The 262227-nt window shown below is 41.8% G+C and overlaps 5 protein-coding genes across 11 annotated transcripts; 2 read left to right on the top strand and 3 right to left on the bottom strand.

Annotated features, from left to right (window-relative positions):
- Positions 1–8486: 8486 nt before the first annotated feature.
- LOC109900854 (ankyrin repeat and SOCS box protein 2-like) lies at positions 8487–17027 on the bottom strand. The gene is made up of 9 exons (XM_020496712.2): positions 16891–17027; positions 13658–14008; positions 12471–12640; positions 12174–12329; positions 11695–11940; positions 11041–11212; positions 10346–10934; positions 10071–10224; positions 8487–9730 (listed from the first exon to the last, which is right to left on the bottom strand). The coding sequence occupies exons 2-9, from the start codon at positions 13999–14001 to the stop codon at positions 9594–9596; spliced, it is 1968 nt and encodes a 655-aa protein (XP_020352301.1). The 5' UTR covers positions 14002–14008; positions 16891–17027; the 3' UTR covers positions 8487–9593.
- Positions 17028–71199: 54172 nt separating this feature from the next.
- On the top strand, positions 71200–194996 carry ppp4r4 (protein phosphatase 4, regulatory subunit 4). 4 transcript variants are annotated; one of them, XM_031837360.1, is made up of 25 exons: positions 71201–72631; positions 74580–74653; positions 127552–127654; positions 127893–128040; positions 131753–131826; positions 134820–134926; positions 135595–135702; positions 146000–146121; positions 147525–147647; positions 155075–155238; positions 158828–158947; positions 167100–167177; positions 174832–174915; positions 175758–175940; positions 176520–176625; positions 176952–177099; positions 177875–178019; positions 178567–178605; positions 180573–180644; positions 182149–182212; positions 183959–184039; positions 184431–184521; positions 184813–184871; positions 187579–187792; positions 194319–194996. In XM_031837360.1, exons 1-25 carry the CDS (start codon positions 72527–72529, stop codon positions 194362–194364), a joined length of 2658 nt encoding a protein of 885 aa, XP_031693220.1. In that variant the 5' UTR covers positions 71201–72526; the 3' UTR covers positions 194365–194996. The 4 variants fall into 4 exon arrangements, with proteins under 4 accessions (XP_031693223.1, XP_031693220.1, XP_031693221.1 ...); XM_031837361.1 differs by having other exon boundaries at positions 71202–72631; positions 175761–175940; XM_031837364.1 differs by lacking the exon at positions 71201–72631 and adding an exon at positions 73951–73969.
- Positions 194719–210810, bottom strand: serpina10a (serpin peptidase inhibitor, clade A (alpha-1 antiproteinase, antitrypsin), member 10a). The gene is made up of 6 exons (XM_020496711.2): positions 210656–210810; positions 207782–208093; positions 207222–207503; positions 206461–206734; positions 201646–201793; positions 194719–195810 (listed from the first exon to the last, which is right to left on the bottom strand). The coding sequence occupies exons 2-6, from the start codon at positions 208068–208070 to the stop codon at positions 195625–195627; spliced, it is 1179 nt and encodes a 392-aa protein (XP_020352300.1). The 5' UTR covers positions 208071–208093; positions 210656–210810; the 3' UTR covers positions 194719–195624.
- Positions 210811–217432: 6622 nt separating this feature from the next.
- Positions 217433–234598, top strand: LOC109900851 (zinc finger protein 436). Its single transcript, XM_020496703.2, has 3 exons — positions 217433–217760; positions 228156–229019; positions 229570–234598. Exons 2-3 carry the CDS (start codon positions 228791–228793, stop codon positions 230451–230453), a joined length of 1113 nt encoding a protein of 370 aa, XP_020352292.1. The 5' UTR covers positions 217433–217760; positions 228156–228790; the 3' UTR covers positions 230454–234598.
- Positions 234599–238391: 3793 nt separating this feature from the next.
- LOC109900284 (kinesin light chain 1) lies at positions 238392–259564 on the bottom strand. Of its 4 annotated transcripts, none has more exons than XM_020495977.2 (15): positions 259434–259564; positions 253630–253690; positions 252647–252926; positions 251475–251714; positions 250425–250500; positions 249856–250084; positions 248901–248988; positions 248592–248693; positions 248275–248448; positions 247824–247923; positions 247532–247578; positions 247294–247373; positions 246359–246467; positions 243792–243956; positions 238392–240889 (listed from the first exon to the last, which is right to left on the bottom strand). In XM_020495977.2, exons 3-15 carry the CDS (start codon positions 252923–252925, stop codon positions 240776–240778), a joined length of 1803 nt encoding a protein of 600 aa, XP_020351566.1. In that variant the 5' UTR covers position 252926; positions 253630–253690; positions 259434–259564; the 3' UTR covers positions 238392–240775. The 4 variants fall into 4 exon arrangements, with proteins under 4 accessions (XP_020351566.1, XP_031693219.1, XP_020351563.1 ...); XM_031837359.1 differs by having other exon boundaries at positions 247294–247361; XM_020495974.2 differs by lacking the exon at positions 259434–259564 and adding an exon at positions 255388–255522.
- Positions 259565–262227: the final 2663 nt, after the last annotated feature.

Raw genomic sequence — 262227 nt, 5'->3', positions numbered from 1 at the left:
GTGAGGAAGGCATTTAAAAAAATAACCAGCCATCCTCTACTGACGGGATGAGATCAATATCCTTCCAGGATACCCCGGCCAGGTCGATTAGAAAAGCCTGCTCGCTGAAGTGTTTCAGGGAGCGTTTGACAGTGATGAGCGGAGGTCGTTTGACAGCTGACCCATTACAGATGCAGGCAATGAGACAGTGATCACTGAGATCTTGGTTGTAAACAGCAGAGGTGTATTTAGAGGGAAAGTTGTTTAGGAAGATATCTATGAGGGTGCCCGTGTTTATGGTTTTGGGGTGGTACCTGGTAGGTTCATTGATAATTTATGTGAGATTGAGGGCATCAAGCTTAGATTTTAGGATGGCTGGGGTGTTAAGCATGTTCCAGTTTAGGTCGCCTAGCAGCACGAGCTCTGAAGATAGATGGGGGGCAATCAGTTCACATATGGTGTCCAGAGCACAGCTGGGGGCAGAGGGTGGTCTATAGCAGGCGGCAACGGTGAGAGACTTGTATTTAGAGAGGTGGATTTTTAAAAGTAGAAGTTCAAATTGTTTGGGTACAGACCTGGATAGTAGGACAGAACTCTGCAGGCTATCTTTGCAGTAGATTGCAACACCGCCCCCTTTGGCCGTTCTATCTTGTGTGAAAATGTTGTAGTTAGGGATGAAGATTTCAGAATTTTGGGGGGTTTTCCTATGCCAGGATTCAGACACGGCTAGAACATCTGGGTTGGCAGAGTGTGCTAAAGCAGTGAATAAAACAAACTTAGGGAGGAGGCTTCTAATGTTAACATGCATGAAACCTTGGTTCATCTCTAGGTTTCTTCCTAGGTTTTGGCCTTTCTAGGGAGTTTTTCCTAGCCACCGTGCTTCTACACCTGCATTGCTTGCTGTTTGGGGTTTTAGGCTGGGTTTCTGTACAGCACTTTGAGATATCAGCTGATGTACGAAGGGCTATATAAATACATTTGATTTGATTTGATGAAACCAAGGCTATTACGGTTACAGAAGTCATCAAAAGAGAGCTCCAGAGGAACAGAGGATGAGTAGGATAAGGATACGACTAAAAGCTATGAGAATTGGTCATCTAGACCGTCTGGAACAGAGAGTAAAAGAAGGTTTCTATGGGCGATAAAATTGCTTCAAGGTATAATGTACAGACAAAGGTATGATAGGATGTAAATACAGTGGAGGTAAACCTAGGTATTGAGTGATGATGAGAGATATTGTCTCTAGAAACATCATTGAAACCAGGTGATGTCATCGCATGTGTGGGTTGTGGAACTGAAAGGTTGGATAAGGTATAGTGAGCAGGGCTAGAGGCTCTACAGTGAAATAAGCCAATAAACACTAACAAGAACAGCAATGGACAAGGCATATTGACATTAAGGAAAGGCATGTTTAGTCGAGTGGTCATAAGGGTCCAGTGAGTAGTGAGGTTAGTTGGGGTCACGGCGATTCAGACAGCTAGCCGGGCCATCGGTAGCAAGCTAGCATAGGATGGAGGTCTGTTTTTAGCCACCTCATGCGTTTCTGTCAGTAGATTAGTGGGGTGCCGTGTGGTAGAGCGGATCAATCCAATTGGCAAAATAGATATAGTTATAGTGACCCAAGAAAAATTGTCCGATAGACCTATTCCGATAGCAGCCAATAAGAAAGCTAACGATTAGCGGGCCGCAGATGGGCGTTCAGGTAACATCGCGACGAAGGGGCCAGTTGGATAACTCCCTCGGGCAGATATCGTCGGTAGTCCAGTCGTGAAGGTCCGGATAGGTGATTGTAATCCAGGAGTGGCTGATGGAACTCTTCAGCTGGCTAGCTCCGAAATAATTTATGTTTGCTCCGGGATCGACATAAGCCAATAGTCACACGGATAGTAGCTAGCTAGCTGCAAGATCCAGGTGTAAATGTCCAGAGCTTGTGGTTGAAATCTGGGGATATGGAGAGAAAAATAGATCCGGTATGTTCTGGTCTGAGTCGCGTTGTACAAAACTGCCGATAGCTTTTCGAGCTAAAGGATAGCTGATGACCACAAACCGTGGTTAGCTGAATACTAACGTTAGTCAATAAACTGGCTAGCTTCTGGTTAACTTCTGGCTAGCTTCTGACGAGGACAAAGGACGTCTGACTGCTATGCCATCTTGGGTAAGATACTGACTGTTAGAACTGTTAAGGCTCCATGGATTGATGAGGAATTGAAAAACTGTTTGGTTGAAAGAGATGGGGCAAAAGGAGTGGCTAATAAGTCTGGCTGAAAATCTGACTGGCTGACTTACTGCAAATTGAGAAATGATGTGACTAAACACAACAAAAATAAGAAACTGTATTATGACAACACAACAGTGGTAGGCCTGCTCACCGACAACGATGAGTCAGCCTATAGGCAGGAGGTCATAGACAACAAACTCTCCCTCATTGTGAGCAAGACAAAGGAGCTGATCGTGGACTACAGGAAAAGGTGGGCAGAACAGGCCTCCATTAACATTGACAGGGCTGTGAGTTTCAAGCTCCTTGGTGTCCACATCACCAACAAACTATCATGGTCCAAACACACCAAGACAGTCGTGAAGATGGCACAACAACACCTTTTCCCCCTCGGGAGACTGAAAAGATTTAGCATGCCAGGATCCTCAAAAAGTTCTATAGCTACACCTTCGAGAGCATCCTGACCGGTTGCGTCACCACCTGGTATGGCAACTGCTTGGCATCTGACCGTAAGGCACTACAGAGGATAGTACGTATGGCCCAGTACATCGCTAATAGACTGTTCTCTCTGCTACCACATGGCAAGTGGTACTGGAGCGCCAAGTCTAGGACCAAAAGGCTCCTTAACAGATTCTACCCCTAAGTCATAAGGCTGCTGAACAGTTAATCAAATGGCCACCTGGACTATGTTTTTACACTGCTGCTATGCGCTGTTTATTATCAATGCATAGTCACATTACCCCTACCGACACATTGACTTGGTACCGACCGTTACCCCCTGTGTGTAGTCTCATTATTTTTATTGAGTTGGAGCATGTGACAAATAAAATGTTATTTGATTTGAAGATCAACAATATAAAGAAAGATGGAAAAAAAATTGGATCAGCCCCCCCAAAAATGTCACCTAAAATGACATACCCAAATCTAACTGCCTGTAGCTCAGGCCTTGAAGTCAGGATAAGCAAGGAAACACTTTTGTGGAAATGTGAAAGGCATGTAGGAGAATATAACACATTAGATCTGGTAAAAGATAATACAAAGAAAAAAACAACCGTTTAAAAAAAAATGTTGTACCATCTTTGAAATGCAAGAGAAAGGCCATAATGTATTATTCCAGCCAAGGTGCAATTTAGATTTTGGCCACTAGATGGCAGCAGTGAATGTGCAAAGTGTTGGACTGATCCAATGAACCATTTACATTCTGTTCCAAATTTTGTATCAAGACTGCCCAAATGTGCCAAAAGTTTATAAATAACTTCATGTTCAAAACTGTGCACTCTCCTCAAACAATAGCATGGTATTCTTTCACTGTAATAGCTACTGTAAATTGGACAGTGCAGTTAGATTAACAAGAATTTAAGCTTTCTGTCTATATCAGATTTGTCTATGTCCTGGGAAATGTTCTTGTAACTTTCAACCTCATGCTAATCGCATTAGCCAAGGTTAGCTCAACCGTCCCGCAGAGGACGCACCAATTCTGAAGAAGTTAAATTAAATTATGGTCAGAAAGACATTGAATCAGATGGCTTATTCATCACAAAACCATTTGATGTTGCCAGTTATTTTAATGATTACTTCATTGGCAAAGTGGGAAAACTTAGGCAGGAAATGCCAACAACGAACAGTAAGCCATTGTATTCAAGCATAAAAAACTAATAATGAAAGAAAAACATTGCGAGTTTAGATTTTGTAAAGTTAGTGTGGGAGAGGTGGATAAATTATTGTTATCAATCAATAATGACAAACCTCCTGCCATTGACAACTTAGATGGAAAGCTACGGGTCGATGGCACAGTCCCAGCGGCGACAAAGAGGAAGACAGGTGGCGGTGGTTTTGGAGAATAACTCCTGCAGGCCCTGGTATCCCCCCGGGATGTTGGGCTGAAGGGCAACCACAGGACTCTCAACCGACATGGAACCAGATGGAATGGGGATGCAGCTCCTCCGGCATTCGGGTGACCAGTCTGATTTTCATCCACGACCATGAGATGGTGGGGTTATGGCGTTAAGGCCAAGGATCTTGTGAACAGGTGCACTGGTGATGAAGAAAGGGATGTTCTCCTGATGAATGGACTCCACGGTGAGGGTGAGTGGTTGGGTAATGTGTATGATGGTTCTGGATCTTAGTGGCCGATTATTGAGGGCTTGAACCAGGAAAGGAGAGGAGAGCGGGTATGAGATGATGTTAAGAGAGGAGGCAAGGGTCTGGCCAATGGCACCGGAATCCACTAATGCTGTAGACACTGTACATAAGGGACAGTCAATTAGTGTGATGGACACCAAAAAGAGTTTAGCAGAAAGTGATGAAGATGGAATACTCACTCCTGACCCAAGAGGTGGAAGATCATGTGACCGTCCCTCTGCTCTTGTGGATCCCAGAACAGGAAGCGCCGGACACCACTGGAACTGGTGCCCTCCTTGACCACAATACAGACAGAGCCCCAGCTGTCTCAGTCTGCGTTGCTCCACCGCGGGGAGGTGTGTGACCCCTACCTACATGGGTTCAGGCTCTGATCCAGAGTGTTCATTGAGGGAGGGAGGGAGGGAGGGAGGGAGGGAGGGAGGGAGGGAGGGAGGGAGGGAGGGAGGGAGGGAGGGAAGGAAGGAAGGAAGGAAGGAAGGAAGGAAGGAAGGAAGGAAGGAAGGAAGGAAGGAAGGAAGGAAGGAAGGAAGGAAGGAAGGAAGGAAGGAAGGAAGGAAGGAAGGAAGGAAGGAAGGAAGGAAGGAAGGAAGGAAGGAAGGAAGGAAGGAAGGAAGGGAGGGAGGGAGGGAGGGAGGGAGGGAGGGAGGGAGGGAAGCAACGAGAGTACAGACGCTCCCGAAGTAGGTTATCCAGACGGATGGCCATCGCAATGAGTGAGTCCAAGGAGAGATTGTCGTCTCAACAAGGCCAGTTCTGTCTGGACCTCCTCGCGCAGACCTCTTCTGAATAGTGTACGAAGTGCCAGCTTATTCCATCCTCTGGATGCTGCCACTGTCTGGAAGGTGAGCGCATACTCTGCAGCCGTCTGGTCCCCCTGCCTTACTTGGAGTAGGCGCTCACCCCCCTCTCTGTCCTCCGGTGGATGATCAAAGTTGCATTTGAACAGAGCCATGAACCCCTCATATGAATCTAGCGCCTCCTCTCCTCTCTCCCAGTAGTTGTACCAAAAGATTCAAAGGCCATTTTCTCAGAAGTGAGTTTACAAGTTTATCAACTTTCAAAGCAAAATTACTTTCCCATTGTTCCTTAACTGTTGTGTATGATATGGCATGGTGTATCTCTGTATCTCTGAACACGTATGACCAATTTGAGTTGGTCGGTCACAATTATGCATAGTTAATTTACACACAGCTCTGACACACACGCTTACCCCACCAGACATGCCACCGGGGGTCTTTTCACAGTCCCCAATTCCAGAACAAATTCAAGAAAGTGTACAGTATTATATAGTAGTATTATATAGTCATTATTTCCATCTCATATTGCTCAAATAAACAGCAAACCTGATTTAAAAAACAGATGAAACAACACCTCACGGCACAACGCCTCACCCCTATTTGACCTAGATAGTTTGTGTGTATTTATTGATATGTAATCTAAGTGTGCCTTTAAAATACTTATGACGTTCTGTCGTTGAGCTGTTCATGTCTATTAAAGTTCTGTATTATGTCATGTTTCCTGTTTTGTGTGAACCCCAGGAAGAGTAGCTGCTGCTTTTGCAACAGCTAATGGGGATCCTAATGAAATATCAAAACCAAATAGTGCATGCCGAAATGCGGGAAGATATGGGCACCTGCTAAAAGTCCCGGCCCAATGCTGATATGCTGAGTGCCTCACATTGTTACAATATGAGAAGGTGTGTTGATGAATGACCGCCACTTCTATAAGCATGAGTGTAATTTGATAATGTGACATTCCTCAATCAAGCATGGTGCGCTGAGTACCAGATACAAACATTTGCTGATGTGTTTAGATTAAATAATATCTATGTTTGTACGTAGAACTCAAGCACGCATGCTGTAAAACTACTTAAATAGTACTTTAAAGTATTTTTAATTAAGTACTTTACACCACTGGCTACCTACAAACCAATTAGCCGTGATGTAAACCAATGAACAGCAGAGAATGAGCCTGAAAATCCCCCAAAAGTACATGGATGGGAAGCATCCATAGTAAAACCTGTCCTTGAGGGTCAACTGGGGTCAACAATCACAGATAATGAGATTTTGAGATCAGGCACTGTTTCAACAACCATAGTAAAACTCAATATTTTTGTTAAACAGAAAACCCAGACATATGGCAGCAGATCCACAAGGTCTGCCATGAGAGGTGACTGTATAGTTCCCCTAAGGAAAAGCACCTTTAGTAAATCTGCATTCTCTGTGAGAGCTTCCCATGTCTGGAATACACTGCCATCAGACACACATAACTGCACCACTTTCACAAAATGCTTGAAGACATGGCTAAAGGTCAATCAGATTTGTGAACATGGTCCCTAGCTGTGTGTTGCCGCTCTCCATGTTGTCTGTTGTCTGTAGCTTGTGAGGTGTGGAAACACTTTGTTGCTTTTATGAATTTTGACTTGCTGCTTTTTGTTCTATGCTGCTCTGTCTGTATGCTACGTCTTGCTTGTCCTATGTTGCTCTGTCTGTATGCTATGTCTTGCTTTTCCTATGTTGCTATGTCTTGCTTGTTCTATGTTGCTATTGTCTATATTGTAATTGTTTTTAATAACCTGCCCAGGGACTGCGGTTGAAAATTAGCCGGCTGGCTAAAACCGGCACTTTTACTGAAACGTTGATTAATGTGCACTGTCCCTGTAAAAATAAAAAATAAACTCAAACTCAAAAGTGTTACCCCTCAATCACACCGACAGTGTCATTGCGCAAAATGGTGCGGATTATCATCTGGATATGTGTGCAACAAAAGTTCAACAATCTCCTTCTGCTACCATTTCTGTCAAGCATTCTATGCATACAGTTTGATGCATATGTTCGATAAATCCAATATATGCACCACACATAACGCACTTCAACTGCCTCTGCATTGGAATGCTGCAAGGCAAACACAGCGTTCCATTGGAAATTAATGTACTTCTGGTGTACCAAAATGCAAAGACGCTGTCAGTGTGATCAAGGCGTTTTGAAACTGGGTGCTAACCAAGAACACACTGGTGCCAGATGAACCTTGCATACTAGCAGTAAAGGAACCACCGTGGTGAAACCCATTGCTGGGTAGCCTTAATATGCAAAGAGGTGGTGACTGTGGGACCAACTATTGTTAATTGGGTAGGATATTGAAGCTTGCATAGAGAAGCATTTCCCAGAATCAATTCAGGCAAGGTGTAACCCGGTTCATAAAAACTGAAACTCCACCTGTAACAATGAACACATTTATTAGAATGATGATATGAAAAACAGGAAATTATGCTACAGGCAGCATAACTGAAGCTAAAAGTCACAGTTCTTGTTTGATATATTATTGCCCACTCTGCCACTTGGTTTGCTGCTTGGAGTCTGGAGAATAAAACCATTATTCAAGATGAAACTGATTGCAAGGACTGGCTCAACAGATCAAGTTATTGCAAAACAGGTTCATAGCAAGTCCTATATTGCACTAATAGTTCCTTAAAACAAACTCACCTTTATACATGCATAAATATCAATAATGTATTTATAATGCATTACATAACAGATAACTTAGGAAGTGTTAGCAAACTTGTTTGTGTCTCCCAAGCTGACACGAGACATTCCTGAAATACTTCACGATGGTATTTCTGTCACGCCTGCTCCCGCTCTCCCCTCTGGCACTCGAGGGCGCCAGGCTGCCCTTCATTACGCACACCTGATACTATCATTATGTGCAGCCGCGCAATATTGGACTCACCTGGACACCATTACTTCATTGATTGCCCTTCTATATCTGTCTGTTCTTCAGTTGGTTCACCGTGTCAGTATTATTGTCTTTATGTTGTTTCGTTCCCCCTGTCCATACACTGTTCTTGTTTTGGTTTGATGTCCATTTTCCAGTAAATGTTCACTCCCTGAACTTGCTTCTCATCTCCAGCGTCGATCCTTACAATTTCGAATAGTGTTTAGTAGAGCTATGCATTTCTAAGACTTCATCTGAATTATAATAAGGGATAATGTTTGAAAGTTTACTTCAAAGAAAAGGTCAATATGATGTACAAGATGATGCTATGTAAGTTGTTTACCTGAGTTGGTCAAAGGTCAACTTGGTCTGAAGGCTTCCCCTTATTCTTGTTCCGCCCCTCTTTTACATGATGTCATAAGCACACACAGACATCTCATTTTGAGATACTCAACCTTGTTTATTTTTGTATTTTTTCCAAATACAAAACACAGACTGTACATTTTCTACAAGTTCCCAATCAACATCAAAACTATAATTTTATTTCATATTACATTGTTTGAACACCAGATATATACAGCCTGATGCACGTCGACTCTGCCCTCAACTACTGTAGTAGATCAAATAAAATAATTGACTTTTTAAACAAAATGTTAAGACTTTGTTTAGTGTTTGTTTTTGTTTTTAGACATTGTATGGCTGTGCTTTAATGCTTTAAGCAAGCATAAATGATAGCATTTAGCATTGCATGAGTCATAATACATCTGTCAATCTGCAGTATCCATCAATAATTTTACTTCAGCCAATTTTTAATTTTTTACAAGTTTAAATAAACCACTGAAATAGCTCCCGCCTATGACAACCAACCAACCTACACAATACAAATAACTATATCACTTCCATTAAAAAACAGATGGTTCCGTATTGATAATTTGTTCTGATTGCCCAAGAAGCGTTCCAAGCTGTGCTTCATTCATCTACGAAGCAATTTCACTTTCTTTTAGTGTAAAAAAAAATCTCACTGCGCAGGGTAAACATGAATTTAGTAGGCCATAAGAGTCAGTGTGGCTGTTGCTAACCAAACCCAAGGATTCTACACTCTTAGAAAAAAGGGTTCCAAAATGGTTCTTTGGATGTCCCCATAGGATAATCTCTTTTGGTTCCAGGTAGAACCCTTTTGGGTTACAGGTAAAACCCTCTGTAGAAAGGGTTCTACATGGAACCAAAAGGGTTCTTCCTGCAACCAAAAAGGGTTCTTTAAAGGGTTCTGCTATGGGGACAGCCGGGGAACCCTTTAAGGTTCTCGATAGAAAAAAGATGCTAAGAGTGTACCTCTAAAATATTAAATGTATACATACAATGTACAATAGGTTCATTAAAATGTTACTCTTGCCATTGTAATATCAAATCAAGCCTATTAAACAGCATGCAACTGGGCAAAGATACATTCCCTCTTCATCTCATTTGGCTTATACAATATACATTTTTTTTTTATTGGAGACGAGTCATGGAATCGACAAATGAAAAATAGATTTTAGACATTCAGTCAATCTCCCTTTTTATAGTTAAGGAACTTGATTAGTATTGGTGGGAGGGGCAGAGTGTCAATGTGCCTCAGTCTGGGGATTCCAACCTGCTGACGGATCTTCAGCCTACACAGCTTCATCAGTGAATATGGTGGCACTGAAAGAAAGTGCAAAGAAGTTGCTTATTAAAGGGACTGTGCGATTGGAGAGCAACATATTTATCTGGTTAACACACATGGGAATAGTCAAGGTAACAAGTATGCAACAGTACAAAAATAAGGGCATAACCTTAGAAAACAAATACTCATGAGCAACCTGACATCATGCAGACATATCCCATTGACACCCATGCTTAATTTGCATGAAACTTTGCGATACATGCTAATTTCTCAAGGTAATTGACCCTAAGTGAACACAGACCCTAATGATTATATCATGGTAAATGAAATACTCCAAGCTCTGTTATTAGTGGAGATCGCTGTCATAAGCTCACTTACTTGCTTTCACTTTGATCCCTGCCCAGTCATGGTTGCTATCCAGGTGCTCAATCAGCCTGGAGCAGAGTTTCACATGGCCAACATAATCCAGGAGCGTGTCTATGATGGGTCCAGCCCAGCAACTTATAGTTGGATCGTTGATCATCTCACAGAACTGAAAATAAAGGGTTCAAATTGGATTCAAAGAACAGCCAATAATAGGTGTATTGAGCTGAGATGGAATTGGAAACTAATAGACCAGCAAACTGTCTGTATTGCATATTAACCCAACCTACCTGGATGTACATGTTGATTGGAGCTTCGTCCTCATCGGTAGCGTAGCGCAAAGTTTCGGTGAAGCCTCTGCCTCTACTTACATTTTTCAGGGGTGGATGTGGCTTGCTGCCATATGTGCAGTCGAAACAGGAAAGGGCATCGCAGCCATTGTCCATCAGATACTTCAGGATTTGTGAATACTTCATACCGAGCATGACTACTGCCGGGAAGGAGCAGGGGTGTGTGAGGATGGACGCGTTCATGTTAGCTCCATGCTCCACCAGCACTGTGATCATTTCCATGCAACCCCGCCTCACAGCGATAAGAAGAGGGTTGAACATGTCAAGGTTGGGGTTAGCGCCGGCCTCCAGAAGCATTTCTGCGGCCTCTAGGTTGTTGTTGGCGACAGCGAAGTAGAGCGCTGTGCTGCGACGGTCCTCATACATTTTGGATCGGTCTTCTGCCAGCTGGAGATTGACGTCATATCCTCCCTTGATAAGCACTTCTAAAATCCAGTCCCTGTTGTGCTCAGCAGCCAGGTGGAGGGGACTGATGCCACTGCATTGAACTTTGGCCTTACTAGTGGCAGGGATCAGCATGGATACAATGCTACAAAAGGGAAGCAAAGAGATCACTTTTCACACTTAAATTATATATATTTTTAAAGAGAAATCAATGCTTTGAATTAACCAATCAATTAATTCACTGCACTCACTCAAAATGTCCTTTCTGGACAGCAACATGAAGAGGCAGGAGGCCAGACTTGGTTGTTCGGTTTGCATCTGCTTTCTGAGATAGAAGCAGTTCCACAACTTCCTTGTGACCATTCTTACTTGACTCGTACAAGGGTGTTGCCCCATCACATGCCTGGCAGTTCATATCAACCCCTACAATACACAGGAGAATAGTCCAAATGAATACAATGTTGAAATACTGGAAAAGTGGCAACACTGTAACACCACCAGCAACAGATCGTCTGGATGCTTAATGGTTATTTTTTAATCTATTCATGGCGTTGTAAGGAATGGAATACTTTCTTCAAGATATAGGCATCCGATACTAGGAAACTCAATAGGTTTTGAACATAGAAGCCATTTTCAGGTTCAGTTTGGGTTGTAGGATTTCATTTTCATGCCATTGGGACTATTTAATGGATCAACAATTGTATGTGTTCGCACACAGACACTGTGCCGTTCAAAGTCATAAAGGGTCATGCATTCCCAAAAGTGTATTCAATAAGGGCTTGTCACCTGTTGCATGACTTTGGACATCATTGACATGATTTGAGGATGGATAAAGTGATATTGCTTATTTAATATAATCAATTAAAATAATCTTAAAGTTGGTTGTCAAAATTTGAAAACTTTACCTTTGCTGATCAAGAAAGACAACGCCTCCACTCTCCCGTTCTGTGCTGCCGTAAAGAAAGGGTCTATCCCGTAGATATTGGCTGCATTAAGCTTGGCACCGGCATCCAACAACATCTGGCAAATTTCCACGTTATCATGCCCGGCTGCTTCATGGAGAGGTGTCAGACCCTGAACGCAAGCCTTGTGCACTGAGGCTCCATACTTTAGGAGGTGGTCTACAATCTCTGCATTGGGCTTCCCACAAGCTGAAAACGGAATGTGAGAAACAACACAGATAACTTTGGTTGGATTTGCTGTTTGTAAAACATAAACAGTGGTGGACTTCACCGGTATGACCAGTAACCTAGCTTGAGACCTCAAAACTGTTCGCCCCAGAGCTAACACAGAGTTGAGTCATACAGACAACCTGGCTGCGTTTCATATCACACTGTTCAATATTGAACCTCTTGACAGAACAGCTTTGAAATCAGTTATTTACCTTTCAAGAGTGGTGTTTCTCCATCGTTATTGGCAATGTTGGGATTTGCACCTCTGTCTAGAAGGCACTCCACACAATTCACATGGTGAAAGATGGCAGCCAAAAGAAGTGGGGTCTGATTGCATGTACCACATGTGTTCACTATCCCAGGATGGGCTGTGGGAAATATAACAGACCCAAGCATGTTAAAAACAATCAGCATGTACTGATAAAGGGTCTTCCTGAGATTCAGGAAGATAAAATAGTTTAAAAACTAGAAACCATTCTCAATTACACTTTTCTTTGTTTCACCCTCACCTCTTAATATAATCTTGAGGCATTCTTCTTGACCGTAATATGCAGCTTCGTGTAGAGAAATCCATCCATCCTCATTTGGTACAAAGAGACTCTTTGGATTGCATTTCACTATTTCTTTTAAGGCCTTTAAATCACCATTCTCAATCACAGGTACCAGGGGTCTCACATCTCTAAGGCACAGACAAAGATTAAGGGGAAAATGGTCATAAAATGTTGGCAAGTTAAAAAATGTAAGTGCCTTTGAATGGGTATGGTAGTAGGTGCCAGGTGCACCGGTTTGTGTCAAGAAGTGCAACGCTGCTGGGTTTTTATACTCAACAGTTTCCTGTGTGTATCTTGAATGGTCCACCACCCATAGGACATCCAGACAACTTTTGTGCGAAGCATTGGAGTCAACATGGGCTAGCATCCCTGTGGAAAGCTTTCGACACCGTGTAGAGTCCATGACGAATTGAGGCTGTTCTGCGGGCGAAAGGGGGGATGCAACTCAATATGAGAAAGGTGTTCCTAATGTTTGGTATAGTCAGTGTACACTGAGTGTACAAAATATTAGGAACACCTTCCCAATATTGCACCCTCTTTTATCAGAACAGCCTCAATTTGTCGGGACATGGACTCTACACTCAAACCGGTGCGCTTGGCACCTACTACCATACACTGTTCAAAGGCACTTAAATCTTTTATCTTTCCCATTCCCCCTCTGAATGGCCCAACATACATAATCCATGTCTCAATTGTCTGAATTTTAGAACAAAACAGAGAACACCATCGTGTTCGTGAGAGTCTCCCCTTTACATAGTTTGTAGGTCAAACCGTTCAGATGCTACAGGCGTTTTTGTGAGAAGACACATTTTTGTGAATGTCTCATGGTGTGACACCGCTCTAGCTCTCCCACCATTCGCCGCAGATGCGGAAGTGCAACACTGGCGGATGCGGTGGATTGAGACGCATCCAATGCAAAAAAAAACTGTTTTTGTTATGTAACTTAGAATGACGCACCGGTGTGTCAATCGACTCTAGGGGGTTAAAAGGTGACATCAATGAGGGATCATAGCTTTCCCCTGGACTCCCCTGGTCAGGCTATGTCATGGAAAGAGCAGATGTTTCTAATGTTTTGTACACTCAGTGTATCTCATGTCATCTGGCATACATATTGTCAAAATAAGATAAAGGGTTGACAGACTCACATAATATGGTCTGCTAAAGGTGGGTTGGCAGGTGAGGGGTTTGGAGGTGGGTTGGCTGGGTTCGGGTTGGCTCTGGGAAAGTCATACATGTGCCTTGTTGCAGAGGGGTGCCTGACATTAGTCATAAATTCGTTGGTGGTAAATTGGTTTGGCTGGTAATTGGGTTGCCAATACACAGGTGGGGATGATTGAATGGCGTTAATAGAGTTGTGTTCCTCAGTGAGGCTGCGTTCAATGACCAGCTGCATCAGCTCCTCATCTGACAGGGCGCTGTAAAGACTGTAGTCATCAAGACCTCTAGGGGTGCCCATCCTTCCAGGCATGGGCATGCTGGCCACAGCCATGGTTGATCTATTTGCAAGGATACAAAAGTCATGACAATGAAATTCACTAAAACTGAACTACACTTTTAAAACACGATTCAGTATGCAACCAATACCACTAACAGCACGTGCATGTCAAAGTAAAACTGCTTTAACAATTTTTTAATATTTATATATGAATGTCAAGACTGTGAGACATATGTACTGCATGTGCTATTGCCAAAGAGGTAATTCAAAACATTTTTGAGTTTAAAGATTGAGGATAAAACCTTTTGCAAAGTCAGTGTTGTGAACATAGTGTGGATACCAACATGTTTCAAGCAGACCACCATAGTCCATGGGCCCAAGAAAGCGAAGGTAACCTGCCTAAATGACTACTGCCCATAGCACTCACGTCTGTAGCCATGAAGTGCTTTGAAAGGCTGGTCATGGCTCACATCAACACCATTATCCCAGAAACCCTAGACCCACTCCAATTTGCATACCATCGTATCAGATCCACAGATGATGCAATCTCAATCCCACTCCACACTACCCTTTCCCACCTGGACAAAAGGAACACCTATGTGAGAATTATTTTCATTGACTACAGCTCAGCGTTCAACACTATAGTGCCCGCAAAGCTCATGAATAAGCTAAGAACCCTGGGAATAAACACCTCCCTCTGCAACTGGATCCTGGACATCCTGACGGGCCGCCCCCAGGTGGTAAGGGTAGGTAACAACACATCTGCCAAGCTGATCCTCAACACAGGGGCCGCTCAGGGGTGCATGCTCAGTCCCCTCCTGTACTCCCTGTTCACTCATGACTGCACGGTCAAGCACGACTCCAACACCATTATTAAGTTTGCTGATGACACAACAGTGGACTGAACTACACTTTTAAAACACGATTCAGTATGCAACCAATACCACTAACAGCACGTGCATGTCAAAGTAAAACTGCTTTAACAATTTTTTAATATTTATATATGAATGTCAAGACTGTCAGGTGGGAAAGGGTAGTGTGGAGTGGGATTGAGATTGCATCATCTGTGGATCTGATACGACAGTCACCGACAATGACGAGACAGCCTTTTGGGAGGATGTCAGAGACCTGGCCATTTGGTGCCAGGACAACATCCTCTCCCTCAATGTGATCAAGACAAAGGAGATGATTGTGGACTACAGGAAAAAGAGGACCGAGCACACCCCCATTCTTATCAACGGGGCTGTAATGGAGCAGGTTGAGAGATTCAAGTTCCTTGGTGTCCACATCACCAACAAACTAACAAGCACACCAAGACGGTTACGAAGAGGGCATGACCAAACCTATTCCCCTCAGGAGACTGAAAATATTTGGCATGGTCCTCAGAAGGTTTTACAGCTGCACCATTGAGGGTATGGTTGCATCACTGCTTGGTATGGCAACTACCCTACAGAGGGGAGTGCGTATGGCCCAGTACATCACTGGGGCCAAGTTTCCTGTCATCCAGGACCTCTATACCATGCGGTGTCAGAGGAAGGCCCTAGAAATTGTCAAAGTCTCCAGCCACCCTATTCATAAACTGTTCTCTCTGCTACCACACGGCAAGCGGTAGCAGAGCGCCAAGTCTAAGTCCAAGAGGCTTCTAAACAGCTTCTACCCCCAAGCCATAAGAATCCTGAACATCTAGTCAAATGGCTACCCAGACTATTTACATTCTACAGGTTGGTAGAATCCCCCCCCCCCCTCTCTTTTACACCACTGCTACTCTCTGTTGTTATCCTCTATGCATAGTCAACTTAATAACTCTACCTACATGTGCATATTACCTGAACTAACCGGTGCCCCCGCACATAGACTCTGTATTGATAGCCCCCTGTATATAGTCTCGCTATGTTATTTTTTACTGCTGCTCTTTAATTACTTGTTACTTTTATTTGTAAAAGTCACTTTTATTTTTTAAATCTAAGAATTTCACGGTCTACACAAAATGTATTCGGCGCATGTGACAAATAAGATTTTATTTAACTTTTCTTTTTTTTACCTAACACTAACACAATTTTACAGAAGAGTATTAGGGCCAGGCGAAGAGAAAAAATTACTTTATTCACAAAATTTTATTTTGACTTAATTTAAAATGTTCTACTTTATTCTCAATTTCAACTATTTCAAGCATTTTGAGTTTTTAAAGTACTATCCATGCAACAAATAAAATCACATCACTGCTTAATTATCTCTTCACTTGGCCCTAATATTCTTCCGTACATTTAACTTAGAAACCAAGCTCTTGATAAGTGTTAGTGCTGGGATTTACCAAAAATCAGCACATCATACAATAGTAATCCTATATCAAACTGACGGGAGGGTACTTTAGCCAAAAGCTTAATTGAGAACAAAGATTTGATTTTAAGCTGTACATCATTTGTTTACTAAGTCTCCTATGACAACAAAAACAAAACTAATGGAGAAGAATGTCCTTAGTTTTTGGTTATGATAGAGTAAGACAGCGGTACCAATCGCATTACATCATATTCCTCCAAATTAGTTAATCATTTCATAAATTGAAATGAAAGAATCATAAACTGTATACCACATGCTTAGGTTGATTCATGGCTTGTCTTGATGTCATTTCTCTACAGTAACTATGCTAGTATACAATTATAAACAGTAATTTAACCATTAATTTCCACAAAGTCATTGTTTTGTGTACCATTGTTCTTTGGATCTGCGGTTACAGCTTAATAATGACATTGTAGCTGGTGACCAAATCAACAAAATCATGTGGCTAAAGCAACTTAGTGTAAAGTGCAATTGATGAAAGCATGCATGCTGTCCCTATACAGCTGAGTAATAACATGGCTGTTAACATAAGCATAAAGTAATGTGGCTGAAGGCAATTTGAGTAAGGTTAAAGGAATACAAACCCTACTGGCATGCTATACCTACTTTGTAGTGTCTGCAGTGTGCAGTCAAAACACTTTAACAGTAGACTAGCAGTTATCAGATTGCAGTCCTCGTGAGGGGATGAGGATTTGAAAATGTCTTGCACTCTGTGTTGTCCTCCAGGCGAATGGAGAAAAAGCAGCAGCTCAATGTTATTGACATATTCCAAAGGGGGTCTTGATTTCATTCTTTGAAAAGCTGACCCTTGATGGCAAACTTTGCTTCCATGTGTCGCTCAGAATAGGAATGCCCTACTTCAGATATGGCACGGTTGATGCTGACACTTAAAGTGCCTAGAGAACGGAGGGAACCAAACATGAACTTGTGCAAAACACACACTATTGTGGAGAAAGGCCCAGGTTTCTCCCAAGGCTGTCAATTTTTAATTTTTAATTAATTTTTTATTTCACCTTTATTTAACCAGGTAGGCTAGTTGAGAACAAGTTCTCATTTACAACTGCGAGCTGGCCAAGATAAAGCAAAGCAGTGCGACACAAACAACAACAGAGTTACACATGGAATAATACAGTCAATAATACAATATAAAAATTATATATAGATTGTGTGCAAATGAGGTAGGATAAGGGAGGTAAGGCAATAAATAGGCCATAGTGGCAAGATAATTACAATATAGCAATTAAACACTGGAATGGTAGAGTGGGGCAAAAAAGTATTTAGTCAGCCACCAATTGTGCAAGTTCTCCCACTTAAAAATATGAGAGAGGCCTGTAATATATATCATAGGTACACTTCAACTATGACAGAAAAAATGAGAAAAAAAACAACAGAAAATCACATTGTAGGATTTTTTATGAATTTATTTGGAAATTATGGTGGAAAATAAGTATTTGGTCAATAACAAAAGTTTATCTCAATACTTTGTTATATACCCTTTGTTGGCAATGACAGAGGTCAAACGTTTTCTGTAAATCTTCACAAGGTTTCCACACACTGTTGCTGGTATTTTGGCCCATTCCTCCATGCAGATCTCCTCTAGAGCAGTGATGTTTTGGGGCTGTTGCTGGGCAACACGGACTTCCAACTCCCTCCAAAGATTTTCTATGGGGTTGAGATCTGGAGACTGGCTTGGCCACTCCAGGACCTTGAAGTGCTTCTTCTGAAGCCACTCTTTCGTTGCCTGGGCGGTGTGTTTGGGATCATTGTCATGCTGAAAGACCCAGCCACGTTTCATCTTCAATGCCCTTGCTGATGGAACGAGGTTTTCACTCAAAATCTCACGATACATGGCCCCATTCATTCTTTCCTTTGCACGGATCAGTCGTCCTGGTCCCTTTGCAGATGTTTCCACCCCCATGCTTCACAGTAGGCATGGTGTTCTTTGGATGCAACTCAGCATTCTTTGTCCTCCAAACACGACGAGTTGAGTTTTTACCAAAAAGTTATATTTTGGTTTCATCTGACCATATGACATTCTCCCAATCTTCTTCTGGATCATCCAAATGCTCTCTAGCAAACTTCAGACGGGCCTGGACATGTACTGGCTTAAGCAGGGGGACACGTCTGGCACTGTAGGATTTGAGTCCCTGGCGGCGTAGTGTGTTACTGATGGTAGGCTTTGTTACTTTGGTCCCAGCTCTCTGCAGGTCATTCACTAGGTCCCCCCGTGTGGTTCTGGGATTTTTGCTCACCGTTCTTGTGATCATTTTGACCCCACGGGGTGAGATCTTGCGTGGAGCCCCAGATCTATGGAGATTATCAGTGGTCTTGTATGTCTTCCATTTCCTAATAATTGCTCCCACAGTTGATTTCTTCAAACCAAGCTGCTTACCTATTGCAAAGGCAGTCTTCCCAGCCTGGTGCAGGTCTACAATTTCGTTTCTGGTGTCCTTTGACAGCTCTTTGGTCTTGGCCATAGTGGAGTTTGGAGTGTGACTGTTTGAGGTTGTGGACAGGTGTCTTTTATACTGATAACAAGTTCAAACAGGTGCCATTAATACAGGTAACGAGTTGAGGACAGATGAGCCTCTTAAAGAAGAAGTTACAGATCTGTGAGAGCCAGAAATCTTGCTTGTTTGTAGGTGACCAAATACTTATTTTCCACCATAATTTGCTAATAAATTCATTAAAAATCCTACAATGTGATTTTCTGGATTTTTTTCTCTCTCATTTTGTCGGTCATAGTTGAAGTGTACCTATGATGAAAATTACAGGCCTCTCTCATATTTTTAAGTGGGAGAACTTGCACAATTGGTGGCTGACTAAATACCTTTTTGCCCCACTGTAGATGTGAAGACGATGAGTGTACAAGTAGAGATACTGGGATGCAAAGGAGCAAAATAAATAAAATAAATAACAGTATGGGGATGAGGTGGTTGGATGGGCTATTTACAGATAAGCTATGTCCAGGTGCAGTGATCTGTGAGCTGCTCTGACAGCTGGTGCTTAAAGCTAGTGAGGGGAATATGAGTCTCCAGCTTCAGTGATTTTTGCAGTCCGTTCCAGTCTTTGGCAGCTGAGAATTGGAAGGAAACGCGGCCGAAGGAGGAATTGGCTTTGGGGGTGACCAGTGAAATATACCTGCTGGAGCGCGTGCTATGGGTGGGTTCTGCTATGGTGACCAGTGAGCTGAGATAGGGTGGGGCTTTACCTAGCAAAGACTTATAGATGACCTGGAGCCAGTGGGTTTGGCAATGAATAGGAAGCGAGGGCCAGCCAATGAGAGCATACAGGTCGCAATGGTGGGTAGTATATGGGGCTTTGGTGACAAAACGGATGGCACTGTGATAGACTGCTTCCAATTTGCTGAGTAGAGTGGTGGAGGCTATATAGTAAATGACATTGCCGAAGTCAAGGATTGGTAGGATAGTCAGTTTTACGAGGGTATGTTCGGCAGCATGAGTGAAGGAGGCCGATTCTAGATTTAATTTTGGATTGGAGATGCTTAATGTGAGTCTGGAAGGAGAGTTTACAGGCTAACCAGACACCTAGGTATTTGTAGTTGTCCACATATTCTAAGTCAGGCGGGCAGGTGTGGGCAGCGATCGGTTGAAGAGCATGCATTTAGTTTAACTTGCATTTAAGAGCAGTTGGAGGCCACGGAAGGAGAGTTTGGCATTGAAGCTCGCCTGGAGGTTAGTTAACACAGTGTCCAAAGTAGGGCCAGAAGTATACAGAATGGTGTCGTCTAGGTAGAGGTGGATAAGAGAATCACCAGCAGCAGGAGTGACATCATTGATGTATACAGAGAAAAGAGTTGGCCCGAGGATTGAACCCTGTGGCACCACCATAGAGACTACATGACGTCCGGACAACAGGCCCTCCGATTTTACACAATGAACTCTGTCTGTGAAGTAGTTGGTGAACCAGGCAAGGCAATCATTTGAGAAGCAAAAGCTGTTGAGTCTGCCGATAAGAATGTGGTGATTGACAGAGTCGAAAGCCTTGGCCAGGTCGATGAATACAGCTGCACAGTATAGTCTCTTATCGATGGCGGTTATGATATATCATTTAGGACCTTGAGCGTGGCTGAGGTGCACCCATGACCAACTCGGGAACCAAATTGAATAGCGGAGAAGGTAAGGTGGGATTCAAAATGGTCGGTGATCTGTTTGTTAACTTGGCCTTCGAAGACCTTAGAAAGGCAGGGTAGGATAGATATAGGTCTGTAGCAGTTTAGGTCTAGAACGTCTCCCCCTTTGAAGAGGGATATGACCGCGGCATATTTCCAATCTTTGGGGATCTCAGACGATACAAAAGAGAGGATGAACAGGCTAGAAATGGCAATAATTTCAGTGGATCATTTTAGAAAGAGAGGGTCCAGATTGTCTAGCCCGGCTGTTTTGTAGGGGTCCAGATTTTGCAACTCTTTCAGAACATCAGCTACCTGGATTTGGGTGAAGGAGACATGGGGGAGGCTTGGGCAAGTTGCTCTGGTGGGCGCAGGGCTGTTGACAGGGGTAGGGGTAGCCAGGTGAAAAGCATGGCCAGCCGTAGAAAAATGCTTATTGAAATTCTCAATATTTGCGGATTTATCGGTGGTGACAGTGTTTCCTAGCCTCAGTGCAGTGGGCAGCTGGGAGGAGGTGCTCTTATTCTCCATGGACTTTACAGTGTTCCAGATCTTTTTGGAGTTTGTGCTACAGGATGCAAATTTCTGTTTTGATAAAGCTAGCCTTTGCTTTCCTAACTGCCTGTGTATATTGGTTCCTAACTTCCCTGAAAAGTTGTATATCACGGGGACTATTCGATGCTAATGCAGAACGCCACAGGATGTTTTTGTGCTGGTCAAGAGCAGTCAGGTCTGGAGTGAACCAAGCGCTATATCTGTTCATGGTTCTACATTTTTCGAATGTGGTGTGCTTATTTAAGATGGTGAGGAAGGCCCTTTTAAAGAATAACCAGGCATCCTCTACTGACGGAATGAGGTCAATATCCTTCCAGGATACCCGGGCCAGGTCGATTAGAAAGGCCTGCTCGTTGAAGTGTTTTAGGGAGCGTTTGACTGTGATGAGGGGTGGTTGTTTGACCGCAGACCCATTACGGTCACAGGCAATGAGGCAGTGATTGCTGAGATCCTGGTTGAAGACAGCAGAGGTGTATTTGGCAGGTTGGTTAGGATGATATCTATGAGGGTGCCCGTGTTACGGATTTGGGGTTTTACCTGGTAGGTTCATTGATAGTTTGTGTGAGATTGAGGGCATCGGGCCTCCCGGATGCCCTCAATCTCACAATCTCACTGCAGCGCTAGCTGTGCCATCAGAGACTCTGGGTTCGCGCCCAGGCTCTGTCGTAACCGACCGCGACCGGGAGGTACTTGGGGCGACGCACAATTGGCCTAGCGTCGTCCGGGTTAGGGAGGGCTTGGTCGGTAGGGAAGTCCTTGTCTCATCGCGCACCAGCGAATCCTGTGGCGGGCCGGACGCAGTGCGCGCTAGCCAAGGTTGCCAGGTGCACGGTATTTCCTCCGACACATTGGCGCGGCTGGCTTCCGGGTTGGATGCGCGCTGTGTTAAGAAGCAGTGCGGCTAGGTTGGGTTGTGGATCGGAGGACGCATGACTTTCAACCTTCGTCTCTCCCGAGCCCATACTGGAGTTGTAGCGATGAGACAAGATAGTAGCTACTACAACAATTGGACACCACGAAATTGGGGAGAAAAAGGGGTAAAAATGTCCCAGTTTAGGTCACCTAACAGCACAAGCTCTGAAGATGGATGCTGCTGTATTGTACTGTACATCTTGAGTACCAGCAGATTTGCCAACGTTACAATGTCTCAGCTTAACGGCACTATGAAATGTTGGTCTTCCACACACAAACACTAATCAATAGCTGTTGAAACGTTGTCTATTTGGATTAAAAAAGCATCAGTTCGTGGGAACAGGTGTGCTGAAACTTTTCTTCCCATGCTGTGTTCTGTTGCCACACTTCCAAGTCTTGTTCATCACTCAACTAAATGGAAATTAAGTTTCACTGTGACTAGACACTTACCTCAGTTGTACAATACCACTATATGCTATAATATTTTGTCCTGCTTGAAAATAAGAGACATGGGTTGAATATTGCCGTCCATCAACAATTTCCAACCAAATCATTTGTTTAAATTTAGTGAGCTTGAGCAATTTTGACAAAAATAATGGATACATGTTGCCCTTAGATTTGTGCAAGGTTGGTATCTTATCCAAAATGATTCACAGCAGTAACAGCTAACAAACAGCTAAGTATTAGCTCCTGGGTGTGAAGACATAGGCTATGCCATCAATACATCTTAATGTTTTATTTTTTGTTAATTAAATGTTAAAATACAGTATCAAAATAACACAAGGTGATAGTGTATTGTATTTAATGCAACATTACTATCAACTGCTCTGAAATACAGTACCAATCAAAAGTTTGGACCCATCTACTCATTCCAGGGTTTTTTACTATTTTCTACATTGTAGAATAATAGTGAAGACATCAAAACTATGAAATAACACATATGAAATCATGTAGTAGCCCAAAATTTTTTAACAAATCCAAATATATTTTATATTTATCATGACTCAGGGTGAGACCCAGATGCAGACACGTGAGGCAGATGGTTCAAGTCTCAGAGATTTATTGAGTACACATGAGTAGGCCAAAGGCAGGTCCAGGGCAAGCAGAGATTAGTAATCCAGAGCAGAGTTAGTACGGTACAGAACGGCAGGCAGGCTCAGGGTCAGGGCAGGCAGAAAGGTCAAAACCAGAACAACTAGAAAACAGGGACTAAAGGGAACATGAGAATTGGAAAAAAAACACGCTGGTAGGCTTGATGAGACAAGACAAACTGGCATCAGAAGACAAAGGACAGTGAGGCACAGGTTTTATCTTGGACACATGAATCGTATCATGCATACAGAGGGTGCGGTGCAACAGAAGATGAACAGCCAAGGGACCAAGGATTTTAGAGATAGGGAAAGGGCCAATGATTTGAGGGAAAAGTTTGCAGGACTCCACCCGGAGGGGCAGATCCAGAGTAGACAGCCATGCCCTCTGTCCGAAATGATTCGGTGGCGGTCTGCTTGTCAATGATACCTGGAGGTGGTCTTAAGAAGACTGGACTAAGCTCTCTTCCAGGTACGCCGACAGCGGCGGATGAACATCTGGGCCGAGGGTATGTTGACCTCTTCCTCTTGCTCAAGGAAGAGCGGGGGGTGATAACCCACGGAGCACTCGAAGGGGAGAGACCAGTGGCCAAGCAGGGAAGTTGCTGGCTCCAGGTGGTTGGCCTAGACAAGGCACCTGATTGGCATGCTCCGACTGTCCGTTAGAATGAGGATGAAACCCGGAGGACAGGCGGGCCGATGACCCAATGAGGGTGCAGAACGCCTTCCAGAATCGGGACGAGAACTGAGGACCACGATCGCAGACTATGTTGAGCGGAAGTCCATGGATTCAGAAGATGTGCTGTACTATGAGTTGGGCCATCTCCTTGGCTGAGGGTAACTTGGGAAGGGGGGTGAAATGAGCTGCTTTTGAAAACCTATCCACCACCGTAAGGATGGTGGTGTTACCATCAGATGGGGGGAGACCAGTAACAAAGTCCAGGGATATATGGGACCAGGGTCGATGAGGAACAGGGAATGGTTGAAGGAGGCCGGCTGGAGCTTGCCGCAGAGTCTTATTCTGATCACACACCGTGCATGCGGCTACGAATGCGGAGACGTCAGAATCCATAGTGGGCCACCAAAAACATTGTCGGAGGAAGGCCAGGGTCCAGCGGGAGCCGGGATGGCAGGTTAGATTAGAAGAGTGAGCCCATTCCAGGACCGGGGACTGGGCAGAATCTGGGACAAATAACGGAGTATCCGCCCCCCCCCCCCCCCCACCCTGGCTGGGAACGCTGCGCCTTGCGTGCCAGGCCCTCGATACCCAGGACAAGTGTCTCTAGACAGGAGGTAGAGTTGGTCTCTGGGTCAGATGGTGTAGCTTCGGAGCTATGCAAGCGAGAGAGGGTGTCAGACTTCGTATTCTTGGAACCAGGGCGGAAGGAGATGGTGAAATTGAAACGAGTGAACAAAAGAGCCCAACAAGCCTGCCTAGAGTTGAGGTGCTTGGCGATGCAGATATATTCCAGATTCTTGTGCTGTGTCCACACTAGGAATGGATGTTCTGCCCCTTATAGCATTCCTCCAGTGCCACCTTGACCGCAAGAAGTTCCTGGTTACCAACCCCATAGTTCCTCTCCGCGGGATTAAGACAATAGGAAAGGAAAGCACAGGGGTGCAGATAATCCCAGGAAATGTTGCAGCTGCACTCTCAATGTGGGTTGGGGCCACTACACCACCGTTCTCACCCTGTCCGGATCCATCTGAATGTTCATGGGCAGCGATGACGTAACCCAGAAAGGAGATAGTGGAGCGATGAATTTCACTCTAAACAGCCTTGACAAACAACTGGTTCTCCAGGAAGCGATGGAGGACTTGTCGGAGGTGGAGAACATGCTCCTGAACCGAACGGGAAAAGACAAGAATGTGGTCAAGGTAGACAAACACAAAATTATCCAACATGTCACGGAGCACATTGACCAGAGCCTAGAACACTGCGGGAGCATTGGTCAATCCGAATGCCATAACCAGATACTCGTAGTGCCCACTATCTGTGTTAAAGGCCGTCTTCCATTCGTCTCCTTCCCGTATCTGAGCCAGATGGTTGGCGTTCCGAAGGTCCAACTTCGAGAATACAATTGCCCCATGGAGACGCTCGAAAGCCGAGGAGTGAAGTGGTAGCGGGTTCTTTACCGTGATGTCATTAAGGCCTGGTAGTCAATACACAGCAGGGCAGGAAGAGGGACGGATTATCCTTGCCCCGAGTGAGTCCTCAATGTACCCTTCCAGGGTCTTGGTCTCCAGACCAGACAGGGAATAAATCCGCCTCCGAGGCGGTGTAGTGCCAGGGAGTAGGTCAATGGTGCAGTCATAGAGTCAATGCGGAGGAAGACATGTGGCGTGGGCCTTGTTGAAAACCTCCCAGAGTTCTTAATACTCTGCGAGAACGGCAGAGAGATCTGTGACTTTACCGAAAGCCAGGAGGACGTCCAGGGGCGGGCTGTGCCGCCTTTAGGCAATGAGCGTGGCAGAACGGGCTCCAACCCATGATTGAACCCGTAGCCCAGTCGATCAGGGGGTTGTGCTTCTGGAGCTATGACAACCCCAAAACCACAGGTGCATGAGGAGATTCAATGAGTAGAAACTGCATGAACTGTGATTCCCTGACACTCGCAGATTGATAGGAATCGTAGTGTGGGTGACCCTGCCAATAGAGCGTCTGTCCAATGCTCTGGTGTCCATGGGAACGGAGAGGAGTTGTGTGGAGATACCCAGCCACGACACCAGGGTAGTGTCCATAAACCTCTTGTCGGCCCCAAAGAGAGATTTAGACCGGTTTCCCCACAACAGGATAGCATGGAGAGGAGTACGAGTAATGGGAGCTGGAAGACTCCACATATTGCCCACCAGCATACTGGTACCTACTGATAAGCCTGGGCTTTTTACTGAACAGGTGGATATATAATGTCCTGAAGTTCCACAATACAGACAGCTTTTAGAGCTCAGTCTGCATAAACATTCCTCAGGGGACAATCTAGCCCTGCCCTGTTGCACTGGCACCGGAGTAGGCGAGTCGATAGTCTTCTATGATTTCTGAGGGAACTCGTGTGACATCAGATTCTCTAGGGAGTGGAGACGTTGGAGATTTCCGTGGTTCTTCGGAAGCGAGGGAAAAATCTGTGGACAGGCGTGTGTGCCCGGGAACAGACCTCCTCTTCCTACTGCATTCCCGTAGTCACCCATCGATCCTTATGGTCAAGGCTTTGAGCAAGGTCGTCCTTCATTTCCTCCGATAATCCATGAAGAAATGTGTCGAACAGGGATTCTGGGTTCCAGGCACTCTCGTGGGCTAAAGTGCGAAAGTCTACCACGTAGTCTGACACACTACAGGAGTCTTGAGACAGTTGAACAAGCTTCCAAGCCACCTATCTCCCAGACAGCAGAGAGTCGAACACCTTCCTTACTTCCGCCAGACTAAGGCAAACAGTGGATTGTTGCTCCCAGGTTCCAGGATCCCCAGCGTAGCTCTCCGGAAGAGGTAAGTGAGGTTCTTGGGAAGCCTGGGTAGGCTGGGGAGAAGCACCACTGGTAGCGTGGTTACTGAGAGTCTGCCTAATAGATAGTCAGCAGAATTGTTCCAAAAATACACAGACGGCATGGTCATGGTGTTCCGCCAAGGTGTGGAATCCTTCCATAAAGTTATGTATTAACTCCTTGTGTTTTCCAATGTTGGCTCCTTGTGTGAGGAGACAGTTATGCAGAGCTGGTCCGAGTCTGCTGGGTCAGTCATGGCCAGTTCCTACTATCATGACTCAGGGTGAGACCCAGATTTAGACACGTGAGGTAGATGGTTCAAGTCTCAGAGATTTATTGAGTACACAGGGGTAGGCCAAAGGCAAGTCCAGGGCAGGGAGTGGTCAGTCATCCAGGGCAGAGTCAGTATGGTACAGAACTGCAGGTAGGTTCAGGGTCAGGCCAGGCAGAAAGGACAAAACTGGAAGAACTAGAAAACAGGTTCTAAAGAGAACAGGAGAACCAAGACGAACTGGCAACACACACAGAAAACACAGCTAAATGCACAGTGGATAATGGGGGAAATGGGAGTTACCTGGTGGGGATGCAGACCAGTTGCAGAGGATAAATACATTTTAGTTACCAGCCTCAGAAATTGCAGCCCAAATAAATGATTCACAGAGTTCAAGTAACAGACACATCTCAACATCAACTGTTCTGAGGAGACTGCGTGAATCAGGCCTTCATGGTTGAATTGCTGCAAAGAAACTGCTACTTAAGGACACCAAAAAGAAGAAGAGACTTGCTTGGGCCAATAAACATGAGAAATGGACATTAGACCGGTGGAAATCTGTCCTTTGGTCTGATGAGTCCAAATTTGAGATTTTCGGCTTCAACCGTCGAGGCTTTGTGAGACAAAGAGTAGGTGAATGGATGATCTCTGCATGTGTGGTTCCCACCATGAAGCATGGAGAAGGAGGTGTGATAGTGTGGGGGTGCTTTGCTGGTGACACTGTCTGTGATTTATTTAGAATTCAAGGCACACTTAACCAGCATGGCTACCACACAATTCTGATGCGATACGCCATCCCATCTTGTTTGCGCTTACTGGGACTATCATTTATTTTTTCAACAGGACAATGACCCAACACACCTCCAGGCTGTGTAATGGCTATTGACCAAGAAGGAGAGTGATGGAGTGCTGCATCAGATGACCTGGGCTCCACAATCACCCGACCTTAACCCAATTGAGATGGTTTAGGATGAGTTGGACCGCATAGTGAAGAAAAAGCAGCAAACAAGTGCTCAGCATATGTGGGAACTCCTTCAAGATGGTTGGAAAAACATTCCAGGTTTACCTGGTTGAGAGAATGCCAAGAGTGTGCAAGAGTGCCAAGAGTGTGCAAAGCTGTCATCAAGGCAAAGGGTGGCTACTTTGAAGAATCTCAAATATAAAATAGTTTTGGATTTGTTTAACACTTTTTTGGTCACTAAAGTTTTTATGTCTTCATTTTTATTCTATAATGTAGAAAATAGTACAAATAAAGAAAAACCCTTGAATGAGTTGGTGTATCCAAACGTTTGACTGGTACTGTATATTAGAATCAATATAACTGCAAAGTTGAGGTGGATTGGTGGACTGCAAGAAATATGTATACAGTAGACATAATAATTAAGGAAGACCACTCCACAAGTGATGAAAAGTTTTTCACATTTATTAGTTTGATGTGTTATTGTTGTTTTGTTATTGTTGTTGTTGGCTAGAAGATTAACACAAAAATGGAAACATGATGCTGCTTCTTTTGTCACGCCCTGGTCTAAGTATTTTGTGTTTTTCTTCATGTATTGGGTCAGGCCAGGGTGTGGCATGGAGTTTTTGTATTGTGGTGTGTTTTGTCTTGGGGTTTTGGTGTGTATGTATTTGGGATTGTAGCTAGTGGGGTTATCTAGCAAAGTCTATGGCTGTCTGGAGTGGTTCTCAATCAGAGGCAGGTGCTTATCGTTGTCTCTGATTGGGAACCATATTTAGGCAGCCATATTCTTTGAGTTTGTCGTGGGTGATTGTCCTTAGTGTTGTTGTTCCTGTCGCTATGTTAGTTTACACTAGTATAGGCTGTTTCGGTTTTCATTACGTTAAGTTTGTTGTTTTGTAGTGCATTTGTATTGATTCGAGTTTTACGTTTTCATTAAACATGTATCGCAATCTACACGCTGCGTTTTGGTCCGACTCTCCTTCACCACACTTAGAAAACCGTAACATCTTTAGAGTATGACACCCTCAGCTGGATTAAAGGGTGGAAGAGTGGAGGCCAACATGTACAATCAGGCCCATAATTATTGGCACCCTTGATAAAGATGAGCAAAAATGGCTGTATAAAATTTATCAAACAAATACTGAACTATGTTTTATGCTCAAAAAATGAGGAAATTATATTATTTTATACTAATGCAATTGCTAAGAGAATGAGATTTTGTTTAGCAAGTAAGAAAGCAGTCAAAATGATTGGCACCCGTTTTCAATATTTATTTATTTTACCTTTATTTTACTGAGACCAAGGTCTCTTTTACAGATGAGCCCTGAATTACGTAAATTACAGAAAATACACACATCAATATCAATACAAAATGCAAACAGAAAGAAAAACACGGTCATAAAAAAACAAACACATTCATTGGTAAAAGGGTTCTCTTTTAGCATTCTGAATTGCCCTACAGGCACCAAAACTTCACATTTCTGAACATTTTGAAGATTGTTCCACAAATAAGGTGCAAAAAAAGTCAAAACTGATTTACCTAACTCGGTAGAGACCAAAGAAATTTCCAGAGTTAGCCATCCCTGAGACCGGATGTGGTAACTCTTACATCTAAAGTTTAGTAATTATGTTAGGTACAGTGGGACTTTTGGTAAAAAGGGCTTTACAATTGAAAAGTATCAACCTACGTTATATCAAAGAGGGCCAACAAACTTCCTGGTAGAGAATGCAGTGATGAGTGCTAAAATTGTCACCTGTAATAAAGTGCAGTGCGCTATGATAAATGGCATCTAACGGCTTTAATGAAGTAGCAGCTGTGTTCATATACAGTAGATTTCTCCATAGTCAAGGACCGTTAGGAACGTTGACTGAATAATCTGCTTTCTATCATTTATCGAGAGGCAGGACCTATTTCTATAAAAGAAGCCAAGTTTTATTCTCAGCTTCGTAACTAACTTGTCGATATGCTTTATAAAAGACAGATTTTCATCTATCCAGATACCCAAATACTTGTATGCAGGGATACGATCAATATGGACACCATCCAAAGTACATATGCTTAAATCATTTTTTTTTAATGCGCTCTAGAGAACAACATATACTTAGTTTTACCTGCACTAAATACTAACTTCAGGTCAATAAAGTTTTTCTTTAATACAATGAAGGCAGACCGTAGTTCAGGTAGAGCCTGGTCAGTCGTGGGGGCAAAAGCAGAAACACCACAGTATCATCGGCATACAAGTACAGGTTACAATTTTTTACAGACAAGTCGATATTGTTAATGTAAACAGTAAAAACAAAGTACAGGACCCAAAATCGACCCCTGCGTGACAACTTTCATAATATCAGGGAAACCTAATTTAACACCAGTAACATCAGTAGATGCAAATTGAGTTCTAGTTGATATACATTGAGCAAGTTCAGAAAGAACTTGCTTAGGCAGGGAAAAAGAGGAATTTGTACGCTTTAGTGCATCTACCATTCCAAAATTTAGAAGGATTACCAGTCAGAGATAGAGTTTAAAAGTAGCTTGATTTAGCTTTCTTAATCTAGATTGTACATGTTTTCAATTGTAAGAAAAATTGAGTCTACTACAGAGTCAGATGTCCTTTGATTTCTCCTCTGAAAGAACTCAGATAGATCAAACACTTTGTTTTCTTCTGAACTATCTTTCACTCTGAATTGTTTGAAAGAGGCGTGTTTATCTGCCAGAGAAATAAATATGGAGGAGTCATTTTCTAGAGCCAAGGTCAGGAATACAGGAGACAGTGGCTAAATGTCATGCAAATTAAACGAGGATTAGTATTTTGCTGTTTCATATCTCTAATACATACTGTATGTCTGTATTTCATTTCCAATAAATGTGCAACATTTCTAAAAAATAATAGTTTTCACTTTGTCATCATGGGGTATTGTGTGTACAGTCGTGGCCAAAAGTTTTGAGAATGACGCAAATATTCATTTTCACAAAGTCTGCTGCCTCAGTTTGTATGATGGCAATTTGCATATACTCCAGAATGTTATGAAGAGTGATCAGATGAATTGCAATTAATTGCAAAGTCCCTCTTTGCCATGCAAATTAACTCTGCCACAAAAGGACCAGCTGACATCATGTCAGTGATTCTCTCATTAACACAGTTGTGAGTGTTGATGAGGACAAGACTGGAGATCACTCTGTCATGCTGATTGAGTTTGAATAACAGACTGGAAGCTTCAAAAGGAGGGTGCTGCTTGGAATCATTGTTCTTCCTCTGTCAACCATGGTTACCTGCAAGGAAACATGTGCCGTCATCATTGCTTTGCACAAAAAGGGCTTCACAGGCAAGGATATTGCTGCCAGTAAGATCACACCTAAATCAATCATTTATCGGATCATCAAGAACTTCAAGGAGAGTGGTTCAATTGTTGTGAAGAAGGCTTCAGGGCGCCCAAGAAAGTCCAGCAAGCGCCAGGACTGTCTCCTAAAGTTGATTCAGCTGTGGGATCGGGGCACCACCAGTACAGCACTTGCTCAGGAATGGCAGCAGGCAGGTGTGAGTGCATCTGCACGCACAGTGAGGCATAGACTTTTGGAGGATGTCCTGGTGTCAAGAAGGGCAGCAAAGAAACCACTTCTCTCCAGGACAAACATCAGGGACAGACTGATATTCTACAAAAGGTACAGGGATTGGACTGCTGAGGACTGGGGTAAAGTCATTTTCTCTGATGAATCCCCTTGTAACGGCGTTCTTCGTTTGTAGAAAGAGAGTCGGACCGAAATGCAGCGTGGTGGTTACTCATGTCTTTAATGAAAAAAGTGACGATACATGAAATAACTTAATAAATACAAAAACAACAAACGGAATGTGAAACCTAATTACAGCCTATCTGGTGAAACTACACAGAGACAGGAACAATCACCCACGAAAGACAAAGCGAAACTCAGGCTACCTAAATACGGTTCCCAATCAGAGGCAACGAGAAGCACCTGACCCTGATCGAGAACCGCCTCAGGCAGCCAAGCCTACACTCGACACACCCCTAATCAACCACAATCCCAATGCCTACAAAAAAAAACAATACGACAACACAATAACCCATGTCACACCCTGGCCTGAACAAATAATTAAAGAAAACACAAAATACTAAGACCAAGGCGTGACAGAACCCCCCCCCCCCCCCAAGGTGCGGACTCCCGGACGCACCTCAAAACCATAGGGAGGGTCCGGGTGGGCGTCTGTCCATGGTGGCGGCTCCGGCTCGGGACGTGGACCCCACTCCATAAATGTCATAGTTCCTCCCCTTCGCGTCCTGGGATATCCACCCTCGCCGCCGACCATGGCCTAATAGTCCTCACCCAGAACCCCACAGAACTGAGGAGCAGCTCGTGACTGAGGGGCATCTCGGGACTGAGGGACAGCTCGGGACTGAGGGGCAGCTCGGGACTGAGGGGCAGCTCGGGGCTGAGGGGCAGCTCGGGACTGAGGCAGCTCGGGACTGAGGGGCAGCCCGGAACTGAGGGGCAGCCCGGAACTGAGGGGCAGCCCAGTACTGAGAGGAAGCCCAGTACTGAGAGGAAGCCCAGTACTGAGAGGAAGCCCAGTACTGAGAGGAAGCCCAGTACTGAGATGAAGCTCAGGTAGGTAGTAGGCTCCGGTAGATCCTGGCTGGCTGGCGGATCTGGAAGATTCAGGTTGACTTGCAGATCTGGAAGATTCTGGTTGACTGGCGGATCTAGCTGCTCTATGCAGACTGACACCTCTGACTGCTCCATGCAGGCTGACAGCTCCTTGCAGACTGGCAGCTCTTTGCAGACTGACAGCTCTGACTGCTCCATGCAGGCTGACAGCTCCTTGCAGACTGACAGCTCCTTGCAGACTGACCGCTCCTTGCAGACTGACAGCTCCCTGCAGACTGACAGCTCCCTGCAGACTGACAGCTCTGACTGCTCCATGCAGGCTGACAGCTCCTTGCAGACTGGCAGCTCCTTGCAGACTGGCAGCTCCTTGCAGACTGGCAGCTCCTTGCAGACTGACAGCTCCCTGCAGACTGGCAGCTCCTTGCAGACTGGCAGCTCCTTGCAGACTGGCAGTTCTGGCTGCTTCATGCAGACTGACAGCTCTGACTGCTCCATGCAGGCTGACAGCTCCTTGCAGACTGGCAGCTCTTTGCAGACTGACAGCTCTGACTGCTCCATGCAGGCTGACAGCTCCTTGCAGACTGACAGCTCCTTGCAGACTGACCGCTCCTTGCAGACTGACAGCTCCCTGCAGACTGACAGCTCCCTGCAGACTGACAGCTCTGACTGCTCCATGCAGGCTGACAGCTCCTTGCAGACTGGCAGCTCCTTGCAGACTGGCAGCTCCTTGCAGACTGGCAGCTCCTTGCAGACTGACAGCTCCCTGCAGACTGGCAGCTCCTTGCAGACTGGCAGCTCCTTGCAGACTGGCAGTTCTGGCTGCTTCATGCAGACTGACAGCTCTGACTGCTCCATGCAGGCTGACAGCTCCTTGCAGACTGGCAGCTCTTTGCAGACTGACAGCTCTGACTGCTCCATGCAGGCTGACAGCTCCTTGCAGACTGACAGCTCCTTGCAGACTGACCGCTCCTTGCAGACTGACAGCTCCCTGCAGACTGACAGCTCTGACTGCTCCATGCAGGCTGACAGCTCCTTGCAGACTGGCAGCTCCTTGCAGACTGGCAGCTCCTTGCAGACTGGCAGCTCCTTGCAGACTGACAGCTCCCTGCAGACTGGCAGCTCCTTGCAGACTGGCAGCTCCTTGCAGACTGGCAGCTCCTTGCAGACTGACAGCTCCCTGCAGACTGGCAGCTCCTTGCAGACTGGCAGCTCCTTGCAGACTGGCAGTTCTGGCTGCTTCATGCAGACTGACAGCTCTGACTGCTCCATGCAGGCTGACAGCTACTTGCAGACTGGCGGCTCCTTGCAGACTGACAGCTCCTTGCAGACTGACAGCTCCCTGCAGACTGGCAGCTCCTTGCAGACTGACAGCTCTGACTGCTCCATGCAGGCTGACAGCTCCTTGCAGACTGGCAGCTCCTTGCAGACTGGCAGCTCCTTGCAGACTGGCAGCTCCTTGCAGACTGACAGCTCCCTGCAGACTGGCAGCTCCCTGCAGACTGGCAGCTCCTTGCAGACTGACAGCACCCTGCAGACTGGCAGCTCAGGCTGCTTCAAACAGGCAGGAGGCTCCGGCAGCGCAGGAGAGGAGGAAAACGCTGGCTGCAGGAGGGAAGGAAGGCTCTGGCTGTGCTGAACAGGCGGGAGACTCCGACAGAGCAGGAGAGGCGAGGCGCACTGTAGGCCTGATGCATGGTGCGGGCACTGGTGATACTGGAGCGAGGACACGCACAGGAAGCCTGGTGCGGGGAGCTGCTACCGGAGGACTGGTGTGTGGAGGTGGCTCTGGATAGACCGGACCGTGCAGGCGCACTGGAGCTCTTGAGCACCGAGCCTGCCCAAGCTTACCTGGCTCGATGCCCACTCTAGCCCGGCCAATACGAAGGGCTGGTATGAACCGTACCGGGCTATGCACCCGCACTGGAAACACCGTGCGCTCCATAGCATAACACGGTGTCTGCCCGGTCTCTCTAGCCCACCGGAAAGCACAGGGAGTTTGCGCAGGTCTCCTACCTGGCATAGCCATACTCCCTGTAAGCCCCCCCCCCCAATATTTTTTTGGGGTTGCTTCTCGGGCTTCCTTGCCAACCGTGTTCCCTCGTATCGCCGGCTCCTATCTCCTGCTGCCTCTGCTTCCTCCTTGGGGCGGCGATATTCACCAGCCTGAGCCCAGGGTCCTCTTCCGTCTAATATCATCTCCCAAGACCAGAAGTCCTTATATCGCTGCTCCTCATGATTAACAGGGAGAGTTGGCTCAGGTCTGACTCCTGACTCTGCCACTCTCTCCCTGAGCCCCCCCCAATAATTTTTTGGGGGTGACTTTCGGGTTTCGCTCTGCGCCGCCGTGTTTTCCTTTTCGACTCCATTCGCCTATAGCCTTCTTCGCACTGCTCAAGCGAATCCCATGCGGGCTCCTGCACTCTCTCTGGGTCGGCCGCCCACCTGTCGATCTCTTCCCACGTCGTATACTCCATGCCATTGCTGTCCATAACGTCCTCCTTTCGCTGCTCCTGCTGTCGCTGCCTGTTACCACGCTGCTCGGTCCGTGTGTGGTGGGTGATTCTGTAACGGCGTTCTTCGTTTGTAGAAAGAGAGTCGGACCGAAATGCAGCGTGGTGGTTACTCATGTCTTTAATGAAAAAAGTGACGATACATGAAATAACTTAATAAATACAAAAACAACAAACGGAACGTGAAACCTAATTACAGCCTATCTGGTGAAACTACACAGAGACAGGAACAATCACCCACGAAAGACAAAGCGAAACTCAGGCTACCTAAATACGGTTCCCAATCAGAGGCAACGAGAAGCACCTGACCCTGATCGAGAACCGCCTCAGGCAGCTAAGCCTACACTCGACACACCCCTAATCAACCACAATCCCAATGCCTACAAAAAAAACCAATACGACAACACAATAACCCATGTCACACCCTGGCCTGAACAAATAATTAAAGAAAACACAATATACTAAGACCAAGGCGTGACACCCCTTTCCGATTGTTTGTGGTATCCAGAAAAAAGCTTGTCCAGAGAAGACAAGGTGAGTGCTACCATCAGTCCTATGTCATGCCAACAGTAAAGCATCCTGAGATCATTCACGTGTGGGGTTGCTTCTCAGCCAAGGGAGTGAGCTCACTCACAATTTTGTCTAAGAACACAGCCATGAATAAAGAATGGTACCAACACATCCTCCGAGAGCAACTTCTCCCAACCATCCAGGAACAGTTTGGTGATGAACAATGCCTTTTCCAGCATGATGGAGCACCTTGCCATAAGGCAAAAGTGGCTCGGGGAACAAAACATTGATATTTTGGGTCCATGGCAAGGAAACTTCTCAGACCTTAATCCCATTGAGAACTTGTGGTCAATCCTCAAGAAGCGGGTGGACAAACAAAAACCCACAAATTCTGACAAACTCCAAGCATTGATTATGCAAGAATGGGCTGCCATCAGTCAGGATGTGGCCCAGAACTTAATTGACAGCATGCCAGGGTGGATTGCAGAGGTCTTGAAAAAGAAGGGTCAACACAGCAAATATTGACTCGTTGCATCAACTTCATGTAATTGTCAATAAAAGCCTTTGACAAATATTAAATTCTTGTAATTATACTTTAGTATTCCATAGTAACATCTGACAAAAATATCTAAAGACACTGAAGCTGCAAACCTTGTGGAAATTAACATTTGTGTCATTCTCAAAACTCTTGGCCACGACTGTACAGTAGATGGGTGAGTTGTCAAAGTTTTTTAAATCCATTTTCAATTCAGCCTGTAACACAACAAAATGTATAATAAGTCAAGGGGTATGAATTATTTCTAAAGTACTGTATAAAGACAGTATATTGAGCCAGTTAAAATAAACTGTTATTTATGTTAAAATAGTTGAAGTAGTGTTATCTTTCTTGGCCTGTTTGAATAAAACATTGGGAAACATCACCCACAACCCTTATTTTTTATGGTCTATGCCCACAATATTGAAGCTACCTGCAAACAGGCGCCCACGTACACTTGAGGCCTCTATCACAGTTCAACAAAAGGCAAAGTCCTCAACCAACGGGTGTGGTCTGCAGCCATACTTGCACTGAAAACAGGAAGCGGCATCACAGCCATTGTCCATGAGGTTTTCCAGCAGAGACAGACATCTTATACAGGTCATAACAGTGGCAGGGAACATAGTAATGTTGTCCCGGTGCTACACCAATAGGGTGACCATGTCGATACAACCCCGCCTCCTGGGTGCTAATAATTTGGAGTACTTTAGCAATACTTGCGCTTTATTTGCCCCTCTCCTCCTCAAACATTAATAACATATCATAAACTATTTAATCTGTAAAACTTCGCCACCACTGTTGCTTCAAATGTTTTTACTGAGCACGAATCTCTGAATTGTGTCTGACCTACAGTAGGAATCTGACCTAGTCTAATGAAATATTTTGTTTTCCCCTTACTTGCATGTGATATTCAGAGCCAGGGCCACCCACTTGGACTGATGCCACTTGGACTCAGCCCTTAAACATGGACTGTGTAATAGCAGTTGTCACAGGGGGTATGGCCTTCTGTACAGCATGCCAAGGGAAAATCTCATGCGGTGTACATAGTGGTCCATGTTTCCATGCCAGCAAGTAAATAAATAAATGCTGCAAGTATGCACTGGCAATCTAGGGCAAGCTTTCCATTTGTAAGCAATAAATATGGTCAACTGATATTAGTTTACGTATGCCAAATTCATGTCACTTCATAACTAAGAATACGCTTGATCTCATAGGCCCTCTGAGAGATGTTTTTAGTAATACCTCTTTAATGAATTATATTATATTCATCTTAAGTATTTTTCTGTCAATTCTTAAACCTTGCTCAACCAGGAAAGTTTCCATTAAACACAGATTCGAATATTGAATATTACTGTATTTGTTATTGTTAATATTTATCAGAAGTAACTGCACAATTACCTTGACCACAAGAATGTTTGAAATGTTATGTTTCTAAAAGGTTATAGAAAAGTAATCAATTTACCTGCAGTTGAAATTTCATGCAGGCTCACCTGTGTGAATTAGGAGGGCCGGGGTTGGCAAGAGGGGGCACATTGTTAGGGAATGCCCAGATGGGTTGGGGGAGAGTGGAGTCCTGCCAGATACAGCGGATGTGGAGGATCTCATCAGGCCCCCAGTTCTCTGGGCATCAGCCAAGCTCCTCTCCACAGCCAGCTGTAGCAGTTCCTCATCCAACAAGCTACTGTAAAAGCTGTAATCATCAATGCCCAGACTCCTGTACCCTGCTGACTCTGGCATGTACAAACTGCCAGTGGCCATGATGTAACTGTGGGAGGAATTAATGAGTCACTAATATCATCTATAAGTATTAGAATTATACTTATTTGTATTCATGTGTAATACAATATAATAATAATATACTGAATATTACATACAGGGTAACACTTTATTTGGAGGGTAGCTACATAAGGACTTCATAAAACATTCATAACCCATACATAACACAGTCACTATAATCACGAAAAGGGTTTCAATGTTTGGTCTATTTCAAGCTGAATTCACATTTGTTGACAGCTCAATCAATTATTAACCAAAGTTTGATGTTGATCAGATGTCTTTTCTCGTTAAGACATTTGATTTATAGTACAAACAAATACAGTACAGCTATGTTAGTGCCAGACAAACTAAAAAGACAATCTTCTGACAACTGACCCTCATTTGGGCACTATTGTGTCATGCCATAGTAAAGCAAGAATAAGTCATTTGTCCAGATCTAGAGGTTATGCATACTGGAAACATATGCCATGCAGTATGAATAAATAGATGTAACATATTTGCGATTTTATAATACTACATTTGAAATCACTGTAAAAAATATTGTCCACACACAAAAAGTTATTCAAACGTATTCAACAGCATGTTTGTGTCTGAAACAATTCATACAAACTGATGAAAGACATTTAAAGGCCCAGTGCAGTCAACAATGTAATTTTCCTGTGTTTTATATATATTTCCACACGATGAGGTTGGAATAATACTGTGAAATCGTGATAATTTGGATAATGTGCTTTAATGTAGGAGCTGTTTGAAAATGCTGCATGAAATTTCAGCCTGTTTTAGTGGGATGGAGTTTTAGCCTGCCTGGTGACATCACCAGGTGGTAAATGAGTGAATAGACCAATAAGAAAGAGAGCTCCAAACCCCTCTGCCTATAACAGTAAGTTTTCTGTTTTCCCCTCTTCACTCAGACCACTCCCAGACAGTCCTAGCAAAAGTATCGCTTGAGAAATTGCTCTTTGCTAAGAAGGAATTTTTGTTTCTTTTTGACAATTTTAATTGAAAACAATCAGAGTAAGGTACTTAATTGTTATATAGAAATTATTTGATATTGAGACAAAATCGGCTGCATTTGGAACTTTAAGACCCACCCAAGATGAAACAATCAAGGTCACCTACCTTTTCCCCAAAAAAAACATTCTTAAAATATTTGCTCTTTGCTATGCTCTCTGATAACAACAACATAAAGTAGTATCCCCTTTTCTAATACCCTTCTTGTCTGTTATCTGGTTATTAACTGGTAAAACCAGTGTTTGTGTGGCAAATATTGTGTGACCTCAGTGTCACAAAAATGATGACCCCACTTGTTTCCACTTTACTTGGGTTGCAAGGCAATTCTGGTGGGGTGAGGTGAGTGGCCAACGCAGCCTACTATTGATGTGGCCCAATTGGCAAATACTGTTTGAAGCACTATAAACCAGGGGTATTTGTATTTATTATGGCTCCCCATTAGCTGCTGCCAGAGCAGCAGCTACTCTTCCTGATGTCCAGCAAAATTAAGGCAGTTTATGCTATTTTGAAAACATTACAATACATTCACAGATTTCACAACACACTGTGTGTCCTCAGGCCCCTACTCTACCACTACCACATAACTACAGTACTAAACCCATGTGTGTGTGTGTGTGTGTGTGTGTGTGTGTGTGTGTGTGTGTGTGTGTGTGTGTGTGTGTGTGTGTGTGTGTGTGTGTGTGTGTGTGTGTGTGTGTGTGTGTGACAATGTTTGTGTTGCTTCACAGTCCCCACTGTTGTTTAATCTGTTTTTTAAAAATCTAATAGTCTGCCCTGGACTTGGGGACTGTGAAGAGACCTCTTGTGGCATGTCTTGTGGGGTATGCATGGGTGTCCGAGCTGTGTGCTAGTAGGCCAAAAGCCAGGGAAAATGCAGAGCGCAAAATTAAAATAAATTACTATAAAAATCAACCTTTCATTAAATCACACATGCAAGATAGCAAGTTAAAGCTACACTTGTTGTGAATCTAGCCAACATGTCAGATTTCAAAAAGGCTTTTCGGCAAAAGCAAACGATGCTATTATCTGAGGATAGCACCTCCGTAAACAAAGAGAGAAAAGCATATTTCAATCCTGCAGGTGCGACACAAAACGCAGAAATAAAAGTATAATTCATGCCTTACCTTTGACAAGCTTCTTTTGTTGGCACTCCAATATGTCCCATAAACATCACAAATGGTCCTTTTGTTCAATTAATTCAGTCGATATATATCCAAAATGTCCATTTATTTGGCGCGTTTGATCCAGAAAAACACAGGGTCCAACTTGCGCAACGTGACTACAAAATATCTCAAAAGTTACCGGAAACTTTGCCAAAACATTTCAAACTACTTTTCTAATACAACTTTAGGTATTTTTTTACTTAAATAATTGATCAAATTGAAGACGGGATGATCTGTGTTTAATACCGGAGGAAAACAAACTGTAGCTAGCTTTCTGGTCACGCGCCTCTATCTAACAGTACACTACAAGTGACCCTCGTTCTGAACAGGGCTACTTCTTCATTACACAAAGGAAAAACCTCAATCAATTTCTCAAGACTGGTGACATCCAGTGGAAGCGGTAGGAACTGCAAGAAGGTCCCTTAGAAATCTGTATTCCCAATGAAAACTCATTGAAACGATTGACCTAAAAAAAAAATCGGAATGGTTTGTCCTCGGGGTTTCGCCTGCTACATAAGTTCTGTTATACTCACAGACATTCTTCAAACAGTTTTAGAAACTTCGGAGTGTTTTCTATCCAAATCTACTAATACTATCCAAGTTGAATTTGGACATGCATTTCATCCAGACGTAAAAATACTGCCCCCTGTCACCAAGAAATTAAGAGAAATCATACAATGTACAATTGGTGATGTTAAAAAAAATATATGTTTTTTTCAAAAACGTTACAGATCCAGCTGCAGCGTGTTCAGACGAATCCGTTAAGGTGAGTTTCGGAGCTCTGCGAGATTTCTGTGATTTTCTGTGATTTTCTGAAATAACACACACTCATTCAACCCTCTGTAAATAAGTCAGTTCTTAATGTAAAGACATAAAACTCATTATTCTATAAGAGCCAACCTCAAGGAGGATATGTGTTCACTTTCAGCTTCCTGTGTCAACCGGAAGTACCTTAAAATGGTGTCATAGGGGCTGTTTCGAAGGGTTAAAAAGGTCAGATCTTTTCGAAACGTCATATGTGTGATTAGGAAACACTCATGAACTGTTAATCAGTCATTTCTCCCAACAGATGTCAAAGAAAAGCTCTCTCACACACACACACACACACACACACACACACACACACACACACACACACACACACACACACACACACACACACACACAGCAAGGATGGAGTGACACAGTGCGGGGCTTAAAGACACACAGAGCCTGCAACGATATTACCATAATCTCTAGGCTATGCCAAGTTCAACGAGATGCCCCGCTTAACCGTAGCTTGCTCGGTCGGAGCACAGCGACCGTGAAAAAAAGAAGGCACAAAAGCCTGGCCCTAAATTTCAGGTGCTTTTCGGGGACAGCGGCGGAACTGTTAGGGTTAGAAGGACAATTCAACCACAGGAATGTTCATAAGGTCCTCCCAATCTGTGCAAACCATGAGCGTGTGGCATTAACCCTTAACAGTGAAAACAGGTCTTTTTCATCTCACAGTTTACAATGACATCTCTCCCCATAGGAATACATTGCCTGCTCCCCTAAATTCAACCTGAAGCCTGTGTGAGTTATGAATGCCTTATGAACCTACCTTTAATAACAATTCATCAGGCCACTATGAGGTCTACCTGTGTTGATTCTCAGCTTCCTGGAGCAACCGGGAGTCGTTAAATTCAGGTGTTTTGATATACCAAACCTGCAGTTTGTGAGAAATAGTGCATTCAACCCCTTGTAAATCCATCAATTCTTAACGTAAAGACTTTAAACTCTGAATTCTGTAAAAGCCTACCCCAATGAGGATATGTGTTTACTTTTAGCTTCCTGTACCAACCGGAATGAACAGCATTCTCACAAAGGGGCTGTTTCGAAGGGTTAAAAATGCCCGATCTTTCCAAAACTTCATATGTGTGATTCCAAAACTTCATATGTGTGATTTACTGCGCGGTCATGCGGGCGTGCCGTTCCTTCTTTTTCCTCTGTAATGAATACGCTATTGTCCGGTTGGAATATTATTAAAGATTTATTATAAAAAAGACCCTAAGGATTGATTGTAAACATCTTTTGACATGTTTCTACAAACTGTAATGGAACTCTTTAGACTTTTTGTCTGGATTTTTTGCTCACGCATTGTGCCTTTGGAATAGTGAAATAAACACGCGAACAAAACTGAGGTATTTGGACATAAATATGGACATAATCGAACAAAACAAACATTTCTTGTGGGAGTGCATTCCGACGAAGTTCAGCAAAGGTAAGTAAAGATTTACAATGCTATTTATGACTTTTGTTGACTCCACAATTTGGCGGGTAACTGTATGGCTTGCTTTTGTGGCTGAACGCTGTTCTCAGATGATTGAATATTGTGCTTTTGCCATAAAGCTTTTTTGAAATCTGACACCGCAGTTGCATTAAGAACACGTTTATCTTTAATTCTATGTCAAACATGTATCTTTCATCAAAGTTTATGATGAGTATTTCTGTTATTTTATGTGGCTCTCTGCAATTTCTCTGGATGTTTTGGAGTCATTTCTGAACATGGCGCAAATGTAAACTGAGGTTTTTGGATATAAATATGAACTTGATTGAACAAAACATACATGTATTGTGTAACATTGAGTCCTGGGAGTGTCATCTGATGAAGATCGTCAAAGGTTAGTGATTAATTTGATCTATATTTCTGCTTTTTGTGACACCTCTCTTTGGTTGGAAAATGGCTGAACGCTTTCTGTGACTAGTTGCTGACCTAACATAATTATATGTTCTGCTTTCGCCGAAAAACCTTTTTGAAATCGGACACTGGTTGGATTACCGAGAAGTGTATCTTTAAAATGGTGTAAAATACTTATATGGTTAAGGAATTTTAAGTATGACAGTTCTGCTGATTTGAATTTGGCGCCCTGCAATTTCACTGGCTGTTGGCGAGGTGGGACGCTAGCGCCCCGAACGATCCCAGAGAAGTTAACAGTTAAAAGAAGGTGTTTACATCAAACAGTTTACAATGACTTCTCTCCCCATAGTAATACATTGCCTGCTCCCCTAAATTCAACCTGAAGCCTATGTGGGTTTTGAATGCCTTATGAAGCTGTCTTCGATGACAATCCATCAGGCCACTATGAGGTCTACCTGTGTCGATTCTAAACTTCCTGGATCAACCGGAAGTGGTTAAATTCACCCTAAAGGTGTTTTGATATACCAAACCTGCAGTTTATGAGAAATAGTGCATTCAACCCTGTGTAAATCAGTCAATTCTTAACGTAAAGACATTAAACTCAGGAGTCTGTAAAAGCCTACCCCAATGAGGCTATGTGTTTACTTTCAGCTTCCTGTGCCAACCGGAATGAACAGCATTTTCACAAAGGAGCTGTTTAGAAGGGTTAAAGTCAGATCTTTCCAAAACTTCCTATGTGTGATTAGGCAACCCTCATGAAATGTAAATCAGTCATTTCTCCCATCCGATTTCCAAGAAAAACTCTCTCACACACACAGCAAGGATGGAGTGCCACAGTGTGGGGCTTAGAGACACACAGAGCCTGCAATAGTTACCTTTGTTCGAACTATCAAAGAACCATCAGACCGAGAGCTCTGAAACTTTAGAAACCTGTTATAGAGCTCAAGTCGATAGTGCACGGTGAGTTATGTGGCTCTAGAAGGTTCTCAGATCGAGAAACAGCCTCGTACATTTGCAATAACTTCAATTAATTTTGACCATTACGAAAAGTACAACATTTAGAAAAGTCCCAGAGTTGCAAGGCTAGGTGCATTGAAACCGCCTCGGCCCATAGAGACGGAACCAAAACGATTCTGTCCGATAGCTCATTCAAGGACCCCATAGCAACGCACGGAAAATGTGGATTTTTAGCACCAATTCAAATCAAAATCAAATCAAATTATCTATATAGCCATTCGTACATCAGCTGATATCTCAAAGTGCTGTACAGAAACCCAGCCTAAAACCCCAAACAGCAAGCAATGCAGGTGTTGAACACTTTGGCTAGGAAAAACTCCCTAGAAAGCCCAAAACCTAGGAAGAAACCTAGAGAGGAACCAGGCTATGAGGGGTGGCCAGTCCTCTTCTGGCTGTGCCGGGTGGAGATTATAACAGAACATGGCCAAGATGTTCAAATGTTCATAAATGACCAGCGTGGTCAAATAATAGGTCTGGGACAGGTAGCACGTCCGGTGAACAGGTAAGGATTCCATAGCCGCAGGCAAAACAGTTGAAACTGGAGCAGCAGCATGGCCAGGTGGACTGGGGACAGCAAGGAGTCATCATGCCAGGTAGTCCTGAGGCATGGTCCTAGGGCTCAGGTCCTCCGAGAGAGAGAAAGAGAGAATTAGAGAGAGCATACTTAAATTCACACAGGATACTGGATAAGACAGGAGAAGTACTCCAGATTTAACAAATTGACCCTAGCCCCCCGACACATAAACTACTGCAGCATAAATACTGGAGGCTGAGACAGGAGGGGTCAGGAGACACTGTGGCCCCATCCGATGATACGCCCGTACAGGGCCAAACAGGAAGGATATAACCCCACCCACTTTGCCAAAGCACAGCCCCCACACCACTAGAGGGATATCTTCAACCACCAACTTACCATCCTGAGACAAGGCCGAGTATAGCCCACAAAGATCTCCGCCACGGCACAACCCAAGGGGAGGGCGCCAACCCAGACAGGAAGATCACATCAGTGACTCAACCCACTCAAGTGACGCACCCCTCCTAGGGATGGCATGAAAGAGCACCAGTAAGCCAGTGACTCAGCCCCTGTAATAGGGTTAGAGGCAGAGAATCCCAGTGGAAAGAGGGGAACCGGCCAGGCAGAGACAGCAAGGGCGGTTCATTGCTCCAGAGCCTTTCTGTTCGCCTTCACACTCCTGGGCCAGACTACACTCAATCATATGACCCACTGTAGAGATGAGTCTTCAGTAAAGACTTCAAGGTTGAGACCGAGTTTGCGTCTCTCACATGGGTAGGCAGACCATTCCATAAAAATTTAGCTCTATAGGAGAAAGCCCTGCCTCCAGCTGTTTGCTTAGAAATTCTAGGGACAATTAGGAGGCCTGCGTCTTGTGACCGTAGCGTACGTGTAGGTATGTACGGCAGGACCAAATTAAGGTCATTGCTCGGGCATCAAATAACCTATCGAGCCGAAACTCAGGATTCGGGGTCGCCTCACATAGGCCTACATATAATGTCAGAATTGGACCCGCAGCTAGATAGTAACTACGTGTTTTATGTTTTTATTATGGTTTAAACAGGAGGCGCTATGAATTATGGGCCTGCTCTGAAAAATGTGATAGTGTGCTTCTAAACGAGTTTGAAAAAGTGGGTATGGTATCAGTTTGTATCAGTTTGGTGTCAGAATGATATCTAATTGACTGATGGACGGTGACTTGCTGGCTGACTTTTGTCCATTTGCAATATGTTTAAACAGTGATAGACCATCAACAAATTGACATTCTGAAATCGACACCAACGAGCGATGGAAAGGAAACAGAATCACTGCCCGGCCATCCTGAGTTCATCGGGCCAGTCAATTTCGCATTACCTGCAGTATTTTTGAGCATGTCAAATTTGTGATGGTAAATGCCCATTGAAACATATTGCAAATGGACAGCCGTGCGCCTGGTGATTGGAACGGGTTTCCAGGATAATTCTTAAAAAATGGTTTTTAATGCCTTTAGAGGGGTGCAAGGGGTCCACGGTTGGGTAGGGAGCCCTCCCCATCTATGCCCATCCAATAGGGGGCACCCTTAGTCATTTTGGACAATTTTTTAAAAATCATTAAAAAAATGAAAGAGTCCCCCTTCTCTCATGTCACCATCGAGCGATGGAGAGGAACCACTATCACTGCCCAGCCATCCCGAGTTCATTGGGCCAGTCAATTTAGCATTTCTCCAGTTTTTTTGAACATGTCAAATTCGTGATGGTAAATGCCCATTGAAAAATATTTTTAAAATGTTTTTAATGCCTTTAGGGGGAGCAAGGGGTCTATGGTTGAGTAGGGAGCACCCCCCACCCGTGCCCATCCAATAGTGGGCGCCCCTGGTCATTTTGGACGTTTTTCAAAAAATCGTTAAAAAACAGTCCCACTTCTCCCTCGTCATACATGACAAATCTAGGTTGATTCATGGCTTAACATAGGGCTATATATCATTTGGGCAGTATAAATGCCATTTGGACATGGTTCACTGACTTTTGGGTTTGGAAACCGACTTCCTATGATCGTACATGGCAAATGGACATAACATGCTGATTTGGCACTTTCAGTACTTTCATATTGCATTTGGACATTTCTTATGGCATTTGGCAATGGTTCACTGACTTTTGACTTCGACTTTTGACTTCCTATGAAATCATATTGCCTATGGACAATTTAAACAATGATGACAATAAAATATGACAAAAGTATATTCATACAGTTCTTATACATATGTAATTGACAAAACAATCGAAAGAATTTTGAAAAAACGGTCCAGAAAGCACTTTCTTAAGGGGGTGATAGGTTTTGGAAAAAAAATCACATTTTCAAAATTTTACTCTTGGGTATTGACTTGTGTTGCATTTGCAATAAGAACATTAACAGTGGAGCGCGCTCGTCATCTATTGGATTTTTGCCATGTGACACTTGGCATTTGCCATATGGCATTTGCAATCAGTTTTGAATGAAACAACATCAATTTGAGTGGTATTGTACATTGTGTATATATTTCGTACGGTGCCAATAAGATCCCAGTAATTTCAGTCCATTTCAGGGGGGTGTTCCCTTACCACATATAGTGCCTTCGGAAAGTATTCAGAAACCCTTGACTTTTCCCCCAAAAAAATTACGTTACAGCCTTATTCTAAATGTTATAAAATATTTTTTTTCCGTCAATCTACACACAATACCCCATAATGATGCTAATGTTGCTAATTTATAAAAATAAAAAAATATTTATCAGTACTTTGTTGAAGCACCTTTAGCAGCGATTACAGCCTCGAGTCTTCTTGGGAATGACGCTACAAGCTTGGCACATCTGTATAAAAAAAATTATTATATTAAAATGGGAAGTTTCTCCCATTCTTCTCTGCAGATCCTCTCAAGCTCTGTCAGGTTGGATGGGGAGTGTTGCTCCACAGGTATTTTCAGGTCTCTCCAGAGATGTTTGATCGGGTTCAAATCCAGGCTCTGGCTGGACCACTCAAGGAAATTCAGAGACTTGTCCTTAAGCTACTCATCGGATGTGGCAGGGCCTGAAAACTATTACGGATTACAAAGGGAAACCAAGACTCAAGCTGCCCAGTGACGTGACCCTACTAGACGAGCTAAATGCCTTTTATGCTCGCTTCGAGGCAAGCAACACTGAAGCATGCACAAGATCACCAGCTGTTCTGGATGACTGTGTGATAACGCTCTCGGTAGCCGATGTGAACATAGCCTTTAAACAGGTCAACATTCACAAAGTTGCTGGACCAGACGGATTACCAGGACGTGTACTCAAAGCATGCGCTGATCTGTCAAGTGTCTTCACTTACATTTTCAACCTCTCCCTGATCGACTCTGTAATACCTACACATTTCAAGCAGACCACCATATTCCTTGTGTTCAAGGAATTGAAGTTACCTGCCTAAATGATTACCGCCCCATGGCACTCATGTCGGTAGACATGAAGTGCTTTGAAAGGCTGGTCATGGTTCACATCAACAGCATCCTCCCGGAAACCTTAGACCCACTCCAATTCGCATACTGCCCCAACAGATCCCTTTCTCGCCTGGACATAAGGTACACCTATGTAAGAATGCTGTTCATTGACTACAGCTCAGCGTTCAACACCATAGTGTCCACGAAGCTCATCACTAAGCTAAGGACTCTGGGACTGAACACCTCCCTCTGCAACTGGATCCTGGACTTCCTGATGGGCCGCCCCCAGGTGGTGAGAGTAGGCAACAACACATCTGCCACGCTCATCCTTAACACTGGGGCCCCTCAGGGGTGTGCACCCCTCCTGTATTCCCTGTTTACCCACGACTGCGTGGCCAAACACGACTCCAACACCATCATTAAGTTTACTGACAACACAACAGTGGTAGGCCTGGTCACCGACAACGGTGAGACAGCCTATAGGGAGGAGGTCAGAGAATTGGCAGTGTGGTGCCAGGACAACAACATTTCCCTCAATGTGAGCAAGACAAAGGAGCTGATCGTGGACTACAGGAAAAGGCGGGCCGAGCAAGCCCCCATTAACATCGACTCGACTGTAGTGGAGCTGGTCGAGAGTTTCAATTTCCTTGGTGTCCACATCACCAACAAACTATCATGGTCCAAACATACCAAGACAGTCGTGAAGAGGGCACGACAAAACATTTTCCTCCTTGGCATGGGTCCCAAGATACTCAAAAGGTTCACACCCTCTTAAGCCTTAGCCCCACCCATCACTTTAAGGATTCATGTGTGGCCATGTGCTAAACAGAGTGAATATGGTGGTGTAGTAAACAACCAACGATTTAAAGTCTAAAAGTGGTGAAAGTAGTATCAAAAAAGTAGGAGTAAAAACATACTTTGTCTAGTTCTTGGACTATATCCTAATCTGATTGTGGTGCAGGTCATGGTCTTCACATTACCATCTCTGGTAAACACACACCATATCAAATAACCTCAGCAACAACAAAAAAAGTCCTCTCACTCTCAACTGAAGTTATTTTCAGCAAACTTAACATGTGTAAATATTTGTATGAACATAACAAGATTCAACAACTGAGACATAAACTGAACAAGTTCCACAGACATGTGACTAACAGAAATGGAATATTGTGTCCCTTAACAAAGGAGGGGTCAAAATCAAAAGTAACAGTCCGTGTCTGGTGTGGCCACCAGCTTCATTAAGTACTGCAATGCATCTCCTCCTCATGGACTGCACCAGATTTGCCAGTTCTTGCTGTGAGATGCTACCCTACTCTTCCACCAAGGCACCTGCAAGTTCCCGGACATTTCTGGGGGGAATGGCCCTAGCCCTCACCCTCTCATCCAACAGGTCCCAGACATGCTCAATGGGATTGAGATCCGGGCTCTTCGCTGGCCATGGAAGAACACTGACATTCTTGTCTTGCAGGAAATGACGCACAGCACAAGCAGTATGGCTGGTGGCATTGTCATGCTGGAGGGTCATGTCAGGATGAACCTACAGGAAGGGTACCACATGAAGGAGGAGGATGTCTTCCCTGTAACGCACAGCGTCGAGATTGCCTGCAACGACAACAAGCTCAGTCCGATGATGCTGTGACACACCGCCATGACAGACTCTCCACCTCCAAATCGATCTCACTCCGGAGTACAGGCCTCAGTGTAACGCTCATTCCTTCGACGATAACAGCGAATCCAACCATCACCCCTGGTGAGACAAAACTGCGACTCATCAGTGAAGAGCACTTTTTGTCAGTCCTGTCTGGTCCAGTGACGGTGGGTTTGTGCCCATAGGCGACATTTTTGCTGGTGATGTCTGGTGAAGACCTGTCATACAACAGGCCTACAAGCCCTCAGTCCAGCCTCTCTCAGCCTATTGCGGACAGTCTGAGCACTGATGGAGGGATTGTGCATTCCTGGTGTAACTTGGGGGCAGTTGTTGTTGCCATCCTGTACCTGTCCCGCAGGTGTGATGTTCGGGTGTACCGATCCTGTGCAGGTGTTGATACACATGGTCTGCCACTGCGAGGACAATCAGCTGTCCGTCCTGTCTCCCTGTCTTAGGCGTCTCACAGTACGGACATTGAAATGTATTACCCTGGCCACATCTGCAGTCCTCATGCCTCCTTTCAGTATGCCTTAGGCACGTTCACGCAGATGAGCAGGGACCCTGGGCATCTTTCTGTTGGTGTTTTTCAGAGTCAGTAGAAAGGCCTCTTTAGTGTCTTAAGTTTTCATAACTGTGAAGTTAATTGTCTGTAAGCTGTTAGTGTCTTAATGACCATTCCACAGGTGCATGTTCATAAATTGTTTATGGTATATTGAACAAGCATGGGAAACAGTGTTTAAACCCTTTACAATGAAGATCTGTGAAGTTATTTGGATTTTTACGAATTATCTTTGAAATACAGGGTTCCTGAAAAAGGGCTGTTTATTTTTTTGCTGAGTTTAGAAACTAAGTTTATTTGACACATGCAAAGGATACAGCTAACATTAGGCTATAACTAGCAATGCAAATGGCTTTCTATGATACAAATAATATTACTATACAGATCATACACATAACGTTATCTAGCGAGCCAGCCAGATAACATTAGCTGGCTAACAGTACGCTTTAACTTGCAATAAAAATGACTTTCTGACAAAATTAGAAATGTATTGTAATGGACATTTTAATGTCTGTGCTTTTCTTATAACTAATGTCTGTGTTCTGACTGAATGCAAGTGACTGACTGAATGAATCCTCACTATCAGAAGCTGCAATTTGGCAGTACGCCCAAACCTTGTTTTGGGAACGAGAACTAAAGATATCTCAGTTTCCAGGTCTCAGCTTAGAGAGAAGAAGCATGGTCTGTCACCCGTCAGATGTTATGAACCAGTATTGGTCAGTCACATGAATTAAACCAAACAGAAATGATGAATTAATTTAACTAAATCATGCAAATATAACTTGTCTGTGTATATAAGTCAACTGCTGGGACTGCCCAAGCGGAGCTCCTGATTGACATGTGTTCTATGGTGCATTGAGTTGGTTGGAACCTCTCCAGCGCCCTAACAAATAAAGAATGATTAATTTAAGTTTTGAGTGTCCCTGTGTAAGAATTTCCAAGACAGTATAATACCTGAAATTGTAGCTAGACTCGTACTCATATACATGGATGAATACTTCTCCCTCTGTCATGGATGCCATGGTTGCCCTTAGTTTGAAAATGTAATCCGGAGACAGGTGTTTTAAACAACAGCCTCCTGTGTTCTCTTTTCAAATCTCTCCGCATTTGGCAATCATCTCCCTGCTTCCACCAAGCATTCCATTGATTTCAAAACTCGGTCCGCTTCTTCCGTAACAAAAACACTGTTGATCGCCGTTTCATCTGATGACAGTGATGGGGGAAGACTCTACAATGTCTGGTTCAATGAAAATGTTTTCACTAAATCAGGGATTTCCTCAAAGTCTGATTCATTTTCAGAGTCAGTGAGTTTCAACAAGGCAGGATCGTCCTCCACAAAGTAGTCCATCACAACTTTTTCCCACTGATATTTGTCGATAGCGCTATTAACTTCAAGGTAGCAATGCAACACTTTTTTAGTTCTTCATGATATCTTTAAAAAAAGCCTCGGTAGACAGGATTAACCACACATACTGAGCAGCTCATGTTATAGACAGAAGTATGCTACATGCCAGACCAATCCTAACTCATCTCTCGGCATGTCCAGCCCATCCATTGTTTCAGCCAATCATGGCTAGTGGGAATGTTCCTGTATTTTTCCATAGCTAAACCAACTAGGCTTGTAATTTAACAATTCTATTCATATTTACAGATGGCATACACGTTTGTTATTAAGGCAAATGAAAGTTCACATGTTCCAGAAGGCATTTCTGCCAAAAGACGCATTTTGATACAAATATTTGTCCTGTCCTGTGAAGTAGTGACGTGCAACACACACCTAGTTTCTTGAATTGGGTCACATATTGTACATTTTGCACATTTGTAACATATAATATGAATTGTAATTCGTAACATATCATACAAAATGAGTGATGGACATCCACAAATGAATACATACCATATGAAACATAACATATCATACTAAATGGAGTGTCTCGGATTTACATACAGAATAATACGAAATACTCTGAGACCAAGTTGCCGCACATGTACAGTACCTACGGTGGAAGGATGGCCAACCACACAGTAGGGTGATTTTCACTAAGGAGGAGAAGGAGGCTGTGCTGACCAAGATGCATGCTGGCCATTTCGGAGTGAAGTGCATGATTGCCAAAATCAACCTACGCTTCTTCTGGCGTGGGATTGTCAAGGATGTGGACAGCTGGCCAAGTGAAATAACCTTTTGTTTATCAATCACATTCTATTATATCTGAAATGAGTAGACTTTCAATTAATGTCATATCAGAGAGAACACAATGTTTCCACCTGTCTAGCCTGTCAGAGGTTTGAGAGGGGGAAGACTGTGGCGTCAGAGTTGAAGCCATCAAAGTTTTTTCACCATGTCATATGATCGGTAAGTGAAAGTTTTTTTGAAAGTTTTGCACTGATAAGTTGTTTTGTAATGGTTGCTTTATTTTGACCACAGCAGAGTTAATATTATATAATGTGTGGGTGTGTCAGTATACTTACATACATGAAAATATGCATACTGTATGACACAGATACAGGTAAGAACAAAGTCATTTTCTCTCTAACACTTTAAATGTTAGGGGTGAACCTGATCGGACCCTTCATGAAATCCAGGAATGGCAACCACAGGTGTCTGACGGCGACTGATTACTTCACCAATACCCATTAACGTCAGTAAAGGAAGAGAACATGCTTAACTCTAAATTCCTTTCTGTAACTCATTAAATAGGGTGCTTGGAAGCTAAATTGATTTGCATGTTCTATAATTCCTATCAAGGACAAGACTGGCGAGGCCACCTCCAAGGCGACGATTGACATCTTCAACACCCACGGTGCTCCTGAGGTCATCTTGAGTGATCGAGGTCATAAACTCTGGAACAAGGTAAGGATATTATAGGCTATACTCTGTCACCAACTATACTGAACAAAAATATAAAAGCAATATAAATGTAAAGTGTTGGTCCCATGTTTCATGAGCTAAAATAAAAGATCCTAGACATTTTTCAATTCACACAAAACACTTATTTCTCTCAACTTTTGTGCACAAATTTGTTTACATCCCATTAGTTGGGCTTTATTAGTCAGCCATCCAGCCTTACTGGATAACTTATTTGTATTGCTTTTAATCTTTTTAAATGAATTTATCTTATTAACACTTTGTTCTAGCTAGCTATTTGTGTAGGTAGCTATCAAGTAAACTGGTTTGCCAGGATTGTTTGTGTAACATTTGTGTATGTTGGAGTTGAATGTGTTTGTTCCTGTTCGTGGGTTTTTGCTGGACTGTTTTACTCCCTGTGTTTGGGGCATTTGTTTGTTAGCACCCAGTGTTTCGTGGGGTGGCCTATGTTTGCCGTGTGTGCATTAAAGAGCACTACCGTGAACTCTCTGTTTCCTGCGCCTGACTTCACACCCACGACACCCAGCTCGTTACAGTTGCATTTATATTTTTGTTCAGTGTATATATAAATAGCCAAGTCTAGACCAACAATGCCTTGTTCAAGGACTGGGGGTGAAGCAACAGGTTTCCGCTGCATATCATCCACAGAACAACAGTTTGTTTATGTTTTTTGACATTAGTTTTTATTTTTTTCCTATAATCAGACATATTTCAATATCCTATGTCAATCGATATCCCTTTCCTACACCCTCCTCCAGGTTTTGATGAACGGACCAACCAGACCGCTAAGACTGCCATGGGCAAGTCGCTTGACAGGTACCAGGAACGTTGGGAGGACAAACTGAAGGTAATTCTCTTTGCACACAACAGCAGTGTCTAGGGCTCCACCAAGTACCCACCCTATTGCCTGCTGTACGGACGGGAGCCGCTGTTGACTGAAGTAAACAATACAATATCAAGCAAATGATTGCATATACTGTAGTCATTCAAATTTGTGAATTACTTAATGTGTTTGTCTTGCTATTTTTGTATAAAATAATTTCAGATCACTGAAACTCCACCTGATGTGATGGAAGTTGTCAAACCAGATCAGAACGCCTTCGAGGACCACCTTCAGGTACGGGCTAAGAAGGACGTGGAGGTTTTTGGCCTGTAAAAAATGATTGTCTGTTAATTTATTTTCTGGCCCTCTAAGAGATACAGTGGGGAGAACAAGTATTTGATACACTGCCGATTTTGCAGGTTTTCCTACTTACAAAGCATGTAGAGGTCTAATTTTTATCATAGGTACACTTCAACTGTAAGAGACTGAATCTAAAAAAAAATCCAGAAAATCACATTGTATGATTTTTAAGTAATTCATTTGCATTTTATTGCATGACATGCAGGAAACACTGCTGATTTTGCAGGTTATCAAATACGTGTTCTCCCCACTGTATGTAAGAGATGGCTTTGTAATAATTTAAAATATGTTTTATTTCTGTTATCAAACAAAGTGAGACTGGCACAGGAGAAGCAGAAGGAGAGCTACCGGATGAGGATCAAGAATGGGACCAAGTACTTCGACATCCGGGTGAATTACTTGGTTTGGAAGAAGGACGAAAGGTAGGCAAGACTTGGGAAATCGTGCTGCTCTTTCGCTCCTAGCTGGGGGTCACCATCTTTTAAGGTGAATATTAAAATCTCATAACTATTTGCATTTGCACACAAAATAATCTGAAGCTGGTTTTAGATTTTCCTAACACTGATATGTTTCTCTTTATGTCTTCCTAGGGTTACCTTGTGGAAACAAACAACCTCCAGTTGGACGGTCGACCATTGAAAGCTGGACACAACTGTTTGGCTCAAAAGCATTAAGAAGTAAAGAAATTCCACAAAATAACTTTAAACAAGGAACACCTGTTAATTTAAATGCATTCCAGGTGACTACCTCATGGAGCTGGTTGAGAGAATGCCAAACGTATACAAAGCTTTCATCAAGGAAAAGGGTGGCTACTTTGAAGAATCTCAAATATGTATTTGTTTAACACTTTTTTTGGTTACTACATGATTCCATATGTTGTTTCAAAGTTTGGTTGTCTTCATTATTATTCTATAATGTTGAAAATAGTAAAAATAAAGAAAAACCCTTGAAGGTGTAGGTGTGTCCAAACTTTTGACTGTTGGTGTATATAAATAAAAACGTATCTTGGCCTATACCTTGCCGTGGTGAGAGAGCTTTCAACTAAACCAGGCCCATTATTGAAAATTACATAACCTTTGTTTGCTTTTTCATCCCGCTACCCCTGCCACCTCCTCTTCCCTTTACTCTGCTTTTGATCTCCTGGGATCCTGCCATATTCCGAGACTGAGGCGACTGGCGAATATGACAACAAGCTTGAGAACTTCAAGCCCCCCTTCTGAGACTGGCTACCTGTCGAGCACAAGTGACAGGAAGAATTAGCCCCTGCACCTCCTGTTACTTGATGCTGCCTCTTCCCCCTCTCCTCATCCTTTAACTCTTTCTCTCCTCTCCCTCCAGATGAAATTATGCATCTAGTGACATCTGAGTGAACAAAAATCTGCCAACTCATCCCATTCCCTCCTCTCTTCTTCATCTCTGGAGAGCTCCTCCCATTCCTTACTGCCCTCAACTCCTCTGATGTAAAAAAAAAAAACAGACATGTATCCTTTTATTTTCTATGTCTACCATTAACATTATTGCATGTCTAATCGAACATTTAATTTAAATTAAAGAAATAACTATTTTGACATACCTGATCTACCTGGAACCTGTGTGATTGCTTGTTTTAACGTCTCTGTCTCATCCCCTTTTCCCTTTAACTGCTCCTGTTCACCTGGACCCAGGGGTTCTGCCTAACACCCAGACGTGGCTCCACCTGATGTTCTCCATTACAACCATCCTCCAACTTTTCATCTACAATTACTGTTGTCATTATCTGCTAAAAAAGTTTGCTTGCTGTATCATACTGGGCACATAATATGTGAGATACACAGATGGACTAAAAACACTAGCAGTGCAAACACACAAAGACAGCAGCAGTGCCTGGACTTCGCAGTCTCCCTCTTCAAGTCCCCCTTTTGAGACTGGCTGTCTGTTGACAACAAGTGACAGGCAGAACTACCCACCCACACAGCATCCATCTCCTCTCTATTTCACACATCAGAATGGATTATTTCAGTCTGTGATTGCCATGTGGGTGTTTACAAAATCTGTGAAAATTAGTAACACACCTGTACCACTAAAAGATTCAAATGTATATATTTAAATCTTAAATATTGCCAGGTTGGTTTTTATCTGTTTCACAAGGTGTTAATTGTTGTAAATTGTAATGTATCCCTTGATGCTTTTTGTTAGTTCCACATTATTCATTGTATTTCCTAGGACCTACAGTAGGTACATATACAGTATATTCAACCACGAGGGTGTACTAATAAGCTATGCAAGATAGGAAAAACTGTATCATAATGGAGGATAGACAAGACAAGGTGAGGGAAGCTAAAAAAAAAAGAAACATGTCAACAAGACAAGCCAGAGTATGAATCAAATTGATTTGCATACGAACGGACTGGAAATTCAATGACTTTGTGATCTGTAAGTCACATTAATGTGTCAAACAGATTACACGTTTTCTTCCGAAATGTAGCAACGTTCATATTGCTGAAATGTTAACAAGGTACCCAAAAGTAGTTTGAAGTAATGTTTTCATCTTATTAGCTGAACAAAACTAGTTTAAATCAAATCAAATCAAATCAAATGTATTTATATAGCCCTTCGTACATCAGCTGATATCTCAAAGTGCTGTACAGAAACCCAGCCTAAAACCCCAAACAGCAAGCAATGCAGGTGTAGAAGCACGGTGGCTAGGAAAAACTCCCTAGAAAGGCCAAATCAGCTTTTTTTTACATAGCGGGATGAAAAGAAAATCATTTTGGCTGTAATGATCTCCAATATTCAACTCATTAGGCCGTCACACAGTGGCGATTTTAGCATGTAAATCTTGGTGGGTCCCAAAAAAATTCTGGGATGCATGCCAGCAAATCCACTACACAACACACCACTAAACAATATTAATTGCACTATACCACTGCTACACCTGACTATCAGCGGAGCCTTGTCTGGCTGCGAAACAGTTAATTCAGCCTCATTTACTGCCTTTAAAAGAAAAATACTGATATGGCTGACTTGCTTAAATACGTGGTCTCGACTGACAATTGAGATGTACAAACTATGGCATAAGGAGACGACAAGCGGATAAGAGGCTATCCGTAATTTCGATAAAGACATTAATGAGCGAGCTAGGAGGGACGTAGTCAATATAACTATTTGTAAAGCACTTTTTAAATGTACAGCGACAGAATTCAGAACATGGGCCATTCTTACAGTGTTCTCCCTGTACACCAAGTCAGAACCGATAAATAATTGGGGCACATAAGCAGACAAGCAGACAATGAAAGCAAAATTTGAGGTGAAAAGTGACCAAATTATTAGGGTGAGGCACATGGGCTACTAACAACTTACTACACAACATACACTTAGTGTTACTTTCTTAGCTACAGTATACATATCTCCCTGGCATATTACATAATTTATGCAGCAGCATACAAGACATTTTTAGACTCACTTTGTTGTGTTGTGCTCACTTGAACAGATCCTGCATGGGAAAATGTCATCAACTGTCATCAAAGTCTAGCATTTATGGTGCTTTATGGTCCAAGACAACTGGGAACTCCAGAAAAAAAAGTTGAATCATGATGACGTCAGTGATATTCAGGTCGTAGCTCTAGAAAGAGGCCTGAGTTCCTGATTTACAATTTCGAGTTGTAGCTCGTTTTTCCTGAGATCACAGATTCCTGGAACTCACTAAAGATTTTGCAGTTCGAGTTAAAAGTTGTTTTGAGCACGGCACAAATCATGCTTCAATGACAGCATGGCCAATGTTGAATGTTTATCATTTTAAACTCTGAAAAAATACCCTTAATCTTAGACTTGGGACCACACAGCCACAGCCATTCCACTGAATAGCTGGCTAATGATTGCTTTGCAATGCTTGCAGTTAGCCACTGATTCCTTCCAAACCACTCATTGTTGAATTTGCGATTTCCAAATTGTTGTGTAATGTCCAATGGCCGATGAGCACCGACACATTTTCTCTAATTTCTCTTAATTATTTATCTTCATATGACAAGGATTAAAAAGGATTTGCATAGATTGTTGACTTGATTCATGATGACGACTGCTAGCTAAGATTTTGAAAGTATAATGTTGACATGATCAGTCTAAACAACGCTACTGTAGATATAGGGTTATTTGACGTCATCTTATCTTGCGCCTTCTTGCATGGTCACGTCTAATGTAACTCTATGGCAGCACCCAATAGGCTAGAATTTTCGAGGTCTACCGACTTTGTGGTGACGTAGTGTCTCCATGAGTGACAGAACACTGAGCCAATCACGACGCAACGCTCCGTATTTTCTAGCACTGTGTTAGATTGAAACACCTACAATTTGGAGCTGCCTTACTCAAGAAAACAAAAAAGAGACCATGTTTGTATGCGAGTTTATTAACTCAATTATATATATTTTTACCTTTCGGTAATCTGGCCCTGCACACATCCCATGCATTTCTGTTTGGATAGCATGTTTATCTCTTGATCACATATCTCTTAAATTATGTTACGACGCCTGTTTGATGACTTATGTATTTGAGGAAGCACAGATTTTTTTTCATGCCTTAAAGTTTAATCTAAAAAGTCAATCAATTGGATGTTTTAACCTTCCAATCTACACATTCTGCTCTTATACGTACTGTGTTGGCAGTATCATGTTATGGGTATGCTTGTCACCGGCAGGGACTGGGGAGTTTGTCAGGATCAAAATACATTTGAAAGGCGCAAAGCCCAGATAAAAGTTAGAGGAAAATCTGCCTCAGTCTTCTGAATACCTAACCATGGTAATTGTAATGCCAAAGACACACCAGAATGGCTTTCCAAAAGGTGTTTAGTGTTCCTGAGTCGTCCAGTCTCAGTCCTGACTTAAATCTGCTTGAAAATTGCTGTCCATCAATGTGTGTGTGTGGACAACATGGATATATGTTGCCCTAAGCATTGTGCAAAGTTAGTAGAATCTTGCTTCCACTAAGTATTAACTCTGTGGTGTGAAGACATAGGCAATCAAGACATCCTAGTTTTCTATTTTGAATTAATTTGGAACATTTTCTATCCTTTTTCTTCACACTGACAATATGAAAGTAGGCTGTGTAAATCATTAGGGAGAAAATGTTGTTTAATTTTAAGCAAAATGTGAAGACTGTGCAAGGGGTGTGTAGACTTTCACTATGCACTGTAATTCCTAGTTTTAATGTTATTCTTTAATCTGATGCTTTCAGGCAGTTATGAACAAATCCCAGAATAGGCTATATAGCAATCCTCCATCTTACTGAGTGATAACGCAACCAAAACAACCAACGCATGGCACCCAGTAGGTTGGTTGGATTATCTTAGTTTAGAATGCTACTGAAGCCAAGATGACGATGGGTTTCAAGTAATAAGATTTTTATTTAAAAAATTATCCTGAGTAATAAGAACGAATTATAAAGCACAAGCTGCAATTCACTATCATCAAAGCAAGCCAACTAACAAATTCTTATTGGAAATGTAGACCTATGAAGCTTCTCTTTACCTTTTTATCCATGTACTGAGTACAGTAATCTATTCATACACCAGGTGGCGGTATAGTCAAAGAAAAACCTTCAAGAGAATGTACAGTGCATTCAGAAAGTATTCACACCCCTTGACCTTTTACACATTTTGTTGCGTTACAGCCTGAATTTAAAATGTATTACATTGAGATTTTGTGCCACTGGCCTACACACAATACCCCATAATGTCAAAGTGGAATTATGTTTTGATACATTTTTACAAATTAATAAAAAGTTCAGGAGTAAAAATGTGCATAACAAGTCACATAATAAGTTGCATGGACTCGCAATAATAGTGATTCAAATGATTTTTGAATGACTATCTCATCTCTGTACCCCACACATACACATGTACATCTGTACCCTCAGTCGAGCAGTGAATTCCAAACACGGAATCAACCAAAAAGACCAGTGAGTTTTTCCAATGTCTCGCAAAGAAGGGCACCTATTGGTAGATGGGTCAAATAAAAAAGGGCAGACACTGAATATGCCTTTGAGCATGGTGAAGTTATTAATTACACTTTGGCTGCTGTATCAATACACCAAGTCATTACAAAGAAGGAAGGAAATAGCTTAAGGATTTCACCATGAGGCAACGGGTGACTTTAAAACAGTTACAGAGTTGAATGGCTGTGATAGGAAAAAACTGAAGATGGATCAACAACATTGTAGTTACTCCACAATACTGAAAAGAAGGAAGCCTGTACAGAGTAACATTCATCCTGTTTACAAGGTACTAAAGTAACACATAAAAAAATTTGGCAAAGCAATTAGCTTTTTTTCCTGAATACAAAATGTTATGTTTGGGCCAAATCCAATACAACACATTACTTAGTACCACTCTCCATATTTCCAAGTTTGGTGGGGGCTGCATTATGTGATGAGCAATGTTCCCTGTAATTGTTATTGACAAATTTCAGGTCTGCTGAGCAACTTGAATGTTGTGAACACTGAGGCTGTACCCGCTTTAAGTTACAATTTTAACAGTGGCCAAGTAGGGCACTGTGGCTATTTGATCATAATGTAGGCCTACCAGAATGGCCTACCATCAGACACAATGGAGAAAATGAGAAAATCCATAACATTTTAACATAGAAATAGCTGTTCTATCATTCATGATAGGGCTTGACATTTACCTGTTTATCCACTTGTCCTTCAGACAAGGAGGGGACTGAAAATGTTGTTGTGTTGTTTGATGCAAGAAACCTTTACAAAATAAAATGCGTTATTACAAAATGTGCACACGTGGCTACATGCAGCTCTCGCTTTGATCTCAAAACAAGCACATCTACTCACAACCACTCATGCTGTAAACACAGTCCAGTTCAAAGTAAATAGTACAGATCCATATATGGCAATGGTCTATTTGCATATAGGCCTACTGCAGCTCTGATTGTTTACGCCGCACTGGTCTGTGTAGAGTAAAGGCTGTGGTGCGTGTCAATGCAATAGAATCCTACATTTAAATAATTCACTTTTTATTTGTGTTTTACTGGGCTGACGGTGCCTGAATCTGATGGACAGTCTCAGCGGAGGGAGAGAGCAGCAGACTGAGGGTCCGCCTCTCAACATCCATCCGCTCTCTCTTTCCTCCACTGACACTGACCAAAAAGGGACACTGTCTTCCAGCTGATGGGTAAATTTGAGTCGCACCACATTATTTCTGCCTCATGCACAAATTCATGTTGTTGCTCTTATGAACAGAAAAAGTGAAATATTCCTTGATATTAAAAAAGACCAAAGCTGCTAATAATAACAACGCAAGACTATAGATACATTTTCCTACTCATTCATTTCTGCTGCAGTGCTTGTTGTAGTGCTGAGAGGAAATAGGAAGAAAGTGCATTTTATGGCTTATAAAAGTATTGAATACAAAGTGCTGACAGTGAGAAATAACTTAAACATGAACTCGCTCATAAAACCAAAAGCTTTTTACTGTATTAGTTGACAGTCTCTGTCTAGTTGTGGTTTCAAACATATCAACATATCAACTTTGCTGTAGCTTTCTTTTACGCCTGCTACATTATTGCAGACACAATCATCTGAGCCATCCGATTGGCCAGCAGTTGGCTTCTAGTGCACTTGATTTGCTCTCTGGGCCACCAGGAAGGCAGAGTTTGTACATTTAGACACATGAAATGGTTAAAAATGGCGACAGTTCTCTACCCGGCCACAGGGCAGCTGAATCGTGTTCACCTACCACCAACAGCATGAGACTAATAAAAAAAAGAGTCTTTATTGTTGATTTTTTATTACACAAATGTTTGGCAATGGACTAGGGAGGCCTTGGAGATCAACCAGTCAATCACAATCAACCGGTTGGTGACCACAGCTCTAGAAAGTTTAGTGCAGTTCAATCTCATGCTTCTCTCTGTGGACTAATATTTGTTCTGCGTGGCAGTCCTGTGGGAGCTGCTTGGCAGTCTCGGGGCTACTGCGCGCCCGCGCACGACTGCAGCTTAGAGAGAACATTGGTTATGGGTATGCTTGTCATTGGCTTTTAGGATAAAAAGAAACGGAATAGAGCTACAGTAAGCACATGTAAAATCCAAGAGGAAAACCTGGTACAGTCTTTTTTTGGTAGCTTGCCAAGACGACATTGGTAGGTCCCTGGATTCAAAATCTATGGCAAGACTTGAAAATGGCTGTATAGCAATGATCACCAACCAATTTGACAGAGCTTGAATAATGTTATGTAAATTAGATATTTCTGTATTTTTTTGTAAATTAGCAAAAATGTCTAAAAACATGTTTTCACTTTGTCATTATGGGGTATTTTGTGCAAGTAGGTGAGATATATATTTTCTAATGCACTTGTAATTCAGGCTGTACCACAATAACATGTGGAATAAGTCAAGGGGTATGTATACTTTCTGAAGGCACTACAGATGTGGAAATGTATCAGTAAAGTGTTGACTTGGTGAGTGTGCAGAAAGGAGTACTGACAGCTGTGAAATGGGGCTATCGGCCATGCTCATTTAAGTTGTTAGTAAAAGAGGATGTGGTTATGTCTCAAATTGCACCCTATTCCCGCCATAGTGCACTACTTTTGACCACTATTCCCTACATAGTGCACCAAGTATTGCTAGGGTCAATGTGCGCTATGTAGGAATGAGGGTGCCATTTGGGACGCTCACCCACATTTCCATTATGCATTTCTAGTGCACCTTTGCTCTACAATTATTTGTTGAAAACTGTTAAATCAAATCAAACTTTATATATGGAGCACATTTCTTACAAGGGATGCATTTTAAAGTGCTTAACAAATACAATAATAGTCATGGCAAACATGGTTACCTATTGAAGATAGAAATCCATCTCCCCACCCAAAATAAATCAAAACCAAATTTTCAACAACAAAAAAGGTATGGATTTTTCTCCATCCTCTCCTAATTCAGAATATATCATTTCATCTTGATGGCACACTTTGTTTCAGAGCTATTGATGATTGAAAAAAAATGACATTTCATCAACAAAAATGTGTGTTATTTTTTTGTTGTTGCTTGGTCCAGTACCTATTGAATATTGAAATCCCCCCAAAATGAACAATTCTAAATTTCAACAATAACAAAAATGTATGGATTTTTCTCCATCCTACCTTGATTCAGAATATATATAGTGCCTTCGGAAAATATTCAGACTCGACTTTTTACATACTTTGTTAGGTTACATCCTTATTCTAAAATGTATTTAATTGTATTATTTCCTCAGCAATCTACACACAATACCCCACAATCACAAAGCAAAAACTGGTTTTCAGAATTTTTCTCCTAATTTATATATTTTTAAAGGAAATATTACATTTACATAAGTATTCAGTACTTTGGTGAAGCACCTTTGGCAGCGATTACAGCTTTGAGTCTTCTTGGGTATAACGCTACAAGCTTGGCACACCTGTATTTGGGGAGTTTCTCCCATTCTTCTCTGCATATCCTCTCAAGCTCTGTCAGGTCCAGGTCCAGGCTCTGACTGGGCCATTCAAGGACATTCAGAGACTTGTCCTGAAGCCACTCCTGCGTTGTCTTGGCTGTGTGCTTAGGGTCGTTGTCCTGTTGGAAGATGAACCTTCACCCCAGTCTGAGGTTCTAAGCGCTCTGGAGCAGATTTTCACCAAGGATCCCTCTGTATTTTGCTTCATTCATCTTTCCCTCTATCCTGACTAGTCTCCCAGTCCCTGCCGCTGAAAAACATCCCCACAGCATGATGCTACCACCACCATGCTTCACCATAGGGATGGTGCCAGGTTTCCTCCAGACATGACGCTTGCATTCAGGCCAAAGAGTTCAATCTTGGCTTCACCAGACCAGAGAATCTTGTTTCTCATGGTCTGAGAGATCTTTAGGTGCCTTTTGGAAAACTCCAAGCAGGCTTTCATTAAGTTGTAGAAACATCTCAAGGATAATCAATTTCGAGTCTCAGTGCTAAGGGTCTTAAAACTTATGTAAATAGGGTATTTCTGTTTTTGTTTTATTATAAATTTGAAAACATTTCTAAAAACATGTTTTCGATTTGGCATTATGGGGTATTATGTGTAGATTGATGAGGAAAAACATGATTTAATCAATTTTAGGACAATGCTGTAATGTAACAACATTTTGAAAAAGTTAATGTGTCTGAATACTTTCTGAATGCACTGTATAGTGCCATTGTAGATTTAGCCTATTACACTACATGCAGCAATTTCCCAATATGGCTGCCATCCAGCTCCCCGGGGCCAAATTAGAGCATTTTCACCTGTTTTTTATGATTATAAATTTGCAAACATTTCTAAAAACCTGTTTTTGCTTTGTCATTATGGGGTATCGTGTGTAGATTTATGAGGGGAAAAAAACAATTTGAGCAATTTTAGAATAATTCTGTAACGTAACAAAACGTGAAAAAAGTCAAGGGTTCTGAATACTTTCCGAATGCATAACGTTAATTTAAATGTCCAAAAATGGATGTACCAACTGCAGATTACCCCTTTAAGACATCACTGGAATGACAAAATGTTCAGTGATACTTGTAGATAACATGTTCCAAAACTGTTTTTCATATTAAGCAATATGCTAAGAATGGTTTATCATAGATGTATCCTTCTTGATTTAAATTAAGACACCGCTTACAATATTGCTTTATATGAAAGCCCTATTTTGGGACGCATTACATATCATTCTCATCCACAGAAAAAATGCAACATTTTGAGATCACTATAGCCATGTTCCTATTGGCAGTTTGAAGTGACTCAAATCCCATTTATTTGCATATCCGATTCAAATCTATATTTTTCCTGCAGTCTGAAAAGTCTTCGGTCCTGTGTGGCTCAGATGGTAGAGCATGGCACTTGCAACACCAGGGTTGTGGGTTCAATTCCCATGGGGTACCAGTATGAACAATTTAAAAAATATATTCTCTGGATAAGAGAGTCTGCTAAATGACTAAAATACAAATTGTAACTAGCACATGGAATTTGATATTTCAAGCCAACTTTGTAGGTGGTTTGAAGTAAGATATGAATCTTGTGTCTGAATGGTAAAATCTGATTGATTTGCTCTCTAGTGGTTTTTAGACTTATTTGGCATATCTTGTCACTTGCTAGCTGCTCTGTTGACAGTTTGAAAAGAACATGTGGTAGATAACTAGCTTGTAAATTGTTTACAAACAAACTAGTGAATGTGCTGGAAAACCAAACAGCTACCTAACTACTGTAGCTAGTTAGTTGACTGCTGTGGCTAGCCAAAAACAATTTGTTTTGAAAGTTGGATCATCTTATCCTTTGAGGCTTTAAAAGTGTTCTTACCCTATGATTTTGAACATTCAATGCAATTGGGAAATGTCTCTGGCAGGCATTGTTGTCACCTTAGCTTGCGGCATAACTTCTGAGTGATAGGAAACACCAGCACCACCACCAATCAGCCTACACCACTGCACACATGCCTGTTGTTACTATGACAACTAGCTTAGCCTTGTCAGCAAATTACTGCTGTTTGAACACACACACATCCGATTTGGTCACTTGTGACTTGCTGTTTGGACAGTCAGTAGTCCAAAACGGATTTGAAAAACAAAACTGATTTCAGCATTATGGCCTGCAGTGTGAACAAGGCTTTAGAGGGGGCTGAAATGTGAGGGGTCAAAATAAATAAAAATCTGCTACTGAGGGGAGGACGGCTCATAATAATGTCTGGAACAGTGCAAATTGAATAATTTGCCTAAGTATTCACAACCCTGGGTCAATACTTTGTAGAAGCACCTTTGGCGGCGATTACAGCTTTGAGTCTTGGGTATGTCTTTGAGTCTTGGGTATATCAGTTTTGCACATCTGTATTTGTGGATTTTCTCCCATTCTTCCTTGCAGATTTTCTCAAGCTGTTAAGTTAGATGCGTAGCGGCGGTTAATCTTTTTACAGATTTACAATGGTATTCAAGTCTGGGCTTTGGCTGGGCCACTCAAGCATTGATTTGGCTGTATGCTTGGGGTCATTGTCCTGTTAGAACTTAAATCTTCGACCCAGTCTAAGCTTGTTTGCACTCTGAAGCAGGTTCTCATCATGGATTTGCCTGTATTTGGCTCCATTCGTTGTTCCCTCTATCCTTACCAGTCTCTCAGTCCCTGCCGCTGAAAAGTATCCCCATAGCAGATGCTGCCACCACCATGCTTTTTTTCTCTCCAGACATAGCACTTTGCATTCAGGTCAAATATTTACATTTTTGTCTCATCAGACCACATAATCTTTTGCCTTATGCTCTAAGAGTTTTTCATGTGCCTTTTTGCTAAATCCAGGTGTGCTATCGTGTGCTTTTTTCTCAGGAGTGGCTTCCCTTTGGCCACTCTCCCATATTGGTGAAGTGCTGTAGAGACTGTTATCCCTCTGGCAGGTTCTCCCATCTCAGCCAAGGAACTCTGTAGTTCTGTCAGAGGGGTCATTGCATTCTTGGTCACATCCCTGACCAAGGTCCTTCTAGCCCAGCTGCTCAGTTTGGTCGGACGGCCAGCTCTAGGCAGAGTCTGGGTTGTTCCATATTTTTTCAATTTCCCAATGATGGAGACCACTGAGCTCTTGGAAACCTTCAACACTAGAAATAGTTTTATACCCTTCCCCAGATATGCCTCCTCACAATTATATCTCTGCGATCTACTGACAGTTACTTGGTATGGTTTCTGCTCTAACATGCACTTCTTCTTCTTTAGAATCGGGTTGGCGGATCTCGTCCAACTTTTAGGTGCATACACTGCTACCTACTGTACTAGAGTGTGAGGCCTAAATACATTATATTCCGGTAAATCAATATTGGGGAAAAGGAAAATCACCCTGCCAACTATTAGTCTTCACTAAAGAATACACCTCCCCAATTCACTCTTCAACCCTATCTAATCCTACTCCAGGCCAACGGTCTGGGAGGACAGAGCACTACCACTCAACACGCCCTGCAACACTGCAGTAAACTTTGCAATCCCAAGGACCTCTCTGCAGCTGCCACCACAGCCTCTATTTTCTGTGACTTACTTTCCATTTATGCTGCCACCACAGCCTCTACTTTCTGTCACTTACTTTCCATTTATGCTATGAATGCTAAGAAACCCACCTTACTGAAGCACATATTATGCCCATCCAATCTCTATTGGTCTCTGCCTACTCCGCTCAGGATCCCTCACCCTGTACCCATCTTACTCTACCACTCTCTAAACTGCTTCAGCATACGACACTTTCTGTACTACTCTGACCCTGGCAACCTCAACCTGCCTTTCTCTCACCGGACATCTCTGATTTCCAGCCCAATGGGACCCCCACAGCTAACAAGTAACTTTCTCCACCGGTACTACACATTCCTTCGTCTCATGCCCTCCTGCACACTTTTCGCATCTAGGAATGACCATAAGCTTGGCACTTAAAACACCATAGTATTTTCGGAACAAAAGCTCTCACTGGATAACTGATACATCCTAACTTGACCTTGTCAGGCAAAGACTCTGCATCAAAACTCAGTAGGACAGACAGTGTCTTCTGCGTTTCACCACTCTTTCCACCGGGTCTGTGTCGCACCAAATATTGGGCGTCACAGACACCGGGAATCTTCCATTTCAGCTGATCCTCCTCAACACTTAATTCCACTCCCGTTATCATGCCTTTCAATGCTCCAGAGAGCAAAGCAAGTCACAGTTCTTGTTACTAGTCAGGTGGTCCGGGGCGCCCGCTCCCTCAAGGCAGAAGAAACACAATAAACCATACACTTCGTGTTACTTACACCAACTCAAAAGTCCCCAACCTTTTCTCCACCCAACCTGACACCACAAATCTCAATCCCACTGGGTGAGAATCATCCTTGTCATCATCAGGACAAGGCTAGAACCTGGCGGTCCTTAATGTAGGTATCTCATCCTCTCTCGTCATGTTCCATCTCTGAACTACTGGAGCACGTATCCCTCTTTTGCACTTTATGCCAACATTCCTCACCACACCACTTCTCTCTACACTCATCACCTTCTAAGCGGTCATCACTGAACCTACACCGCATTTAATTAATCCTCACTCTCATCACATTCAATTTCCTTCTCTAGCTCTTCTGAAAATGTTGTGCGATCCTCCATTCCTTATTCACTCAAAACATATTCCACTTTTTTTATTGTCTGCCATCTTCTCCTTCGTCAGGCTTGTGCACACCCCCACTCCATATTTACTCATAATATGTTCCACTTTCATCCTTTTTTTTTTGTTTTTTTTGTTGTCTTGTCCGCCATCTTCCTGCCTCGCCCTGACATGCACTGTCAACAGTGGGACCTTATATAGAGAAGTATGTTTCTTTCTAAAGCATGTCCAAACAATTTAATTGGCCACAGGTGGACCCCAATCAAGTTGTAGTGACATCACAAGGATGATCAAAGGAAATTGGATGCACCTGAGCGCAATTTGGAGTGTCATAGCAAATGGGTGTGAATACTTATGTAAATGATATATTTCTGTATTTCATTTTCAATACATTTTCTAGCATTTCTAAAAACATTGAAATTATGGGGTATTGTATGTAGATGGGTGAGAAAAAAATATATTTTGAAGTCAGGCTGTAACATAACAAAATGTGGGATAAGTCAAGGGGTATGAATACTTTCTGAATGCACTGTATGAATGTATATATGGCATATTTAAGCCATTTCATTGTGTTCTCCACATCTCAACATTTTAGGACATCATTGGGCATTATTTATGTATATACAGCTTTGTGAAACCTGTTCTATTTGGAGCTGGTTGGCGGCCATATTGGAAACAGCTGCCTTACAGTGTAATAGGTTAAATGTGCAATGACAATATAAGTAAACATCTTTAGTAACATTTCCTAAAAGTGACACAGTATATAATATCATAGTATGTGTCATTGTAACCAGTAGACTTCAGGGAGGATATGGTAACTTTGTGTTTAATACACCACTTTGAAAGAGTGAATATCACAATTGTACTCCAATTTTGGATGGTTTTTCATAATTGTTGCATTCATCATGGTAGGAACAAAGTCCTATACAAACATTTTAAACTATTTTGGGGCCATCTAAACCAGGGGTTCTTCAACTTTTTCAGCCTGGGACACAAATTAGATAATGTGTTTTCCTGGGACCCGCTGTCACGTTCTGACCTTAGTTATTTTATTGTGTCTTTGTTCTAGTATGGTCAGGGCGTGAGTTTGGTGGGTTGTCTATGTTAGTTTTTCTATGATTTGGTATTTCTGTGTTTGGCCTGGTATGGTTCTCAATCAGAGGCAGCTGTCAATCGTTGTCCCTGATTGAGAACCATATTTAGGTAGCCTGTTTTCTATTGAGTTTCGTGGTTGATTATTTTCTGTTTTCTGTTGTGTGTCTGCACCAGCCAGAACTGTTTGCGGTTGTCGGTTTATTGTTTTTGTTCAGTGTTCAAGTTCTTTATTAAAAGATATGGACACATACAACGCTGCACTTTGGTCCTCTTCTCCTTCATACGACGACCGTTACACCCGCTTTTGAAAATATTCAACAATGCGTAAATATTGGTACATTTCATTACCCTTATGCCTTAAACAAATGCAATATAGACAAAAACAAATAACAATTAAATTAAATTCTCATAAATAGCTATTCATGTTTATTTTTCCCCATTAAAAACACTCTTACATATCTGTCTAGGTTGGAACTGTTGCTGTTAAAATACAATAAATAAATGTGATTCTGAACTGGAATAAACTGCTTGATTATATCACACAGATGTACTGTATAACAGAACACACACAGTATAACAGAACACACACACACACAGGCTCAGTAACAGTACAAATGGAAAATTATCAGGCCTACTGTACATCTTACTGTAGAAAGTATTGTTGAAAAAAAAGTCTAGGTTGGAACTGTTGCTGTTAAAATATCATAACTATTTGTTTATTCTGAACTGGAATAAACTGATCGATAAAATCACACAGGTTGAAGTTTTCAACAAACATGTCTATTCTGGGTTTGACAGTGTTGGAGGTCATGCTCAGCACTGAGTCTGTTTCTGTAATTGTTTTTGAAGTATGCCAGAGTTGAGAACCCTGGCTCGCATAGGTATGTGGTGCCAAACTGGATCAGAACATCTACTGTTTTCGCAGTCAGGCAGGAGACCACTTCCTGCTGTAGATGAGCAACACAGAACTGTGTGAGTGTGTTTGCCTCAAAAAGCATCTTGCTTCAATCAGTTTTATTCCAGTTCAGAATAAAAATGATTACTTGTATTTCAACAGCAACAGTTCCAATCTATGACAACAATACCTTGCTAACTGACTTTCTTTTCCACTGTCGAAGTACTGTTTCCTGAAGCATTCTGCCCTGTTCTAAAATAACTCCCTGGGTTTACCGTCATGCTGTGGATGTTTGGACAGGACGTGTCGTTTTATTTGTTTGTTTGTTTTGAGAGACTCATTACCAGTGGCGATTTTAGCATGCAAATCATGATGGGGCAAAAAAATAAAATAATTGATCCATGCCAGCAAAGACACTACACAACACTAAACAATACATTAACTGCACTATAACGACAAAAAGCGGTGCCCACAAACTGTTATGGCCTGCATAAAGTTGTACCAACAGCAGAGCTTTCCAGCACAGTGGAGTGAATCCTTACCACCGCTACACCTGACTATCAGCAGAGCCTTGTCTGGCAGGGAAACAATTAATTCAGCCTTGTTTAGTGTCTTTAAAAAAAACATAGCTGATATGGCTGACATGTTTAAACAAATGTGGTATCTACTGACAATTGAGATATACAAACTATGGCATAAGGGAACGATGAGCGGATAAGAGGCATTCCATACTTTAGATTAAGACATACTACAGTAAGACGGACGTAGTCAATATAACTATGTGTTCAGCACTTTTGAAATGTACAGCGACAGAATGCACAACACGGGCTGCTGTTATAGGGACCCCATCTGCCCTGAATGACGGGTCGCCACTGCTCATTACTAAGCACTTCCCCCACAAAACACATTGTGGGTGCTCCTCGTTATTTCTCAAAGTGTGTATGAAACCAAGAGAGAGAAACTCGTCGCTGTATTTGCGTTTCATGACGATTGAGCTCAGTCAGAACTTGTGGCTATCTTGAGTCCATTTGGTGACAGCGGTGAGTGATGGCGAATGGGAATGATAAATCAGTGGCTGACAGCGATGCATCTCCTGCTGAACGACAGCGCTGCAGCGTGTGGGTCGCGGAGGGATCTTCAAGAAAACTGCAAAAAAAGAAGATCTGGTAAACCGCGAAGCACACGGTCATCTCCCACTTGCGCAGCTGCCAAATTTAGCAGAGACCGCTGCTAAACATAGAGCGCACTGAACAATGAGTGCAGTTGCACTTGGCCAAATCAATTCCAGTAATCAATTAGATAATTATACATTTACTCTGACACGTGGCGACCCACCATTAACAGGTATGCGAACCATTTTGGATCGTGACCCATTACTTTAAGAAAGGCTGATCTAGACCCAAAACGTAAGAACAGGTAACTGCATTTTCACATTGACGTACAGATGACGCTAAAGGCCGACCAGAGGCTTTGCTGAAATTGTATTATATCAGGGTTTTTTCAGCACAAAAAAGTATACAAGTGTGGCAATTTTCACGCTTCTATACCAAATCGAACTATTTTCAATATTTTATAGCTAGTACTGGACTCGAATTTGATGAGAGGTGCAATACGTTCTTTCAGCCAGGAACTGTAGCATGTCGTCGCCATGGAAACCTCTTTAGTCGCTGCAGTGCGTTTCGGTGGTGTAAACAGTATGTGCGTGTGCGTGGATTATGTTGAACATTACAGGGCCGAGAGAGAGATTTTCAAGGTGTCTGGCAAATGAACACGTAAACTATAACATTGTGTTGTTGTTAGCTTGGAGTAGAGCTATATTTTTCTGTTGTTGATAGTAATGTTTTTAGCACAGCGAAAAGGGCATAATCTACTACTCACTTCACTTCAGTTAAACTCCAACCTGGCTAGCTAGCTACAGTATTAACGTTGTCGCTAGCTAACGTTACGTTTGTAGGCTAACTTGAATCTTGATAGGTAGCAACTGTGGGTAGATGGATTTCAAAGCTTAGCTTTGGTAGTTATGTTGTTGTGAGATAGCTAGCTAACGTTAGCTATTTTGGCAAACTATTTTTCGGTTTACATGTAGAGTTTTGCTTTGGCTAAGTCTGTCTCAGCTGTTTATTAGTCAGAAGCAATGAATCACTTTCATCCATCGAAAAGGACTTCATCATTCTGTCACTTGGAACAGGTCGAAACTACTCTAATATAGGAAGTGAACTTGGAAACATTACTTCTGCTATGAAGTACTGTAGCTAGCTAGTTATTTCAAGATAATAAACGACGTCTCTAAGTGCACCAGGGAACATTAGCAAGCTCGTAGGTCGTGTTATTCTAAAAAGCTAGCTAGGTAGCCAAACCAAACCAGTTGACGATGAGAGCTTTTCGTGGGAATTGAGTGCATCACTGTTTGCGATAGTAGGTGACAAGGTGGGATATTAGGTGACATCTCACCTTGTCAGATTTAAGCATAACTACAGCATTTTTTTCATTATTTAAACATAGCTTTCTATCTATCAAATCAGAGAGGGAGATGATCATGCTTTTCGGATGTGCTTGGAACTAACGTTACTCAGCATCATCATCTATCACCACTGCTACCCATCAAGTTCCAAGGCAGTAACGTTAGCTAACATCAAATAAGCTTTCTCGTGGGTGGATCAGCTTTCCCCAAATCAAAGAATTCATCTTACACATTCACAGTTTGGAGCCATGACCATGACAAGGCTTTAACACTTGCGACAGCTGTTCCAAAAAGGAGACTAAAAACACAGATGTTCGTCAGCAAAATGACTTTGAACCAGTCCAGCCTGTTTGGTCAGGTAGACGATCTGCAAGACTTAACATTCATCGAAAGACCTATACGCAGGAGTCTAAAGGTATTTGACAAGAAAGTGCATAGCTAACGTTATGTTTGAAATATTGATATTCTACTATTTGTTCACTATATTCCGCGTGATGTTTTGTATGCCTTTTTCTCAGAAAATTGTCTTTAGAAATGTAATTGAAATCATTTCATACATCACTAAAAACAGGATTATAGGCTATGATTAGATATTCTGATATCGAAGCCTAGGTTTGTTAATGTTACGAATAGCCTATATGTATATTAAAATGTATATGTAGCTATGTTGACAATGCTTATTGTCACCTTCATCTGTCATTTGTATTTTCCTTTTCTTTTTAGTTATGGTTCTGCTTTATTACAGCAGAACATAGGCACCTGCCTACACTTAGCCATTATCATGACTTAGCCTATATCATAACTTTTAGTTCCTCGCACAAATAGTCAATGGAACATGCTATCGCACTGTAGCCTGGCGACACGGCAGCGACATTTATCATTTCAGCATCAGTGTAGGCTACCCCTGTGAAATCGCTACTTGCACGAACCAAAGTCGCGTTCAAAACAACTGGGAACTCGAAAATCGCCGACTGCCGACGTCAATGCGTTCAAGACAATTGGGAACTGGGGGGGAAAAAAGCTCTGACTGGGAAAATCGTTTTGAACGGTCATCCTACTTGGAATTTCAAGTCAGGAACTCTGGCTGCTTTCTAGGGGTTCGACTTTCCGACCTGAAGATCACTGACTTTATGATTTGACCTAGTTTTTTTCACAAGGTCCCAGTTGTCTTGAATGGTGCTTTCCGAATTGCCAGTTGCTTTGAATGCAGCAGAAATCACTACAAGAACCGACTATGTAATGGGGTTGCCCACACGTTTGCTTTCTTCTGTGACGCAGCTTCTGTCAGCTGTTTGCATCACTGGCTCTCTTTCTCCCCCTCACTTGCCCGCTCCTCCACTGCGGACAGTATCTGCAGAACAGTCGAGGATTTCCTCTCCATCAAAAATAGTCACCTCTATGCTGTAGTTCAGGGGTTGGCAAGAGGCTGCCCGCAAGCATTTTTATTTTATTTTAAATTCTCACTGCTGTAGTTTGTGGATCCTCTTGGTGCAAATGTGATATTAAAACATGGACAACCTTAGGGAATGCATAAAGGGTTAGAGTCCCATCTTTCTCCTCTTCCTCTCTTTAAATACTTGTTAGGCTGACCGTGGGGTAGTGAGGAAAGGGTTAGTCTACCTTAACTATCTTATTCTGTATGCATGGCTGCTGCTTCAGAGGTGGGTGTGTGTTTTCTGTGCTCCGCTTTCTTTTTTTCTGTGTCGAGGAGGATCCAGAGTGAGGCGGCTCAGATAATGAGAGAAGCTTCAACGTAAGAGACTACGCACACACACACCCACACTCCCCCTGGTCCCCCACGCACACTCTCCCACGCAAGCAAACAGGGACAGAGAGAAATAACTGCAGTCAGTCTGTCGTGCCTCACTGCAACCCCCTTACTTATGACTCGCTGAGTCAATTTAGAACCGTGATCAGAATCCTGTCCAGCCCTCACCACATCAAACCAGAATTCCCCCCCCCCACTCAAGTCTGGGTAAACAGGTCATTACTAGTGCAATAGGATGCCCAGTCACAGTGGTAGAGCCAGTGAAGCGACAGACGGAGACAGAATGTAGTTAACCTTCCCTCCCACACACACACACATTCACATAATGGAGTCCATTTGCACACAATGGTTGAATCAACATTGTTTCCACGTCACTTCAATGAAATGACATTGAACCAATGTGGAATAAAGGTTGAATTGACGTTCGTGCCTAATGGGTGAGCATCCTCATAAGTTACTTAGTTATCGATTTGAGCGGCAACACAGTGGTTTTGTAGATGGCGATGTGTCCTTTATAAAGTTGTCCAATGTCTGTTTTTATTTGGCTTGAACTGATTAATCTCTCATTAACGTCTGTCTACTGTTCTACTTTCAGACTGCTGAAGAGATAGAGAAGCTGACCGTGGACGAGGATTTGAATGACATTGAGCGGGCGGTCTACCTCCTCAGGTAAAGGGGAATGGAGGGCTATTGTAAGAGACCACAGTCATTTTTAATCACAGTCTCTAGACCCTTATGAAAATGTTTTGAAATGTTTGAATAGGTGTAGCCGAAGTAATGCGGTCAGAAGGCAAGGTCGAGCTATTATCTGATGTCTGCAATAAACATTAGCTCAGGGGTTTCGTTCAATTTAGCTTCCGACTAACCGACCCTCATTAACCGGTCAACAAATGGTTAAATGTTTACCAAGCAGTAAAATGACAATACCAACAGAAAATACTCTGCAGGTGTACAAAAAAAGGACATTTTTCATTAAGAGTTTCATCAAAACAAGCAACTACAGCAAGCCTATTGCCTTAGTCAAAAGGCTATAGCCTATATATGAACATGCAACTGCTGTAAACATTTTCCAAAATGCAATTTGCGTGAAATCACAGTTGTAAACAGTAGGGTTGGGGGGGGTATCCAGATTTTCATATCGTCATTACAGTCCTTGTCTCATCCCAGGATTTACAGTATTACTGGCTTAGTACACAAGGGGAGCCCATTGGTCGTCTATTACCAGAATGCTAACAAAATTAGCACAAGTAATAGTGAATTTCAATGGACAGGGCAAGAACAGATTATAAAAAAAAATGCAAGGAAATCAAAAGAACTCATTCAAAGGGCTTTGACTTTTCAAATGCTGCAGAAAGTTAACACATTAGGATGCCACTTCACTTTATTAATTCAGCCACTTACTTAGATAACTAGCAAGGTTAAATTAGAGGTCGTGTTAACGCAGAATTCTTCGATTTTGACGCAGGGAAAAAATATAAAACGCCTAAGAAATATCTTGTTGCTTTTTGTTAACGCAGATCTAAAATGCTTCTTATTGTAATTTCTGCTCAGCATCAGAAAAATGTTGTGCTTCAGTTGCACTTCTCCACTCAGATGAGAATTTACAAATGGGCATTCTATCAACACCACTCTGACTTTTCTCCTGTACTTTTCTTGGTGTAGCCAGTCTACTATTCTCTAAGTTAATGCAAAATTAACTTCAAGCGAAACATTAGGAAATGTAGCTGGCTACATTCTTTCTATGATAAATATTAGAAATATGATAGCCATGCATCGTCTTTGCAAAAAATACCTTGCTTTTTCATTGTAAGATTTCTAGCGTTGCACTTCTGTTGTCATCTGATGAAAATGAAGCTATTTTTTGCTGAATTTGTTGCATTAATGTGTAGTTGCATGTCCCTGGTCACTCTATTGAAGCAAAAAAACACTGTTCACTTTCAATATAAAATGCGACCCCTGTCAATACACAGCTGGACTCACCTTCTCCCACTTTCTCCTGTTGTGTTATTTACAAACAAACACTTGACTGGATCAACTGTTCTGGGGAACTATGGTAAGCTTCATAATGTGACAGGTGAAATGAAGAACACTTATCAGCTTTATCTCCTAACGTATTGCACAACTTGACTGCAGGTATTTACTGTAATAGTAGCCACAAATATGAACATTTATTGAAGAAATTCAAATAAATAGTTTCAATGGTATTGAAATACGATCCCGTGGCTATTGCCAAATACCACAGTATACGGTATATAGGGTACACCGCCCAAGCCTACTAAACAGCACACCTTAAGCATGCATTTCCATAAGTGACAGAGACTCTTAGAAAGAGGGGGATTCTAAAAGCAACAACTATGATGGGTTGCTAATATGACTAGGATTGTGCCTTTGGCTTCTGGACAATGAAAGAAAGTTAATATGAAAACCAATAGAACAGGAGAGAAATGCTGGTTAATGGCAAGAGGAAGTCTCTGTAAAATAATTGCCTCCACGTTTCTATGGTTGTATTTTGACTAGGCTACTTTGAAGCAAGGGAAGACATTCATCATTATTTGAAGTAAAGTAAAACGTTCAGGTTTCAAACAATTATACTGCCTCAGGCTCACATTGCGGAAGTGGTGGGTGACTCGCTGATAGCATGCCTACCGATGACTATATAGCCTATGCACTCAAATGTCGAATGGGAGTAGCACTTTAATTACGAGTTGAGATTGAGAAATACAAATACAAATACTATCTCTTTTTAATCGTGGCCATCAAAACAGTGTAACACGCGATTACATTTGGAATTGTTATTTCCGCTCAATGACTGGGCTTATAAAAGCACATTTCACTCTAGTACCAGCTTTTTGAGGAGCTGCTGTCTGACAAGTGATGGGCCATTCCACTCCTCAAACTAGGCTCTGTATGCTGTGCATATGTGATAAGATACATGACGACTAACAAAAATACATACATGCCAATTTACTTCCTCTAAATTATGCAAATGATTCTATAGACCGATAGCAGGACCGGTCAAATTTATTTTCGCCAACTAACCAATTAACGGTTAACATCCCTACCATGACCCCATTTTTATATCTCTCGCGACCCCATTTTCTAATCAGGTCTCAACACCTACAGTTGAATTCAGAAGTTTACATACACCTTAACCAAATACATTTAAACTCAGTTTTTCACAATTCCTGACATTTAATCAAAGGGAAAATTCCCTGAATTTAGCTCAGTTAGGATCACCACTTTATTTTAAGAATGTGAAATGTCAGAATAATAGTAGAGAGAATGATTTATTTAAGCTTTCATTTCTTTCATCACATTCCCAGTGGATCAGAAGTTTACATACACTCAATTAGTATTTGGTACCATTGCCTTTCAATTGTTTAACTTTGGTCAAACATTTCGGGTAGCCTTCCACAAGCTTCCCACAATAAGTTTGGTGAATTTTGGCCCATTCCTCCTGTTGAGCTGGTGTAACTGAGTCAGGTTTGTAGGCCTCCTTGCTCGCACACGCTTTTTCAGTTCTGCCCACAAATGTTCTATTGGTTTGAAGTCAGGGCTTTGTGATGGCCACTCCAACACCTTGACTTTGTTTTATTTTTGAGTCATTTTGCCACAACTTTGGAAGTATGCTTGGGGTCATTGTCCGTTTGGAAGACCCATTTGCGACCAAGCTTTAACTTCCTGACTGATGTCTTGAGATGTTGCTTCAATATAGCCACATAATTTTCTCTCCTCATGATGCCATCTATTTTGTGAAGTGCACCAGTCCCTCCTGCAGCGAAGCACCTCCACAACACGATGCTGCCGCACCCGTGCTTTGCGGTTGGAATGGTGTTCTTCGGCTTGCAAGCCTCCTCCTTTTCCTCCATACATAACGATGGTCATTATGGCCAAACAGTTCTATTTTTGTTTCATCAGACCAGAGGACATTTCTCCAAAAAGTGCGATCTTCGTCCCCATGTGCAGTTGCAATCTGTAGTCTGGCTTTTTTTATGGTGGTTTTGGAGCAGTGGCTTCTTCCTTGCTGACCGGCCTTTCAGGTTATGTTGATATAGGACTCGCTTTACTGTGGATATAGATACTTTTGTACCTGTTTCCTCCAGCATCTTCACAAGGTCCTTTGCTGTTGTTCTGGGATTGATTTGCACTTTTCGCACCAAAGTACGTTCATCTCTAGGAGACAGAACACGTCTCCTTCCTGAGCAGTATGTCGGATGCGTGGTCCCATGGTGTTTATACTTGCGTACTATTGTTTGTACAGATGAACGTGGTACCTTCAGGCGTTTGGAAATTGCTCCCAAAGATGATGTGGAGGTCTTCACATTTTTTTCTGTTCTGAGGTCTTGGCTGATTTATTTTGATTTTCCCATGATGTCAAGCAAAGAGGCACTGAGTTTGAAGGTAGGCCTTGAAATACATCCACAGGTACACCTTCAATTGACTCAAATGATGTCAATTAGCCCATCAGTAGCCATGACATAATTTTCTGGAATCTTCAAAGCTGTTTAAAGGCACAGTCAATTTAGTGTATGTAAACTTCTGACCCACTGGAATTGTGACAGTGAATTATAAGTGAAATAATCTGTCTGTAAACAATTGTTGGAAAAATTACTTGTGTCATGCCCAAAGTAGATGTCCTAAACGACTTGCCAAAACTATAGTTTGTTAACAAGAAATTTGTGTAGTGGTTGAAAAACAAGTTTTAATGACTCCAACCTAAGAGTATGTAAACTTCCGACTTCAACTGTAAGGGAAACGCTGCTGTAGCTAATGAACATAGGAAAATCCCTGTCTGGACATCTAGGCTTCAAGTTGCCAAATGAAAATGCAAGTTAGCTGCCAAATGAGTCGCATGGAGAAGTCTTATTTGTTTGGAAAATATGGGAGTTTACAAACCATTGTCTGTCATTACATATTGATTGTGTGTCGAGGGGTCCATCTCTGCCACTGCAGACCCAACATTCGAATCTGCATTCTCCTAACATAACAACACACTTGAGTCAACTGTGGAAAGTTCTGGAGCAAGAAGCTAGCTTGTCGCTTCTTGAGTTCTCAGGGAATGTGTGGAGATCACTGTGCGATGCTAAGTTAGCCGTCTGCTAGGCCTGCATGTGTCCCCTTCTAATGACCTTGATTTATTTGGAGCTCTGAGTAAGACTTTGGATTTATAGGGGATCAAGCAGCATAGCTGTGAGAAATCCTATTGTGTTTGTTGGCGTTGGTTATTATTATTGTTCTTCCGTAAGGGGAAATTCAATGGTAAGGTCAATCTGAGCATGAAAAAACTAAATAGCTAATTTCCTAATTAAACTACTTTCATATTTAATTGAATGTGTTTATTTTGAAGTACAGACTATAGTTGGCCTTTTATATTTTCCAAATGTTGTATTATTGTTAATACAAGGTAGGATACAAAGTCTCAAAGTAAGGTTTTTCAGTCAACCATATTTAATAGCTTTTGGCAAAGGCTCACAGAACTTGTTTTGGTACTTAACCTGTCCTCCTGTGTTTCTGATGAAGTCAGAAGGTTAATGAAACAATATCAAACACATTTTAGTCCCTTGAGTGCTAGTATAGAATTTTACAATCTAGTAAAGATAGAACACTCATTTGGACAGGCGGTGTCACATCCTTAACATTTTTGAAAAAGGTTATTGTAGAAGCATTTAGAGTATGAATGTATTCCAATTTTCTATGCAAAGATAACTTTCATCAAGGGCTGAGGGGATGTGTAATTGGTTGCCTTTCTATCTTTGTCAGTACTCCTAAGTGTAATGGATGTGACTGTTACATACGCTTCATAAAATGATTATGGACTCACTAGTCAGCATCACTGCATAACGCGATCATAATAACATGTTCATGCACTTCCTACTGTTTCCAAAGTGTGTTTATGTTAGTAAGCTAGCTGGCTATTTTAATCTATCTGTGTGAGTGATCTGTTACAGGTGTACGCACGTTCTCTTATGAACTGCAATGATGCGTTGTTCTGCTAACCGGAGCATTACATGTGATCACATCACATGGCATAATAAAGGTCTTAAATTCATAAACATAATTAAGGTCTTAAAAACTTTCACCGGTCATGCTGAGTTTGTTTACATCCTGAGTAAGCACGGGTACCCCCCAGTGACAATATTGTTCAGTGTCTATGTGGCACTTGAGAAATGCAGCTGTCAAGCCTGAGGTGATTTAAGAAATTGACGAAAGAAATTGACGAAAGTGCGAACCCTGTGCCATCGGTAGGTTATAAAACTTTTTTTTACCCTTTCACATAATTACAATGAAAAATAGTTTAACCCTTCATAGGAAAGACATTAACATAATGAAGTATGTCAAGATATAGTAGAGATGAATGAGGAATAAGTGCAGCTAGCTCAAATATGGAAATTAAAGTATAAAAAATAAATAAAATATCAATTTGATGTATTTAATACCATTCCACTTATTCCGTTCCTGTGGAGTATATACTGTACAGTGCATTCGGAAAGTATTCAGACCCCTTCCCTCTTTCCACATTTTGTTACGTTCCAGCCTTATTCTAAAATAGATTAAAACAAGAATACATCCTCATCAATCTACACACAATACTCCAATGGCAAAGCAAAACAGGTTTTTAGAAATGTTTGCAAATGTATAATAAAAAAAACAACAGATGCCTTATTTACATAAGTTTTCAAAACCTTTTGTCATGAGACTCGATATTGAGCTCAGGTGCATCCTGTTTCTATTGATCATCCTTGACATGTTGATTGGAGTCCACCAGTGGTAAATTCAATTGTTTGGACATGATTTGGAAAGGCACATGCTTGTATATATTTGTGACTTGTTTCAGGACACTAGGTGTATGTCGCATGTTTTTTGGCAGAAATGCCTTCTGGAACATTCCACTAACGGTCCCCAAACGTAGCTGCTGCTCACTCCGTCTGCTCGAAAATTGATAAATGTTTAAAAGTAAGGCCCACATCCATAGAGACACATAACAGCTTTACTGGTAGTACTGCTACTACCAGAGGTACTACACATGCACCTGTTGATGACACGGGTTGTTCTGCTTCCTCGAGCTCATCCACTGCTAGCATCAGTAATTCTACATTTGTTGTTATCCTAGCCTACATGGACACTGACAGTTGTGAATCTGATGCAGCCGAGGAGCTACTGCCCCCTTATCCGGGAAAGCACCGAACTACATTGATTTGGGGTTCACTTATATTGGGAGTAGTGCCTTTCCTCAGCCACAGTGCATATGTCCATATGTGCAAAAGTACTATCTCACAACTCAATGAAACCTTCCCTCTTGCGCAGACATTTAAAAAACATGAAACATGACCATTTAGAAAAATAAGCCACTGGAGTTTTTTGAGTGAGAATAAAGACAGTTTTTGAGTAGTAAGACATGTATAAAAGCAACAGATACCATTCATGAGAAGGGTCTAGAAGCGTCTTATATGGTGAGCTCCCGAGTGGCGAGGACAGGCAAGCCCCATACTATTGTGGAGGACTTAATTCTTCCTGCGCCGCGGATATGGCTGGGACAATGCTGGGGGAAAAGGCAAAAAAAAAAACTGTACAGACAATGCCTTCATCAAACAAGACTGTTTCACGACTCATCAGTGACATAGCAGGAGATGTTTTGAAGCAATTACTCCTTTGCATACAAGCCAGTGAATTATATGCGTTACAGCTGGATGAGTCAACAGACTCATCCAGGCCTGGCACAGCACCTGGTATATGTCCGTTATGTTTATGGGGGGTCCGTTAAGGAAAACATCCTCTTCTGCAAAACACTGGAAACCAGGACAACATAAGGATATTTGTAAAGTACCGGACAGCTTGTGACATCAAATGGACTTTGGTGGTCAAGATGTGTTGGTATCTGCACTGATGGTGCAAAGCCATGACAGGGAGACATACTGGAGTGGTAACGTGCGTGCAAGCAGTTTCTCCCGATGTCACTTTGGTACACTGCAGCATCCACCGAGAGGCTCTTGCTGCCAAGGGAATGCCTGACAGCTTGAAAGACGTTTTGGACACAATAGTGAATATGGTTAAATTTGTTAAGGCAAGGCCCATGAACTCTTGTGTATTTTCTGCACTATCTAATGATCTGGGCAGCGACCATGTAACGCTTTTATAACATACAGAAGTGCGCTGGTTATCAAGGGGCAAAGTATTGACACATTTTTTGAATTGAGAGACTAGCTTAAAGTTTTCTTTACTGACCATCATTTTCAATTGTCTGACCGCTTGCATGATGACGATTTTCTCACACGACTGCCTATCTGGGTGATGTTTTTCCTCGCCTGAATGATCTGAATCTAGGATTACAGGGACTCTCCGCAACTATATTCAATGTGCGGGACAAAATTGAGGCTATGATTAAGAAGTTGGAGCTTTTTCTGGCTGCAATAACAAAGACAACACACAGGTCTTTCCATCAATATATGATTTTTTTTGTGTGCAAATGAACTCAAGCTTACGGACAATGTCAAATGTGATATAGCGAAGCACCTGAGTGAGCTGGGTGCACAATTACTCAGGTACTTTCCTGAAACGGATGACACAAAAAACAGGATTTGTGATCCCTTTCATGCCCTGCCTCCAGTCCACTTACCGATATCTGAACAAGAGAGCCTCATCGAAATTGCAACAAGTGGTTCTGTGAAAATTGAATTAAATCAGATTTCTGGATAGTGCTGCTCTCAGAGTTTCTTTCCTTGGCAAATCATGCTGTTAAGACACTGATACCCTTCTCAACCACGTACACTACTGTTCAAAAGTTTGGGGTCACTTAGAAATGTCCTTGTTTTTTGTCCATATTTTATCCATTAAAATAACACCAAATTGATGAGAAATACAGTGGAGACATTGTTAATGTGTTAAATGACTATTGTAGCTGGAAATGGCTGAATTTTTATGGGATATCTACATAGGCCTACAGAGACCCATTATCAGCAACCATCACTCCTGTGTTCCAATGGCATGTTGTGTTAGCTAATCCAAGTTTAGCATTTAAAAGGCTAATTGATCATTAGGAAACCCTTTTGCAATTATGTTAACACAGCTGAAAACATTTGTTCTGATTTAAAGAAGCAATAAAACTGGCCTTCTTTAGACTAGTTGAGTATCTGGAGCATCAGCATTTGTGGGGTAGTTTACAGGCTCATAATGGCCAGAAACAAAGACCTTTTCTTCTGAAACTTGTCAGTCTATGCTTGTTCTGAGAAATGAAGGCTATTCCATGTGAGAAATTGCCAAGAAACTGAATAGCTCCTACAACACTGTGTACTACTCCCTTCACAGAACAGCGCAAACTGGCCCTAACCAGAATAGAAAGAGGAGTGGGAGGCTCCGGTGCACAACTGAGCAAGAGGACATTAGAGTATCTAGTTTGAGAAACAGATTCCTCACAAGTCCTCAACTGGCAGCTTCATTAAATAGTACCCGCAAAGCACCTGTTTGAACTTGTTATCAGTATAAAAGACACCTGTCCACAACCTCAAACAGTCACACTCCAAATTCCACTATGGCCAAGACCAAAGAGCTGTCAAAGGACACCAGAAACAAAATTGTAGACCTGCACCAGGCTGGGAAGACTGAATCTGCAATCAGTAAGCAGCTTGGTTTGAAGAAATCAACTGTGGGAGCAATTATTAGGAAATGGAAGACATACAAGACCACTGATAATCTCCCTCGATCTGGGGCTCCACGCAAGATCTCACTCCGTGGGGTCAAAATGATCACAAGAACGGTGAGCAAAAATCCCAGAACCACACGGGGGGACCTAGTGAATGACCTGCAGAGAGCTGGGACCAAAGTAACAAAGCCTACCATTAGTAACACACTACGCCACCGGGGACTCAAATCCTGCAGTGCTAGATGCATCCCCCTGCTTAAGCTAGTACATGTCCAGGCCCGTCTGAAGTTTGCTAGAGAGCATTTGGATGATCCAGAAGAAGATTGGGAGAATGTCATATGGTCAGATGAAACCAAAATATAACTTTTTGGTAAAAAGAATGCTGAGTTGCATCCAAAGAACACCATACTTACTGGGGGTGGAAACATCATGCTTTGGGGCTGTTTTTCTGCAAAAGGACCAGGACGACTGATCCGTGTAAAGGAAAGAATGAATGGGGCCATGTATCGTGAGATTTTGACTGAAAACCTCCTTCCATCAGCAAGGGCATTGAAGATGAAACGTGGCTGGGTCTTTCAGCATGACAATGATCGCAAACACACCGCCCGGGCAACGAAGGAGTGGCTTCGTAAGAAGCATTTCAAGGTCCTGGAGTGGCCTAGCCAGTCTCCAGATCTCAACCCCATAGAAAATCTTTGGAGGGAGTTGAAAGTCCGTGTTGCCCAGCAACAGCCCCAAAACATCACTGCTCTAGAGGGGATCCGCATGGAGGAATGGGCCAAAATACCAGCAACAGTGTGTGAAGAAAACCTTGTGAAGACTTACAGAAAACATTTGACCTCTGTCATTGCCAACAAAGGGTATTGAGAAACTTTTGTTATTGACCAAATACTTATTTTCCACCATAATTTGCAAATAAATTCATTACAAATCCTACAATGTGATTTTCTGGATTTTTGTTCTTCTCATTTTGTCTGTCATAGTTGAAGTGTACCTATGATGAAAATTACAGGCCTCTCATCTTTTTAAGTGGGAGAACTTGCACAATTGGTGGCTGACTAAATACTTTTTTGCCCCACTGTATATACTTTGGATGTTGCTTACTTTGATCTTCTCCCTGTTTACAAATATCTTGGCATCTAGATATGAGTTAGTTAAGAAGCTGAGAAAAAAATGCTACTTCTATATCAGTAGGTCACACCTCTCACTAAATAGTAGAAAGTAGATTGTTTAGTCGACGTTCCTACCGTTCTTAAACTATGGCGACATCGTCAATATGAATACAGCTGCCACTTCATTAAAGCTGTTGGATGCAGTTTATCATAGCGCACTGTGCTTTATTACGGATGACAGGTTTACTATACGTCACTGCATTCTCTAACCGTAAGTTGGTTAACCCTCTTTGATGTCACGTAGGTCGATACATTACTCTCTTTTAATTTAGAAAGCTATTTAACAAAAACTTGCTGTGCCTAACATCCCCTTTAGACGTGCAAGCTACCATACCTGGTCGCCAGGGATGGCTAACTCTAGGAATTCCTTCGGGCTCTGCAGAGTTAGGTAAAACAGCCTTTAGTTTTTTTGCATCTTATTTGTGGAATGATCTCAAATTCTGTATAAATGTCCCTTCACTAAGCTCCGCCCCCCATGATTAGTGTTGCAACCTCGTTCAACGTTTTCCCGGGAAGCCCCATTCCCCATTCAACTACTGGCTAAAACCCTCACAATGATCTCAAACTGTTTCTAATAGACAATTCAATTTAACACAGACTAACCTTTGCAAATCAGGAAACTCTTTGGGTATGTTGTGGACTGTCATTACAATTGCTTCATGGGAACCTGGTAAAATTGTTTTTATTGTAACTAATCATTGAATGACTCTGAATTCACTGTCAATATGCAGTCAAGGGTTAGGGTTAGCTATAACCACTAACCAGCTGAGCTAGCAAACAATGTAACAAAAATATAATTTCAGTTTAGAACAAATACTCTATCAATACGCTCTGCATTTCAGGAATCACATTAGTACTCCTCGTTCACTGTTAAATGATTTAGCTCTCATGCCAGAAATGGTTGGAGATCCCTGTATTAGTGCCTCTAGGACAATTCAGACTGCTGATTCAATACCGTTTTACAAAATAATGTGTTTTTTTCTTCATCTTTTTTTGTTGTAATTCTGTTGCATTTTGTATAGTTTGTATTTATTGTGTGTATCTTTGTTACAGGGCTAATTTGTAAAATAAACCTTAGTCTCAACATGACTCCCTGTCAAAATAAAGGTTAAATAAATAAAATACCCATTAGATTGTAAGGCGTAGCAGTATGTATCCTTGCATGATGTTAAAGGGCCATGGGCCACACCTCCTTATACAATGGCATGCCAATTGGCTACATGGTGGCGCTATAACATATGATTAAGCTTGGAAAGCTCATGCCCCTTTCCCCTTGAAACGTAGAGTCAAGGAATTCAGTAAATACTGTAGGTCCCTCTCCTCACAAGGAACAAAATTGCCTCAAAGACCCATAAGGGCTGCCATAATGGACACACAACACATAAAATGCTACTCCTCTGGCTCCAAATGACAAATCTACACAACTTGATATATAACATCTATGGACCAAGGTCTCTACTAAAAATTGTACAGGCTAGTATGTAAAACAACATGGCCCCTATTGACAAACGAACATTCACATGGGCCTGGTTTGACAAGTAAAATCAGACACGGTTATTCGTATTGTAGCCTTGGCTTTCAGGCCTCACTCACATTGTTAACGAGAACCTGGGTCATATTGGAAAAGTAAGTATGAGTGGAGTGCTGATTGCCAGCAGCCGCTGGCTGATTGGCTGTGAGTAGACATTGTTTAAAAAAAACACCCCTCCCCTTCCTCTTCAAAAGCGCAAAATATCAAAAGTAAGCTAATTTACAATGCTAGCATTGCTAGTATAATATATACAGTGCATTCGGAAAGTATTCAGACCCCTTTTTCCACATTTTGTTACTTTTACAGCCTTATTCTAAAATAGATTAAATAAATGTTTTTCCTCATCAATCTACACACTACCCCACAAAGTGAAAAACGAAACAGAAATGACTTATTTACGTAAGTATTCAGACCTTTTGCTATGAGACTCGAAATTTAACTAAGGTGCATCCTGTTTCCATTGATCATCCTTGAGATGTTTCTACAACTTGATTGGAGTCCACCTGTGGCAAATTCAATTGATTGGACATGATTTGGAAAGGCACACACCTGTCTATATAAGGTCCCAAAGTTCACAGTGCGTGTCAGAGCAAAAACCAAGCCATGAGGTCGAAGGAATTGTCCGTAGAGCCCCGAGGCAGAATTTTGTCGAATGCACAGATCTGGGGTACTAAAAAAATCTCTGCAGCATTGAAGGTCCCCAAGAACACAGTGGCCTCCATCATTCTTAAATGGAAGAAGTTTGGTACCTTCAAGACTTTTCCGAGAGCTGGTTGCCCGGCCAAACTGAGCAATCGGGGGAGAAGGGCCTTGGTCAGGGAGGTGACCAAGAACGCGATGGTCTCTCTGAGAGAGCTCCAGAGTTCCTCTGTGGAGATGGTTGTCCTTCTAGAAGGTTCTCCCATCTCAGCAATACTCCACCAATCAGGCCTTTATGGTAGAGTAAAAGCCACATGACAGCCTGCTTGTAGTTTGCCAAAAGGCACCTAACGGACTGTCAGACCATAAGAAACAATATTCTCAGGTCTGATGAAACCAAGATTGAACTCTTTATCCTGAATGCCAAGCGTCACATCTGGAGGAAACCTGGCACCATCCCTACAGTGAAGCATGGTGGTGACAGCATCATGCTGTGTGGGGATGTTTTTCAGAGGCAGGGACTGGGTGACTTGTCAGAATCGAGGTAAAGATGAATGGAGCAAAGTCCAGCGAGATCCTTGATGAAAACCTGCTCAAGAGCGCTTACGACCTCCGACTAGGGCAAAGGCTCACCTTCCAACAGGACAATGACCCTAAGTACACAGCAATGACAATGCAGGAGTGGCTTCGGGACAAGCCTCAATGTCCTTGAGTGGCCCAGTCAGAGCCCGGACTTGAACCCGATCAAACATCTCTGGAGAGACCTGAAAATAGCTGTGCAGCAACGCTTCCCATCCAACCCGTTAGAGTTTGAGAGTATCTGCAGAGAAGAATGGGAGAAACTCCCCAAATACAGGTGTGCCAAGCTTGTCGCGTCATATCCAAGAAGATTCGAGGCTTGCAATCGCAGCCAAAGGTGCCTCAACAAAGTACTGAGTAAATGTTCTGAATATTTATTTAAATGTGATATTTCATTGTTTTATTTTGAATACATTTGCAAAAAAAAATTTAAATCAGTTTTTGCTTTTGTTTTGGGGCATTAAAAAAAACGATTTAATCAATTTTAGAATAAGGCTGTAACATAACAAAATGTGGAAAAAGTCAAGGGTTCTAAATACTTTCCGAATCACTGTATCAGCGCCAGATGCAGGTAGGTTATAACTGGCCCTGTGAAGCGTATCAAGAACTCATACTGACCCATCCTTAACTTCTCCATCTTTATCTGCTGGTAAGATCGTTAATCTCAGCGTATTGCCGTCTCTTTCCGTCTTCTCTTCGCCACCTCGGCAATGTCCCGCGGGGCTATTCATATTGCATTCTGGGAGTGATGGCGTTTGATTGATTGACAGAGTCAGCCGGCCATGTCCCGCTTTGGGGACGTCAGAGTGTGAGGGGTCACCTGTTCCTCGCCTTGACTTGTCTTCTTCCTGTCTAGACCCATCACTCAAAAAAACAAGATCCTGGTCAAGCTGTGGCCACACTGTTGCTAGTATGTAATGGATGTTTTTAGGTCCATCAAAGTTTTATGGGCTGGGCTCTAATTACAGGAGCGATAGAGTTCAGGTTTGATCATATTCCCCAACGAGTCATTCCAACATCCTATCCTCCAGTCCATTTGTCTAACAATTAACTCCCCATACCATTCACAGTTAAAGGGAGGGAGATACTGTGCTTACTTTCATCAGTTTGTGAGCAGGGTAATTTAAGGCTATTAGGTGGCTAGTTTACTGTACATATAAGCAAAGGAGCAAAGTCCCTGTCCCCAAAACCACGTGCTGCCCCTAGCTCCTAGGCACAAGTGTAGATCTGAGGATTGAATGAGTATAATCAATATGGGGAAAATTCGACCTAGTCTAAGTTGCAGCTACAACAAAATGTTTATACTTGTCCAGTTCTTTCAGATATCCATGAAGTGTTAGGTGTGGTTTCTGGAGCCTGCATTGGACATTTATTAATAATTTAGTTGATATTTCCTGTTCAAGAGATTAGATGCGGTGAGAAAGAAACCGATTGTGTTGTATCTCTCATCTATGTTTCATGAGGACAAGAGTGGGTTGACATGTTAACTATGAGTTATGAAACTGGAAGCCTGACCTTAAGCTTACTATAGTATTTATGAGTGTCTATTGACTCTACCTGGATTGGACATTGTCTAAACAAAGTTAAACTGTGGCTAGAAAGCACCTAGGGTAAGTATCCCAGTTTTGTTTGCTCCGAATGGGCTTCAAATTTGCATTGTCAGATTAATTAAAACACAGTCATTTTAAGATATACAGTGCCTTCAAAAAGTATTCACACCTCTTGACTTTTTCCACATGAGGTTGTGTTACAAAGTGAGATTAAAATGGATTTAATTGTCATTTCTTGCCAACGATCTTCACAAAATACTCTACTGTCAAAGTGGAAGTAAAATTGTAAAAATATATGGGGGAAAAAAACACCAATATCTTATTTGATAAGTATTCAACCCCCTGAGTTGATACATATTAGAATCAATCACATTTGGCAGCAATTACAGATGTGAGTCTGTCTTGGTAAGTCTCTTAAGAGCTTTCCACACCTGGATTGTTTCAACATTTGCCCATTATTCTTTAAAAAAAATATTCATTGCTAGGTAATGCCATAGATTTTTCAAGTAGAAAGGCCCCAAACTGCTAATAAAGACTCGGTGCACTACTTTTGTGAAAATATTTAAACTAAATGTATTTGAGTGTTTACCAGCATTTGTAACTTGAGTCTGATAATGTTCTGTACAAAACAGTTAATCTAATAATATTTGCGGAATATAAAAATACTTGCATGATACGTTTTATTTATTTGCACCAAAGAAAACAACTGATAGGCAACAATACAGATAATTTTTATCTAAAAACGTTGTGCAGGTGTGGTTGGAAGCCCAAGGGCTCATATGAAACGTGGCACCGTCATAGGATGCCAGCTTTCCAACAAGTCAGTTCATCAAGTTTCTGTCCTGCTAGAAATGCCCCGGTCAACTGTAAGTGCTGTTATTGTGAAGTGGAAACCATTTGTAACACTCACTACCGAGTTCCATACTGCCTCTGAAAACAAGGTCAGCACAAAAAACTGTTAGTCGGGAGCTTCATGACATGGGTTTCTATGGCCGAGCAGCCACACACAAGCCTAAGATCATCATGCACAATGCCAAGCGTCGGCTGGAGTGGTAAAGCTCACCGCCATTGGACTCTGGTGCAGTGGAAACGTGTTCTCTGGAGTGATGAATTATGCTTCACCATCTGGCAGTCCGACGGACAAATCTGGGTTTGACGGATGCCAGGAGAATGCAACCTGCCTGAATGCATACTCCCAACTGTAAAGTTTGGTGGATAAGGAATAATGGTCTGGGACTGTTTTTCATGGTTCGGGCTAGGCCCCTTAGTTCCAGTGAAGGGACATCTTAATGCTACAGCATACAATGACATCCTTGACGATTCTGTGCTTCAAACTTTGTGGCAACAGTTTGGGGAAGGCCCTTTTCTAGATGACCAGCCTATGTACCATACTGTAATGTACAGGATGGTAAATTTAAAAGTGTTTGTTTTCCATGTTATTTGACCAAGAAAAACATTTGTAGATGTTTTGCATCTTAGCCTATAACTTAGCACCTTTTTGATTTAAAAGTTTGAGGACGGGATTGAGTTTTTTCTGGATTCCATTAGAATGACAATCGCAGAGAAAGGGAAAGGTCAACATCTCTTACAATTCCAACTATTGAATCCTGTGAGATACTGTTCTTAATTTTCAATTAACGTTTTTGCCAAAGCGGAGATGCTGAATTTAAAAAAAAATTCAAATAGATTTTTTTGTCTTGTGCTACAGATGTCTATATCGGTCTGATATTAATTTTGGCATTCATGGGTAAGATGTCTATTTCACAGGTGGTTAGGGCTCCACAGTGCAAGCATTTCACTCCTATTTGCAAATACAAATAAGTCGAGTATGAGTGCATTTATCGCAACATAAAAGGTGCAGTAGCTGTTTTCAAAGTGTTTGTCATTTTGTTTCATAACTGGTAGCTAACCACACAAAGAACTACGAATCCAATAATACCCAACCTTGCGCACAACAACACTGTCTGGTTGGGGAGCTGTGAGCACTGTGATTGAAGTAAGATATATTTTTAGGAGCACAGGCATAAAAGTTGGTCTAATTTTACTTGAAAGTCTACTAAAGTGAGACTTTGTTCTTCTGTTTCTTGACCATTTATATACATTGTTTTGTTCACTACTAGGTTATTTTTCAATGTTTGAGTTTGCTTCAACTATTAGCGAAGACACATTGTTTACTAGTCAGATTATCTATCTCACAGGGACACTCACTGTTGACTCAGCAGCTCGAGTGCCCTTGTTGCCACGGTAACCTCCCACCCTTAAAAGGGCAGCTGAACATTTTTGATGAAATAACATTGAGCAGTATACCACATCACTTCTAGTAATGCATACATTATTAAGCATGCTGCTATTTTTTTGTGTGTGTGTAATTGTCTGGTAAAAAATTTGAGTGGCTGGTAGATTTTAAAATCTACCTGCCACAGTGGCTGGTGGACCAAAAAGTTAGTTTCAGTCCCTGCCAACAATACATTGTGGCTTTGACGTCAAGAAGGGAGTGGCCTGATGGTAGGATAGGTGGAAAAGTCTATTTAAAAAATATATATATATAATACACCCTGGTGCTTGCGGCAGTGCACTTTTTACCGGCATGCATGTTTGGCCGAATTGCGTCAAGATTGGAAGAAAGTGGGACTGCTTTGTGAGGATGCAGCAGGCAGACCTGGCGCTTCAGTCAAATGCGGGGCTCACTTTGTCCCAAACAACTATGATGGCGATCAACAGTGGAAGAGTGGATTCACCAAGCCGAGGCAAAAAAAACGGTCCTGTGTCCACAGTCAATGTAGGCTCCAAGTCCACTGACAGCACCAGTGTTACTACAGCATGACAGTGGGCGGCTTTGGTGATGGAGGTTAATTGGGTATGTAGAAACTAAAGCGCCCAAAGAGTTTTAACATGTTTTGTTGCTAGTAGATGATAAAAAACTAAGATTGTCAGCAATCTAAGTGCAAGCGAATTGGCCCACTCACATGGATCAAGCGTGGTGTTTGTGAATGGAATAACCTAGCTAGCTAGCAAGCAAGTTACAACAACTCCAACAAAATACTGCACGTTTTCCAGAAATAAATGGTAAAATACCAATCGGGTTAATGTCATTGTTTATTTCAAGGTACACTACATGACTTGTCGAACATCTCATTCCAAAATCATAGCCATTAATATGGAGTTGGTCCCCCCTTTGCTGATATAACAACCTCCACTCTTCTGGGAAAGCTTTCCACTAGATGTTGGAACATTGCTGCGGGGACTTTCTTCCATTCAGCCACGAGCATTAGTGAGGTCGGCACTGATGTTGGGCAATTAGGCCAGGCTCGCAGTTGGCGTTCCAATTCATCCCAAAGGTGTTTGATGGGGTTTGGGTCAGGGCTCTATACAGGCCAGTCAAGTTCTTCCACACTGATCTCGACAAACCATTTCTGTATCGACCTCGCTTTTTGCACAGGGGCATTGTCATGCTAAAACAGGAAAGGCCCTTCCCCAAACCGTTGCCACAAAGTTGGAAGCACAGAATCGTCTAGAATGTAATTTTATGCTATATAGCTAAGATTTCCCTTCACTAGATCTAAGGGGTCTAGCCTGAACCATGAGAAAGGACCATTATTCCTCATCCACCAAACTTTACAGTTGCCACTGCATTGGGCAGGTGACGTTCCACTGAGGCTCCTAATGATGAGTCATTTTTGTTGTTGTGGCCCCCACACCCATCAAAGTTGCACATCCCTGAGCTACACTGATTGAAGTGGATTTAACAGGGAGTAACAGGGATCATAACTTTCACCTGGTCAGTCTGTCATGGAAAGAGCAGGTGTTCTTAATGTTTTATGTACTAATATTGAATGACTTTGACATATGACATTTTTATATTACGCTAATCTCCCTATAGTGGACAATGTGTTAATAACACAAGCTTACATTTTCACCACATAACATTTTGTGGAATTACACATCCTTTAAATTATTTTTTATTTTTTACCTCCGATTGGGTATATTATTAGAAAAGTGTATTGTCATCACGCTGACACTAAATCGATTGCTTAAATCAGATTTATATATTTCATTTGGTACTCATTTTCAAACTCAAATGGCACAGACAATTTGCAACTTTCTCTGTATAGAAGTCGCTGGCCACAAGCTAATACACACATATTACTCAAATGAAAGGCAACTCCTGTAAATATTTAGAGGGATTATTCATTTAAATGATCCAATTCAAAAAGTGTTGAGTTTCCTATTTCGTATTGGCCATCTACTGTAAACATTTGCCCATATCGAGACGAGTTGATAAAAGCCTACCACAGGTTCTCATCTAACGACAGTTAAATGTAGCATACCCAAGTTTGTTGGGGTTTGTCTTTTAGAAGAGCACAAATGGTACTTGTCGCCGCAGTTATTGTCCCAGTGCCATTGATTTCAGTACTATATCGATGTGAGTGATTAATTTGCACCGTCTACAGTCTGGAGTTGACTGCTTGGTAAATTTTGGTGCATGAGCAGTTAAGGTACTAATTTAGCAAAATACAAGTAATCTGAACAAGTGTGACACGTGTGTGTGTGTGTGTGTGTGTGTGTGTGTGTGTGTGTGTGTGTGTGTGTGTGTGTGTGTGTGGAGAGTAGTTTTTATGTCTTGATCTTCAACGTATCATTACTTATTTCAGCATATTGACTATGAATTTGGACATTTTAAAACCTGTGTTTTGACATTTGGCTATAATTTTAAAAAACATGACAACAGTAAGCAGCAGCAATATTTTGTATTTTTTTGTGAGGTATTTTATTAGGGTCCCCATTAGCTGTTGCGAAAGCAGAAGCTACTCTTTCTGGGATTCACACAAAACATGAAACATGTCATAATGCAAAACATTAATAGACAAGAACAGTTGGAAGTACAGAACTACATCCATTTATAAACAGCATACATATCCTGCATATCAATACAATCGCACAAATATCTAGGTCAAATAGGGAGAGGCGTTGTGCCGGTGTAGCTTCATCTGTTCTTTTAAACTAGGTTTGCTGTTCATTTGAACTGTATGAGATGGAGGGGATTCCATACAATAATGGCTCTATTTAATACTGTACATTTTCTTGAATTTGTTCTGGATTTGGGGACTGTGAAACGATCACTGTTGGCATGTCTGGTGTGTGTCAGCTGTGTGTAAGATGACTATGCAAACAATTAGTCATTTTCAATGCATTAATGTCTCTTATAAATAATAAGTGATGCAGTCAGTGTCTCCTCAACTTTTAGCCAAGAGAAACTGGTAATCATAGTATTTATATTAGTCCTCTGATTACAATGAAGAGCAAGATGTGCCACTCTGTTCTGAGTCAGCTGCAGCTTAACTAGGTCTTTCTTTGCATCAAACAATTGACCACCTGACTGGACAATAATCAAGATAAGATCAAACTAGAGTCTGCAAAAAGCAGAGCATCTCTTAATTGTGGACAGACCTCTCCCATCTTTACAACCATTGAATCTATATGTTTTGACCATGACCGTTTACAATCTAAGGTAACTCCAAGTAATTTAGTCTCCTCAACTTTTTCAATAGCCACACCATTCACTACCAGATTCAGCTGAGTAGATAGATGGCTCTGAATCCACTATATGGCAGAGGATGGAAAGCCATAAATGTGTTTTCTCAACAATAGGTTATGGTCAATAATATCAAAGGTTGCACTGAAATCTAACAGTACATCTCCCACAATCTTCTTATTATACATTTATTTCAACCAATCATCAGTCATTTGTGTCAGTGCAGTACATGTTGAGTGCCCTTTTCTGTAAGCATGCTGAAAGTCTTTCAATTTCTTTGCAGTCATAGCATTGTATTTTTTGTATCATTTTATAATTTTCAACTTATGTTTTAGTAATATACATTTTTCAACAGGATTCTGCTTCATCAAGTAGGAACTACTAAATGAGCCCAAAAACGTGTTATGATTTTGATACTGGTGAAATCGTGGAAATTAGTTTGTCTTGCCTATTGAAGGACAGTAGGACACACACGCAAGTATAAATTAGTCAACAGTTGAGTCATCTACTTTATGAAATAACAACCTGATGTGCCTGCATCAGTGTATTCTCTTTAATCAGTGGTCTGGCTAGCCTAGTGCAAGACATTTTGAGCGCACCATGATGCAGCAATGCTGCTTTCAATTGCACCAGTGATCCATGCAGAATTCTACCATTTTTAAACATGTTTTAAGTTGAAATGTTACAACCTACTTATGTTTTTGTTATTTAGAGTTTTAAAAATTATTATCTTTGATTAAGTTACCGGCATATTTTTTATTTATTTATCCGTTATTTTACCAGGTAAATTGACTGAGAACACGTTCTCATTTACAGCAACGACCTGGGGAATAGTTACAGGGGAGAGGAGGGGGATGAATGAGCCAATTGTAAACTGGGGATTATTAGGTGACTGTGAATTATGCAAACAGCAGCAACAGATTGACAAATATTATTTATCTCTGGAGTCTTTTGTTTTATATATGTTAAAATGCTATATACAGCATCCTATGTGCGGTTATACATGGGATTATAAAGAGGCATAAAAACACTGGCCAGTTTTTTTCTAGTACTGGGTCGTACCCCCAGCCTGAATTATTTCCAGGCATTGTTCAGTTGGTATCAAGGGACCTAACATGTGCCAGGAAAACATTCCCCACACCATTACACCACCAGCCTGTACCGTTTACATCAGGCAGGACCATCCTTATCCCAGTCTGCTGTCCCTTACATGCTTCAAGAGGGCCACCATTGTTCCTGTTCCCAAGAAAGCTAAGGTAACTGAGCTAAATGACTACCGCCTTGTAGCACTCACTTCCGTCATCATGAAGTGCTTTGAGAGACTAGTCAAGGACCATATCACCTCCACCCTACCTGACACCCTAGACCCACTCCAATTTGCTTACCACCCCGAATAGGTCCACAAACGACGCCATCACACTGCACACTGCCCTAATCCATCTGGACAAGAGGAATGCCTATGTAAGAATGCTGTTCATCGATTACAGCTCAGCATTTAACACCATAGTACCCTCCAAACTCGTCATTAAGCTCGAAACCCTGGGTCTCCACCCCGCCCTGTGTAACTGGGTCCTGGACTTCCTGACGGGACGCCCCCAGGTGGTGAGGGTAGATAACATCTCCACCCCGCTGATCCTCAACACTGGGTCCCCACAAGGGTGCTTTCTCAGCCCTCTCCTGTACTCCCTGTTCACCCACGACTGCGTGGCCATGCACGCCTCCAACTCAATCATCAAGTTTGCAGACGACACTACAGTGGTAGGCTTGATTACAAACAACAACGAGACGGCCTACAGGGAGGAGGTGAGGGCCCTCGGAGTATGGTGTCAGGAAAATAACCTCACACTCAACGTCAACAAAACAAAGGAGATGATTGTGGACTTCAGGAAACAGCAGAGGGAGCAGCCCCCTATCTATATTGACGGGACAGTAGTGGAGAGGGTGGAAAGTTTAAAGTTCCTCGGCGTACGCATCACGGACAAACTGAGGCGCAACCTCAGGAGGCTGAAGAAATTTGGCTTGTCACCTAAAACACTGACAAACTTTTACAGGTGCACAATCGAGAGCATCCTGTTGGGCTGTATCACTGCCTGGTACGGCAGCTGCTCCGGCCATAACCGTAAGGCTCTCGAGAGGGTAGTGAGGTCTGCACAACACATCACCAGGTGCAAACTACCTGTCCTCCAGGACACCTACACCACTCGATGTCACAGGAAGGCCAAAAAGATCATCAAGGACAACAACCCCGAGCCACTGCCTGTTCAACCCGCTATCATCCAGAAGGAGAGGTCAGTACAGGTGCATCAAAGCGGGGACCGAGAGACTGAAAAACAGCTTCTATCTCAAGGCCATCAGACTGTTAAACGGCCATCACTAACATTGAGTGGCTGCTGCCAACATACTGACTCAACTCTAGCCACTCTAATGGAAAAATGTATGTAATCAATTTATCACTAGCCACTTTATATAATGCTTACATTCCCTATATGAGGGATAGGGAATGAGTATATTACTCATCTCATATGTATATACTATACCATATACTGCATCTTGATGTAATTAAATGTATCATTAGCCACTTTAAACAATGCCACTTTATATAATGTTTTCATACCCTACATTTATTTATTTATTATTTATTTACCTTTATTTAACCAGGTAGGCAAGTTGAGAACAAGTTCTCATTTACAATTGCGACCTGGCCAAGATGAAGCAAAGCAGTTCGACAGATAAAACGACACAGAGTTACACATGAAGTAAAAACAAACATACAGTCAATAATGCAGTATAAACAAGTCTATATACAATGTGAGCAAATGAGGTGAGAAGGGAGGTAAAGGCAAAAAAGGCCATGATGGCAAAGTAAATACAATATAGCAAGTAAAATACTGGAATGGTAGTTTTGCAATGGAAGAATGTGCAAAGTAGAAATAAAAATAATGGGGTGCAAAGGAGCAAAATAAATAAATAAATAAAAATTAAATACAGTTGGGAAAGAGGTAGTTATTTGGGCTAAATTATAGGTGGGCTATGTACAGGTGCAGTAATCTGTGAGCTGCTCTGACAGTTGGTGCTTAAAGCTAGTGAGGGAGATAAGTGTTTCCAGTTTCAGAGATTTTTGTAGTTCGTTCCAGTCATTGGCAGCAGAGAACTGGAAGGAGAGGCGGCCAAAGAAAGAATTGGTTTTGGGGGTGACTAGAGAGATATACCTGCTGGAGCGTGTGCTACAGGTGGGAGATGCTATGGTGACCAGCGAGCTGAGATAAGGGGGGACTTTACCTAGCAGGGTCTTGTAGATGACATGGAGCCAGTGGGTTTGGCGACGAGTATGAAGCGAGGGCCAGCCAACGAGAGCGTACAGGTCGCAATGGTGGGTAGTATATGGGGCTTTGGTGATAAAACGGATTGCACTGTGATAGACTGCATCCAATTTGTTGAGTAGGGTATTGGAGGCTATTTTGTAAATGACATCGCCAAAGTCGAGGATTGGTAGGATGGTCAGTTTTACAAGGGTATGTTTGGCAGCATGAGTGAAGGATGCTTTGTTGCGAAATAGGAAGCCAATTCTAGATTTAACTTTGGATTGGAGATGTTTGATATGGGTCTGGAAGGAGAGTTTACAGTCTAACCAGACACCTAAGTATTTGTAGTTGTCCACGTATTCTAAGTCAGAGCCGTCCAGAGTAGTGATGTTGGACAGGCGGGTAGGTGCAGGTAGCGATCGGTTGAAGAGCATGCATTTAGTTTTACTTGTATTTAAGAGCAATTGGAGGCCACGGAAGGAGAGTTGTATGGCATTGAAGCTTGCCTGGAGGGTTGTTAACACAGTGTCCAAAGAAGGGCCGGAAGTATACAGAATGGTGTCGTCTGCGTAGAGGTGGATCAGGGACTCACCAGCAGCAAGAGCGACCTCATTGATGTATACAGAGAAGAGAGTCGGTCCAAGAATTGAACCCTGTGGCACCCCCATAGAGACTGCCAGAGGTCCGGACAGCAGACCCTCCGATTTGACACACTGAACTCTATCAGAGAAGTAGTTGGTGAACCAGGCGAGGCAATCATTTGAGAAACCAAGGCTGTCGAGTCTTACTCATCTCATATGTATATACTGTACTCTATACCATCTACTACATCTATGCTGTTCGGACATCACTCATTCGTATATTTCATTCCTCTACACTTGTGTGTGTATACGGTAGTTGTTAGGTTATATTACTTGTTAGATACTACTGCATGGTCGGAACTAGAAGCACAAACATTTCGCTACACTTGTATTAACATCTGCTAACCATGTGTATGTGACAAATAACATTTGATTTGATTTGGATGGGGCCATAGACTCATGCTGCTTACGCCAAATCCTGACTGCCATCAGCATGATGCAACAGGAATGTGGCAACAGGAACCAGGCAATGTTTTTCCACTCCTCAATTGTCCAGTGTTGGTCATCGCGTGCCCACTGGAGCCGCTTATTCTTGTTTTTAGCTGATAGAAGTGGAACCCGGTGTGGTCATCTGCGGCAATAGCTCATCCATGACAAGGACCGACGAATTGTATGTTCCGAGATGCTGTTCTGCACACCGCTGTTGTACTGTGCCGTTATTTGCCTGTTTGTGGCCCGATTCTTGCCATTCTCCTTCAACCTCTCATCAACGAGCTGTTTTTGCCCACAAGACTGCCGCTGACTGGATGTTTTTTGTTTTGTCGCACCATTCTCGGTAAACCCTAGACACTGTCGTGCGTGATAAGCCCTATTCTGAGATACTGGAACCGGCGTGCCTGGCAATCATACCACGCTCAACGTTGCTTAGGTCACTCGTTTAGCCCATTCTAACGTTCAATTAAACAGTAACTGGATGCCTGTCTGCCTGCTTTATATAGCAAACTACAGCCACGTCTCTCACTGTCTGCATGAGCGAACCATTTTAGTGAACAGCGTGGTGTACCTAATAAACTGGCCACTGCATGTATATAATAATGGTCCGTTTGGGTTGCATTTGTATGCGCACTGTATAGAATTGCAGTGACAGTCAGTGTTTGTTAAAATTATATATAATTTTTATTATTATAAATTATAATAATCTGACTGGGCACAAGGCTAATGGCAACAGCCACGCTTTGGTCATTGGGGGAACCCATTCCGCCATACAATCAATGGTATAGGGGAAACACTGATCTATCTATTGCACTGCCTATGCCTAGGATGTGGTGTAAAGCTGACCCTCTCGTTATCTCCTCACCTCCCTCTCTTTAATCTACAAAACGAAGGGTTCTTCCATCTCTGAGCTAATTAAGGGAGCAGATTGGTGAGGCACCCTCCACTCCCACGGGAAGCAAACTAGTTCTTTCAGAACAATTTAATTGCTCCTGTTGGCTCGTTACACTTCAGAAGTTGAAGCAGACCAGTATACCTGACTAGAGATTTGTATGTCGACAGACAGGGTTGTGTGTGTGTCCTTGTTTTGGTGTGGGCAGAGGGTTTAAAGGGGAAGGTCAGGATTTAAACAACTACAACAAATATTAATTGATTGTTCGCTAGTAGTGGCTAAATTTAGCCGTTGTAGTTATTTAACACTTAAAATGTTGGGCCTTGATACCCCCCGTACCTAAGCCAATGACTATTAACAAATTAACAAACTATAGTTTTGGCAAGTCGGTTAGGACATCTACTTTGTGCATGACACAAGTCATTTTTCCAACAATTGTTTACAGACAGATTATTTCACTTATTCACTGTATCACAATTCCAGTTGGTCAGAAGTTTACATACACTAAGTTGACTGTGCCATTAAACAGCTTGGAAAATTCCAGAAAATAATGTCATAGCTTTAGAAGCTTCTGATAGGCTAATTGACATCATTTGAGTCAATTGGAGGTGTACCGGTGGATGTATTCCAAGGCCTACCTTCAAACTCAGTGCCTCTTTGCTTGACATGGGAAAATCAAACGACTGTACAAACAATAGTACGCAAGTATAAACACCATGGGACAACGCAGCCGTCAAACCGCCCAGGAAGGAGACTCGTTCTGTCTCCTAGAGATGAACGTACTTTGGTGATCTCACTCCGTGGGGTCAAAATGATCACAAGAACGGTGAGCAAAAATCCCAGAACCACACGGGGGGGACCTAGTGAATGACCTGCAGAGAGCTGGGACCAAAGTAACAAAGCCTACCATCAGTAACACACTACGCCACTGGGGACTCAAATCCTGCAGTGCTAGATGCGTCCCCCTGCTTAAGCCAGTACATGTCCAGGCCCGTCTGAAGTTTGCTAGAGAGCATTTGGATGATCCAGAAGAAGATTGGGAGAATGTCATATGGTCAGATGAAACCAAAATATAACTTTTTGGTAAAAAGAATGCTGAGTTGCATCCAAAGAACACCATACCTACTGGGGGTGGAAACATCATGCTTTGGGGCTGTTTTTCTGCAAAAGGACCAGGACGACTGATCCGTGTAAAGGAAAGAATTTAATGGGGCTGTGTATCGTGAGATTTTGACTGAAAACCTCCTTCCATCAGCAAGGGCATTGAAGATGAAACGTGGCTGGGTCTTTCAGCATGACAATGATCCCAAACACACCACCCGGGCAATGAAGGAGTGGCTTCGTAAGAAGCATTTCAAGGTCCTGGAGTGGCCTAGCCAGTCTACAGATCTCAACCCCATAGAAAATCTTTGGAGTGAGTTGAAAGTCCGTGTTGCCCAGCAACAGCCCCAAAACATCACTGCTCTAGAGGAGATCTGCATGGAGGAATGGGCCAAAATACCAGCAACAGTGTGTGGAAACCTTGTGAAGACTTACAGAAAACGTTTGACCTCTGTCATTGCCAACAAAGGGTATATAACCAAGTATTGAGAAACTTTTGTTATTGACCAAATACATATTTTCCACCATAATTTGCAAATAAATTCATAAAAAATCCTACAATGTGATTTTCTGTATTTTTTTCCTTCTCATTTTGTATGTCATAGTTGAAGTGTACCTATGATGAAAATTACAGGCCTCATCTTTTTAAGTGTGAGAACTTGCACAATTGGTGGCTGACTAAATACTTTTTTGCCCCACCCCACTGTATGTGTCGAACTGCTTTGCTTTATTCTTGGCCAGGTCGCAGTTGTAAATGAGAACTTGTTCTAAACTTGCCTACCTGGCTAAATAAAGGTGAAAAAAAAGTATATATATATATATATCTATCTCTCTGAACGCTATCCATTTTGGATTTCTATTTGCCATATTTTTCAACTCGGCTGTGATGCTTCATAAAAGTACTGAACCTTTCTATTCTCATAGCATCTATAGATTGTAAATTAAAGATCAACATTTTTGCTCAAATAATTATATTATTGATCGATGAACTATGACTTCAAATCACCCGGTATTGCTATCTGCTGTGTTAATTCTAGGTAAATGTTGCAATTCTTCAGTCATTCCTGGACCTGTGACCAAAAAAGAGCTACATATGGACAGTACCAAAATAAATGATCTAATGACTCTGCCTCCTCTCAGCAAAATCTGCAGAGCTGGGAAGATTGTCTCCCGCATATACAGTTGAAGTCGTAAGTTTACATACACCTTAGCCAAATACATTTAAACTCAGTTTTTTCACAATTCCTGATATTTAATCCTAGTAAACAAATCCCGTTTTAGGTCAGTTAGGAACACCACTTTATTTTAAGAATGTGAAATGTCAGAATAATAGTAGAGAGAATGATTTATTTCAGCTTTTATTTATTTCATCACATTCCCAGTGGGTCAGAAGTTTACATACACTCAATTAGTATTTGGTAGCATTGCCTTTTCAAACGTTTCGGGTAGCCTTCCACAAGCTTCCCACAATAAGTTGGGTGAATTTTGGCCCATTCCTCCTGACAGAGCTGGCGTAACTGAGTCAGGTTTGCCTCCTTGAGCGCACACACTTTTTCAGTTCTGCCCACTAATGTTCTATAGGATTGAGGTCAGGGCTTTGTGATGGCCACTCCAACACCTTGACTTTGCTGTCCTTGAGCCATTTTGCCACATCTTTGGAAGTATGCTTGGGGTCATTGTCTAATTGGAAGACCCATTTGTGACCAAGCTTTAACTGATGTCTTGAGATGTTGCTTCAATATATCCACATAATTTTCCTTCCTCATGAAGCCATTTATTTTGTGAAGTGCACAAGTCCCTCCTGCAGTAAAGCACCCCCACAACATGATGCTGCCACCCCCGTGCTTCATGGTTGGGATGCTGTTCTTTGGTTTGCAAGCCTCCCCCTTTTTTCTCCAAACATAACGATGGTCATTATGGCAACAGTTCTATTTTTGTTTCATCAGACCAGAGGAAAGTACGATCACTGAGTTTGAAGGTAGGCCTTGAAATACATCCACAGGTGCACCTCCAATTGACTCAAATAATTTCAATTAGCCTATCAGAAGCTTCTAAGGCCATTCTATAATTTTCTGGAATATTCCAAGCTGTTCAAAGGCACAGTCAATTTAGTGTATGTAAACTTCTGACCCACTGGAATTGTGATACAGTGAAATAATCTGTCGGGAAAAATGACTTGTGTCATGCACAAAGTAGATGTCCTAACTGACTTGTCAAAACTATAGTTTGTTAACAAGAAATTTGTGGAGTGGTTGAAAAACGAGTTTTAATGACTCCAACCTAAGTGTATGTAAACTTCCAACTTCAACTGTATGTACTGTCCCGCAAAATTGCTAAACATAGCAATCCATTCGCAGAGGGCGAATTCATTTAATTATTTTTTATTGACTCTGCAGCAATACTTTTCCCCGACAAGAAAGAGCTGTTTGAACATGTTTCCTTGTCAAGACGAACCGTGATGTTGAGGACATCGCAGAGAATATGGAATAACAGTTGAAACACAAGGTAAAGGATTTCACCTATTTCTCCTTGGTCCTCAATGATAGCAGTGATGCACATGACACGGCGCAGTTGTTGATATTCTTATGAGGCATACTCTCAGACTCTGAAATTACAAAGGAGCTTGCTTCAGTGCAGCCAATGAAGAGCACAACAACAGGGAAATATTTATTGGAGGAGGTTAATAAATGTGTGGCAAAGCTGGGACTGAGTTTTGAAAAGTTATCTAGCGTGACCACTGACTGGTGCCCAAATTTGACAGGAAAAAACGCCTTTTGAAAAGGACACAAGATCAAGTAGCTGAGCTGAATGATACAGTCACTAAAGTGGTAAACTTCATAAGAGCAAAATCTTTAAACCACAGGCAGTTTGTCTTACTGTTGGAAGTGACAGAGTTGGGTCATGCAGTTCTCCCCTACCACACAAACGTAGGATGGCTGAGTTTGGGGAAGGTGTTATTAAAAGGGTGTGGGACCTGAAGTCGGAGATTGCTGAGTTTTTGCAAATGAAAGGAAAATATGTGGATTTCCCTCAACTGCAAGATAAAGAATGGTTCAAATTTTGCCTTCACCGTGGACATCATGGCCCTCATGAATGAACTGAATTCCAAACTACAAGGGAAGTGCCTTTTTGCACATCAGATGTACAGCCTTGTCAAAGCCTTCAAGGGAAAATCAATCCTCCTGACCCACCAAGTAGAAGCCAACAATCTCACCCACCTTCTGACACCTCCCTATCAGATGACCAGTGGGAGAAGTATATATCGCTGCTGCGTGCTTTGAACGGTGAGTTATCTCATCGCTGTTGGTTTCCTTTCCTTTCACCATCAATGTGGATAACGCTCCCACTGACCTGTAACTTGAGTTTATCTTCAGTCTGATGCAGTGATTGGAGAACTACTCAAAACAATGTCACTGAGGTTCTATGCATCCCTCGATGAACAGGAGTCATGTTTAGAAGATGTTTATACTGTTTGGGTCAACCTATGTATGAGAACAGACATTTTCAGTGATGAATATAACAAGTCAGATCATCTCTCACTGACTCTCACCTCTTAGCAATCCTGCGCATAGCGACTTCAGAAACTATACCTGACTTCACTGCTCTCGTCAATGCCCATCAGAGACTTCACTCCTCACACTGATTGAGAAGTTTAAATGTAATGTTGAGCTCTCTCTTTCTTGTGTTTTTGCGCATACCCGTTATTAACATGAGTTCTGTCCATGGGGCTGAATGTACAGTGTACTTTTCCGTCCGTGTAGTTCATTGCATGTTTAATACGTAAACTACCTACCAAAAGGAGAACATGGATGTGGTTTATTTCTGTCAACACAGTCATACACATTATGTATAATCCTGTAATATAATTCTGGCCCACGATGGCAACAATATATTCTAATGTGGCCCTCCATGGAAAATAATTGCCCAGGCCTGGTCTATAGCATAGTTTTGACATTTTGAATAGATCACATCTAGCCTACTTTTTAATTCCATATTCAGTAAAATGCTTAAAAATATATACATCACAAATTGAGCCTACTATAGTGAACAAAAATAAACGCAACAACGATTTTACTGAATTACAGTTCATATAAGGAAATCAGTCAATTGAAATAAAGTCATTAGGCCCTAATCTGTGGATTTCACATGACTGGGCAGGGGTGCAGCGATGGGTGGGCCTGTGAGAGCATAGACCCACTCACTTGGCAGCAAGGCCCACCCACTGGGGAGTCAGGCCCTGACAATCAGAATGAGTTTTTCCACACACAAGCGATTTATTACAGACACAAATACTCCTCAGTTTCATCAACCGTCCAAGTCGCTGGTCTCAGACAATCCTGCAGGTGAAAAAGCCGAATTTGGATGTCCTGGGCTGGCATGGTCGTTTGCGGTTGTGAGGCCGGTTGGATGTACTGCCAAATTCTCTTAAATGACCTTGGAGGCAGCTTATGGTAGAGAAATTCACATTAAATTCTCTGGCAACAGCTCTGGTGGACATTCCTGCAGTAAGCATGCCAATTGCATGCTCCCTAAAAACTTGAGACATCTGTGGCGTTGTGTGACAAAACTACACATTTTAGAGTGGCCTTTTATTGTCCCCAGCACAAGGTGCACCTGTGTAACGATCACATTGTTTAATCAGCTTCTTGATATGCCACACCTGTCAGGTGGATGTATTATCTTGGCAAAGGAGAAATGTTCACTAGCTCGTTTTTGTGCGTATGGAAAAGTTTTGGGATCTTTTATTTCAGTTAATGAAAAATGGGACCAGCGTGATTCTCGTATGAGTTTGTGAATAAACAAGCACACTTACCGGTGCACTGGAGAAAAGATATGTGATTTTGAAAAAGTTTGCTTATACGTGCCTATCATGCGACTATCTGCACGCATTGGTGTGTGCATAGAGTGGGTTCGGTTTTTATACCTTAGCACAGGGTTCCCCAACTGGTGGCCCGCAGTTGATTTTATTTGTCCCCCTGTGCAGGGAGGGGGTCATAAAAGACGGCAGCAAATAAGCAAGGTTTGAAATTGTTTTAGTCAAATGTTATATCTGTTTGGGTTTCTTGCGGTCAATTTCCAATCTACAAATTATTTGTAATTATGTTCCGGCCCCCTGACCATCCGCTCAAGTAAAAATCAGCCCGCTGCTGAATCTAGTTGGTGCCACCATGCAGGAATTGTCACACACCAGTGTGTCCACTATTGCTCCAGGGATTATGCACAGAGACTATTGCTCCAGGGATTATGCACAGAGACTATTGCTCCAGGGATTATGCACAGAGACTAAGACACACTATTGCTGTGTTTACACAGGGAGCCCAATTTTGATATTTTTTCCATTAATTGGTCTTTTGACCAATCACATCAGATCTTTTTAGATCTGATTGGACAAAATACAAATGAGTGAAAAAAATATCCAAATTGGGATGCCCGTCTAAATGGAGCCTATTTGCGGCAAGATGTGTGAAGCGTTTACGCTGTTATTTTCGGTAAGGAAAACCGGAAGCATCTACTTAATTGAAGTCTGTTTACCCCAAAACCATTATACAATTTGATATGACCACAGGGAAAAATATATATTTTGACTGTATGCTACTACTCAATAATACTTCACAGAAGGTTTGATTGAATGGAGCCCTTAGACTTATTAGCCTAATTAGAGAAATTCCACGAAGTCTCTGGTGTAAGAGAGAAGTGGGAGATTCTCCCCGCTATAGCTACGGCTGCCTGAGACACCACCTGTCCATGGGCGTCCTATGGGAAAGGCTATAGAGCGCTGGTCTGGGTCCCAAATGGCACCCTATTCCCTACATAGTGCACTACTTTTTTTTTTTTACCAGGGTCCACAGGGCTCTTGTCAAAAATAGTGCACTATAGAAGGAGTAGTGTGCCATTTGGAGCACAGCTCTGGAGCCTGCCAGATACAAAGCTGTGGCCAGTAATGCGTAACAACAGACTGCTGCCTGGAGAGAGTGAAGCTTCAGCAGGGTCACAAGTCAGATTCGCTGCAGTGCTTGGCATCTCTCCCCAACTGGCCCCTCTCCCTCTATACTGTCAGGAATTGACCTAACTAAAGCAGTAGAGAATTAGATTTACTTTATCACTGATAGTAAAGGCTGTGCAGTGCATGAAAAATGCAGCTATATTGGAGAACATTGGAAGTTGAATGCTTCTTATAAAACAACAGTACTTTTATTTAGCCCTCCACCCTCCCCAGCTCACCCCATTCATAAGTCTGCCTTTACCATAGGCCTAAATTATATCACATTATCATAACAGTAATTTAGAACAGAATAATGGGCAGGGCTCGGCATTAACCCTTGTCCGCGTCCCTAGCCAAGTAAAAAAGTCTGACAAGCAGAATATCAAATAATTACTCCGAATTGGATCAGAGTGTCCTCTGGAAGCTGTATTGCTGTTCTCCCAATTTCTGTAGAGCGCATCATAGTATAATTGTATGGCACTGATAGGCAGGAGCGGTCTTTCAAATCATTCGCAGTTGCGAGATATGCTTTGGAGAACAAATCACAGAGCTGCATTTATGTTGTTGATATTCCTTGCAAATTAGTGAGTTATTTGCAAAGTTATAGCTGATTTTCTTCTCAGCAAACAAGGTTCGTACGGTCATGAAAATCCGTCAAAAGGCATTATGTATTCAAAAAGAAAATATATATGTCCATAATGCGATAAATTGCCTGAATTGATGCGATAACGATAAATATAATGATACGTTTCTATCATTAATGTGCACCAGTTTTTTGAAAATTATTCTATAAAATACTACTACTAGTTTGATCGTTGTAGCCATTAATTGTCCTATAATTTCATTTTTCTTAAAATTCTCTAGTATAGGCTGCTTACCATAATGAACAATATCATTAAAATGCCTGCAATAAGTGTCCTTTATGGTCGGTGTCAATCATTTTTGTTTCATCGTCCCAGCTCTCATGTGTGCATCACCTGTGTGTATTATCTATCCTGATGCCCAGTCACTTTACTCATGTACATTTCTACCTCAAATACCTTGTACTTCTGCACATTGATCTGGTACTGGTACTCTTTGTACAGTTGAAGTCGGAAGTTTACATACACTTAGGTTGGAGTCATTAAAACTTGTTTTTCAACCACTCCACAAATTTCTTGTTAACAAACTATATTTTTGGCAACTTTGTGCATGACACAAGTCATTTTTCCAACAATTGTTTACAGACAGATTATTTCACTTATAATTCACTGCGTCACAATTCCAGTGGGTCAGAAGTTCACATACACTAAGTTGACTGTGCCTTTAAACAGCTTGGAAAATTCCCGAAAATTATATCATGGCTTTAGAAGCTTCTGATAGGCTAATTGACATTTGAGACAATTGGAGGTGGACCTGTGGATGTATTTCAAGGCCTACCTTCAAACTCAGTGCCTCCTTGCTTGACATCATTGGAAAATCAAAAGTAATCAGCTAAGAACTACAAAAAATTGTAGACTTCACCCAACTTATTGTGGGAAGCTTGTGGAAGGCTACCCGAAACGTTTGACCCAAGTTAAACAGTTTAAAAGCAATGCTACCAAGTACTAATTGAGTGTATGTAAACGTCTGACCCACTGGGATTGTGATGAAAGAAATAAAAGCTGAAATAATTAATTCTCTCTACTATTATGCTGACAATTTTTCACGCCCTGACCATAGAGAGCTTTTCATCTTGGTGATTTATATTTCTATGTTGGCCTGGTATGGTTCCCAATCAGAGGCAGCTGTTTATCGTTGTCTATAATTGGGGATCATATTTAGGCAGCCATTCCCCTTTGTGTTTTGTGGGATCTTGACTGGATAGTTGCTTGTTAGCACTATTGTTAGCTTCACGTTTCTTTTTGAGGTCTATTGTTTGGGTTTTGCTGTGAGTTTCACTTAGAAATAAAAAGATGTGGAACCCAGATCATGCTGCGCTTTGGTCCAGTTATTATGACGATCGTGACACATTTCACATTCTTAAAATAAAGTGGTGATCCTAACTGACCTAAGACAGGGAATTTTTACTAGGGTTAAATGTCAGGAATTGCGAAAAACTGAGTTTAAATGTATTTGGCTATGTAAACTTCCGACTTCAACTGTATATAGCTCCATTCTTGTGTATTTTATTCCTCTTGTGTTACTGTTTTATGTTTTAAATCTGTATTGTTGGGAAGGGCAGTAAAGTTTACACGCGTTGTATTCAACACGTGACAAATATATATTTTCTTCCCACAGAGTGTGTGCGAGTGAGCCCAAGGGGAGAGAGAGAAACATAAACCTAACTAGATAGCCAATTTAACACCATATTGTGTAGCCTGGATAGTTATCTCGGTATTTAGCTATGCATGTATTAATATCATTGTCATGTCCGATGTCCTAAAAACTTTCCACCGGCACTCTTGAATAACCCCAAATTGCCGACATGCAGTTGATGAACGGGTCGTTTCACTGTAAAACTGTAGATTGCACAGTAAAATACCAATCATGTGTTTTACAGAATTAATGCTGTGGATTGTATTGCATTATGGGTAAAATGCTAAAAAATACTGTTATTAACTGTAATTGGAAGCCTCCCTTAAATTACTTTAACATACTGGATTTATTTACAGTAATAGCTTATGCCTACTGTAGATTCAAATTTTCAGTTTCAGGGGCCAACCTCATGCTGTCAGGTGAGACGCATGAAGCTCAGACAATCACTCTGGGTGATTTTAAGCGTACCTGGTAAATTATACCGTAAATTCCAATGAAACGTTGGTTTAACAATATACACATTTCTGTAAAGAAGTACTGTATTTCAAATGGTTCTGTAATTCCACCCCACAGAATACAGTACCCAACAATATTTTTGGAGTGCCAAAACCTTGTGACAACTAGTGGGTGCATAGTATTGTTGTTTCTGTCTCATTAACATATTTTGAGGCGTGCCTTGTAGAGGCTACATTTGTTGCACCTGTGAGTGAGAGTGCTCTTCCAATTGAACTGTTATGTGGTAGTGATGTCCAACCAATTACATTTGTATGAAGGACATATTGGAGTGGAAGCAAGCCTCAAATGTTTAATGGCTAAGTAATTGCAATGTCCTTGGTCTGTTTTGCCCTGTAGTCGCTGGTAGTCTTTTTAAGGCCTTTTAAAAGTGCAAGTTATAATAAAATCCTTAAATCTGTCACGTTTAATCTAGAGATAAGTTTGTTGTTTTGAACGTGTATTGGAAGGTTTTTAGTAGCTAGCTAACTTTTGAGTTTGGATCCCGCGACGCAGTTGGCATCAGTTGCTGGGACTGCTATTCAATGTCCAGTGATCCTGCCGACCAAGGCTGAGTCTGAGGAGCTATTTGGCGTAGCAGCTAGCCTAGCTGCTAGCTAGCTGCCTATCAAGCTTGCAGGGTTTTCTTGAGGGCTTGAACGCAGCCCGCGACGCAGTTAGCCATTTGTGGCCGGGACTGCGGATTGTCTCGGGTTTGTGGCTGTCTAGATCCCTGTTGTTCATTGAAAACAACAATCTTCCCTGTGACCTCCCTTTTTCTGGAACTGCGAGAAGTAATAGCGTAATCTACATTGCTAGCTACCATGGCAAAGACCAAATCCGTCGGGAGTACCGTTGAGGACAGTGGTGTCTCTTTATCACAGGTGAAAGATCTATTAAACTAACAGAAAGAGTTTTACAAGCAGTTGTTACATCAACAAGAAAATGGCTTCAAGTGTTTGTCCAAAAACTGGTGGATTCAACTAATAAAAGAATGGACGATCTGACCAGAGGTCCAGGACCTGAAGAACAGTTTGTAGTTCTCCCAGAGTCAGCTCGATGAGTTGAAACAGGAGAACGGCAAGATGACAGCAATATGTAGGTCATTAAGAGAGGACATCAGTTCTGTTTGTGAATCCATGATAAAAATGATGGAGAAATCTCGAGGGACAATCAAGGCACATGGTTGTGGACGGAATTGAAGAATCTCCACATGAGACCTGGACGGAGTCTGAGGACAAAGTGAGGGAAAGGATCTTGAAGAAATTGAAGATGGACCACAAGGAAGATTGAGGTGGACTCCACCCACAGGACTGGAAAACCAACGACAGGCCCAGGCCGATTTACTGTTCAAGTTCCTGAGTTTCAAGGACAAGGTAGCTGTTCTGGAAAGAGCCAAGGACTTAAGTTCCTCAACAAGAACTATCCTGAAGCTGTGCGCCAGAAGAGGAAAGAACTTATCCCAGCCATGAAAACTGCCAGAGCTCATGGGGACAGGCCTATTGTCCACCCTCCCTCCCAGAAGCCTGGAAGGGATGAGAGAACCAAGCCTATGTGTTCGTAGCTTCAACCCCAGAGCGCGCGCGCGCACACACACACACACACACACACACACACACACACACACACACACACACACACACACACACCCCTATTGATTAATGGACTGCTGAATGTTTGTTTTTTCTCTTGCTTTGTTTGCTCTTTTCCATATTATGTCTATCTTTGATAATCTCCCCATGAAAGGGGAAAATAGCCCATATTAATATATGTAGCCTTAGAAATAAGGTTAATGAAATCAACAACTTGCTAATGTCAGATAAAATTCATATATTAGCAATTTTGAGACTCACTTAGATAATTAATTTGATTATACAGCAGTAGCAATACAAGTGTATAACATCTATAGAAGAGACACATTCTTATGGGGAGGTGTTGCAGTATATATTCAGAGCCACATCCCTGTAATGCTTGGAGAAGATCTTATGTCAAGTGTTATTGAAGTGTTGTGCTTGCAGGTTCACTTGACACATCTAAAGCCTTTTCTTTTGGGGTGTTGCTGTAGGCCACCAAGTGCTAACAGTCAGTGTCTAAATAATATGTGTGAAATGCTTGATCGTGTATGTGATGTAAATAGAGTGGTCTACTTTCTTGGGGACCTGAATATTGACTGTTTTTCATCAAGCTGTCCACTCAGAGGAAACTTCTCACTGTAACCAGTGCCTGTAATCTGGTTCAGGTTATTAATCAAACACTACAGGAACAAGATCATCCACATGTATCAATCACATTTTTACTAATACTGTATCCGTACTCATTGGATGCAGTGATCAAAATATAGTGTCTATATCCAAGAACGCCTAAGTTCCAAATGCTGGGCCTAAAATAGTATATGAGATCATACAAAATATTTTGCTGTGCCTCTTATGTGGAGGATGTAAAAAATGTGTTGGTCAGATATGATTAATAAGGAGCATCCAGACGCTGCCCTTGATGAATTTATGAAATTGCTTCTTCCAATTATTGATAAACATGCACCTGTTAAGAAACTGACTGTTAGAACTGTTAAGGCTCCATGGATTGATGAGGAATTGAAAAACTGAATGGTTGAAAGAGATGGGGCAAAAGGAGTGGCTAATAAGTGTTGGCTACACATCTGACTGGCTGACTTGCTGCAAATTTGAGAAATTATGTTACTAAACTCAACAGAAAAAAGAAGAAACTATATTATGAACCCAAGATCAATGATATAAAGAATTGATGAACAAAAACACTTGAGTACTTTAAATGAAATTATGGGAAGAAAGACTAATTCAAATCCATCTTTCATTGAATCAGATGGCTTATTCATCACAAAACCATTTGATGTTGCCAATTATTTGAATGATTGCTTCATTGACATAGTTGGCAAACTTATGCAGGAAATGCCAACAATGAACAGTGAGCCATCGTATTCATGCATAAAAATGAACAAAATGAAAGAAAAGCATTGCAAGTTAGAATTGTGTAAAGTCAGTGTGGGAGAGGTGGAAAAATTATTGTTCAATAATGACGAACATCCTGGCATTGACAACTTGGATGGAAAGCTACTGAGGGTGTTATCTGACTCTATAGCCACTCCTATCTGTCATATCTTTAATCTGAGCCTAGAAGAAAGTCTTTGTCCTGAAGTCTGGAGGGAAGCCAAAATAATTCCGCTACCCAAGAGTGGTAAAGCAGCCTTTACTGGATCTAACAGCAGATCTATCAGCTTGCTGCCAGCTCTTAGCAAACAGCATCAAACTGGCAGCAGAGTTGCCAGCCAATTACTGTAATTGTATAATTTATTGTAAAACATTATACAACATCCCTGCTGTAAAGCAACATTACAGTATTTACCTGGCAACTCTGCCAGTATAATGCTCTACATTTACAGGGAAAAGATTGTGTTAATAAACCAATTGCACATACTCCTATTGTAAAACCGCCTCTCAAGTGCTCAATATTGGGAGTTGAGAAATAAGTCTGTCAAAATGACATGAACAATTTTGAATGTCAATGTAAAAACATATTCTTAGAGTAGCCTAATTGGCAAATAACTCCCATGCTGTCAACGGATCTTCCCTGAAACCTGCATATTTTAGCCTTACAAGTTTATAGATAAGCATGTCTTGGTTTTCTTGAATGAGGAAATTATTTTATGTATTTGGTTGTAATTGTAAATTATGAAATATTTTATAGGCTTAAAAGGGTGGCCAACCATCCTCTAGGTGGGCCATAATGGAACAGTGCATCATTCTTATTCAAGTAGCTAAAAAGTGAATGTCAAGCCCTGAATGGTATATCCTCCCTATATGCAAAAAACAACCTTAGTTGGTCAACCTTAGAGTCCCAGCTACGCTAATAAATCTGTCTACAATAGCGTTTGTCACTTTACAATGATTTATTGCATATGGCCCTTGTACTTCTGCTTCATTGCTAATTTACCTTGGTTTGTTAACTGTTACGTACAACTCTTGGAGGGAACGCAATCTCCTGCTACACTCAACTCCCGTGGAGTGAAAGAGGTATGTGATTGTAGGTGCGGGTAAGGATGACCAAGGCAGAGAATTTCACCATTAACAGGGATTTTATTTCCTTAACACGGTAAATGTGGGGAAAAGGGGCTGGACAGAACCAAAGTAAAAGTTAGAGTCCCCTCTCCTACTTACCCACCCACTACTTACCTATTCTTAACGCCACCTGGCGCACTAACCAAAATACAGGGGGTGTCTGCAAACACATAACACAACCACTTTACCAAACCAACACAGCCGATACAACGAAGCTCTCCCTATTTTGAACAAGGAAAGCCTGGCTTTTATCCAGCTGGAGAAGGAATTGGTAATTGAAAACAGCTGTTTCTCCTGACGAGAGGGAGGGTTCAGAGCTCCAATCATCGATGGGGCCGACCAATCAGCTGCTTAGAATCCAGGAAGCCATTTCCTGAAATGCACACATACATACCCAAAACATAGAAACTGGGGAACGTAACATTAACAATAGATGGAATGCAATTTACTCCACTGGGGTAATAACTTTTTGACCCTCGCAACCTCTACAGATGAGCTTTGTGCTTCTTATCTGCCTCATGCTCTCTCTCTCTCACACACTCTTTCTCCCTCTCTCTCTCTCTGCTCTTTTTTCCCTGCTGGAGGATTAGGCGATGCCTAGGCATGAAAGGAATAGTCATGCTTTTTATCCCTGCCCAAGAGTTTAGAGAATAATGGATTTGCCTGGTCACTAGAACTGCGTCAACAAACGTGTATGGTTGACATCAAGGATGGCACAGTGAGCGCATTGTTGCCTTTTAGTGCACAGCTTCCTCTTCATCACATTCAGACAGCGCTTTGAAAAGTGATATCCCCCAAGAGTTAGCGCGAGCCTGTGAGACAGCAATAGACTGACGCGAAGAGAGTGCGCAATCTCACGCTAACCTCAGCCAGACCTGAGGTGTCAATCTCACAACACACACACACAGCATGTCATAAAAGGGCCTAGCCGTTCAACCTCCCCTCTCCGTGTCTTGTGCATTCCAATCAGCTTTTAGCACTTATGCTCAATATGCACAGCTATTGGAAAATGGCGCCGGAGGAGATGGCTGCCATTTTACGGTCTCCTAACCAATTGTGCATATTTGTAAACAACAGCTGGTGCACGAAATCTAAGGAAGTCTCTAGATTTTGCTCGCCTGAAGTCGAGTATATTATGATAAATTGCAGGCCACACTACTTGCCTAGAGAGTTCTCAGCTATACTCTTCGTGGCTGTTTATTTACCACCACAAACAGATACGGGCACTAAGACCGCACTCAGCCAGCTGCATAAGGAAATAAGCAAACAGGAAACCACTCACCCAGAGGCGGCGCTCCTAGTGGCCAGAGACTTTAATCCAGGGAAACTTAAATCAGTTCTACCAAATCTCTATCAACATGTTAAATGTGCAACCAGAGGGGAAAACATTCTAGATCACCTGTACTCCACACACAGAGACGCGTACAAAGCTCTCCCTCGCCCTCCATTTGGTAAATCCGACCACAACTCTATCCTCCTGATTCCTGCTTACAAGCAAAAATTAAAGCAGGAAGCACCAGTGACTTGGTCTATAAAAAAAATGGTCAGATGAAGCAGATGCTAAACTACAGGTTTGTTTTGCTATCACAGACTGGAAACATGTTCCGTGATTCTTCCGATGACATTGAGGAATACACCACATCAGTCACTGGCTTTTCACTCGAGTGCATTGAGGACATCGTCCCCACAGTGACTGTACGTACACACCCCAACCAGAAGCCATGGATTACAGGCAACATTCGCACTGAGCTAAAGGGTAGAGCTGCCGCTTTCAAGGTGCAGGACTCTAACCCAGAAGCTTACAAGAAATCTGGCTATGCCCTGCGACGAATCATCAAACAGTCATAGCCTCAATACAGGGCTAAGATTGAATCATACTACACCGGCTCCGGCGCTCGTCGGATATGGCAGGGCTTGCAAACTATTACAGACTACAAAGGGAAGCAAAGCCACGAGCTACCCAGTGACACGAGCCTACCAGACGAGCTAAATCACTTCTATGCTCGCTTCGAGGCAAGCAACGTTGAGGCATGCATAAGAGCATCAGCTGTTCCGGACGACTGTGTGATCACACTCTCCGTAGCCGACGTGAGTAAGACCTTTAAACAGGTCAGCATTCACAAGGCTGCGGGGCCAGACGGATTACCAGGACGTGTGCTCCGGGCATGTGCTGGCCATCTGGCAGGTGTCTTCACTGACATTTTCAACATGTCCCTGATTGAGTCTGTAATACCAACATGCTTCAAGCAGACCACCATAGTCTCTGTGCCCAAGAACACAAATGCAACCTGCCTAAATGACTACAGACCCGTAGCACTCACGTCCATAGCCATGAAGTGCTTTAAAAGGCTGGTCATGGCTCACATCAACACCATTATCCCAGAAACCCTAGACCCACTCCAATTTTCATACCGCCCAAACAGATCCACAGATGATGCAATCTCTATTGCACTCCATACTGCCCTTTCCCACCTCGACAAAAGGAACACCTATGTGAGAATGCTATTCATTGACGACAGCTCAGCATTCAACACCATTGTACCCTCAAAAGCTCATCACTAAGCTAAGGAACCTGGGACTAAACACCTCCCTCTGCAACTGGATCCTGGACTTCCTGACGGGCCACCCCCAGGTGGTGAGGGTAGGTAGCAACACATCTGCCATGCTGATCCTCAACACTGGAGCTCCCCAGGGGTGCATGCTCAGTCCCCTCCTGTACTCCCTGTTCACCCACGATTGCATGGCCAGGCACAACTCCAACACCATCATTACGTTTGCTGACGACACAACAGTGGTAGGCCTGATCACCGACAACGACGAGACAGCCTATAAGGAGGAGGTCAGAGACCTGGCTGGGTGGTGCCAAAATAACAACCTATCCCTCAACGTAATCAAGACTAAGGAGATGGTTGTGGACTACAGGAAATGGAGCACCGAGCACGTTCCCATTCTCATCGACGGGGCTATCGTGGAGTAGGTTGAGAGCTTCAAGTTCCTTGGTGTCCACATCACCAACAAACTAGAAGGGTCCAAACACACCAAGACAGTCGTGAAGAGGGCACGACAAAGCCTATTCCCCCTCAGAAAACTAAAAAGATTTGGCATGGGTCCTGAGATCCTCAAAAGGTTCTACAGCTGCACCATCGAGAGCATCCTGACCTGTTTCATCACTGCCTGGTACGTAAATTGCTCAGCCTCCGACCGCAAGGCACTTCAGAGGGTAGTGCGTACGGCCCAGTACATCACTGGGGCAAAGCTGCCTGCCATCCAGGACCTCTACACCAGGCGGTGTCAGAGGAAGGCCCTGAAAATTGTCAAAGACCCCAGCCACCCCAGTCATAGACTGTTCTCTCTACTACTGCATAGCAAGCAGTACCGGAGTGCCAAGTCTAGGACAAAAAGGCTTCTCAACAGTTTTTACCCCCAAGCCATAAGACAGGTAACCAAATGGTTACCCGGGCTATTTGCATTGGGTTCCCCCTTCCCAACGCCTCTTTTACGCTGCTGCTACTCTCTGTTTATCTTATATGCATAATCACTTTAACTATACATTCATGTACATACTACCTCAATTGGCCCGACCAACCAGTGCTCCCGCACATTGGCTAACCGGGCTACCTGCATTGTGTCCCACCACCCTCCACCCGCAAACCCCTCTTTTACGCTGCTGCTACTCTCTGTTCATCATATATGCATAGTCACTTAAACCATACCCACATGTACAGACTACCTCAATAAGCCTGACTAACTGGTGTCTATATATAGCCTTGCTACTGTTATTTTCAAATGTCTTTTTGCTGTTGTTTTATTTCTTTACTTACCTACACACACACACACACACACACACACACACCTTTTTCTTTCGCACTATTGGTTAGAGCCTGTAAGTAAGCATTTCACTGTAAGGTCTACACCTGTTGTATTCGGCACACGTTACAAAATAAACTTAGATTTTATTTGAACTAATGGCCAGGAAACAACAGGGGTTGTTTCCAACTTTTTTACTCCAACTATCCATTCCTCAGTCTCAGTTCCTTAATATGAAGCCTTGGGAAGTGGGGGTTAACGATAGGTCAGTAAAGTACATCAAAGTGCAAAAAGCAACTGTTTATCGATTCCCAAAAAGTGGACTCAAGTATCCTAAACTTTGGTGTGTTGACTGTAACAGGACTGCTACACTGCAAGTGTAACTTGTACAGAGTGTGAGACGATCCCATTCATTTCTATTAAACTTGGGCGTAAGCAGCATGGCTCTGTGAGAGGCTCGTGTAAAATTTTGCTCAGGTTTCATTTTCAAGAATTCAATGCACACGGCTCACGCCGAGTACACTTGATCAAGTGGCGCTTAAGCTCTGCTCACTCCGGAGAAAGTGACAAGTCCGCTGGAAGTCAGTTGTCAGTTTGATTACATGGTTTTGTTATATGGAGACATGTCAGTATTGTTGATGATTTTAAGAATTAGGTGTGTATGATAATGTCATATGGGTGCCTATGCTGTTGCTAATAGGCTACGTGCCTTTTAACCATAGGCTTGATGCTGTAGCCAAATTACTTGAGACACTAGCCTATTTAGGCAGTCTTCCATCTTTCACATCCACCTAAAGCGACACTGATCTGGTTTATCCAAAGTTTGGCTTTTATCTGAAGTTGTTTAATCTTCCTTCTCTGGGGTTGGGTTTCTTTTGGATATCTGGACCCAGTCCTGTTCATACGTGATGGGCAAGTTGTTGACCTGGTTTTTGTTTCAATTCCACTGGGTCAAATTAGGAGCCTGCCCTTGGTCTGTAGCACTTTGTTGCTTTATTGAATAGGTCAATCACAGGTAATATGTTTTGTGTTTGCGTATATTCCTCTATGTTTGTATGGGTCCATCATGTCAGTAAATGACTGGTTTGTGCAATGCTTTATGTAGGGTAGATTGTTCCCTTCAAAGCTATCAAACTACTGATTTACCAAGGGTCATGCATTGCTTTTTCTCTATTAAAATACTACAACAACTAGGCGCAAGTTGACACCCTGGTTCGATTCCAGACAGTATCACAACCGGCTGTGATTGGGAGTACCATAGGGCGGCGCACAATTGGCCCAGCGTCGTCCGGACGGTGTAGGCCGTCATTGTAAATGAGAATCTGTTCTTAACTGACTTGCCTAGTTAAATAAAAATACATGAATAAGTTTACCTACTAACCCCTCGTTGACGTTAGACTACATTTAATTTACATGCATTAATCACATTGACTGTATCTGTGGATCATTAGTCGATTTAGTAGATCAAGTTATTCAAACAAAGTGTTTGGCTTGTTAGCATGTTTATTGCAGTGCTTATGTTGACTCTTCATGTAGATGGATGTTGGGTGTTGGCAAAGCTTTCCCTTTGTTTTTCCAATTTGATGTTTTCATGGCCTGTGGACTGTGTTATAGTAACCTGTGGGGAGACAATGACTAAGAAGCTCTGTGAATTCTCTCACATTGCTCTCTCTCGCTTTCAATTCAATTCAAGGGATTTATTGGCATGGGAAACATGCTTATATTGCCAATGCAAGTGGAAATGATACTAAACAAAAGTGAAATAAACTAACAGTAAACATTACACTCACAAAAGTTTCACAAAAAATATTTCAAATGTATTATGGTTATATATGTATAGTGTTGTAACAATGTGCAAATAGTTTAAGTACGAAAGGGAAAATAAATCTCTCTCTCTTCCTCCCCCATTTGTTTTCTCCATGCAGGGCCAGTATTAGTATTGTATTATAAGTATTGTAGGATCTCAGGGCGGACACTCTAATTACAAAGCCACTAGAAAAACCAAGCCACACTCTATTGATCACTTTAGCTGGATTGAGGAATTTCATGGGGGGCTGGCCAAAAAGGTGTGACCGATATTAGCGACGCACAATATTGCTATATTTCTATGCTGATATTGTGGAACAATAATTTTTAGGCCTATATTGTTGCCTAAACCAAATGTGATGTCCACTCATGTCCCAAAGTAAAAACATCCCACAAATGTTCTGCCCCCATTGTGTAACTTTTACAAAGTGTCAAAAAATTACAGTAAAAATTGTAGCTGCGATCATGATCATCATGGCCAAAAAGATTTGCCCAGAATTTTCGTGTTGGTGCATCCTTATGCCTACTAGTCCGAAAAGAGGTGTCTTTGTTTTAGCGATGATATGCCACTTACTGTAGGCTTATATGGTTAACACAACCCAAAACGGGTCTTCCATTTTACAGTCTTTCCCCCTTCTGTTAAAATAGCTGCAAGAATATTCACCCGGGGCAGGGCCTGAAGCCTACCTCCATTTGTCAAATGTAACCCAAGTCCGCCTTGCATCGCTCATTCAGCAGTCAAGCCTAATTACAAATGTGTGTGTGTCTTTTTACTTTCTGAAGGGCTTCCAGGTGTATCGTTATAGGGCCCCAGAGCACACCGAAGAGATCAAAGCGCTGCCCTACGGGCGTCAGCTCCTGTTACCCCATGCACTCAGCTCCTGCCCTTTAATTGATTAAGTCATTCTCATGCCGACACCCCACCCCAGATCGCGAATGGTACCGCAAAGTGCTATCCTGCCTCCACCTTTTGAAACACTACATAAACAGCACTAATTCTCCAGGCTCTGGACAATACAGTCCCCACAATCAACAACCTCAACAGCCGCTACCACATTTCTCTCTGTCCCAAATGTCACCCTATTCCCTATATAGTGCACTACTTTTTACCAGGGCGCATAAGCGTGCCAATCTAGGACGCATCCACTATTTCATATTGCTAGTGTAGCTCGGAGCCGGGACAGCCGGCAATGCTGTTCCCTGTTCCCGCCTCGTTATTAACTACCCCTCTGCCAACAAGGCCACTCGACGAAAGTCTATTCTTGAAGGTAATGAATACTTGTCTAGAGTATATTATTTAGAGCGACACAGCAAAGGAGAGAGGCTGACACACAGAGAGAGGAAATCTCCTGGGGTTAGCTGGTGAAAAGATATTTCGGCTCCCCAGGGGGAAAACAGACAGATGGGGTTTGGGCAAAAGTAGTGTTGGGGAAAGTAACCAATATCCCCTGTAAGGCTTCAATGACTTACAAGTTGCATTCTTTGCAAGGTATAGAGACGGTTAGGGCCATGGTCAACTAACCACGTAGCTTTGCAGACTTATTGGCTCAGTCGTCTCTTTAGGAACCTGCTGGCATAAACAAACATGAATTGGGGTGTGTGTGTGTATGCGTGTATATGTGCATGCAGTGTTTTCCCTAGGTGTTTTCCCTAGGCATCCACATTAATGTAGATGTGTTTAGAAACATATTATATTCTTATTTACAATAAAGGTGACTCCAAAATGACACAATACATTATTTACCATTAATTTCTATTGGGCACAAAATCATCTGAAATACAACCAAAACAAACAGCAAATGCATCCAACAAGTTTGTAGAGTCACAAGCTTGATGTAATGATTGCATGCTCGGAATATGGGACAAAATACTAAACCTTTTGATTACTTTAATACAAATATAAGTTAATTTATTCCAATACTTTTGGTCACCTAAAATGGGGGGGAGTATGTACAGAAAGTGCTGTAATTTCTAAACGGTTCACCCGATATGAATGATAATATCTTCAAATTAAAGGTGACAGTCTGCACTTTAACACCATAGTCATTGTATAATTTCAAATCCAAAGTGCTAGAGTACCTTAGACAAAAAAAGTCATAGAAAATGGTGACAATCCCAATACTTTTGGAGTTCATCCTAGACTAGAGGAAAACCTGCTTCAGTCTGCTTTACACATAACACTGGGAGAGGAATTTACCTTTCAGCATAACCTGTAACACAAGGCCAAATCTACACTAGTTGGTTATAAAAAAGACAGTTAATGAGTGGCCAAGTTACAGTTTTGACACAAATCTTCTTGAAAATCTATGGCAAGACTGTCTAGACATGATCCCCAACACCTTGACAGAGCTTGAATAATTTTGAAAAGAATAATGGGCAAATATTGCACAATTCAGGTGTGCAGAGACTTGCCTAATAAAACTTTAAGCTGCAATCGTTGCCAAAGGTGTTTCTAACATATATTGACTCGGGGGAGAATACTAATCTAATCGAGGTATATTTGTGTTTTATTTTTCATATATTTAAAAAAGATATATCATTTTTCTTCCACTTTGTCATTACAGAGTAATTTGTGTAGATCAATGACAAAAATATATGTTAAAATCATTCAATACCACTTTGTAAAATGTGAAATCCAAGGTGGGTGAATACTTATGGTACCCATTGTTGGTTATTTAGTTTCGCTTGTCAGCAAGAACAGTTAGTCATTTAGGACATCTACTTTGTGCATGACACAAGTGATTTTTCCAACAATTGTTTACAGACAAATTATTTCACTTATAATTCACTGTATCACAAATCCAGTGGGTCAGAAGTTTACATACACGAAGTTGACTGTGCCAGAAAATGATGTCATGGCTTTAAAGCTTCTAATAGGCTAATTGACATAATTTGAGTCAATTGGAGGTGTACCTGTGGATGTATTTGAAGGCCTAACTACAAACTCAGTGCCTCTTTGCTTCTAAGTGCAATGCATTTCGCCAGAATTTTCACGTCGCAACATTGAAGTGTTAGAGGCCTCCAGTTTTTTTTAAATGGACTGGATCTTTATTCTTACCACCTGTGTCCTGTTTTAGTAGTAATGAAATCAGACCATGTTGAGTACTTGAAAGTCTACCATTTGTATAAGAGTAATTAAAACATGCTAATAATGAATCTTTGAGTACATCAAAAAAGGTCTGATATACTTATACTGGTATGCCGTCAAGCCCTGGTGTTTTTCCAGACTGAAAAGATTTTATTCCCTCAAAATTCCCTTTTCTGTAAGTTGGCGTTCACACAGGTCTTTCTGTAAATTTGTTAATTTTACATTATTACTTGGAAGGAAATCCTTACCGTTAACATCATTCAGTGGAAATGGAGGAGACAAGAAAACATGCTTAAAATATTTTGCTTCCTGGGTAACTCCATTTGTAATGAGTTTCTGTAAATTCTTTTTGGTAGAATTTCTATGTTGAAGATTCAATTTTCACAATTTTCCATCCAATTCGCTTTATTTTTGTAATACATTACACTTGATCATTTTTGAATAAGTACCTCCAATGTGTTTTTCCTCTAACCTATTTTGTGCCTCTATAGTACAGTTTCCATCACCATCTGCCTGCGCTGTAGCTTCCTCTATGTCCTTTATTAGTCTAATCTCTCTTGACCTAAACTGCTTTTGTTTTAATGATGAGTATTGTATTGAATGCCCTCTAAAAGTACATTTGAAAGTGTCCCATACAATAAGGGATCTGCTGTACCTATGTTGTACAAAAAAAGTAATTTATGAATTTCTTCGTCTTAGTTAAGAACAAATTGTCATCCAATAGGCTTTGATTAAATGTCCAATATCCCCGTCCACGTGGAAACACTGTAAGAGTTATATGGAGGCCAATTAGATGGTGGTGCGATTGCATTCAATCTCCTATTAATACTTGTTTAACTTTTGATGCCAGCAAGAACGAGACCAGGAAGTAATGAAGACGGCTAGCTTGATTAAGCCTCCTCCATGTATATCTCACTAGGTCAGGGTTTTTCAAACCCCATATATCCACTAGTTTTAATGTATCCATGATCTTTGTGATCTCCTTAAGTGCTTGAGGGTGATAGTTTGTAGAGTGATTTCCTTTACGGTCCATTGAGGTACTTAAAATCGTATTATAATCTCCCACCATAATAATAGATTCTTCCATTGCTTGTGAGCTCAATAGATTATTATATATAGTTTCGAACAAGTGTGGATCATCCTTATTTGGCCCATATAGATGAATTAGCCAAATGTGTTTTTGGTTCAATAGCATATTTAAAATAATTCACCTTCCTTGCTGATCAGTTTGCACTATCGGATCAAAATTTGTATTAATTAGTATAATCACTCGTTTTGAGTTTCTTTGCCCATGACAAAAATATATTTTTCCCTCTGTCCTTTTTCCTCCCAACCTCATCTATATTTGTAGAATGAGTTTCCTGTAAACAATAGATATATTCTTTCTCTTTTAGCCATGTAAAAATGTATAGTCTTTTTTGGATCTGCAAAGCCATTACAATTATAACTTGCTTTACTAATTTTCCCACTTACCATAATGATACCCAAGTTCAATTAAACTAAAATAAATCCAACCCTTTTTAAGTCCACATAGTCCACGGTTCCATACAGCATGAATATTTAAAAAAAAATATATATTTTAAATATTTTTTTTATTGTTCATGCCAAAAAAATAAAAATAAAATGTTTTTGTAAAAAACGAATGAATCCATATTTGTACAGTGTAATGAGGTGCAAATATGTATCGGGGACTACTTCAACAGGAGGTAGCTATCACTCATAGCCAAGTTGTAATCTACTAGTCCTTGAACATTTGGTTGTTTACCTATAATTTATCCACCACTAGACAAACATTATTCTTCTCTGCTCAGAGCCCTTTGAAAGTGGGGTACAGGGCACGTCGTCTCTCCACTATTTCATGAGTAAATTGTTCATTAATAGAGAATGGGGTGTTCTTCAAATCCCTACCCTGTTGTAACAAGGCAATTTTCATTTTGTAGTGGGTTAGCATAGCTACGATCGGGCGGGGCCTTCCCTCTCCTCTGCCACTGAAACGGTGAGCTCTTTGAAAATCAATTGTTTCCACCTGTTCTTCCGTCATCTTGAGATTACGTTTCATGAACACTGATTTTTTTCCTCTGTTGACTGATAGTTTTCGTCCTCCTTTATTCCCATTATAACAATATTATTTTTCATACTTCTGCACTTTAGATCAAGTAATTAGGATTTCATTGTTTTATTATAATACTGTAGCCTCTCAGTGGTGTCTTTAAGGGAGTTCATGGTAGTTTTCAATATCTTATTTTACGCTCGTATTTCTTCCATCATTTTATTACTGTAATAAATTCCTGTTTTTAAGGCCTCAACCTCCCCCAGTAGCCCAGGCAATATATCCTTATCCTATAACTGCTCGCTCATGCTTGTAAGCAATCTTCTGGAGACATAGTTATAAAAACTTCCCCCTCCAATGTTAAATTAGGAATTTTAGATGCTGCTTTCCTCCTGTTTCGCTCACAGAACTCGGCGAAACATAGTCAGACTCTGCTGTTTTTTTTGCAGGAAGGTTGTCCTCCGCATTAGGAACGTGCTGGCTTCACTACAACATGTTAGCTTCTGTGTTATCTGAGACAATTGGCTAGTTACTTTTGCCCCGTGTTACTTTCGTCCCGGTTCTCCCCGAGCTAACAGGATCAATGAGCTTGAAATCGATCAGCTCACTGGTGGTGTGTGAGATTAATCCAATCTCTTGTAGCCTCATGGTCTCATTAGCCTGATCCAAGATCTATATTTCTAGTGGATAGACAATATGGTTAATCAGAAAATAGCCTAATTAGTGGGAAGAAAACATCTAAACAACAATGCTATCACATCAAAGCAACTGTGCAACTCTGCAACTTCACCTATTGACTTTGAAGAACATTTGAACATTTAAAGCAAATATACGGTGCCTAGTGAGTCTACACACCCCTTGCACTGTTCTTCACATTTTTGCTGCCTTAAAAGTAAATCTAAAACAAGATTAAATTAGATTTTCTTTCTGCAGATCTACACAACCGACCCCATATCTTCAATCTTCAATCACATCTAAATGTATCACAAGTGCATCTTGTTATGGGTATGTTTGTCATTGGCAAAGACTACGGAGTGTTTTAGGATAAGAAAAATAACTAAATAGAGCTAAGCACAGGCAAATACCAGAGGAAAACCTGGTTCAGTCGGCTTTCCAACAGACACTGGGAGACAAATTCACCTTTCAACAGGACAATTTAGGACAACTTAAAACAAAGGCCAAATCTACACTGGAATTGCTTACCAAGACCACATTGAATATTCCTGAGTGGCCTAGTTACAGTTTTGACTTAAATCAGCTTGCAAATTTATGGCAAGACTTGAAAATTGCTTTTTAGCAATGATCAACAACCAACTTGACAGAGCTTGAAGAATTTAAAAAATGTAATAATAATGTGCGAATATTGTACATTTCAGGTGTTCAGAGCTCACAGCTTAATCGCAGCCGAAGGTGATTCTATGTCATTTTCAATAAATTTGCACAAATTTCTAAAATCAAGTATTCACTATGTTATTATGAGGTATTGTGTGTAGATGGATGAGAATATATATTTTTAAAATCCATTTTGAATTCAGGCTGTAACAACACAGTGTGGAATAAATCAAGGGGTATGAATACTTACTGAAGGCATTGTTTTTGTCAAAATTGCTCAAGCTCAGTAAATGTGGTTGGGAATCATTGATGAACAACTATTCAAAGCTTGTGTCTAATCATCAAGCACATTTAAGTCAGGACAGGGACTGGACCACACAGGAACACTAAACACCTTGGTGTGTCTTTGGCATTAGCATTTGTGTCATTGTCCCGCTGAAAAATAAAACTCTACGTATGATATAAAAAACACCTAACAAAAGAGTCCCAAGTTTAGCTCTGATTGAGAAAAATAAACAAAGCTAATAATATATAATAAAATAATACTAACATAAACTAATACCTTATCAATACAATTGTTTTCTAGGTGGACAGCATCAAAGCTAGGGTTGCAAATCCAGAAAGTTCCCAGGTTTCCCAAAAAGTGACCGGAATTTGGGGAAAGTGGACGGAATGTTGCAACCCTAATTTTTTTTTTTTTTATTGATTACTATTTGAATTTCAGTTCACTTCCTGTATTGACTGGACATGAAATGAATTGACTGCAAATCAAATCAAATTGTATTCATCACCTGCCCAATACAACAGGTGTAGAGCTTACAGTGAAATGCCTACTTACAAGCTCTTTCCCAACGATGCAGCGTTAGATAAGAAAAAAAAACACAAGAATGAAGCTATATACAATGATTACCAATACCATATACGTAGATATGAACTTGTTTATTTCATTCTTATTTTACCTGCTAATTTGACTGAGAACAAATTCTCATTTAAAGCAACAACCGGGGGAATAGTTACAGGGGAGTTTAATGAGACAATTGGATGCTGGGGATGATTAGGTGGCCATGAGGGCCAGATCAGGAATTTAACCAGGACTGCAGGGTTAACACCCCTACTCTTAAGATCGGTACCATGGGATATTTAGTGACCACAGAGTGTCAGGACATCCCATCCTACTGCCCTGGGATATTTTTTTCTTTGACCAGAGGAAAGAGTGCCTCCTACTGGCTTTCCAACACCACTTCCAGCAGCATCTGGTCTCCCATCCAGGGACCAACCCTACTTAGCTTCAGAGCTAAGCCAGCAGTGTGCAGCAGGGTGGTATGCTGCTAAACCAGCAGTGGGCTGCAGGGTGGTATGCTGCTAGCTGTAAAGTTGTATGCTGCTGGCATACCTACAAGTAGGCAGGGGATAAGTGTCTAGGCATCAGGATAGATAATAATAAGAGTAAAAAGTATCAGCATCGTATGTGGTGGGTGTATGTATGTGTCAGTGTGTGTGTATGTGTGTTAGCAAAGTATTAATTGATGAACACTGTTTGTGTACTGTATGGTTGCATTCACCCCCAATTCTTACAATAAATGTAACATGCTTGCTATAGCTGTGCTCTGTTCTTTGGTTGTCTTTCTCCAGCTCAGGTCAGGATGTCCAGAGAGCCAGTGTAATCATCAACCTGCCAAACCTGGTGCGTCAAAATCCAGCAGAGACCTTCCGACGGGTAGTGCCAAAAGTTCGGGTGGGCCAATGAATCTGTTCTACTCTAAAACATTATATTCATATTAACCACTGTACTGTTGTAAAACCGACATTTTATGACTAAATAGAAACATTAACTAATAACAAATGTCCATGAAATTATAATTATTCCTTTTTGGTGTGTCTTGTGACTACATGTCCATAGTAACAAATGGTCAATTAACCTCTTCACTCCTAACCCTTCCCCACTTCTAACCCCCTCTCGCCCTCTGACACAGGAAGTACTGCACGTAGCCGGGGCAGACATGCAGCTAGCGGCGGCAGGCTCCTTCCTGACCTTGCTCCAGGATGACATTGTCCTCATCCAGACGCACACTCACTCCATCCTACAGATCGTTTTACTTAACCTGGACCACCGGGACACAGGTCAGCATGGTTCTTATAAGCATAACATAAGAGATGTCATAAGAAGTCGTGATGATAATAACTTATGACAGGCTACCACAACTGATTCGACAAGATCATGGCAGGAAGTTAAAGTTGTCTTCAACGTGTCATTAGCATGGCATTAGTAAGCAAATAACTTATGCCAAACCAGACTGATTTGACAAAAACCAAGGCAGTAAGGTTTGGCGATGTCAGCCTTTGTCCTATCGTGATTATGTACCCATAAAACATTGTGATATACAATGGTATCGCCCCTATTGGCCACCCCCCCCAAAAAAAGACAAACCGCAACAACAACAAAAAATCCACTATAGCGAGAAGTCGAATGATACAACCAATGGTCCCTCTCCCATCTGACTTCCACACAGAGGAAATGTCAGCCCGCGCAGAGAAGCATGAGATTTTCCCTCAACTTTCTAGAGTTTTCCACTTTAGTTAACACTATCAACGTTTTGTTCTACTAGAATTAACTATGCAAAACTTGGAATGCAAAACTAACTGTGCAAGAGATTTGTAGGCAGAGGGCATTGGAGTGGGATTCTATTGCATTGACAGGCACGCTCAGGTGCGCCATAACCAATCAGAGCTGCAGTAGGCCTATATGCAAATAGCCATTGCCATATATGGATCTGTACCATTCACTTTGAACTGGACTGGGTTTACGAAAAAGTTGGTATTTTTTGGAGAAATGTCCTCTGGTCTGATGAAACAAAAATAGAACTGTTTGGCCATAATGACCATCGTTCTGTTTGGAGGAAAAAGGGGGAGGCTTGCAAGCCGAAGAACACCATCTCAACCGTGAAGCACGGGGTGGCAGCATCATGTTGATGGGGTGCTTTACTGCAGGAGGAACTGGTGCACTTCACAAAATAGTCGGCATCATGAGGCAGGAAAATTATGTGGATATATTGAAGGAACATCAAGACATCAGTCAGGATGATAAAAGCTTGGTCGCAAATGGGTCTTCCAAATGGACAATGACCCCAAGCATACTTTTAAAGTTGTGGCAAAATGGCTTAAGGACAACAAAGTCAAGGTATTGGAGTGGCCATCACAAAGCCCTGACCTCAATCTTATAGACAATTTGTGGGCAGAACTGAAGAAGTGTGTGTGTGAGCAAGGAGGCCTACATACCTGACTCAGTTACACCAGCTCTGTCAGGAGGAATGGGCCAAAATTTACCCAATTTATTGTGGGAAGCCTGTGGAAGGCTACCCGAAACATTTGACCCAAGTTAAACTATTTAAAGGCAATGCTACCAAATACTAATTGAGTGAAATAAATCATTGTCTCTGCTATTATTCTGACATTTCACATTCTTAAAATAAAGTGGTGGTCCTAACTGACCTAAGATAGGGAATTTTTACTGCGATTAAATGTCAGGAATTGTGAGAAACTGAGTTTAAATGTATTTGGTTAAGGTGTATGTAAACCTCCGACTTCAACTGTATGCATAATTGGTTAAAATAACACGATGCACAGGCCTCCCGAGTGGCGCAGCAGTCTAAGGCACTGCATCACAGTGCTAGCTGTGTCACTACAGATCCTGGTTCAATTCCAGGCTGTGTCGCAGCCGGCCGGGACCTGGAGACCCATGAGGTGGTGCACAATTTGCCCAGCGCCGTCGGGGTTAGGTGAGGGTTTGATTGCCCGGGATGTACTTGTCTCATCGCTCTAACGACATCTGTGGCGGGCCGGGCTCATGCACGCTGACATGGTCACCAGGTGTACGGTGTTTCTTCTGACACATTGGTGCAGCTGGCTTCATTGTGTCAAGAAGCAGTGCGGCTTGGTGGGGTCATGTTTCGGAGGACGCAAGGCTCTCGACCTTTGCCTCTCCTGAGTCCGTATTGGAGTTGCAGCGATGGGACAAGACTAACTGGGGTACCTGGAAATTGGGGTACAAAAATAAATAATAATAATTTAAAATAGAAATATAAAAAAATACAACTACAAAAAATATCAGACGATGCATGGATTTCCACCTAGCTACCCAAACGTAAACATTTTTCATGAGGTGGCCATAAACACTAACTGCTACATTTGCATAGTTTTTGAAAGGTCTGGAGCTCACCTTTCTGGTAAAAATATATGTATATAAATTGCTGAAGCTCAAGAACTTAATGTAGTACAAATAGTAGGAAAATATGAAGAATCATATATATTTTTTTCCTATTCAACAAAAGTCTTGAAATTACTGAAATCCTTTCTAAATGTAGTAACAACGAAATTATAAATGACTTATACGAAATGTGATATCTTATACTATGTTTAAAATAAATAAGGTCATATTTAGTACAATATTGGCACTATTTAATATAACTGCAGACAGAGAATTTTCTCCTAAACGTCCACTGAGCAGCACAGAGACACCGTTTAAATGCGTGCAGACTCGTTACTTCAGCTTTAAGCACAAAGTGGTTTTGTCCATCTGTGACCAAGAGAAAGTGGTCTTGTTCAATTCTATTACTTTATTTACTTAGGTTGAGAGCTCTAATTGCTGCTGAGAATATCACAGCGAGATTAAACTAGTATTGTTGCATCCGCTAGATTCTCCCGTTTATTATGCACTATTGCAAGCGAAGCTGTAAGTTTCACAGACACAGGGAATCGTTCCTTTATCTGGATAGGCCCGGAAATGTGACACGTCCCTATGCAAATATGGGGTCTGATACCTGACTCTTCAAGTCATCCCCACTGGGAGAGTGGGAGCAGAGAGATGGGGCTTTTTTGCACTATAAGACAGATGACCCTACGATGTTCACAGAGCGCTTTGTACATCCAAACCAGTCCAGAACCACTCAAAGCCCCCTAAATAGGGGACTTAACATCTAAGCGGTATCATAATAACCAAATGTAGCCTATTAATTGCTGAATATAGAAAGAAGCATGCCAATCTATAGGTCCTGCATAACACCAATTCGTTTAAAACTACACCATGTCCAGGCCCGTTGAAATTCTGTTCGGGACAGTAGATTTTTGGCCAACTGGCTCAATTGGGCCAGTAAGAAAAAAGTTAGTGTTGGACCCTGAATGTAAACAATGTCATGTTTTGGCAGGACATAAAGTTGGGTATTTTTTTTGTGTGTAATGTCTTCCAGTGGCAAATTAAGCCTGTTCAAAATGACATTGCAGAGACTTGTGGGTTGTATAGTAACAACCGGGCGAGTTGGATACAGCCGGACTTACACAGCCCCGCTTTCAGCTTTGCAGTATTCCTGTCCTAGCTCAAATTTAACTTTAGGTTGAACGTTAAGTAACATCCCTTCAAAAGTCTCAAATAGCATGCTTTAAGCTTGTGTACAATACATGTGGCACCTTACTTGGCAGGAATCAATCTTTAGCCATTGTTGGCACGAGAGGAACAAGGTTTTCAATTCAGCATCCTACTGTTCCAGGATTACAGTCGATGAAAGCTTCTTCTCACAGATCTGTTGACTGTAGCTAGTGTCTGCCTGGCATTTCGCCCACAGTGTGAGCGAGGGAGTGAATGCAGCAGTTTGAATTCGTGACAGAGCTTAACCGTTGTGACTTACCGTCACTGGTGGGCTGTAGGTTGGCAGGGCATCATACTCTTTGGCACAGGGATGTTCCATTTCGAAACTTCAAAGGCCCTGGAATCATTATTAAACATTGGTAGCAATTTTCAGTGTTTTTAAAATGTCACTTTTTCTCTGTTTCTCTTCGACAGTGGTGAGCAACGCATGGCTGGAAACTTTGCTGTCTGCAATCGATGCTTTACCAAAGGAAACCATCAGACAGGAGGTAACAACAACCTGAAATGTACACTAGCTAACACATTAACGTAACACATACAAGCTCCTGTCTCCTTCCGTGGCCTCCAACTGCTTTTAAATGCTAGTAAAACAAAATGCATGACTAGCATCACTACTCTGAAAGCTTCTGACTTAGAATATGTGGACAACTACAAATAGCTAGGTGTCTGGTTAGACTGTAAACTTTCTTTCCAGATTCACATTAAGCATCTCCAATTCAAAATTAAATCTAGAATCAGCTTCCTATTTCGCAACATAGTCTCCTTCACTCATTCTGCCAAACATACCCTCGTAAAACTGGCTATCCTACCGATCCTTGACTTCGGCGATGTCATTTACAAAATATCCTCCAATACTCTACTCAGCAAACTGGATGTAGTCTATCACAGTGGCATCCATTTTGCCACCAAAGCCCCATATACTTGCCACCAAAGCCCCATATACTACCCACCACTGTGACCTGTATGCTCTCGTTGGCTGGCCCTCACTACATATTCGTCGCCAAACCCACTGGCTCCAGGTCATCTATAAGTCTTTGCTAGGTAAAGCCCCGCCTTATCTCAGCTCACTGGTCACCATAGCACGCTCCAGCAGGTATATTTCCCTGGTCATCCCCAAAGCCAACACTTTCTTTGGCTGCCTTTCCTTCCAGTTCTCTGCAGCCAATGACTGGAACGAATTGCAAAAATCACTGAAGCTGGAGTCTTATATCTCCCTCTCTAACTTTAAGCATCAGCTGTCAGATGAGTTTACCGATCACTGTACCTGTACACAGACAATCTGTAAATAACACACCCAACTACCTCATCCCCATATTGTTATTTATCCTCTTGCTCTTTTGCACGCCAGTATCTCTACTTGCACATGATCTATCACTCCAGTGTTAATGCTAAATTGTAATTATTTTGCCTCTGGCCTATTTATTGACTTTACCTCTCTACTCTTCTACATTTGCACACACTGTATATAGATTTTTCTATTGTGTTATTGACTGTACGTTTGTTTATGTGTAACTCTGTGCTGTTGTTTTTGTCGCACTGCAACAGTTAACAATAAATCAGTTCGCCATCTAAAATAAATTTGACCAGTCTTGCTTACCGTTAATTAGCATAATTTATGGAATTAAATTGTCACGTGTATTTTTGTTAGTTCGTCATGTATCTATTTATCAGTCTAGTTGTGCCTAGTTTGAGCGGAATATCACCTGTCGGACAGCGAGAGCTGCATCTTCTCAAACAGCTGGTTGCTAATGGAGTGAAACGTGTTCTTATAAGCCCAATCATTGTGCAAAAGTTCTAAATGCAATCGCGTGTTAAAAACAGTGTTTTGATGACAGCGATTAAAAAGAGATACCGATTTTATTTTGAACTGTGTGTTCCATTCACCATTTATGTGCATAGGCAACACGGTAGGCACGCTACCTTGCAATCTGAGCTGGAGACCGTATGCATTTTGAAAACATATACTTAATTGTTTGAAACCTGTATGTTTTACTTCATATTATGAGGTATGTCTTACCTTGCTTCAAAGTAGCGTAGCCAAAATGCGCATTTGTGTAGGATAGATTATTGCTTAACCCCAAACATTATAACACTCAGGTTTGTAATGGTGGTTAATTGTCACACTTACTTTTGAATGCTAAAAGTATCTTATATAAAATATATTAATAACCCCAAGCACACATCAAAATCCATAAAGAAATGGTTAATTGACCAGAAAATCACAATTTTGCAATGGCCATCTCAGTCTCTGGACTTGAACCCAATTGAAAACCTTATGGTTTGAATTGAAGAGGGCAGTCCATAAGCACAGACAAAGGATGTCAATGATCTGGAAAGATTCTGTATGGAGGAATGATCCAAGATCCCTCCCAATGTGTTCTCCAGTCTCATAAAACATTTTAGAAAAAGTGCCGTTATCCTCCCAAGTTGAGGTTTTGAAAACAGGGATGCCAATAATTTTTGTTTTTGAGAAGAAAAAAAATATTATAAATATTATATATAATATATGTTGTTGTTAGGGGGACTTATGGGTCAATTTGTAATATATTTGCTTTTATTACTGTGCAATTATTTTTTGTACTTTCAAACCATTTTCCCATTTTGATCCTAATGTCACACATTAGACCCATTATTTATAGAAAGACTCTTATATGGCACATATAGGGCCAATTTGCATTCAGTTGGTCAACTGACCACCTCCATTTATCCTCAAATCCCTGACATTTAGATTTGTTTTGTATTGTGTTGCATCTCATTTTATTAATTTAAATGTGTTTCTTGTATGTGTTACTGTAATTCTCCATTCAGCTTGCCTTTAAGTCCAAAACTAGGCTTACTCAGTGTCTGGGAAACCGTCCCATAGTATCTTACCTGAGAATTATGCCAGGCTTCTAAGGAATTTCTGTGCATATTTCTGGGCATTAAAACAGTACTTTTTCAAAATGCCGTGCTGTGCCAAGGTCCATTTGTAAATATGACAAACTCTCTCACAGGGAGATGCCAAGCACCATGTTCATTAGCAATCATTTAACAATAACCCATGTTATGAAATACATTTCTGAAATATGCCCCTGACGATGCAGATACATCCAGTTTGAGGCAATTGTTTTATACTACCCTGCAGTACAGGTTAGCTTTTTAATGCCAATGACTGTATAACCATTAGTGTATCTTATATGGGGAATTAAGATGGCTTCTAATGGAACAGTGCCATTGGAAGAAACTAAGTTGGCTATCATTTCTCAGTATGACAATACTGTGCCTGACAACTCAAGTCAGCCACAATTACTTGTAAAGAACTGTGGTTAGTTAGGAAACTAAACTTGACAACATAATTTAGCATGGTCCCTATGGAGCCCTGGTAAAAAAGTGCACTATAAATGGAATAGGATGTAATTTGGGATACAACCCATGGTGTCTTTAAACAGGCTGTTCCTTCCCTAACACCCTAATAGCCTGTACCCATTGGTTGATCATGCAGATCCTCAGCCCGCTTGTGTCCAAAGCTCAGCTGTCTCAGTCCCTGCAGGCCCGTTTAGCCAGCTGTCGTATCCTGGGGAAGGTGGCCTGCAAGTTTGAGTCTCCCATGTGAGTTTGTAGCTTGCTCAATCACCAAACAGAAGGTCTGATGCTTGTTTTTCTACAAGGGAATGTCTTGATTAAATGCTTATTTTTCTGTAAGAAAATGTCTTGATTAAATTAGTTAAATAGATGTAGGGGCCATAGATACTACGGTAGGATTCATTAGTTAATGATAGAAAGTCTAGACCAGGGGTGGGCAAACTTTTTGGCTCTAGGGCCACATCAGGATTTAAAAATTCAACCATGGGCCACACATTTGTTCGTCAAAATCAATTTGCTGGCCAGAAAAGGGGCAAAATATAATATATTTTATATATATTAAATATAAAATATATGTCTACATACTTTCTATCAACTTTTAGACTTTCAAGTGTGGCCTGGAGTGTTGTTTTTCCAACCCAAAATAATAATTTCTCCAAACAACAATAAAAATATCCCCCATAGGCCGCATTTAATTGGCTGGCGAGCCCACCCCTGGCCTGGACAATAGATGTAGGACCCATAGCTTCTAGGCTAAATTAGTTACAATAATTTCACAGCTCATCTAAATTAGTTTCAATTAAATTAGCCTTTTTTTAAATCTATATTGTGCCCTTTGGGACAGCTTTCCAATAATCAATCATAATTTGATTTCTCTTGATATGCCCCAAAATTGTATGAACCCCTTTTGGCAGAGTGAAGAAGGACCTCCTGCCCCTGGTGAGGTCCCTGTGCCAGGACGTGGAGTACGAGGTGCGCTCCTGCATGTGTCGCCAGCTGGAGAACATCGCCAGAGGAATCGGGTAAAAGAAAAGAACAGAGAAGATAAAAAGAGGAGAATAATCTTTTCAAATAATCTAGAAAACAGCTTTGTATGGTGTCACATTAAAATCGTAGGAGAGCTCATTGGAATGGTTTCCATGTGTTTTATGTGTTTGATACCTTTCCATTTATTCCATTCCAGCCATTACATTGAGCCCCTCCTCTGATTTTTCCACCCACAAGACTCCACTGGTAGAAACAGTCGCATTATTCAAACCGAAAGGCATAACGGTTAAATTGAACAGTGTCTTTGAAAAGGCTAAACACACCTTGTTGACCTGAGGAAATAGACCAGTATGCGAGACTAAATACTCCTGAACTTTTGTTTGAATACGAAAACAATTCTTAGAAGCTTTGCTTTCAGTTGAAGCTTATGTGTTGGGTGGGGGGGTTCTTTTTTCCTATCATGAGCCTCCAACAGATGACTGTAAAAACAGGCTTATCGCAGCCCCCCCCCTGATAGCAGGCACACTGCAGAGGGTCTGCAATCCATTTCTCTCTGTGGTAGAGGATCAGTCGGGGTCGTGTTAATTAGGGCACTCAACAGAAAACAAATATGAACGTTTCTTATTGGACAAAACCAGATTGTCCCTCCATGTTTCATTCAGTTTTCTTCTGTTTGGTGCCTAATAAACATGGCCCAGTTTCCCAGAGCTCCCGCAGATTCAGTTTGCCTCTCTCCATGGAACGCAGCAGAAACATTGTGTCCCAAATGGCACCCTATTCCCTATATAGTGCACTACTTTTGAGCAGAGCACTATGGGCCCCCACTATAGGGAATAGGGTGTCATTTGACAACCACACACTATCAACCCTGATAGACTGCAGCAGCCCCCTGGGAACAACCGGCCCAGTCAAGAAAAACGATTTATAAAATGCTGCCCAGTTACCCGTGTAGCAAATGCTTTATTTTGCAATCAGGAAAGTGGCAGGGGGAAGGTAGTGCTTACTTTGGTATTAATGCTTAGTGGCACTACAACTAATGGATACATATTGACCAAATAGAGAAACTCACAGGATGGCACACTACTGGGCATCCTAAGTGTGCAGTATATTCTTTGGGCTGGTTTCTCAGACACAGATTAAGCCCAGTCCTGGACAAAAAGCACTTTCAATGGAGAATCTTCATTGAGCATACTTTTAAGTCCAGGACTATGCTTAATCTGATGTCCAGGAAACCAGCCCCTAGAGTGCATCTCAGTATCATTTGTCCTATTGTCTCCCCTTTCCTGTTATTTTATTATGTCTTATTTCTTATCCCCATCCTCATAGAGATGTTCTCCTTCGATAACATTCGATAACATATATAGATATTGATCCATTAGTTTTTTCCATTAGATCCATTAAATATTTGCGCTACTGACAGGTGCAATGAATTGAAACATCAACACTAATTGGTGCACAGAAACAAATTACCTGATTCTTTGAATGGATCTTTTCGTGTTTTGTTCATTAGTCCATCAATCTTTAACACAATACTAAAATAGTTTTCTTGTGTGAACTATCCCTTTAACAGTGCTACATTAATACAGTATGTGCTAGCATTAGTTACTGTCAAACCCACTGTTGAATATTGGTATTGGAGTATCGCAGGCCACCAACTGCAACAGTGAGTTATCAGAATATGTATTTTGTCAGAGGGTGATTGACTTATTAAGGAGAAGGTGTATTATGTGTCAGTCACTAACACAACCCTGTAACCTTGACATGACATGTTCTGTAACTTGATTCTCTTGTCATCCTTCATTGATCTTTTGGATGCAGTTAATGAAATGTGCTGTTTTACATTGCCAATGTTGGGGGAGGGAGATTCTATTCTTCTTAGCTCCTACACTTAGGGATAGCCTAGTTCACAATAAAATAGTATCATGTTTCCATACATCAGCAGTGGTCTTAAACTAAAGTCAAGTCCATTTCCTTTTTTTGACACTTGTTGGATAACAGGCAAAATAAACACAGCAAATAGGCAGTGACTCATGTTCGTAGAATTCATAATGATAGTATTGTTTTTACAAAAGAGATGCAGCAAAAAATGACATCAGCTTTGCACCCTAAAATAAATGAAATTGGCAGCTCTGACTCGGCATCTCGATGTGAATGGCATCATCATGCTTGTATTTGTAGTTGTATTTGTGTCAACCTTATTTTTTATATACATGTATTATCCATTGACAGTCAAGTATATTAATATGAAAAAAGGGGGAGAACTAAAGAAAGATAAATAACAATTCAAGAATGAGGTTGCATTAAATTGAGAGCACAGGGAAGATCATCTTCCAGAATGATTTTACCCCCGGGCTTTCCCACATCATATGGATTAAGGTACCTTGGGTGTCATTAGAGCATAGAGTACAATTGGGTGATGGTTTGGCTTTAATGTCATAGAATTTCCGGGGAGTAAAGTACATTCTGGGAACAAAATTAAAGTGAATAATTTGGTGATTTGGATTTCTGGACGATAGAGATATATTGTTTGCCAATTAAGAGCATTGTTGGATGTTTGTAGATCTTTTTTTCCACAATTTGTCAATTGAAAGCGGCTTGGATGAGGACTTTACTAGACGGGAATTCATTGCAGAGACGAGACCTCTTTTTCCAAGCAGTACTTTATGAAAGGGATGAAGGTGAGGCTTTGTTTTCCAAGATACCCCATGAGCGTGCATAGCAAAATGTAATTGTAAGTAGAAAAGTAATGAGGTGCCAGGCAGGTTGTACTTTTGTATATCTTGGAATACACAGAGAATGTCATGCCACAATGGAAATAAGATGGGTCACCCTCCCAATTTGGAGACCAAAATTATGGAGAATTGGTGATTGGAGGTATCAGTTCAGTGTGATTCCACATATTTTTTTCAGCTAGACGCCAAACAGAAATGAAGTGAGAAATAATAGAGCCGATTCTTAATTTAGTTTGTTTCAGAGCTATGTTGGAATAGATAAGGTTTTGTTATCTGTGTTGGTGAACACATCTTTATTCTATTGGATGCCATGACAAGCAAGTTTCTGGATTTAGCCAAGTAGCGAGAATGCAGAGAAAATGACCAAGACTACCATTGGAAGTTTGGGAGGCTTTTGTCTCTGTAATATGGAGAGTTTAATTCTTGTTTCATTGTTCGTCCAGATACGTTTTGAGATTAGGGAGTGCATTTTCTTCCAGTGCCCATCAGGTGGTGCTACAAGGAGCATTGTACTTTTTTTATGTTGGATTACTCAGAGGGGTATACTACAAAGCAGGTGTGAGGAGTTGGCGAGGTAACTTTGGTCAACTCTGAGTTCAACTCGGGATAACCGGTCATACGAAAGTGGCTCACCTTTTAGCCAGGTAACTTTCTATGGCAATGAATTATTCAGAACTAACCTGCTCCGGGGGAGGCTAACTCACAGGTAACTCCACTGAAATGACTGAGCTAATATGTTGAGGACCAATGAAATAATATTCCCTCCCTCTTGCAAAGATTGCGTCATCATCCCCTTCATTTGACGAAGACAATTGATCAAATGTTTTTTTATTTAAGAAAATTATAATGTTAAAATATATGACATATACAGTTGAAGTCGGAAGTTTACATACACCTTAGCTAAATACATTTAAACTCAGTTTTTCACAATTCCTGACGTTTAATCCTAGTAAGAATACCCTGTTTTAGGTCAGTTAGGATCACCACTTTATTTTAAGAATGTGAAATGTCAGAATAATAGTAGAGAGAATAATTTATTTCAGCTTTTATTTCTTTCATCACATTCCCAGTGGGTCAGAAGTTTACATACACTCCATTAGTATTTGTTAGCATTGCCTTGCAAATGTTTAGCTTGGGTCAAACGTTTCAGGTAGCCTTCCACAAGCTTCCCACAATAAGTTGGGTAAATTTTGGCCCATTCCTCCTGACAGAGTCAGATTTGTAGGCCTCTTTGCTCGCACACGCCTTTTCAGTTCTGCCCACAAATGTTTTATGGGATTGAGGTCAGGGTTTTGTGATGGCCACTCCAATACCTTGAGACTTTGTTGTCCTTAAGCATTTTTGCCACAACTTTGAAAGTATGCTTGGAGTCATTGTCCATATGGAAGACCCGTTTGCAACCAAGCTTTAACTTCCTGACTGATGTCTTGAGATGTTGCTTCAATTTATCCACATAATTGTCCTTCATCATGATGCCATCTATTTTCTGAAGTGCCCCAGTCCCTCCTGCAGCAAAGCCCACCCACAACATGATGCTGCCACCCCGTGCTTCACGGTTGGGATGTTGTTCTTCGGCTTGCAAGCCTCCCCCTTTTTCCTCCAAACATAACGATGGTCATTATGGCCAAACAGTTATATTTTTGTTTCTTCAGTCCAGAGAACATTTCTCCAATAAGTACGATCTTTGTCCCCATGTGCAGTTGCAAACCGTAGTCTGGCTTTTTTATGGCGGTTTTTGAGCAGTGGCTTCTTCCTTGCTGAGCGGCCTTTCGGGTTATGTTGATATATGACTAGTTTTACTGTGGATATAGATACTTTTGTACCGGTTTCCTCAGCATCTTCACATGGTTCTTTGCTGTAGTTCTGGGATTGGTTTGCACTTTTCGCACCAAAGTATGTTCATCTCTAGGAGACAGAACGCGTCTCCTTCCTGAGCGGTATGACGGCTGTGTGGTCCCATGGTGTTTATACTTGCGTACTATTGTTTCTACAGATGAACGTGGTACCTTCAGCCGTTTGGAAATTGCTCCCAAGGATGAACCAGACTTGTGGGGGTCTACAATTTTTTCTCTGAAGTCTTGGCTGATTTCTTTTGATTTTCCGATGATGTCAAGCAAAGAGGCACTGAGTTTTAAGGTAGGCCTTGAAATACATCCACAGGTACACTTCCAATTGACTCAAATTATGTCAATTAGGATATCAGAAGCTTCTAAAGCCATGACATAATTTTCTGGAATTTTCCAAGCTGTTTAAAGGCACAGTCAACTTAGTGTATGTAAACTTCTGACCCACTGGAATTGTGATACAGTGAATTATCAGTGAAATGATCTGTCTGTAAACAATTGTTGGAAAAATGACTGGTGTCCATGGACAAAGTAGATGTCCTAACAGACTTGCCAAAACTATAGTTTATTGACAAGAAATTTGTGGAGTGGTTGAAAAATGAGTTTTAATGACTCCAACCTAAGTGTATGTAAACTTCCGACTTCAACTGTAGTAAGAATGACTGAATGCATTTTAAACTTGACGCGCAAGCGTCCCACCTCGACAACAGCCAGTGAAATTGCAGGGCACCAAATTCAAAACAACAGATATCCCATAATTAAAATTCTTCAAACATACAAGTATTATACACCATTTTAAAGATAAGCTTCTTTTAAATCCAACCACAGTGTCCGATTTCAAAAAGGCTTTACGGAGAAAGCACACCATGCGATTATGTTAGGTCAGAGCCTAGTCACAGAAAACCATACAGCCATTTTCCAGCCAAGGAGAGGGCTCACAAAAGTCAGAAATAGCGATTAAATTAATCACTAACCTTTGATAATCTTCATCAGATGTCACTCATAGGACTTCATGTTACACAATACATGTATGTTTTGTTCGATAAAGTTCATATTTATATCCAAAAATTTCAGTTTACATTGGTGCGTTATGTTCAGAAATTCTTTGTCTCAAACAAACATCCGGTGAAAGTGCAGAGAGCCACATCAAATTACAGAATTACTCATCATAAACATTGATCTAAGATACAAGTTAAAGATAAACTTCTCCTTAATGCAACCGCTGTGTCAGATTTCAAAAAGGCTTTACGGTGAAAGCACACGACGCGATTATGTTAGGTCTGCGCCTTGCCACAAAAACCATACAGCCATTTTCCAACCAAGGAGAGGGCTCACAAAAGTCAAACATAGCATTAAAATGAATCACTTACCTTTGATGATCTTCATCTGGTGGCACTCCCAGGTCTCAATGTTAGACAATAAATGTTCGTTTTTTTCCAATAATGTCCCTATTTATGTCCCTCTTTATGTTTATTCATGCATTTAGTTCAGAAATCCAAAGGCACAATGCGCGCTCTCAACAAGACGAAAAGTAAAAAAAGTAAAATAGAATTTAGTAGAAACATGTCAAACGATGTTTAAAATCAATCCTCAGGTTGTTTTTGTTATAAATAATCAATAATATTTCAACCGGACAAAAGCTTTGTCAATAGAAAAGGAGAAACAGGACTCATGGCTGGAAATTTCTGTGTCTCCCTCATTTTTCAGAGTAAACGCCTGAAACCATGCCTAAAGAGACTGGCCACGTGTAGAGGAAGCCATCGATATCATGAACTGTGTCCTAAGTCTTTGTATGGTGGATAGGCTTTCAATAGATAAACAGCCTTTCAAAATAATAGTACTTCCTGGTTGGATTTTCCTCAGGTTTTCGCATGCCATATCAGTTCTGTTATACTCACAGACATTATTTTAACAGTTTTGGAAACTTTAGAGTGCTTTCTATCCAAATATAATAATTATATGCATATCCTAGCTTCTGGGCCTAAGTAGCAGGCAGTTTAATTTGGGCACGCTTTTCATCCAAAATTCCGAATGCTGCCCCCTACCCTAGTGAATTAAAAGCCTGTTTCACACAATATCCTGTTGAATTGGCAAGATCATTTAAAAAACAATCCTTTTGATTTCAGCTGAAATGATAATGTGGCACTGACTCGCCCATGCATTTATTTTTCACCATTGTCTCAATGAAGAGTTTGGCGTTTGACTAGCCATTATGCAGTTACAAGCGCAGGCGGTCGACCGATATCCACCGTTGAAGTACGATTAAGCCTGAGCTGGAATCTGAAGCTGGTTAGCTTTAGAAAACCCAGAGTAGATATAGCTTGCTTCGTAGGATACCCCTTTTGGTTGAGAGATCTCATGTGGATCAGCCATGACTAGGGCTGTTGCGGTGACCGTATTACCGCCTCACCAGCTGTTACGTGTCATGAAGGCAGTCAAATTCCACATCACCGTTTAGTCACGGTAATTAGGCTTCTCCAAGCTCTCATGCTGCTGCTGGTCATTAGTAGCCTACCAAACTTGCTATCTTTCCTGGTAGTCAGCACTCTATTGTCCCTCTAATCACTCTGACATTGCAAATGTATTTGAAATCTAATCGAGGGCTTCATGAGAGCCCATAAGCTCATGTTGCTCAACATTTCTGTAGGCTATGCAATTGCAGGAGAAAACAGAGTGATGGCCACTAATAAAGAGAGGAGGAGCCCATCAGCTTTCTATAGTCTAGGCCTACTATATTTATTTCTCAGCTTTCCTACTATTAAACACATTGTTTATTTTTACAACAGGAGTATAGCCTACCTGGCTGGCATAAAAATAAACCACGGGGAAAAGTGCATAGATCCTATTTAAGTGCATAGATGACATGTATTTTTTCCCTCTGCCCCTATTTTGATACAGGTGCATGATAATGGTCCATTCTAAATCAAAACAAATGTCACATATATATGTATATATATTATTTAGTATATGTAAAGACAAGTTTAATTCAAGAATAGTCTGATATATGATCCACAGACGATGATCCACATCGCACTGAACACTGCCCTATCCCATCTGGACAAGAGGAATAACTATGTAAGAATGCTGTTCATTGACTATAGAATTCAGCATTCAACACCACAGTACCCTCCAAGCTCATCATTAAGTTCGAGGCCCTGGGTCTGAACCCCACCCTGTGCAACTGGGTCCTGGACTCCCTGACGGGCGCGCCCGTTGATTACATTGGTAATCAATGTCTCGTCATTGATTACCAACAATGACGAGACAGACTACAGGGAGGAGGTGAGGGACCTGGGAGTGTGGTGCCAGGAAAGTAACCTCTCACCCAACGTCAACAAAACAAAGGAGCTGATTGTGGACTTCAGGAAACAGCAGAGGGAGCGCCCCCCTATCCACATCGACTGGACTGCAGTAGAGAAGGTGGAAAATCTTCCCCAGCGTACACATCACTGACAAACTGAAATGGTCCACCCACACAGACAGTGTGGTGAAGAAGGCGCAACAGTGCCTCTTCAACCTCAGGAGGCTGAAGAAATTTGTCTTGTCTCCTAAAACACTCATAAACTTTTACAGATGCACAATTGACAGCGTCCTGTCAGGCTGTGTCACCGCCTGGTACGGCAACTGCACCACCTGCAACTGCAGGGCTCTCCAGAGGGTGGTGCGGTGTGCCCAACATATCATCAAGGGCAAACTACCTGCCCTCCAGGACACTTACAGCACCCGATGTCACAGGAAGACCAAAAAGATTATCAAAGACAACAACCACCCGAGCCACTGTCTGTTCAGTTTTTAACGGAATATCTACATAGGCATACAGAGGCCCATTATCAGCAACCATCACTCCTGTGTTCCAATGGCACGTTGTGTTAGCTAATCCAAGTTTATAATTTTAAAAGGCTAATTGATCATTAGAAAACTCTTTTGCAATTATGTTAGCACAGCTCAAAACATTTGTTCTGATTAAAGAAGCAATAAAACTAGCCTTCTTTAGACTAGTTGAGTATCTGGAGCATCAGCATTTATGGGTTCGACTACAGGCTCAAAATGGCCAGGAACAAATAACTTTCTTCTGAAACTTGTCAGTCTATTCTTGTTCTGAGAAATGAAGGCTATTCCATGCGAGAAATTGACAAGAAACTGAAGATCTCGTACAACAGTGTGTACTACTACCTTCACAGAACTGTGCAAACTGACTCTTAACTAGATTAGAAAGAGGAGTGGGAGGCCCCGGTGCACAACTGAGCAAGGACAAGTACATTAGAGTGTCTAGTTTGAGAAACAGATGCCTCACAAGTCCTCAACTGGCAGCTTCATTAAATTTTACCCACAAAACACCAGTCTCAACATCAACAGTGAAGAGGAGACTCCGAGATGCTGGCCTTTTAGGCAGAGTTGCAAAGAAAAAGCCAAATCTCAGACTGGCCAATAAAAAGACAAGATTAAGATGGGCAAAAGAACACAGACACTGGATAGAGTAACTCTGCCTGTTCATTGACTATTGCATTTTTTTTTTATGATGCTAGTTTTTTTTAATTAATTTGGGATCTATCGCATCCCACAACTGTTTGGAATATTTATTTCTCTCACAGAATATAATAGGTGCATAGTGGATTGACATAGGCTAGTGCTTTTCCTGATTGTTAGACCTACTCATCTTGTTGACGAAAAGTAAATGTGGACAGTTCTTCCAATATCTTCAATATTCACCTTGGATGTGTCGGTCTTAACTTTTATTCTGTGAGGAAGACCCGATCACGTGATGGAGAGCTGTGTGAGTGTGTACAGAGTGTGTACCGCCTGCGCAAAAAATGTAGCAGAGCTCAGGCCTTTCAAGAAACTTTTTTCAAATCTTCATTAGAGTCTCATCATGCAGGCTTAAAATGTATTAACCATCTAAACATGTAGCCCAATGTTCGTAGAACAACTAAAGTTACGTTATTAACTCTAAATTAAGCATATAGGAATACCTATTTCTTTGTTAACCGCTCAACACATAATAGCCGTGTGCGCACTCCCTCAAATCATTTGGAGAAAATATTTTATTATATATTATTATATATATATATTATATATATATTTTATTCAGCTTTGTTCAATTGTATTCTTCATACTATAAAATAATGGCATGGATTTATAAGCAAACCTTGTCTGCTAGATGAACTAGTGTAGCCCACAGCCATTTGGCATAGCCAGATCAGGGCCTAACATAAGGACAACTCAGCGTATGCTATTCTGTTCTTCTGAAATATGCTTCTTTAGAACTGTCTAAAATAAATGATGGATTTATTGGGAAGGTGTAGGCTATATTACATGGATTTATTAGACTTTTATTAGACGGAGGCTATGTGTGGAAGCCAGGAGATGCAAAATGTGTTTATGTTAATTAGCGGTCAATTACTGTGAGACCGACAGTTATTTGCTTGACAATCACCGGCTGTGACTTCCTGGTTGTTTCTGAGCAGTCGGTTATCTATTTTTGATAGTGTTATTTTAGAAGCCACGTTCAAGTTTCTAGCTTGTAGAAGCGGAAGTTTGCCTAAAATTTGGTCAAACAGAGGGAGGTTGGTGAACAGAACTCTGTTGCCATCTTACTCATACCACCATTTTTTTTCTTGCCACACAAGTCCATTTTCCATGCATTCTGAGGAATGAAATGATTGAACTTTGATTTTAGGGAAACTCAAACGATCCCTTTAATGGGAATGTGTGTTTGTTATATAATTGTGTCTCCTCTTTCTCCTCTGGTGTCTCAGACTGGACCACACCAAGGCGGCAGTGCTGCCTGAGCTCGTAGAGTTGGCCCGGGACGAGGGGAGCACGGTGCGCCTGGCCGCCTTCGACACCATCATTAACCTGCTGGAAATGTTCGACAGTGGTGAGAAACCTCATACAATGACACCACATCACCTATGTCATGCACCCTCATCACCTCATATAAAACTCTTACAACCTTATCACCTCAATCATTCTCACCTCTCACACAAAAAACCTTCTACAATCTCACCACCTCATACAAACGTCATACAAACTCTATGTGATTACCCTGCACCCTCACACAGCCGGCCCACATGGCTTTTCCACTGCTGGCACGGTAACGTCATTCAGCCCACATACTTCTGTCTGCGTGGCAGGCCGTGCTACACCCTCGTACAGCCTACATAGCCATCTCTGTGGCCATGTTGCTCTCACATTCAACTTACACTTCTGTCTTCTTACTATAGCGTGCCTCGCAAGCAGCCCACACTACTCCCGATCTGGCGGCTCTTGTTCGCTGGCAATTTTCTACTCATTGATGTTCCAAGAGAGGACAGACGCCCACACGTTCATATTGTTCCGGAAAAGTCTTTAAGCCAAAGCAGTATTTTGACTGGAAAAGCTTTATAAAAGCACTTACAGAAAATATGGTTATAATGTTCCTATTCAATGGTTTTGATGTTCCTATTGATCCAATTTTTATTTTTACCTAACATCTGTCTTAGGGTTGCATATTTTTTTGTTCTAGCTCTGCACAAGCACATCTGATTTCACTACTCAACTAATACTCAAACCCTTGATTAGCTGTATATGGTGTGCTTGTGCTCTGCAAAAACAATATGCAACCCTTGGGATTCCCAAGAACCAGAGTCTACTACAGACATGAACCTGGCTCATTAAAACCAATGCACTTCACAACCTTGTCTCTACATTGTCTGTGCGAAACACTTACTTGTCTGGTTTAGCGACACTCTTCCAAGACACCCCTGCACCCGCAGTTTCTTTGATATGCAAATACTATACTCATTACAGTAGTTGGCAAACTGGCTCCAACTAAGCTGTCAGTCTTCTATCTCTTCACAAGGCTTTTGCACGCGTGTCGGGCCATCAAGGACATGGGCCGTATTCCATTCTGAAAACTGGCTACCTTCCCCTTAATAATAGACGACTCACCATTGCAGATCCAAAATGGACTGATTAGTGTATAATCAATCAGATTCGGTTCCACCTAACCATTCAATTCGCTACGTGGAGTCCCGGACCTATTATGTTCATCTTTCTAGATCCTTTCAGATCTGCCCAGGCAAGTTGACAGGGCAGAGAAAACACTCCATGGCCGCATGATGAGTGATAACGTCATATTGAGTGGAAAATAATTGCTTTGTTTTGGAATGGAATGCGGCCACTGTGTATATGAGGGCTGACAAATCCGATTGTCCTCTCTCTGCCAGATGCCCGTTGCATTGGGAGGCAGCCCCGTCATGTCAAACTGTCTTTCTCTCTTCTCTCCCCCTCACTTTTTAGACGACAGGACGCGTGTTATCTTTCCGCTGGTGAAGACGTTCTGTGAAAAGTGCTTTAAAGCTGACGAGGCGGTGCTGGCTTCGCTGTCATTTCAGTATGGCAAGCTCTGTCACGGACTCTCAGGTGGGTTTCAGACCTCTTAAGGCCAGGCACCACACCCTAGTAGGGTATCTTTTCTCCATATTCATATCACAATGAACTTTTACCACTTGAATGGGTCGATGTCATCAATGTGGTTTTACAGACGTGTTCATTACGTTTTATGTACACACTTTATTTGAATATTTATGAAGTGCACAATGTTATATTGTCCATTCGATGCATGGACGCTACGTATGATGTTGCCGACAGAGATGGTCGCCTCGCTTCGCGTTCTTAGGAAACTATGCAGTATCTTACATTGTTACCCCAGGAAATCTTAAGTCTTATTACATACAGCCGGGAAGAACTATTGGATATAAGAGCAACATCAACTTACCAACATTACGACCAGGAATATGACTTCCCCAAAGCGGATCCTCTGTTTGGACCACCACCCAGGACAATGGATCGGATCCCAGTAGGCGACCCTAAACAACGGCACCGCAGAAGGGGCAGACAGAGCAGTCTTCTGGTCAGGCTCCGTAGACAGGCACGTCGCTCACCGCTCCCGAGTATACTACTCGCCAATGTCCAGTCTCTTGACAACAAGGTAGATGAAATTTGAGCAAAGGTTGCCTTCCAGAGAGACTGTAACATTCTCTGTTTCACGGAAACATGGCTCACTTGGGGTATGTTATCAGAGTCGGTACAGCCACCCGGTTTCTTCATGCATCGCGCCAACAGAAACAAACATCGCTCTGGTAAGAAGAGGGGCGAGCATGCCTTATGATTAACGAGTCGTGGTGTGATCATAACAACATACAGAAACTCAAGTCCTTTTGTTCACCTGACCTAGAATTCCTTACAATCAAATGCCGACCGCATTATCTACCAAAATAATTATCTTCGATTATAATCACAGCCGTGTATATCCCCCCCAGAGACACCTCGACTGCCCTGAAAGAACTCGACTGCCCTGAAAGAACTTCATTGGACTCTACGTAAACTGGAAACCATATATCCTGAGGCTGCATGGGTTTTTAACAAAGCTAATTTGAAAACAAGGCTCCCTAAATTTGATCAGCATATCGAATGCGCGACCCGGGCTGGCAGCATTCTGGATCATTGCTTCTCCAACTTCCGCACACATACAAAGCCCTCCCTCGCCTTACTTTCGGCAAATCTGACCACGACTCCATTTTTTTGCTCCCAGCCTATAGACAGAAACTAAAACAGGAAACGCCCATGCTCAGATTTGTTCAACACTGGTCCGACCAATCGGATTCCACACTTCAAGATTGCTTCGATCACGTGGACTGGGATATGTCCCGGATGGCCTCAACAACATTGATGAATACGCTGATCCGGTGAGCGACTTTATTAGCAAGTGTATCGGTGATGTTGTACCCACGGTGACTATTAAAACCTTCCTCAACCAGAAACCGTGGATTGATGGCAGCATTCGCGCAAAACTGAAAGCTCAAACCACTGCTTTTAATCATGGCAAGGCGACCGGAAACATGACTGAATACAAACAGTGTAGATATTCCCTCTGCAAGGCGATCAAATAAGCTAAGCGTCAGTATAGGGTCAAAGTAGAGTCGCAATTCAACGGCTCAGACACGAGACATACAGTGGGGAGAACAAGTATTTGATACACTGCTGATTTGGCAGGTTTTCCTACTTACAAAGCATGTAGAGGTCTATAATTTTTATCATAGGTACAACTGTGAGAGACGGAATCTAAAACAAATCCAGAAAATCACATTGTATGATTTTGAAGTAATTAATTTGCGTTTTATTGCATGACATAAGTATTTGATCACCTACCAACCAGTAAGAATTCCGGCTCTCACAATTTTTCTTTAAGAAAAATGAATTACCTGTATTAACTGCACCTGTTTGAACTCGTTACCTATATAAAAGACACCTTTCCACACACTCAATCAAACAGACTCCAACCTCTCCACAATGGCCAAGAACAGAGAGCTGTGTAAAGACATCAGGGATAAAATGTAGACCTGCACAAGGCTGGGATGGACTACAGAACAATAGGCAAGCAGCTTAGTGAGAAGGCAACAACTGTTGGCGCAATTATTAGAAAATGGAAGAAGTTCAAGATGACGGTCAATCACCCTCGGTCTGGGGCTCCATGCAAGATCTCACCTCGTGGGGCATCAATGATCATGAGGAAGGTGAGGGATCAGCCCAGATCTACATGGCAGGACCTGGTCATTGACCTGAAGAGAGCTGGGACCACAGTCTCAAAGAAAATCATTAGTAACACAGTACGCCGTCATGGATTAAAATCCTGCAACGCACGCAAGATCCCCCTGCTCAAGCCAGCGCATGTCCAGGCCCATCTGAAGTTTGCCAATGACCATCTGGATGATCCAGAGGAGGAATGGGAGAAGGTCATGTGGTCTGATGAGACAAAAATAGAGCTTTTTGGTCTAAACGCCACTCGCCGTGTTTGGAGGAAGCAGAAGGATGAGTACAATGCCAAGAACGCCATCCCAACCATGAACCATGGAGGTGGAAACATCATTCTTTGGGGATGCTTTTCTGCAAAGGGTACAGGACGACTGTACCGTATTGAGGGGAGGATGGATGGGGCCATGTATTGCGAGATCTTGGCCAACAACCTCCTTCCCTCAGTAAGAGCATTGAAGATGGGTCGTGGCTGGGTCTTCCAGCATGACAACGACCCGAAACACAGCCAGGGCAACTAAGGAGTGGCTCCGTAAGAAGTATCTCAAGGCCCTGGAGTGGCCTAGCCAGTCTCCAGACCTGAACCCAATAGAAAATCTTTGGAGGGAGCTGAAAGTCCATATTGCCCAACGACAGCCCCGAAACCTGAAGGATCTGGAGAAGGTCTATATGGAGGAGTGGGCCAAAATCCCTGCTGCAGTGTGTGCAAACCTGGTCAAGAACTACAGGAAACGTATGATCTCTGTAATTGCAAACAACGATTTCTGTACCAAATATTAAGTTCTGCTTTTCTGATGTATCAAATACTTATGTCATACAATAAAATGCAAATGAATTACTTAAAAAAATCATACAATGTGATTTCTGGATTTTTGTTTTAGTTTCCGTCTCTCACAGTTGAAGTGTACCTATGATAAAAATTACAGACCTCTACATGCTTTGTAAGTAGGGAAACCTGCAAAATCGGCAGTGTATCAAATACTTGTTCTCCCCACTGTATGTGGCAGGGTCTACAGTCAATCACGGATTACAAAAAGAAAACCAGCCCCGTCGCGGACACCGACGTCTTGCTCCCAGACAAATTAAACAACTTCTTTGCTCGCTTTGAGGACAATACAGCTCCACTGACACAGCCCCCTACCAAAACCTGCAGTCTCTCCTTCACTGCGGCAAACGTGAGTAAAACATTTAAACATGTTAACCCTCGCAAGGCTGCCGGCCCGGACGGCATCCCTAGCCGCATCCTCAGAGCATGAACAGACCAGCTGGCTGGTGTGTTTACGGACATATTCAATCAATCCCTATTCCAGTCTGCTGTTCCCACATGCTTCAAGATGGCCACCATTGTTCCTGTTCCCGAGAAAGCTAAGGTAACTGAGCTAACACTCACTTCTGTCATCATGAAGTGCTTTGAGAGACTAGTCAAGGATCATCTCACCTCCATCCTACCTGACACCCTAGACCCACTCCAATTTGCTTAGCGCCCCAATAGGTCCAATCGCAATCACACTGCCCTAACCCATCTGGAAAAGAGGAATATCTATGTAAGAAAGCTGTTCATCGATTACAGCTCAGCATTGAACACCATAGTACTCTCCAAACTCGTCATTAACCTCGTGACCCTGGGTCTCGACCCCGCCCTGTGCAACTAGGTCCTGGACTTTCTGACGAGCTGCCCCCAGGTGGTGAGGGTAGGAAACAACATCTCCGCCTTGCTGATCCTCAACACTCGGGCCCCACAAGGGTGCGTTCTCAGCCCTCTCCTGTACTCCCTGTTCACACTTGACTCCGTGGCCATGCACGCCTACAACTCAATCATCAAGTTTGCAGACGACACTACGGTGGTAGGCTTGATTACCAACAACGACGAGACGGCCTACAGAGAGGAGGTGAGGGCCCTCGGAGTGTGGTGTCAGGAAAATAACCTCACACTCATCCTCAACATAACTAGGAGATGATCGTGGACTTCAGGAAATAGCAGAGGGAGCACCTCCCCCCCCCCTATCCACAGCGACGGGACAGTAGTGGAGAAGGTGGAAAGTTTTAAGTTCCTCTGCATAGTTTTAAGTTCCTAGGCGCAACAGTGCCTCTTCAACTTCAGGATTCTGAAGAAATTTGGCTTGTCCCCGAAAACACTGACAAACTTTTACAGGTGCACAATCGAGACAATCCTGTCAGGCTGTATCAACGCCTGGTACGGCAACTGCTTCGCCCAGAACCGTAAGTCTCTCCAGAGGGTAGTGATGTCTGCACAACGCATCACCGGGGGCAAACTACCTGCCCCCCAGGACACCAACACCACCCGATGTCACAGGAAGGCCAAAAAGATCATCAAGGACAACAACCCCCGAGCCACTGCCTGTTCACCCCGCTATCATCCAGAAGGCGTGGTCAGTACAGGTGCATCAAAGTTGGGAACGAGAGGCTGAAAAAAAGCTTATCTCAATGCCATCAGACTGCTAAACAGCCACCACTAACATTGAGTGGCTGCTGCCAACATACTGACTCAATCTCTAGCCACTTTAGCAATTCAAAATTGGATGTAACAAGTGTATCACTAGTCACTTTAAACAATGCCACGTTATATAATGTTTTCATACCCTACATTACTCATCTCATATGTACAGTTGAAGTTTTGGGAGGCCTTCCACAAGCTTTCCATAATAAGTTGGGGGAATTTTGGCCTGTTGTAAGTGAGTCAGGTTTGTAGGCCTCCTTGCTCGCACACGCCTTTTCAATTCTGCCATCCATTTTTCTATGTTATTGAGGTCAGGGCTTTGTGATGGCCACTCCAATACCTTGACTTTGTTGTCCTTAAGCCATTCTGCCACAACTTTGGAAGTATGCTTGGGGTCATTGTCCATTTGGAAGACCCATTTATGACCAAGCTTTAACTTCCTGACTGAAATCTTGAACATGATGCTGCCACCCCCGTGCTTCATTGTTGGGATGGTGTTCTTCGGCTTGCAAGCATCCCCCTTTTTCCTCCAAACATAATGATGGTCATTATGGCCAAACAGTTCCATTTTTGTTTCATCAGACCAGAGGACATTTCTACAAAAAGTACGATCTTTGTCCCCAAGTGCAGTTGCAAGCCGTAGTCTGGCTTCTTTATGGCGGTTTTGGAGCAGTGGCTTCTTTCTTGCTGAGCGGCCTTTCAGGTCATGCCGATATATGACTCGTTTTACTGTGGATATAGATTATTTTGTACCTGTTTCCTCCAGCATCTTCACAAGGTCCTTTGCTGTTGTTCTGGGATTGATTTGCACTTATCGCACCAAAGTACATTCATCTCTAGGAGACAGATCGCATCTCCTTCCTGAACGGTATGACACCTGCATTGTCTCATGGTGTTCATACTTGCGTACTATTGTTTGTACAGATGAACATGGTACCTTCAGGCTTTCGGAAATTGCTCCCAAGGATGAACCAGACTTGTCTTGGCTGATTTCTTTTGATTTTCCCATGATGTCAAGCATAGAGGCACTGAGTTTGAAGGTAGGCCTTGAAATACATCCACAGGTACACCTCCAATTGACTCAAATTATGTCAATTAGCCTATCAGAAACTTCTAAAGCCATGACATCATTCTCTGGAATTTTCCAAGCTGTTTAAAGGCATAGTCAACTTAGTGTATGTAAACCTCTGACCCACTGGAGTTGTGATGCAGTGATACAGCAATATAAGTTAAATAATCTGTAAACAATTGTTGGAAAAATGAATTGTGTCATGCACAAAGTAGATGTCCTAACCAACTTGCCAAAACTTTAGTTCGTTAACAAGAAATGTGTGGAGTGGTTGAAAAATGACTCCAACCTAAGTGTATGTAAATTTCCGACTTCAACTGTATATACTGTACTCTATACCATCTACTGCATCTTGCCTATACCGCACGGCCATCGCTCATCCATATATGTGTATGTACATATTCTTATTCATTCCTTTACACTTGTGTGTATGCGGTAGTTGTTGTGAAATTGTTGGTTTACTTAGATATTACTGCAAACTAGAAGCACAAGAATTTCGCTACACTCGCATTAACATCTGCTAACCATGTGTATGTGACCAATAAAGTTTGATTTGATTTGGAATGGATGTGGGTGGAGCTATGTCTACATAAGGATGCACATAAAATTAAACAAAATTTAATCACAAAGCTCTGACCAAGGCCTTGAGGCCGATAAATCTTTTTAAAGAGCAGTGAAACTATCAAGAGCAGTGTGGGGGCTTCTTCTTTTTTCTCATGTTATTCAACTGTTACCAGGCACAGAGAAAAAAGATCGCTCAGATGTGTGAGTGCCTTTTTGAATTTTGAACCACTTGAATGTAGACATAAATACAATACTTTTTAAAATTAAATACAGTCCTTTTTGTACTAAATTTTGCAAATGAGGTAATACACATGGCCAAAAGTATATGGACACCCCTTCAAATGGGTGGATTTGGCTATTTCAGCCACACCCGTTGCTGACAGGTGTATAAAATCGAGCACACAGCCATGCAATCTCTATAGACAAACATTGGCAGTAAAATGGCTTTACTGAAGAGCTCAGTGACTTTCAACCTGGCACCGTCATAGACCTTTCCATCAAGTCCGTTTTACTTGATTAAAAGTAAAGATACCTTAATAGAAAATTACTCAAGTTAAAGTGAAAGTCACCCAGTAAAATACTACTTGAGTAAAAGTATAACGTATTTGGTTTTAAACATTCTTAAGTATCAAAAGTCAAGTACAAGTATAAATAATTTTAAATTCCTTATATTAATCAAACCAGACATTTTTTGTTTATGGATACCTCGGGGCACAGTCCAATACTCAGACATCATTTACAAATGAAGAATTTGTGTTCAGTGAGTCCGCCAAATAAGAGGCAGTAGGAATGACCAGGAATGTTCTCTTAAGTGTGTGAATTGAATCATTTTCCTGTCTTGCTAAGCATTCAAAATGTAATAAGTCCTATTGGGTGTCATGGAAAATGTATGGAGTAAAAAGTACATTATTTTCTTTCTGAATGTAGTGAAGTAAAAGTTGTCAACAATATAAATAGTAGTGATGCAGCTGTCTAAGGCACTTCATCGCAGTGCTAGAGGCTTCACTACAGACCCGGGTTTGATCCCAGGCTGTGTCGCAGTCGACCGCAACCGGGAGACCCATGACCGGGAGGTCAGGCTACATAAACACACAGGTCCCTTTGTGTGATTCTGATTCCTGTCTGCTAGAGTTGTTCCTATATGGTCCTAATTCTTCTCTCCTGCAGCGTCTTTCACAGAGGAGCAGCACCTGTGGTTCCTGGAGTTCTATAAGAAGCTGTGTGTACTGGGCCTGCAGCATGAAAACGGACACTCGGACAACCAGGTCTATCCGCTGGAGCTGGAGAGCAAGTACGCCCTGGTGCGACGCAATTGCGCCTACAACTTCCCCGTGAGTGACTGCTGACCAACACACACATATACGCATGCAAACACACACACAACTTTCCTACCAACCCTCCCTCCCACTCTTGAACAGTCTCTGAAGTCTAGCAGCGCGTTTGAAGGAATCAAGTCTGTAACTGTACCATCTGTCTTTCTGCCTCTGTTTGAAAATGCTTCTGGTCAACTCTTGGTGATTGTTGCCATATTGGTGGCCTAGTTTTTTATAAAAATGTCTTAAGTGTTGCGGCTACATGTTGCAAACACCTTACAAGGTTGAAAAGCTTTATAAAGCTTGAACCTTTTGAGTCTATAGAGGGGAATAGTGTGCCTTATAGTCAGTTATTTAACCTACCATACACTATTGTAGAACTGAAATAGTCTTGCCAATAGTGTGTGTGTGTGTGTGTGCACGCACATGCACGTGGCGTGCATGTGTTGTGGACTTTGTAAAGAGTGTATAGTAGGGTCGGAAAACAAAACAGTATCGCAATACTCGTTTGTATCGTGGCAAGGAAAGAAAACATGAAGCATAATTAACTTCTTTAGAAAAACAGCCCTAATGTCCAGAGTCACATGTATTTATTTTCCAAGATAAAGCACACAACATTTTACAAACAGCAGGTTTTTAAAGGACCAAAGAGTTTGGTCTGCTTCGTGTTTTCATTTTTGCCATGAAAAAAATATAGCGAAACTGGTATCGTCACAGCCCTAGTGTACAGTACTGTATACAGTGCATTTGGAAAGTATTCAGAACCCTCAACTTTTTCCTCATTTTGTTACGTTACAGCCTTATTCTAAAATGGATTCAATTTTTTCCCCCATCAATCTACACACAATACCCCATAATGATGAAGCAAAAACAGGTTAACATTTTTGCATATGTATGAAAAAATAAAAACTGAAATATCACATTTACTTAAGTATTCAGACCTTTTACTCAGTACTCTGTTGAAGCACCTTTGGCAGCGATTACAGCCTTGAGTCTTCTTGGGTATGACGCTACAAGCTTGGCACACCTGTATTTGGAGAGTTTCTCCCATTCTCTGCATATTCTCTCAAGCTCTGTAAGTTTGGATGGGGAGGGTCACTGCAGAGCTTTTTTCAGGTCTCTACAGAGATGTTCAATCATGTTCAAATCCGGGCTTTGGCTGGGCCACTGAAGGACATTCAGAAACTTGTCCCAAAGCCACTCCTGCATTGTCTTGGCTGTGTGCTTTGGATCATTGGCCTGTTGGAAGGTGAACCTTCGCCCCAGTCTGAGGTGCTGAGCACTCTGGAGCAGGTTTTCATCAAGGATCTCTCTGTACTTTGCTCCGGTCATCTTTCCCTTGATCCTGACTAGTCTCCCAGTCCCTGCCGCTGAAAAACATCCCCACAGCATACCAGGTTTCCTCCAGACATGATGCTTGGCAATCTTGGTTTCATCAGACCAGAGAATCTTGTTTGTCATGGTCTGAGAGTCTTTAGGTGCCTTTTGGCAAACTCCAAGCTGCAGGGACTGGGAGACATGTGCCTTTTTACTAAGGAGAGGCTTCTGTTTGGCCACTCTACCATAAAGGCCTGATTGGTAGAGTGCTGCAGAGATGGTTGTCTTTCTGGAAGTTTCTCTCACCTCCACAGGGGAACTCTGTAGCTCTGTCAGAGTGACCATCAGGTTCTTGGGCACCTCCCTGACCAAGGCCCTTCTCCCCCGATTGCTCAGTTTGGCTGGGCGGTTCCAAACTTCTTCCATTGTAAGAATGATGGAGGCCACTTTGTTCTTAGGGACCTTCAATGGTGCAGAAATGTTTTGGTACCCTTCCCCAGAGCTGTGTCTCGACACAATCCTGTCTCGGAGCTCTACAGGCAATTCCTTCGACCTCATGACTTGGTTTTTGCTCTGACATGCACTGCCAACTATGCGACCTTATAAAGAAAAAGTGTATGCCTTTCCAAATCATGTCCAGTCAATTGAATTTACCACAGGTGGACTCCAATCAAGTTGTAGAAACATCTGAAAGATGTTCAATGGAAACAGGATGCAGCGGAGCTCAATTTCGAATCTCATAGCAAACATTTCTAAAAACCTGTTTCGCTTTGTCATTATGGGGTGTGTAGATTAATGAGGATTTTTATTTAACCCATTTTAGAATAAGGCTGCAACGTAACAAAATGTGGAAAAAGTCTAGGCGTCTGAATATTTTCCGAATGCACTATACACTATGCACGTGTTTTCATGAGTCAGGCACGTGTGTATTCTTAGCACATGGATCCCCCTCCTGACCTGCTGAATATAGTGTCTCTGTCATATTCTGTCAGCACGTGGAAGTAAAAATTGTTGTCCCATGGTCATGGGACTTTAGAGAGTTACACACACACACACACGCATATCATCATACACTCATACACACACGCACAGCCCGTGTAATGGGGTCAGGAGGGTAGAGGAGACGCCTGTAACAATAGGCCTGATGAAAGAGGACTTGTCCACAGCTCTTTTGTTCCCACAGGCAGGGAGGTTCTCCTCCCCTGGTCCAGCTAGTTGTCTGTGCATCACAAATAGCACTCTATTCCCTGCATAGTGCACTACTTTTGACCAGGGCCTATAGCTCTGGTCAAAAGTAGTGCACTATGTAGGGAATAGGGTGCCAATTGGTATGCAACCTAGGTGTGCCCGCTTTGCTCAAGCCCTCAATAATGTATCATTTGGGACTAACTGTGGTGGCAGTTCAAGGTCGTGGTTATTCGGGCACACTGTAGCAAAACGTTTTGCAACAGAATATGAAAACGAAGGCCTCCCGAGTGGCGCAGCGGTCTAAGGCACTGCATCACTACAGTCTGGGTTTCGATCCCAGGCAGTGTCATTACTGGTCATGACCGGGGGCTCATCGCGCTCTAGCGACTCATTGTGGTGGGTCGGGTGCTTGCAGCCTGAGTTCGGTCGTCAGTTGAACAGTGTTTCCTCCGACACATTGGTGCAGCTTGCTTCCAGGTTAAGCGAGCAGATGTTAAGAAGCGTGGTTTGGCGGGTCATGTTTTGGAGGACGCATGACTCGACCATCACCTCTCCTGAGTCTGTTGGGGAGTTGCAGCGATGAGACAAGATCGTAATCACGAAACTGGGGAGAAAAAGGGGGTAAAATGTGTAAATACCTTCCTGTTTCCTTCCGTTTGGTGGCCAATGAACCTGACCCAGCTGTCTGCATTGTTGAACCTTGCCAACTGTCTCAAAAGAGAAGGCAAGCATCAGGGAAACTGTCACAAAGTTAATTGCATTTGTGTCTGTTCACCATTTTAGTATGGAATTGTTTTAATTCAAAAGAGTGTTGTTCACACACACTATACAAGACTTACTGCTCCTAGTACTTGTAGATAAGAACTTTATATTCAAAATAGAAACTCCAGCCAATTGCATTATTGTGTATGTTCTACAAAGTTTCTACTGAATCTTAGTAAATAAAAGGATGCTTGCATTATGTGGTTATACTAGCCTTGGGGAGTAGAAGATTCCATTTTGATTACGGCAAAAAATGTATGTCAGATTTCCACAAGTGCATAGGGCATAGGGATTAATTTTGAACAAGTTATCACTCCCTGTGACATCACTTTTTCTTCAGGCCATGGTGTTATTCGCTGACCCCAACCACTTCCTGACGGAGCTTTACCCCACCTTCTCCAGTCTGTGTCATGACCCTGAGATCACGGTGCGACGCACAATGGCCGAGGGCTTCCACGAGGTAAGGTGGCTGCTGTTTGGACACTGGCTTATTCTGTTTTGTCAATAAAATACATAAAGAATGTCCATAACTCTGATAGACTGCCAATGTGATTTGTGTCATTACTTAGTTTTGTAAAAAAAAATCCCCTTGTGACAGGGGGAATGGAAGTGTGTTGTGTGCAACAGAGAGGGGCTATTGAATGTACAGTGGGTATCATAAATCCCCCCCCCCTTGGATTTTTTTCAGAATTTGTTGTTACAAAGTGGGATTGAAATAGATTGAATTGTGATTTTTTTTTATCATTGATCTACACAAAATAATCTAATTACTAATAATTTAATAACTAAAATAGAGATGTCACTTAAGTATCCAACCCTTTTCTTTAGGCTTAACAAATCGCACAGTAAGTTACATGGACTCGTGTGTGAAATAATAGGGATTGACATTATTTTTGAATGACTAACTCTTCCTCTGCCCCCCCATACTTACAACATCAGTAAGGTCCCTCAGTCAAGTATTGAATTTCAAGCACCGTTTCAACTACAAAGACCAGGTAGCTTATCAAAACCCTAATTAAGAAGGGCAGTGATTAGTAGATTGGGAACCATAACAAATCAGACATTGAATATCTCTTTAAGCATGGTTAAGTTAAGACACAAAGATACAGTTGACCTTCTGAACTGAGCTGCTGGACAGGAAGGAAACTGCTCAGGGTCCCATGGTTGACAGTGCATCTCAGAGCAAAAACTAAGCCATGAGGTTGAAGGAATTGTCCGTTGAGCTCCAAGACAGGATTGTGTTGAGGCACAGATCTGGGGAAGGGTACCAAAAAAATGTCTGCACCATTGAAGGTCCCCAAGAACACAGCTGGCCGCCAGGCCAAACTGAGCAATCGTGGGGAGAAAGGCCTTGGTCAGGGAGGTGACCAAGAACCGACAGAGCTCTAGAGTTATTCTGTGGAGATGGGAGAACCTTCAAGAAAGACAACCGTCTCTGCAACACTCCACCAATCTGGCTACTCTATGGCCACACCTCAGTAAAAGGCAAATGACAGCACGCTTGGAGTTTGCCAAAAGGCAACTAAAGGACTCTCAGACCTTAAGAAACCAGATTCTCTGGTCTGATGAAACCCAGATTGAACACCTTGACTGAATGCCAAGCGCCATGTCTGGAGGAAACCTGGCACTATCTCTACGGTGAAACAGTGGTGGCAGCATCATGCTGTGTGGATGTTATTTTAGAGCCAGAGACTGGGAGACTAGTCAGGATCGAGGGAAAGATGAACGGATTAAAGTACAGAGAGATCCTTGATGAAGACAGGCTCCAGAGTGCTCAGGACCTCAGACTGTGACGAAGGTTCCCCTTTCCAACAGGACAACGACCCTAAGTACACAGCCAAGACAACGCAGGAGTGGCTTCGGGACAGGTTTCTGAATGTCCTTGAGTGGCCCAGCCAGAGTCCGGACTTGAGCCCGATCGAACATCTCTGAAGAGACCTGAAAATAGCTGTGAAGTGACGCTACCATTCAACTTGACAGAGCTTGAGAGTATCTACAGAGAAGAATGGGAGACACTCCTCCAGTACAGGTATGCCAAGCTTGTAGCGTCATACCCAAGAAGAATCGCGGCTGTAATCGCAACAAATTACTTAGTAAAGGGTCTGAATACTTAGGTAAATGTAATATTTTAGTTTAATTAAATTAGCAAACCTGTTTTTGCTTTGTTATTATTGGGTATTGTGTAGATTTAAATCAATTTCAGAAATACGGCTGTAATGTAACAAAATGTATAACATTTCAATGGTCTGAATACTTTCCCGAATGCACCGGAATTACCTAAATAACAGTGAAAAGAATACAAATATACGGGATAAAATATTCCAAAACATGCAACAAAGCACTAAAGTAATACTGCAAAAAAACACAGCACTGCTCAGATCCAGATGCAGACACAGGAGGCGAATAGTGCGAGTCTCAGAATTTATTTCAGTGAAACGGGCAGGCAATCGGAAGTCAAGGCAGGCAAAGAGTTATAATCCAAATCAGAGTCCGGCAGGTATAGAACAGCAGCCAGGTTCAGGGTAAGGACAGGCAGAAAAGGTCAGAACCGGGAAGACTAGAAAAAGCAAAAACTAGAGCTCGGGAAACACAGGAGCACGCTGGTAGGACTTGACGGGACAAGACAAACTAGCAACAAACAAACAGGAGACAAAGGGCTGTGAGACGGGTTTGGAAACAGGAGACAAAGGACTGTGAGACAGGGGTTTAATTCTAGATATATATTAAAGTGGGATGTATTCGGGGGGTGCGGGGCAACAGAAGGCGAACAGTAGAGGTGCTAAGGACCTTAGATGGGGAAAGGGCCGATAGAACAGGGGGGAAAGTTTGTGGTACTCAATCCGGAGGGGCAGATCCCGATTGGAAAGCCATACCTTCTGCCCAAGACAGTAGCGGGGAGCAGGGTTCTGGTGGCGGTCCGCCTGTCATCGATACCTGGAGGTGATCTTGAGAAAGGCGGCCTGGGCTCTCTTTCAGGTACGGCGACAGAGACGGACAAACATCTGGGCAGAAGGTATGCTGACCACTTCCTCCGGGAAAACCAGGGGCTGATATCCCAGGGAACACTCAAAAGGTGAGAGACCAGTAGCAGAACAGGAAAGGGTGTTGCGGGCATAATCCATCCACATAAATTCCTGGCTCCAGGTGGTGGGATTGGTGATGAGGCAACGAAGAGTCGTCTTCAGGTCCTGATTGGCTCGCTCCGACAACGTTTTTGGTGGCCCACCATGGTTCCTGACGTCTCCGCTTTCATTACCGCCTGCACTGTGTGCGCAAGCTCCTGCTGGCCTCCTTCAACCACTCCCTGTTCCTCACAGGAACCTGGTCCCATATATCCTTGGACTTCGTCACGGGTCTCCCTGTATCAGAGGGCAACACCACCATCCTTACGGTGATGGATAGGTTTTCCAAAGCCGGCCATTTTATCCCCCTTCCTAAATTGCCCTCAGCTAAGGAGACGGTCCAGCTCATGGTGCAGCACGTCTTCCGGATCCATTGACTTCCGGTCGTCATGGTCTCCGATCGCTGTCCTCAGTTCTCATCTCGGTTCTGGAAGGTGTTCTGCATCCTCATTGGGTCGTCGGCCAGCCTGTCCTCTGGTTTTCATCCCCAGTCTAACGGCCAGATCGTATTATCACGGCTCAGGCTAAGACCCAGATGCAGACACAGGAGATGGATAGTACGAGTCTCTGAGTGTATTTCAGTACAAGGGGCAGGCAATTACAGTGAAATGCTTACTTACAGGCTCTAACCAATAGTGCGAAAAAAAGGTGTGTGTGTGTAAGTAAAGAAATAAAACAGTAAAAAGACATTTGAAAATAAGAGTAGCAAGGCTATATACAGACACCGGTTAGTCAGGCTTATTGAGGTAGTATGTACATGTATGTATGGTTAAAGTGACTATGCATATATGATGAACAGAGAGTAGCAGTAGCATAAAAAGATGGGTTGGCGGGTGGTGGGACACAATGCAGATAGACCGGTTAGCCAATGTGCGGGAGCACTGGTTGGTCGGGCCAATTGAGGTAGTATGTAAGTATAGTTAAAGTGACTATGCATATAAGATAAGATAAACAGAGAGTAGCAGCAGTGTAAAAGAGGGGTTGGGGGGAGCACACAATGCAAATAGTCCGGGTAACCATTTGGTTACCTGTTCAGGAGTCTTATGGCTTGGGGGTAAAAACTGTTGAGAAGCCTTTTTGTCCTAGACTTGGCACCTCTTCACGACTGTCTTGGTATGTTTGGACCATTCTTGTTTTTTTGTTGATGTGGACACAAAGGAACTTGAAGCTCTCAACCTGCTCCACTACAGCCCCGTCGATGAGAATGGGGGCGTGCTCGGTGCTCCTTTTCCTGTAGTCCACAACCATCTCCTTAGTCTTGGTTACGTTGAGGGATAGGTTGTTATTCTGGCACCACCTGGCCACGTCTCTGACCTCCTCCCTATAGGCTGTCTTGTCGTTGTCGGTGATCAGGCCTACCACTGTTGTGTCGTCTACAATCTTAATGATGGTGTTTGAGTCGTGCCTGGCCATGCAGTCGTGGGTGAACAGGGAGTTCAGGAGGGGACTGAGCACGCACCCCTGGGGAGCTCCAGTGTTGAGGATCAGCGTGGCAGATGTGTTGCTACCTACCCTCACCACCTGGGGATGGCCCGTCAGGAAGTCCAGGATCCAGTTGCAGAGGGAGGTGTTTAGTCCCAGGATCCTTAGCTTGGTGATGAGCTTTGAGGGTACTATGGTGTTGAACGCTGAGCTGTAGTCAATGAATAGCATTCTCACATAGGTGTACCTTTTGTCCAGGTGGGAAAGGGCAGTGTGGAGTGGGATTGAGATTGCATCATCTGTGGATCTGTTTAGGCGGTATGCAAATTGGAGTTGGTCTAGGGTTTCTGGGATAATGGTGTTGATGTGAGGCATGACCAGCCTTTCAAAGCACTTCATGGCTATGGACGTGAGTGCTACGGGTCTGTATTCATTTAGGCTGGTTGCGTCTGCCCTGTGGGGTGTTTAGAGAATATCGTGTGAATCCTGTTTATTGTTGAAAAAATCTAAGTCTAATCCGAGGTGAGTGATCGCTGTCTTGATATCCAGAAGCTCTTTTCTGCTGTAAGATACGGTTGCAGAAACATTATGTACAAAATAATTTACAAATATCGCGAAAAACCCCTCACATAATAGCACAATTGGTTAGGAAACCGTAAAACGGCAGCCATCTCCTCCCGCGCCATCTTAGTATAGGACGGCAGGCAGGATCAGGGTCAGGACAGGCAGAACGGTCAGAACTGGGAAGACTAGAAAAGGCAAAAACTAGAGCACGGGAACACGCTGGTAGGACTGGCAACAAGACAAACAGACAAACAGAAAAGGCAGATATAAATACACATGAGGTAATGGGAAACACCTGGTGGGGGTTGGAGACAACCACAAGACAGGTGAAACAGATCAGGGTCTGACAACATCAAAGCAATACACTTTTTGGCCTGAAGTCAAAGCCTTGTAGTACCAGTCAAAAGTTTGGACACACCTACTAATTCCAGGGTTTTTCTTTATTTTTACTATTTTCTACATTGTAGAATAATAATAATAGTGAAGACATCAGAACTATGACATAACGCATATGGAATCATGTTGTAACCAAAAAAGTGTTAAACAAATCAAAATATATTTTATATGTAAGATTCTTCTTCCACCCTTTGCCCAGCTTTGCTTACTCTTGGCATTCGCTCAACCAGCTTCATCAGGTAGTCACCTGGAATGCATTTCAATTAACAGGTGTTCCTTGTTAAAAGTCCTTGTTCCTTGTTAAAAGTCTACAATTTAGGTCTGTCCAAACTTTTGACTGGTACTCTATGTTTGGGGCAAATCCAACATAACACATCACTGAGTTAACTGCCTCCTTATTCTCAAGCATGGTGGTGGCATGCTGGTATGGATATGCTTGACATTGGATAAAAATGAACAGGATGGAGCTAAGCACAGGCAAAATAAAAGAAGAAAAACAGCTTCAGGATGCTTTATACCAGACACTGGGAGAGGAATTCACCTTTCAGCAGGACAATAACCTACTTTTGTAGGCCAAATCTAGGCTGGAGTTGCTTACCAAGAAGACAGAGACAGAGTGGCTAAGTTACAGTTTTGACTTAAATCAGATTGAAAATCTATGGCATGACTTGAAAATTGCTGTCTATCGATGATCCCCAACAACTTGACAAAGCTTGAAGAATTCTCAAAAGACTAATAGGTAAATGTGTGCACAATCCATGTGTGCAAAGCTCTTACCTAATAAGACTCACAGCTGTAATCGCTGCAAAAGATGTTTCTAACATGTATTGACTCAGCGTGGTGAATACTTATCTAAACAAGATACTGTATAGCAGTGTTTTCTTTAATATTAGTCTGTAAAAAAAGAGATATTTCTTTCACTTTGACATTACAAAATATTGTCTGTAGATTGCTGCAAAAATTTTTTTAAATCAATTTTAATACCACTTTGTAACACAATAAAATGTGAAAAAATCCAAGGGGGATGAATACGTATAATGCTTAAAAGCTTTAAAAAGAAAAAAAACTTCTACCCTATATACAGTGGGGCAAAAAAGTATTTAGTCAGCCAACAATTGTGCAAGTTCTCCCACTTAAAAACATGAGAGAGGCCTGTAATTTTCATCATATGTACACTTCAACTATGACAGACAAAATGAGGAAAAAAAATCCAGAAAATCACATTGTAGGATTTTTTATGAATTTATTTGCAAATTAAATTTGGTCACCTACAAACAAGCAAGATTTCTGGCTCTCACACACCTGTAACTTCTTCTTTAAGAGGTTCCTCTGTCCTCCACTCGTTACCTGTATTAATGGCACCTCTTCGAACTTGTTATCAGTATAAAAGACCCCTGTCCACAACCTCAAACAGTCACACTCCAAACTCCACTAAGGCCAAGACCAAAGAGCTGTCAAAGGACACCAGAAACAAAATTGTAGACCTGCACCAGGCTGGGAAGAATGAATCTGCAATAGGTAAGCATCTTGGTTTGAAGAAATCAACTGTGGGAGCAATTATTAGGAAATGGAAGACATACAAGACCACTGATAATCTCCCTCGATCTGGGGCTCCACGCAAGATCTCACCCCGTGGGGTCAAAATGATCACAACAAAGCCTACCATCAGTAACACACTACGCCGCCAGGGACTCAAATCCTGCAGTGTCAGACGTGTCTCCCTGCTTAAGCCAGTACATGTCCAGGCCCGTCGGAAGTTTGCTAGAGAGCATTTGGATGATCCAGAAGAAGATTGGGAGAATGTCATATGGTCAGATGAAACCAAAATAAAACTTTTTGGTAAAAACTCAACTCGTTGTGTTTGGAGGACAAAGAATGCTGAGTTGCATCCAAAGAACACCATACCTACTGTGAAGCATGGGGGTGGAAACATCATGCTTTGGGGCTGTTTTCCTGCAAAGGGACCAGGACGACTGATCTGTGTAAAGGAAAGAATGAATGGGGCCATGTATCGTGGGATTTTGAGTGAAAACCTCCTTCCATCAGCAAGGGCATTGAAGATGAAACGTGGCTGGGTCTTTCAGCATGACAATGATCCCAAACACACAGCCCGGGCAACGAAGGAGTGGCTTCGTAAGAAGCATTTCAAGGTCCTGGAGTGGCCTAGCCAGTCTCCAGATCTCAACCCCATAGAAAATCTTTGGAGGGAGTTGAAAGTCCGTGTTGCCCAGCAATAGCCCCAAAACATCACTGCTCTAGAGGAGATCTGCATGGAGGAATGGGCCAAAATACCAGCAACAGTGTGTGAAAACCTTGTGAAGACTTACAGAAGACGTTTGACCTCTGTCATTGCCAACAAAGGGTATATAACAAAGTATTGAGAAACTTTTGTTATTGACCAAATACTTATTTTCCACCATAATTTGCAAATAAATACAATGTTCCTACAATGTGATTTTCTGGATTTGTTTTCCTTATTTTGTCTGTCATAGTTGAAGTGTACCTATGATGAAAATTACAGGCCTCTCTCATCTTTTTAAGTGGGAGAACTTGCACAATTGGTGGCTGACTAAATACTTTTTTGCCCCACTGTATCTATGGGTAACAGGGTTGACGTGTTACTCTCAATGTTCTCAGTTTTTCAACACAAAATACCTGAAAATGGACAAAAAGAGTAGGACCAGCTCACCTGCATGATTTGACTATAAGATGGTCAATGCAGTGAAAATGTTTTTTTTTAAAGCCTTTGTGTCTTAGCCAATCCATGGCAAGGACAAAAATACCCACCAATGCCTTCCGGCTGAACAAACATACCAAATTTGATAGCATGTTTCTTGAGTTATATTAGCTACAAATATTATGCATGTCCCAGATCCTCATCCAAAAGTAATTTCTGTGTGCTACATTTCAGAACAATTCAAAATGTGATAGATCACACTGACAGAACCCGATGGAGTTTGACAGCCTGAATTCCAATTTGATGTAGTCTGAATCGATTAGTCTAATTCCCTGAAATAGAAATGGATTTGACCTCAAAATCTGGTTGTGTATGCCAACACATAACGTCACAATTTCTCTTCTCCCCTCTTCTTCCCTATGATTGCTCAGATTGTCAAGCTGTTGGGCCCCAATGTCCACTTCATTCACAAGGAGCTGGTTGTGTTACTGCAGGACGACTCACTTGAGGTGAGACACGCAGAATCTCATTTTGTTTAAAGTAAGTTTGAAATATGTAGTAAACTAGAAAAGTGCTGGCTAGCTTGTCTTAAGGTATTTATGGTTGTGAAATAAGTTATGGTATTGGTAGTGACTTCAGTAGTAATGGTAGTGACTGGTTATAGTAGGTACATGGACAGATTGATTGATAGAACGATGGATAGGATAGCAAGGAGATGTGAAATGAGATTTTCTGTCTAGATTGAACGGTTCAAGAGATACTTGTCATTGTTGGTGGGTTATTATATGCTCATTTATGATCAAACAAATAATCTGAATGGAGCTATGTAATTTACACTAGAGGGGTTTTTATATATATGCATTTTTAAAATGTGTTATTTTATTATTATTTTGTATAAAAAATGTTTACCCCCTTTTCTCCCCAATTTCGTGGTATCCAATTGGTAGTTTACAGTCTTGTCCCATTGCTGCAACACCCGTACGGACTCGGGAGAGGCGAAGGTTGAGAGCCATGCATTCCCCGAAACACAACCCAGCCAAGCCGCGCTGCTTGTTGACACAATGCCGCTTAACCCAGAAGCATTGTCAGAGGAAACACAGTACATCTGCCGACCGTGTCAGCGTGCATTGCGCCAGGCCTGCCACAGGATTCGCTAGTGCGCGATGGAACAAGAACATCCCTGCCGGCCAAACCCTTCCCTAACCCGGACGACGCTGGGCCAATTGTGCGCCGCCCAATAGGTCTCCCGGTCGGGGCCGGCTGCGACAGAGCCTGGACTCGAACCAGGATCTCTAGTGGCACAGCTAGCACTGCGATGCCGTGCCTTAGACCACTGCGCATTACTGCACTAGCATCGAATAGTCCCCGCGATATGCAAATTTTTAGGGAAGTCAGGAACCAATATACACAGGCAGTTAGGAAAGCAAAGGCTAGCTTTTTCAAACATCTCTCTAAATCCCAAAGGTTTTGAGACACTGTAAAGTCCATGGAGAATAAGAGCACCTCCTCCCAGCTGCCCACTGTACTGAGGCTAGGAAACACTGTCACCACCGATAAATCCACGATAATCGAGAATTTCAATAAGCATTTCTCTAAGGCCGGCCATGCTTTCCACCTGGCTACCCCAACCCCAGCAGCAACTCGCCCAAGCTCCCCCCGCTTCTCCTTCACCCAAATCCAGACAGCTGATGTTCTGATAGAGCTGCAAAATCTGGATCCCTACAAATCAGTTGGGCTATACAATCTGGACCCTCTCTTCTTAAATTATCACCCGCCTTGTTGCAACCCTTATTACTAGTCTGTTCAACCTCTCTTTCGTATCGTTTGAGATTACTAAAGATTGGAAAGTGGCCGCGGTCATCCCCCTCTTCAAAGGGGGAGACACTCTATACCCAAACTGTTAAAGACCTATATTCATCCTGCCCTGCCTTTCTAAAGTCTTGGAAAACCAAGTTAACAGACCCACCACCAACCATTTCGAATCACACTGTACCTTCTTGCTATGCAATCCGGTTTCCTAGCTGGTCATGGGTGCACTTCAGCCACGCTCAAGGTCCTATCGTAACCGCCATCGATAAAGACAGTACTGTGCAGCCGTCTTCATCGACCTGGCCGAGACTTTCGACTCTGTCAATCACGTATTCTTAACAGCAGACTCAACAGCCTTGGTTTCTCTAATGACTGCCTCGCCTGGTTCACTAACTACTTCTCTGATAGAGTTCAATGTGTCAAATCGGAGGGCCTGTTATCATGACTACTGGCAGTCTTTATGGGGGTGCCACAGGGTTCAATTCTCGGGCCGACTATTTTCTCTGAATATATCAATGATGTCGCTCTTGCTGCGGGTGATTCTTTGATCCACCTCTACGCAGACGACACCATTCTGTATACTTCTGGCCCTTCTTTGGACACTGTGTTAACAAACCTCCAAACGAGCTTCAATGCCATACAACACGCCTTCTGTGGCCTCCAACTGCTCTTATATGCAAGTAAAACGAAATGCATGCTCTTCAACTGATCGCTGCCCACACCCGCCCGCCCGACTAGCATCGCTACTCTGGACGGTTCTGACTTAGAATATGTGGACAACTACAAATATCTAGGTGTCTGGCTAGACTGTAAACTCTTCTTCCAGACTCATATTAAGCATATCCAATCCAAAATTAAATCTAGAAATGGCTTCCTATTTCACAACAAATCCTCCTTCACTCATGCTGCCAAACATACCCTCGTAAAATTGACTATTCTACCGATCCTTGACTTTGGCGATGTCATTTACAAAATATCCTCCAACACTCTACTCAGCAAATTGGATACAGTCTATCACAGTGCCATCCGTTTTGTCACCAAAGCCCCATATGCTACCCACCACTGCGACCTGTATGCTCTCGTTGGCTGGTCCTCGCTTCATATTCGTTGCCAAACCCACTGGCTCCAGGTCATCTATAAGTCTTTGCTAGGTAAAGCTCCGCCTTATCTCAGCTCACTGGTCACCATAGCAACACCCACCCATAGCACGCGCTCCAGCAGGTATATTTCACAACACCCCCTTTGGCCACCTTTCCTTCCAGTTCTCTGCTGCCAATGACTGGGACGAATTTCAAAAATCACTGAAGTTGGAGACTTAAATCTCCCTCACTAACTTTAAGCATCAGCTATCAGAGCAGCTTACCGATCGCTGCAGCTGTACACAACCCATCTGTACATAGCCCATCCAACCAACTACCTACCTCATTCCATATTTGTTTTTGTTTGGCACACCAGTATTTCTACTTGCACATCCTCATCTGCACGTCTCCAGTGTTCATTTCTAAATTGTAATTACTTTGCCACTATGGCCTATTTATTGCCTTACCTCCTTACTTCATTTGCACACACTATATACAGATTTTTCTATTGTGTTATTGACTGTACGTTTTTTTATTCCATGTGTAACTCTGGGTTGTTTATGTGGCACTGCTTTTGCTTTATCTTGGCCAGGTTGCAGTTGTAAATGAGAACTTGTTCTCAACTGGCCTATCTGGTTAAATAAAGGTAAAATAAAAAAAATAAAGCTCTGGAGGCTACACTAGAGTGGATTTGAAGTCAGTTCCGTGTTTGTAGCTCAAAGTGTCTAGAACTCCATTGAAAGTAATTGGAACCCAAGTTAATTTATGCAAATGTATGCAAACCTAAATATCTCTTTAAGTTAATAGTTATGCATCTTTAAAGTGTTTATATCATCCTGAAGTTAGTTTGGTGTTTCTATCTTAAATGGTTAGAAAGTAGTATTTTGAACATGTTAATTGAACCGATGTTAATTATGCACATTTAAAACCAATATCAAATCAAATCAAATTTTATTGGTCACGAACACATATTTAGCAGATCTTATTGCGGGCGTAGCAAAATGATTGTGTTCCTAGCTCCAACAGTGCAGTAGTATCTAACAATTCACAACATTACACACATCTGAAAGTAAAATAATGGAATAAAGAAATATATAACTATTAAGACGAGCAATGTCGGACTGGCATTGACTAAAATACAGTAGAATAGAATACAGCATATAAATATGAAATTAGTAAAGCAGTATGTAAACATTATTAAAGTGACTAGTGTTTCATAATTAGACTGACCAGTGATCCCATGTCTATGTACAGTTGAAGTCAGAAGTTTACATACACCTTAGCCAAATACGTTTAAACTTAGTTTTTCACAATTCCTAACATTTAATCCTAGTAAAAATTCCCTGTTTTAGGTCAGTTAGGATCACCACTTTATTTAAAACATGTGAAATGTCAGAATAATAGTAGAGAATGATTTATTTAAGCTTTTATTTCTTTCATCGCATTCCTAGTAGGTCAGAAGTTCACATACACTCAATTAGTATTTGGTAAAATTGCCTTTCAATTGTTTAACTTGGGTCAAACGTTTTGGGTAGCCTTCCACAAGCTTCCCACAATAAGTTGGGTGAATTTTGGCCCATTCCTCCTGACAGAGCTGGTGTAACTGAATCAGGTTTGTAGGCCTCCTTGCTCACACATGCTTTTTCAGTTCTGCCCACACATTTTCTATAGGAATTAGGTCAGGGCTTTGTGATGGCAACTCCAACACCTTGACTTTGTTGTCCGTAAGTCATTTTTCCACAACTTTGGAAGTATGCTTGGGGTCATTGTCCATTTGGAAGACCCATTTGCTGCCAAACTTTAACTTCCTGACTGATGTCTTGAGATGTTGCATCAATATATCCACATAATTGACCTTCCTCATGATGCCGACTATTTTGTGAAGTGCACAAGTCCCTCCAGCAGCAAAGCACCCCCACAACATGATGCTGCCACCCCTATACTTCACGGTTGGGATGGTGTTCTTCAGCTTTCCAGCCTACCTCTTTTTCCTCCAAATATAACGATGGTCATTATGGCCAAACAGTTCCAGAGGACATTTTTCCAAAAAGTACGATCTTTGTCCCCATGTGCAGTTGCAAACCGTAGTCTGGCTTTTTTATGACACTTTTGGAGCAGTGGCTTCTTCCTTGCTGAACAGCCTTTCAGGTTACGTCGATATAGGACTCGTTTTACTGTGGATATGAATACTTTTGTACCTGTTTCCTCCATCTTCACAGGGTCCTTTGCCGTTGTTCTGGGATTGATTCGCACTTTTCGCACCAAAGGTCGTTCATCTCTAGGAGACAGAACGCGTCTCCTTCCTGAGTGGTATGATGGCTGTGTAGTGTTTATACTTGCGTACTATCGTTTGTACAGATCGTGGTACTTTCAGGCGTTTGGAAATTTCTCCCAAGGATGAACCAAAGTTGTGGAGGTCTAAAAGAGGTCTTGGTTGATTTCTTTTGATTTTCCCATGATGTCAAGCAAAGAGGCACTGAGTTTGAAGGTAGGCCTTGAAATACATCCACAGGTACACCTCCAATTGACTCTAATGATGTCAATTAGCCTATCAGAAGCTTCTAAAGCCATGACATAATTTTCCAATCTGTTTAAAGGCACAGTCAACTTAGTGGATGTAAACTTCTGACCCACTGGAATTGTGATACAGTGAATTATAAGTGAAATAATCTGTCTGTAAACAATTGTTGGAAAAATGACTTGTCATGCACGAAGTAGATGTCCTAACCGACTTGCCAAAACTGCCGTTTGTTAACAAGAAATTTGTGGAGTGGTTGAAAAACGGGTTTTAATGACTCCAACCTAAGTGTATGTAAACTTCCGACTTCAACTGTATATAGGGCAGCAGCCTTTGAGGTGCAGGGTTGAATAACCGGGTGGTAGCCAGCTAGTGATGGCCGTTTAACAGTCTGATGGCCTTGAGAAGAAGCTGTTTTTCAGTCTCTCGGTCTCAGCTTTGATGCACCTGTACTGATCACGCCTTCAGGATGGTAGCGGGGTGAACAGGCCGTGGCTCCGGTGATTGACATCCTTGATGATCTTTTTGGCCTTTCTGTGACATCGGGTGCTGTAGGTGTCCTGGAGTGCAGGCAGTGTGCCCACTGTGATGCGTTGGGCAGACCGCACCACCCTCTGGAGAGCCCTGTGGTTGCGGGCTGTGCAGTTGTTGTACCAGACGTTGTTATAGCCCTACAGGATGCTCTCAATTGCGCATCTGTAAAATTTTGTGAGGATCTTAGGGGCCAAGACGAATTTCTTCATCCTGAGGTTGAAGAGGCGCTATTGCGCCTTCTTCATCACACTGTATGTGTGGGTGGACTATTTCAGATTGTCAGTGATGTGTATGCCGAGGAGCTTTTCATCTTCTCCACTGCGGTCCCGTCGATGTGGATAGGGGTGTGCTCCCTCTGCTGTTTCCTGAAGTCCACGCTGTTTCCTGAAGTCCTTTGTTTTGTTGACATTGGGTGAGAGGTTATTTTCCTGGCACCACTCCGCCAGGGCTCTCACCTCCTCCCTGTAGGCTGTCTCGTCATTGTTGGTAATCAAGCCTGCTACTTTTGTGTCATCTGCAAACTTGATTATTGAGTTGGAGGCGTGCTTGGTCACACAGTCATGGGTGAACAGGGACTACAGGAAGGGGCTGAGCATGCACCCTTGTGGGGCCCCTGTGTTGAGGATCAGCGACGTGGAGGTCTTGTTTCCTAACTTCACCACCTGGGGGCCGGCTCGTTAGAAAGTCCAGGACCCAGTTGCACAGGGCAGGGTTCAGACCCAGGGCCCCAAGCTTAAGGATGAGCTTGGAGAGTACTATGGTGTTGAATGCTGAGCTATAGTCAATGAACAGCATTCTTACATAGGTATTCCTCTTGTCCAGATGGGATAGGGCAGTGTGCAGTGCGATGGCGATTGCATCGTCTGTGGATCTATTGGTGCGGTATGCAAATTGAATTGGGTCTAAGGTGTCAAGTAAAGTAGAGGTGATATGATCCTTAACTAGCCTCTCAAAGCACTTCATGATGACAGAAGTGAGTGCTACGGGGCGATAGTCATTTAGTTCAGTTACCTTTGCTTTCCTTGGTACATGAACAATGGTGGACATCTTGAAGCAAGTGGGGACAGCAGACTGGGATAGGGAGAGATTGAATATGTCCGTAAACACTCCAGCCAACTGGTCTGCCCATGCTCTGAGGACGCGGCTAGAGATGCCTTCAGGGCTGGCAGCCTTGCGAGGGTTAATACGCTTCAATGTTGTTATCAAGTCAGCTACGGAGAACGAGAACCTTACAGTCCTTGGGAGCGGGCTGCATCGGTGGCACTGTGTTATCCTCAAAGCGGGCGAAGAAGGTGTTTAGCTTTTCCTGGAGACGACTTTGGTGTCCGTGACTTGGCTGGTTTTCCCTTTGTAATCCGGGATTGTCTGTAGCCCCTGCCAAATGCGTCTTGTGTCTGAGCCATTGAATTGCGACTCCACTGTCTCTGTACTGACGTTTTGCCTGTTTGATTGCCTTACGGAGGGAATAACTACACTGTTTGTATTCAACCATATTCCCAGTCACCTTGCCATGGTTAAATGCGTGGTTCGCGCTTTCAGTTTTGCACAAATGCTGCCATCTATCCACGGTTTCTGGTTTGGGTAGGTTTTAATAGTCACAGTGGTAACAACATCCCCTATACATTTCCTGATGAACTCAGTCACCCTGCCCGTGTATACGTCAATGTTTTTCTCAGAGGCTACCCAGAACATATCCCAGCCCGCATGATGAAAACAATCTTGAAGCATGGATTCCGATTGGTCAGACAAGTGTTGAGTAGACCGTCGCACGTGTACTTCCTGTTTGAATTTCTGCCTATAGGAAGGGAGTAGGAAAATGTAGTCTTGATCTGATTTGCCGAAGGGAGGGTAGGGGAGGGCCTTGTTGGCATCCCGGAAGGGGAAGTAACAGTGGTCCAGCGTTTTTGCAGCGCGGGTACTACAGTCAATGTGTTGAAAGAACTTCGGTAGTATTTGCTTCGTTTAAACCCCCAGCTACAATAAATGCCGCCTCAGGGTGTATCGTCCAGTGTAGTTCAGTCATGGAATTAGCTTGAGGGGGAATATACATGGCTGTGACTATAACCGAAGATAATTCTCTTGGAAGGTAATAAGGTCGGCATTTGATTATGACAATTATGAAGACCATGATGTTAACGATGATGATGCTGATAACGATGACGTTGATTATGAAGATGACAACAACAATCATGATAGTGATGATGATGTTTTTATTCTGTGCAGGTATTAGATGCATTGCTAAGCCACCTTCAGGAGACTCTGGAGTTGGCCACATCGAGAGGAGAAGGGCCAGGACCTGAGAGCAAGGTACGTACCCCTGTCTATGGTCTACTGCTCTGGGCCTGTATCCACAAAATATCTCAGAGTAGGAATGCTGATCTTGGATCTGTCCATATAATCTTATCATGATTTAAACTGATCCTAGATCAGCTCTCTTACTCTGAGCGGCTTTGTGGATACTTACCCAGGTCTAGTAGTCTTTGTGAATGAGCTAACCCCCTCTGCTGGTTGATTCTGTGTGGTGCAACTATCATATGTAAAGATATATACATGCACACGATTGAATGCTCCCAGTCTTATTGGGTACCTAAGTTTGAGACTTTTTGAACCCTGAACCTACTAGTTGTGCTTACACTACTGTTTATCTCATAAAATCAGTTTTTGCACTACTTAAAAAAATAATAACCTATGTCCCACTCCTCTCATACTCTCTCTAATGTTTCACTCTGTGTTGTTTCGTTCGTTTTATCTTTCCTCTCTTTGTCATCTTCTCACTTTGGCGATGTTTCTGTATCTCAATCTTTTTTTTGTTTTTTCTTATCTCTGTGCTCCCTCTCTCTCCCCTTCCCCCTTCCCTTGCCCCCTCTCTCCCCCCTGCCCCCTCTCTACTCATTATTGTATTTCTCCACCCTCTGTCTCTGTCTGTACCTCTCTCACCATATTATTTTTTAACTCTTATCTACACACTTCCATCTCTTTCTCTCCCTCCTTCTCCCTTTGTCTACCCCACCTCCTCGATGCCTTTTTTCTCTCCTTCCCCTCTCAACTTCACCCCTCTTTCTTATACACTTTGTGCCTCCCCCTTCCTCCATGCCCTTCTTAATTTCCCTCTCCCACCGGTCTCCCCTCCCTCCCGATGGTGGGTCCAGCAGCTGATTGTCCCCGAGCTGGTCCCGGCGCTGGCAGCGGCCGAGCAGAAGGCTGCCTTGTCGCTCCGCTGGCGGGTGCATGAGAGACTGCTGCAACGCTATGCCTGCCTGCCCCGTGTTGTTTCCGCCGACCAGATCTACTTCCGCTTCCTGCAGAGGATGTTCGCCATCGTTACCACCAACGTGAGACTAGTATACATAGGGAGAATCTAAATGGACAAACTCACTTTGAATTACGTAATTGATTATAGTTAGGGTTTGGTTTAAGCTCAGGGTTAGGGTTAGAGTTATGGCTGCCATGCCAGTCACATATTTTATACATATTGTAGCTACACACATACATTGATGAACTAGCCTGAGACCTGAGTAACCTTGCCTAAGACTTGTGTTAGCTCCCTGAGCCAATGCCTAATCTTCAGCTCAATGACCTTACACATTCTTGCATTGTACAGTGTACGACCCGGGTACATTCTATTCTGACATCAATTCCCAATGAAAAACACAATGTTTCATTGTTAAACGATGTGTTCATCTCTGGTATTAGATGAGTTGATGTAGGATAGAACTTTATTCAACTATCCCACAAGATATAGAAACTATAAAATGGAAATCCTACATTGTGTTATCAGCCGGCTGAGGATATATCTCAAGTGGCACCCTATTCCCTTCATAGTGCACTGCACTATCAAAGGAATCGGCTGCCATTTGGGACACACACTCTGTCTCTGCTCACTAAGTGTGTCTACTCCGTGTTGTTGCCAGAACGTTCTCCCAGTCCAGAGAGAGGCGGCCAGGACGCTGTGTATGTTCCTACGCTACAACCGCAAGCAGGAGCAGCGGCAAGAGATCATCGGCAAAGTGCTGCAAGGTCTGTGTCTGTCTGTCTGTCTGTCAATAAGTCTGTCTGTCTAGTGTCTCTGTCTGTCTATACATCTATCTATTTTGTTTGCCGACAAGGTTGACAAAAATAAACAATACAATGCAGACGTCTATACGGAAAAAGTGTTGTCACAGGTGCCAGTACAACCTGTGCCATGATAGATTTGCTAAGCAAATGGCTCCCAATTCCCCAACGGTGTTACCTAGAACAAAATAAATGACTCCTAATGTTTTGCGCAAACGTGTTCGTTTGTGTGACTTTTGTAATGTAATGTATATCCTGCCTTCTCCCCCTTCCCTCCCCCTCGTTTCCAGAGCTTGCTCAGGGCAGAAGTTACTGGAACAGGCTTCGCTACCTGGACCTGTGTGAGATTGCCATGGAGCTCTTCTCAAAGGCCTACTTCTGCAAACACTTCCTCATCCAGGCTCTGGAGCTGGTCAATGACCCTGTAGCCAACGTCAGGTACTGGATTCAGTAATTAATAAGTTACTTAAAAGGACAAGCAGGGATTCAAACGACAAACGTCTGTCCCACCAGACGTTTGTCGTTTGGTCGTGGTGAACATCTGAAGAATGGGCATGGAGAAATGTAACACTCTCATATACGGAGTTATGGATTCATGGACGTCATCCATTTAACCATGTTTGGAGGCTATACCGGATTTGTTTAGAATTAAATTGTTCACAAATAATGGAGTGAAACAAGCTTATATTTTGGGTTCCGTTGGGGTACGACAGTTGAACTAAGCCCATGAGTAATTTATAGGTTACTGTATATTTTTCAAGAGTAAATGGCTACATATAATTAATTTAAAAGTCAAAACCAATCCCAGATTGCTCCTTTAATTCCTTAATTTGATTTTTTGAGTGCTTTTCTAGATGCTTTACTTCATATGGAGACACCTCATCCATCATCAATGGCATCCATTTCTTGGTAGACATTTCTTGTACAAGCTCACCACACATCTGCTTGTACATTTGCTCTCGTGGTGGGACATCTAACTTTGCGTGCTGTTGTAGGCAATGGATGAAAGATGATCTTAGTACTATGGAGCTTTAGAGAAATTCATCCTCTGAGTATGCCATGTATATTGGCCATGGTCATGTTCAGTAAGCACTCCCTTGCAAAACGTTTTGCAACAGAAAATGAAAATCTACATTCTTATTGGACACACTCAGGTTGTGCCCTCCCTGTTAGAATTGTTTTTCCTGTTTTGTGCCGAATAAACATGACCCAGGTATAAGCTGTGCCACATGCTGCCCCAGCTGAGGTCCACCATCAGGCTGCCTGCAGACAAACACCTCCTGCAACAGCTGGAGTTCTGCGTCCGCAAGCTACTCTGTCGGGAGAAGGACAAGGATGTGGTGGCCACCGTCCGCAAGGTGAGGGAGGGAGGGGTGGATGATATTACTGAGTACTATTTCAATTTGGGTCACTTAGAAATGTCCTTGTTTATTAAAGAAAAGCACATTTTTTGTCCATTAAAATAACATCAAATTGATCAGAAATACAGTGTAGACATTGTTAATGTTGTAAATGACCATTGTAGCTGGAAACGGCAGATTCTTTTATGGAATACAGTGGGGCAAAAAAGTATTTAGTCAGCCACCAAAGTTCTCCCACTTAAAAAGATGAGAGAGGCCTGTAATTTTCATCATAGGTACACTTCAACTGTGACAGACAAAATGAGAAAAAAAATCCAGAAAATCACATTGTAGGATTTTTTATTAATTTAATTGCAAATTGTGGTGGAAAATAAGTATTATAAGTATATTGCACAATTGGTGGCTGACTAAATACTTTTTTGCCCCACTGTATATATACACACACACACACATATATATATATATGTATATATACACAAACATATAATATATATATATATATATATATATATATTTAAACATTATTTTGTATTTATTTTTTTAGACAGTGCTGGAATTGGACAAAATGGACATCACAGAACCTGTAAGTAATCCCTTACTTTCTTCATTCTTTTTCGAATACTTGGAAGAATGGTTATGTAGCAGATAGCAATGTCCTATAAGCATGTCAGCTAAAGTTGCTTACAGTTAGTTAGCAACCGTTTCTACACTCTTTTGCAAGCTACCATAATTCTGTCGTTTCAAAAACCTCTCTCCAAAAATGATGAGGTGTCGCCAGTTGTATTTACATTTGAATGTATTGTATTGATATGGTGGGCAGCAGGTAGCCTGGCGGTTAGACCCTACCAGTTAGCGCATTGGGCAGTAACTGAAAGGTCGCTGGTTCGAATACCCAAGCCCACAAGGTGAAAAATCTGTCAACATGCCTTTGAGCAAGGCATTTAACCCTTATTTGCTCCAGGCTCATTTGGAAAGTATTCAGACACCTTCCCTTTTTCCACATTTTGTTATTTTACAGACTTATTCTAAAATTGATTGAATAAATAAAAATCTAAAGTCTACACACAATACACAATGACAAAGCGAAAACAGGTTTTTAGAAATGTTTGCAAATGTAATAAAAATTCAAAACCAGTATTCAAAACCTTTGCTATGAGAAATTTACCTCGGGTGAATTCTGTTTCCATTGATCATCCTTCAGATGTTTCTTCAACTTGATTGGAGTCCACAGGTGGTAAATTCAATTGATTTGACATGATTGACACCGGAGGGGATGGCTGCTGTTTTATGGGCTTCTAACCAACTGCTATTTTGTTAGTTTTTTCACGTTGTTTGTAACTTCTTTTTTAAACTTATTTTGTACATAATGTTGCTGCTACCGTCTCATATGACAGAAATGTGTTTCTGGACATCAGAACAGTGATTACTCACCTTGAACTGGACGAAGATTTTTTCTTTAACGAGAATCCCTGTCATTTGCGTGAAGAAAAGACGTAGAAAGAGGGGGCGGGCGTCGGGCTGCCTTCTGAGAATTTCATAGGCAACTGAGTAATCCTCCACTACCATCCTTTCTATTGGCCTATTGGATGCTATACAATCAAGACTATTCTACCAACGGAACATTAAAAACTAAATATCTTTTGTTTCACCGAGTTGTGGCTGAACGTCGACACGGATAATATAGAGCTGGCGGGATTTTCCATGCATCGACAGGACAGAGAAGAGAAGCTACGTCTGGTATTGCTCGCCTGAGGTAGAGTAGCTTATGATAAGCTGTAGACCACACTAGCTACCAAGAAAGTTAATCTATATTATTCAAGGCCATCTATTTACCACCACAAACCGATGCTAGGACTAAGACCGCACTCAACCAGCTGGATAAGGCCATAAGAAAATGAGCGCCGCTCCTAGTGATCAGCAGCGGCGCTCCTAGTTAATGCAGGCAAACTTAAATCCTGTTTTACCTAATTTCAACCAGCATGTCATTTGAAGCAACCAGAGGAAAACAACTCTAGACCACGTTTACTCCACACACTGAGACGCATACAACGCGCTCCCTCGCCCTCCGTATGGGAAGTATGACCATAAGTCTATCCTCCAGAAGGACAACCCCAGCACTCTACCAATCAGGCCTTTATTGTAGAGTGGCCAGACTGAAGCCACTCCTCAGTAAAATGCACATGACAGCCCGCTTGGTATTTGCCAAAAGGCACAAAAAGACTCTTTCAGACCATGAGAAATAAGATTCTCTGGTCTGATGAAACCAAGATTGAACTCTTTGGCCTGAATGATGGAGGCCACTGTGTTCTTGGGGACTTTCAATGCTGCAGAAAACCTGTTTTCACTTTGTCATTATGAGGCATTGTCTGTAGATGGCTGAGGATACTTCTTTTTTTTACTCTATTTTAAAATAAGGCTGTAATGTGAAAAAAGTCAAGGGGTCCGAGTACAGCTCTATTATCCCGAAAGGTTGCTTTCTATTGTTACAACATGGAAGTGTTACCACAGGTCTGATTTGAATACAGTATAATATGTACTTTTCCATGTTAGTACCATAAGAGACACGAGAGAGATCTACTAGACCAGAAGAAGGAGAAGGAAGAGACTCTACTGCTGGAGATGGTGAGGGACTTGTATAAAAAATTACCTATTTTTATACCATGTAGATTTTGGGGCAGTAACTCATAGCACCACACACACAAGTTAAGCTTGTTAGTGTATGTACTATTAACCCTCTTCTAAAGATGGTGAGGGATTTTACACCATCCTGTCAATACGTAGCACTATGTCACCAAACATCGCCTTGTTCTTGTTATTTGTAGAATTAGTATTTTATAAGCCCCCTTTTATGCGTACAGCACTGTCAGTTTATTATTAGTGGAAAATAAAACAAGCAAACATGCGTCTTTGATCAGAATAATATTGGTATTTTTAACATTCCATAATTGTGCATGAATGAACCTTTTCAAAGATTCTATTTTCATTTCTTTCTTCAGAAAGCTTTTTTGACTCTCTTTATTTATAAAGAGATGGTTTGATGTCCTGTTATTCAATTCCTCTAGCACCCTGCTCTAGTCCAGTGGTATTCAAACTTTTTCAGAGGTGACCCTATTTTTTCAGCTAGAATTTCTGGGGACCCCATTTCTTTGGCAAGAATTTCTCACGAAGCCACCCCAAATCTTATGACACAACCTTAAAATCAGTAAATAAACAAATAACCTTCAATTATTACATTTTCAAAATAGAAGCAAACCAATAAATAAATGTATTCAATACAATTTCATATTGTCCCATACTGTAATCTGTACTCTTATTTTTCGGTTCCCCCAAAAATACAATACATTTGAATATCACAGCTTTAGTGTATAGCCGATTCCTTTGTCTTCTGAGGCATCCTGATTCTTTGACATCTAGTCAATGAAAGAATACACTAACTTTATTATGCCTTCAAAACTAGGTCAAAAGTCCATAGTGTGTGTGTGTGAGTGTGTGTGTGTGTGTGTGTGTGTGTGTGTGTGTGTGTGTGTGTGTGTGTGTGTGTGTGTGTGTGTGTGTGTGTGTGTGTGTGTGTGTGTGTGTGTGTGTGTGTGTGTGTGTGTGTGTGTGTGTGTGTGTGTGTGTGCTTGGTATCTATTCCTGGTTGTTGTGATAGTTTATTTTGTCACAATTCTTCGTTGTAAATATAGCAGCAAGCAGCAAGGAAGGGGTCTTTTGAAGGGGGATATATGGGCTTGGTTGTACAAGGCACAATATGTTTGGAAAGAAGAAACTTCAAATGTCAACATGTAAAACAATTTTAATCTATAACCTAAGGTAATTAGTAACCTCTAATTTTATTAGCATTGTGTTTGCTAGTAAAGAGTGGTGTAGTATCTAGCTAGTTAACTATAAATAAATATATTAATACAGTATAATAAATAGTTGGCCCCACCGTTAGCCAAGTTAGTTTGATAGCTAGCTAAAGCTATTTACAGTTAGTTAGCAACTGCATCAACACTATTTTGCTAGCTACCATAATGTTATTGTGTCAAAACATGACCTCTAAGATGACGAATATTTCATAGTTGTGTTTACATTTTACAGATTGCAATAACTGCCTTTGTTTCGCTACTCTCGTCCACCACAGGAACAGCTAGAGCGACAGCAGAGCGAAGCCAAGCTCACCAGTGATAAACACACAGAAAAGAAACGTACGTTCCCACACACATCACACATCTGCTTTGAGATTCTTACTAATATACAGTTGAAGTCGGAAGTTTACATACACTTAGGTTGGAGTCATTAAAACTCGTTTTTTTTTTTCAAACACTCCACAAATTTCTTGTTAACAAACTATAGTTTTGGCAAGTCGGTTAGGACATCTATTTTGTGCATGACACAAGTAATTTTTCCAACAATTGTTTACAGACAGATTATTTCACTTATAATTCACTGTATCACAATTCCAGTGTGTCAAGAAGTTTACATACACTAAATTGACTGTGCCTTTAAACAGCTTGGAAAATTCCATTAAATCATGTCATGGCTTTAGAAGCTTCTGATAGGCTAAATGACATCATTTGAGTCAATTGAAGGTGTACCTGTGGATGTATTTCAAGGCCTACCTTCAAACTCAGTGCTTTTGCTTGACATCATGGGAAAATCAAAAGTAATCAGCCAAGACCTCAGAAATAAAATTGTAGACCTCCACAAGTCTGGTTCATCCTTGGGAGCAATTTCCAAACGCCTGAAGGTTCCACGTTCATCTGTACAAACAATAGTACGCAAGTATAAACAACATGGGACCACTCAGCCGCCATACTGCTCAGGAAGGAGACGCGTTTTGTCTCCTAGAAATACGTACTTTGGTGCGAAATGTGCAAATCAATCCCAGAACAACGGCAAAGGACGTTGTGAAGATGCTGGAGGAAACAGGTACAAAAGTATCTATATCCACAGTAAAACTCCTATATCGACATGACCTGAAAGGCCGCTCAGCAAGGAAGAAGCCACTGCTCCAAAACCGACATAAAAAAGCCAGACTACGGTTTGTAACTACACATGGGGACAAAGATCGTACTTTTTGGAGAAATGGTCTGATGAAACAAAAATAGAACTGTTTATCCATAATAACCATTGTTATGTTTGGAGGAAAAAGGGGGAGGCTTGCAAGCCGAAGAACACTATCCCAACCGTGAAGCACGCAGGTGGCAGCATCATGTTGTGGGGGTGCTTTGCTGAAGGAGGGATTGGTGCACTTCACAAAATAAATGGCATCATGAGGCTGAAAAATGATGTGGATATATTGAAGCAACATCTCAAGACATCAGTCAGGAAGTTAAAGCTTGGTCGCAAATGGGTCTTCCAAATGGACAATGACCCCAAGCATACTTCCAAAGTTGTGGCAAAATGGCTTAAGGACAACAAAGCCAATGTATTGGAGTGGCCATCACAAAGCTCTAAATCCTATAGAGAATTTGTGGGCAGAACTGAAAAAGTGTGTGCGAGCAAGGAGACCTACAAACCTGACTCAGTTACACCAGCTCTGTCAGGAGGAATGGGCCAAAATTCACCCAACTAATTGTGGGAAGCTTATGGAAGGCTACCCGAAACGTTTGACCCAAGTTAAACAATTGCAAGGCAATGCTACCAAATACTAACTGAATGTATGTAAACTTCTGACCCACCGGGAATGTGATGAAATAAATAAAAACTGAAATAAATCATTCTCTACTATTATTCTGACATTTCACATTCTTAAAATAAAGTGGTGATCCTAACTGACCTAAGACATGATTAAATGTCAGGAATTTCGAAACTTGAGTTTAAATGTATTTGGCTAAGGTGTATGTTAACTTCTGATTTCAACGGTATTATAGATAATACACAGATCTCAAATTCATTGAGACATGGTGCCCTGTGACATGTTGTGACTGTGTGGGTGGCTTTGTTGGCAGGGAGGGACAGTAAGACAGGGTTGTCAGGGACCAAAGGCCTGTCTGGATCCACGTCCGGGGCCACTTTGTCCACCTCCTCCGGTAAGACTGGGAATCAATCAATATTTTTATTTTGGGAAATTTGTCAACGTGGGAGAGCGAAACACTGGCAACACCTTATAAGCATTCATTAACTCTATGAACAATTAATACATTTGTATTTTATTATTTGTAAACACACATTTTTGAAGATTTCATTTATTGTAAAGTGTTACCTAAGCAGTTCCTTGACCATGGATAGAAATGTATGCCATTCTAGCATAACTGTAAGGGGTTTTGATAACTCTGTTCCCACAGCAACAGTAGCAGATTGTTGCACACGACAAAGCGCTTTCAACTCAGTGAATCAAGACAAAAAAACATATGAGCCAATAAGCTATCCTGTTCAACTTGGTGGAGATAGTGTTTGATCATGGTGATGATGAATCTACAGGTAAAGAGTTGAGGAAGGCCAAACTGGCACGGAGTCGGTCGCTTAGCAGCCACCCTACTACACCCAAGATGGCTAATCCAGACAAAACTCTGTAAGTAGGTACTACTTCCTGTCCAACCATATCCCTAACCCAAAACATCACTATATAATTTTGCTGAAATATATTTTGATGTAATATATTTAATCAAACATAAATGTATGGATATATTTTAAAGAAATACTCTTTATAGGAACAGCTATGCTTTTCGATTGTTATTTTAAGAAAATAAATCTCGCACGCACACACACATTCCAGTAACATTTATATTTATGGGACCACGTATACGTTTTAGCCACTTGTTATTGTCTTGACACGTTCTTCCTTCTTGGTTTTCCTCCCCAGAAAGGTCAAGGATTCAGGAAGCTGTCCTGGAAAAGGGAAGAACTTGCTTCCTATGAATGGTAATCAAGTATTCCTATTTTAGTGCATTGCTAATCCTATTTTAGTGCAAATCATCCTATTTTTCCCAGCTAGTTCCTTGGAAGTTGTGGGAACCAACCTGTGTTGTTGGTTTCAGATTGGTTCCGGGAACGAAGCACTAAATTTCTTAACCGGTAAAACAAAAAAGTACATTCTGACAACAAAAGCGACCTAAAAACAACAGTTTGTTTTTAGTTTGCAGGGAGGTTCTGAGAATGTTTTACTCTAGTTACTTTAAAGTTTTTCCTGGGAGGTTTTATTGAGGCTCTGAGAACGGAAATTGTAGGTTATTTGAAATAACATTCTGAGAAGGTTCTCTACATGTTATAAAAGTTTTATGGTTATTATTGAACATTTTCTTAACACTAAGAACGAAATTTAAAGTTGATTTTTAGTTTATTTTTTTTTACAACTTCCTAAAACTTTCACTAAAAAATGTTTATTTTGGGTTAATGTTTTTAAACGCTAAACACACATAAATTAATTTTCTTTGGCATTAATCATTCAAACACATACATTTTTCATCAGTGGTGGAAAAAGTACCCAATAATTATACTTGAGTCAAAGTAAAGATACCTTAATAGGAAATTACTCAAGTAAAAGTCACCCAGTAAAATACTACTTGAGTAAAAGTATTTAGTTTTAGTTCTAAAAGTATTTGGTTTTAAATATACTACAGTATCAAAAGTAAATGTAATTGCAAAAATGTACTTTAGTATCAAAAGTAAAAGTATAAATAATTTCAAATACCATATATTAAGCAAACAAGATGGCACAATTGTTCGTGTTTTTCTCATTTGTAGATAGCCAGGGGCACACTCCAACCCTCAGACATCATTGAGAAACAAAGCATGTGTTTAGTGAGTCCGCCAGATCAGAGGTAGTAGAGATGACCAGGGATGTTCTCTTCAAAATGTAACGATTACTTTTGGGTGTCGGGGAAAATGTAAGGAGTAAAAAGTACATAATTTTCTTTAGGAATGTAGTGAAGTAAAAGTTGTCAAAAATATAAATAGTAAAGTACAGATACCCTAAAGAAAACTATTTAAGTAGTAGTTTATATTATTTTTACTTAAGTACTTTACACCACTGCACAGCATCAGTGAGATCTTCTCTATCCATGGAATTAGTCCCCTGCGCCACCAGGTTGGCACCAGCGTGCCATGTTTTGTTACGCATACAAAGCTGTTCATTTTTGTTTATTCACTCATTAAGATCAGGTGTGGCCAATTAGTGGGCACGACCAAAGCACCTGAACACACTTAACAAGATATACTGTAGGATAGAGTTTTGTTGAAGCTGAGAAAGGGAATGGTATTGTTTTTAAATAACATTCTATTAACATTCTGTGAAAGTTACAAAAGTTTTCTTGTGGTTTTTATGGAAAGTTTTCATGTTGTGAGAACAAAATCTAAAGGCCCAGTGCAGTCAAAAATGTGATTTCCTGTATTTTATATATATTTCCACAATATGAGGTTAGAATAGTACTGTGAAATTGTGAAAATGAATAATGCCCTTTTAGTGTAAGAGCTGTTTGAAAAGACTGCCTGATATTTCAGGCTGTTTTGGTGGGATGGTGTTTTGGCCTGCCTAGTGACATCACCAGGAAGAAAGAATTCCAAACCTCTTCCAATAACAGCTAGTTTTCAGTGTTCCCCACCTATCTAAGACCACTCCCAGACAGTCCTAGCATTGAAAACAATCACAGTAAGTTTACCCCAAAACTATTTTATATTCAGATAAAAACAGCTGCTTTGGACCTTTAAAGTTTGATGTTAATGTGTAGAATATCATTTTTTAGAACATTCCCAGAATATTGGTAAGAACTGACATGAAATATACATTCTCTGAACGTTCAGAGAACATTGCTTAAGTCACACAATCTTTTGGAATGTTCCCAGAATGTAGTAACAATATTACATTAAACATGGGCACTTTTAGTGGAATGTTCTGTGATAGTACTGAAATTCCCACAGAAGAATGTTGTTTCTTAAAGTTCTCTGAACAATTTGAGAACATGACTTCAAAAAGAACCATGTTGGAAACGTTATCCTGAAAGTACTGAAATGTCCACAGAAACATTCCCTCAGAAGAACATTGTTTCTTAAAGTTCTTTGAACTTTTTGAGAACATTCCCAATGTCAAATCATTCGGAGAACCTTCCTAGAATATTACAACAAATTAAATGAAATGTAACCATGTGTGAACCTTCTGTTAAAGTAATGCAACACCCCAAAAATCTGGGTCATTCTTGTAAGTGCAACTCCTATTTTAGTGCAAATCATCTTATTTTAGTGCCGATATTAAATAAATAAATACAGAAATATGAACACAATTCCTTGATAACCATTTGTAAACCTCAATCGGTATGGTGTCCACATTCCAGCCCATCAGATTATAAGCATGAGGAGAAATGTACAGATGTCAATGCCAAATTACAGAAAAGATCAGCCCAATCTAATTTTTGGAGTGAACTATTCCCTACATACATACAGACTCAGGTGACCTTCCAAACCCCTGATTTGGAGAGCCCTGGAGCATGTGCTCTCTCCCTGTCAACTAAATTAGCATTAATAAAAAAACTATTATTTTAAAACCAAATTTTCCACTCTGTCACTTCCTGTGGTCACCTCATCACTTAGTCTGTCACATCATCAGTCACCTTATCACTTCCTGTGTGTGTTGCAGCGGACGAGGCTCTGCGGTCGCACCACTTCAGCGTGGCAGCAGCGTCGTCGGTGCTGTCTCCAACTCCCTCGGCTTCCTCCATGCCCGTCCTGATCCGCAGCAACACCACCAACACCTTGGTGGACCACCCGCACCAACACCAGCACCGCAGCAGCACCCTGGACCACCGCTCCACCAACGGGAGCAAGGACACCCAGTCCAGAAAACTCTCCATGTAGGTCCTCTCTCAGCACTCATCGTCCTCCGTCCAATTCCAATAACCCTATTTTACTATGGCATCACCGTTTGAAAAACTGTGTGCCCGCCAGGGATGTGTTCATTAGGAACCAAACAGACCGAAACGGGGAGGGTGCTACCTGAACTTGTCCAATATGAAACTCTGGTTTTCATTGAAAAACGTTTTTCTACAGTGTGAACTAATGCATACACCCCAGGTTCAATAGGAGACATTAGTTCATCAAGTTTAGATATCTGCACTCACACCTATAGCTTGTTGGCTCCTTCATGATTTACACTATGAGTGAATCCACAACAATACCAAATCCAAACCAAAGTAAATGGATTTTGGAAATTGCAATAGACACCATCCCACACCAATGCATTATTTTACCTCTGAGTACACAAATTATGTCAGTGATTTTTTGCATTGACACAATCAAAACCAACTTGAACGGCATATCTTTCAGCGTGACTTCTTTGATATTAGTCTTAAGTGACTTTTTGGAACTGCAGTGAAGCAAATACACCCTAGTAAAATAAAGGTAAAATAAAATAAATAAATAAATAAAGACATTCCTGTAAACAACTTAACTCAGAGGAAAGAGATAAAACATTAAATTAATGCATTTTAGAGCAACAGAGTTGGGACAAACCAGTTCACTTTTAGTATTTTATGATGCTAAAAATGTAACTTGCAACTGTTTACCCCGCTTATACAGTCGTTGTTTACATAGTGATGTAACAGTGAAATAGGGTTACTCAAAGTCCACCCCCTACAGCCTCTGGTCTAGTCAACCCTCTAGGCCAGTGGTCACTAAGCCTGGTCCAAGGAGAGACCCATATGGATTACAGGCTTTTGTTCTCACCCAACACTAACAAACGTGATTTGCTTAATCAAGTGGTTGGCTTTGGAGATAAGTAAAAGCAGGTATGTAGGTGCTGGAGAAAAAGCCTACGAAGTACACTGTTGGTCCCCAGGACCAGCATAGGAGAGCACTGCCCTAGAGAGCTACAAGGTGGACAGGCTTTTGTTCCAGCACTGATACGCCTGATTTACCTTGGATAAGCAGTTGGTTAGTAGAATCAGGTGTGCCAGTGCTGTGCTGGACCCTTTAACGCTCCAGGACCATGGTTGGTGACCACTGCCCCTTGGCGCTTGTGTAGATCTCAAAGGATGTGATAGGTGTAAGAAGAAATATGGCGATCATTTCAACCTAGTCAGTCACAGGGCAAGATTAATCTGTTTTCATATTGCTAATGCTAACACCCAATTTATCAATTTAGATATACATGAAAGGGTAGGGGGGGGGGGGCTAAGCATTGACGATCATCTTCCACCAAGTCCACTATACAGATGCATCATAAAACAAGGCAACACAAACCTTTACATTACATGGGCATTATTTCAGGTTTAGTAGTATAAGTTTATTAGGAATAACTTTAACTTATGTGATTAGAAGTACAGGCAGGTAACAGCACTTACCACCCCCAATTCTGTTTTCCAAGGCAAAAAGTGAGTGCAAAGACAAACAAGGGAGGGCAAATGTGGTAAGTACTGCACAACAGCATGTTCTTAGAAGGCAGGATAAATATATGGGTTATTCCACTTGTACTGTAGTTCCTCTGGTCTAAAGCCTATGTAATGTAAAGTGTGGCCAAAAATAATGTCCTGCCTTATTGCAGTTAGTCAGTTATTACCAGGGTTGTGTTCATTAGGCACCAAATTGGGGGAAAATCAGACTGAAACAGGGATGGTTTATGTGGACTTTTTGTTTATGTTGAAAAACTTTTTTGAACGATTTCCCATGCGTGCCCTAATGAACATGACTCTGTTGAACTGTTGTCTTTTTGGATGATTACACAATCCCCACGATTCTGTCAATGCATGATCAGATATCTGCACTCGCACCTATAGTTTGTTGGCTTCTTTATGTTATACACTTTGAGTCTATCCACACAAATACCAAATCCAAACCGAAATGGTAAATGCATTTTGGAAATTGCAATAGACTCCATCTGACACATGCATTATTTAACTTATGATGAGTACACAAATTGTCAGTGACTTTTTGGAAATGCATTTAAACAATCAAAACAAACTTCAACGGCATATCTTTCAACGTGACCTTTGATATCAGTCTAAGTGACTTTTAGGAACTGCAGTGAAGCAAACTTTCCAATCCCAAATCGACCCATGCCCAGTACCCTCAGTACTTGTGTAGATACTTTTGTATATAAACTCAGCAAAAAAAGAAACGTCCTCTCACGGTCAACTGCGTTTATTTTCAGCAAACTTAACATGTGTAAATATTTGTATGAACATAATCAGATTCAACAACTGAACAAGTTCCACAGACATGTGACTAACAGAAATTGAATAATGTGTCCCTGAACAAAGGGGGGGTCAAAATCAAAAGTAACATTCAGTATCTGGTGTGACCACCAGCTGCATTAAGTACTGCAGTGCATCTCCTCTTCATGGACTGCACCAGATTTGCCAGTTCTTGCTGTGAGATGTTACCCCACTCTTCCACCAAGGCACCTGCGGGTTCCCGGACATTTCTGGGTGGAATGGCCCTAGCCCTCACCCTCCGATCCAACAGGTCCCAGACGTGCTCAATGGGATTGAGATCTTGGCTTTTCGGTGGACATGACGGACCCTCCACCTCCAAATCGATCCCGCTCCAGAGTACAGGCCTCTGTGTAACGCTCATTACTTCGTCGATAAACGCGAATCCGACCATCACCCCTGGTGAGACAAAACCGTGACTCGTCAGTGATGAGCACTTTTTGCCAGTCCTGTCTGGTCCAGCGACGGCAGGTTTGTGCCCATAGGCAACTTTGTTGCCGGTGATGTCTGGTGAGGACCTCCCTCAGTCCAGCCTCTCTCAGCCTATTGTGGACAGTCTGAGCACTGATGGAGGGATTGTGCGTCCCTGGTGTAACTCGGGCAGTTGTTGTTTCGATCCTGTACCTGTCCCGTAGTTGTGATGTTCAGATGTACCGATCCTGTGCAGGTGTTGTTACACGTGGTCTGCCACTGCGAGGACGATCAGCTGTCCGTCCTGTCTCCCTGTAGTGCTGTCTTAGGCGTCTCACAGTACGGACATTGCAATTTATTGCCCTGGCCACATCTGCCTCCTTGCAGCATGTCGAAGGCACGTTCCCGCAGATGACCAGGGACCCTGGGCATCTTTCTTTTGGTGTTTTTCAGAGTCAGTAGAAAGGCCTCTTTAGTGTCCTAGGTTTTTATAACTGTGACTTTAATTGCCTACCGTTTTTAAGCTGTTAGTGTCTTAACGAACGTTCCACGGGTGCATGTTCATTAATTGTTTATGGTTAATTGAACAAGCATGGGAAACAGTGTTATATTATATACAATACAGTTTACACTGAAGATCTGTGAAGTTATTTGGATTTTTACGAATTATCTTTGAAAGACAGGATCCTGAAAAGGGGGCGTTTATTCTTTTGCTGAGTTTATAATATATGTGGACAGCCCTTCAAATTAGTGAATTCGGCTATTTCAGCCACATCCGTTGCTGACAGGTGTATAAAATTGAACACACAGCCATGCAATCTCCATAGACAAACATTGGCAGTAGAATGGCCTTAATGAAGAGCTCAGTGACTTTCAACGTGGCAGTGTCATAGGATGCCATCTTTCCAACAAGTCAGTTCATCAAATTTCTGCCTTACTAGAGCTACCTTGGTCAACTGTAAGTGCTGTTATTGTGAAGTGGAAATATCTAGGAGCAACAACAGCTCAGCAGCGAAGTGGTAGGCCACACAAGCTCACAGAACGGAACCGGCAAGTGCTGAAGCACGTAAGAATCATCTGTCCTCAGTTGCAACACTCACTAGTGAGTACCAAAGTGCCTCTGGAAGCAACGTCAGCACATAAACTGTTCGTCGAGCAGCTTCATGAAATGAGTTTCCATAGCCAAGCAGCCGCACACAAGCCTAAAATCACCACAATGCCAAGCATCAGTTGGAGGGGTGTAAAGCTCACCGCCATTGAATTCTGGTGCAGTGAAAACACAGTCTCCACTCAACCCCACCCATCTATCTCTGAACACCATCCAGTTTAGATTTCTAGTTGCCATATATTTTTCAATGTTGCTGATATTTCACAACAGTTCTGAACCTTTTTATTCTCATAGTTCCTACAGATTGTAAATTAAAGATACATTTTTTCTAAAAGTGCTGACTTTTCAAATCACAGAGCAGTGTTATTTGCAGAGTTAGCTCCAGGTAAATGTTTCATTTCTTCGGCCATTCCTGAACCTGTGACCAAAAACAAGCTACATAAGGACAGTACCAAAACAATTGTTTGCAAGAATTTTGTATAATTTAAATTGAGAAATTCTAAGTTTTGAATCCGGCAGCATTTTGTGTATCAGTTCATAAAACATGTGCCATGGAATCGGTACATTAAAAATCTCTTCCCAACTATTTTGCAATCCACAGTCGTGGCCAAAAGTTTTGAGAATGACACAAATATACATTTTCACAAAGTCTGCTGCCTCAGTTTGTATGGCAATTTGCATATACTCCAGAATGTTATGAAGACGATGAATTGCAATTAATTGCAAAGTCCCTCTTTGCCATGCAAATGAACTGAATCCCCCAAAAAACATTTCCACTGCATTTCAGCCCTGCCACAAAAGGACCAGCTGATCAGTGATTCGCTCGTTAACACAGGTGTGAGTGTTGACGAGGACAAGGCTGGAGATCACTCTGTCATGCTGATTGAGTTTGAATAACAGACTGGAAGCTTCAAAAGGAGGGTGGTGCTTGGAATCATTGTTCTTCATCTGTCAACCATGGTTACATGCAAGGACACACGTGCCGTCATCATTGCTTTGCACAAAAAGGGCTTCACAGGCAAAGATATTGCTGCCAGTAAGATTGCACCTAAATCAACCATTTATCGGATCATCAAGAACTTCAAGGAGAGCGGTTCAGTTGTTATGAAGAAGGCTTCAGGGCGCCCAAGAAAGTCCAGCAAGCGCCAGGACCGTCACCTAAAGTTGATTCAGCTGCGGGATCGGTGCACCACCAGTACAGAGCTTGCTCAGGAATGGCAGCAGGCAGGTGTGAGTGCATCTGCACGCATAGTTAAGCGAAGACCTTTGGAGGATGGCCTGGTGTCAAGAAGGGCAGCAAAGAACCACTTCTCTCCAGGAAAAACATTAGGGACAGACTGATATTCTGCAAAAGGTACAGGGATTGGACTGCTGAGTACTGGGTTAAAGTCATTTTCTCTGATGAATCCCCTTTCCGATTGTTTTGGGCATCCGGAAAAAAGCTTGTTTCAGAGAAGACAAGGTGAGCGCTACCATCAGTCCTGTGTCATGCCAACAGTAAAGCATCCTGAGACCATTCATGTGTGGGGTTGCTTCTCAGCCAAGGGAGTGGGCTCACTCACAATTTTGCCTAAGAACACAGCCATGAATAAAGAATGGTACCAACACATCCTCAGAGAGCAACTTCTCCCAACCATCCAGGAACAGTTTGGTGATGAACAATGCATTTTCCAGCATGATGGAGCACCTTGCCATAAGGCAAAAGTGATAACTAATTGGCTCGGGGAACAAAACATCGATATTTTGGGTCCATAGCCAGGAAAATCCCCAGACCGTAATCCCATTGAGAACTTGCGGTCAATCCTCAAGAGGCAGGTGGACAAACAAAAACCAACAAATTCTGGCAAACTTCAAGCATTGATTATGCAAGAAGGGGCTGCCATCAGTCAGGATGTGGGCCAGAAGTTGATTGATAGCATGCCAGGGCGGATTGCAGAGGTCTTGAAAAAGAAGGGTCAACACTGCAAATATTGACTCTTTGTGTCAACTTCATGTAATTGTCAATAAAAGCCTTTGACACTTATGAAATACTTGTAATTATACTTCAGTATTCCATAGTAACATCTGACAAAAATATCTAAAAGACACCGAAGCAGCAAACTGTGGAAATTAATATGTGTGTCATTCTCAAAACTTTTGGCCATGACTGTATATGGTGTGGAAGAACTTGAGTGTTATGCACAGAGCCCTGACCTCAACCGCATCAAACACCGTTGGAATGAATTGGAGCGCCGACTGTGAGCCAGGCCTAATCACCCAACATCAGTGCTCAACGTTACTAGTGCTTGCGGCTGAATGGAAGCAAGTCCCCATAGCAATGTTCCAAATTCTAGTGGAAAGCCTTCCCAGAAGTGTGGAGCCTGTTATAGCAGCAAAGGGTGGACCAACTCCATAACAATGCCCATGATTTTGGGATGAGATTGGCCAAGTGGAATTTGTACCATATTGCATACACCTCATCCTCTCAGCTTTAACACCCCCGATTCAAATAATCAGAACCTGCACTCATACCAGCCTTTGCCAGGAGAAATTGCCCAACTCATATGTAGGGGCGGGAGCTAGGTGTCGATTTGGCATAGGTCACTCCTTGTTTACTACTTATTAACTTGTTTACCCAGTGCTAACCTGCACCTCCTGTATTCTGTTTTACAGACAAAGGAAGTCCAACTCTTTCGGTATGCAGTCGGGGAGGGAGTGAAGCTGGCTATATGGGGGCGATGACAGACCCCTTAGTCCCCGGCGATGACCTTGAGGTCAAGGCATTGTGAAGAACCGGGTGGCCACGACCACTACACCCCTGCTCTGATGGTCATCCTCCTTCATCTATCTCAAGTTGTCAAAAGTGTGCATCTGTCCTCCCCCTGCTTCAGGTTCCAAATGACAAACAAACCCTAATAAACACTTCAACATTGGCTTGCGGGGGAAAGACGTCCGGAGTCTTAATTACGCCAATGGGAAACAGAACTGACATCGAACCCATCTCTGCCTTATTCCACAAATACTCGTAACTCGTTCCATTTCACAAACAATTAGTAATTACAAACAAAATATGTAACAGTATGCATTTTATTTGTACCTTTATTTATTGGCAATTTTTTTCTGTATTATAGCATGCTTTGAAAAGTCTCTTCTCTTATGTTTTATATTTTCCCAAATGGCTATTGAAGAAAACAAAGCAGTTTTTATGACTATATGATCCAACACTTGTGATTGGTACCGGAATTTCTCCATCCCACCAATGAGATTGTGCCTGGTGCCTCTGAAGCGCCTGAGTGATCCACCCATGCCAACCCTCACCACCCAATCAATAAACCTGTGTTGAATATGTGACATGATAATGAGCTCAATTTACTTACTTTCTTATTCTAATAAAGCATAAGTCAGTGAATGACTTTTTGGGGCAGATTCTCTGACACAGATTAAACCTAGTCCTGGACTAAAAAGCATGTTCAATGGAGAATCTCCTAAAGTAATTTTTAGTCCAGGACTAGGCTTAATCTTTGTCCCGGAAAACACCACAGAGTTTGTTAGTCCTTTGTTCTGTTTTAAACACAATTGGTCCCTTTAGGTTACATAGTGCAAATGTTATAATTTTAGAGTACAGCAGGCAAAACATGTTCAGCGCCTTTAAAATGACAAATTAAGCCTCGTAAAGGGAGGGAGCAAAACAGAGGAGTAGTACTTAAGATGAAGGCAATTACATAACTGCTCAGCATATTGGTATGCAAATACTGAAAACTAGACATTTTGTCCAATTGCAATCTGACCTCAAGTGTCACTATATCTGAATATGACCTATAGTTCACCAAATGGATGCATTAATACTATCTACACAGACTCCTATGGTGCCCTGCAACTTGAGTGTTTATTAGAGGACAATACAGGCAGACAAGACCATTAGTTACAGTGTTATTACTCAACCACAAACACCTATATGACACAATGGTTATGGTTGCAGTTACTTCTTGGTGGGGTCGATCACCCTGCCCATGAAGAGAATGCTGCTGGTGGCCTGGTGGTAAATGAGGAAGAGGAAAGGCCGGTTGACGGTGAGCCGAGGAGGTAGACTAGCGAAGATGTTCGGGGCATGAACATTCCCGGTGCTGCTGGTCTCGTCCACGGTGATGGCCGCCTTGTGCACAACCTGAAACCACAGAATAAAGCTAAGAAAGGATTGTATGGTTAAGATGTCAGGAAAGTGAATAATGCTGCTAACTGGCCCCAGATATGTTTGTGCTCTTGCCTACTCCATTGCTGTCCAGTATTCTGGTCAAGCCAATTGCCATTGTCATGACATTGACAAAAAGTGGCAAGGAGTTGGCATGATAGCGCTAATAGACAACTGGCTGAAGGAAGCCTAATGATGGGCCTTTAGAAAATGCAGCTCCCTTGTTTATTTAGATCCCCCATTAGCTTTTGGGTCCACAAAAAACATAACAAGTAACAAAACACTGATAGACAAGGAAAGTCACACAAATGTAAAATACAACAATATATACAGTGCATTTGGAAAGTATTCAGACCCCTTGACTTTTTCCACATTTTGTTAAGTTACAGCCTTATTTTAAAATTGACATTTTTTTCTTTTTCGTCAATCTACACACAATACTCCATAATGACAAAGCAAAAACAGGTTTTTAGAAATTTTGGCAAATGTATTAGAAATACCTTATTTACATAAGTATTCAGACCCTTAGCTATGAGACTCAAAATTGAGCTCAGGTGCATCCTGTTTCCATTGATCATCCATGATGTTTATACAACTTGATTAGAGTCCACCTGTGGTACATTCAATTGATTGGACATGATTTCGAAAGCACACACCTGTCTATATAAGGTCCCACAGTTGACAGTGCATGTCAGAGCAAAAAACCAAGCCATGAGGTCGGAAGGCACTCCTCAGTAAAAGGTGCATGACAGCCCTCTTGGAGTATGCCAAAAGGCACCTAAAGACTCTCAGACCATGAACAATATGCTCTGGTCTGATGAAACCCAGATTGAACTCTTTGGCCTGAATGCCAAGCGTCACATCTGGAGGAAACCAAGTACCATACCTATGGTGAAGCATGGTGGTGAAAGCATCATGCTGTGGGGATGTTCTTCAGCGGTAGGGACTGGGAGACTAGTCAGGATCAAGGGAAAGATGAACGGAGAAAAGTACAGAGAGATCCTTGAATACCTGTTCCAGAGCGTTCAGGACCTCAGACTGGGGCGAAGGTTCACCTTCTAACAGGACAACGACCCTAAACACACAGCCAAGACAACGCAGGAGTGGCTTCAGGACAAGTTTGAATGTCCTTGAGGCCCAGCCAGAGCCTGGACTTGAACCCGATCGAACATCTCTGGAGAGAGCTGAAAATAGCTGTGCAGCAACGCTCCCCATCCAACCTGACAGAGGATCTGCAGAGAAGAATAAGAGAAACTCCCCAAATACAGGTGTGCCAAGCTTGTAGCGTCATACCCAAGAAGACTCGAGGCTGTAATCGCTGCCAAAGGTGCTTCAACAAAGTACTGAGTAAAGGGTCTGAATACTTATGTAAATGTTTTTTTATTTATTTATAAATTTGCTAAAATTTATAAAACCCTTCTTTTGCTTTGTCATTATGAGGTATTGCTTGTAAATTGATCAGGAATAAAACAATGTAAATACATTTTAGAATAAAGTTGTAACATAACAAAATAAGGAATGTTAATACATTCCAAATGTGCAAACAATGCAAAACAAAATGTGTGTTTTTGTGTGTGTCCCCTTATAGTCCCCGCCGTTCCATGAGTTGTTTTTTAATTGTTTTTTTTACAGGTAATTTTACTGTTTGCTTGAGTAATTGGAGATTTTCCATGCAATTATGGCTCTGTATAAAACTAAGTTGCAGTGAATTAGTTTTGGACTTGGGAAGAGACCCCCGGTGACATGTCTTGTGGGGTTTGTATGGATGTTTGAGCTGAATTTTATTTGATTATGCAGACAATCTGGAATTTGTCACAGTAATATTTCTCATTCCTAGAAGAGAAGCAGTTACTCTATCGTTTAACCCTCAACCAGGAAAGACTGACATGCATACTGTTGATGTTAGTTCTGTATGTTGCAGTTAAGGGCAAGGTGTGCTGCTCTTTGCTAGGTCTTTCTTCGCTGTACTTGACCATATTACAGGACAGTAATCAAGATGGGACAAGACCAGAACTACTACTACAGTTGGTTTGTGTAAAAAAATGCATGACATCTTTTTATAACAGACATACCCCTCCCAATCTTCACAACAACTTTGTCAGTATGACTTGACCATGATAATTGACCATCCAATGTTATACCTAGGAGTTCAGCTTCCTCAACTTGCTCAATGGTCCCACCCTTTAAGTACAACTCCAGTCAGGAGTCAGGGGAAACTGCATTTTACATACATTTATTGGGTAAATGTATTCATTGGTTTATTTTCCTTTTGTTAAGAGATGAAACTGTAATGAATTGAAGGATATGTGTTGATGTAAAAATAGCATTGTATTTGGCAAAACACAATCCTTGCCATCATTTTACTAAGAACAAACAGAAAACTGATTGGGGGGCTGTTAGAGCCAGCAAAGGGTGCTTTACTATTTTTTAGGCAGTGGAATTACTTTAGCTTCCTTCCACACCTGTGGACACATACACAGTCTTGTATAACTAACCTTGTGGGGACACACAATTCAGTCCCATTCAAAATCCTATTTTCCCTTACCCTAACCTTAACCGCAAAACCTAATTCTATACCTAACTGTATCTCCTATCCCTAAAACTAACCCTAGCTAAACCTAATTCTAAACCTAACAGTAAAATCGAACCTTAACCTCCTAGAAATAGCATTTGACCTTGTGGGGACTAACAAAAATGTCCCGTTGGTCAATTTGAATTTGGTTTACTATACTTGTGGGGTCTTCTGGTCACACAAACACACACCTTTATGCTTTGGTTAAAGATATAGAAAATAGCGGTGGCAATACAGTCTGCTACCATTCTCAATAGTTTTCCATCAAGGTTGTCTATACCTGGTGGCTTATCATTATTTTTTAAATATATTTATTTTACCTTTATTTAACTAGGCAAGTCAGTTAAGAACAAATTCTTATTTTCAATGACAGCCTAGGAACAGTCGGTTAACTGCCTGTTCAGGGGCAGAACAACAGATTTGTACCTTGTCAGCCGGGGATTTGAACTTGCAACCAACGCTCTAACCACTAGGCTACCCTGCCGCCCCATTGATAACTATTGATAACAATAGTTTCCCATCAAGGTTGTCTATACCTGGTGGCTTATCATTATTGATAACAATAGTTTTTCCACCTCTCCCACACTAACTTGACCAAATTCAAAACCGCAGTCTTTCTCTTTCATTAGATATTTTGTACAAAAATACTGTATGATGGTTCAATGTTGTCATTTCACTACTGAGTTTCACTAGTGAAATAGTAATTCAGTGATTCAGCAATAAAAAGATGCGTGTCGCTTGAGAGAAGGAAGATCCTTAATACTACTCCTCAGTCAGTCTGTAAAGGCAATATCGAAAGGTTTTGTTATAAATGAACCATCAACTTCAATGAAGATTAATTGGGTTTTCCACCCATGATATTATTTAAGGTATATCAAAGTTTTTTTCCATTGTGTTTTATGGAATTTATCTGTGTTTGGTAATATAATGTATTCTTCTTTTTGTTAAGTTTAGTCACATTTCTCAATTTACAGTGTGTCAACCAATCAGCTGAGCAGCCCGACGTGTTTGCCACCTCTTTTGCATAATTTCTTTGAACCATACAATTTTGCAATTCATCATCAATCCAGGGGGCTCTAACATTTCTCAAAGTTAGTTACTTAACAGGTGCATGCTTATAAACAATTGGCATTAATACTTTTACAAATACTTGCAGTGCTGCATCTGGATTCACTTCCTCATACACATCAAACCAACATACATTGTCTTCCACAAACAAATCCTGAGGAAACATGTTGTATTATCTCTTATAAATGACTTTAGGCCCAACATTTGGCACTTTGGATTTCCTTGTTAAATCCACAATTTTATGGTCACTACAGCCGGGAATGGAAACTGATATTGCTTTGGAACAAAGCTCTTCAGCATTAGTGAAGATATGATCAATACAAGTGGATATTCAACAGTCACTACAAAGATACAGACCTCCTTCCGAACTGAGTGGCCGGAGAAAAAGACAACCACTCAGGGATTTCACCATGAGGCCAATGGTGATTTTTAAATAGTTAATGGTTGTGATAGGAGAAAACTGAGGATGGGACAACAATATTATAGTTACTACAAAACACTAACCTTAATGACAAACTTAAATATCACAAAAGACACATTCTGTTGGCAACAGGGCACTAAAGTAATACTGTAAAAAATGTGGCAAAGGAATTTACTTTTTGTCCTAAATACAAAGTGTTATATTTGGGGCAAATCCAGCACAACACATCACTGTGTACCACTCTCCATAATTTAAAGCATGGTGGTGGCTGCATCATGTTATGGGTATGCTTGCCATCGGCAAGAACTGGGGAGTTTTTCAGGATGACAAGAAACGGAATGTAGCTAAGCACAGGCAAATCCTAGAGGAAAACCTGGTTTAGTCAGATTTCCAACAGACACAGAGACTAATTCACCTTTCAGTAGGACAATAACCCTAAAAACACACAGCCAAATCTACACTAGAGTTGCTTACCAAGACGACATTGAATGTTCTTGAGTGGCCTCATTAAAGTTTTTACTTAAATCTATTTGAACATCTATGGCAAGATTTAAATGGCTGTCTAGCGATGATCAACAATCAACTTGATAGAACTTGAAGGATTGTAAAAATAATAGGCAAATATTTCACAATCCAGGTGAGACTCACTCAAAAAGAAAATTGCTGCCAAAGGTGTTTCTATAGTTTGTAAAATCAATGACATTTTTACTTTCACTTTGACTATAGACTATTTTGTGTAGATTGTTGACAAAAAAGACAATTAAATCCATTTTAACCCCATTTTGTAACACAACAAAATGTGGAAAAAGTCTAGAGGAGTAAATACTTTAACTACGGCTCACAAGATTCAAATTCAAAAGGGTAGCTAGTAACCACATTTTTTTTTAGACTTTCAAAATGTTCAATACAACAAACCGAGCTCTCCCTCGTGTCATACCGGATGTTCACACGCTTACCGGATGTGAATGCACTAACCTTTTTGAAACGTACTAACCTTTTTGAAACGTACTAACCTTTTTGAAACGTACTAACCTTTTTGAAACGTACTAACCTTTTTAAAACGTACTAACCTTGACCTGCCTTACTCTGGAAGGCTTTGTCTTTACTGTGAATGAATGCATGACATTCTGAGAATAATGTTACCAAAGAAATCGGTTTGCCAATTTAACTTTGGGAAAGCACTGATATATATTATCACATAATATATTTTTATTTTAATCACTTTATGATGATTTTGTAGCAACTCACTTGTATTCACTTGGGGCTCTGATGAGACATATTGCTTTGGGAATATTATGAAGATTTTCATTTTCTGTTAGCAAAAAGTTGTTCTCAGTGGTCACAAGTTACCAAGAGACCTTGCTTAGACAATAAGGACACCACAAAATGCAGGCCTTCAGCAAGATGCCTATTCCTGTCTTCCCTTTCACAGAGACAATTAACCCAAGCAGTGTAAAGTAACCACAGGTGGACATTCAAAACACCGCAGGAAGTGGGATGCATCTCAAATTATTTTTAGTCCCCCACCCACCCCACAGTGGGTATCTATCACTCCTCCATTATCTCAGTCTAACACTTGAGCAAGAGGCCGTCAAGTGACATACAAACACACAGTTGTGGACGCACTTATGGAGACACACTGACAGACACGTACATGAGGGAGAAACACAGACACTGATGAACAACACACAGATATGCACACTCAATGACACACACACTAATGGAGAAACACCAACTCACACACACTGACCTCAGAGAGCCTCAGGCCCGTTTCCCCACCGATGCCAGAGAAGTCAGCGCTGTCCTGGAAGACCTCGCTGATCCCGAGGCCTGGCAGGACCTTCTGCAGGGAGTATGACTGCTCCAGTATAAATCTAGGCAGCTGCACCTCCAGCCTTCTGCAAAGCACAGGAAGTGACATCATAATCATTAGGAATGGGTCATATGGCCAATGGTTGAGTGTTTGAAGTTCTAAAAAAGAAAATGAGTAAATGATTATAATATATACTCCAGCATTTGCTGTATCACCATTGGCTCTATTCTCTAGCATTTTGGATTTGAGATCAAATGTTTCATATGGAGGTGACTGACACCTTTTATTTGAGGGTATTTTCATGCCCCCAAAACATGCTAACCTCACACCATTACCAATAATGGGAGGTTAGCATTTTTGTTGGGGTATGATATTTATGCCTAACTTTTTCATCAACTCCAATTCGGCTGGCGGCACAGAATATTCTCATCCTAGTCCATTGTTGATTCATACTACAGTTTACTAAATAGCATAAACTACAGTAACAAAACCCATTTGGCTTCAACGAGTATAGGCCTTTACGCATTGCACTTCTCAAATAAAAAATACTATAAGTTCCCGTAAATTGTATGTGTGAGGCACGTTCTCAATAAGCAAAATATAGGCCTACCATTGATAAGGCGTTATAGGACTGAAATTATCTGAATAGCCTGTTCTTGAAGGAGCACTCCTCTGGTAACCGGACAAGAGGCACTCTGGAAATGGTGACGGATACAAGCCAAATGGAGTATGCATGAGTAGACCATTTAGAAACATTTTATGGATAGGCCACTTAGCTAATGCATCGCCAGGATAAGAAAGACACCAGGTGCTTTAGTGTTGAACCACTTTCGTTATAGTAGGGTAAGGGTGACCTACTACAGCTTGTTTTTTCCACATTTTGTTGCATTACAGTCGTATTCTAAAATGTATTAAATAAAAATGTCTAATCTACACACAATATCCCATAATGACAAGGCGAAAATAGGTTTTTCGAAATGTTTGCAAATGTATAAAAAAAATATATTTATATAATAATTCAGACCCTTTGCTATGAGACTCGAAATTGAGCTCAGGTGCATCCTGTTTCCATTGATCACCCTTGAGATGTTTCTACAACTTGATTGGAGTCCACCTGTGGTAAATTCAATTGATTGGACATTGATTTGTAAAGGCACATACCTGTCTTCAGTGGGGAGAACAAGAATTTGATACACTGCTGATTTTCCTACTTACAAAGCATGTAGAAGTCTGTAATTTTTATCATAGGTACACTTCAACTGTGAGACGGAATCTAAAACAAAAATCCAGAAAATCACATTGTATGATTTTTAAGTAATTCATTTGCATTTTATCATACGTTTCCTGTAGTTCTTGACCAGGTTTGTACACACTGCAGCAGGGGTTTTGGCCCACTCCTCCATACATACCTTCTCCAGATCCTTCAGGTTTCGGGGCTGTCGCTGGGCAATATGGACTTTCAGCTCCCTCCAAAGATTTTCTATTGGGTTCAGGCCACTCCAGGACCTTGAGATGCTTCTTACGGAGCCACTCCTTAGTTGCCCTGGCTGTGTGTATCGGGTCATTGTCATGCTGGAAGACCCAGCCACGACCCATCTTCAATGCTCTTACTGAGGGAAGGAGGTTGTTGGCCAAGATCTCGCGATACATGGCCCCATCCATCCTCCCCTCAATACGGTGCAGTCATCCTGTCCCATTTGCAGAAAAGCATCCCCAAAGAATGATGTTTCACGGTTGGGATGGTGTTCTTGGGGTTGTACTCATCCTTCCTCTTCCTCCAAACACGCGAGTGGAGTTTAGACCAAAAAGCTCTATTTTTGTCTCATCAGACCACATGGCCTTCTCCTATTCCTCCTCTGGATCATTCCAGATGGTCATTGGCAAACTTCAGACGGGCCTGGAAATGCGCTGGCTTGAGCAGGGGGACCTTACGCGCGCTGCAGGATTTTAATCCATGACGGCGTAGTGTGTTACTAATGGTTTTCTTGGAGACTGTGGTCCCAGCTCTCTTCAGGTCATTGACCAGGTCCTGCCGTGTAGTTCTGGGCTGATCCCTCACCTTCCTCATGATCATTGATGCCCCACGAGGTGAGATCTTGCATGGAGCCCCAGACCGAGGGTGATTGACCATCATCTTGAACTTCTTCCATTTTCTAATAATTGTGCCAACAGTTGTTGCCTTCTCACCAAGCTGCTTGCATATTGTCCTGTATCCCATCCCAGCCTTGTGCAGGTCTACAATTTTATCCCTGATGTCCTTACACAGCTCTCTGGTCTTGGCCATTGTGGAGAGGTTGAAGTCTGTTTGATTGAGTGTGTGGACAGGTGTCTTTTATACAGGTAACGAGTTCAAACAGGTGCAGTTAATGCAGGTAATGAGTGGAGAACAGGAGGGCTTCTTAAAGAAAAACGAACAGGTCTGTGATAGCCGGAATTCTTACTAGTTGGTAGGAGATCAAATACTTATGTCATGCAATAAAATGCAAATGAATTACTTAAAAATCATACAATGTGATTTTCTGGATTTATGTTTTAGATCCATCTCTCACAGTTGAAGTGTACCTATGATAAAAAATTACAGACCTCTACATGCTTTGTACGTAGGAAAACCTGCAAAATCGGCAGTGTATCAAATACTTGTTCTCCCCACTGTATATAGGGTCCCACAGTTGACAGTGCATGTCAAAGCAAAAACCAAGCCACGAGATGGAAGGAATTGTCAGTAGAGCTCTGAGACAGGATTGCGTTGAGGCACAGATCTGGGGAACGGTACCAAAAAATGTCTGCAGCATTGAAAGTCCCCAAGAACACAGTGGCCTCCATCATTCTTAAATAAAATAAGTTTGAGCTGGCCGACCCGGCCTAACTGCGTAATCGGTGGGGAGAAGGGCCTTGGTCATGGAGGTGAGCAAGAACCTGATGGTCACTCTGACAGACGTCCAGAGTTCCTCTGTGGCAATGATAGAACCTTCCAGAAGGACAACCATCTCTGCTGCACTCCACCAATCAGGCCTTTATGGTAGAGTGGCCAGACGGAAGCCACTCCTCAGTAAAAGACACATGACAGCCCACTTGGAGTTTGTCAAAAGGCACCTAAAGGACTTTAAGACCATGAGATACAAGATTCTCTGGTCTGATGAAACCAATATTAAACTCTATGGCCTGAATGCCAAGCATTACTTCTGGAGGAAACCTGGCACCATGTCTATGGTGAAGCATTGCGGTGGCAGCATCATGCTGTGGGGATGCTTTTCAGCGGCACGGACTGGGAGACTAGTCAGAATCAAGGGAAAGATGAACAGTGCAATGTACAGAGAGATCCTTGATGAAAACCTGCTCTAGAGCGCTCAGGACCTCCGACTGGGGCGAAGGTTCACCTTCCAACAGGACAATGACCCTAAGCACACAGCCAAGATAACGTAGAAGTGGCTTCGGAACAAATCTCTGAATGTCCTTGACTGGCCCAGCCAGTGCCCGGATTTGAACCCGATTGAACATCTCTGGAGAGACCTGAATATAGCTGTGCAGCGACGCTCCCCATCCAACCTGACAGAGCTTGAGGATCTGCTGTGAAGAATTGGAGAAACTCCCCAAATACCAGTGTGCCAAGCTTCATAACGAAGTAGACTCGAGGCTGTAATCTCTGCCTAAGGTGCTTCAACAAAGTACTGAGTAAAGGGTCTGAATACTTATGTAAATGTGATATTTCAGGGGGGTTTTATAATCTGTTTTGCTTCATCATTATGGGGTATTGTGTATAGATTGAGGACAAAAAAACGAATTCATCCATTTTAGAATAAGGCTATAACGCAAAATGTGGATAAAGTCTAAATACTTTCCGAATGCACTGTATAGCCTACATGGAGGGGTTTTTACGCACATCCAAAATAATAACAGGACCTGGCTAAATAACCTCCATAGATAGAAAGGAGGATGTCTAATCACTCTTTTGCTGCTGACAATCTATATATTTTATTAAAGCTTTGGTGATTAAGATTAATTTTAAAGCGGTCTCACATATTGATAGTCTTGACTACTTGGTGAATGCATTGGGCATAACAACAAAAAACATTGTTTGTGTTTTCTGTTTCTAAATACGAGGTTTACGGACACAAAAAGCACATCTTGTTCTATGTGCATATGGGCACTGTGTATCACAGCTGGATAGGCGGAGCTTCTGTAGTCAAAATCCATGGCATAACTAACCACGTTGCCGCTAAGACCTGCTTTCAGTTGGTCTTAAACATCCCCATCAGAGCATACTGAAATTGGTACTTTGGAGCACGTTTTTAAGGATACACCTCAGATATTGCCACCCCTCCCACATCAGCGCGCTTGTATAAGACAGGTAAATTACCAATCCTGGCACTAGGGTTTGAAAATTGAAGAGCGCTGGCTTTATCAGGTCAAAATCACAAACTAGCGTGCCTTTGAAAATTGCGCTGACTTAACACCAGACGAAAATAGAACTCTTCCAAAGTTAGGAAGAATTTTGGTCCAAATTGGAAGTTAGGTACTATATTTATTGAAAATGATTTGAATCCTAGAAATGAAAATGGCAAAATTGGGTGCAATCAATTAGCTTAAATTCTCAAATCAAATTAAATTTAAACAAAATAATGTTTCAGGAATGCTAATCTTATTTTTAACTACAGAAACGGTGTCAGCACAATCTGATGCATTGTTAGGTTGAACGACCCATGAACCTCATATAAGCAACCCATTCCAATGTTGTAGTCCAATTCAACCTACGTCCTCTTGAGTTGTTTGAGCCAGCCTTGGAAGCGTTCTCCCGTGATCTCCTCGTCAATGGACGTGTAGTCCACGTCCTCGTCGGGCAGAAGCACCAGCATGGCGGCGCCGCCCGTCATGGGCAGCTTCAGGACACCGAGCTTGAGAGAGCGGTCGTACGCCAGGTGGTACTTGTCGGAGCGGAACATCATGGGGACCATGGCAATTTTGTACTTGTTCACGTAGAAGCGCTCGTCCTGGGTGAAGCTGGTATTGAAGGTGAGGGCAAACTGGCCTGGTGAGAGAAACAGAAAAGGGAATCAAACATCATGTTGATGTCACAACTGATATACGTGTTGATGTCACAATACCCAACCTCACTTACACACGAACAAGGCTGGGAGCAGCACAGCATCACCCACAAAAAGCAGTGCTAACAGAGCATTTGTAGATGCGAGGTGCCTTGTTATATGCAACAACGGCAGTAAATGTCACCTGGAAAGATATGTTTATAAACAGACTGTGCTTACAATAATCTCATTCCCAGACACTTCAGCCGTTTGCGCTTCAGCCTGGGGGCATGGTTATGTTTACAAAAGGTCATAAAATACAGGTGTAAAATACTGTATAATATAATAATAACAACAATAATAACATTTGCCATTTAGCAGACGCTTTTATCCAAAACAACTTTTTTGCGTATGGGTGTTCCAGGTAATCGAACACATTACGCTGGAGTTGCAAGCACCATGTTCAACTGAACCCCTGTGCCTACTCCTCACCTTGAAAGAAAATGGCAGTGATTAGCATCATCTGGGTCTGGGGGTCGATGGCGCTGACCACCTCCTTCACCTGCTCCCTGGTGTAGGTGTAGAAAAACTGGTTGATGGTGTCCTTGGCACCCCCTTCGCTATAGTCCAGCCCCTGGACATTTCCTCCATACTTGGTCTGCACAACGTCTCGGTAGGTCGAGTCCACTTTGAACTGCTGGCGTGGAAGGATGCCGATACCCTGGTTCACAAACCCACTCTGGGCCATGCTCTCCCGGACACTCTGGAACAGTTCTGGCATAGAAAACAATTGAAAATGTACATTTCTATTTTTTTTTTATAACTCAGACAAACACAAACAAACAGAACAATTATGGAAACAATACAGGGTCAGCCGCAGAGCAATGTAACTTTTTTGAGGTGAAGTGCCTTGCTCAAGGGCACAACAGCAAAATAATCTGATACCAGGAACTCTTCGGTTACTGGTTTGTTTTCTCCTCTAGCCTGGGATTTGAACCCACCACCACCCTCCCACTTACTGGTCTGCATCTCTATTCTCTAGGGCTAAATACCTGGGATCCTTAGGTGGTCGAGAGCATTCAGACTCAGGCCCTGAAGGAGTTGCTCGCGTGTAGAGCCGTCGGCGCCACTCATCAATGCAGCTAAGCCCAGAGATACGGTGAATGGGGAGAGAAGGACGTTGTCATCAGTGGTGCTAGCAATGGCACGGTACAGCCGGGCGGCAAAGTCAGCATTTCTGGTGCTCAGGTCCTGGATTTCCCCAGCGCTGGGCTCCTGTGCCAAAAGTGGCATGGCGAGGAGTGGGATGCACGCCAGGAGGGGGAGGAGTCTGGACGTCATGGTTCTTCCTCCGCTTTTCTCAGCTCGCAATGGAAACAAAATATACATGTTTTAAGCAAAGTGTCCTCAGCAAGTTAAGTTCAACACTAACACATAAACATTTAATTAGTCTAGCGTTAAAGGTATAGTACACTCCAAAATCAAAGGTTGCCTGACATTTTCATACAAAACAAATGGTCTAAAATTGAGCTGAGAAATATCTGAACATTTTTGATTTTGGGGTCCACTATCTTTTTAATATTTATGTAATTATGTACTAGGCTATTAGATAGGCTATTAAAATTACAATATATTATTAGGACAGTAAAGTACCTACATATTACAAATGATACATTTGATGGGCAATGCAGACAGTGCTACAGTAGCTTCGGGACCGCAACTAGGATCCTGTATATAGTATGGGATCCTAGTTGCGCATCATTCTGTTGTCCGAAATTCATTACAGCCCTAAAGTGTTCTGTTAATTAAAAAAATATTCCACAAAATAAGGTCACTAATGTAAAAAACTGTCAGTGTCCAGAGTAGCTGAGTAAACTCCACTTCATAAATCTCAATGGAGTTGACTTGCGTATCAGTTGATACTATTTTAATGCGTACCTTGTACCTAAGTCTGTCCTGTTTAACTGCATTATTTTCTTTGGGTGCTGAAATCCTTCATTTTTCTTCAAAGGTCTGTGGCACTGTGAAAGACATGGGCATGGGCGTGGCTGAAGGACTCCCAGTGCATCACTATGGACAGCGGCACTGGCTGCAGCACAGTGAACAGTGGCACTCAGTGCAGCCTTCCACATTGCTAAACTATCTTCAGCACCAGGCCAGCCAAAGACTGCGCCACAGCTATGCTCACCCAACACACATGTGCAGGATTACTAAATCAGCACACCTGCAAGGCATTCCCTAATCAACTGACTGACACAAGACTGCAGGCTGGACCTCGCTCAAGTGGAGCAGTTAGGAAGACTGCCAGAGCATGCCTACACTCCCACTTCTGTAGTTGGGCACACCTCACTCTTCCCGACAAGGTCCAATGCAGCCTTTTTTAAAGAATATCCAGTCACTTCTGTGTAACAATTAAGTACCTTACTGTGATTCTTTTAAATTAAAATGGTAAAAAAATATATTTAAAAAAATAATTCTTTGCAAAGAGGATTTTCTCAATTATGAATTTTGCTAGGAATGTCTGAGAGTGGTCTGAGTGGGGAAGGGAAAACTGAAAACTAGCTGTTATTGGCAGAGAGATTTGGAACTCTTTCTTATTCGTCTATTAACTAAATTTACCACCTGCTGATGTCACCAGGCAGGCCGTAAAATAAATGTCTCTTACACTTAAAGGGCATTATCCATTTTCACAATTTGACAGTATTATTCCAACCTCCATACAAAAAATTAGGAACAACTTCCTAATATTAAGTTGCACTCTTTTTCCCTCAGAACAACCTCAATTCGTTGGCGCATAAACTCTACAAGGTGTCAAAAGCATTCCACAGGGATGCTGGCCCATGTTGACTCTAATGCTTCCCACAGTTGTGTCAAGACTATTTTCTCTATGCAGATTTTAGAATATTTGTATGAAATTGTATCTCCAATCAGATGGATACTGTGCTATGTATTGGACATTAATATAATAATAATAATATATGCCATTTAGCAGACGCTGTTATCAAAAGCAACTTGCAGTCATGCGTGCATACATTTTATGTATGGGTGGTGCTGGGAATTAAACCCCTTACCCTGGCTTTACAAGTGCCATTCTCTACCAACTGAGCTACAAAGGACTACTGAGGCTTTGAAGCCACCAGTTAGTCAGCCATATTGGCACTCCCCAGTAGAAAAAGTCCTCCATAGGAATGAACGGAATTCTACATGATTTAAATTAAATGTTTTAAGGACAAAATGACATATACCATTAGTCATCTCAAATATATAGACTTTAAGGAAAATATCTTTATATATTGTTTTGTATGTTTAGCAACACATAACATAATTTAAAAGTATGCATTAAGGTGTCTGTAATATAATACATGTGTCAAAAACGAATGAAGACATTAATAAATGCATTTTTATTGCTTCCAAAGAGTGCCAAGATGGAGGCGTGGTAGCTTCAACACAGCGCCCCCTATCAGTCATCTAGTGTATATACAAATCATTGATGGAAACCAAGCTACTGAGACATAAATAGGATGGGCTGGTAGGTTGTATCAGGCTCGTTGACCTTTATTAAAGTACCTTTTTGAATTGATTTTGGGGGGGATTTAACAGATTATGGCCCTGATCTTGGGAGCTGGTGTGCTATTTATGTGCACATTCCACAACCATTTAAACAATTCAAGAATAGACAAATAGGCGGCTATTACGCAAGAGTGAATCAAAACATCGTGATATCGTTGTATAAAATAAAATGGAACCCTAATCTAGCTTTAAAATGTACATTAATTTGTGTTATGGCAAGAGACCTGGCAATAATATTATTATGCGTAGGCAATTTCAATAGCATGGGTGTAACGAGTGGGGTTTCTTCACCGAATATGATGCGACACTGAATAGCAACTCATATTTTAAAATAGAAAGGATGATAGAATACTTACTTTTGCACTAAAAAGCCTGCCTGGAAATTGATCAGGATAACGTCACAGATAACAAAAAATACGTCTGTGAAGACCTCTGTTCCGCAGGCAGGAATGAACAAGACCGAGCAAGAATAAGGCCATGAACTCAGCGATTTACCTTCAAAGTAAAAGTCATGCAAAGAAGAATACAAAGAGTAGGAATTCATACAAATTTATGAGGAAATGTTAGCATTTAACACCAATAATATTATACTATTGACAATATTTTTAACAGCATTAAAAGTGATGATTACTAGATAGTTACAAGGTAACAACAGTAATACAAATAAAACATGATTTTGAATGATACTATTAATAAAACAGTAATAACAATATTATAAATAACATTATAATTATAATAATCAACTTTAGAAAACACTTTCAATCCCATTGTTAATTAGCCCATTCATATTGGACGTAGTAAAATGGACACTCCTTTTATGGAGACACAACGTACACATAATTGTGCATGGTGCAATATGTATTTGCAGTATGAAACAATTATTGAATTTAAGCTGATGAGCAGCGACACTCCTCTTGGTGTAAACTCTGTGGATTTGGAAACTAGGAGTGCTCCTGAGTAGAATGGACTCCCTTTTACTGTGACACAAGCTACAGATAATTTTGTACGGCGCAATAAATGATAGGAGTACACAGACAAACAATGTTGACCAATTAGGCTTAAAAAAATAAACATATCTTATAGAAATACTTGTAATTATTATTTGTATGATTGTGCACATTTTCCATCATTTTCGCACGAATTATTATTTTACAAAGTAAACAGGACGCGACATTTATTCTGAAGGATTCCAAATATCCATGACCCGGAAGTACATAGTTATTCTTGCCTGCTTCACAGTGGTATCAAATATTTTTATAACAACGCCAGGATAAACCAGACCCTGTCATTTCCAATGGGGAGGAAATTATTCCTAGCGCGCAGGACTATCATATTTTTTTTTCAACTTTGGCAAAGTGTAAAGTCTATAAAATGCAGTCCACTCTGTTTGGTACAGATTTTAGCTTGGAAACAGAAAACTGTATGGAGATCAAATGTTTTGTCGATGAGAAAATGTGCAGAATATAGGCCAAAGTCCATCTCGATCCATCTTCTCCCACTTCCGTCCACTGTGCTTCCTATCATAAACATATTTGGTAATGAACGGAAACGCTAACCGGATGCTTCATATTTATACATCCGGTGAAATATCTGGCTCATTGGTTGCAGTCCATAGTCAAAGTAGACAGCTCTTAGCCATAGAATGACGTTTTACCTCCGAGTGTACCTTAAATGTCCCTTGCTCAAGCGAGGGGAGTGATGATCGGAGAAGCAACGTCCTTGGTGGAAATCTTGAAGTTGAGTTTAAAAACAACCTAAAGCTATGAATGTACCTAGCTAACTACAGTTACCCATAGCTGGCTAGATAGTTTTATAGTTTGGTCATTTATTCAAATACATTTCAGAATTCAAATAATGTGTATAAAGCGAGCTAAGTGTTATAGGTTCATACTACGATATATATATAAGCAAGCTAATGTCAAAATGTTGTCTGACATTCCCAAAATGCAGTTTGACACGTGACAACAATTTGCGTTGAATTGTGAGTCATATCAACTTCACAAGGCCGAAGCTAAATAGCTCATTATTAAATAATGATATAGTTCAATTTGAGGTTAAAGATCTGCTCTCACACTTTTGGGAAAGGGCTTGTGAAGAAAAATCTTATTGCAAGAACTGGGAGCTCTTTAAATTTGAGTTGTCCAATACCTTAAAAAATATGGTAGTAATCTTGCTAAAACCAGAAGAGCTGAGGAGGAAAAGGTGATCATTAGGATAACTTTCCTTTCTCAGAGGTCCCCAGCCGGCCTCTCGGTGGAGGAAAAGATGGAACTAATTGATTTACAAAATAAACTGGATAATAAATATATTATATATATATATATATATATATAGATTAAAAGCAGAAGGAGCCTTTATTCGATCTAGGGAAAAATGGTTTGAGAAGGGAGAACAGAATTCATCCTATTTCTTTAGACTTGAGAAATTTCACTCTAAAAATAACACTATCCATAAATTTAACATTGATGGTGTTATTACAGAGTACCAAAAATGAATTGCTAAATACTGTAGTAGCAATTTATACAGAAAATTGTATAGCTCTACGTACTGTCAGGAATCCACAGATATGTTTTTTAACTCACTGAATAATGTTCACTCTATCAGTGATATAGAATCTAAACAGTGTGATGAACCCATCAAAGCTGAAGACATTAGTCTATCAAACATCTAAAGAACAATAAATCACCAGGTGTTGATGGAATTACATCAGAATTGTACCAATTATTTTCTGAACAAATAGCTCCCTGTAACGGTTTTCTAGGTGTGGTGAAGGAGAGTCGGACCAAACTGCAGCGTGTAGATTTCGATCCATGTTTAATCAAACAAACGTAACAATGAATAAACACTACAAAACGTAATGAAAACCAAAACAGCCTATACTTGTGTCAACTAACAATGCGACAGACACAAAGACACTAAGGACAATCACCCACGACAAACTCAAAGAATATGGCTGCCTAAATATGGTTCCCAATCAGAGACAACGATAAGCACCTGCCTCTGATTGAGAATCACTCCAGACAGCCATAGACTTTGCTAGATAACCCCACTAGCTACAATCCCAAATATATACACACCAAAACACACCACAATACAAAAACTCCATGCCACACCCTGGCCTGACCCAATACATGAAGAAAAACACAAAATACTTAGGCCAGGGCGTGACACTCCCTTCCTATTTGAAGTGTTTTTTTAGAGTATTAAAAACCATGTTCTCCCTCCTACAATGAGTCAGGGGTTAATAACACTGATACCTAAGCCTAAAAAAGAAGTGCTGCTCATCGATAACTGCCGTCCAATTTGTCTTCTTAATAATGACTGTAAGATATTAACCTTGCTACTTGCAAAAATAATTAAAGAAGTCCTGGATGCAATCATTGATGAAACACAGTCTGGCTTCATGATGAACAGACATATTTCTAACAATGTCAGACTAGTATTAGACATACTTGACTACTCAGACCTAATAACTGAGGATAGCTTCATATTATTTTTAGATTTTTATAAATCATTTGACACAGTAGAGCATCAGTTTCTCTTCCACTCCCTTGAGAGACTTGGCTTTGGGGATTGTTTTCTGTAAGGCTATTAAGACTCTATGCAAATGGAAAACAGCTCTATCAAATTGAAATATGGCACCTCACCTAGATTTGAGTTAACGAGAGGATATTAGGCAAGGTTGTCCTATCTCCCCGTACCTGTTTTTATTAATCACCCAACTTCTTGCAAATTCTTTAAATAATAGTCCTGTACAAGGTATTTCCATAGGTGGTAAAGAAATTATTATAAGGCTGATGATACTACACTTTTTCTGAAAGACGCTAACCAAATTCCCATATCGATCAATGTGATACAATCCTTTTCCAAAGCGTCTGGTCTATATCTTAACAATAATAACTGTGAACTCATAGCTGTCAAAGATTGTGTGACATCTTCATATTATGGTAAGAACTTACATATTTAGGCAGAACCATTACAAAGGATCAAAAGTCTAGAGGCTTACTAAATTTTAATCCTATTATTAAAAATACCCAGAAGAAGCTAAATCAATGGCTACAGAGGGACTTATCTTTAAAAAGTAGAGTCCTAATAACCAAGGCCGAAGGTATCTCTAGACTAACATATGGCGCTCTCTCTTTATATCTTGACAGTAAAATAAGCAAGGAGATAGACCAGATGCTTTTCAACTTTCTTTTGAGAAACCGTACCCATTACATTAGAAAAACTGTTGTAATGAACACTTATGAGAAAGGTGGACTGAATTTTCTGGACTTTACTACTTTAAATAATACTTTTAAGATCAATTGGATAAAACAATTCCTAAGAAGACCCACTTCTATCTGGAATTTTATTCCTCATCGAGTCTTCTCTACTTTTGGTGGCCTTAACTTCATGTTGTTTTGCAATTATAATATTGACAAAATTCCAGTGAAACTTTCTGCTTTTCATCGGCAGGTTTTCTTGTCATGGTCCTTAATTTATAAACACAATGTTTCTCCACACAGATATTATATATGGAATAATCGGGATATATTGTATAAAAATACTTCTTTGTTTTTAGAATATTGGTTCTGAAATAATATCCTATTGGTGAGCCAACTGGTAAATGCAGAGGGTCTTTTACTCAGTTATAAGGAATTCTTATCACTTTACAAGGTCCCTGTAACACCTAAATATTCTGCAATTGTTTTAGATGCCATTCCCTCAGGTGTTGCTCTGTTATTCAGGAATGTGTCAAGACCTGACCCTCAGAGCCTACCTTCTATTGACCCTGTTGACTCAACAGTAGGAATGATTTGTTTCTCTTTTGGTCCATTCAACAACAGAGCAATACGAACCTTGTTTCAGCAGGATGTTGTATCTATACCTTATGTCATGCCTTATTGGAATGGATTTATTATTTTCCTGCCAACCACTAAATGAAGAAGTTTAAGGAAAAAATCAACTCAAATGGCTCCTTTTGTAATGACTGCCCAGAAACAGTGTTGCATCTTTTTTGGCATTGTATTTATGTAAGAAAACTGTGGCAAGACATCAGTAGATTTATAATTGAACACATTTATGAAGATTTTACACTATTGTGGAGAGATGTACTGCTTGGATTCTTTACATATGATAGAAATAAGCTGAAACATTTTTAGGTAATTTAATTGCATTATTCTTTTGGCCAAATTTCATATACAGATGTGTAAATTTACAAACAAACAAAAACACATTATCTTACCCTACAAAAAGATATTGAACTGTATTTTAAGACAGTTAAGTACTCTACTAACAAAAAAGCTGTTAGAATTGTAAGTGTATGTATGTCCCTTATTAAGGTCCTTGTGTAATTGTAATGTGATATTGTACCCCCTAGCTCGATTGTCCATTGTTTGTCATCTATGTATGCTTGTGTTCCCTCGTGTGCTTTATGTATTGATTTGTTGTTAATAAACAAATAAATGTACAAATCTAACTGCATCCGGTTTTGACTGGGTTTCCCGGGAGAGAAAGTGGTTAGGAAGAGGGCTGAGGAGCAAACATAACGTGTTAGGACTGCAGCAATCAGGGCAGGGTTTGGGGTTTTAGAAATCAACCACTTTTCTTTAGATGTTAATTTTCTCGAAATCTAAAGGCACAATCTAGGTTCGAGCCAATGGCTTAAGCTGTTGAACATATTATCACTCCAACCTCATGAAAGTGACAAACTGACACATTTTTGTTAAATACTATTAAACTGTTCTTTCGTTCCAAAAGCCTGTGGAATTTTCTTTCCCAAAAGCTAGCTATTGGCTACTAGCTATCCAGTATAAAAGACAGGTTTGAAAACGCAATAGGTGAAGGTACCACCAAAGACAGTACAGTATGAAGATAGGCTAAAACTGCTTCTCCAATCGAAATCCCCAATCACACTTGTAAGCGATGTTGGCTAGCTAAGCTCATGCACATGAACAAGTCTTCGCGTCTAACGGGCGTCTCGGGCCGAACTACGCATGTGCAGGCCGTGGAATCAAAGGCACTCCTTCAATATAAAGTCGTTTTTATCACCACCGAACATTTGGAAATAGAGTGCTGAGGAGTGGAAGTAATTTAGAAATTCATTGTATTAATTGGATCTGTAGAGTTGCTATTTTCTAGAGTATTCATGTGTCAATTAACTCGTGACATTACTGGATTACTCATGATATAAATAAAGTCAAATTTAATCAACAAATACTATAGTCAGTTTTAAAAGGTTTAGGGGTACAAGACTGTAAGATATGTAAATCACCATGAATCCAATGTTTACCACTGCATTTTAAACAAATAAGATAATTATTAAATTAGCATTATTTTAGGTTCTGGAGGAGCTGCAGCACCCCTGATAAATTGAATACATTTGCCAAAGTTATATAATTACTGCTGACTGTTCAGAAAGAAATGTAACAATTCAGAATAGCCTACTACACCATGAGAAGGCCTATAATTTAGCCACAGAGGATCATTAGCTTAAAAAAAATGAAAAATTGCCTAGCTGTGGATTGCATAGCCTACAGTTGGGAACGAGCTGCAAATCTTTAAGTGAACAGCATGCTGACGACATTCAAGACGAGGTCTCAGATTCTCAGTTTGTCAGTGTCAGAGTAGCCTGTTATTTCAATCATTTGTGCAATATTAAATATTCTGCCAAAGTCTCCAGTCATGTAAAATGAAGCATCATTGTATAATATAGGCCATATTTCTCCCTGACCGAAGGCTACTAAAAAGGTTTCCCCATGTGTACAACTTCTGTTACGCCCTACTGCAATATGCACGTACAATGAGCTATTTATTCTTATATATTTTTTTAGGTTTATTGGCAGACTACACTCGGTGTATTGCCGCCACCTACTGTACGGGATTAGTAAAATATCCCCCAAAACAAAATGTGTTTTGGATGAACAAGACTAACCAAAATTCACGGTACTTCTGTTAAAATCACAAAGTCTACACAGGCTCAAATGCGATGACATGCATACAATGCTTTGTTGTTGAGTTGATTACTTTTCTCTCGTGCGTGCACACTTTTTGTTCTGGCACCTAAGCACTGGCTGAATTTATCTGACTCGTCTTGTAACTGGGACAACGGGCAGCCTCTCCCCGCTTGGCTCGATGGCATATTTAGGGATTTTGCCAACACAACCATATATGTACACAGTCATGTATCCTTAACCTTTTTTCAACTGACTCTCTTATTTGTTAATTAAATCGGCCTTTATTCATATAATGCGTAATCCAGGAATGCAACGATTTAATTGGCACGAGAAAACTCGAGAAAATAGCAACTGCACAAATCGCAATGACAACAATGAATGGCTAAATTACTTCCGGACACTAAGGTTCCGCGGAGCTCCTCCTCACTATTCTTAATATTAGCGACACCCATTCAGTAGATATTTGAGCATTTTTAGTTATCTGTTCATGTAGTAGATTGGAATGCAAAGTTTGTTTGCTCAAGTAAGTAACGTTTCCTTCATTTGTGAGTAGTTTTACTTGTGTAACGTTAACAATTTAGCAAGCTAGCTAACGTTACTTGGCTAGCTTGCTAACGTTAGCTAGCTAGAAACATGAACTGTTGCTAGCTAACTCAATGGTAAATGCGGTTAAGTTGGATAGTAAACTATCTGATTGTGTCCTTGCTAGACGAGTTATTTAGCTAACTAACTAGCTAACGTTGGATTTGTTAGCTTCATATCGATGTTTTATTCGTTTTGGAAATCAATATAGGCCCGATGTAGTGTAGTGGTAAATAACTAATAGGTGGTAAACTCTGATTTGTCGGTCGCGGTGAAACAGTAACACTTGCTGTACTTTTAATGTATTTTTCCGCAAAATGTGTGTAAACTGTAGCGCAAAATAAAAAGGTGAGTAAAATGTTTTTACCCTCCACTACCACTGCATAGGCCAAGTATTATATTTGCTGTTTTTTCTTCTTCTTTGGGATTGGGTTGGTGGATCGTATCCATCTTCATAGTGCATACACTGCCACCTACTTACTGTACTGAAGTGTGAGGCCAGTTACGGCCTGCCTACATGAAAATCTCTTCATTATTCCTGTTCCTAAAAGGAGAAGGAAAAAATGCACCACCAACTAATCTTAACACCTACACTATATATACAAAAGTATGTGGTCACCCTTTCAAATTAGTGGATTCGGCTATTTCAGCCACACCCGTTGCTGACAGGTGTATAAAATCGAGCACACAGCCATGCACTCTCCATAGACAAACATTGTCAGTAGAATGGCCTTACTGAAGAGCTCAGTGACTTTCAACGTGGCATCGTCATAGGCTGCCACCTTTCCAACAAGTCAGTTCATCAAATTTCTGCCCTGCTAGAGCTGCCTCGTTCAGCTGTAACTGTTGTTATTGTGGAGTGGAAACGTCTAGGTGCAACAACGGCTCAGCCGCGAAGTGGTAGGCCACACAAGCGCACTGAACGGGATCACCAAGTGTTGAAGCGCATGGTGCATAAAAATCTGTCCTCTGTTGTAGCACTCACTACTGAGTTCCAAAGTGCCTCTGGAAGCAATGTCAGCACAATAACTGTTCAATAACTGCCATTTGCCATGCCAAGTATCAGCTGGAATGTTGTAAAGCTCGCAGCCATTTGACTCTGGAGCAGTGGAAATGCTTTCTCTGGAGTAAATTAATCACGCTTCACTATCTGGCAGTCCGACGGGCAAATCTGGGTTTGGCAGATGCCAAGAGTACACTACTGGCCTGAATGCATAGTGACAACTGTAAAGTTTGGTGGAGGAGGAATAATGGTCTGGGGCTGTTCTTCATTGTTTGGGCTAGGCCCTTTAGTTCTAGTGAAGGGAAATCTTAATAGTACAGCATACAATGACATTCTAGACGATTCTGTGCTTCCAACTTTGTGGCAACAGTTTGGGGAAGGCCCCTTCCTGTTTCAAAACGACAAAGCGAGGTCCGTACAGAAATGGTTTATCGAGATTGGTGTGGAAGAACTTGACTGGCCTTCACAGAGCCCAGACCTCAGCCAGGCCTAATTGCCCAACATTAGTGCCCGACCTCACTAATGGTCTTGTGGCTGATTGGAAGTCCCCGCAGCAATGTTCCAACATCTAGTGGAACGCCTTCCCAGAAGAGTAGAGGCTGTTATAGTAGCAAAGGGGGGGACCAACTCCATATTAATGCCCATGATTTTGGAATGAGATGTTTGACGAGCAGGTGTCCACCTATTTTTGGTCATGTAGTGTATTTACCACATACCACGTTTACCACATGAACTCTTCTGCAGTAAAATCTCATACACCTAGGTACTTCTCTGCAGTTGCCACCTACGCTGATTAAAAACCCACTACCCCATTCCACTACTTTGACCCTATCTGCTCCTGCCCATGACAACAGCCTGGGAGGACGGGACACCACCCCTCAACACACCCCGTAACACTTCTGAAGTCAAATCTCAAATACCCAAATACTTCTCTGCAGCTGCCACCACATATATTTTCTGTGATTTACGCTCCATTTCTGCGATACAGTTGCTAACCATTGCTATGACATCTAAGAAGCCAAGCTTACTGAAGCATAACTCACTCCTTACCCTATCCCTCTGTACAGGCACAGATCTACTCACAGGGGTCCTCTCAGGATCCCTCACCCTTGATCCAACCTCCGCATGCGACACCCTCTGCACTACTTTGACTCTGTCCACATAAATCTTCCTGTCTTGCACCGGACACTTCCGATCCCCAGCAACATGATCACCCCTATAATTGACGCAACTTTATCCACCTAAACTACACAATCGTCTGTCCCATGCCTTCCAGCACACTTCCCACATCTCCCTCCTACACACTGCTGCAAGATGGCCATAAACGTTACACCTGAAACACCTCAGTGGATTCGTCACAAAAGCTCTAACAGTATAACTGATATATGCTAATATGACTTTGTCTGGTAGAGTCTCAACTCAAAAGGACTGACAATGACTGTTTCACCATGCTCCCCACTGGGTCTGCGTCGTACCAAACTGGGCATCACAAACAACAAGAATTTTCAACTTCAATTGTACCACCTCCACACATGACGCTACCCCATAAATCACTCCTTTCAATGGTGCCCTGTTCCTAAGAGCAAAGCAAGAAACAGATCTAGACCCAAGTTGTGTGACGGAGTGCCTTCGCCCTCTAGTCAGAAGAAACACAAACAAATATCACAAGTCCACTGCAGGTTACCTTCACGGATTCAACTTCACCCAAATCCTTTCTCACCCACCATGAAACCACAAATGGATCTGCCAAAAGGCAAGGGATCCACTTCCTCCCAAAATTCCACTCCTACTGGTCCAGATTCTTCTTTATCGTGTCTGACACCATTCTTCCTCAACACACATCTTCCCACTACACTCGGCTCTCCTTCCTCACTGTCCATAACCATGTCTATCCGTTCACCTCGCTCTTGCCGCGCCTTCATCCTCTACATTGCTTGCAAAGCACACACTGATGGCGTTTCTCATAAACACAACTTCTGTTCCCTAGCCCATTTACAAGTCTGGCTATCTCTGACTTCTCCACGTCTCTTTCACGTCTACGCTCTCCTTCAACAATTTTCACTGCCTCTGCATAGACCTACTCGACAGCCTTGATCCTTACTACTTTGACCTCCTTCTCTGGAACATGATTCCCATCACAATTGCAGCATCGTGCATCCTCAAACTGAAATTCCGTCTGCAAATACTTGACACATGGCCTTACTTGAAAAATTATATTGTATTGGTTTTTGTACGTATACAACTTCATATACAGTACAGAATGCCTTTCCTCCTTTCCATTCACAGTACGTGTTAATCAACGTGCCCCAACTATTCCCGGCATGTTGTACCTAAACCATGAAGCTTCGATCCAGTGAAACACCAGATATGACACCTTTCTTCGGTGCCTTACTCTAAAAATCATAACTCTCCACTTTGTACATTGAAAGTTTATAGAGCCACAGAGCTTTCTCCTTTTGCTTATTCGATACACATGAAACACCAACATACTGCTCCTGGTCAATCTGACCAACTCCACCTTTCACAATTCTTCCTTCACTCTCTTCGTAACTGCAAACGGGTCTCCCAAATAAAAATCCTTATTCATGAAACGTACTCCAACCAGAAATTGCAATTCAATTCTAACTTCAGCTCTTTTAGCTTCATTCTTATTTATTAACATCGTTCAGTTATTCTTACCAACTTAACTCGCGCCAACAGAATCAAAACATTGCATCCCCTTCCACCATTACACGACCTGCCAAATTCAAGCTCATCAGCGATTTGGATGTAATGATGAGATACCTACAGTACCAGTCAAAAGTTTGGACACACCTACTCATTCAAGGGTTTTTATTTATTTTTACTATTTTCTACATTGTAGAGGAATAGTGAAGACCTCAACACTATGAAAAAACACTGGGATCATGTAGTAACCAAAAAAGTGTCAATCAAATCAAAATATATTTATATTTGAGATTCTTCAAAGTAGCCACCTTATTGCCTTGACAGCTTTGCACACTCTTGGCATTCTCTCAACCAGCTTCATTAGGTATTCACCTGGAATACATCTCAATTAACAGTTGTGCCTTGTAATTTGTGGAATTTCTTCCCTTCTAAATGCGTTTGAGCCAATCAGTTGTATTGTGACACGGTAGGGACGGTGTACAGAAGATAACCTTATTTGATAAAAGACCATGTCCATATTTTTGCAAGAACAGATCAAATAAGCAAAGAAACAACAGTTATCATTACTTTAAGACATAAAGGTCAGTCAACCCGGAAAATGTCAAGAACGTTGAAAGTTTCTTCTAGTGTAGTTGCAAAAACCATCAAGGGCTATGATGAAACTGGTTCTCATGAGGACCGCCACAGGAAAGGAAGACCCAGAGTTACCTCTTCTGCAGAGGACAAGTTCATTAGAGTTACCAGCCTCAGAAATTGTAGCCCAAATAAATGCTTCAGAGTTCAAGTAACAGACACGTCTCAGAGGAAACTGCATGAATCAGGCCTTCCTGGTCGTATTGCTGCAAAGAAACCACTACCAAAGGCCACCAATAATAAGAAGAGACTTGCTTGGGCCAAGAAACACAAGCAATGGACTTTAGACTTGTGGAAATCTGTCCTTTGGACTAGAGGTCGACCGATTAATCGGAATGGCCGATTAATTAGGGCCGATTTCATGTTTTCTTAACAATTGGAAATCGGTATTTTTGGACACTGATTTTGCCTATTTATTTTTATACTCCTTTATTTAACTAGGCAAGTCAATTAAGAACACATTCTTATTTTCAATGACGGCCTAGGAACGGGTGGGTTAACTGCCTTGTTCAGGGGCAGAACGACAGATTTTTACCTTGTCAACCCTGGGGATTCAATCTTGCAACCTTACAGTTAACTAGTCCAACGCTCTAACCACCTGCCTCTCATTGCACTCCACGAGGAGCCTGCCTGTTACGCGAATGCAGTAGAAGCCAAGGTAAGTTTCTAGCTAGCATTAAGCTTATCTTATAAAAAACAATCAATCAATCATAATCACTAGTTAACTACACATGGTTGATGATATTACTAGTTTATCTAGCGTGTCCTGCCTTGCATTTAATCGATGCAACACGGGGATGATTTAACAAAAGCGCATTTGCGAAAAAAGCAGAATCGTTGTACGACTGTACCTAACCATAAACACCAATGCCTTTCTTAAAATCAATACACAAGTATATATTTTTATATACTAAAAAGTATTTAGTCAGCCACCAATTGTGCAAGTTCTCCCACTTAAAAACATGAGAGGCCTGTAATCTTCATCATAGGTACACTTCAACTATGACAGACAAAATGAGAAAAAAAATCCAGAAAATCACATTGTAGGATTTTTAATTAATTAGTTTGCAAATTATGGTGGAAAATAAGTATTTGGTCACCTACAAACAAGCAAGATTTCTGGCTCTCACAGACCTGTAACTTCTTCTTTAAGAGGCTCCTCTGTCCTCCACTTGTTACCTGTATTAATGGCACCTGTTTGAACTTGTTATCAGTATAAAAGACACCTGTCCACAACCTCAAACAGTCACACTCCAAACTCCACTATGGCCAAGACCAAAGAGCTGTCAAAGGACACCAGAAACAAAATTGTAGACCTGCACCAGGCCGGGAAGACTGAATCTGCAATAGGTAAGTCGCTTGGTTTGAAGAAATCAACTGTGGGAGCAATTATTAGGAAATGGAAGACATACACGACCACTGATAATCTCCCTCGATCTGGGGCTCCACGCAAGATCTCACCCCGTGGGGTCAAAATGATCACAAGAACGGTGAGCAAAATCCCAGAATCACACGGGGGGACCTAGTGAATGACCTGCAGACAGCTGGGACCAAAGTAACAAAGCCTACCATCAGTAACACACTACGCCACCAGGGACTCAAATCCTGCAGTGCCAGACGTGTCCCCCTGCTTAAGCCAGTACATGTCCAGGCCCGTCTGAAGTTTGCTAGAGAGCATTTGGATGATCCAGAAGATTGGGAGAATGTCATATGGTCAGATGAAACCAAAATATAACTTTTTGGTAAAAAGAATGCTGAGTTGCATCCAAAGAACACCATACCTACTGTGAAGCATGGGGGTGGAAACATCATGCTTTGGGGCTGTTTTTCTGCAAAGGGACCAGGACGACTGATCCGTGTAAAGGAAAGAATGAATGGGGCCATGTATCGTGAGATTTTGAGTGAAAACCTCCTTCCATCAGCAAGGGCATTGAAGATGAAACGTGGCTGGGTATTTTCAGCATGACAATGATCCCAAACACACCTTCCGGGCAATGAAGGAATGGCTTCGTAAGAAGCATTTCAAGGTCCTGGAGTGGCCTAGCCAGTTTCCAGATCTCAACCCCATAGAAAATCTTTGGAGGGAGTTGAAAGTCCATGTTGCCCAGCAACAGCCCCAAAACATCACTGCTCTGGAGGAGATCTGCATGGAGGAATGGGCCAAAATAACAGCAACAGTGTGTGAAAACCTTGTGAAGACTTACAGAAAACATTTGACTTGAGAAACTTTTGTTATTGACCAAATACTTTATTTTCCACCATAATTTGCAAATAAATTCATAAAAAATCCTACATTGTGATTTTCTGGATTTTTTTTTCTCTTCATTTTGTCTGTCATAGTTGAAGTGTACCTATGATGAAAATTACAGGCCTCTCTCATCATTTTAAGTGGGAGAACTTGCACAATTGGTGGCTGACTAAATACTTTTTGCCCCACTGTACGTGTGGTTCCCACCATGAAGCATGGAGGAGCTGGGGGGGGGTGGTTTGCTGGTGACACTGTCAGCGATTCTATTTAGAATTCAAGGCACACAAAACCAGCATGACTTCCACATCATTCTGCAGCGATACGCCATCCCATATGGTTTTTGCTTAGTAGGACTATCATTTGTTTTTCAACAGGACAATGACCCAACACACCTCCAGGCTGTGTAAGGGCTATTTGACCAAGAAGGAGAGTGATGGAGTGCTGCATCAGATGACAATCACCTGACCTCAACCCAATTGAGATGGTTTGAGATGAGTTGGACCACAGAGTGAAGGAAAAGCAGCCAAGTGCTCAGCATATGTGGGAACTCCTTCAAGACTGTTCGAAATGTAATCCTGGTGAATCTGGTTGAGAGAATGCCAAGAATGTGCAAAGCTGTCATCAAGGGTGGCAACTTTGAAGAATGTAAATTTATCAAATATATATTTGGATTTGTTTAACACTTTTTGTTTTGTTTTGGTTACTACATGATTGCATATGTGTTATTTCATAATTTTGATGTCTTCACTATTCTACGATGTAGAAAATAGTAGAAATAAAGAATGAGTACGTGTGTCCAAACTTTTGACTGGTACTGTATGTCTCCACTCTAACAATTGGATTTGTTGTCCACAAAGCGGAATGGTGGGCTGTCAAGCTCCCGCCTCTTCCTCTTTGGATTGGTGGATACATTTAGTTATTTTAATACTTTTTTTGAATATTCGATGAGGGGTGTTGACATCAACCGCCTGTGTTCAATGGAAAGATGCTATGCTACTGGCCTCGTCATGAATATGCATAGTCATCTCAAGGCACCTTCGATATTGTATTTCTTTCTCAAAGTTGTCGGGATGTCACGTGTCCTACTTATCAGTACAATCGTCAGCTGGTCCTCCTCAACACTTAACGCCACTCTAGTTATCATTTCTTTCAATGCCGCCCTGTTCCGGAGAGCAAAGCATGTCACCGGTCTTGTTCCGAGGCACGTGGTGTGGAGCGCCCGCTCCCTCTGGATGGAAGACACACAAAAAATAATCACAAGTCGGCCTCCCGAGTGGCGCAGTGGTCTAAGGCACTGCATCGCTAGCTATGACACGAGATTCTGGGTTTGAGTCATGGGGTGGTGCACAATTGGCCCAGCGTCATCTGGGTTCAAGGGTGGTTTGGCCAGCAGGCATGTCCTTGTCCCATCACGCACAAGTAACTCCTATGGCTGGCCTGGCGCAGTGCACGCTGACACGGTCGCCAGGTGTACTGTGTTACCTCCAACACATTGGTGCGGCTGGCTTCCGGTTTAAGTATGCATTGTTTCAACAAGCTGTGTGGCCTGGTTGGGTTGTTTTTCGGAGGACGCATGGCTCTCGACATTCACCTCTCCCGAGTCCGTACGGGAGTTGCAGCGATGAGACAAGACTGTAACTACCAATTGGTACCACGAAAAAGGGGTAGAAAAAAATATAATAACAAAAATAATAATAATCACAAGTCTACTTCGAGATACTTTCACCGATTTCAACATTCCCCAACCTCTTCTCCACCCACCCTGACACCCCATGGATCAGCCAGAAGGCAAGGATCCATTCTCTCAAAAAATCTCACTCCCACTGAGCCAGCATCAGAATCATCCTAGTCATTATCCTGATGAGGCTTGAACTCGGCGGTCTTCCCAGTATATGCCACCGCAGGTAATTCCTCCTCACCCTCATCAGGTTTGTTTTCTAAGCTACCGAAAGCATGTTTCCCCCCCCCCCCCCCTTTTTGTACTTTGACGCCAATCTTTCTCACCACACCGCTTCCCTCTACACTCGGCTCCTTTCCTTCTCCACGCTCTTTCCGCTCCTTCATCTGCTGTAATAGCAAATGGTTCTTGTATTTTGAATATGACCATATTCCTCCACTCCGGAAACCTTTTATCCTTCTCATCCTCTCGTTGTAGCTAGCTAGCTGCTTCTTCTGTTATGGTATATTAGCGTTCACACTTTAGTGTGCATGCCTGCACCTACTGTCCGGGATGGAAGCAGGATTCCCAAAAAACTGAACCAATGTGGATTCATGTATTCATACAAACTACCTAAATAAATAAACAAAACTAAATCAAACTACTTTTCTGTTAAAAATAAAATGGATAACTAGGTCTTCCATTCCGTCCGACATTGTTTCAACTTCTGTGTTCTAGTCCTTAGAATCACTGTCTTCTATAGTATAGAGTACCACAGTATGAGTCATAATACCCATAAAACCTAGCCGTAAAACATGGTTTCCAATAGTTACCGCCATTCATTTTTCCCCATAGTGGTTTTTAGAAACACTTAAAATAAGGGCTGTGTTCCATGTAGGCTTACTCTGGCGTGACGTTTAGATACCTTGTCCTAGAGAGATTTACACAGTTGACTTTCATTAACATATTCGGCTGTATTTAACACCCAAAAAGGAAATTATATTTAGCTGCTAATGTAGCTGTCATAAACAACTTCAAATGGCATGAGGATCTAGATAAGACTGCCGAATCAGGACAAAGGTAAGAATCTCTGGATTAACTATCTAATGTTAGCTAAATGTAGTAATGAATAGATTAGCTACATTTCTATGAATTGACAATTCTGTGAACTGTCTTACGTAAGTTTTAAATTGACACTACCTGTTAACAAAGTTGTCAGAGATGACTTACAGAAGCTTGCAGGGATTTGTAGTCTTGCATGATGTCTACTTTGATGCTAAGTAGCAGTTTCAAATTTGGAGTAAATAGAGCTGAATATATTGATAAAAAGTACCTTGTCTGAGAGAGATTTACATGGTTATCAAAACGTCATGCCAGAGTATGCCTACACTAAACAGTCCTTATTTGAAGTGTTTCTAAAATCCCCTATGGAAAAAATGAATGGTAGAAAAACGATTGGAACCATCCCTGTTTTGACCGCTAGGTTTTGTGGGTATTATGACAACTCCACTGTGGGGCTCTATTATGGTGGTCCACAAACAAAGGTTTTAGGTACATGCCACCACCTACTGTATGGGGTGAAAACTGGGGAACTTTAACACAGGAAAAAGGGAAAGGGTGAAACAAAACATTGATGTTATTGCAACAGTGCTTGATAATGTAGCCTAGCTTGTGAGCTTTGTCACGCCTGGAAGTTAAACTAGGGGGAACAAAGGGTTGTAACTAGTTACCACAGCCACTATATTGTAAAAGTTCCTAACATTTTTTCACCTTTTTGGTCTTCATTTAAGGTTAGGGTTAGTCAAGGTTAGCAGTGTGTTTTTTAAATTTGATTTAGCAGTGTGGTTAAAGGAAAGGGGATACCTAGTCAGTTGCACAACTGAATGCATTCAACCAAAATGTGTCTTCTGCATTTAACCCAATCCCACTGAATCAGAGACCATAAGCTTGGCACCTAAATTTAGGGTTAGGTTTCAAATCAATTGAATATTAATTGTAGAAATAGGTGGGGTTTAGCCATTTGTGGCTGTGGTAAATAGTGACGGCCAGAACAGTGTCCAATATCTTGAAATGTCTTGCTTTGCTTACACTCTGATAAACAATGCCAACTGTTATGTCTTCTGCCTAGGTGGTGTCCACTGTCCAGTGCATCAGGGGGAGTTTTAATTGCTGGTGCAACCTATATAGTGGTCTGATGCATTGCCGAAACGTCCAGACTGGAACAACAATGGACAGAGTAGGCTGCCCTGCACGGGTGTCACACCAGTCCTTGATGGCAGCTGCAGTGTCTGTGGGTTTTCCTTTCTCCATTGTACTTAACTGATCAGCCAATGTTATTGATTTGAGGCCAACGTACACCAGTGATGTACTATATTAGTTAATGTGCAACATCCTGAACTTTACAGATAGAAATGGAATGAATAGGTTCTAGACTATTCCCATTTCTAGATGACAGAAATGTTTTATGCAGAATACATGTTTTCTATCTGAGCATACGGTAATGTTGCAGCTGAACAGGGCCCTGTTCTAAATTAGACACTGACTAAAAGGGAAAAAGGAATACCTGAATCATGTTCATTAGCGCATACTGTAGAAAAACATTTTAAAATAGGAAACACAAACAAGCTTATTAAACAACATTTCACTCCGTTTCGGGTCACTGTCTTCCATTGCGTGCCTACTGAACATGACCCAGCAGACACTGCGGCAGCCCTCCAGGTATTGAGCCCAGCTGTACAGGCATAAGCCCTGCAGGGTTTTAGTATGGCTTCAGAGAAGATGGATGATTGCAGTGGGACACTGGGGCTGAATGTTTACGTCAAAGAGGAGGAGGAAGAGGTGCAGGTGGAGGATTTCACAATGAAGGAGGAGGAAGCTTTCACAGTGAAGGAAGAGGTGTTGACTTTCACATTTAAAAAAGAAGAGGAAGAGGTTTCAACAGTGAAAGAAGAAGAGGACGAGGTTATCACAGTGAAAATTGAGGAGGGTGGAGGTAAGAATTGCACAAGTAGTCCTAAGCGATGGCTTGAAAAACGACATTTCAACTCTTCAGTAGGACTGGAAGTGTTGTTTAAAAAGTCATTATGACGTTCTTCATTTGAGTTCTTAAGGGGATGTTCCACTCAAAATGCAATTTAGCATGATTCTAAACACAACTTGGCTGTTGATTCCCCAAAGCAGACTTTTTTTTGTATTTAGTTCCCTTATATTGATATGATTTTGTTGAATCAGTATTGCCATAGAGCTCCATTAAATTTAATTCAGAACATTTGTCAATGCCAAACACTCCTATCCAACTCCTATTATGGCCAGCATCCCTTTCTGAAGAAGGTGTCTGTATTAGATTTGAAAAAAGTAACTTTATTGCTAGAAAAATTCTGTACTTGCTTCAGCTGCTAAAAATGCTAACTGGAAAAGGGAGAAGTGGTAGGGAGCTGACACCGGTTGTTATAACGCCTTCTAGCAAATATGTTATTTTATTTATTATTTTATGCTGATGCTACATTTTTTACTTGTTTACAAAATGATTCTCATCCTCACAGCAGAGAGGCCTAGCCCCAGCACCGAGACTAAATGGGGCTCGAAGAGTGGAAAAAGTTCGATACAGGAACTCGACTGGCGAGCTCCTGTGGAGAAACCTCACTGCTGTTCCCAGTGTGGCAAAACATTCTCAGAGTCCGGAAACCTGAAGCAGCACATGCGGACGCACAGTGGAGAGAGACCTTACCACTGCTCCAAATGTGGGAAACGCTTCATACAATTGGGACACTTCAACAGCCACCAGCGCACGCACACGCAGGAGAAACCGTTCAGTTGCGGTGAGTGCGGGAAGAGTTTCTCTCAGAGAATCAATTTGAAGAAACACCAGCTCACACACTCTGGTGAGAGGCCTTTCTTGTGCTCTGACTGCGGGAAGAGTTTCTCTTCATCTACCAACCTAAAAAGACACCAGAGCACGCACAGCAATGAAAAGCCTTTCCAGTGCACCAACTGTGAGAAAAGTTTCACTCATATACACCACTTGACACGTCATCAGACCGTACACACGGGGGAGAAACCTTACACTTGCTCTGACTGTGGGAGGAGTTTCTCCCTCCAGGGGACTTTAAAGAAACACCAGCGCACACACACCGGGGAGAAACCGTACCAGTGCTTGCTCTGCGGGAAGAATTTCTCTCTTTCGGTGGCACTGAAGAGGCACCAGCTCATGCACACTGGAGAGAAACCGTACCAATGCTCTCAATGCGGGAAGAGTTTCACCCAAAAGGGACAATTAACTCAACACCAGGGCACACATGAACTAGAAAAGCCTTACCCCTGCTCCCAGTGTGGGAAAAGTTACTCCTCGGCCCCCTCGTTAAAAGCACATCAGAGGACTCACAAAGAGTCAACGTCACTCGCAATGACAGCACATTTCAGAAAGTAAATTATTGAACTGGTTGTCTCTGATTGGGATTGATAGCCTACATTTGAAACTATAGATGCCTTAAATGCTTTGTCATGTTCAAACAAAACTCTTAGTCCCAATTTAATTTTCTCTCTGAAATGTTCACTTGCACACTCCTTACAGATTTAAAAGGAATGGACTGGTTTGCATTCAGTACCACAGAACGGTGAGCAACCTTGAATTCAATGGAAACGGCACTTAAAAACTTTAAGCCAATTTGCAACCATCGATGGCCACCAGATTATCGCCAGCTGATCTTTAGTTAAACCAGTAATTGGCGCTAAAATCCAACAAGCTGGGTAAAACCATAAACTAACAGTACAGCTATCATGCTTGTTAACAAATTAGTGTTCAAAAACCATATTAGTAGATGTCTTTTTATAAATAATTTGTTGTTGCATTGAAAGGTCCAATGCAGACGTTTTTATCTAAATATTATTTCTGGTTAGCAATTAAGTACCCTACTGTCTATAAACAAAAATAACTTCTTAGCAAAGAGCAATTTCTCAAGCAATGAATGTTGCTAGGATTGTCTAGGTGGGGAAAACTAGCTGTTATTGGTAGAGGTTTGGAACTCTCTTTCTTATTGGTCTATTAACTAATTTACCACCTGTTGATGTCACCAGGCAGGCCAAAACTCCATCCCACCAAAGCAGGCAGATATTTTAGGCTGTCTTCAAACAGCTCTTATGCTAAAATGGCATAATCACAATTTCACAGTATTATTCCAACCTCATAGTGTAGAAAAAATATAAAACACAGGAAAATCACATTTTGCACTGCCCATGCTGTCAGTCAAGAACAAATTCTTATTTAGGGCCTACACTGGCAAAACCCGGACGACGCTGGGCCAATTGTGCACCGCCCTATGGGACTCCCAATCACAGCCAGTTGTGATACAACCTGGTTTCGATCCAGGGTGTCTGTAGTGACGCCTCTAGCACTGAGATGCAGTGCCTTCGACCGCTGCGCCACCCAGTTGCTACAATAGCACAGATATATCTATGATTTTCCCCAGTGGTATGTGGTAAATTCCCACCTGCCACTTGGTTACAAACGCACATAGGGAATGTGTTGGGAACTCCCTCAAGCCAGTGCATACACCAATCCAATGGCACTAAATCTTTGAGGGGGGAGTGAACAAGTGGACAACTTGGGGGAGAAACTAAATTGGGTGTGTACCCTTTCACTAATCCCACTTTTCTAATATTGGACTGCACTAAGTAAGCAGACTGAAGTTCAATGCTCACTGCATGTAATTGCTTATTGATGATGCTATACTGTATTTTATTCATATGATCTTACTAATGTGGTTGTATATATTATTTTTCCAGCTGTGTAAAACCAAGCAAATTCCTGTCAACATTGTTATTGTAAAATGTAATCACCTCAACAGATGGATCAGAACTGCAAGCAACTTTGTCCAAGATACAAGTTAGGCATTATCGCACAAATGAATAAATATATCAGTGTAATCAGCACAGATGTTACTGATCAGGTTCTCTTATTGATTCTATTCATTAAAAACATGCTTGAAAAGTTATTTATTGAAAATGATAAAAGGGGGGAAGAAAGGAGATTGGAAGTTGTAGGAAAGTATTAAGGCTCTATTTTCAGCTGACCTTAAACCAGCGCAATTGTCAAACGCATGCTCATTTGCAATTTCAACCTGTTAAAGCCAGTGCTCTTCTACACTGAACATAAATATAAATTATATAAAGATTTTACTGAGTCACAGTTCCTATAAGGAAATCAGTCAATTGAAATAAATAAATTAGGCCGTAATCAATGTATTTCATATGACTGGGAATAGAAGGTAGGGGCGTAGATCAGAAAACCAGTCAGCATGTGGTGTATTTGGTATTTTATTAGGATCCCCATTAGCTGTTGCAAAAGCAGCAGCTACTCTTCCTGGGATCCACATGAAACATGACATAATACAGAACATCAATAGACAATGACAGAACTACATACATTTTATTTTTAAAGGCACATGTAGCCTACATATCAATACATACACACAAACTATCTAGGTCAAATAGGGGAGAGGCGTTGTGCTGTGAGGTCTTGCTTTATTTTATTTTTTTCTGTTTTTTTAAACCAGTTTTGTTGTTTATTTGAGCAATACAAGATGGAATGGCGTTCCATGCAATAATGTCTCTATAATACTGTACGCTTTCTTGAATTTGTTCTGTATTTGAGGACTGTGAAAAGACCCCTGGTGGCATGCCTAGTGGGGTAAGTGTGTGTGTCAGAGCTGTTTGTAAGTTGACTATGCAAACAATTTGGGGTTTTCAACACAATGTTTCTTATAAAAAAATAAGAAGTGATGCAGTCAGTCTCTCAAATCTTAGCCAAGAGAGATTGGCATGCATAGTATTTATATCAGCCCTCTGATTACAATGAAGAGCAAAATGTGCCGCTCTGTTCTGGGCCAGCTGCAGTTTAACTAGGTCTTTCCTTGCAGCACTCGACCACACAACTGGACAATAATCAAGATAAGACAAAACTAGAGCCTGCAGAACTTTCTTTTTGGAGTGTGGTGTCAAAAAAGCAGAGAATATCTTTATTACGGACAGACCTTTCCCCATCTTTACAACCATCAAATCTATGTTTTGACCATGACAGTTTACAATCTAAGGTAATGCCAAGTAATTTAGTTTCCTCAACTTGTTGACCACCACCATTCATTACCTTATTCAGCTAAGGTTGAAAACTTAGGGAATGATTTGTACCAAATACAATGCTTTTAGTTTTAGAGATGTTCAGGACCAGTTTATTACTGGCCACCCATTCCAAAACAGACTGCAACTCTTTAAGGGTTTCAGTGACTTCATCAGCTGTGGTTGCTGATGCGTATATGGTTGAATCATCAGTATAAATGAACACACATACTTTGTTTAATGCCAGTGGCAGGTCATTGGTAAAAATAGAAAAGAGTAGAGGGCCTACAGAGCTGCCCTGCGGTACACCATACTTTACATGTTTGACATTAGAGAAAACCCTTTTCAACAACAGGTTTTTTCAACAACAGGTTATGGTCAATAATATCAAAGGCTGCACTGAAATCTAATAGTACAGCTCCCACAATCTTTATTATAAAATTCTTTCAACCAATCATTAGTCATTTGTGTCAGTGCAGTACATATTGAGTGCCCTTCTCATAAAAGTCTGTTGTTAATTTGTTTACAGAGAAATAGCATTGTATTTGGTCAAACACAATTTTTTCCAACAGTTTGCTAAGAGCTGGCAGCAAGCTTATAGGTCAGCTGTTAGAACCAGTAAAGGCAGCTTTACTACTCTTGGATAGCGGAATGACTTTGGCTTCCCTCCAGGCCTGAGGGAAGGCTCAGATTAAAGATATGACAGATAGGAGTGGCTGTAGAGTCAGCTACCATCCTCAGTTGATTTCCATCTAAGTTGTCAATGCCAGGAGGTTTGTCATTGTTGATCGATAATGATAAGTTTGAAACATTTTCCAAACTTGCAATGCTTTTCTTTCATTATGTTTTTTTTATGCATGAAATACGATGGCTCACTGTTGTTGCCCACTTTACCAAAGAAGTAATCATTAAAATAATTGGCAACATCACATGATTTTGTGACGAATAAGGCATCAAATTCTATGAAAGATGGAATTGAACACCCTGGTAGGTTGCTTAATAACCTGAACCAGATTACAGGCACTGGTTACAGTGAGAAGCTTCCTCTTGAGTGGACAGCTTGATGAAAACCAGCCAATATTCAGGTCCCAGGAAGTAGACCTCTGTTTACATCACATACGCTATCAAGCATTTTACACAGATTATTTAGATACTGACTGTTAGCACTTGGTGGTCTATAGCAACATCCCAAAAGAAAATGCTTTAAATGTGCCAAGTGAACCTGCAACCACAACACTTCAATAACGCTTGACATAAGATCTTCTCCAAGCATTACAGGGATATGGCTCGGAATATATACAGCAACACCTCCCCATAAGCATTTCTGTCTCTTCTATAGATGTTATATCCTTGTATTGCTACTGCTGTATCATCAAATTAATTATCTGAGTATTAGAAGTGGCTAATAGATGAATGTTATCTGATTTCTAAGGCTACATATATTAAAATTGGCTATTTTCAGCACTTTCCTGGGTAGCTTATTAGAAATCGACATAATACTAAAAAGAGCAAACAAAGCAAGATAAAAAATAAAAAAAACATTCAGCAGTCCATTAATAAATTGGTGTGTGTGTGTGCTGCGGGGTTGAAGCTACGAACCCATAGGTTTGGCTCTCATCCCTTCCAGGCTTCTGGGAGGGAAGGTGGACAATGAGCCTGTCATAGCGGATGTAAGCAATGTCCCCACACACTCTGGTAGCTTACATGATTGGGATAAGTTACTTCCTCTTCTGGCGCACAGCTTCAGGACTGTCCTTGTTGAGGAAGATATCCTCTCAGGTTCTTGGATCTTTCCATAACAGCTACCTTGTTCTTTAACCTCAGGAATGTGACCACTATCAGTCTGGGCCTGTCACCTGGGTGGTGAGTTTTCCAGTCCTGTGGGCGTGCTCCACCTCAATCTTCCTGTGGTCTATCTTCAGTTTCTCAGAGATCATTTCCCTCACTTTGTCCTCAGACTCCGCCCAGGTATCTTGTGGAGATTCTGCAACTCAGTCCACAACCATGTTGTTCCGCCTGGATTGTCCCTCGAGATAATCTGATTTCTCCATCATTGTTATCATGGATTCACACAAAGAACTGATGTCCTCTCCCAATGACTTACAGATTGCTGCCATCTTGCTTTCCTCCTGTTTCAACTCCCCGAACTGCAAACTGTTCTTCAGGTCCTGGACCTATCTGGTCAGGTCTTCCATTCTTGTATTAGTTGAATCCACCAGTATTTGGACAAAACACTTGAAGCTATTTTCTTGTTGTTGTAACAACTTCTTGTAGAACTCTTTTTGTTCATTACGTGTGAGAGACATCACTGTCCTCAACGGTACTCCCACCGGCTTTTGTCATGGTTGCTAGCAACATATGTTACGCTGTTACTCCTCACAGTTCCAGACAGGGCAGGTCAAAGGGAGTCCCAGCTACAATGGCTAACCGCGTCGCGTGCTGGTTTCAAACCTTCAAGAAAACCCAGCTAGCTTGATAGGCTAGCTGCTACGCCAAATAGCTATTCAGACCTGGCCTCGGACAGCAGGATCACTGGACAGAGACTAGCAGTCCCATCAGCTGATGCCAAATACATCATGGGATCCAAACTAAAAAGTTAGCTAGCCACTAAGAAATTTTCCAATATACTGTACTTTCAGATCAACAAACTTTTAAAAAACTAGCTCTCCCTTGTTCCCACCATTTGCCTCATGCAGCGCGGAACATCTCCTTTGCATAGATCAAACAGTTGATTGTGGCCAGTAGAATGTTGTCCCACTCCTCTTCAATAGCTGTGCAAAGTTGCATTATATTGGCAGAACTGGAACACGCTGTTGTACACGTCGATCCAGAGCATCCCAAATTCGAGTCCACCATCCCAACCGTGAAGCACGGGGTGACGGCATCATGTTGTGGGGGTGCTTTGCTGCAGGAGGAACTGGTGCACTTCACAAAATAGATAATTTTTCATTCTCATGAAGCTATGTGGATATATTGAAGCAATATCTCAAGACATCAGTCAGAAAGTTAAAGTTTGGCAGCAAATGGGTCTTCCAAATGGACAATGACCCCAAGCATACTTTCAAAGTTGTGGAAAAATGACTTACGGACAACAAAGTCAAGGTGCTGGAGTGGCCATCAAAGCCCTGACCTCAACCCTATAGAAAATGTATGGGCAGAACTGAAATGCTTGTGCAAGCAAGGAGGCCTACAACGCTGACTCAGTTACACCAGCTCTGTCAGGAGGAATGGGCCAAAATTCACCCAACTTATTGTGGGAAGTTTGTGGAGGGCTACCTGAAACATTTGACCCAAGTTAAACCATTTAAATACTAATTGCGTCTATTTAAACTTCTGACCCACTGAGAACGTGATGAAAGAAATAAAAGCTGAAAAAAATGATTATCTCAACTATTATTCTGACATTTCACATTCTTAAAATAAAGTGATGATCCTAATTGACCTGAAACACTGAATTTTTACTAGGATTAAATGTCAGGAATTGTGAAAAAATGAGTTTAAATGTATTTGGATAAGGTGTATGTACACTTCTGACTTCAACTGTACATGATGTCTATTATCTGCCGTTCACAGTTTAAACCGGGATTAATCCGTGAAGTGCACTTTTCAGCGAGCCAGTGGCCAGCATTTGCCCACTGAAGTCAGATCAAGACCCTGGTGAGGACGACAAGCACGGAGATGAGTTTCCCTGAGACAGTTTCTGACAGTTTGTGCAGAAATTATTCGGTTGTACAAATCCACAGTTTCATCAGCTGTATGGATGGCTGGTCTCAGACAATCACGCAGATGAAGAAGCTGAATGTGGCGCTCCTGACCTGGTGTGGTTACATGCGGTCTGCAGTTTTGAGGCCAGTTGGACGTACTGCCAAATGTTCTAAACTACATTGAAGCGGCATGATGGTAGAGAAATTAACATTCAATTCTCGAAACAGCTCTGGTGGACATTTCAGCAGTCAGAAATGCCAATTACACGCTCTCTCACAACTTGGGAAATGTGTGGCGTTGTGTTGTGTGACAAAACGGCACATTTAGAGTGGCCTTTTATTGTTCCCAGCACATGGAGCACCTGTGCAATGGTCATGCTGTTTAATCAGCTTCTTAGTATGAGAAAGGAGAAATGCTCACTGACAGGGATGTAAACAAATGTGTATGCATATGGAACATTTCTGTGATCATTTATTTCATCTCGTGAAACATGGGACCAACACTTTACGTTTATATTTTTGTTCAGTGTATTTTCAAACCCTAAAGCCAAGATTGGTAATTTGACTGTATTATATGAGCTCGCTTGCGCTGAGGTGGGAGAGGCGGTAATATCTGAAGTGTGTCCTTAAAAGCGCGCCAAAGTGCCAATTTCCATTATGCGCCTGATGGGGATATTTAAGAGCAACTGAATGCTGGTCTTAGTGGTAACACGGTTGGTTATGGAATGGATTTTGACAGCGGAAGCGCAGCCAGCCTTTTTTTGTGTGCTTTTTGTGCCTTAAACCTTGAATTTTGAATCATACAAAACAAGTGTTTTTCCCCCCAATTTTGTTTCATTTGATTAAAAACCAAGCAGTCTCCCCTCTCAATTAAGGCTGTTTTTTATGTCATACCCAATGCATTCGCCAAGTGGTCAAGGCTATCGATGAAGTGTTTGGCTTATGAGACCGCTTTCAAATAAATCTTAATCACCAATAAATCTTAAATCACCAGAGCTTTGTTAAAATATCAAATTTGTCAAAACAGTGAATACAAACTGTGCAACGTCACACCTACAGTATGTAGGGTATTACAGCGCATTTGATTATTTAGGATGTGCGTTAAAACTCCATACATGTAGGCTATATAGGCCTAACCATCATGGAACGAGAGCTGAGATAATCCGGTGAAACTCATATTTAGAAGCATTTAAGTTATTTTCCTGTAACAATGGCTTGTTTTCCATTTCATTTGATTAAAAAAAAACAAGCCCCTATAGTAGGCCACCCTTACCGTAGTATAACGAAAGCTGTTTCAACAGCAATGTGTCTACTGTATTTTTCTTATCCCGGCCATGTATTAGCCAAAGAGCCTATCCATAAAACATTTCTAAAATGTATACTTGTGACTTTTGCCAATATTCACAATTAACATAGGCCTACCTGCAGTGCATAACATATGGCGTGTATCCATTTCCAAAGACCACCTCTTGTCCAGTTGCCAAAGACTCGCTCCTCCAAACACAGGCTATTCAACATTTTCAGTACTTTAACGCTGTATCGACAGTAGGCCAAGGCTATATCTTGTTTATTGAGAACATGCCTCACACATACAATACAATTTACGGGAGACTATTATTTTTTATTTGCGGATAAGTGCGATGCATAAAGGCCTATACTCATTGAAGCTAATTACAACAATCTTGACTGTCAACACTCCAAAGATATTGAGCAAACAGTGGATTTTTTTTAATACTGTTGCTATCACTAGTTACTGTTGCCTATGCTATTTAATAAACTGTAGTATCAATCCACAATGGACTAGGATGAGAATATTCTGTGCCCCTAGCCGAATTGGAGTTGATGACAACGCAATAATATACAGAATTTGCGAAAAATGCATGAGGTATTAAGCCATGGAATGCCTTGATTGGCCAGTGAGCCGCTAAGCCCACATTACACCTAAAACCTGTTTATTTATCAAAACCCAGCCCTTTCGGCCTTCTGCCAACTATTGTGTTCATAACTGCTGTGAAAATAGCTCAAATATTTCTGACACACCCCTGGACCTATAGCACTATGCCAGCACTTAGATTTACCATTTGCATTAGGTTTCTTAAAATAAAACCCTCAAACATTCTTGTGATTGGGCACACCTCTTTGACCTGTGTGCCCTGAGTTAGTCCAAAAAACTTGACTGCTGACATGCAAAACATTTTGGGACTGTATTAACAGTGGACTAATTAAAAAAATACCAAAATATAGTTTTTCAGTGGATTTTTCCTTTAAGGCCAGGTTTCAATCTTAAGCATTACCGCCTGCTTGACGCTTAACGGTTGATTCCAATTGAGCTCACATCTGCAGCGTTTACCTTGAATGAGATATCTGTGAACGTGATTGATTTGATCTCTCCATGACAGACTGACCAGGTAAATCCATGTGAAAACTATGATCCCTTATTGATGTCACTTGTTAAATCCACTTCAATCAGTGTAGATGAAGGGGAGGAAACCAGTTAAAGAAATATTTTAAGCCTTGAGACAATAGGGACATGGATTGTGTATGTGTGCCATTCAGAGGGTGAATTGGCAAGACAAAAGATTTAAGTTTGTTTAAACGGGGTATGGTAGTAGGTGCCAAGTGCACCGGTTTGTGTCAAGAACTGCAACACTGCTGGGTTTTTTCACGCTCAACAGTTTCCCGTATGTATCAAGAATGGTCCACCACCCAAAGGACATCCAGCCAACTTGACACAACTGTGTGAAGCATGGGAGTCAACATGGGCCAGCATCCCTGTGGAACGCTTTCGACACCTTGTATAGTCCATGCCCAGACAAACTGAGGCTGTTCTGAGGGCAAAAGGGGGGTGCAACTCAATATTAGGAAGTTGTTCCTAATGTTTGGTATACTCTGTGTTTATATTTAAATGCAACTACGATGTGAAATTCTCTACTTTTCTACAGTTTTTACAGAGAAATGTTCACATATAAACAAGACATTAAATGAAACGTAAATGAAGGGGTTGAGAATGTCAGTAGCTTGAGCCAAGTCATGTCTACGACATATATAAAGGACGTCACGCTGCTTGCTTAGCGAGTACCGCTTCCCCTTGATCGACTCATATCGAGACTTCCAACTCAGGACCTCTGCCCCGCAAACACACGTGACCTCCCTCCTGAAGTGTTCTAACCCGTGGCACTATTGAAAAGGACTTTTCCAATGGCGCAAGGAGTGACACTTCAGGTTAAGGAGTGAGTTTTACAGTTCTCCCATTTGCTACACAATCAAAGGGCGCATCTCAATAGTTTGAAGCCATCCCTACTATAGCTTCTGCCAATGGGTACTTTATGATAGGGAAGGACTAGAAAAGCAAACAAGCTTGAGCTACCATTACATTACCAATACCCAGGTGGTGCAAATATGGCTGGCATAGAATAAGGTGATGGTACTGTATCAGAATCTCACAAGGCTTTAGGGTTGGGACGGTAATGGCCAAGCGTTCCATCTACAGCGTTGTTCAGTCCAGTCATGTTGAAAGGGAATCAAAAGAGTACCAACAAATGGGAGCTAAGGGCTAGGATTCAGTCATTGTCTTTCAACAGGTGGCGCCACTCCTACTTCTTCGACTGTTAGTCCCTCTACCGATCAGTGCAAACACAAATTATGCTATCTGATGTAAGACAATGGGGTTCTGTTTGAAACAACCACAGCCTAGGCGCATAATGACTGTATTTCAGAAAGTATTGCATTTAGTAATATGGCCCTGCTTTTTTCCCCACTAGCTTGTATATTGTTTATACCTATCCAATGCTTTCAGATCTACAAGTGCCTGGGGGTTAGGGGTTAGGCATTGTTAAATTGAGGCCTGGGCCTTGGTGCCCCATACATGCCCACTGCCCCGCCCTCTGTTGTGGCAAGGGTGTGAACTGTGAAGCCTAGTCAGACATGGGACTGGTTAGCCAGGGTTTTTGTCCCCCTTCAGCCGGCGGACGAGCTTCTCGCTGCTCCGTCGGATGGAGGCTCGCAGCTTACTGAAGGAGCTGCTTCTCTTCAGGGAGCCACGGTCATCCTACGGGGAGAGAGAGCAAGGGAGGGTTACACACACATGCTCACCCACATGTATGCATGCAACTGCTCATACACATGTATGTATGCACATGCTCACACACCACACGCACATGCTCATACAGACACAAACACACACACCAGTCGGGGCTGCTGAGGGGAGGACGGCTCATAATAATGGCTGAAACGGAGCGAATGGAATGGCAGTAAACCATGTGTTTGATACCATTCCACTCCAGTCATTACCACGAGCCTGTCCTCCCCAATTACACACACAGGCCCAATTGTCTGTATACATGTACATATACACTCATGCATACTCTGGGTAGGGCTATACAGTCACACTGTAGGCAATCAACTGCAGCACATACTTTTATAGACTAAGCGTTTTCACAGGCTGCCCAATTCTGATATTTTTTCCACTAATTGATCTTTTGACCAATCACATCAGATTTTTTCACAGCTGATCAAAAGACCAATTAGTGAAAAACAGATCAGAATTTCGCTGCCTTTGTAAACACAGCCTAAGCAGGACGATCTGGATTTAAACCAAATAGCAAAATTAGAGCAGTTGAAGGGAGAGCAGTTCATAGTAGAGCTGGAATGGAATTAATGAAATGAATGTGTTTGATACCATTATATTAATTATGTTCCAGCCATTACAATGAGCCCGTCCCCCGATTTTAAAATGACACAACAAGCCACTGCTCTCTTCACTGACATTTTCGACCTCTCCCTGACTGAGTCTGTAATACCTACACTACAGTTCAAAAGTTTGGGGTCACTTAGAAATATCCAAAAAAAATTGTCCATTAAAATAACATCAAATTGATCAGCAATACAGTGTAGACATTGTTAATGTTGTAAATGACCATTGTAGCTGGAAACGGCTGATTTTTAATGGAATATCTACATAGGCGTACAGAGGCCCATTATCAGCAACAATCACTCCTGTGTTTCAATGGCACGTTGTGTTAGCTAATCCAAGTTTATAATTTTAAAAGGCTAATTGATCATTAGAAAACCCTTTGCAATTATGTTAGCACAGCTGAAAACTGTTTTGCTGATTAACTTCTTGGATATAGGGGGCGCTCTTTTAATTTATGGATAAAAAAACGTTCCCGTTTTAAACAAGATATTTTGTCACGAAAAGATGCTCGACTATGCATATAATTGACAGCTTTGGAAAGAAAACACTCTGATGTTTCCAAAACTGCAAATATATTATCTGTGAGTGCCACAGAACTGATGCTACAGGCGAAACCAAGATGACATTTCAAACAGGAAATGCCCCAGATTCTGAAGGCGCTGTGTTCCAATGTCTCCTTATATGGCTGTGAATGCGCCAGGAATGAGCCTACACTTTCTGTCGTTTCCCCAAGGTGTCTGTAGCATTGTGACGTATTTGTAGGCATATCATTGGAAGATTGACCATAAGAGACTACATTTACCAGGTGCCCGCTTGGTGTCCTCCGTCAAAATTATTGCGTAATCTCCAGCTGCGTGCAATTTTCCATTTGGTTCAGAGGAGAAACCAAACTGCCACGAATAATTTATCATTGAATAGATATGTGAAAAACACCTTGAGGATTGATTCTAAACAACGTTTGCCATGTTTCTGTCGATATTATCGAGTTAATTTTGAAAAAAGTTTGGCTTTGTAATGACTGAATTTTCGGGGTTTTTTCTTAGCCAAACATGATGAACAAAACGGAGCAATTTCTCCTACACAAATAATATTTTTGGAAAAACTGAACATTTGCTATCTAACTGAGAGTCTCCTCATTGAAAACATCCAAAGTTCTTCAAAGGTAAATTATTTTATTTGAATGCTTTTCTTGTTTCTGTGAAAATGTTGCCTGCTGAATGCTAGGCTTAATGCTATGCTAGCTATCAATACTCTTACACAAATGCTTGTGTAGCTATGATTGAAAAGCATATTTTGAAAATCTGAGATGACAGTGTTGTTAACAAAAGGCTAAGCTTGTGAGCCAATATATTTATTTCATTTCATTTGCGATTTTCATGAATAGTTAACGTTGCGTTATGGTAATGAGCTTGAGGCTATAATTACGCTCCCGGATACGGGATTGCTCGACGCTAGAGGTTAAAGAAGCAATGAAACTGACTTTCTTTAGACTAGTTGAGTATCTAGAGCATCAGCATTTGTGGGTTCGATTACAGGTTAAAAATGTCCAGAAACAAAGAACTTTATTCTGAAACTGGTCAGTCTATTCTTGTTCTGAGAAATGAAGGAGATTCCATGCGAGAAATTGCCAAGGAACTGAAGATCTTGTACAACGCTGTGTACTACTCCCTTCACAGAACAGAGCAAACTGGCTCTAACCAGAATAGAAAGAGGAGTTGGAGGCCCCGGTGTACAACTGAGCAAGAGGACAAGTACATTAGATTGTCTAGTTTGAGAAACAGACGCCTCACAGGTCCTCAACTGGCAGCTTCATTAAATAGTACCCGAAAAACATCAGTCTCAACGTCAACAGTGAAGAGGCGACTCCGGGATGCTGGACTTCTAGGCAGAGTTGTATAGAAAAAGCCATATCTCAGACTGGCCAATAAAAAGAAGTTTAAGATGGGCAAAAGAACACAGACACTGGACAGAGGAACTCTGCCTAGAAGGCCAGCACAGCTCATAGTAATAAATGTCTGGAATAGATTGAATGGAATGGTATCAAACACGTGTTTAATGTGTTTCATACCAATCCATTTATTCCATTCCAGCCATTACTATAAGCTGCCTTTCCTCACCACGAAAAAACTTGACTCGAGTTGAACTTTTGACAGACAAAAACTGACAATTGATGATGAATGCATATATACTATTTCATCCTTGCTCATGAGTCTCTGTAGCCGTAGCCTGAGCGGTAGAGAATTGTACTCTTCCTCACCCCATTCCATTCCAGACTGCGGCTGACCTCCTCTCCCCCATGTAGGCCACTGTTGTACTTCACTGTGATCACCTCAGAGGTCAGGCTCTCACTACTGCTGCATTGGTGATCCATGGCCGTGCTGTTGCTGGAGGCCTCGGCAGCTAGAACACACCGCTTCTGGCTCTATACACACACAGACGCACACACAGATGAACCCATGATTGCATGAGCGGGCCTAAACTCAAAAGCATGCATACACACAAATGCATAAACACACACGCATCTCATGAACACCTACAACATGGAAACACACAGCAATACTACTAATTGTGGGAGGATAAACATATCCTGGCCATTCCCTGGCCAGGTATTTCCTAAACCTTCACATTTCATTGGTATTAATAAGTAACTTGCGGGTGAACTCATTTCCTACTTGTAAGTGGTTACGGTTGTATGTATATGATCATTCCTCACAATCAAATGCCGACCGCATTATCTCCCAAGAGAACTCCTCCGTTATTGTCACAGCCGTGTATATCGCCCTATAAGCGGATACCAAGATGGCCATCAAGGAACTTCACTGGACTTTACGCAAATTGGAAACCATATATCCTGATGCTGCATTTATTGTAGCTGGGGATTTTAACAAAGGTTATTTGAGAACAAGGCTACCTAAATTCGATCATATCTATTGCAGTACATGAGCAAGTAACACGCTCGACCATTGCTACTCTAACTTCAGTGATGCATACAAGGCCCTCCCCCACCCCCCTTTTGGCAAATCTAACCATGATTCCATCTTGTTACTCCCCTCCTATTGACAGAAACTAAAACAGGAAGCGCCCGTGCTTAGGTCTATCGAACGCTGGTCTGACCAATTGGAATCCACGCTTCAAGATTGCTTTGGTCACGTGGACTGGGATATGTTCCGGGTAGCCTCAGATAACCGCATTGACGTATATGCTAACTCCTCAAGCGAGTTTATAAGGAAGGGTATAGGAGATGTTGTACCCACTGTGACTATTAAAACCTTCCTTAACCAGAAGCCGTGGATTGATGGCAGCAGTCACGTAAAACTGAAAGCACGTACCACCGCATTTAATCATGGCAAGGCAACACGGAATATGGCCGAATACAAACAGTGTAGTTATTCCCTCCAGATTACAAAAAGAAAACCATCCCCGTCGCGGACATCGATGTCTTGCTTCCAGACAAATTAAACAGCTTCTTTGCATGCTTTGAGGACAATACAGTGCCACCGACGCGAACCGCTACCAAAGACAGGAACAATGGAGGCCAAGGTAACTGAATTAAATGACCATCGCCCTGTCACACTCACTTCTGTCATCATAAAGTGCTTTGAGAGACTAGTCAAGGATCATATCACCTCACCTGTCACCTTAGACCCACTTAAATTTGCCTACCGCCCCAATAGGTCCACAGACGATGCAATCGCCATCACACTACATACTGCCCTATCCCATCTGGACAAGAGGAATACCTATGTAAGATTGCTGTCCATTGAATATAGCTCAGCATTCAACACCATAGTACCCTCCAAACTCATCATTAAGCTTGAGTCCCTGGGTCTTGACCCCACCCTGTGCAACTGGATCCTGGACTTCCTGACGGGCCGCACCCAGGTGGTGAAGGTAGGAAACAACATCTCCACTCCGCTGAGGCCCAACAAGGGTGCATTCTCAGCCCCCTCCTGTACTCCCTGTTCACCCACGACTGCGTGGCCATCCACGCCTCCAACTCAATCATCAAGTTTGCAGACGACACAACAGTGGTAGGCTTGATTACCAACAACGATGAGACAGGAAGGCAAAATGATCATCAAGGACAATAACCAAGCAAGCCACTGCCTGTTCATCCCGCTTCCATCCAAAAGGCTATGTCAGTACAGGTGCATCAAAGCTGGGACAGAGAGATTGAAAAACAGCTTCTCTCTCAAGGCCATCAGATTGTTAAACAGCCACCGCTAGCAAAGAGAGGCGGCTGCCTACCTACAGACTTGATATCATTGGCCATTTTAATAAATGGAACACTAGTCACTTTAAGAATGTTTACATATCTCACATTACTTATCTCATATGTATATACTGTATACTTCACTATCTATTCTTTACTATCTATTGCATCTTAGCCTCTCTGTCACTGCTCATCCATATATTTGATATTTCTATATTCTCATCCCATTCCTTTACTAGATTGTATGTATTAGGTTTTGTTGTGGAATTTGTTAGATATTAGGTTTTGTTGTGGAATTGTTAGATATTACCTGTTAGATACTCCTGCTCTGTCGGATCTAGAAGCAAAAGCATTTTGCTACACTCGCAATAACATCTGCTAACCATGTGTATGTGACCAATAAAATCTGATTGGATTTTTATAGGAATTTCATTATGAACAATACATTCATGTGGACCATACTATAACTGAACACTTGCCTTTTTTTCTCTCCCTAAAAATAAATCTAAACTGTAAAAATAAATCAAACAAATAATAATAAAAGTTAAATAAAACAATTATATTAAGTTAAATAATATATATATATTTTTTTAAATGCAGACCGAACCCACTTGTTTAGGGGTGTGAATGGCCGCCGCCTCCACTGTCTCTGCTGCCTTCAGTTTGCCCTGTCGCCTGTAGAGGGCTCCCAAGTTCCTCAGGGTGTTGGTAATGGTGGCACTGCACGGGGTCAAAGGTCAGGGGTTGTGTAAGCCAGGTAATATTCATTAGTGTACACCATAACAAAACCTTTTGCAACAGAAAACTAAAACAAGTCTTTCTTGTTGGACAATTTCAGGTATTCCTTCCCCGTTTCGGCCTGTTTTCTTTCATTTCATGCCTAATACGACCCTAATGGAGTAGGACGAATTTGCCCAGCCTTAGGCACAGATCTAGGATCAGCTTTCCCGCCCCAACTCCTTACCTTAACCATAGGGAGGGAGAATGAGAAACTGACCATACATCAGTGACTCAAGGGACAAATTCAGCATACTCAGTCAGAAAACTACTGGGTAGATGGTGAATCTTAAAAAAAAAATGTTTTACTAGGCAAATCTTGTTTACAATGAAGGTCTACCAAAAGGCAAAAGGCCTCCTGCGGGGACGGGGGCTGGGATTTTTTTTTAAATTTTATTTAATAAAAAAATAGGACAAAACACACATCACGACAAGAGAGACAACACTACATAAAGAGAGACCTAAGAAAACAACATGGCATGGCAGCAACACATGACAAGACAACATGGTAGCAACACAACATGGCAGCAACACAACATGGTAGCAGCACAAAACAGGGTTTCTTGGGCACAGACAACACATAGGGCAAGAAGGTAGAGACAAAAATACGATATAGGAACGACTTCTTGGTAAAGTTGTCTCTAGATGCTGATCTTGAGTCAGTTTAGTATTTTCCCCACTAATGGTTAAGGTTGGTATTAGGGGAGGGGAAGCTGATCCTAGAGCTGTACCTAGTGGAAATGTCACCCGGAGCATGGAGATGACTGACCTGTCCACTTTGCGAGTTCTGTCCCAGCTACCTTGATCTCCTATAGACAGGCCTTCTCTCTGTCTGCCCTGAGGAGCACACTTTTAAACATGGTCAACAGGAGAATGGTGAATAATGGCTCAGTTGGTTGGAGCATTGGTTGCTGTGCAGGTTATAGTCCAGTGTGGGCAGATTGTTTACTATGGTTGTAGTAGGTGAAATGAGATTTGATCAAATATGAGGGGCTGAGTTTGCTCACCTGTTCCTCCCTCTCCTCTGCCTGCATCCAGATGGACTTGACCTCCCCTGTATCGACAGATAAATACACAGACAGACAGACAAGTTAACTGGTGTAATGGAACCAATAGAATAGCCCCCAAAGTGCAAACCCACCCATCCAGCATGCAGGCTAAGCGAAACACAGCACACCTCAAGGATTTGAAAGAGTTAAAGTACTATTTCAACCCAGGTATGGCTGGGAACTAGAGGCATTTTCCATACTTTTTTCAAAATAAAAACCTGGATGGAAGATGTAAAAGATGGGTCCTTACCATTTGTATAGCCACTGGCCTTCTCGTGGGCATGGGTTAGGATATCTTTGAACAGCACTTCTGCTTGTTTAAACTTCCCCTGCTTTAGGTAACAGGAGGCCTAAGAGAGGAAGGGAGATACAGTGGGGCAAAAAAGTATTTAGTCAGCCACCAATTGTGCAAGTTCTCCCACTTAAAAAGATGAGAGAGGCCTGTAATTTTCATCATAGGTACTCTTCAACTATGACAGACATAATGAGAAAAAAAATCCAGAAAATCACATTGTAGGATTTTTATGGTCTTTCAAAATGGAGTTCTAGCCCAGGCACTGTTTGGGACTAGATGCTAGTGTCCCGGTATTTTCCTTTCATCATTCCAGCACACTTCTATCAACTGTGACGGATGCTTAACCAAGCCAGACCATTAAAACTCAGCTCAGCTCAGTAGTGTGGAAAGGATACCAGACTCTCACCAGCTTGTTCTTGGTTTTAGCCATGTTGGGGTCGTCGGGGCTAAGCCTAGTCTGGTAGATGTCCAGGGCCCGTTGGTAGTGCTGCTCCACCTCTCCATATTTCCCCTGGTTCTGGCACAGCAAGGCCAGGTTGTTCAGCTGCTTGGCCACGTCAGGATGCTCCTTACCCAGTATCTAAATCAACAAGGGTTAGGAGTTTAGGGTAGGATGAGCTATTTAGATAAGGCAGGCAGGCAGGCAGGCAGGCAGACAGACAGACAGACAGACAGACAGACAGACAGACAGACAGACAGACAGACAGACACCTAGTGACCCACCTTCTCCCTAATCTCCAGCGCTCGTTTACACAGTGGCTCGGCGTCTTTGTACCTCCCACTCTTCCCATAAAGCACAGCCAGGTTGTTGAGTGTAGCAGCCACCTGAGAGGAGGGTAGGGGACATTAGACACAGGGTCAGTGACACTCACACAGCCGCTAGGTCAATGACAGCTACAGTGACTAGTAGCTGTCAGCCTTAGGATTGGAAGGGGAAGCAGGTATGGGAGCAACACAACAGTGGCGTCAGGGACAAACACAAAGTTATGGTCATACACACACATAGACACAAAGTGATGGTCATACACTCACCGCCGGGTGGTCCCTGCCAAGGGTCCTCTCCCGTACCGCTAGCGAGTCGTTGAGAAGGTTTGCTGCCTCTTTGCACTTATTCTGGTCCCTGGAAGGAGAGGGGTGGTTACTAGGGTATCGCCACGGCAACCTCAGGGTAAAACCAGGGTTAGGGTTGCCAGATCTTGGCTGTTTTCAACAACAACAATGGTTCCCATCATGTGAGAAGAGTAACTGACTATTTATCATGTTAAACCCGAATGCTTTCACTGTCAAACATTAGGCTGGGATTGGGCTGCAGAGTTGGTGGATCGTGCTTTGAATGAAATGGTGTGGCTGGCAGGTAGGATTTCCACACTAAATCATACAGACAGAAGAAAAAACAAACATTTGCGCCTGGCAGCTATTCCAAAAAAGGCGGAGCCCATGTCCTTATAAACTTCCTGCATCATAATGTGCTTCAACACTGACATTTGACACCTGATATTTTTACTCTATTGGCAGCCACTGCTTCTTTGAAGTTTAGAACCTGCTAGCCCATTGCCATCTGTGGGAAAGCTAGGTGCCCCCTACATGAGGAATGCACAAAACTGGATCAATTACTTAGCTCATGTCAGCTGTTGTCTATTCAAAAGTAACATAATCCTAAATCGATGGTACCATAACGTTGACCAATTCGTTTTGGGAAAAATAAGAAAATATTGATATTCATATTTAGTCATATATGACTGGAAGACCATAAGAGCACTCATTGAAGGATACATAACTTCGGTGTAATAAAGACAATAGGCCTATGCTGTCATCACTATGATATGTTTTATGGTCTCTGATCAGATTCTTTCCATTACAAACACTGTTCCCGTCTTACTCTTATCAAACTGGTGGAACAATATCTCATCGGAGAACATAACTGAATATAACGCAGGATCGTTCCTGTGGTCCGTCATCATATTCTCCGGCATCCCGCGGGGCTCACCTGTAGACTAGGGCCAGAATGTTAAGCATGGTGGCTACATCTGGGTGCTCATGTCCGGAGGTCTTCTCCAGGTCCTCCAGGGCCTGTTTGCAGAGAGGCACGGCCACCTCGTAGCGACCCTGCGAGGCGTACTGGATCACTAGGTTGTGGAGCGTACGCAGACGGTCTGGAATCTCGTAGCCACCCTGGTTGGCGGCAGCCATCGCCACATTGCTACTGTGCTGCTGAACTGAAGGGAATATGGAGTCTACCTTATTTAATGACATAGAAACTGTGACCATTATCTCTACCGCTAGTTTACTAGCTAGTAATACTAGCTTGCTAGCTTCTAATACATGCAACAAATAATTTGTGCCACTGACAAAATAATACCACCACCACCATTACAACAATTAGTAATTGTACTATTGTCGTTATTTTGTGACTATCATTGCTGTTACTGTTAGTGTTTCACTGTGCCAGAGAATGTTTGAAAGCTACATAGTAGGCAATTCTGATACTGAATACGATTCTAGTTTAGATTACGGTAATAATCCCGGTCTCTAATCCCCTGCCCACCCAGTGCTTACTGCCATGGCCCTGGTTCTCCTCTTCGTCATTGCGGAAGAGGTCATCAAGTGTCTCCTTGCTGGAATCCATCTCTTCCTGGTGAGTAAAGCTAGTGTTGTATTATCACTATCGTTAGCGCACACACAGCTAACAAGAATTGTTCCTAGAACATGAGGTTAAGTTCCCACTCCTGTCTGACTGAGAAGAAAGCCCAACAAAACCTTATGGGAACATATCAGGTGATTCATGTTCTGGATACATTGACAATGTGGAAGAAAAACGTCCCTGTTCATGTCATCACCCTACAATTTTTTGGACTGTCCTGGAATGGTTTTGCGAGAAAATAAGTTGTTAGAGATGCTAGAATGCTATCTGTAACATTGATTAATTGTTCTGGGAACCAAAAGTTGTTGGCTTGGCATGCATTCACACATTCTGTGGCACTGTTGAATCCATGCTTGTCTCCAAAAGTCTCCTCTTTAGTACCTTGACAGAAACTCTGGCTTCTTCTGTGCCTTCTGTTATAGCATGGATCCCACTGCTGCCACCAAAAACCATTAATCATATTGTCTGACCTGCATTTGAGTATAAAGTTCTCAAACATGATCTAGGAAATGTTGCTGTCTGTAGGGACTTAAATCCCAGTGGCTCCCGAGTAGCGCAGTGGTCTAAGGCACTGCATCTCAGTGAAAGACATGTCACTGCAATCCCTGGTTCAAATCCAGGCACATCTGGCTGTGTTTGGGAGTCCCAGAGGTGTGTTATCTGGGTTTGGCCTGAGTAGGTTGTCATTGTAAATAAGAATTTGTTCTTAACTGACTTGCCTAGTTAAAAAAAGGTTCATATTTTTTTTTAATTAATGCTGAGAGAGCAAGTTTATACTAGTCTAGCAATATACATATTTCTTTTTTTACAATTCCTGATGGCTAAATGGGGTGGATTAATGCCTGTAAGTTTGTTTTTGATCTGATAAAATGTATTTATGCTTTACTTGAAATCACTTGAAGATCTCTAAATAAACTATGATGAAAAAAAAGAGAATCCAAATGTGGCGGTGACTATTGACTCACGGGGGACGAAAGGTCATCGCCGTCGTCATCATATCGCCGGAGGCAGCTCATGAACTCCAGGTGCTTCCTCTCCTCCTCCAGCTGCGCCACACTCTGCTCGCTCTCCTGCAGCCTCCACTGTGCCCTGGCCAGCTCGTCCCGCAGCCACTGGTTCTCCTGGCACAGCTGCCTCACCTGAGCACGCAGCTTCTGCTTCTCCGCCTCCACCATGCTAAGGTGGGCCGACAGTGCCAGCAAGACCTAGGGAAGGGGAGGTAGGAAAATAATTATTGCCAGTCCACCCATCACACTTGCATGGGAATGTCCGTTCTCATAATTCTATGGGGGATAACCCAGATAGGCCTTTAACCTGAAACTGCATAGGTTTTTCTTACCATGTCTTGCCTTATGGTTTGTTCAAGACAACTGGGAAATCAGAAAAATAAGAGGTAAAATCATGACGTCAGGTATCTTTAGGTTGGAAAGTCGGAAAGAGGCCAAAACTAGTTTTTCCAGAGTTCCTAGTTGTCTTGAACGCACTGAAGTCGGAAGTCAGAGATTTTTGAGGTCCCAGTTCCCAGTAGTTTTGAATGCTGCATTACTGTGGCTGACATCAAGTAAGTGTCATCTGACCTCCCATGACATGACCTCAACCCTAACTTGATACATACTGACAATACTATGCAAATTGCTCTAAGCTAAAGAAAGCTTACCCCAGCTGCCACAAGCAGTACCCTTAACCTCTGACCTCGGTCAGGTCCATCAGGCAAAACAGAAGTGAAACAGGAAACACAGTGGCTAGCTACAAATTGAAAAACGCGTTCTCCTCCTCACAAATGTTAAGATAGACAAAGAATGAGAAACATATATTGTTGATCCAAAATCTGAGTGCAGTCCCACATATGATTTTGACTAAGAGACTGAAACATTAACTTAAGAGTTTTGGCATATAATGTACCATAGACATCTGACCTGCACATCACCCACATAGGCTGCTACAGCCACAACGTGTTTGTGCATTTTCTATTCCTGCCACATGTATAAACAAACTAATTGAATAAAGAATTTTACTTTTCTACACAAGAGATATCCTACAAATGTCAAGAATGTTTTTGCCCTGCAGACATTTATTACATCAGCAGCATCTGTTCTTCATCTGCAAATTGCAATGATTACAATTCAATGTATCTGACCTGCGCTTCGCCCAGCCCAAGCTCTAGGGTGTCCAGCGAGCGGCGGATGGCCCTGGCCTTCTCCTGGGCAGGGCTGGTCTCCTCGTGGTTCTGGCTCCCCTCCACCTCCAGGCAGTGCAGGCTCCCCAGTAGGCCCTCCAGGAGAGAGTGGTGCTCTAGTCTCAGGGCCTCCATCCCCTGGATCACCTGCCTGGTCTGGCCCAGCATCTCCTCCTGAGTTGTCCTACGATCACCCAAGACCCTCTGTGGTGCCACCAAGGCGGGTGCGTTTTCATACATCCTGGGGAGGGATGGAGGGTGGGGAAGAGAGGACATGGCGAAAAAAAATAGGGATTAGGTCCTAATTCAATTAAATTAGAAATAGATTGTGTAGAAGAACCCCATTTTCTCTGGGCTTCGAGGGCTGCAGCACTGCTGGTTTTCATCCTTCCCCTCTTATCTGGGACTGATTCTGACCTGGGACACCAGGTGAGTGAAATCTGTGGGAAATCCATGTCAATTCATTAACTACAGATTCAGTATTTTATGCACACTGCACAGCATGTTGCACTCACCTGGGTAACAATCTGTGAGAGAAAGGCAGACACAAAATCATTTAATTTCCTGGTGATGATGATGATGTGTGGCATTTGTTATTTATTTGTAATACAGTCAAATATTTTTCCCAATGTCATTTGGACCCAGGAGAGTGCAGCATGCTGTGCTGATATTGTGCTGATACCCCTGATGTAAAACAGTTGGCTGTTAGTGCTGTACATGATCAATCCAGGAAGCTCTGTTATCACACCAAGTGTAATGTAAGATGATCAGAGTTCATTTTGGCAGTAGTTATTCTACAGTCTTCTTTATTTTCCCCTTGTGTTGTCAATCAGTAAAATGACATTCTCTTTGCTGCGAGAACACACAAATTAATCATAAACGTGTTAACAAGAGCCGGGTATTTAGTTTAACTTGAAAACAGCAGTATATTTTATTAAACCTACCTTAAATTGAGAATTGGGAGACAGAGAGACGCTGATCCTAATCCTGTGTTGATGTGAGGCACTGTAAGTACAATGAAGTAGTGTGATGAAAGATTTGTCCACAGCTTAGCCACACCCTATGAGTAAGACAACAAACTAAAATGGCACTAACAAACACCCAATTAAATACAGTATTTGGATCGGCAATGAAACATTGTGCATATACTAATACAACACACACACACACAAGCACTCTCTGTCTCTCTCTCTCTCAAACTTAGAGCCATGGACTCTCACTCACAAACTCCCACAGAGTCCCAAACTCATCATCTCAAGCTCACCCCGGTCTCGTTCGCAGCTAAAATTAGATATTCCCATAGTACCCTGACCCCCTGCAGAGGGGTCGCTGGCTAACCCCAAGGAATGCTTTTGTGAATGGGCACCGTGGACGGGCCACAACAATGGCCTGACCCCCTCATTATACAACCCCTCCCAGTATGATTTGGGGGCAGAGGTTTGAGTCCATCATAATAGGGGGGGGGGGGGGGGGGGGGTTGTGTGGAGACGGAGAAGGGTGCTGCTACAGACATTTCATAAGAGGAGGGATGTGCAGTCTGCAAATGAAATGCTGTCCTATTTGATTACCGTGGATGGAATACATTGTTATTCATTGTCCTATAAGATCAGTGGAATTTAGTGAAAGACATACCTGAGACATTATTGATTAATATACACCCTGTATAATTTATGGGACCAATGGAATTAAATATGAGATAACACATATTGAAGCCAATCCAGACACATTATAAAAAAATGAATATCCTCATGTGGCTAACTGTGATATAAATACACATAGAGCTATCATCATTTATAGATGTGACATCCCACAGCCACAGTATCCTGGTGCTGCTCTGTGCCAGAATGTTAGCGGAAGTCCATTGTAAGAGTCATGGTGGCTAATAGATAACATTGTCTTCTCTGTTTCTAGGCTATAGCCCATTAGTCACCAAAACAAAGAGTTCCATGCCAACTGTTACTAGGACAGCTGGACACCGCCTCTTGAATGAGTGGGAGTGCTCCTGGGCTTGAGGCACAGTGGAGGGCTCAAACTACCTACCGTGTGACGTTCAAGGCAACTAACTGCCTTCGAGAGAAAAGCTCTGTGCATACTCAGGCTGTACAACTGATGTACAACGCATTTGACAGAATGGTTGGTTGCGATATAACGGATACAGTATGTTAGTTACACAACATAACGTTTGTCACTTGAATTTAGGCATGAGAATAGCATGCTATTCACCCGCTATTCGTTTTGAGTGAAGATGGAATAAATGTAGGCGTGGCGGAGCAGTGTCTACAGAATAAGGTCTAGCGAACAAACCCGTTCCAAGTGGAAAAATAATCTACTTCCGATATAAATTACACCATTCTCCATGCACTGTCGTTTACAAGTTGATAAGAGCTAGGTAATAAATGAGTAATCCGTTTGGATAAGGGAATGCGAAACCAGTCATATGGCAGCAAACTGAAGCAGTAAAGTTTATGAAATCCTGTACCATTATGCAGCATTTAAATTGTATGGCCTTTTAACTTGCAATGATGGGCATTCTCGAATGTCTTCATTATAGGCTACCCTGACTTTCTCTGTCTCCTATTTATATCATGTTAAATATCAGTATTGACAATCAGTAGGCCTAATAACCAAACAAATTAAAATACCAATTTACTGTTAGTTCCCTTCAGTTGGCCTACATTATTATTTAATATTGTTTCATTTACCTTCATTTGCTTCCTCTGTAAACGACGGCATGGCCATGTACTTGTTGCTGAGGATCATTAGTAACAGTTGATAATATATATATTTAAAAAAATGTAGGCTGATTAAATCGTAATGGAGTGGAGCGCAGACCAAGCCGTAACAGTTTGAAACCGACCTATGGCGCAATACTAGGTCACGTCATCAGACAGTTTCATGGATAGTGCAGGCAATATTATAATTATATGTACAATAATCTTCCAACCTTAACATGGGTTGAAGATTTGAAAGTGTAAATTTCTTTCATGAGTAAAGGCTCTCGAAACATTTTTTTTAATGATTCATAAATACCTTACTAAACCTAAATAATCGACATCATTTTTTCTCTACCAATTGATACTGAAACAGAGACGAATATGCATATATTTCGACGGTTTTCTTCAATTGATCCCTATTATTCTGAACCTGCACTCTCAATATATTCTAGCGCGTCGACAAAATTCAAACTAAAAGGTGTACCGCATTAAAAGGGATGGTTTAAGGTAAATATACTGAAAACCCCATTTAATTAAAAATCATTTGGCCAGGAAGTGGGAGGGTTTTCGGCGGTTGAATGAAATGTATTCAGAACGCGCAAGGTAGCCACACCTGCACAGCCAAATAAGGTAAGTCTGAATACCAAATAGTGAGAAGTGCGTAGGAAAGGCATAAATTCTTAAGTCGGGATCGGAGCCTTATACATTTCATACGAGCTACAAAATATTTTAAAACTGGAGGAGAGAGTGTCGCTGCCTGAGTTTAAAGCTCTGATAGAAGAAAATGTCATTGACCATTGTAATTGTATTTAATGTATTATATTGTGCGCTTGTGTTATGTGTACACGCTGACTACTTCCTGCTGACATCTCGCCAGGTGATCCTCAAAACCTCAAGGGTTGGTTAAATAAAGGTTAAATAAAACATATACATATGCCCATCAGGGGCACACTCAGTGTCTTGTCTCACATCTTTATACTGGTTTCATTCTGTAAGCCTCGAATGAACAATGAAGGTCAATTGTTTATATTAATTTACTCATTTGGTGAAACAGCACAAATATAATTTAGGTTAGTACAATCATAGTGTGGCACTTAGATCACTGCTATGTGTTGGCCTAAAGACAGTTATTTGACTCATACAAAAGGGTACACCAATTGTCTTTGAGGTGGTTGAATGAATGGAGTGACAGGGATTTAATCAGACCTGCTACATTGGTAAACACACAAAGATTCACCAACCTCGTTTAGAGGAGATAGCTATCCCACAAATGATTCCTTATTCACCGTGCACTTTTTGGTAACCTTGTTCAATATTGAACCAAATATTCTGATTTCTGGTTCTCAACCCACTCTTTCTCCCCAATGGTACAGAATAAATGGAACTCAGAAGTAGATGCATGCATTACACAGGAAGTCATAGCAAGTTATTATGAAAAGTAATGTGAATATGTTGGGGAGAGGGTTCATTTTACTACTGTCAAACAAATTATATTTTATGTCCAGGTTCCACTGTGAATAATATAAACTGTACACAGGTGCCTTGACACCTTACCTAACCAATAATGTTGCTAACTCAATGAACATGCAATGAAAACAGTGGTGAAAGAGATCTTTACCACTGTTGTTCACTGTAAGCATCTCCTAAAAAGGTACTTCTGCCAGGAAGCTACTAGAATGTAGAGAAGAGCTCTGCAATCCTGTTCCTGGAGAGATATAGTAGGTTTTCACTCCAACCCCAATCTAGCTCACCTGATTCTAATAATTAGCTAGTTGATAAGCTGAACCAGGTAAGTACAACTGGGGTTGGAGCGAAAACATACAGGAGGGTAGCTCTCAGGAACAGGTTTGTGAATCCCTGATGTAGGCTATGTGTTGTACACTGTATAGTCTATTTGCAATGTCAATGAAATACTTGTAATATTATGGTGGCAAATAGAAAGACATATTTTGGCTTTAATTTCTGCATATAAAACAGGGATGAAGTGAATTGAATAATACTTGGTTATTTGAATAGATCTATATGTATCTTTCTATTTGTATATTGTCAGAATATTATTTCCTGTATCAGATATTGATACTTTTAAAATATGGTAATACTTTATCCAGGTAAAATGGTTTATAACTTGTTATACAGTTGAAGTCGGAGGTTTACATACACCTTAGCCAAGTACATTTAAACTCAGTTTTTCCACAATTCTTGACATTTAATCCTAATAAAAATTCCCTGTCTTGGGTCAGTTAGGATCACCACTTTATTTTAAGAATTTGAAATGTCAGAATAATACTAGAGAAAATTATTTATTTAAGCTTTTATGTCTTTCATCACATTCCCAGTGGGTTAGAAGTTTGCATACACTCAATTAGTATTTGGTAGCATTGCCTTTAAATTGTTTAACTTGGGTCAAACTTTCAGGAAGCCTTCCACAAGCTTCACACAATAAGTTGGGTGAATTTTGGCCCATTGGTCTTGAAAAGAGCTGGTGTAACTGAGTCAGGTTTGTAGGCCTCCTTGCTCACACATGCCTTTTCAGTTCTGCCCACACATTTTCTATAGGATTGAGGTCAGGGCTTTGTGATGGCCACTCCAATACCTTGACTTTGTTGTCCTTAAGCAATTTTGCCACAACTTCAGAAGTATGCTTGGGGTCAATGTCCATTTGGAAGACCCATTTGCAACCACGCTTTAACTTCCTAACTGATGTCTTGAGATGTTTCTTCAATATATCCACATAATTTTTCATTCTCATGATGCCATCTATTTTGTGAAGTGCACCAGTCCCTCCTCTAGCAAAAAGCACCCCCACAACATGATGCTGCCACCCCCATCCTTCACGGTTGGGATGGTGTTCTTCAATTTGCAAGCCTCCCCATTTTTCCTCCAAACATAACGATGGTCATTATCGCCAAACAGTTCTATTTTTGTTTCATCAGAACAGAGGACATTTCTCCAAAAAGTACGATCTTTGTCCCCATGTGCAGTTGCAAACTGTAGTCTGGCTTTTTTTATGGCGGTTTTGGAGCAGTGGCTTCTTCCTTGCTGAGTGGCCTTTCAGGTTATGTCGATATAGAGCTCGTTTTACTGTGGATATGGATACTCTTGTACCTGTTTCCTCCAGCATCTTCACAAGGTCCTTTGCTGTTGCTCTGGGATTGATTTGCACATTTCGCACCAAAGTACGTTCATCTCTAGGAGACAGAACGCATCTCCTTCCTGAGTGGTATGACGGCTGCGTGGTCCCATGGTGTTTATACTTGCGTACTATTGATTGTACAGATGAACGTGGTACCTTCAGGTGTTTGGAAATTGCTCCCAAAGATTAACCAGACTTGTAGAGGTCTACAATTTTTTTCTGAGGTCTTGGCTGATTTCTTTTGATGTTCCCATGATTTCAAGCAAAGAGTCACTGAGTTTGAAGGTAGGCCTTGAAATACATCCACGGGTACACCTCTAATTGACTCAAATGATGTCAATTAGCCTATCAGAGGCTTCTAAAACCATTACATAATTTTCTGGAATTTTCCAAGCTGTTTAAAGGCACAGTCAACTTAGTGTATGTACACTTCTGACCCATTGGAATTGTGATGCAATGAACTATAAGTGAAATAAACTGTCTGTAAACAATTGTTGGAAAATTTACTTGTGTCATGCACAAAGTAGATGTCCTAAACGACTTGCCAAAACTATAGTTTGTTATCAAGAAATGTGTGGAGTGGTTGAAAAACGAGTTTAATGACTCCAATCTAAGTGTATGTAAACGTCCGACTTCAACTGTAATGTTTTATAACAAGGCTTGCGTTGTGTCTCACTATGAATACATTTCTCAACCAAACTGGCTGTTATTTAGCAGATCATTGAGATGATTATAAGTCATTATAAAGTGGTCATAATATGTTGCTCCTGACAAGTAGGCCTTTTAATGCATTATACCTGAATGCTTACTGAAAATGTCATTTTATTTCTAGAGAATTTCATGCATATCATTCACATAACGACGTGTTACCGGTACGCCAAAGTAGCCTACATTCACTTACCCCCAAATGTGGAGTGGATTCCTTTCGACTAAAGACACTGAGTATCGTCGGTGTTGTCTCTTTGACATCGCTTTAGTGCTGTGGAAAACATCCAATCGATAGCGTATATCGTCCGGCAAAACTCCGGCTACGTGCTCAAATTCGCCCTGGATTCAAAGTGCACACAAACTCAGCCCCGTATTCCCCCCCCCCCCCCATATAGGTACGTTGAATTTGAATGAAATATCTCGTAGGATACAAATAATGCCCTCTAGGAAAAAATGAACAATTTGGGGTTCAAAGTGGGAAACCTTTGGGGTTATTATTTGTATATTATTTGTATACTAACATTGTAATGCTTACCTATACAGCCTCTATCAATTGATCTACTGAATATACGACAACATACTTTTATATTAGCCTCTCATCTCACTCCTTAAAATGTACAAGTTAGTTTTAATGAATCACTTTTTCTTAACATTATGTATATATGTTTATCAAATCTTATTCAGTATATCCTAATCAATAAGAGATCCACCAGATCCACATGCGTAACATCTGCACAGATGAAACAGTATACAAACTCATTTAAATAACAGACATTATTCAGAACTTGTATGCAAAGTTATGTTACTGTGCTGTGTATGATACATGTGTGATTTTTATTGAGCTGCCCTCTTGGCCAGATCTCACTCATAAAAGAGGTCTTCTGACCTCAATGGGACTTCCTGGATAAAAAAAAATATATAAACATATATTTTTTAAATGCAGTCCTTGTTATTCCATACCACATTCAAGTAGATTAAAAAAGAGCAATGTTCCATCTGCCTATTTGCTGTTCATTGTTGCATTAAACATGAATTGTCCCTGTAGCATAATCTTGTGGATAATAGAAGTATTTGTGTTCCTTATGGAGATTCCTTCTTCATTCAAAGCTCCACTCCTCAAACACCTGCATTTAAAAAACTCAGGAAATACAGCACTCACCTGATCTGTACAGGGTAAAGTACATCACAGCACAGTAAAATACAGCTGACTCACATACTGGTTCATTTACTCTGTTCTCTCAGAACTCCATGCTATTGTATGTCTTACACTGCAAAGATCCTCCAATCATACACAGGTAATAGTCAAGAAAGTCATATTACAGGAAGTAAAACTCATTGCAGCACTAACATTTAGCTCTATTCTACTGGTGTCTATTTGACCGATGTTTTCAACAAAGGACTTACGTACTGTATATACACGGAGTGTACAAAACATTAGGAACACCTTCCTAATATTGAGTTGCACCACTTTTGCCCTCAGAACAGCTTTAATTCGTCAGGACATGGACTCTACAAGGTGTCGAAAGGGTTCCACAAGGATGCTGGCCCATGTTGACTCCAATGCTTCCCACAGTTGTGTCAGGTTGGCCATTCTTGATACACACATTGAGTGTGAAAAACCCAGCAGTGTTGCAGTTTGACACACTCAAACCTCTGCACCTGGCACCTACTACCATACCCCGTTCAAAGGCACTTAAATATTTTGTCTTGCCCATTCACCCTCTGAATGGCACACATACACGATCCATGTCGCAATTATCTCAAGGTTTAAAATCCTTCTTTAACCTGTCTCCTGCCCTTCATCTACACGGATTAAAATGGATTTAACAGGTGACATCAATAAGGGATCATAGCTTTCACCTGGTCAGTCTATGTCATGGATAGATGTTTTATACACTCAGTGTATATATGATAGGTGCAGTGAAATGTGTTGTTTTACATGGTCAGCCATAGTAGTACGGTGCAAATTAGGGTTAAGTGCCTTGATCAAGGGCACATGGACAGATTTTTTTCCACCTTGTCAGCTCGGGTATTCAAACCAGCAACCTTTCGGTTACTGGCCCAGCGCACTAACCACTAGGCTAGCTGACACCAGACCCATGACTCATTAATGTCAACATTTCAGCGTAGTTACTGGAGGAGAAATTACTAAAACTGTCAATATAGCTCTGCTACTAAACAAGGGTAAGTCTTTAAAAGTAACCTCCTTTCTTAGGGCATTACTGACACAAGAGGCGAGTGTGACTGAGTGAGAAAATGGCTTCCAGACTGTTTCTCCCAGAGGATCTCTCCTGTCCTGTGTGCTGTGACATCTTCAAGGATCCTGTCCTCCTGTCATGTAGACACAGCTTCTGTAAAATCTGTCTGCAGGAATACTGGAAAGTGAATGAGTGTGAGGAGTGTCCAGTTTGCAGGAGTGGATCATCAAGACACGAACATCCATGTAACCTGGTTAAAATAAAAACCTGTGTGAGGCCTTCTTACAGGAGGGAGGTCAGAGAGCTTCAGAAGAGTTGCGCGACAGTCTGCACAGTAAGAAACTCAACCCACTGGTCACACAATGGTTGAATCAACATTGTTTCCACATCCTTTCAATGAAATTACATTGAACCAACATGGAATAGACATTGCCCTCTTGGCCAGATCTCACTCATAAAAGACATCTGTGCCCAGTGGGAAGCTCTTCTGTCTGGAGGATAAACAGCCTGTCTGTTTTGTGTGTCAGACTTCCAGAAAACACACAAACCACAAGTTCTATTCCATAGACGAAGCTGCACAGGATAAGAAGGTAACAAGCAAACTACAAATATGGGACTCAGGTCCTCAAGGGTCATTATGTATTCTGGCCTTTGCCTTTTATCAGAGCAGGTTAATCATGTTTGTGGACTTGTTTTCTATAGCCTTTTAACAACATTAATAAATCAATTGGAGAAATCGGAAATTAGAATCCTTCAGTCTATTGACGCACCTGTGCGTCAATCTAAGTA

The sequence above is a fragment of the Oncorhynchus kisutch genome, linkage group LG12, assembly GCF_002021735.2.
Source record: "Oncorhynchus kisutch isolate 150728-3 linkage group LG12, Okis_V2, whole genome shotgun sequence".
Lineage (NCBI taxonomy): Eukaryota > Metazoa > Chordata > Actinopteri > Salmoniformes > Salmonidae > Oncorhynchus > Oncorhynchus kisutch.
This window is presented reverse-complemented; position numbering and strand designations above follow the sequence as displayed.

Coding starts and splice junctions, on each gene's coding strand:
- LOC109900284 (XM_020495974.2), bottom strand. CDS start 255,445: ATGATCCTCAGCAACAAGTACATGGCCATGCCGTCGTTTACAGAGGAA. Junction 251,715..252,646: donor TTGGGCTGGGCGAAGCGCAG/GTCAGATACATT, acceptor CCCCTTCCCTAG/GTCTTGCTGGCACTGTCGGC. Junction 247,924..248,274: donor CTAAAACCAAGAACAAGCTG/GTGAGAGTCTGG, acceptor TTCCTCTCTTAG/GCCTCCTGTTACCTAAAGCA.
- LOC109900851 (XM_020496703.2), top strand. CDS start 228,791: ATGGCTTCAGAGAAGATGGATGATTGCAGTGGGACACTGGGGCTGAAT. Junction 229,020..229,569: donor GAAAATTGAGGAGGGTGGAG/GTAAGAATTGCA, acceptor TCATCCTCACAG/CAGAGAGGCCTAGCCCCAGC.
- LOC109900854 (XM_020496712.2), bottom strand. CDS start 14,001: ATGGCTGTGGCCAGCATGCCCATGCCTGGAAGGATGGGCACCCCTAGA. Junction 12,641..13,657: donor CCTTTAGCAGACCATATTAT/GTGAGTCTGTCA, acceptor TCTGTGCCTTAG/AGATGTGAGACCCCTGGTAC. Junction 9,731..10,070: donor AGGGATCAAAGTGAAAGCAA/GTAAGTGAGCTT, acceptor ACTTTCTTTCAG/TGCCACCATATTCACTGATG.
- ppp4r4 (XM_031837360.1), top strand. CDS start 72,527: ATGTTCGTCAGCAAAATGACTTTGAACCAGTCCAGCCTGTTTGGTCAG. Junction 175,941..176,519: donor TCGCCATCGTTACCACCAAC/GTGAGACTAGTA, acceptor TGTTGTTGCCAG/AACGTTCTCCCAGTCCAGAG. Junction 177,100..177,874: donor GACCCTGTAGCCAACGTCAG/GTACTGGATTCA, acceptor AACATGACCCAG/GTATAAGCTGTGCCACATGC.
- serpina10a (XM_020496711.2), bottom strand. CDS start 208,070: ATGACGTCCAGACTCCTCCCCCTCCTGGCGTGCATCCCACTCCTCGCC. Junction 207,504..207,781: donor CGACCACCTAAGGATCCCAG/GTATTTAGCCCT, acceptor TTTCTATGCCAG/AACTGTTCCAGAGTGTCCGG. Junction 206,735..207,221: donor CACTGCCATTTTCTTTCAAG/GTGAGGAGTAGG, acceptor TTCTCTCACCAG/GCCAGTTTGCCCTCACCTTC.